Consider the following 221,653-nt stretch of genomic DNA (forward strand, 5'->3'; position numbering starts at 1 on the left):
GCGAGCAGCCGCTTTGCCGCGGCCGTGAGCGGAAGCCACAGTCCCTCCTCCGCCCCAGCTCCGCACATGCCCCGGGCAGCTCGCCGCCTGCCTCGCTCGCCTCCCTGCGGGCTCGGCTGGGTTTGGGAAGGGGCGGGCAGCGCCTAGCGGATTTGCAGACGGGAGCCGCCCCTCTCCAGTGCAGGCGCTGAACGGGGGCGGGAAGCAGGCAGCCAGGCGTGGGGGGCGGCGGCTAGCCCCGCAGGTCACAAAGCGGGACTCACGCTGCTCGCAGGGTGCGGTTGGCAATGCCCAGCCAGCCACTCAGCTGGCAGCCCAGCAGCCGGCATGAAGCGAGGCAAGGACAAAAGCGTGGCACAAAAGGGAGTCAGCTGCAACCTGCTGCTAAGGAAACTGAGATGAGGGGGCAGATGGACGGATACCAGGACAGACAGATAGGACAATGGAGGAACAGACAGATGCCACAGGCAGAGAGTGGGACAATAGAAGGACAGATCCCATGGACAGACAGGTACCCTAAAGGTGGATAGACAGGGTGCTATTAATTTTACTTTCATATAAGGATCTCTAGGCATTTACAAATTGGGTTCTAGTAAGAGAATTAGCTAGATTAGGCAGAGTACTGTGGCCCACAGTTTCAAACACAAGGCATTTGAAGATTGCCTGTGCTATACAGGTGCAAACACATGCACATACAATTTAAATGGACTTACACCAAAGCATGCATAAGTGTTGAAATTTGACACTGCAAAAACTTGTGCGTGCACAGGTATTGGATTATTTAAAATGTGCACACCAATGTCAAAATTTTTATAGCACATCTTAGTGTTTGCACCCGCAACGTGCAGGCATAAATGTGTGCGTGCACAATTTTGTGTGCACAAATGCACCACACACAGGCTTGAGAGAGGCCCAGAAGAAAATGTACCCATTTATGTCTAGCAGGCTTTTCCAAACAACTATTATATTCCCCAGTATCCTAACAGCTCTATATGATTTCTGTGTAACTGGAACTTTTAGAAAAACACTGGGCACACCCATCAACTTTCTGCATTGGCGTTGTGCAGCACATATAATCCCTCTTATGATCCAGGCTAGTGTTTTTCACCTTTAAGAAAAATCTTTGGTTTCTGTACCCAAATTTTCCATGCAACCAGAGCCAATCTTTGGACCTGCAGAGCCCTCACCCCTGGTTTGGGGCACCTAGAAATATAAAGAAGAAAATCAACTTTCTTTTCTTTTCTTTTTTAAGTAAGTTTCTAGGTCCTTTCCCTTGCAAAGATAGCCTAGAAAACGTAAACCAAAATAGATATGTCAACTGATTGCCAGGGTTGAAATTTTATCACTTATCTTTCCAAAAAATTGCATGTCCCCTGAAGCCTGGAGAGGGTGGGGGGCACCTCCTGCTTTTAGCAGAGGAGGGGGAGCTGTGTTGGCCCCTTACTTTATCCTCTGTTCAGCATGACTAGTTTGCTGGGCAGATATAAAGACCCAGGCCTCTCTGAGGTTACTGGCTCAGCATTTTCATCTTGCTGGCTGACAATAAGGTTCAGGCCTTTTCGAGGTTACCAGCTAAGTACCTCTACTTTGCTAGAATAATCACAAGGCACAGGCCTTTTGAATTTGCTGGTTCAGTAGCATTGTCTTGCTAAACTGGTGTCAATGTCTGTAACTTTGTGAAGTCACTAACTCAACTCTTCTTGCTTGCTGGGATGATGTTAAGGCACAGCTCTCTGTGCATGTACTGGCTCCACTTGTGTAATTGGCTGGGCTAATGCAAAAGCTCAGGACACTAGCTCAGCAGTGTTAGAATGCTGGGATGATGTCAAGACACAGGGCTCTGTGAGGTTTCGGGATCAGCACCTCCAGCTTGCTGGGCTTATGTGAGAGCTTAGCTTTCTGTAAAGTCTGCCGATGCATCTCTAGCTTGCCAAGATAATGACAAGGAACGGGTCTTGGTGATGTTAATGACTCTGCACCCGTAGTTTAATGGACTGATGTGAAAGCACAGGTCTCTATGAGGTTATTGGCTCTGCAGCTTCATCTTAGGAGCAAAGGAATTGCCAGACTGGATCAGACTTGAGGCCCATCTAATTCAGTATCCTGTCTCTGACAATAGCCTGTACCAGATGCTTCAGCGGAAAGTATAAAAACCCCACAGCAGGCAGATATAGAATAATGTGCCCCCTCTCATTGGGTCTCAGCCTCATCTCTAATGGTTAGAGACTGGTTTAAGCCCTGATACTTGAGATTTAATATCCCTTCCACAAAATTTATCATTAACAACAATAATAGTATGTTCTTGATATCCATATAAATGCCGGGTCCCTTTTGGAATCTTAAATTCTTGGCCTCATCAACTTCGGGTGGTAATCACACATTACACAACATGTATTTCCTTTTATCATTTTTTTTAATTTCCCACCTTTTATTTAATTGAACAGCCCGTTGTCCTGTGCTATGAGACAGGGAGAACAGAACCCCTAATCTACCTCCTGTAGATGAGTCATTTTATGGATTTTATCATGTCTCCTCTTATTTCTCTCCTTTCTAAGGTGAACAATTCCAATCTTTTCAATCTCTCTTCATAAGAGAGTTTTTCTATACCCTAGATCATTCTTGTCAACATTCTTTTAACCCTATCTAGTGCAGAAGGCTGATGGTAAAGAACAGGCCTTTTTGAGGTTACTGGCTCAACACTTCACATTGCTTGGCTAGTATCAAGTAAAAGGACTTGTGAGCTCACTGGCTTAGGACCTCTAGCTTTCTTGGCTGATGATAAGGCTGAGCCCTCTGTGAGGTCACTAGCTCACTGACTTTAACAAACCGGGCAGATGTGAACGCACAGATCTCTGTGAGATCACTAGCTCAACACCAATGGTTAAAGAAGATCAGTATAGCAGAGGAAGCTCAAAGTTGTGGTGATGGTATGTTTTGAGTATTGACATCATGTGGAATAGTGACATTACATCATCTAGTGTAATGGGACATGGTGAAGAGAACGGGGGCAAAATAAATAAAAGTATCTGACTGGAGTCCATATCTCCGAGCAGGCCCTTAGCCAACCAAATAAATGTGAATGTGCACATGCCAAATGTGGCTCTGTGCAAGGGAACCCTTGTGCTCCAATCCACCCTGGATACCCTGCCTGGATGCCCTACTATGGAGTGTCAGGAGAGGAGAGGAAACTGACAGGACCATTACCCTAGATTCTTTCTATGGGAATGGGGAGGCAAGTGACACAGTCTCCCTTTTCCTCTGGAGGCAGGAGGAGGGAGAGAAGGAGGCTGTAGACTCTCTCTTTTTCCTGCTCTGCCCCCTGGCCAACAGGGGCAGAGATTTGCCTGTAGAAATAAGGAAACAGGTAGGGGACTGACTCCCAGCAGGAAACAATTCATCCCATCATTTGTCATGTTGGTGCTCTACTACACATAGGCAGTAAAAGCTTCACAAATTCCCTCACCAGCCACCAGCTCCTCCTGCTTCTCCAACTTCAAATTCTCCAACATGCTGAGTCCTCACTTCATTTGCCAGTGAGGAATCAAGAGGAAGGGGATGGCTGAGCTCCCACAAGATCAGGAGACGAAAAGAAAGGGAATGGGAACTCACCCTCTTCCTTGAGCAGAGAAGGAGGAGCTATGTTCCTAACTGGAATCCCTAGGAGGATGAAAATTCAATGGCCTGTGTTATTTGGATCAGACCATAATGGTCTCTTCTGGCTTTAAAATCTATCAGTGTACAGGTTCCTCTCACACAAACTTTTAAGTAAAATAAGTTAGCTAAGTCGGAGAAGAACTTCCAGCAAATCCTATTTTTGGGGCTATGCATAGTGGCCTGGACATGAGCTGATTATGTTTGAGAAGGTGTGGGAAGAAGTAAAAAATTGTTTTGCATGCCTGCCCCAAAATTCTTGGCCAACTTGGTGCAACCTCATTTGAAGCGGAATGGACCAAGATATGTATTTCTGGCATAGTTTGGAGGAAAATAAGTTAATAACAAAGTTTAAAAAAATTGGGTCAGGTTCTCTCCTGCATCAAACTTTGCTGAGTGCAGGAGAGAGGGCAGGCTATTAGGGAGCAATTACAACTCTCTGACTGTTCTTCCCTGTGCAGCGCCAGCCCTGGCTCTGCTAAAAGTTACCGCAGTCTAGGGCTTGTCTGCCAGCTGAAAATTGCTGGAGGCAGGCAAGAAGCACTCCAGGCATACTTCCTCCCACCACTGGCATGCTTCTTAGGGCCAGGAGGGCAGGCTGGCATAGGAACTAGCTATGCCAGTCTCAGACTGACTGGGTGAATTCTTAGCTAACCAGATTCAGGGCAGTATCCAGAGCCTTTACACATCTTGAGCAGCACAGATAGGCCAATTCCAGGGGAGAGAATCTGCCCATTGCGTTTTGCTCCTGGAGGGTTATTAATCTTCACAAGAAAATGTTCTCTTTGACCTTCCCATAAGTATACACCATAATCACACTTATATGACTTCATATGTCATCAATAATTGTTAGTTATTCTGAATGGACAGATATAAAATGTAATAATGCTCCAAACTAAAACTCCAAATTAAAAAATGTCTTTTCTTAATGGCGTAATTAGATGCAGTATATACAATCATAAATACTATTCTCTGCTTTAAATTTCCACCCTATTGAACAAAAAGCTAGAGGGGCATTGAACAAATCAGATATGTAAATTACAGCTAAGATGTGGTGTACTGAATCTATCCACATGTAATAGCAATGACGATAGAGAATATGCCTTTCTATTATGGAATAAATATATAGCATGAGAGACACGAAGGTACCCATAAAAGATGAAGAATATCACAATATGACAATATTTCCTTTCTGTTGTGGAAGTATTGTCAGCTTTATGGTCAATTTTACATTTATGTCATTGTCAAAATTGAAAGTAATGAAGCAACAGCAAATCACTGTTCAGCAGCAGCAGCTGGTGTGAAGATACTGCCAGAGCCAGGTCACAGGCAGCCTGTGGGCATGCGGTGAGCTGCTTAGTATCTGGGTTGCACAGACAAAGATCAGTCTGTGGCAGCTCATCTCAAAACCACAGAGTCAGAGTCCATTACCAAATTGAGAGTGTGAGGCGAGAATCCAGGTCAAGCCGGACCAGGATCTTGCAGCATGGTCAGCAATGGTCCTACACCAAAGATGTTATACCAAGGTCAGGGTCAGGAACAAGGCCAAAGTTGGGAGTCTGGGATTCAGGTGAGTTACAACAAGTGGGATCTGAGGCATTGCTAGACAAACCCCAGAAAGGGCTTTCTGATTTATATGGACTGTGCCAGCCAGTATCACAGAGAGCTGTCACTCATCCCCTTTAGGGCATGACTTCCTGCAGGGCTTAGCTTCTCAGTATTTCTCAGAGGCAACCTTACCTGGGTCCTTGGTAGTAATGAGGAAACGGTTGCCCCAGACCCTGCTTCTAGGCCTTTAGGTTGTTATAGATACTGAGAAAGGAAAGCAATAAAATGGGTGTAGAAGATAATCTGAAATTAATGCCTGTTTTAGACACTTTAGACATTCCTGATTATTCAAATAATTATGATTCTGAGTCAAATATGATTCTGCATGATTTTGGCCTTCTGTATCTACAGAAACCAAGAGGGAGTTTTTCCACATTTGATATTCTGTTATGTACCATCTCCTTATTCTCAAATGGCCCAGTCCTCACCTTCACACCAAAGGAGATCTTGCCATTAACTTCAAAGGGAGTAGGATCAGGGCCCAAATTTGCAAGAAAACAATAGACAACACCCATAAAAGCTTCCATACAAAACGAATATTCTTTAGTGCCTTATAAAATTAAAGAGATTAGCATTTAAGACCTATAATGGGAAAAGAGGAAATGTAAGGAGAGAAATTCCTTTATACTGTCAGCCATGTGGGACAAGAACAGTCTAGCCTAGTGGTAGAGCAGGCATCAGAGCTAGTTGTTGGAGCAAGGCATCGGGCACCAAGGACTAGGTTTGGCGTCAGTAGTCAGGTTTTGGAGCCAAGGGTCAAACTAGAAGGCAGGAACTGGCTACCAGAGTCAAGCCAGAGATCAGGAACTGGAGCAAGTAGAGGCAGCAAGAACAAGGTAACACAGGAGCAGTCACAGTGGTGAACATGAGCATTGAGCAGCCCGTAAGCTGCTGCTGGCTTAAGAGCTGGCGTGCTGGTCCCTCCAGCCAATCAGGTGGTGTGGCCAATCAGGCAGCCTGCTGCAGGCTAGCTGTGCTGATGAGGATGCTTGAAGACTAGCTCTGCTGCAGTCACTGATTCCTGGCATTCATCCAGGAGAGGATTTGGTAATTCTGTAATGCTAATGGACCAACTTCTGCTCTTAATGGAAGACTTAAGTGGAGTTACTCCACATTTACACTGGTGTGAGAGCAGAATTTGGCCCCAGATCTATCTAAGGGTTTTAGACTGCCACCCATCATTGCAGTATCTGAGAGCCTTCTATGTAAAATCAAAAGCAATAGTAAAGTAGAGACACTACTTGGGGGTGCATTTTTTTGAGGTGTGGGAGGTGTGTATTTGGTGTTTTAGACTGTTAATTTCCTTTGGTTTTGGTGTGTTGGGGTTTACTGGGTAGAAAGGGGTGTCAGTGTTGTTTCATTCTTATGGTGGGAAGGCCTTTTCAAAGAGGAAGGTTTTGCAGCATTTCCTAAAGATGGTTAGACTCTGGATTTGGCTGATCTCCTCTGGGATTTTCTTCTGTAGCCAGATCCCCTGGATCAAACATGCTTTGTGCCCAGGTCTCACACATCTCATCCTGGGCTTTGTGATCAGCATTGTCCTAGAGGAGCGCAGTTCCTAGAGGATCGCAGTGCCACAACGGTTCATTAATTGAAATTCAGTCTTTGATGCAGCTGGGGTGGGGTCCATCACTTGCTTTGAACGTTATGACCAAAGCATTACACTAGCATTGAAAGCTGACTGGGACCCAGTGGAAGGACTTGGGCATGGGCCTGATGTGCTCACGGCAGCCTAACCATAAAGAAGGCAGGCAGCCACATTCAGCATCAACACTGTGGGTCTGAAGTCTTCTAACAGACCCTAGGAGCTTACAGGAAGACACAGCCTAGACAAGATCCAAACTTCCGGAGCAACATAAGGATACGCATACTATTAAAAATAAAAGTGTTGGATTTTATTTAATTTATTTATTTATTAGAAAATAGGGAGATCTTACCCAATGGGCATATTACTCCTATTCTACCATTCTGCATGTTAACTTACCCTTCCAGAATGGCCAATGGACACTAATGATACAAGGACATATCAGTGGTAGTTGTGGATGCTCAATACCTCTGAAAATCATCCCACTTATTTTAGTACCTAACTTTAGACACTCAAGTTTGAAAATGTTGGCCTAATGGCTTTCAACCTAATGTTTAAATCCTCTCATAAAAATACAGCATGTGGGTGGAATTATACATCAGAGGCATAGATTTTGATGTTTAATTCCTCTCATGTATTTCTGTGGGAGGAAATAAACATCAGAACTCAAAGCAATTTCCTACAAATTCTTCTTTTCAACACCAAGTGTTTTCCAATTATGTACATTATGTACCTTGCAGACCTGTTAAGTAAGTAGGTGTAATTTATACATAATCACTTGTCTGGCCACAATCACAGTTAATGTTTATGAAGCGGTAGGTATTATTATTACGGGAACTCATGGATACAATACAATGTTAGACAAGGATGTGTGTATACCAGAACTGATGGGCTGGTCTTCTACCGTTCAATCCTACAAGATGCTGAGCACTGTGGTCCTGATCCACAAAAACACTTAGCCATGTGATTAAAATTAATGAGACCATTCATATGCTTAAAGTTAAGCACATGCTCATGAATCATAGAGTTTAAGGCCAGAAGGGAACACTACATCAGCCAATCTGCCTGCCTGTACATAACAGGCTGCTAAACCCCACTCACTTACTTCTACATATAGGCAAATAACCTGGATTAGACTAAAATACCACTATATTATTTTTGCTGGTTCAGGCTAGAGCTCACCACCAAGCGGGATCAAGCCCCTAAAGAGTTATATGTATGCCAACATGAATATTCTTAATAGGGAAACCTAGCAACACACCTTCATCCTCCATTTAAATGCATTCTAATAAATGGATTTTTGGTAGGATGAAATGAAAACAGGGAAACCTGTTACACTAAAGTAACAGAATATCTCTTGGAAGCAGAGGTAGTTGGCATCTGTCACTTGCTGCAAATTACTGTGTATTATCTGCCCTGACAGGTCATATCCTATCCTGCACTTAAGTTCTTTATATAAATACTTCATAAAAATGATGAGATTCAAGATGAAGGATGTAATGTCAATATTCTTAATAACAATGTGTGTCTATATATATATAGCGTAAGGATCTATGGGCTTAGAACCCAGCTCTCTCACGCCTGGGACACTACCTATTCCCACACCACTATCTGCAGGCTAAGTCACGTTTTTAGCCTAGGAGCTCTGTAGAGCTGAGATACCACAGACCATACCACCCAAAGGAACCAGAGCACTAGCACCCTGTGACCTTCTGATTGGGCCACTATTTAACCCTGGAGGGTGGCCCTGGAAGTTGGCTGGTAACCATGCAGATACCTGGTTTTCTATGATGCCACACACCTCACCTTGCTGTCTGATTGCCAGTCTCTGACCCCAGCCTGACTCTTGCCTCCTGATTCCAGCCTGGTAACTATCTCTGGTCTCTGACCCTGACTCTTGCCTATTGATCCCAGCTCTAGCAATTATTCTGATCCCTGTTGCTGACTGTAGCCTTCTGGCTCTCTATGACTTTTGGACACCAGCCCAGCTGTGACTGCTTGGCAAGACAGCCTCCACCTGGGTCCCTTACACAGTGCTGCTTTCAGCTATGTCTCAACTGGAATGTTTTGTATTTGTACTGTGTATCTTATTTCACCAATAAAGTAATATTTCAGTGAAATAATAAATGCCTGATCACAGAGATTTATGGGCCGTGAAAGACCACTGATGCTGAGGAGGAGTGGTTATGGGAAGAGGTTGCTGGGAGGCAGGGAGGTCTCTTGGCTATTTAGGCCGTGACTTCCATAGGTGTATAATGGTGCCCACAGAAGATGGAGCCTAACTCCATGAGACCTCTTTGAAAGGTCTAGTCTCAGTCTGCTCCATCAGGTTGAAATGGGGGATTAAAATATGAATATATTATCATTGATTCTGACGAGTAATTGTTTGTTACTATTTTTGTCACAGGTTCTGCATGGGAGAAGCCAGTCATCAGCTGGATTTGGAAGGATCCCATGCCTCAGTATATACTTATTTATAGTTGTATCAGTGTAGTATCTGGGCACCTCACAACCATTCATGAAGTTAGCCTCACAACAGCCCTGTGAAGAAAGGGATTTTTATCCCCATTTTATAGATGGGAAAACTAAGGTATAGAGAGGTTAAGGCCCCCCAATTTTCAAAAACATTCCCTAATTGTGGGTGCATCTGGTTTTAGGTGCCCTATGAAGATGCACAGAACCTAATTTTCAGAAGTGCTGAGCCCACCCAACTCCAGCGGAAGTCAGTGGGACTGCCACCTTCTCCCACTCCTCTCAGTTTAAGTGTTCTTTCAATACCTATAAATCTCTATGACGACACAGGGGATTATTACTTTATTTAAATACTATTTTTACAGTGGAAATAAGATATACAGTACAAAGCATAAAACAATCCAAAGGAGTATTAATCCTCAGTGTTAAAGTCATATATATCAGCAGGTTGTAACAGAAAACCAACATTTCATCTTTCATCGTCATTAGCCTTGAGTTCAGGTTGCTAGACTGCAACATCCCATCAATACACAAATGTACAAAGCAAGGAAATAAGCAGTTAAGTCACTCAGCACCCCATTCACACTCCACTCATCGCTTCCCTTTCTCATCCTCTATTACCTCCCTTCCATCACCTCCACAGTTCTACCCTTATCCGGAACAACAGGCTGCTTTACCTTCAACCACCAATATAGTACACCAGCACACTCAGTTTGTCATGTTTTTACATTCTGCCTAGTGCATGTGCACAGACTTCAAACCTTTACATTCTGCCTAGATTTGCATACCAAATTTAGAACAATCACTAACAACAGAAATCACCTGTGCACAAAATTGTTCCTAAACATTACGGATAAATTTATTTTACAGTCACCATTTAAAATCTGATGTTGTACCTTGCCTGCTGACAATACAATGCTATATATGGTGAGACTAATGGAAACCATACCAATCCTGTAACTCATGATCAGATAACCAGTAAAACCAGGCAGAGTTCAAGGGTGCCTGTGGGTTGTTCCCCATAAGGGTGAAGATAATGTGGCCTATGGGTTGTGGAAAGCAGATAGCTGAGCTCAGAAAGGGAAATAGTGCAGCTGAGGTGTCCAATGCCATAATTGCTTATTTCCTTGCTCTTTTCTGCTTTGTTTTGGTGGGGTGTGTAGTCTAATAACCTTAACACAAAGTCAGCAAACTACTTTTGTATGGAAATATAATGAGGAAGAGTGAATTTTTGTCATTTTGACCCATGCATCCTGATGACTCATAAATGAGATGAAGCAGACAATCTGGGATTTCCTGGTCAGCCTGATGTAATCATGATGTCATATCCACTGGGTGGATCCCTGAAGAATCTATGGTCCAGATTCATTTGTGACTCAAACATTGCGCACAGTCCATTCCCTGGGATGCTCGTGGGGTAGTCTAGCAAAGTGCCACCTTTTATTATGGGCTATCCCTAGGGCAACAGTCCAGCCCTATGAAATCCTCCCTCAACCTTTGCCCACCCCAAATTTTTACTAAAGATACTTTGCACTGATGCCTCTGATGGAGAAACTAAAATGTAAATTTTACTCAAACTTTGTTTTGGAAAGGTTGATTTGCCTGTGGACTTTTGTCAGGTTGAATAATTCTTCCACGACAGGATTCCAGTAATGATATGTATAGCCAATTTTCTTTTAAAATTCAATTGTAGGTCTAGAAAAAGGAGCGACTTTGGTGTAGAAAAGGCATGTTTGCAGCCTTTTCCATCTTTTTTAATTATGTATTTTTTTAGAGGTGAGCACAGAATCTAGCCCTAAAATTCTCTTCACATATGGCACAGCCATTGGATGATAATAGATTTTGGACACAATGGGCAGGGCCATCCTTACTGGTGGGTGACATGGACAACTGCCCAAGGCATCACATTTGGGGGGACACCTGGGGTCAAGAGGCTGCAGAAAAGCCATGCCCACCTGGTAAGTTGGGGGAGAAGATAAAGGGGGCTGCGAGGCGGGAATCTGGCACTCACACACGTCCCCTCTCTGCCCTCCCCTGCAGTGGCTCCACCCATTGCTGCTCTGCCTGCTGAGTGGCTGCCCGCGGCTCAGGGAGCAGTAGGTAAAGGGCGCCAAAGAAAGTTCACCCAGGAAGCTGTGTCGGTGAAGGTCCCGCTCCCCGCCTAGCTACACCACCAGGTTGCCAGTTTCCCTAAGGCTGGCCCTGACACCTGACCTAGCTTGTACTTCCTAATGGAACCAGTTGTCTATCCACTGAGCCATCCAGCATATTTTGGTCTATTTGAGACCATCAGCATGTTTTGCATGGATACTGAAAAAGCAACCATGTAAAACATGGAATGTAATGTCCACTGTGACCATATATGGAGAAATTCCAGCATTCCCTATAATTATGTGTTTCAGAGGAACAGCCGTGTTAGTCTGTATTCGCAAAAAGAAAAGGAGTACTTGTGGCACCTTAGAGACTAACCAATTTATTTGAGCATGAGCTTGAGCTGTAGCTCACGAAAGCTCATGCTCAAATAAATTGGTTAGTCTCTAAGGTGCCACAAGTACTCCTTTTCTTTTTATAATTATGTGGTCATATAAGCAACTCCCCGCCCCGCCCCCCCCACCTCAATGTGAGCCACCTGGACACTGGACTCTTATGAGTAAGGGACATCGCACACCTGCTTACTCCTTTTATGGAGCATGCGGGTGGGAAAGAAGTGGAGCCTTGGCCCATACTCCCTCTTCCTCTCCACACACACATAGCAGGTTGGCCAACTGCAAATGAATTCCCCTCAGTGAGCAGGGAGGGACTAGTGGCATCCCGAATCACAATCAATTCCTTAGGATGCTCATGGGGTAGTCTAGCAAAGTGCCACCTTTTATTATGGGCTATGTCCTAGGGCGACAGTCCAGCCCTATGAAATCCTCCCTCAACCTTTTCCCACCCCAAATTCTTACTAAAGATACTTGGAACCTGGGAACCTTAGAAGTTAACACAATGTGCATCATGGCTTCTTTGCATAGCTGTAATTTTGTCTGCATGATTTCATCTTTGAAAATTAGTTTGTCAAGGTCAAAACAAAGCTAAATTAGAAAATACTTTCATGATCAGTCAGAGCAAAGGCTGCCTGCTTTATTTAACTTAATTCCATTTACTTTTCATCTGTCTGTAGCCATTTCCTGCTTTAAAAGCTGTGGCTGCCTACAACTTGTAAATCAGATAAAGTCATAAAATCTGTTAATAGCAACATAATCATTTTATGGGACATGATTACAGCGAGGCAAATAGGATATTATGGCTTTGGGGTATGTACCAATGAGATAGGGCGAAAGAGACAGAGAAATCCCGAAGAGAGAGTGCACACATTTCTTAAAAATCTCAGGCAGTGAGCTGGAAAAAAAATTAAATGGTAAATTAATCTGTTTATGTATTGATGCACAAGAATCAAATGCAATCTTCCATTCAGATCTTACTCAAATGTCATCCTTTATGCATTTTGCTTAACTGAGTTAACTCTTTAATCAATGGCAATTTTAATAAATGACAAAAAGGATCAAAGAGTCATTATGCATAACAATTGCATTTCATTGACTGGGTAAATGCAATGAGATAGATTCTCTTACCCTCCCTGTGTGCTGCTAATGTGGTACAAAGGGAGTGGACACCAGATGAATCCCCATTGCTGGGGATACCCCCAGTGTGGGGGTGTACCCAGCAGGCATAGAGCCAATGTCACTGGCTCAGACACCACCATCTCTGGAGTGCCCATGCAAGGAGAATATCAGGAATGGGGTGATGTATGTCAGGGACAAGAAGAAGTGATGGGGGCATGCTGTGTTCCAGCTATGCTTAGCTGATGGGCAATTTCTAGAGAATTGTTGCCAGTTGGAGTATATAAGTGTCTCTAACCTAATCTAGGTGTCTGTAACCTGCACTGGCAGAGAATTACGGAGCCATGCATGCCTGTGTAAATCTGGTGAAGCAGAGAAACTAAGCCAGGATCTAAAACTGCCTTTAAATTTGGCTTTCCTTATCACTCTTACAGAACTGGAATAGTCTATCTTGCCTCACAAGAATTAAACAAAAATAAAGCCTTGTCAGACCTGCAGAATGCTTAGCTGACACTAGTTGTGTTACAGTAATTAAATAGATTTACTGTTTAGACACTAGTGTCTAAAGAGAACGTGTTTGAAGGTCTGTTTAAACGAAAGTATTCAATGCTAATAAGAAGAGCAATGTCATCTATAGGCTGTTTTTCTTTTTGCCTGGTTTCGGGCAGAATGAGGCAAAATCCTGCTCATTTTAGTCCTGCATCTCCTGATTTCAGTTGGAGATCTGTGAGAAGGAAGCCTGCAGGATTGGTCCCTTTGTCAACTTAAAGTGACTGTATGCCTACACACACATGACACCAGTTAGCCTTTTCAGAATAGGCTAGACTGTGCCACAAGGCCACTGCAAATTACTAACCTCCACCACCCACCTATGCTGCCTCCGGTCCACTGGTTGGTCTGCTCATTCCCTCTTCACCCACCTGTTCCAGGAAGAAGAAGTAAGGTATGCAGCACTCATTTCTACCTTCACACCTAGATCCAAGACTTAAGTGCTTGCTGACTCAGGACCTTAACCGCCTCTGTGCCAAGGCTTCGATGTGAAGGAGGGGCTTTGGAACCTACCTGCATCCCCCTCCCCCCCATGCCCCACTCCCTCCCCAGCCTGTCAAGTGCCATCCTATCCCAAATAAAATGTGGCTGGTATTTTGCATAGTTAGGTGCCCAACTCCCACTTCCAGTGTTAATACCTGTGTGTGCAAGCTGAGAATTCATTTCCTGCTAGTTCTGGTGCAAGAAAAAAGGGGTGGCTTGAATGTCTGTGGAAAGTAAACACAAAAGGGGGCATGAAACAAATGCATTTTTAAATTCAAGTAAATGCTTGTGGGACACTTTCCAGTGTTCTCCCACGTCTATTACAAACGCATAAATTGAATAGCAAGTCACTTACTTTCCCTTTGTCTCAGTTTCCCCATTTGTAAAATGATACAATGATACTGCCCTCTGCTGTAAAGCACTTTGAGATCTATGGATGCAAAACGCTATATAAGAGCTAGGTATTATTTGTTATATGGGAAATGATTTAGCAGAGGTTATAACTTTAAGTACATTTGCAAGCAAAAAAGTTCAGATGGATTTCTGAATCTTTAACCCTCCCATAGAGAAGGCTGTATAAGGTTTAGAAATGAGACTGGAGTAACCTTGTTCACTGCCACAGTGTTACCTGGTTTGGTATCTGCATATTCTTCACACTGGAAAAAGAAATGTACCTTGCAGTAGCACCACCAACTGGTGGAGTATCTGTGTATGAAAGTATAGGATTCAAAGCACACACATACAGGATCTTTTTACAGCAACCCTTCTTAACCCTTCTCAGCATTTTAAAGCATCAAGCCTGATCCTTATATCACTGCCACGGGTGTAAATTATGAGTAACTCCACTAAAGCCAACTGAGTTATACCACTGTAAGTGAGAGAAGACTCAAGCATGTTGAGTTCAAAGAAAACAGCTATTAGAGTCAAGAAAGGAGATAATAAAACCCAAATGATTATTGTGGTGGCCCCTAGGAGCCCCACTCGTGGAGCAGGATCCCACTGTGCTCAGTAGCAAAACTCTGCCTTGAATATTGAGAGTCACTGGAAGAACCTGTGCTTTCAGATAGGCTTGAAGAATCAAAATCACTGTTCTGGTCATCATTGAGGGGCATCCTGAGTCACTTCACTTGGTGCAGAACCTGGAAAGAAATAATTTTACAAGATCAACATTTTCTAACATGATGTAGAGCAGCCTTTGTCCCCCTTGCTCTTGTGCTAAGAGCATCTTAGTCAAACCAAAAAATCTGCCCCCAAAAGAGCATAAAATTTATTACTATGGATCAGACCATGGAATTTCACCAGTAGAAAACTAGTGTAAGTGAGCTCAGAACCAGGGCCAAAGTCCTCAAGCTTTTAACAACATTTAAACCTTCAAAAATCCATTCAAGCTTATTATGTAACACACAGGTGCTGACTTTTTTTTTTTTTTGCCAGTGAGTGCTCCTCTCTGCCCCTCCACCCCATGTGAGTGGTGGGCGGGGCCTCAGGGGGAAGAGGCCGAGCAAGGACGGGGCCTTGGGAGGAGCAGCAGGCAGGGCCTTGCGGGGGGAAGAAGCTGAGCGAGGCTGGGGCATTGGGGGCAGGGGCCAAGCAGGGGCAGGGCTTTGGGGCAAAGCATGGGTGGGGCGGGGCCATGGTCCAGGCACTAGGGCCCACAAAAGATTAATCCGGCCCTGTGGGTGCTGAGTACCCGCTATTTTTTTAGTGTGTGCATAAGTCCCGGTGCACCCACAGAGGCAGCACCTCTGATGTACCATGTCGCTCAGCTACTACACGTCGCCTGAAATCTCTACATTAACCAATTGTAAATATCATTACGGCTCAGTTGATGGCAGTTTGGCTCTTGGTCAGAAGATCATAGGGTTAAATTGGCCACCAGAACTTGCATTCATCATGGCCAATGTTGACAGTTACCCCTTGCCACTGCATTGTTAAACACGCTCTGCTTCCAGTGACATGTAAAATCAAAGGACTTTCTGCCCATCACAGGTGGCTGACCAGGTTGAAGAATCCCTGGAAAGTATAAAGGACAGCTCCCTGTGTCCTGACCACCTTCCTCTGCTTAATAAAGCAGGTGCTGACTGGCTGCTCTGTTTGCCCACATACAGAAGTGCGTCTGAAACGAAGTGTAAGAAGCCTGAAGTGACTTGCCATTTAGAAATGCAGCAGGAGACCTAGGAGCCGCTATGACAGCAACACGTGTTTGATAGGACGTTTTCAGCATAAAAGGCAAGGCTCAAAGAGGCCCTTTGAAGCAAAGGTGAAGCTTTGGGGATTAGTGTTTCCAAAACAGCAGCTGCAGATGCTGTGGTTGCTGGACGGCGATATGCTGCAATGTGTTCCTGTGGTGCGGAGTCCCATGGACAACGAGGTGCCGCTACACATACAAAGTGACAGCATCTGAGGTGGGATTTCTTTACCAAAAAATAATTGATAGGTGCTATATTTGATTTAAAAAAAAAAATGCCAGCAGCCCATCACCCCTCAGGAGCAAACATACAACAGCCAAACATGATGGGGCTGGTTTTCAGAGGGGCTCAGTCCCCGCAGCTCCAGCTGCCAACAATGACAGCCACCATTCCAGCTGAGAAGCACTAAATGGGGACTCCCTTCAATAGACCATTAAAGCCACTTGTTAATTGTTCAAAAGTGGAAGATGGGGTGGGGTGGGGGGGTTAACCCTCTGCAAGGCACTGACTTCACCCGCAGGGGCTGGTTGTGCAATCTAATGTTCACTGCCAAACCAGACTGCACAGGCCAAGTCAATATAAGTAGGTGGAAATAATAGTCCAGACGAAAAGGCAGCATTGTGGCTTGTCAGAGCAAGTCAAAAAGATGTAAGGCTCTATGGGCCTGAGCGTAGAGTGGCGTGAAGATAATCTTATCTCTATGTACAATACCGCTGGCAAATGTAAACACACATTCATCTTTGCCTCCTTTATTATTATTCTTCCCCTACTAGATTTTAACATGCAACACATTCCTCCGAAAGCCATTTTTCTCTCTTTAGGGAGCCGGGTTCATGTTTGGCTTTTTATGTGCTCTTAAAACAAAACCACAGCGGGATAGGCTACCTGAGTGTCACGCTGGAGGGCGTGGTGTAAAAGGTTAAAATAAGAACTGCTTTTCTCAGACGACTGTCCTCTCGCCAACTGATGTCATTTCCCCTTCATAGCCATAGTTTCAGCATTCTAACAGGTTGAAAGATGAGTCCCCGAGGACCCTAAATTAAAGACACCCCATAGAAAAGGGCAGTGCCTGACCTTCTGCAGCTGTGCCTGGGCTAATACTGACTCATTGTGTTGCTGTGTGTTATATTCTGAGGATAGGGCAGAGGAACGATACAGAGGCAGAAACTGGTTGCTCGTTAGCTCATTCATAGACACCTGGTGCTCCGCCTCCTCTCCATGCTTCAGTGCCTCCCAGTTCTATTGTATATAAATCCACGCCTTTAGAGCTCTTAGCTGGTTTGGTTAAACAAAGAACAAAACGAACCTCGCAGCTGCCCAGAAAAGGCTTTCTCCCCCAGGGGGTTATTATCATGGAATTCCGATAAGGGATCTAAGTAAGGAACTCTGGCTGCTGTTCGTTGCTCCCAGTTACAGGTTTAGAAGGCTGTCATTGCACTGCGTATATATTTTTGCCATTTGTAAATGCCTAATTTGAGCCAGATCTTCAGCTGGTGTGAGTCAGTGTAGACCCATTGGCCCAGTACAACTACGGAACTCTTATTAGAGGTTTCTAGCACATAGCATATGCCTTCTGCTATCTATCCACACTTTCCTCTAACTTACGCTGCTTACAACCTGAAGGAAACACTAGGGTCACTCAGAAGTTGGGCCAGATGCAGTCTTACTATAGCTCCTTTGGCTTCAGTGGTGTTACATCAGGGATGAATCTGAGCCAGTAAGGGACAAATTCTGTTCTTAGCTACACCAGTGTGAACCTGGGATAACTTCACTAGCTTCAAAAGAGTTATTCTGCATTTACATGGGTGTAAGCGAGAGCAGAATCTGGCACTGCATCTAAAGGAGAAGAATGATTGATATATATAAAAAAGAAACAGTGGCAAGCAGCACATACAAGTTGCGCGGGCCTGGGCTTTGAAGTAAAAAAGACGTAAAACTAATATTAAATCCCCTCTGAGACTATTAGATGTGTTTTATTCCCAAACCCTCTGTAGAGGCAATCAACTCCTTACCTTATAAAATATATGCAGCAGGTGCTAGGTTTGGGATTTGTGCTTCATGGCCTTTCCTAGTGCCAGGTTATAAAACCATATTTTTTAATTGAGACACAGACTTAAGGACATTAATGAGAACCTGGTGGTCAGTGAAACTATGAGCTGCAGTTCTGCTCTGCTCATAATGAAAATCAGGAGGTATACCACTGACCTAAACCAAGTTAATCCAGACATAAACTGGCGTGGCTGAGGCAGAATTTGGCACAGGGATTCAAAATCTGTATCTCAAAAGCTTTGCATTCATCATGTTACCACTGTCTAAATCTTGTCAAGTTCGTATTCTCAAATATTCTATTGATGGCTCTCCCTTCTACTCTCTGCCACTAGCTCAGGTTTCCCAAGGCTGCGACTAAGGACTGGCGGGGGGAGTGGGGGTGGGGGGCCTTAGCAGACTTCCTCCTTTTTTTCTATTTCTTTCTCTTTCTTGTCTGATGTGTTTCGTGAAAAGCTCGTCTCCCTCTTCCGTCACATCTATCACCATGAAGCTATTCGGGGCAGTCAAGGGCAAGTGGCCTCCTATGAGAGTGGTGCCAACCCAGCTGCACTAATCACATCTAGCAGAGGGTTCAGTGCACTTACAGAAGTGTATGGAGACCTATGCTGGGACTTTCAAGGGAGCCTAAGGGAGGTTGGTACCCGTTTCCCCACTGAACTGCAAAAAAGTTTGAATACCTACCTCCCCTTAGGCTCCTTTGAAAATTCCCAGCCCAAAGCTGAATTCTGTCACTTGCATGAGCTAGGATGCACTGCTGCTCCCACACCACTGAATTACTGCTGTGTAGAAAAGATGAATTAGAGGCTATAAGAGGATCTCCATGCACAAACTGAATTACATGTAAATCACCAATGCCTGCACAGCCTATGTGTTCCCTGCAGGTCTCTCCCCCAGCTACCATATCTGCTCAGCTTTAAAGATCTGACAAGATCTTGGGACAAAGTGGTACCTTCATCCTTTTGGCAGCCCTCTCAAGGGCTGCTGCTCTGTCTTAACATTTATTTTTGTCTTTGCAAAAGAGCCCAATTCCCAAAACAGGTACTTCTAATGCAAGTAATAAGATGATGCATGCTCAGGATAAGAGTAGCCAGTCTCCTGCAGTTAATTATTGATGGTTAGTGCCAACTAAGGTCAGCAGTATTTCACTGTCAGCATGGAAAGCATGGTGTGCCTCAAGATTCCACAATTAGTTAATAAAATAGCTAAAAATAGACTGCTTGGATTTCTGATGAGTTTTGCAAGAGAACTGTTGTAACACCAGACATTTCTCTTTGACCAGCTACAGAGGAGTATCAGAAATACTGTCACTAGGATATTTTCATCATCAGAAGGGTGCATGTAATTACTAAGATCAACATTTAAAATGAGAACTTCAACCGTTTTCTAAATGTCACTGTTATTATTGGAAGCAGGTTAATCAGCAATCTAAAGTCCTCAACCATACCTTGGGCCACTCCCAGGGGAGAATTTTCCTTAAATGTAGAAGACTTGCTAGGCATTTAATTTAGTGGAAACAATTTGGAGAAAGGGGAGGTCTCCCTTAGTAAAAACATAAGAGGGTATATTGGTGAGGAATGGTTACTACCTTAGAGATGGCAAAACACATAGCTGACAGCATGGAACAGGGTAGGCTGTAATAAGGAAACATTTTTTTAAAAAAGCTAATTACAAACATGTGTAAAGAGGCAGCAAAATGTAAGAAAAGAAAAGTAAAGAACTGCAAGATTTTATGGGAAAATGACCAACAGTGGGCTGATATGCCCAAAGCCATAGGTTGAGGCCTGCATCATTTATTGCTCAGTGGAAGTCATTTTTCAACTCAAGGAACAATGTTCTTCCTCTGCAGACTAAAAATCCCAGTCTGTATAGCATTTATTGTCCCCTTTTCAATGATAATTTTGTCCTAAGGATATGTTGATTACGCTCCACTGAGGCTCCTCTGTTCTCATTCAAAAAGGTCAAGTTCCGTCTGTTACATTCAGCACCTTACATCAAGCCTATCCCGGTGGTATCAGCAAAGTACTTAAGCACGAGCTTAACTTTCAATTTAAATGTACCCATGGCTAAAGCATGTGCTTAAGTGGTTTACAGAATTGGGGCCATAGTTTTGGGCTGGGGTGGAGGGGGAATGGCTAGCACTTTGGCTCCGCCCACTCTCTGTGCTATGTAACTAACTCATCCCCTCCACCGTCGCATCAGCCTGTTCCCTATGGAGCTGCTCCAAACCCCCTTGAAACCAATGGAAGAGGGCTCACTGACTTGAAAGAGTTTTGGATCATGCCTCATAACAGACTGATAGAAAGTGGGAGAGGGACAGAAACCCTTAAAAACAACATTTAAAAAAAATTTGACTGGCATGATGTCTGCCAGCTATCACCTTGATCGGTGCATTTTTTTGCCTGCATCATCCATTTACCCTCAACCTTCATCTGCCTTGTCTATTTAGATTGTAAGCTACTCAGAGCAGAGACTGTCTGTTGCTATGTGTATATATGATACCTAGCATTATAGGGCCCTGATTCTGAGTGAGGCCTCTGGGTATTGTTCTGCTACAATAATAAAATAATAAATATGTGACATATATACAATTCTCTTTAAAATCCTACTATGCAACCTGCAATCACTGGAGCCCCACTAGTTCTTCTGGAATGCTGTAAAGTTGTTTGATTAAAAATTAATGTAAAAAATTAATACAGCATTTGAGTAAAGTACAGAGATAGTATCCCAGGATCTGAACACTGTTATTATCACCTCTATTAATTAACTATAAAGATTCAGATCCTAGATTCCGTAGAAACCATTAATTATCCTTTCACCAATCTCATGTTCACAAAAGCCTAACAAGGCTGGTTTTATAAATTTCTCCTTTTTGTAGGGTTGAACTGTTTTTTTATCTAGCCTGGCTTGTTTTAAAACATTCAACACAGTAGAAATAATATAATTTCTTTTCCTGTGGGGTACAGAAAAGTTATAGGAATGTAAATAGCCTTGATAAATAGTTTATAGACATGTTAATAAACGTAAAAGCTGAACAAGATTTGAATGTTCAACCATTAGAAGAGCTGTATAAGGCAAAAGCCAAGATTATCAAAACTGGATGCCTAAAGTTAGGCTCATGAGTCCATATTTAAGTGTATAAAAACATGCCCTAATGGGAGGGCTCAACACTTTTGAAAATGCAGCAGGAGGCCAAACCTGTATTTAGGGCCCTGACTTTATGCATCTAGTTTTGGAAATTTTGGCCTGATGCTTTTGGAATCATGCTACAGAGTCTTTGCTTAGCATTGATGAAAATGTACTAGTGCTAAATAAACTATAAAAGGGTTCCCTTAATGTTCCCCAAATGTAACGAGAGGAAAGATGGGCCAATGGACCTGGGAGACTCAGGTTCAGTTCCCTACTTCACCAGATATGGGGTGTATGACCATGGGCAAGTAACTTAGGCCCAGATCCCCAATGGTATTTGGGAGCCTAACTCCTCTGTGCTTTAGTTCTCCATCTGTATAATGGAGATAATAGCACTTCTTTACCTCATGGGGGTGTTGTGATGATAAATACATTAAAAGATTGTGAGGTGTTCAGGTGTGGCATTGTATGTAACTCGTCTAGGAGACATGACTAACATAAACCTTGGGAGGTGTTATGAGTTTCAAAGGACTTTTTTACACAACAGGCTAAACCAATGGGCTAAGACAAGAATGAACTATTAGTTGAGTAGGTTTCCTAGGAAATATGTGGGAGGAGGGGAATGCAAATGTCCACCACCAGACCTGATCCTTTGAAGCTTTGCCCTAGGGAGGGGACCTTTGTCTACAAATTACCTAATCCCAGGATCCAAAGCCCCAAAGAGCATAAAGGAGTAACTCACAGATTCATAGGAGTGTGACATGACTCAGGGTACAATCTGGACTGTTGAATAGCTGTATCCCCTCAATTCTCCAGCCTTTTACACAGCTTTGCTGTGAAAGCAATGACTCCTGGCCTGCTCACACACAGCCTCCAGCACGTAAATCACTCCCAGCTATACTGTATGAGCGCTATGGCCAGCCACTCTTGAATTACACTGCAGAGCAACACCAGCAAACTCCCAGTCCCAGGCTTTTCCCCAGAAATGTGCGTCTTGTACTGCCCAGCCATCTCCTGGACAACACAAGCTCAGACAAAGTCTGTCATTTTATTCATAGAAAATAATATGCGCAAGTCCTGTTATCTCAAATGGAGTTTCCTAAACACTTCAGTCCAAACACACTGGTTTAGGTAAATCAATAAAACAAGTTTATTAATACAGAAAGATGGATCTTAAGTGATTACACGTAATGAGGCATACAAGTCAGAACTGGTTACAAAGACATAAAAGGTAAAACACAACTAATACCTAATTTAACAAGCTAAGTGAATTCAAAACAAAAGGTCTCTCTCACCACATATGCTGGCAGTCTTACTAGCTGAATTCATTTCAGCCAGGATCCTTCCCCAGTCCAATGATGCTTCCTCTGTCCTTCAAGTGTTGTCGATGCCGTGAGTAGAGATAAAGGGAGAGAATATTTTGGGGCATCTGTTCCCCATTCTTATACCTTTTCCTCTTCTTTGAGAATCATCTCCAGCTAGGGCTCAGGAGACAGGAAGTCTGTGGGGATGGGAGCCTCCCGCTGTTCCTTTGCCAAGATGTAAATGTCTCACTGACACCCCTTTTCCTGCCAAAGAATGGCCACTTAACCAGGTGATGGTCCATTTGATTTCATTGACACCTGGCTGAGGTGTCAGTTTGCCTTTTGTCTCTGAGAAACTGGTTTGTGGCTGCTTCCCCAGTTGGAATGTCTTAATAACATTATACAGTAGAATCTTAAAACTTTACATACAATGTTGCCACACATATTTTGCCAGGAGAATAATGATCAGCAAATTATGAGTCTTCAAATGATACCTCACAAGGCATACTTTGTACAAAATTTATCACAGTCTTGTAAAAGGGGTGAACATAAGGGTACAGACTGTCACGGGGGTTCTTCTTCTGAGGAAAAAATTATGAACTTGTAACCACAAGAAAACCCCAGTGTGGGTTTGAAGGACTATTCACCTGCCAGAGCCCTTGTTGGATTTGGGGGGTGATCTCTGGTAAGGTTATCAGCATGCTTGTAGGTTCTTTTATTGTTTCTAATATGTCTCTGTAATGCTTTTATGTAAGTATAAATGTGGTTGCTTAGAAACAGATGTATGGTAACTGTTCACAGCCTCTGAAGAGAAAGCAAAGCTGGCCTGCTGAGGCAGTCTGTGTGGCAGGGGAATTCACAGTGTAGGCAGGAAACTGTGCAATTTGGAAACCCAGGTCAGGAGAGGGAGAGATGCAGGTCTTCACCCAAGAAAGTTGGTGGCTGGGGAGATGGAAGCCTAAGAGTGGATGCCCTGGCTGGATCACAAGGCGGAATTACAGGTGCAGTTATCCTGAACAGTGACAGGCATGTCCATGAAAACATCAATACAAAACTGAACATGAAGACTTCAGTGTTCAAACACAGCCTGGTGCTTAGTTCGTACCGAGATCCACATGTATGCAAAATTTCCTATATATTAAACTTATTTACAGTGTTCTTTCCCTTCAATTAACAAATGAGAAAAATAAGAGCTGTGTATTTTAGCTGTGAATTTCTCCCTAAATGGTGATGTCTATTGCATATTTGTATGTAACGTTAGAATGACTGTGTGTGTTACCCACACACTCTAGTGCACCCACCTTTACTCAATTCCTAGGGCTCAAGGCATAACCCAGTCAATTTAGGAACCCCCACCTTACCCAGTTCCTAGGGCTCAGGGCATACTTCTCTGCAGGTTTGTAGGATCTTTTTACCAGTGAAAGAACCTTACACAGTAATATCCTTATCCACTATTTATTAACAATTACCAAGCAAAATACACATGCTAAGCATACAATGACATGCTTACCAATCCTGATCATACAGGTGGACTATCCCTGTTGTCCAGGCAAGGTCAGTCTCGTCTGGATTCTGGTTGCTGCATGTCACGGTCGTGCAGAGGATTCTTAGCAGCTCTGATTTTAGGCTGTGTCTTGGGAGAGTGAGTTCTTCTTCTTCTTCCAGGTTTTTCCTTCTTATTCTTCTTCTTTTCCCTTTTCCATTCTTTTTCCTTCCCAGCAGGTCTCCTTCTTGGACCTCAGTTTATATAGTGAAACTTGAGTCCTGCTTAGCTATCCCTAAACCAATCATTTTACTAAAATGTTACAAAATAATTCTTTAACCAATCCTAACATATTGTGTAATAATTCTTTACTCACTCATCATACCCCACCACCTTAGTTGATTTAAATCTTGTAAAATTAATTATGCAACAGACAGAAACAATCAAAGAACCAGACAGAGACTGTACAGATAAACAATAGAGAAGTGGGGACCATAAAAGCAAAACAATAACGAAGTCAGGATTTCACACCCACAACTGTTGATAAGTGGTTCCTTGCCAGACAGAATGTTATCAAACAAAGTTTTCTTTAGACATCTTAAGATCTGTTTCTTTATCCGGTGATGGTGGGTTCTATGAGGACAGGAGCACCTTCTTACCAGCCCGATATTATATTGGTTTGATGCAATTTAGATGGAATGTGAGGATGTGGCTTCTTGGCTAGTGACTGCTGTTCTCCGAATATGGCTGCAGAAAAAGGCTTCAGACCTTACAGGTGTGCGCAAGAATGCAGTCAAAACATAAAGCTTCAGAGCTTGATGCTGTCTGGACAATGTCCCAGATTCAAAGTGACCATTAAATTGAATTTGATTGTTCATCCACTTATCCCACATAAGAGGTGAAATGCAGAGGACCAGGTCCGCAGATGGAATAAACCAGCTTAGCTCTGTTAACTTCAGTGGAGCTCTGAAGCATAAATTTAGAATTCAAAAAAATGATGACTTTATTAAAACAGCCCTGGACATTTTGACTGACCTTCTGTCTTTGTCAGCAGCAAAAGTTTCTTTCTCACAAGCATTTCATTAGTGGATCTACCTTACTAAGGAGCACTATGTAGAAAACTTTAAAGGGACAGAACAAAATAACATGTCATAGTTCAGAGCAAATGCATCTGTATTCTCCCTCTGTGGTCCAGTAAGGGCACCCGCTCTAGACTCCCAGCTCCTCAGCCATCACCTCTCTTGGTCTGAGGCCTGTTTCTCTCTCCTGACCAGGATGTTTCCAGACTGCATAGATCCCTGCCTGTACTGTGACCGCCTCAGGAAATCAGACTGCCGCAGCAGGCCTGCTTTTCTTGTCTCCTTGGAGATGGTAAACAGTGAATTGCCACAGTTATAGTTACCACACAGCTCTTTCTAAGCAAGCCCATTTATTCTTAAGGTAAAAGCATCACAGAAAAAACATATTAAAAACAATAAAAGATAAAAGCTTACCAGAAATCACCCCAACTCCAGCAAGGACTCTGGCCAGCGAACAAATCTCACACGGGGTTTTCTCCTGTGGTCACAAGTTCATCATGGCTCTTGCTCAGAACTAGCACACTTGTGAGTCCCTCCTTTATCCAGTTTGAGTCTTTGAAGAGACCGCAAATAGTTAATCGGCCAGATAATGGGTTTCTGCTTGAGGGGCAGCTTCAAAAGGATGGATCTGGAGGTGGCTTATTTTGCATTCCTCTCCTCCCAAGTATTTCCTAGGAATCCCCCCTCTCCGTCTCGCACATTCTTTCAAAGAGTCCTTTGAAGTGCATAACACGTCCTTGGGTTTACATTAGCCATGTCTTCTCCTTAAAGAAGTTATATACAATCCCACAATAACAAGTCAACATTTGCATTTTTAATTCAATGCACTCCTAAAATACTTACACTTAAGTCAATACGATTTAACTGGGATAAAGCAGGAATTACTGTCTGTCACAACATGATGATAGAATACATGTTTTAGGCTTTTTAAAATTTGTCATTTTAACATCCTGTCATTAACATGATTTTGATTTCTAACCATATGTATATGTTTCATCGCTAGGGGCCAGCTGCTGCAAACACTTACACATGTAGGTAACTGTACTCCTGTAAGGAAAGAGGCAGTCAGTTAGGAGCTAGGACAGCTGGGGTTTGTTCCAGATTCTGCCAGTGATGTGGTGCATGATTGTGGGCATGGCAGTTCACCTCTTTGTGAATCCCAACCTTTGTCTGCCTGCCTATTTGGATTGTTAGCTTTTCAGGACAGCTTTTCTTAGTAGATGTTCGTCCAGTGCTTAGCACTATGGAGCTGGTTGGGACTTCTAGGAGCTACTACAAATAATAGCCCCATTAACGCTAATGATAGGATGCACATGAGTAAAGATACTTACATGCCTGTTTGCAGGATTGGAATGAATGAGTGTGTAGTTGACTACAGCTCAAAGAAATGCTATTGGATTAAAAATCATATGAAAAGCCCCACGCGGCAGTCCCTGCATTACTGAAAACAGAGTTCATTATCAAAATTTAAATAATTTTTTTAAAATGTCATTCACTTTCCACCATTTGTTCCTCTTGTTTATTTTTTATCCTTAGACTGTGAGCCCTTTGGGGCAGGGTCTGTCTTTTTGTCTTGTGACAGGTTTCAGAGTGGTAGCCATGTTAGTCTGTATCAGCAAAAACAATGAGGAGTCCTTGTGGCACCTTAGAAACTAACAAATTTATTTGGGCTAAAACCCACTTCATCAGATGCATGGAGTGAAAAATAAGATACAACCGCATTTGTTCCAATCCCTCAGACAGAGACAAACACCTATAGGATCTCTGGCATTCTTAAAACTACAGTACCCACCTGGTGAAATGAAGAAATAGATTGACAGATCCGGAAGGGTACCCAGAAGTCACCTAGTACAAGACAGGCCCAACAAAGAAAGTAACAGAACGCCACTAGCCGTCACCTACAGCCCCCTACAGAATTACCCACAGCTCCCTACTAAAACCTCTCCAGCGCATCATCAAGGATCTACAACCTATCCTGAAGGACGATCCCTCACTCTTACAGACCTTGGGACACAGGCCAGTCTCGCTTACAGACAGCCCCACAACCTGAAGCAAATACTCACAGCAACTACATACCACATAACAAAAACAGTAACCCAGGAACCAATCCCTGCAACAAACCCCGTTGCCAACTCTGTCCGCATATCTATTCAAGGGACACCATCATAGGACCTAACCACATCAGCCACACCATCAGGGGCTCATTCACCTGCACATCTACCAATGTGATATAAGCCATCACGTGCCAGCAATGCCCGTCTGCCATGTACATTGGCCAAACCAGACAGTCTCTATGCAAAAGAATAAATGGACACAAATCAGACATCAAGAATTATAACATTCAAAAAACAGTTGGAGAACACTTCAATCTCCCTGGACACTCAATAACAGACTTAAAAGTGGCAATTCTTCAACAAAAAAACTTCAAAAACAGACTTCAGCGAGAAACTGCAGAACTGGAATTAATTTGCAAACTGGACACCATCAAATTAGGCCTGAATAAAGACTGGGAGTGGCTGGATCACTACAAAAAGTAATTTTCCCTCTGCTGATACTCATACCTTCTTGTCAACTGATGAGAATAGGCAACTTCTACCTTAATTGAATTGGCCTCGTTAGCACTGACCCCCCACTTGGTAAGGCAACTCCCATCTTTTCATGTGCTGTGATATATATACTGCTTACTGTATTTTTCACTCCATGCATCTGATGAAGTGGGTTTTAGCCCACGAAAGCTTTTGCCCAAATAAATGTGTTAGTCTCTAAGGTGCCACAAGGACTCCTCGTTGTTTTTGTCTTGTATCTGTTCAGTGCCTAGCACGGTGGGGTTGGGGCCTCTGAGCACTACAACACTAAACAAAAGAAGCGATAGCAGTAACTTCATTCACATAGGACAATGGAAATAGACTAGTCAGTATCATTTGTGTTTCTAGCTCCTGTGGTTGTGCAGAAAACTTTGATAGCATGAGCTGAATTTAAAGTGATGCAGTATTGTCTGCCAAAGTTTCCAGATATCTTGAAACAGTAACTCTGAGAAGTGTGAACAATCCTGTTTAATCCCACTTGGGTGTTAACTCTGGAGTCTAATGATGCTCATTTAAATGTCTGTGTTAACTGTTTCACTACTGATCATTTGATAGAAACTTCCAGCTAATATGCGTAGTCCACAGTTGCAAACTACCTCCTCAGGTGCCAAAATCCCCAGTTGTCACTTATCCAGTTGGTAAAGCCCTCAACTTCTCCCCTTGACAATGTCCAGGATGTAGTGATGCACAGTCAGTGCAAAAATCTGTGATTTATTGGAAGTGTGGGAACAGCACAAAATCAATTGAATACTATAGTGATTGCATTGTTCATTTCCATACTTCTTTTAAAAAAACCTTGGGTTTTCCATTTAAATGAAGCTGCCCCCGAATTTTTCAGTTGACCGCACCCCAATGCCACAGATTCCTGCAAAATGTAAGGCCAGTTTGCCACACAATACATAGTGTTGATTAGCAAAAACATTGAGACTTCATGCTTGTAGTTGGGCATGCGCTCTGGGATAGATCAACTTTAAATAGTTTAGAACTGCTCCTTTGGGAAAATAATGTAAGTTTGGTGGAGCTAGGTGAAGGGCTGCTGAAGAGGGATGTATTAGTCATTTTCCACCCCCTTTTGGCTCTGTGTTGAAAGCCACTAAAAAGAAGCCAAAAGAAGCTTTTCTGGCCAAGGCTGGTTTAGCAAGAATAGCTTCATGCTCTGGGCACTAGTTACCATGAAAGGAGCCCTAAGATTGCATTTTGAGATATGGTCAATAGCTGATCAAGGGATGTGGATACCAGACTCTCAATACAAGGCTGCCCTTCCTAACATACATAGCTGATTTGAGCATTAAATACCCCTAAGGCATGTATTTCATGGTCAAATTCTGGCTTCAATGGTACCAGGATTTGGCCCTTAATGACAGAGGATGCCATTAAGACACAGTCCGGAGCAGGGGTTGACCCCAGTGGGTGCTCAGCAGCATAGCATCACCCCTTAGGAGGGTGCAGCATATATTCTCCTCTGTTGCCAGCCAGCTGTACTGGCCAATCCCTGGAGGGGAGGCATGGTCTTGCCTCTGCCCCACTTCTGGTGGAAAGGCTGTGGGACACCACCTTCCATGCGGAGAAGTACAGGGGCTGCAGTTGTAGCCAGTCCCTGCATAGGGTTTGCAAAGTGGGGAAGATAACAGCTTCTAGATGCTTACCAATGGCTCTAACTTACTGTAATGAGAGGAAGGGTAAAGATTGGGTAAAGAGGGCCATTTGGCTTCAGTTCGCTCTTGTACCAGTGATGTTGATGGGAGTTGGCCATTGACTTCAGTGGGAACTGGATCAGGCCCATAATCTGTGTATCTCAGTTCCCCATCTGTAAAATGGGGATGATAATAGAACTGGTTGGAAAAATTCTGAAAAAACAATGTTTCATTGGAATTTGCAGACTTGACAAGTTGTGTGGCGATTGACTGATTTCCCCAATGTTCTGAAAGAACACAGGCAGGTTTTGAAACCCTCTTGCGAGGCTGGTTTCCAGACAGTTCACCCACATGGCTCCTCAGCAGCCGGACGGGTGGGCTGCCAGGATCTGTGAGCCCCAGAATACCCCTCACCTCCATGCGGATTGCTCAAGAGCCAGGGACGCCAGGACTTCCAGATTCTGTGGCTCCAAGGCAGCCCAGCTGACTAACTGCCTCTGAGCCAGAGCTTTCCTTTGCAGAGCATTTCTGGTTTTCATTCAGAACAAAGCCATGTTTTGGGATAGCCAAATCCGCCATGGAATGGAATTACCTTTCTCTGCACTACTCTAAAGAATCCGCCACCTTTTGTCTGTCTTGTCTATTTCGATTGTAAAGCCTTTTACAGGTACTGTCCCTAAGCATGTGTTTGTACAGGGCCTAGCACAATGGGGCCCTAATCTTGGTGGTGACCTCTGGGCACTGTTGTAATACACATCATAAATATAGCTTTTATCCCTCCCTCAAACCACATACATATATGTGGATGTTTTACCAAATGAGGAAAGGGACTGTTTGCAGCAAAACCTTATAAAAAACTTCATTCTGAACTCACGAATCTCAAAACAAAACTTCAGAGGCCCAGAAGAGGTCCCAGGAAGTTCTGATTCTCGGTCTGCTTGTTATGCTTTCCCTCCTTACTCGTAACTGTAGGATTTCATCTCTACCCCGACCCAACCAGGAGTGACAAGAAAGTCTTCTCCACAGGGTTTAGTCTCTTTATGTCTGGATAGTGCCAAGGGGAAAACCCTTCTGAGCAGAGTAAGGCCCGGCCCATTTCGGTTAGCTTCTTCCTCTGGAGTTGTGGGTGGAAGGTACGAAAGGAAGGAGACAGCTGATGTTTTGTTCGAAATCATTTTTCCGAAGCGATGCGTAGTAAAATAGAAAAGTGTTTCTTTGCGGGTTCATTTCTTTCATAGCAAAGCTAGACTCTTTCATGAATAAATGTTCCCATAAATAGAACTGTTGAGAGCACTGGCTCAGCAAGGATTTCTGGATCAAGTATCGAAATGTGCATACTTGCCAAATGAAAACTGCCCCACAGTCTCAATCAATAAAAAGAGATGAGGGGCAAGGGATTTTTTTTGTCTTAGTATAATAGACTACACCTGATAAATTGCCATGTACATAATTATATTGTTATTTATGTGTTTGTATTGTTATGGTAGGTATCACCAGGTAGCATTGTTACATATAGACCTCCAAGTTCTTTTCTTAGCCTGCGACCAAGTTTTGACTGTTGGAAAGATATGCCATGTTGGGTTTATGCATCCATCCTTTCAGGTGCCTGGTGCAATGTTATGGAACTATATGTGTGTATGGGGTTCTACAGTTATTTGAACTACTCTTGAATTTTGTACAGTGGCAGATTCTAGAGAGAAGGAGCTGTGTGAGTAGCAGGAGGGTTTGCTTTCTGCCTTGGGCTCTGATTAGATTCAACTTTTGAGGCAGAGTTGCTCCATGGGAACTGCACATTGATATTGGGCTGAGATTCCTGGAGGAAGAGATTGCCCGGCATGCTGTTTGACTATATCATGTCAGCACTCATTCTGGGTGTAAATAAAGGAAGTTACAAAGAAAGGATACCCAGGCTCTGTGTCACTGATTTCTCCTCCATAGGGAAGGACACCTGGACACCTGCTCCTGGTCAGCACACAGTGACGCTGATGTCAGAATGAGGCACTGGTGTAGGACAAAGGGGTCCAGCCAAGAACCTGGGTCCCATTATGTTAAACACTGTACACACATGAAATGAAAAAGGACAGCCCCTGACTCAAACAGCTGACAACCTGAGAATATGATGAGAGACAGCAAACAGGGCAGGCACCAGGCAACGACTGTATTTGGAATAATAAGTAGCAGTCGTTTCTATATGTAGCTTTAGCACCAGAGCTGGGATTTATCTGGGGTTGTTTCCATGCACTACAGGTAGTTTCTAAACCCATGACCCTGCTAGGAAGTCAATGGGACTTAATACAAGCATAGGGATCCACCTGCATGGAGCTGATTGCAGGAGCAGGGCCAAGACAGGCCCTTTTCCAGGTAAAGAAGAGAATGCTGTGGTCAGAAATAAAGGCAGTTTTTTCAAAAGGATCTCGTCACATAAGAAAGAGGCGACAAAAGGCCATAAGCCAGGCAAAAGGAGCCTGCACAGCTGTGAGGCTCAGAGTATCTAGGGAGGCTTCCTAGGCTCTGTAGATGAAGAGGCTATTCTGTACTCCATGGGGAATGGAACCTCTCTGCAGGCAGGAAATGCCCACTGCGGTCACTTCTAGGTCCTTTTTAATACTTATTCAATAAAGTGTGAGGGGACAGGATGGAGCTAATTAGTTTGTGTGCCCAGGGTGGCCCCTAGGCCTGTGTCAATGTATAGGTAGATGGTGCCCACTGTCTGTCAACTCCACCTCAACTTTCCATTAAAGCCTTCCCCACTTCCGGGTGCACTATGCCACTCTATTTTGAAAGATGAATATAGGGAATCAGTGCTCCCCCAGTAATAAGTGTCACTCCCCTTTCCCTGCTAATAAGCCCTGCCTATCTCCCCAAATGTCCTGCCTGGATTATGGAAGTCTGTCTGAGGCCCCCCTCCTGCATCTTAATTTGCACAGAGATAACTCTGTGCTTACAAATGACCTTGTCCATTTCCAGCAACCAGATGTGCATTTCACATGCCTGGGGGCTGGTCGCAGAACCCTAATACATTTCTAAGGTAGCAGCTGGAAGTGGCACTTGATCTCCATTATATATATGGATAAACAGAGATGCAAAGACATGAAGTGACTTTCTCAAAGTCCCTCAGCTAGTATGTGGCAGAGATGGAACTAGAACCCAGGTTTCCTGATCCCCAGTCCAGTGTCAAAATAAGAGATTAGGCCAAATACCTCCACATTAGTGTCCATTGTGAGGCATCAGCCACTGATGTGCAATTATCTGGATTCCCCACACATGCTGCAGCTTTTTTACTTTTATTTTTAAAATAAATGTTAAATTTAAATAAAAAAAGTGAATAACTATTAGTGTCTTGTCTCCTAAAGATAATCTTCAAGAGCATCTAAGCAAGGCCCAAATTTTTAGAAGGGTGCAGAGCCCTTTTGAAAAATTTGGTCCCTGTTCAAGTACGTTCGTGGGAACTGAATTCTTTTGAAAATCTGGCCCAATTTATAGCTGCTGAGCTCTTGAAAAATCTGGTCCTAATAGTCGAGGGAATATCCACATTTTTGCAGGCACTGCTGGGAATAATGCTTACCTCCCTTTGTCAAGCACTTTAAGAGCTATGGATGGATGACAAACGTTATATAAGTGCTAAATGAGTACTTAGCAAAGGCCCAGTGTTTAAAAACACATTTTTAAAGTGTTGCTATTGCAAACTATTGCCACGAGATGGCAGGTTTCAACTGTTTGATCAGCAGATTACCTCCAGCAGGTCAAGCTTGTGCTACACTGCATAGGGAAAATACTCTGACACTCAGTCATGTACATTCTCATCTCAGCTCCTTCGCCCTGGAATTCTTTTTAATGTTGGAAGCCAGCTGGAGGTTTGATCTTAAAGGAGATGTCAGATGAGTGACGGCAAGGGGAAGACAATCAGAGCCAGTGTGGTCAGGAGGGGCAGGTGGAGGAAGGAGATGTTACAGGAAACCAGAAAGGAAGGCAAGGAGAAGCAAGATCAATGGGGGAAAGGCAAGAGGGAGGCAAATGGGTGGTGAAGTAGGTTGAAAGAGCAGCTGCTGAAGACATGGCCAAGAAGGGGAGAAGTAGGAGACACAGGCTGATAAGCAGGGGGAGCAGCTGCCAAGTAAGCAGGTTGGGGCTGGGCTGGGAGCCTGGCAGATGCATACCTGGTGGGTCAGACCCCTTGAGCTGGTCGTGTGTGCTGACTGCAGGGAAGGAGTTGCTTGCTGACTGGTCAGAGAGCATGAGGAGGAGAGGCTGATTGGAAAGAGGAGAGAGCAGCGAACAGAGGAGCTGGAGACTTGGCCAGCTGTATTGGGCCAAAAGGGGCAGTGTGAGGAGGGCGTGCTCTAACTCTACTCAGAGCCATCCCCATGCAGCGATGCGTTTACATAAGCACCGCCCTGTGCATTGCAGTGAGACTACACCCCTGCCCTGCTTTAAGTACAGTAACCCGACGAATATTGGGTTTGAGTATGATACAGTAACACCATTACAATATTCATGCCTTACTGTCTGATAACACCTTCACAGCTGACAATCCCACTGCTTCACAGCTGAAGATCCCACTGAATTAAACCACACAACACCCCTGAAAAGTAGACAGCTATTTCCATCCCCACTTTACAGTTGAGTAAACATCTACTTGGAGCACATAATGATTGATGCCCTAGAAGATCACATATGCACAGTAGGCACTGGGGGGTGAACAATCTCAAATCTTCAGATCGCTGATGACATTGACAGCCTGGCAGGCAGCGAAGATGAACTTGCCAACCTTGTGAAATGATTGGATGAAACCTCAGCAAAATACAGCATGGAAATCAGTGCAGAGAAAACCAAGCTGATGACAAACAAACGTGACGGGATCAGCTCACATATCATTGTCAGTGGACAAGAGCTGGGGACAGTGAAACAGTTCAAGTATTTGGAGGCAATCATCACTGATGAAGGATCCAAGGCAGAAATTTGGGCAAGAACTGCGCAAACAACAGCAGCAGTGGCAAAGCTAAAGCCAGAAAATTTGGAGTACTAAGAACATCTCTCTGGAATGCAAACTAAAACTGCTGCACGCATTGGTCACCTCCATTTTTCTGTATGCGTGCGAGACTTTGACCCTTACGGCAGAACTTGAGCAGAAAAATATGGGTAGTAGAAATGAGATACTTCCATAAAATCCTGGGCATCTCTTACTTCATCCACGTCACTAATGAAGAGGTCCACAGTATCATCACCCAGTGCACTGGGTCATATGAAGACCTCCTGATGACCATGAAGAAGCGCAAGCTGAAGTGGTATGGCCATGTAACAAGATCATCTGGCCTATCCAAGATCATCCCCCAAGGGACAGTACAGGGGAAGAGAAGAAGAGGTAGACAGAAGAAGAGATGGATTGACAACATAAAAGAGTGGACAGGAATGGACTTCGCAGAGATTCAAGCACTGACACACAACCATCAGTGGTGGAGACAATTGGTTGATTGCTCTTCAGTGATGGTGACCCAACGACCAATGCGGTTATGGGAGGGGGGATGATGATGATGATGAAACTGAGGCATTGTGGTTAAGTGACTTGTCATGGCATGTCAGTATGGGCAGTAGGAAGAGAACCCAGGATTCACAAACTTTAGGAGGCAAAGAAAGCTGGGACTTGCCACTTATTCTAATCCGTGTGCAATTGATGAGGAGGCATGGGAAATTCAATAGAATCAAAGATGACCTTAAGAACAGGAGAAAAGAGCTGGAGACTGGGTTAGTGCCAGAAGATTGGAGATCCTTCCAGAGTCAAGTTAGAGTGGGAAAAAGTAAAGACAAATATCTGAATCCAACTGATGGACGTGTCTATAGTCCAGCGAGGGGAGGGTTTGGAATTCATGGAGTGTTTAAAGCCTTCTGTGATCAGAGACTCGTTGGTCTCCCCTTAGCAAACGGGATTCCAACCACCTGGGTTCAAAAATGTTAGTCCTTGTTAGGCCAGCTTTAACCTGGTTAGGAAGGGGAGAGGGGCAAAGATGACAGACACCCAAATTCTTGCATGAGCTTTGCTTACTGGAAAGAGGCTAGCTTTCTGAGCCAGAGATCATAATGCTGTGCCTATTGCCACTTTTCCTACTTCGAATCTGGTAGTTGTCATTCTCGATATTCTTTGCCTCTTCTTCTGGTAGTTATTCTTTGTTGTCATTCTCTGGTAGTTAATTTAGTATCATGCCTCACCCCGAAGAGGAAGTCTGCCGAGAAGCAGTGGCAGAGGTCTGTGGTGTGACTCTGATGTTACTGGGGGAGTCAGCACAGAGACTGGGTTGCTGTCAGCAGCTGTGCGGTCCCCTTCATGCTCTGTAACTGCACAGAAATTGCTGCTGGGGTGGAGCAAACCACTGGGGTTTCACTGCAAGCTTTTTTTCCTCTGACCATTGCAGTGTAGGGAAGGCTGGAGGCAAAAAAAAAAAAAAAACAGTTTTGGCTTGTACATTTCTAAGTCTGAAGGTTCAAACAACTGTTTACATGTAAATCTCCAAACCAACAAACACATTTAGGGGAAAAACCAAAGTAAAATCTATGGAAGTTCTTTCTTTTGCTCTTGCACAGGAAAGAACTTGTTATCCAAAAATCTGTAATATCCTAGCCAGTCTCTATCCCTTCAGGTGTACAGTGCAATGTTATGGAACTATACATGTGTATGGAGGCCCACAGTTATTTGAACTATTCTTTGATTCTGCTTTGACCTATAGCAGTGGTTCTCAAACTTTTGTACTGGTGACCCCTTTCACATAGTCAGCCTCTGAGTGTGACCCCCCACCCCCATACATTAAAAACAGTTGTTTATACCTTTAACACCATTATAAATGCTGGAGGCATAGCGGGGTTTGAGGTGGAGGCTGACAGCTCGCAACTCCCCATGTAATTACCCTCACGATCCCCTGAGGGGTCCTGAGCCCCAGTTTGAGAACCTCTGATCTATGGTATCTCAGAAAATGAATTTTTTGGCTCTAGTGAAAGGAGCAATGTGACCTAGAGCTTAGAGCAGTGGTTCCCAAACTTGTTCCGCCACTTGTTCAGAGAAAGCCCCTGGTGGACCGGGCCGGTTCGTTTACCTGCCACGCCTGCAGATTCGGCCAATCGCGGCTCCCAGTGGCCGCAGTTCGCTGCTCCAGGCCAATGGGAGCTGCTGGAAGCGGCGGCCAGTATGTCCCTCGGCCCGCGTCACTTCCAGCAGCTCTCATTGACCTGGAGCAGCGAACCGTGGCCAGTGGGAGCCATGATCGGCTGAACCTGCGGACGCGGCAGGTAAACAAACCGGCCCGGCCCACCAGGGGCTTTCCCTGCACAAGTGGCGGAACAAGTTTGGGAACCACTGGCTTAGAGAAAGGCACTGGGAGTCAGGACACCTAGGTTCAGTTCCTGATAGTGTTACTGACTTATTGTGTAACCTTGATTATGTCACTTAACTGCTCTGTGTCTCCGTTTCCCCATCTGTAGAATGAAAATGAAAAGGCTTGCCCATTTCAGGGGTATTTTGAGGAGTGCTTTAATGCTTGTAAAACAGCTGGAGAGCTCTAGCTGAAATGTGTTATAGTAGTGCAAAGTATTAACAAATGACTGCCAATGTCAGAGAAGATTGGTGACTTAAGTTCTGTAGTGTAGACATAGCCTATGTCTGCATAGCTATGGCAGCAAGGACCTAGTTTGGTGCAGCATACATCCACAGTTTTTCTGCGGGCTTGTATTTAGTGAATGTTACAGCAACCTCAGGGCCGTTCTAACTCGTGGTCAGCTGACCACAGCCAGGTATGACCAGGATGTAAGGATGCCCCAGTTCCTTTTCCCAGAATCATGCCAAGGGTACAGGAGCTCCGTGCTACCAAGGAATTCTCCCATGCAGGGTGAATTCTCAGGGTGTTGAGCCACCAACTTTATGGCCATGATGAGTTGCACAAGCAGCCAGAATGGGAGTCAGGATCTGAAACCTGTAGCACCCTGTATATACTTTGAAAATAAATAAAGTATATCCTGTAAATCCTATTGTCTTTCTGGTAGAAATCAGGTATTTCTACATCTGACGACTCTTGAGATATCAGACCTTAAGATGATCACTAATCCTTTGCCAACATGGTATTATTGGTATCAGTCTGGGACAGAACACAGCAAGTCTGAGAGCAGTGGAATTGTCATCCTCTTAACAGCAACAATTCTGCTGGTGAGATCTTCTACCAAACCCAAAAAGTCTTGCTGTAAATAAGATGAAGACACAGATCCACAAAGGTACTTAGGCCTAGATACCTTTCTGGAGCTGGGCCGAACTGAGATTGTCAATAATGACTTCTGGAAAGCACCACTAGAATGCTCTCAACACCAAATCATTTCTTCTTTTGCTCTTCCCTTTGGTGGGCCTAAACTGCAAAATTCTGGCCTGGATTTTGAACCCCTGAAGATAGTGGGTGTTCAAATCTGCAGGGGTTTGGTTTTGTTCTGCTCATTCTGAGACTGGGGTCAGCTATGAAATTCTAGCTTGGGCTCGACTCACTCAAATTCAGAGGGAACTTGTGCTACAAGTTTGTTTTGGGCCCATCTTATGCTTAATTTTTTCATGAGGAAAAAATCGAAATTAAATCAGCATTTCCCAAACTTTTCAAAGCTGACAGGTTTCAGAGTAGCAGCCTTGTTAATCTGTATTCGCAAAAAGAAAAGGAGTACTTGTGGCACCTTAGAGACTAACAAATTTATTTGAGCATGAGCTTTCGTGAGCTACAGTTCACTTCATCGGATGCATCCGATGAAGTGAACTGTAGCTCACGAAAGCTCATGCTCAAATAAATTTGTTAGTCTCTAAGGTGCCACAAGTACTCCTTTTTTCAAAGCTGAGTTTCATGTAAATGAAACCAATAGCACCCCTTACAACTAGTGTTAAAGGTCTAGCCTACATGAGCAGTCACTCCAGGCAGATTGTGTTTGGGACAGCAGAATCAGGGGAGCAGTAGGGGCTAGCACCTCCACAGTGGAAAAACTGGGGGTGACTACATTTCTGCCCGCCCATGGATTGTTCTGCTATATTCTGGGAACCAGTGTTCCTTGTAAACTGGACATGTGTTGGGGGGCGGGGCACAGAGGTGAGAGTGGGACTGGATGGGATGAAATGGAATGGCCACTGCAGGCTCTGGGCTCAGGCTAGGAAGTGGGTAGGAATTTGATTGGGTCAGGCCCAGGAGCAACTACCCCTGTCAACAGATGCCAACTGCCAGGACCCCCTTTCTCAGCCTGGAGCTGGCTCCCCACCCCTGAGCTGAGCAACCACCCCCACTACCCCCATTCAAAGCAAGCTTCTGCTGCCTTTAAATTGTGTAGATCTACATAATATGATACTGGGTATGTCTACACTGCAATTAAAACCCCACAGCTAGCCTATGCCAGCTGACATAGGCTTGTGGGGCTCCAGCTAAGGGGCTGTTTAATTGTATGGTAGACATTTGGTCTTGAGCTGGAGTCCATGCTCTAGGACCTTGCGAGGTAGGAAGGTCCCAGAGCTTTGGCTTCAGCCACAATTAACCAGCCCCTGGGGGTCACGGGGCTCAGGGTGTGTCAGACGGCACTGGCCAGCCACAGATATCTAATTGCAGTGTAGGACAATCTCCTGGATAAATCTGAAGGTTTGTTTTATACTTTTGGGGTCCATCGTATTTAAAAGGCAATTGTTTATGTGTTATTGTGCAAGTGCATATAACTCCTCTAGATGTGACTAATGTAAACCTTGGGAAATATTAGGAACTTCAAATGATTTTTTTGAAACAATGTGAACTTGTAAAATTAAGTGGATTTCTCAGGAAAACTCTGCTGGGGGGTATGCTAATATAACCCCTCTGGTTAGGCAAAGATCTCATCTATTTGAAGCTTTGCCCTGGAGAGGGGACACCTTGTCTGGCTGATTACCTATTTCCAGTCTCTTCAAAGACCTCAAACTGGATAAAGGACTGACTCACAGATTCATAGGAGTATCTGTTCTAAGCAAAGCATGTTATGAATTTGAAACCATAGGAAAAGGGCTGCTCACCTTTCAGAGCCCACATCAGGGTTGGGGTGATCTCTGGTAAGTTTATCAGCATGCGTGTAGGTTCTTTATTGTTTTTAATAGGTTCTCTCTGTGATGCTTTTACCTTAAAAATAAAATCTGCTTGCTTAGAAAGAACTGTGTGGTAACTTAAAATTGTGGCAATTATATTGCATATCATCTGAAGGGAGAAGCGAAGCTGGCCTGCTTAGGGTACTCTTTAATGGGAAAAAACACAGTGGTAGCAGGGAACTGGTCAGCCTGGAAATACCCTGGTCAGAAGGAAAAGAGATGTGGGTATCCACGCCAGAGAGGTGATGGCTGAGGAGCCTGAACTGGCTATCCTGGCTAGACCACGGAGGGGGAATACAGTACAGTTGTCCTGAACTGACAAATATTTCTGTTTTACATGCTTTGAGCAGTGAAACAGTTAACTGGCATTTTAAAATATTGTTGGGGTCTGAATTAGCATTCATTGAAATAAATGGGACAGTTCACAACCCAGAGCTATTGTTTCAGGCTCTTTGCAAACTCAGATGAACATTGTTGCATCACTTATGCTCAGGCCACATTGTCAAGGTTTTCGTTACAATCATAACAGCTGCTATTGTTACTTTTTGGTTTTGAAATTAAAGCTGAGGCTCTGATGAACAAGTTAGAGGCTTTTCCACTCCACTCCCAGCTAGCTCCTGAACCTCAGTGGGAATATTCTGCAAAATGCTAAATTAAGTACCTTTCACAATAAGCAACATGAAAAAAAAAATCAAAACACAATTCCAAGTGTTTATTATGTATTAAAAATACTGTAAATAAGCCATACAGTTCACTTCACAGTAACCTAAACAACTGTTAGAAACTTGAAAAGAAAAGTCAACAAAGAACAGTGCAGTTCAAAAAGTAACAACAAAATTTATCTCAATGCAGTGCATCCGCCTCACTTATTAAGACTTACTTGACTTATTAGCAACTTCTCACTATGTACAGTGGGAACAGCATTACAAATAGCTGGGTATTTTATTCTTAAATATCGAAGGGAACTCCCTCTTTACCTCTGCTGTTCCCAGAAATTACCATTTGTTGGAGGTGCTAGTTCTATGAATCATTTTCTAATGCAGCCAAAGAGTTGGTTAAAATAGGGCATGCATTACACTCTCTGTAATGTGGGCTAGCAGATATCCCCATTTACAGAGCAGTCTGCACCAAGGCATAAGTACCTTTGAAAAACAACCTTTGAAAAGTAAACCTCAGAAAGAAATCAGAAATCCTTTTCTAGGGTACAACCCCCCAAAAAGTTCCATGTTGGAGAGGTTCTTAGAATGCTTGAAATTCTTTAATATTTGACAGTCATTCTGATTCTCAGCCAACCTGAGGCTTGCTCGTACTCCATTGAAGTCAATGACACACTCCCACCGACTCCAGTTGTACAGAATACAGTAATACTAATTAAAGTCACTATCACCTCAGAGGCAATCTTGAAAGGTATTTTATTTAGAAACAATTCTGTTGGTATCATTCTGAATCTTCTCTTCCTCCTCCTGTGGTATTATTAGCAGGCTTAGGCCTGGTCTACAGCTAAAACATACGTCAGTCAGGGGTGTGTCGCCCCTCCCCCATGCAGCAACCTAGGTATGCTGACAAAAAACCCCAGTTTGTGCGCTTATAGGAGAGGGGTTCTATTGGCATAGCTAAAGTCACTGGAGGAGGTGGTGTTCTTACACTGGCAGAACAACTCCTGTGTCCTTGTACGTTGCAACTACACTAGGGTGCTGTGCCGGCATAGGCAGTGGTGTTTTTAGTTCCTCTCCTCAGTCTTCCTCACTCAAAGCCCTGATCATCTCCACAGCAACTAACCGTGATACCACGAAAAGGAATTACGACTTCAAGGGAGAGATTCTGACAATGTAAATAATCCCAAAATAACACGGCAAAACGTTATTGAGCCCTCTGGCAATGAATCACATCCTTCAATTCACATTCCTCTTCCCAGCCATGCTAATCTGTACATGGGGGTTTGGAGGTGCTGGGGAAAGGGGCATATGGGCACAAATATTTCTGCTCTTTAGCAGTGCCATGGAACACCCCTCAGCAGCTCTCGTCTCACGTTTTTTGGAGAACTAGAGTCTGTAGGTGCCCTATACTTCTCCCCACTCCATGAGTTTTCCTGTGTGCGGCTATGTATGCATGGCAGTCAGAACTTGCTTCTTTCCCTACACGGTGGAATAAGCTGAAGAAACAGATGAGTTGCCTCAGGCCTAGTCTACATGTATTAGTTTTACCAGCATGAATATTTTGATTAAGGGTGTGTTTGTTTGGTTTTAAAACCGTAATACCACTAAAAGCCCTAGTGTGGATGCAGTTACAGCAGTATAAGGTACCTTATGCCAATATAGCTACTCCCCTTCCACTAGAGGAATAGCTAACCCAGTATAAAGCACCTTTATATCAATATATCTATGGGTCTGTCTACACTACAGCCACTACAGTGGCACAGCTATGCATTGTAGCTGTGCCACCTTAGCATCATAGCGTAGATGTTTTCTACATCGATAGAAGGAGTTTTTCAGTCGATGGAGAGACGGATTAACTACAAGAGGCGGTAGTGAGGTCACCAGAAGAATTTTTCCTTTGACCTAGCTGCATCTACCCAGGGAGTTAGGTCAACCTAATTATGTTGCACAGGGCACATTTTTCACAGCCCTGAGCAATCAAGGTAGGTCTATCTAATTTTAAGTGTAGACCAGGCCAATGTCTACAGTAGGGAGATTGTGCTGCTGTAACTATACCAGTATACTTAAAGCAGTACAACTTTCTAGTGTTGACTAGGCCTTAGTAATTTACCGTACTCACCCACCTATCCATCCGAACTCACAAAACTTTTAAAAATGAAACTAAACAGAAGAGAGATCCAGGAACTAAGCAGAACTGTCTCTAATTATGTGTCCTTGTTTTCTTTGGAGGTGTCAAAACACTGGGTATACAAAAGCTATTCTTTTAAATTCGATAACTGCACAGTTAGCACTGTTCACTTAAACTTTTTCATGTATCTTTTCTACTTTCATAAACAATCTATCCAGATCATTCCTTAGGTCATCTACCAAACTCCTCACAGACTCCACATTGTTCTCATTTGTTTCTATTTTCACTGAGTAAGCAACTAAACTATCTACTGCAGTTCTTATCATTTTCAAGTCAGATTCAACTTGATTGACAGAAGATCTTAATGTGTCTACAGAGCCTTCTACAGAAGACAGTTTTTCAAGATAGTCTTGAGATTGTGCTTGGCCCATCTGAGGCTTTTCTTGATCCAGCAAAGCACTAACTTGTTTCTGGATGTTATGAAGTGCATCAGCAGAGTCTGGTAGGTCACTCACACTTCTTCTCAGTTCATCAACATCATGGTATAATGAGAGCTGAGATTCACTAAGACTTTGCACAGTGTCTGTTATTGAACGTACATCACCATCTGAGGTACTACGCAGAGATGCAATGGCTTCCTCTAGAGTTGCTAGCTTTCTTTCATACGCTTCGTGCTTAGAAAGAAGTGATTCCATCTTTTCAGTCTGTTGAGCATCAGTAGAACTTAGAGACTGAAAATTGTCTTCTACACCTCTGAATCTGAATTCAAAGCCTTCCCTGTTCTTTTCAAGGGTTTCTAACACATTTTTGGAGAGTACATTTTCTTCCTGTTTGTTAAGGTTGGCTTTAATTTGCTGTAAATCTTCATCCAGTCTTTTAATCTCATCAGGGAGCTGCATAATGGATTCTTCAGCTTTAAGAACTTTCTCTTGAAAAGCTTTCAATGAAAGGTGTTCTGTGTCTGCAGTCTCTTTGAACGTCTCAAGTTCCTGTTTGAGATTGACTAATGCTTTGATTTCAGTATAAACATCCGATTCCATGGACTCTATTGTACTTTTCAGAGACTCTATGGCCTTCTCTTTGGTTTTCATGGATGTTTGCATCTCATCAACAGCATCTTTCAGAGCCTTTAATTCATGTTTATACACATCTGTTTCTCCCAGTGAAGCCACCTTTGCTTTCATATCATTGATTTCATTTTGGCTCCTTTTCTGGACTTCAGTGAATATGGCAATGTTATCGTTGATAGACCTGGTCAACTCTGTTAATCTTTCTTCCACAGTGTTTTCAAGTGACATGAAGTCTCGTTCTCTTGCATCCTTTACCACATGGATGCCATCAGACAGGTCTTTCAGGATTTCATTTTGTAGTTTTTGAAGAACCTCACTGATTCGATTTATTTCACTCTCCCCTTGTTTAACACTCTTCTCAGTAACTTCTTGTTTATGCTGAGCACTTTTCATCATGGATTCAAAACCTCCAAATGTGGCTTGAAGAGAATGCACCTAAAAACAGAAATCCACATATTTTCAACTTAAATTTTCATCTTATGTTAGTTGATGAGGATGTCGCTATCTACCTAATTTACGTATAACCCCCACTATTGTAGTATCTGAGCACCTCAGAATCTTTACTGTTCCCTCCCTCAAGCATTCTGGTGATGCTGGGAAGTACTATTATCAAATAGGAAACTGAGGCACAAAGAAACAAAAGCTTGGGCTACACTGGAAAGTTATACCGGCATAGAGGAGTTGGAGAGAGGTGTGAAAAAACACACCCCTGACCGACATAGTTACGGCTGACAAAACCCCCAGTATAGATGCAGGTATCTTAACAGAAGAATACTTCCAGCCAAGTGGCTACCGTTGTTCAGGGTGGTGGTGTTCCTACACTGGCAGAATAACTCCTTCCGTTGGTATAGGCTGCATCTATGCTAGGGGGCTATGCCAGCACAGATATGCCCAGCAGGGGATGCAGATGGAGCCCTATGCCCAGGGGCCGCACTGAAGAGCCAGTGTCCAATAGAGGGACCAGCGCTCATGGGGTGCAGCCTTCTGCTCCCCTCCTGACCCCGGCCCATCAGTTCAGACAGAGTCTGTGCAGGGAAAGTGGACAGACTGGTACTGAAAAAGGGTTGGGGTCAGGAGGAGAACTTGTCCTGCACAGACTCTCTCAGGAAGGGGTGCAGATGGGGCTCCGTGCCCTGGGGCTGTGCTGATGGGCCAGGGTCAGCAGGGGAGCTTCTCTGAAAAATTCCCAGGTCCTGAAAAAGCCAAAATTGAAGTGAAGTCTGTAAAACCCAAATAGTGGCTTTTTCAAAACTCAGAAATTCTTCTGAGAACATGAAGGGCTTTGCCTATTTGGTATGAGCTGATGGTTTCAGTCCAGCTCCCTGTCCAAATCACAGAAATTACCTCCACAGTTGGCACTGACTGGCACATTTATTGACAGTCTCAGCTCAGAGGCCAAGGCATCACTGGGCATGAAGACTGAACTACCTCTCCCACCTAGAATAAGGATCTAGGCATATGAATGGGAAAGCTTGCACGACCATTGCCTGGCTGGACCCGTTCTGCGGATAAACAGAATTTCAGGCTTTGGGTCTATGAAAGTGGCACGTTCCATAAGCACTAAATTCACACAATTTAAAAAACCCCAAGTGATTTTAAAAACTCACACCGACTTCAGTGGGGATCCTGCACAAAAGAACTCTTACAGGTTTTGGCTGTGTGGCAGTGGTGAATAATGCATGCTACAGGAATCCTGGAGATGCTGTCTTGGCTCATTCCCTGCTACACATGTGGAGTGTGCATTAATCAGTACTGCCATGCGGTCTGTCAGGTTTATTGATTAGATAAGCAGCTTCAGACCTGGTTTCATTTTGTAAATAACATTATTAAATGAATGCACTTAAAAGAAAATATCTTATTTTTAATTATAAAAGGCCAAGTCATGAGGTCTTCATTCAGCTCCCAAGCCTACAAACATTTCCCACATGAGTTAGCTCATTAATTTAGTTACTAATGAATAAGTAAGTTATTCAGATACATGTCTGCAGGTTTGGATGCTCAGGTTGAACCTCCCTTGGTTTCAGTGGGAGTCTGAGCTGAGTAAGGACTGCAGGATTTGGCCAAAAGTCTTTTAATTTTGTTTTAAATGCAAACATTAAGTGATATACTGTTGATAGGTCCAAGTAATCCCCAAACTTTACAGGTGACCTGCAAAGGAAGCACGGTTTTACTATCCTTTTTTTCTTCAGGATGTATAGAGAAGGGGTAAAAGATTTCTCCCCATCCTCCAATTTTTTTCAAAGTCTACTAAATTTATTCCTTAGGGCTTGTCTTCACTACTGTGCTGCGCCAATGTAGCACGTCTGGTGAAGACATGCTACGTTGACAGGAGAGTGCTCTCCCGCAGATGTAATTACTCCACCTCAGCGAGAGGCGGAAGCTATGTCGGTGGGAGAGCATCTCCCACTGATATAAAGCATTGTGTACATCGCGCTAAGTCGATGTAACTTACGTCACTCGGGGGTGGTTTTTTCACACCCGAGCGATGTAAGTTACATCAACTTAAGCAGTAGTGTAGACAAGCCCTAAGAAACACCGTATAGTATCATAGCTATTTCTTGTTTTGCTGGAGCACCAAAGGGAGTTTTCTCAGCCTTCTGTTGAAGGGATAAGAGTATTTGAATCTTTAACAAAGACAGTCTTTCTCCCAAACATTTGTCAGGTGTCTGAGGTAAATGGGTGTTAACAAAAAGCAAAGTTTTAAATAGTTTGTTCAAAAATCAAATTCCCTCTCAATTGCTCAAGTTTCAATCTAATTTGATTATGTTATAATCTCACTGCTTCTCCAGTTGTTCAGGAAAAACAGAGTAGATAAGACCTGATATTTCTAATAGAAAAATAAGCAGGAAAAAACCCACTCTTGAATCCTACCTTGTCCATGCCCTAACTCCTTACCACAGTTGCCAACTTTCATGCGGTAAATAAGCACCCCAACTTTCACAATAAGCCAAAAATCAAGCTAATCCCATTTCAAAACTAAGCCAAAACAAGCCAATCCCTAAGAACCCCAATACTCTATGTGACTAGATCCCCCTGGCCTGCAGTCTGGGACCGTGGTGGGCCTGCTGTGTACCTCTGACTCTCTCCCCCACTTGCCCCTGCTTGCCGGGAGCCAATCAAAAAAAGAAGCAACAAGCTAAAAGCTGGCCAACAAGCAACTCACAAGCCAATTAAGCCAAAAACAAGCCCAATTTCTGCAGCTTTTTTGAGGGTTTGGCATATCTGCTCCTTACCCTTCTCGCCTCAAAAAAAAGTCCCAGGCCGCCTTCATATATCAGAAAGAACCAAAAAGGGCATGGGGGGGAGGGGGGGAAGAGGGGGAAAGAATCCTTTCCTTTGCAGGCCACCTTTAAAACTTAAAGGAAAGATGATTACATTTTAAGCAGTTTGTACCCTGAAGGTCTTACATGAGACTAGAAAGAAATTAAATGGGAAAATGTGAATAATAATGTTACTCAAATTGCTATGTGGCAATGGTTATTAAATTGATAATGTGGTTCTATCAGTAGTTACCGCCCAGTGGTCTTTCAGTCTGATTTTACCATATACAGAGTTTTTCACTACAGAACTTTTTTCTGTATCTCTTTAAAGTTGTCATGTCACACATCAGGTGTTTATAAGCCTTACATAGTGCAGGGAAACTATTGCTCACCTATCTCCTCCTGCAGACACAGCTGTAAAATTAAACTAATGTGCTAAGTTCATCCTATTAACTAACCTGTCTCCAAATGTTACTGTTATCGGACCAGAGAATCTGGCTCTCTAATGTCACAATGTGCCAGGTCAGGCCTAAAGTGCCAGATGTGGCCAGTGGAGGATTCTCTGTAACTGAAAGTCTTTAAAACATGATTTGAGGACTTTGGTAACTCAGTCAGACGTTATGGGTCTATTACAGGAGTGGGTGGGTGAGGTTCTGTGACCTGCAGTGTGCAGGAGGTCAGACTAGATGATCATTATGGACCCTTCTGGCCTTAAAGTCTGTGAGTCTATGAGACAGATCCCCACCCTCTTTCCTGACATAGGGAGAAGGGTGTTTGTTGGGGCATGGTAGAATGGAGCTCTACTATGCCTCATTCTCCTCTTGTAATGACCCTGATGGACCATATGCCAAGTGATGTAGGTTGAAGCCGTTCCCCTGCACCTTTAACTTACTACAGGGCCACGTGGTTGAGGATCAGAGCTCTAATGTAAAATAGAATCAAGCCCAATATAGTCAAGATAGACCAATTTCTAATTTAATTAATCTTAATAATCTTGTACTCAGCCTATTTACTCTAAATGGCTTGCTGACCCCTACATGAGCCCTTTGCAAGAAAGGGATAAAACCCTAACTTCAAAATAACAGTTCACATTCATTATAAAACAAGGGTTTGGAATGGCTTCCATTTAAGAAGAGACTAAAAAGATTAGGGCTGTTCAGTTTAGAAGAGAGATGACTAAGGGGGGATATCATAAATGTCCATATATGTCTATCATGAATGCTGTGGAAAAAGTGAATCAAGAGGTGTGTGTCTAGCTGTGCCCCCAAAGGCATGGATTTCAATCACAGTCTTTGAAAGGCTTAATATCATATACAAGACAGAAAAATATTCTTCTACTGACAACCAGTTTTCTCCTTTAAAAAGTCATGTTAACATGTCAAATAATCTTAGTTCCTCTGTAAATTGTGCTAAAATAATCTTTGCTCCTCTGTCAATTGTGCTATACTACAAAGACTAACTACAACTTTCCACATAATTTCCTTTCCCTTCCTACAGCTGATGTGAATAGCAGATGAGCTTATATAACTCTTACTTCTGACAATGCCTCTGTATGGCAAAAGACCAAAGAGGGTGGAGGATGGAGTTCCCTCAAAGCAGCCTAAACTGGCAGTGCTATATAGGTATAGCACAGTATCCTACAGTGATATTAGGCCATGAATTGATCTCCTCCCTCTGCCTTTCATCCTTACATTAGAAATGCATGCCTAATGTTAGCCATCCTTGACACACAGGTAGGTGGAGTTTTATCTCCCTTTGGAACTAGAACATAGATATAAGAGCTGCCAAACTGGGTCAGACCATGGTCCATCTTGCCCAGTATCCTGTCTCCAACAGTGGCCTGTACCAGAGCTTCAGAGAGAGCGTACAGAACAGGGCAATTTTGGAGTGATCCATTCCTGTCTTCCACTCCTGACTTCTGGTAGTCAGGTTTAGGGTCACTCTGAGCATGGTTGCGTCCCTGACCATCTTGGCTAATAGCCATTGATGGACCTATCCTCTATGAATGTACCCAGTTCTTTTTTTAACCCAGTTATACTTTTCACCATCAGAGCATCCCAAGGCAATGAGTCCCACAGGTTAGCTGTGTGAAAAAAGTACTTCCTCTTGTATTAAACCTGCTCCAATTAATTTCATCAGGTGACCCCTAGTTTTTGTAGTGTGGGAAAGGGTAAATAACACTTCTTTATTCACTTTTTCCTCAGCATTCATGATTTTTTAGAGTTTTATCAGATCACCCCTTAGTCACCTCTTTTCTAAACTGAGCAGCCCTAATCTTCTCTCCTTGTATGTTCCAAACCCTCGATCATGTTTGTTACCCTCCTTTGAATCTTTTCTAGTTCCACTATATCCTTTTTGAGATGGGGAAACCACAACTGGACACAGTATACAAGGTGTAGGCACACCTTGGATAGCTAATTATTTAAAACATCATTTGTGCGCCTCTCTCTCAGAGCCTGGTATTAACTTGTGATTTTGGCCACAGCAATCCAGAGATGAAAGGAGCACATTTTACATATCCCTATGCTTGTAAGGCCTCAAGACAAATTAAGGCTGGGATTTTCAAAGGGACCTAAGGGAACTAGAAACCCAAATCCCATAGATTTTGAAAATCCCAATCTAAATATTGAAACTAGTAGAGTGATGCTGATATTTCCAATAACCTCAGCCTTCCCTTTGATAAGCAAGGGAAGAATAAAAGAGACACTGCCTGGTGTTACAGCACCTGAATTCGAATTGCTCTCTTTCAGAAAAAGCTCTCCTTAAAAATGTCTTGTTGCTATAGAACAAAATATTAGCCCTGGGAAATGATGGCTGTAACAGGCTGCTCAAGAGAGAAATGATAGTATGATTACATCTAGGAACTTAGGCGTGATCTACACTATAAAGTTAGTCCGTGTCTACATTGCCACTTTACAGCGCTGCAACTGTCTTGCTCAGGGGTGTGAAAAAACACACCCCTGAGCGCTGCAAGTTTCAGCACTGTAAAGTGCCAATGTAGATAGTGCATTGGCACTGGGAGCCACACTCCCAGCACTGGTAGCTACTCCCCTCATGGAGGTGCTGTTTTTTGTTGTTGTTTTTTAATAGCGCTGGGAGAGCTCTCTCCCAGCGCTGGTGCCGTGACTACACAGCCACATTAAAGCGCTGCCGTGGCAGCGCTTTAACGTGGCTAGTAAAGACATGCCCTGCAGACAGCTTTACTACATTGCTCAGGCTGTGAAAAATTTCACACCTTATGCAGTGTAGTTAACCCAACCTAAGGCCCGCTGTACACACCACTAGGTTGACGGAAGAACCCTTTCCATCCCTATAGAGTTTAAGCTACAGTGACACCACTGCACTTTATTTATGTCTAGTGTAGATATAAAGAACTCTACTTTCAGTGAGTGCTTGATGAGAGAGGGATGGTATGTGTGGAAGGAAAACTAAAACTTCAGTGTTGCACTGTCTTGGCTCGCTCTCTTTTGGGCTCACACAGAACACACTCACAGCAGCCAGCTCCTGCCTGTTGAGTAAGTAGAGGACAGAAATTGATATGAATTGTGTGCCTACGAATTTCACAGATCAGGACTCCTCTTAGTTTAAATCCCTTGTCAGCTATTAGAGGACAAATAGGCTTGTGGTGATGGCACTGGACTGGGACTCAAGAGATCTGGCTTCTGTTCTTGGCTCTGCCATAGGCTATCTGTGAGATCTTGGCCAAATCACATAATCTGGCTGAGCCACAGCATCCAATCTGTGAAATGGAGAAAACAATACTTTCCTTCTTCACAAGGATGCTGCAAATCTGATTCACTAGAGTCTGTGAGTTGCTCAGATACTGAAGTGATGAGTGCCATAGAAAATACAATAAATAATTATATAACTACCTAAGTTCTTATACTGAGGCTATGTATTATATTCCTATGTCATACATGCCAAGCTTTTGATCCCAGTATCTCCCTTCCCCCATATATCTTTAAACAAATATTAGGCAAATTAAAATGTTGTGCCTGTCACGTTCGTCAGTACCATGTGAACTTGAAATCCAGCCAGCATGAAAAAATGAGTTCTACAATCACATATGCATTGTAGGTGTTTTTCTTTCCCCTGTTGCTGTGTAAAAGACCCACACAAACAAACAAGAAACTGACCAACTAAACCCCCTATCCTGCACACTGACCCACTGTGGGCAGATTCTTCACCTACATGGAAACACCTGATCCCCATGGATCAGCTTACAGTTCGATGCCCTACTGATCACACAGGGAAAACAGTGAAACTGAATGACTATACACAGGGTGCTCTCAGATGTACAAAACCCACAAACTGAAAAAAACAGACATTTTTTCTCTGATCCATTTCAGTTATAATAATCTCAGGTGTTACTGTATGTAACACTTCCTAACAGAAGTGTGATTTTTATTTTAAGTTGACAGTATTTCTAACATTTTTTTAAAAAGTGAAATATTTTAAGCCATCCTGAAAGGTATGGGAAGTGCATTGCACTGCCATGCCTGAAGCCCTAGCCTAGAAGTGGATTCCGTTTGAGCAAAAATAGCATCCTCCAGTTTCAAGGAAAAGGGTACCTCTCTGATCAATTGGGCCACACACTTCACTGACTACTTCATTACACTCCTGTGGAAATCAGTTGCAACAGAAGTTGCTGGTCTCATCCTCTTGGCTGGAGATAATGTAGGAATTTGGCAGACACTGTAAGCAGTGAGGGTGCAGCCAATCAGCAGTTCTGGTGCTACCGCTATTGCTTTTTAAAACAAGTGGGATTTTTGCTTTTCATAGTGTGCAGCAAATTCGACTGCCACTGAAAACTGCAGGAAAATAAGGGCGATGCATAGTCAAAAACAGTGACAGGGTGAAAGCAAAACATGCTCTGCTGCTATCTATGGTGTAGGAATAGCCAAGATTACTTCGATATAACTCAGGGGTGTGAATAAGCCACCCTCCTGAGCAACATAGGTTACACTAACCTGAGTGCCAGTGTAGACAAGGCTAGGTTGGCAGGAGAGCTGCTCTGCTCCCGACACAGCTACTGCCTGGGGGGGGGGGGTGGATTTATTAGGGCTAGTCTACACTGGCAATGCTAAAAAACTGCCACAGCAGCGCTTTAATGTGGCTTGTGTGGTGGCGGTGCTCAGCGCTGGGAGAGAGCTCTCCCAGCGCTCTAAAAAAAAACCCCCACCCCCATGAGGGGCAACGCTCCCAGCGCTGGTGCACCGTCCACACTGGCGCTTTAGGGGCGCTTAAACTTGCTGTGCTGGGGGGGGGGGTGTTTTTTCGCACCCGTGAACAAGAGCGTTGCAGCGCTGTAGCGAGCCAGGGTAGAGAAGCCCTTCGCCAGGAGAGCGCTCCCCAAGGGCGTCTTCACCGGACGCAGCCCTTCTCCTGGGGACTAGCCCTTTGTCTGCTCCTGCCGAGCGCCGGCACCGCCTCGCCTCCAGGCTCGGCCTCCCTCTGCCTTCACAGCAATGGAGTCGCCAGAGTTTGGGGAGCCCTGGCAAACTTTGCGAGCGCCCCCCCCCCCGCCCCCTGCCCGCCAGTTGAGGGGCTGGCGGGTGGACAGAGAGAAACCACCCACCTCCTTGCCCTTACCTTCTGCGCGACCCCCTCCAGGGCGCGGGCCAGCTCCTCCCGCTGCCGCGCCGAGCCCTCGTGGCGCAGGCTGAGCTGGCCGAGCTGCCCGCGGAGGTGCTGCACGCCCCAGCCCGAGAAGGCGGCGGCTGCCACCAGAGCCAGGGAGAAGAGGAGGTTCAAAGCCCTGCCCAGGCTGCAGGCGGACGGGCGGCCTCCCGCCGCTTTGCTCCCCTTGGCGGGAGCCGCCGCCTGCTGCTGCTTCTTTGCCACGTCATCCGCGCCGCCGGAGTGGGACTGGGTTCCCTTCTCCGAGCCGCTGCCCTTGCTGCTGCGCTGTCTGGCGGCGGACATGCCGGCTGGGAGGGAGGGCGGGCGGCGCCGCTGCTGCCCAGCGAAAGAGGCCGGCGGCGCTTCAGGCGGGTTAATCAGCGCGGGCTCCGCGGGAAGGGCTCAGCGCTGCGGGACCGAGCCGCTCTCGCTCCCCATTCAGTCCGGGCAGAGGCTGTGGGGTAGGAGGGTGGGGAGGCTCCAGCCACAGGAGCCGGGGCTTCCCCGCCCCGCTGCACACCCAGCGCCGCCTCCCCAGCCCGGCGAGAAGGGGGAGCTGCCACGCACACCGGGAGGAAGCAACCCAGCTCCATTCCCCAGCGAGCCCTTAGGGGGGAGCCATGCAGTTAGGGTGACCAGAGAGCAAAGATGAAAAATTGGGACCGAGTGGGGGGGGGGGGTAATCGGCGCCTATATAAGAAAACCTCCCAAATACCGGGACTGTACTTATGAACTTGGGATATCCGGTCAAACTACATGCAGTGCTGCGGAGAGGAGAGACTAGCAGCCCTTGCCTCTGTGGCATTTTCTGTTTGAAGTCTACTAACCAAACTATAGGCAAGGGAGCCACACCTACAGTTAAGGCCCTGTCCACACTGACAAGGTTCTGTGCAGTAAACCGGCTTTCTGCATTGTAACTCCCCAGGTGTACACACTGCCAAGCCACTTAGTGCACAGAAACTGCACAGTTGCAGCGCTTTAAAAAAACCACCCAGACAAGAGGCGTACGGCTTTCTGCGCCGGGGGTACAACGCCACCGTGCCAGTGTAGACACCCTGGTCGATTACAGCGCTGCGACTGGCTTACTGGAGGTATCCCGCAATGCCTGTTCTCACCTCTCTGGTCATTGCTTTGAACTCTGCTGCCCTGGCCTCAGGTGACCAACCGTCATCCCCACCCTGTACATTCATTTGCAAATTTGAAAGTCCCCTTCCTGTTTGCTTGGTGATGCGTTCAGTGGTCCCAGCGCATCTTTTCAGGTGGCCATGCCTGTTCCACGCACCAGGCGATCTCCCACTTGGAGCAATGCGAGCTGCTGGACCTCATCAGCATTTGGGGAGAGGAGACTGTCCAGTCCCAGCTGCGCTCCAGCTATAGGAATTATGATACCTATGGCAGATTTCACGATGCATGACAGAAAGGGGCCATGACCGGAACACACAGTAGTGCAGGGTCAAAGTGAAGGAGCTGCGGAACGCCTAGCACAAGGCACGGGAGGCAAACTGCCGCTCTGGAGCTGCACCCCCGAGCTGCTGGGTCTACAAAGAGCTGGATGCAATACTTGGTGGCGACCCCACCTCCACTGCGAAGGCCACTGTGAATACTTCAATGGCTCGCATGCCACTCAAGAGTGGACCGAGCCAGGAGGAGGAAATCTTGGACGAGAATGTGGAGGGGGACCCAGAGGCAAAGGACAGCTCGGAGCTCAGAGATGCATGCAGCTAGGGGCTCTTTTCTACCCCAGAGGAGGCTAGCCAGTCACAGCTGTTGGATGTTGGTGAAGCACAAACAGGAGAGGAGGCCTCTGGTAAGTGGATTTGATTTTGGGAATCGCTGAAGAGAGTTGTTGGGTGCAGAAGGCATAGGTGCAGACTTCCCCGCTTTCCCCTGGGTGCTCAACCCCTCCCCCCCCCCACACACACTCTGCCCCTGGCCCCAGCTCTTCCCCACCCCCATTCCAACCCCTTCCCCAAAGTCCCCACCCCAATTCCACCCCTTCCCTGCCCCTATTCTGACTCCTTCCCCAAATCCCCGCCCCGGCCCTGTACTTCCCCACCTCCTCCCCTGAGCGCGCCATGTTCCCACTCTTCCCCTTCCCTCCCAGCACACCGCCAAACAGCTGTTTGATGGCAGCCAGGGGGAAGCGCTGGGAGGTAGGCAGAGGAGCAGGGATGTGGCGTGCTCGATGGGGGGAGGACTCCCACTACAATCAACACCCATGCCTCTGCAGGTTGGCCCTGCTGAAGTATAGTACCTGCTGCATTGTACTCCAAAGGAGAAGGTTGGATATGATCTCTGGACATACATGAATCTTTAGCCGCCCCGGGACCCCACCTCCTCCTGGGACCTTCCCTTCCCCCATCCCCCTCACTGCTGATGGGGTTTTTTTGACTCTCTCCTCCGGTTGTCGTTTTTTAATAAAAGAATTGCGTTGATTTGAAAGCAATCTCTATTCTCTTAATTGAAAGCAAACAGAGCTCTGCAAAGCAACAGCCAATTATGTTAAAATTTCATATTGCATCGTCTGCACCAATCACAATCATCTCCTAGCATTGCAAGCACTCCAAGCATAGCAACAAATATTAGTGGCTTTCAGCTTCAAATTGCTGCTTCAAGGCATCCCTGATCCTTATGGTCCTGTGCTGCCCCCCCTCTAATAGCCCTGGTCTCTGGCTGTTCACACTCAGCCTCCAGGCATTGAGCCTCTGTGGTTCAGCCCTGAGAGAAGCTTTCACCCTTCCCTTCACAAATACTGTGGAGTGTACAGCACACGGCTATAAGCATAGGAATATTGTCATCGGCCAGGTCCAGCTTCCCATAGAGGCAGCACCAGTGGGCCTTTAAATGTCCAAAAGCACACTCAACAGTATTTCTGCACTTGCTCAGCCTGTTCTTGAACTGCTCCTTGCTGCTTTCAAGATGCCCTGTGTATGGCTTCATAAGCCACAGTATAAAGGGGTAGGCAGGGTCTCCCAGGATCACACTGGGCAGTTCGACTTCCCCTATGGTGATCTTCTGGTCTGGGAAGAAAGTCCCTGCTTGCAGCTTCCTGAACAGGCCAGTGTTCTGAAAGATGTGTGCGTCATGCACCTTTCCGGACCAGCCTGCGTTAATGACCGTGAAACGCCCACGGTGATCCACAAGCGCCTGGAGAACCATTGAGAAATACCCCTTGCAATTAATGTACTCAGTGGCTAGGTGCCAGAATTGGAATATGCGTGCCATCTATCATCCCTCCGCAGTTAGGGAAGCCCATTTGTTCAAAGCCATCCACAATGTTGTGCACATTGCCCAGAGTCACAGTCTTTTGGAGCAGGATGCGATTAATGGCCCTGCACACTTCCATCAACACGAGTCCAGCAGTCAACTTTCCCACTTCGAACTGGTTAGCAACCAATCAGTTTTCAGAGTAACAGCCGTGTTAGTCTGTATTCGCAAAAAGAAAAGGAGTACTTGTGGCACCTTAGAGACTAACCAATTTATTTGAGCATGAGCTTTCGTGAGCTACAGCTCACTTCATCGGCAGTTTCCACGGTATGCATCCGATGAAGTGAGCTGTAGCTCACGAAAGCTCATGCTCAGATAAATTGGTTAGTCTCTAAGGTGCCACAAGTACTCCTTTTCTTTCAACCAATCAGTAGCATTCTGGAATAGCCAGCTTTCACAGTGCAATCGTCACGCGCTTCTCCAACGGCAGGGCAGCTCTCATTCTTGGGCCCTTGTGCTGCAGGGCTGGGGCGAGCTCATCACACAGTCCCATGAATGTGGCTTTCCTCATCTGAAAGTTCTGCAGCCACTGCTTGTCATCCCATACGTGCTTCATGATGTGATCCCACCACTCTGTACTTGTTTCCCAAGCCCCAAAGCAGCGTTCCACTGTGGTCAGCACCTCCATGAATGCCACAAGCAATCTCATGTCGTAGCTAGTATGCGTGGCAAGATCAATGTCACGCTCTTTTTGCCTTTGTAGTTTAAGGAATAACTCCACTGCCACTCGTGATGTGTTAGTCAGAGCGAGCAGCATACTAGTCAACAGTTCAGGATCCATTCCTGCAGCCTGAAGAGGCAGGGTGCGCAGTACACAAACCATTGAAAGATGGCGCCAAATGCGGACAGAAGCACAGGGATTGCTGGGATGCAAAGCAATGTATCACTGGGCATTGGGACAGGAGCCAGGGTGCCCCGCAACCCCCCTCTGTCTTCCTACAACTCTTAGCAGCAGAAGAGGAAGAGATGCTCTGTGGGATAGCTCCCCAGAGTGCACTGCTCCGAATACCGCTGCAAGTGCCGCAAGTGTGAACATGGTATTGCGCAGGCAGCTGTCAGTGTGAACACACAACAGTGTTTTCCCTTCAGCGCTCTCTGAGCAGTGCTGTAACTCTGCCAGTGTAGACATGCCCTTAAGGCTGCCCAACGCTTCACATTACAAGTCGCTTGTTCAGGCCAGGTCTACACTACGCATTTACTTCAGTATAACTACCTCGCTCATGGGATGTGAAAAATCCACCCACCTCCAGGGTTGCCAAGCCTCCAGGATTGTTCTGGAGTCTCCAGGAATTAAAGATTCATCTTTCATGAAAGATTATGTCATGTGATGTAACCTCCAGGAATATGTCCTACCAAAACTGGCAACCCTACCAGCCTTGCCAGCCCCAAAAGTCAGACCTGCCCCAAAGTCAAGAAAATGAAAATAATGATAAATTACATTGGTTTTTTTTTTTCGCATGTGGCTTTTGATTTTCTGAACTCTTCCTGCCCAGCCCCAAAGCATTTGGGACAGCTGCAGTGTTGCCAACTCTCCTAACAATAAGATGATTGTGCCGCCCCCCACCCCACAAGTGCTCTCGGTTGGCTGCCAGATGATGCAGAGCTGCCAGCTTCTCCTAAGCCACAAAAAATATAATGAATGAATGCTGCTTGCCACACTCCTCAACCCCCAGTCCACGTCCAATCTGCCCTTTGCTCCTCTTGCAGTTCTAAGGGTTCTTCCCCCAGACTCCAGGTCTGCGAGGGCAGATCCAGCACATCCCTTTCTCCCCCTTCCCAGGCTGGGGAGATGGGAGGCAGCTCCAGGGGTTCTTCACCTCCTTTCCCCTTCCCAGGCTTCGTGTTGCAAGATGGAGAGGGAAGGGGGAGGAGCACAGAGCAGACTGATCACTTTTTTTCACAAGCGGGGAAGAGGGACCAGATCTCTCTGAGCTGCTGGGGACTATCTGCTCCTTCCTCTCCCCCTCCCCTACCCCAAAACTCCTCTGGGCTCCTGAGGGGAGAGATAGCAACTTGTCTCCTGCAGGAGCCCTGTTTGTCTGCCTTCCCCATTTCCTCACCTCCTGGGCAAGAGCCGCCAATCAGAGAGAGCTTTTCCGTGGGCAAGACTGGCAAGACAACACTGCAGTTTTCAGTTGCTTATAACTTTGCCAATCTTTAACCATTTGGGCTGAAACTTTCTCTGCTGGGTGGCTGCTTCAGGCTGAATTTTTTGTTAAATGTCATTTCCAAGAATGAAGTTGGGCGAAATAATATGTGATTATGTATCATAATGAATACACAAAGGGAGGCATAATTAAGGTTGCACTGGCAACCTGAATTCTGGTACTTCCTAACTATTGAGTGTTTGACTTTGCAACCTTATTGTTCTTGTAAAGTAGGGATTTTTTATGAAATATATACAGATAGAGACCTTTACGCTGCAGAGCTGTCCAAAAATTGGATGGAAGATGTCCTCATTTGGGATTAATTTTAAAGTTGTTTTTAAAATTTCTCTCTCTAATGCTGGATGCTTTGGTGTGTGTAAGACGTTTAAAAGGTAACCAATCTATTTCTGAATCCTCAAATGGTCCTAGAAGGAGTTGACATTATTCAGAGGAGACATGGTGGGTGGGGAGGGGAGGAGGAGATGATTTTTCTGTCTGGCTCTCTGTCTGTCTGACCCAATGACTATTTAAGTATTTATCCACAGCAGACAGTCGTTGGATCAGAGAGAGAGTGACTCGGTAGTCCAGTGGTTAGGGCATCCACATGGGAGACCAGGATCTAGTCCCCCTGCTCCAATCACTCTTTCATTATTTATCCACAGTGGCATAGCCTTAAGAGGGGAAATTGAGGGAGCCCCCCCACCAGAATAGATCACAGTGGAGCCTAAAACTGGGATTTAGGTGCCTAGGTCAGCGGATTAGGTGCCTAAGTACCTTTGTTGATTCCACCCTTATGTCTGACTTCTAACAGTCTCTGTTCTCCCTTGCAGCTGAACCAATTTAGCAAGAATAAAGATTATTCAGCTGTCAAACTCTGAAATCTAAACCAAAATTCAATATATGTAATATTTGAGTTATGTCCGGTCCTAATTCCTCTGTCTTTTCTGCAGCAGAGTCCATGCTCCAGATTTAAACTATACGGTCTTTAGGGAAAGCACTATCTTTCGTTATATAGTGTCTAGCCTAGTGGGGCCCTCATTGTTGACTGGTACCTGTTGCGCTCTCACAGTACAAATAATAAATTTCAGCTGAGCCTATCAAGTCTCTATAGGCATGGGACGTTTTAATTTTCTTGTAAGATATGTTGTTTAGTGTTTGTTTGTTTTTAATACTCTACAAAAATGGGTAAACAAATAATTTTAACTAAAGCTAATTTAAAAGGAGTGAATGATATCCCTGGGAGGTGAAACTATGAGTTCTCAAATGGCTTGGCATTACAAATGGACTTCTTCCTGGCTTTTTTCATGAAAAGAGACCTTCCCTGAGGTTCTTGTATCCCAAAGAGATGCAAACTAGGGCACGGTAAATAAGCATGCATTAGAAATGTATTCTTCCTTGTGGAAGTAATCGGATTAGACCATTGAATGTAATCCCTTCTAATGTCTCCAAGTGATGGACACCAAAGGCAAGATTGACTGGTGGGATGCATCTCTTGGAAAAATAATCACTTATTCAACCAGGGGGCTAGGAATCACAGCATGCATGATCTCCTTCCCACACTTTCAGCTCTTACTCATCAGTTTTCTTTAGCAGAGCTTGTGTTAATGAGGAGGTACTGCAAGCATCACCATTCTTATTTTTATTTATTATTTGCATTATGGTAGTGCTTGGGAGCCCCAACATGCACCAGGACTCCAGTGTTCTGAGAGCCGTACAAACACAGAACAAAAAGACAGTCCTGTCCTCAAAGAGTTTACAATTTAATAGAAGATAATACAACCTTCATCACATATACTACTTGTCAGGTGTGCTTATGCTAATGGCATTATTTCACAAGGAGGGAGGAAGAGCTATGTATAACAAGGACAAGCAAGATATGATTTATTACCAAGAGCTACTTAGTGCAGTAAGATGACTGCTAGCATTTTGCTTCCTGGTAGGAGATCACATTGCACATGGCTCAGGAATTTTTAGCACGAAGCAAGACGACTATATCATACACTGTTACTAGTAAATAATCAAATCTTACAGTGCTTGGGCTTCACTGATGAAGTCAGTACAGCTGTAAGAATAGGTACAATAATGACAGTCTGCATTTCCTTAGCACATTCCATTGGCAGGGCTTAAAGGACTGAGCAAGCCCTACAACGCCATAGCAGTGAGCTAGACGCATGAGTAAACTGAGGCAGAGAGGCTGTGAGTGTGCTAGGGCTACAAAACAAGAAAATGGCAGATGTGCAAACAAAACCTTGGTGTGCACGTGTTCTCCGGCTTGTTACGCAATGTAAAGTACAAGGACAAGTTTTTAAAAAGCGTCTCTTTAAATCCGAACATCCTTCCTAACAACAGTTTGGCGTGTTAGAGACAGGTCTTTTACAGCCATCACTTTCCTTGGCAGTGTACAAAGTGAAGCTGTGCCTCTGTGTATCTCATGGAGCTTCGCTCCCGGAGATCAGGCTGACAAGGTCCCTGGTGGTTGACCTGCGGAGGAGCTGCGCCCACAGCAGCACCCAACACAGTTTGCAAGTAAAGGTAAGGACTATGTTCCTATTCTTCTTGGTGCAGCGGGAAAGGTTTTGCGAACCCGCCTTTCCCCCTGCGGGAAACGGGGCAGTGGATGTTGGGGAGGATGGACTGGGGTGTGGGGGAGGATTCAGTGCCTGGGGGAAGGATGGGGGTAGAGGCATTTAGAACAATTGTTGTTGTGTGGGTACTCAAAACTGTTCAGCAAAACTGTAAACTCTACATATGCTGGAAACCACTTCAAGCCACGGGGTGCTGCTGCACCCACAGGACCCCGAATTCCAGCACCCCTGGATAGGGGGTATAAGGGGTCGGGGCAGCGGATGGAAGGGGGGGATTCGTGCGGGCGAGCGGATGGGGGAGGGTATCAGAGGTGGGGGAAGCGGAGCAGTGGAAGGGATGGGGAGACTGGGGGGAATGAGGGAGGATATCGAGGGTGGGAGGCAGCGCGTGGAGAGGGGAGACGGATGGGGAATACGGGGGGGGGAGGAGAGGGGAGTGCATCGGAGGTGGGGGGAGCGGGGCAATGGTGGGGTGGCAGATGGGAGGATTCCCTGCCGCGGGGGGGGTGAGGATGGGGGAGGGTATCGAGGGGAGCAGCAGGGTGATCCCTTTCTTCCCCGCCCCCTTGGGCGCCTCTTGAGCCGGGGCCGCCCGCGAAGGGAGGCACGATCCGGGGAGGGCGCACTGAGGACATGGCCCTTCCGTAAACACCATCCAGCCCTTCCCCCTCCCGCCTGGACGGTTCCATTCTGTCGGGAAAGGGGGGCTCCTACCCCCCCGAACAGAACTAAACCCGGAACCGCGGACTGGCGGAGCGGGAGGGGGATCCTGCCTCTCTCTGATTATTGCCCCCCCCCCAAGCCTCCATCTGCGTGGCCGAGCTGAGCGACCCACAAAGGGTTAACCCCCCCCAGCCTCTCGGCGGGATGGAAGCGCCCAAGGAGCTACTAATAGTCTTGGCTAAGTGCCCCGCGGGGGTTTAAAGCCCCGACCGCGCGGACAGCTGAGCGGCAGCGCGAGAGGCAGCCGGGGTCGCAGGGTGAGCCCCCTCCCCCCATCCCGGGACTGCCCAGGCAGCTGCCCGCCCAGGGCTGGATGAACGCGGGTCCGCGGGAGCGGCCGGGTCCCTGCGGGGGGTGGGGACTGGCTGTGCCCCCCCTCCCCCCAAATGGGCGGGCGGGCGGGGGGCGGCTGGGTTTTGGGGGTGTCACGTTCTGGGCAGACGTTCCCCCACTGCACCAAGGAGGCAGCTGAGCCCCTCCGGCGGCGGTGCCGGGGGGGGGGTCGCTGATTCCCCCCCCCGTTTGTAAACAAACCCCGCTTGCCCCTTGGGGACTGTCTCCCCCCCCCCCCCGCGTTGGGGCGCGGGCAGAGCCGGGGGGCGGCCGGCCCCGCTTCCCTTGGAAGCGCTGTTTGTTTTGCTGGGCTGGTGCCAAAGCTCCTGCCTCGAGGCGCTGCCCAAAGCGCGGCTGGGGGAGGAGCCCTGGCCAGGCGGGGCGGAGCCGCCGGGGCGAGGCGGGCGGCAGGGGGGCCCCGGGGTGCGGCGGCGGCGGCGGCGGCTGGCGGGGGAGGGGGAGTAGAGCCGCCGGCCGGGTGCTGGTGTGTGAGGCGGGGGAGCGGGGCCGAGCTGCTCCTGCGCGGCGCCCGTGGGACTCTGCGATCGGCCCCAAGGGCTGGCAACCGCCCCGCTGCGGAAAGGGCAGCGTGCCCGCGGGACGGAGCATCCCCCCCTGCCGCCCTCTGAGGGCGGCTCCTTGGCGTGACAGCCCACTTTGCCCCGCGCCTGACCCGCCTGATTTCGGAAACTAGCAGCTGTTAAGCAGTAGGAAGATTTGTTACCTCTGGAGGCGTTAGTGCTCACCTAGGCTGGCAGAGAAGCACCATCCACCCCTTCAGAGAGCGAGGAGCACACCCACCTTTGAAAACAAGGTACCCTAGCGCAGTGGTTTTCAACCTGTGAACCCTTGGGGAGGGTGTCTGCAGACTATGCCTAAGATTTCCAAATGCATCTGCATCTCCGTTTGAAAATTTTTGTTGATCCGCACATGAGAAAAGGTTGAAAATCACTGCCCTAGCTTTGCTGAAACTGGCATCGTTCTCACTGCTTGTGTTGATGGTTCTGTGAGAACTAAGAATGTGTCTTGAGTTTAAAAAAAAAAACAGCAAAAAAACTTGTCTATATATTCTCGATAGAAAAGCAAGAGTGGGCTCTAGACAGAGTTTTTTCTGTATACTAGCAAAGGACAACAGGGTACTGTAGTAGGTGTAAACTTTAGTGACATAAATGTGCTTGTACGTTAATCATCATCGTACTTAGCAGCCCATAGCTAACTGGTCATCTATGTAAAGTTAATCAACTAACAATAAACACACCAGATCTGAAGAAATATATGTGGGAATAAAGGTTTGAAAGAAAACTGAGGAATCCCTGAAGACCCCAATCAAGAAAACTAATTGATGTTTCTAAACAAATGTTTCCCTTGCTGTAGAAAAAAGATAAGATATCACACACAAAAACTTGTGTAGATCTCTCAGCAAAACGCTTCCTAACAATCAAAAAAGGACTGGTGGTTCAAACCAAACAAGACTAATAGCTTGTTACAAACTACCGTAGACTAAGAAGGAAAGTGAGGGAATTCTCTGTTAAAACAGAGCTTCCACTAGCCCCGACATACTGTACAAGTACATATCAATGCTACAGCAGAAGTGTCAGCACCTGATGCGGGGTGGGGGGGGAAGTAGCACAAACTGAAGATGCAGTAGGCGCTGGCTTGTTCTGGCAAAGGTAAAAAGAACTTAAACCAAGTGAAAAGAAACCAGACTAATCAATCCAGACTAGTAAATGTTGGGCAGAACACTTCCAAGGCCTACACAAAGGGAGCCAGCGTGGAAATCTTACTTGAACAAAACAGCATTATTTTTAAAAAATGCGCTTAAAGGCTCTATTAAAGTAAACTGACAGTCCTCCCTCAAGATACCTTGTATATTACCATGAACTAAAGGAAAACCTTCAGGAAACTTAAACTAGGGGGAAATCACATGGCCCAGATAATGTCAAAGAAGAAACCTAATATACCCAGGCAGCCATTCTAAAATTGTTTTACCTGATCCTGCAATCTAGATATTTCCCTGATATATGTCATGTGTAGGGAGACCAGACAGCAAGTGTGAAAAATCGGGACGGGGTTGGGGGGGGGGGTAATAGGAGCCTATATTTAAAAAAAAAACAAAAAAAAACCAAAATTGGGACATCGGGTCACCCTAGTAGTATGGACTAATTATCTCAATATATAAAAGCAAGATTCCCTTAGCCCAAGCAACTATAGAGGTATCTATGTCAGCAGCAAAATATTCTGTAGTATGTTCCTTTACATTGTTAGTCAAATTTTGTATTCTTTTAATCTGTGAAAGTCAAACTGGATTCTTCCTGAGAAACTGACCCCATCTTTACCTTACCTGTTCAATATAGGTTTTTGTACTGTGTTTATCACCATAGTCTCTGAGAACCTTCCAATAGTATGTTAAGCAATATGGCTACACATCTGTCATTCGTTGTTTGTTCTCTCATTTCTTCCCCAGAGGGAGAAACAAATGGATTGTCTTGTTAAATATATCTGTATGTATGTTTGTATTAGAGAAGGCAAGGTCAAAGAAATGTGCCTTGCACTTGTAGTAGATAGTGGTGCTGTTTGTGATAGTGCTTACTTACTGGTGGAGTTCGTTCCATGTTCTCAGACCTCCCCCAGAGAAGGTTGTCTTCCACACAGACCAGCTTTACTTTTTTTGCAGCAAGTTCAACTGTGCCAAAGGAATGAAGTTGTTGACCATGCTCTCTGTCCCCGAACTTTTAACAGTGTTTTGGGTATCCTGTGTCCTCATAACAAACCTGTAAAAAGCCAGGGGAGAAGATTTGTGTGCTTTGTAGATTTAAAAATAGTTGTTGATTCAGTCTAGCATCCAGGAATGAACCTTAAATTGCTGCACAATAGAATTGGCAGAAAACCACGTAACCTAAGTAAAATTCATGTGCAATCCACCCAAATAAGCATGCCACCAAAGGCCTTCATGTAAAAAGGGGAGTAAAATAGGATGTAACTTCAGGTTGAACCTTCTTACATGCTAGTGACTTATCAGCCTTGGAACAATCCTCAAACTTAGGGAAGGTCTACACTAGAAGCACTACATTGGCACAGCTGCACCAATGCAGCTGCGGTGAGTCTGGTGAAGACACTCTATGCCAACAGGAGAGTGCTCTCCCGTCAACATAATTACTCCACCTTCATGAGAGGCAGAAGGTAGGTTGATGGGAGAGCGACCTAAGGAGACACACTAACTTCTGTTGCTCGGGTGGGTGAGTGTCATTTTTTCACACCCCGAGTGACATAAGTTAGATCAATTGAAGCAGTAGTGTAGATCTGCCCTCAGTTTTTCTCTCAGTTGTATAGTGGGAATCCCATCTATGTAGTTGTACTATCATCTAGATGAGATGGCAGCTCATAGGACCCAGTAAGTGAAACTGGAAAACCAATACATTTAAAAGTCTGAAAACAAACTAAAATGCTGTAAAAGAGATAAGGAAACTGAACAAGTGCTAAATTATATTTGTACTTGGCCATCCAAAATAAATTTCAGGGAGCTTAGACTGGCTATAAAAGCATTGCAAAAAAAGCTATTCCAGTTCACACAGACTACTAGATTAACCCTCCAGTATAACTACTGTGGAAACGTAATACGATAATTCAACCCAGTCTATTAAGTAGAAATGCAATCTGGAGCCCAATTTTAGCAGTTAATTACACTTTTTGGGACAAACTCGGTAAAACATCTGCAAACTAATATATGTACATTTTCCCCCTCCTCCACACACTGCACCCCGAACAATGACTGCAGAGCAGAGCTATTGCTTTCCTCCTTCTAGTGCCATCTCAACCAACTGAGCCAATTTTCTTTCCATCTCAAGCTTCTGGAAGGTATTAAAAAAAAAAAAAAAACCACCATAAATCCAAATGAAAACCAGATCCACTCCCAAATATTGTTGCTGAACAACTATAACACCCTGACAAGTAACATGATCCGTACCACCCCATATCACATATATACTCAAGATATTGGACCAACACATAAGTCACTGGGAAGAACAAATAAAAAACAAGATAGTTCTGTCCAGTGATCTTCAATACTCTATCATGTGGGCAGACTACCTCACTACACTGAATGTAAAAAGCTAAGTTTGATTCTTGCCAGCTACCCAATTGGTGGCCACAAATGGGGGGATACAAAACACACTCTAAATCAAGAAGAGAAACTTTAGACAGATGGCTTTCTTTTTCCAATCTCCAAAATAGGAGGGAGTACAAGAGATTTCCTGGATTTATCAGGGATAATAAACATTTTATATAAAAAATCAGGGAGGAAAAACTGAGTGCACAACTTGGAAGAAAGGAGATTACATTGCAGAGAAATGATCGCACTATATAGCAACCTACATCTGCATCAAGAATGCCCACTAATGTTTATGGATGCAGGGTGTATATATTATGTACATTTAGAAAATGTGAATCCCTCACCTGAGCAGTTTGTACTTACCTCTGACAAACACCTGTTGGATGAGCTAATTTTTTTTTAACGTTCTGAATTAATATTTCCAGTTTCTGCTTGTTATGCACAGAAAATATGGGGTGTGGGTGTGTGCTTATTGTTTGGTGCATCTGTTACAGTAACAACATGCGAGTAATGTCCAGATCCACAGTATTAAGATCTGTGCAGAATGCATTTCCTTAGCCCTTCCCCCAATACCCCAGAGAACTTCTCTAAGAAATAAGTCTTTGCTAGCAAAGGTCATGATACTCTTTCCCTGTGTCATCTTGTGTTGGGGTGCTCTGGTTTATAATTAAAAGCTTGTGAACAACTACATTAACAAAATGAATAGGTTTCCTCTGTTTCATGCATACACATGCCTCTGCTACAGGAACAGGTGTTAGTCTTGAGTCACTTGGTGGTACACAGGTGTGTGCATCACTATCAAGACCCTTGGCTGTTAATATCAGCAGAGTCAAAGTCTTTTGAATGGGCATAGAAAGTGGATTCACTGCTTGTTCCATGAATGTGGACCTTCCCACTCACTGTTGAAGCATGTAGTGGCATTGCAAGCTTTCCTCACAATCTGTTCAGTCTCTTTTTCTGGGGACAGGCATCCTCAATCTGCAGGTTTGCCAGGCACCTATTCATAACAGCTTAATACACTCACATGTGAGAGTTAATGCCTGTAGTGAATATTCTACATAGTGAGGAAGAATTTTTTTTTAAAGCATGCAATATAATGCCATGTGTCAGAGGTCTAGTCAAGCACCTCCTCATGGCCAGTCACCAGACTGCTGTGAGGGAACTGAGCTGCTAGATCTTGTGTGTTTTAAGCCTCCAGTCTGAACAGAATCCAGTTGCTGCCGCCAGTTTGGGGGGCAGGGCTATCTGGCACCCACTTCTGAGAGCTCAGAGCATGTGGCCCAGAGTCCCTGGAACTAGTGCTGGCTCCTTAGACTTCCTCCCCTACTAGCCCAATAACTTAAATACCACCTTTTCCAGAACTCCATGTGAAGGAGTGAGCCTTCTGGTTTACCTCTTCAAGGGGCACGTAGGATATGTCTACACAAGGATTAAAAAACCTGTGGCTTGCTCAGGTCAGCTAACTCGGGCTCAGGCTCTGGGGCTGAAAAATCGCTGTGTAGACATTCAGGCTCAGGCTGGAGCCCAAACTCTGGGACCCTGTGAGGGTGGAAGTTCCCAGAGCTTGGGTCCCAGCCTGAGCCCAAATGTCTACACAGCAATTTTTAGACCCAGGAACCCAAGTCAGCTAACCTGGGCCAGCTGCAGCCATGCTGCGGGTCTTACGTTTCTGTGGATATGTCTACACAGGGATAAAAGAATGGTTCATCTAGTCCAGTATCCTGTCTTCTGACAGTGGCTGGTGCCAGATGCATCAGAGGGAAGAAACCAAACAAGGCAATTACCGAGTGATCCATCCCCTGTTGGCCAGTCCCAGCTTCTGGCAAGTGATAAGATGGTACAGGTTTATAACACAGCTCTTGCTATTAAATTGAGAACTAACATTTATACAAAAATGCTTTCAGTGTTGTTGTTTAGTTTAAAATTATGTTATCGTTATTGTAAAAAATGTAATAAAACTAGCACCTTCCATATTCATCCTAACCATGCATTGTCGTTGCATTCAACTGAAACCCCAAAGGCGAAGCATTTAATTTAAAATAAAAAAATACAAGGTTTTAATAAAAATAAAGGTTTAAAACTAATAGTTGTGCTAAAAGCACAAAATGGGGGAATTGTGGGGGAAATTGCTGTTAACCTTGGTGTTGAACCTGACCCCATCCCACTCTGTGACAAGACCTATGCACTATATGCAGCATAGGCAAGAGCGGTAACGCAAGAGGCCTACAGGCCTGCATCCTGTAAGACTTCGCTTAAGCTAAGAGCATTTGCATATGCTGGGCCGTGGTATTTTGACCCAGATAACAAAGTAGGCCAACCTCTAGCCTAGCTCAAGTCCCTAGCTGTCCATTATATGCAACTCCCGCCCCCCAAACCTGCAAAAGCCCTGAGACAAAACGATGCCACAAGCAAACTGCAGATCTTAATAATAACAAAGTGCGTCAGCACAGTGCTAATTATAAAACTGTTTACTTTGGCTCCTTATAAGGCTTTATTAACAATGCTTAAGTAATAAAAAAATTAAGAAAATGTATCATTTAACTTAAATGTAAAAAACTGTATAAGACTGGTATTATAGGGGCAGAACAGAGAAAGACCAGAGAAGCACCTGCTTGTGGCCATCTCTGTCTCCTTCTCCCTGCATGCTTGTATTCAAATAAAAAAACCTCAAACTGTTTGAACCGAACAGATGGTGTGACTCGTTTTCCACAACAAATGTAACATTAATTTGTTATTAATAGTAACTTTATTTTTTATTTTGTTTGTTTTTGTTTTGTTCCTCATCTCATCCCTGGAGAAAACCTTTCCAGTTCAACACAATTATTAGTCTGATTCTGTGGCTTGCTCTTTTTAGGTGAATCCTTTCACATTTCAAGATCCATGAAGAAATTGAATGTCTTTGACAAGATGTATTAATTCCCTCCCTCCCTTTAAACATAGCTCCGGCTTCTGCCCCTGTAACTGCAGTAACTTTGTGGGAGAAAGGGGTTGCTATGACCAAGTGCAGAAACTAAGGTGCCTTTAGAGTGCTGCTCTACACCTAAATTCATCAGTAGGGGGAGTGCTTTAAGGAGTACCTTTTAAAGAGTTTGAGAGCTCTGCTTCTGATGCTCCTGACAGCACAATACCTTCTGCGTAAAGAGTAGATTAGAGGTTGCTGCTGCTGACGTTAATCTTTAATTTTCATTTAACTTCTTGCAGAATCGAAAGTTTAATTCTTAGGATTTGTACAATCCTATAAGTGTTACAAATTAAGCAGTTAACTTCACAAATCCACTAAACTTCATAACACCCTTATAAAGTAGGCAAGCATTTATCCCTATTTTGCAATGTAATATTCAGTGCTCATAACAGTAACTATTGAAATATTGCTGCTTTTTGTAAAGAAATCTTTGGAAAATATGAAGTGCTAGAAAATGTTGATCTTGTAAAATTATTTCTTTCTAGGTTCTGTGTACTGTACCAAGTGAAGTGACTCAAAATGCCCCTCAATGATGACCAGAACAGTGATTTTGATTCTTCAAGGCTATCTGAAAGCACAGCTTCTTCCAGTGACTCTGAATATTCAAGGCAGAGTTTTACTAGTGACTCTTCAAGCAAACCCAGCTCCCCAGCTTGTAAGCAGATTTAACCTGTAAAATAGAGATCTAGGCTATATTTGTGTATTTTCTTGGGTGTCCCACGCATGTAGTGGGACTTGGGATTTATAGTTGGTACTTCAGAGAGTGTTAGGAGAAAGGCACAGCTTCTTGTTTAGATCACCACATCTCCAAGGGGTACAGTCTGCCACCATGAAGCACAAGCAGATCCTTCGTATACATGCAACAGTTGTTACTACTTCCTTCTGAAAGAGTAACCAAAGTTTGCCTGGCAGGACATTCTTGTCTTGGGTTATTCTGGCTTTGGCTTATAGGTTACAAAATAGTACCATTCTGTCCATCCACCAAATGTTGCTTCATAAACAAAGGACAGGATGCCTCCATTTTGTCTTTAAACTTCAGAATTATGAAATCAAATCAATAGTGTTGTGACTTTTTTTCATTGAACAGTAAGAAGTCAAAACATAAAATAGGTGAAGCAAGTTATTTTGAATGACTTTTGAGAATAAATACTACTGTACATAAAAAGCACTTAATTGTAGAGCACTTCACTGATGCTAACAAATCTTTTTCGTATGTATACATTTGTCTGTTTAAAAGTAAACTTGTTAATGGAACTGAAAGTTTGTATTTGGTATGTTCCCTGTCCTGTATCACTCTTCTCAAAAGTACAGTTTCCAAATGTGAAAAATAAACTACAGAAGTTTATTTTAGAAACTTTGTGAGCAATCACTCCTTCTTTCAAGTAAGAGTGCGTTATGTCCTTCGCAACATAAACTCTTCAATCAGAGACTTGATTAGTGGGGCAAAGACACTGTAGCATATGCTATGGAACAGAAGCTGCATATCTCAAAGTAATGAGTTTAGACTGTGGTTACAATGATTGTGGAGAGAAATGCATCCATTTGCTCAGTAATAACATGCAGCCTGTATGCGTGCTTGCTTATTTTGACTCTTATGTAAAACCTGCCTGTCCAAAACTCTGGGTTATTTAATGGGTCCTGTGTTTAGTGTGAGAGGGGTACATTGGCCAAGATATCAGACTAAACTACTGCTCTTCAAAACATGCCATGAGAGTCTTCTACCTTCCAAAGATGAGCTGGGAGGGTCATTCATTTACCAGATCATTTTAAGGAGATGCAAAGAACTCTCAGTCTAGCTAGTTTCTCATAAATTAGTGTCCAGTTAACAGGAAATAAAATATCATGCCTAACTAATTCCATGTTTGGTTTTTGCAGTCCAATCCATCTTTTAAAATTGAACTTACCTACAACTGACTTGTGGCTCTCATTTCCTTTCCTTCATTACAGCAACAAGCCCTCCAAAAACTGTTACATTTGATGAATTGATGGCTGCTGCAAGAAACTTGTCAAATTTGACTCTAGCTCATGAAATTGCTGTAAATGAAAACTTTCACATGGAACATGTAGACCTCCCACAGAGCAGGTAAGTTACCCTTTATAAATTTTGCAGAAACTGATATGGGGTGTGTGTGTGCACGCAAGGGAAATGGGTCTGAAGGTACACAGCCTGCAAAGGTGTTCCACACTTAATGGGGAACTGTCAAGGCTGCAACATTGTGGCATAAGTGGTACAATTTGGTAGGTTTAACACATTTTCTTCTCCTGGAGCAAATGATGCTCTGCCTTATCTGCAAGGGGAGATATGTAAGCAATGTGGTATGCACTCTACTTTTGGAGTCCACCTTTAATGTTTCTTGCCAATCTAAGATCTCTGTGAAGGGGTGGGGGGCTAAAGTTGTAGTACTGCCGTGTGTATGGCTTTTATCTGTACAGCTTACTTAATAGCTCAAATGCTGTGTATAATCTATATACTCATCTCAGTAATGAACACAGTACTCATGCTGCTCTGCAGACTAAAACACTTCTGGGAAGTTGGAGGAAGAAAGGAATAACTTACATACCCAGTTTAGACTACAGTGGGAATGTTGAGAGATTATCATTTAAAATGGAATCTGGCCATGCTATTGAGCCAATTTTTACAAAAAATACAATGGGATTATTATTGATAAGTTAGGGTTGTTCTTTTATTTGTATATAATATGCCAAAAAATGCTTCCCCCAAAACATATTACTCAATAGCAACAAGGTAGTGGAATTTGTTTAATATAGAGTTGGGATACCTTTTATACCCAAATACTGAATTTCCAACACCACTTTCTGCAATATCAGGATTTTCTTGGGAAACCTCTCATTTTAATGCTTAATCCTGCTTAGTTTTGGGGGGTGATCTGGTTGCAGATATAGATCTTCGAATTAGCAGATGTGATGATGGTTCTCTACCGAATCATTGGACTGGTTTAAGATTGTGTGTGCTGGTTGTTTTTGTTTTTAAACTCTGTTTACTTCTTTAAATCTTTTTGTGCAAATTGATTTTCCAGCAGTTTGGAGGGTAGAGTGAAACAAATTGTACATAAGGCATTCTGGGATCATTTGGAGTCAGAACTGAATGAAGATCCTCCAGAATATCATCATGCTATCAAGCTCTTTGAAGAAATTAAGGAGGCAAGTTAGTTTTTATTTCCCCCCTTCACACCCCCAGCATTGTGTTGACATCTTAGGCCCCATCCTGCAAATGATTCCATGTGGGTGGACCCCCACTGTAGTCAGTGGGATACTTCTACGTGTTAGTTGCAGGATGGGGATGTGATACAGTACTATAGTATGCCTAGAATACAAAGTCAGACATCAACTTTTCAAATAGGATCAAGATCTTCCCTTATTACTGGAAATCCTGGTACCAATTCATTAACTTTTTAGTAAAGACCTAAGGGTGTTTCTGAAAGGTTGCAAAGGTCTCAACCAGTAAGCCAGTAAACTTGTCTTCACCAGCTTCTGTATCTGTATTCTATTCCCTTTGGCTGCTTTCTCCCATCCTGCTAAATAAAATAGCCTTTCCAGATTCGGGATTTGCAGTCAGGCTCTACAGTGTACCCTTGATGTCTTCAAAAAGCTGCTTTCATTTCATCACCGTTATTAAGGGCTTGCTGGTCTCGTGTTGCTGCACTTATTGACATGTCTTATGGCTTTTTGGTTTTGTTTTTCACTTCAGACTCTTCTTTCCTTTTTAACTCCTGGAGCGAACAGGATTCGAAACCAAATCTGTGAAGTTCTGGATGCAGATCTTATAAGACAGCAGGCTGAGCATGATGCTGTTGACATTCTTGGGCTAGCTAACTATGTCATCAACACTATGGGGAAATTATGTGCTCCAATAAGAGATGATGATATAAAACAGTTAAAAGCAACTGTCAATATTGTAGAATTGTTCAGGTTGGTGTTTGGCTACTTTTCATATCATATTTTTGTTTGTTTATTTAGAAAATATCAATTTGACAGACAAGGTGTTTGGGTGGAGAAGAAAGGAACTCAAAACTAACATTAAACTGGAATAGCGGGCTAAGCTAAGAAACTGCCGAAATGCTTTCATTTGAAAGAGGTGTTGGTTTAGAGTTTAGTAACATGGTACTTCATTTAAGAGTTCTAATTGTTTTGGGTTTTTCACAAGCATATTTTTTCAATGGTGTATGTTAGTGTTGCCATACCCTGAAAAGTGTCACCATTTTTAAAAACAAAAACGTCATGCAGTTCCATGTGTTTTGTGCATGCTTCCATATCAAACTTACTTATTCTTACAAGTTAAAAGGTGAGTGTTCTTTTTTAGAACTGGCGGGGGGCGGGGGGCGAATGTACACTCCATCTGGAACATGAAAGTGAAGCTCAGTTCTTTCTATCTGTACCATTCCCTTTATTAAAGACTTCACTCTTAAGGTTTGATTCACAAATCTTCATGAGCCTCAGATGTATTAGCTCTGTAATATTAAAAATAGTTTCTTGCTGTATTATGTTTTTGCTATCACTTAGGTATACCCACAGGGAGCAAAGTGGTTGAGTAGGAGGGAATGAGGTGTTTTGTTTTTATTTTGGCATAATCAGAGTTGCTAAAATTTTTTAAATTTCAGTTTGCTTTGACTCCATATTGCTTCAAAACCTTTCTGTTATTGGCCTATGGCACCAGTGTCTTGATCATGCAACATCTTTGCCCTACTTTTTGTAACTTACACCAAATATCTCAATACATTATTTAATTCTCCAAAATGCTTTGGTATATAAACTACCATGTGCTAGTACTTTCTCTTCAGTACTTGGAGCCTGTTCTCTAAGGTGGAAGGACTACAAAACAAGTCAAGTATGTAGGTGTACATCAGGCTGTTCAAGAGCATATGAGTTCATCTTGAAACTTCAACCTAATTTCTTCTGTGATGTTGCACTGTAATTTTGTCTTTGCTTTCAGACAAATATTCCATGTTCTGGACCTTATGAAAATGGATATGGTTAATTATACCATTCAAAATATTAGACCACAGCTTCAGCGTAACTTGGTGGACTATGAAAGAACAAAATTCCAAGAAATTCTTGAAGAAACACCAAGTACGTATTACGATGTTTTCAGTTAATCAGATACAGTGGAAACCATTAAAACCAACCTTTCTCTCTGTTACTATAGATATCTGTTGAGCAAGGCACCTGGGGGCAAATGTGACCATATCATACCTTTATATGATAACTAATAATTGTGAAATGCTGACTTTATTGGTACTGCTGTTGCAAATTCATTAGACAACACCACAAGTACTCCTTTTCTTTTTGCAAATACAGACTAACACGGCTGCTACTCTGAAACCTGTCAAAATGATACAGTTTGTGAAGAACTTGTTCCTGCAATCAAAGCATCTGAGATCTGATTAAAACAGTTCTGCATACACAGGGCTCAGTTTTATCTTGCAATATATGGAACCACTCTCTTGTGTATCTGAAAATCTGCTTCTGCTCATGTGCCCATGCGTAGCTGGCTTTTCCAGAATACGTGCCATTACATGCTATGTAATTGGTAGTAGGCAGAGGCAGGATTAAGTCCATAATGAAGCATAGAACAACAAAACCTATTCTCTAGTGAAAATAAATGTTTAGTTTAGTTTAGATGTTGTAAAGGCAAAAGTGAGTCTTGTTGCACTGTAAAGACAATATAGCTAAACCATTGTTAAGAAATTTTGGAAGAGGAAGGGAAACTGGTGACATTGATGGCTAATGCACTAGACTTCTGAAGGTTCAGATATCTGTATTTAAATCTTGTTTATGGCTCCAGTGCCACGAGTCTGCTATGGGGTTTTTATAACCTGTCTAGAAGCTTCAGCTGGTCACCTGTGTTGGCTAGGTGAAAAAAGCTTGGGGGGAAAACTGACTTGAGCAGACTAACAGTTCACTGCAGTATATTTAGAGATCGGAAATGGAGTTGTCTTGTTCACCTTCATTATTTGTCAATATGCTGTACACTTGCATGGAAAGTTATACAATAAACCTGTGCAAAATTTTGTTCTTCTTTAGGTGCTCTGGATCTAACAACAGAGTGGATAAAGGAGTCAATAAAAGATGAATTGTTGTCTGTTTCTTGTGAAACCTCTTCATTCCCTGGTGCTGATGGTAGCTCTAAACCAAATCTCAGTCCTACTCTGGTGCTAAACAATGGCTACTTGAAACTGTTACAGTGGGATTATCAGAAAAAAGCAATTCCAGAGGTAAGAAGTGAATTCTCATGACTCTTCTTAAATTATCCCAGTGCCTCAAAATGTACTCTTAATTCTAATTGCATGAAAGTACTGGTACAGCAGTTACGCTGTTCATGATGCTAGATGTCGTGGAACTCTCCTGGAGGACTTCTCTTGCCAAATAATTCCACAAATTTCGTAGTTTCATAGTAGCATGCTCCATAATCAAGGAGCACGTTCCTGGTAAGTATCAGTTGCTTGTTGTTCCCTGCATTACAATGTCTTAGTGCTGACGATACTATATGTGTGTGTATGCACTTGTGTGCATGCTCTCTCCTCCAACAAAGTAAGCAACAGCCTTACTAGTTACCTTAACTGTGAGAAGAGCAAACTAATGTTAATGGCTAGAGAATTTTCTCCAAGAGTGAATTAATAGGACAGCAGTTTCAGTTCACATTATGAATGATCTTCTTGCCATGGACAAAGGCAGTGCATCCGTTCTGATATTACTGGACTTCCCTGTAGCATTTAAGACATTTGACCATGGAATCCTGCTGTCCTGCCAGAAATAGCAAGTATTAGCAGGTTCCTGCTAATAAGAGTTGGTCATTCCCCTTGGGCCATATATAGAATCATGATTGGCACCTGCTTTGCCATCTGGAGACTCCTCCAGGGATCAATCCTGTTGAACTGTATGAACCCACGAGAGGAAAATGGTAAAGCAGCATGACTTAAATGGTAGCAATAGGCAAATGATGCCTAGCTCAGTTACCTGTACGATTAGTGGTGTGTTTAATCTATCTGCTAGCTGTCTAAGTACTTGGCTGAGAATAACAATGAATGAAGACCAGTTGGCAGCAGTTAAACCCAGAAAGACTGAAGTGATGCTGGTGGGGAGAAAGGAGCATTTACCAACTCAGTAACCTCACTTTGAAGGACATGTAGTGTTAGAATGTGAAGATTTTGCAGCATTCATATTCACCTGAACTGTTTACAACCTCTGAATGCCTTTATGCCCAGAGCAGTAAAACATGCCCTCTTCTATCTGAAAGACAAGGTGGATGAGGAAATATCTTTTACTGAACCAATTTTTGTTGGTGAGACAGACAAGCTTTCGAGCTGTGTAAAACTCTTCCATCTAAAGTTGGCAAGAAGACTGCTCATGTTCCTGTCAGATTTGTACTTCTCTATCGAGTTGCATGCATATGTGCGCTCTAGGCTTGATGATCTTAATTCTCTTCCTATGAACGAAAACTGTAGACTAGGTTTTTGAAAACAAAACTTTAGTGTGGAACACTGTAGCCTTGCACCGATGAATAATTGGATGCAAAGAGCACATGAACCCAGTGTTCTCTGTGACTGGCTCCCTGTTCCATACTGGGTTACAGTCAAGGCTTTAGACCCCTGTATGGCATTGGCCCAAGTTCCCTGAATGACCACCTCGGCCTGTTTGAGCACCATCTCTTGTGACAGCTCCATTCCACTGCAACAATGGCACTGACCTCCTCAATAGTGAAATCTCTATGCAACAGATAACTGTTTGGATATAAGTGGCCCGTTAACCTGGAATTCTCCGCAAGAGATCAGAATGCTGCTAAGAACCTCAGAACTTTCGGAGAAAATGGCCAACTCACTACTGTGACTTAGCCATCCCATAACAATGCACTATAACTATCTTTAAGGAAAGGGGTAGGAGTGTGGGAGAAATCCAGTCTCTCTTGACTGGAGGGAAGAGAAATATATCAGAACATGTAGGCCCCAGTCCAGCAAAGTATTTAAATAGTCTGAGTAGTCCCCATGAAGTAAATGGGACTACAAGCATGCTAAGGATAACTCTGTGCTTAGATATTTTTCAGAATCGGGGCCTTAATTTTTGGAGAATCACTTTGATGTCACAGTGATAGGGCTCCATATAAGAAGCTAGATGAACAGTCTCATTGTGATACTCTAGGAGTTATTTTTCCATTGCAAACTGCTGAAAGAGTAGATACACCTTAAAATCCACCAAAGTGTCCTGTTACGAACATTAAATTGTTCATATACAACAGATGTGTTATGACTAGTTACTGTTACTACTTGGAGCTGGTCAAAATATTTTGAATTTTTAACGACACAATGCACCTGAAACTATTAAGTCTTCTTTTTTGAAACCCAGTTCTGTATACATTGGATATGCTCTTCTGCTTAGTGTGGGTGAATTTGTTTAGTCTGAAAATGATTAGCATCATCCTGATCCTGGGCTGCTTCAGGGGCTTAAGTGGCCACCTCCTAGGACTGTCCTGTGGGCAGCAAGCTGCAGCCCCTCCTCCCCTTCCCCCCCACCACACACTTGGGCTCACAAGGGAGGCTTCTGAAGGCAACCTTAGGTCAGTCTTCTGCAGTTTGCACACTGAAGGAATTCTCCCTCAACTGTGTTCAGGACTTCTAGGGCTCCTTATGCCACTATGGCCCTCCTTACTTTTTGTAAAAGGGCAAGAGTTGGGGTAGGACTCATCCATACATTTTTCTATTTCTTGGTTATTTAAAAAAATTTTTTTTTAAAGGAACTGTATAATACTACATATGCAAGGGGTTGGCTATAATTACTGTGAATTTCTTGACTCTTGAGCACTGAAATTTTCTGCTGCAATGTTGCATGAAAGTAGCTTCTCCTCTGCCCCCCTCAAATTACTTGTTAGGACATTAGCTTAAGTCTCAACTTGATATCACTTACAGTAATCAATGTTGTTCTAATTCTAGACGTTAATAACAGATGAAGTTCGTCTTCAGAAGTTGAAAGAGAAGCTGAATGAGTTACAGATTATAGCCTGTGTATCTCTTATAACTAGCAATATGGTAGGCCCAGCTATTGTGGGCTTACCTGATTTTGCTGACAAATTAAAAAGGATTTCAGCTGTTCTGCTGGAAGGGATGAACAAGGAGTAAGTTCTTTCTCACTCCCCCCTCCCATTTTAAAGAAAAAAGCCAGTTGGCTCGTAACAAACTTTACTGGTTTATTTATTTATTTTTACAGAAATAGTTAACATGTATAGCCTATGCACCTTGTTCCTGACATGACATGATAGTAATAATCCATTTATTATGTATCACTCTTAGACCTACATGTGTACTAGTGAAAACAGTTGCCTGATGCAGTGCAATGAAGTTTGATAACTCCTGCGACCCCCTTCTGACAACAAAAATTACTACATGTCCCCAGGAGAGGGGACCAAAGCCTGAGTCCAGCTGATTCCCACTGCTCTGGATAAAAGAACCAAAGTCCAAGCCCCACTGACCTGGACGGGTAGGGGTCAAAGCCAAGCCCAACGGCTTCAGTCCCCTCCAGGGGTGCTGTAACCTGAGCCCTGTTGCACAGGGCTGAATCCCTTGGGCTTCGGTTTCAGCCCCAAGCCCCAGCAAGTTTAAGCCAGCCCTGGCGACCCCATTAAAATGGGGTCATTACCTAAGTTCCCTGTAAGCTGTGCAGCAAGGTGCCTTTCCCCCGGTCCAGCCCGGCCCAGGCCCACTGGAGCTGCTGGGGAGAGGAGCCCCTCCCTGTGCCAGGCCCAGGCCCATCAGAAGTGCTGGGGCTGGAGAGAGGAGTCCCTCCCCCAGCCCAGCCTCGCAGGAGCTGCCGCAGCCAGGGAGAAGTGCCTCTCACCTGGCCATCGCAGAGCCCTCATCCCCCACACACCAACTCTCTGTCCCAGCCCTGAGCAGGACTGGCTCTAGGCACAAGCAAAGCAAGCACGTGCTTGGGGTGGCACAATTCCAGGGGTGGCATTCTGGCCACCGGTTTTCTGGGGTTTTTTTGCGCTCGTGGAACTTGGGGTGGCAAAAAACCTAGAGCCGGCCCTGGCCCACAGCCCCCTCCCACACTCCAAACCCCTCAGCCCCACCCCCACCACACATCACCTCCATATTGGTGCACATAACAAAATTAATTCCGCACATGGACCTAAAAAATTAGAGGGAACACTGGTCGTGTCCCACTTTGGGGTCCCGACCCACAGTTTGAGAACCACTGGCCTAGTGCATCCATATAGTTTAATTCTTTTTTACAATTTAAACTTTTGTACTGAAAATCTGACACCAAATTCAGTGTATAGTGTTGAAATTGCTCCACTTATGCACCATTCAGGTCGGCACAGACTGGCAGTGCAAGCTTCATCATGTTGCTCTGCCAATTGCTCCAGCCTTTCACATTATTCATTCAGTCCCTGGCTCCTCTGCTGCAACTGCCACTAGTGCTACAAATTGTGGTGATTTTGTGTGTGTGTGTGTGTGTGTGTGTTGTGGACACTGCCCTATATGGACTGATGTTAAGAATAGAAACGTGGTTCACATATGCCACCAAACAGCTGTTTGGTTGTAACAACTCTGTCAGTCATTACTTGGGCAATTTGTACTGTGGACAGGTTCAGCTAAGTATACTTAAGTATTTTCCTGGACTGGCACCACAGTATTTAAGTGCATGTTTAACTTTAAGCACATGTATTAGTCTCATTGAAGCCAATAGAATTTAGTCATATGAGCAGTCTTCTCTTCCTCCTCCCTCACATCCCTGCCAATGGGATCTACTCTTATCCTGGGGTGGAATATTTGTGTCTTACATCTGGAAAGCGGACAAAGTTTGCAAAAATCCACCTGGCTCTCTTATTTTATTGGAGATGACTCATTTAAAAAGAAAAGGGAGGGGGTGTGTGTCAAAATAGCTATGTAACTGATGTTACAAGAACTGTTAGAGTTAAATGCTCAAACTTTTTTCTTTTCAGAAAATTTGATTTGAAGGAGGCTCTGAATACTATAGGTGTTCAGATTTGCAGTGAGGTGAACAGGTCCCTGTCTGAGAGAGGATTTCCCACTCTCAATATGGAAATTCAAAACAGCCTAGTAGGTCAGATCTGTAGCATTGTTGAAGAAGAAAATCCCATCAGCTCCCTGATTGGTTAGTATAATTTATGTGGTTCTCTGGTTGTATGCATAATTTTTTTAAATAAATGAAGGCTAATGGCCCATCCATACTGTAAAAATTAAATTAATTCGCTAGAGCTAAAGATTGCCTAATTATTGTGAAAAAGTTAAAATGAAAGTAACTTTCTTACAGTAAATATTGGGTCATAAAGTGTGCAAACCTGTGCTGCTTCTATTGTTTATATTAAGACAGTCTTCTGAAAGATTAGTTCGGGGCGGGACAACAAAGTTAGAAAGAGTCCGCAAATATGAGCAGAATGCTCTCAGTGATTCTGGGATGTTCTCTGTGAACCTAGAAGTACCAGGATTTCAGAGGGGAATTTAATTTATACCTAACTGTGGATTGTGTGCACCAGTGGAGGATCTATCTCCCACAACTCCAGGTTTAACTCAGTCTTAATTATAGCCGTGCATCTATTTCACAACATAAATCCTATTGCTCAGTCTGAAGGCTGTCCCTCTACAATGGGAAACATTTGACTTTGTTCTAAATTAAAACTGAAGGAGGAAGGTAGGGAAAGGTAGCATTCAAGATGTGTCTCTGCTTATTTTGATTCTTCCATGTGCCAGTGTGTGAAGTATTTCTAAGGCAACTGTGGCTTGACGCTTTGGATTTACATTTATATGGTCTGTTCTATCATGAACTCAGTTATCTTTTCCGTTTCAGATAAACGAATCCAGCTGTATATGAAAAGCCTTCTTACTCTTCCAGGCATTCAGAAATGTATGCCTATGATTCCAGGAGGCCTTGCTGTGATTCAGGTAGAGATAGAGTCTATTGGATCTCAGTATGCAAGCATTGTGAATTTTAATAAACAAGTGTATGGACCATTCTATGCAAATATTCTTCGAAAACTGCTTTTTAGTGAGGCACCAATGGGGAAAACAGAAACTGGTGATTCTACTAATTGAGGAAAAAGAATGATCTGGTTGTGCATCCAGCCCTTTTCCTTCACAGTGTTTATTACAAAGATATTGTGAACTCTGTTCCCTCAATGTGCATAATTTACTCCAATGACTGTTACCGAGACAGGGACAAACAGAGGTGTATCCAAAGGCAAATAGACCCTATAAAGTGTGTACAGGTAAAGCTTCCAAAATTCATTGGAAGGAAACTAATTAATATATATTTTTTCATGAACTAAATCTGTTTAATGGATTTTAACACTCATTGTACCTGATCACTGTAAATGTCTTCTTCCTAAGCAAGCATTTTTGACTTAGTGTAGATTTGGAAAAGTACCTCTTGGTTTTACCACCATTACAATTTAATCAATGGAACTCTTTGCACTCTTCTTAAAAAAAATTACTAAATACATTATGTATACTGGTGCAGTGACATAAGATGAAATTTTAGTTCATATGTACTTAACTTACAGTGCTCGATTGGTGACACTACATAACTGAATATGGATCACTTCTTGAAAGACTTAGAGAGGAAAATATAGTGTAATTGAACTTGTAACAAAGTAAAGAATGAAATTAGGCCAAATTCTGATCCCAATAACTATATCAGGATTTTACCTATCTTTCACTAGCGCATGCCAACATTACTATAAATGGTGTTAAGTGTACCAGTTACAGAGTGAATACGTCTTGCAAAATAGAAACATTTCAGAATTTTGTCAAATGTAATCCAGCAATAAAAGATAAGTCTAACAATTCTTTTATTCATGGAAAACTAACTTGGGTGCTGAATTCAATTTCCTTACACAAACAAATGGTTCTAAAAGTTCTCTAATAGAGGTCATATTGTCCTTTAATTTAAACATTTGGAGGCCTAATCTGCTTTTTATACATGTAGCGGTTGTGCCTTTGATCTTCAGAGATGCTTAGGCACCTCTGAATTGGGACTTTAAGCCTTTGATCTTGAAAGCATTTAAGCACAAGAGTAGCCTTATTGACTTCAAGGGAACAATTTGTGCTTAAAATTAAGCATGTATTTAAATATCTTACTGGATTGGGGCCTAAATTTTGAATGTGAGTAGTGATTTTGTTCACTTACTGGATATTTCAATTTTTTGGGTCTCAAGTTCAGCAGCCAAAATCTGTCACTAATCACTTTTGGAAATTTAAGCCAAAAGCTATTAATTCCATACTCGTTAGGCAAATGCTGTAGCCTAGAAGCTGGCATGATGCAAAGCCGCTGGAGACCATAGAAAGACTCCCACTGTCATGAATGGGCTTTGGAGCAGGCCCATTGGGTCATTGGAGCCTTGCAGAGATTGTTGGATTGGACCTTTGATATGGGAATAAACTTCAAAAAATCTACACAATATAGACAAATTATTTTGCATATCTCACATTATTAGATATGAGTGCTGAAATATTCAGTGTAAAATGTTCCCATCTTGATCAGAGTTAATCAAATATACTCAAAATATATAATTATAGTATTTGTGACTGTTAAATAGTGAATTAATCCTATTTTTAAATGTCAAAAAATGTAAACTTTGGCTGGTACAAGTTTCCAGATATCTTCCTAGTGTTTTATATACAGTATATTTTTATTTAAAAAATAAACTTTGCCCATATGGGATTAATGTGCCACACACAATATACAGCACAACTAGTGTATCTCCCATGAAAATTTAAAATAGCTGGGCATTAGAAGCACTTTGGGTTTATAGTCCAACCTCCTTTTTACAGAATTAGGTTGTGTTTTTGTTTTGTTTAGCAGGGAAAACATACTTTTTAAACAAGAGTTTCTCAAACTGAGGCTGGTGTCCCAGGAAAAACAAAGCAGGACTTATTTTTAACTTTCTTTTTGGATGGTTTCCATGTGGGACTAAGCAACAGCAGACTCATGTATTAAGTGCACACTCTTCTGGATTCATGTCAAAAGCTACTACTGACATTCTATCAATGTACATGTGGGGGTGGAGGGAGGCTAAAAAGTCTCAAATTGCAACACTTCTCAATGACTTCTGACCCCATTTCCTCTTTATGCCATGTTAAAAATATTGCACCAAATAGATGAGTACAGTTTTTAGTCTGAGAAACTCAAAATTGAAAGGAGCTGTTACAGTGTAACAAGTGTGCCAGGGAAGTGGTACATTCTTGTCTTCATGAATATGGGACTTCAGTACATGTATCAAGAGAAGAATATATCCCAAAAGCTGAAAAGGGAAGTTCTGTTAGTAATTCCGTAACCTTGGGAAATCCAACTTTTCTAAATTTGTGCTTTGGGCCTAAAGAAAAGATTTTATGTTGAAAATGTACAAAAAATTGTATTGTAACTTTCTTATCATAGCAATTTACCTTTCTAAACTTTCTAGTGTAAAACAGAAAAATTTACTCTGGTGAGATCAGTTGGAGCATAGTTTATAAACCTCTGGTCTAAAACATCTGGGAAATTCACTGTAACTTCCCACTAGAAAATGAGAACACAATAGTTTGTTTGCATTGATGTGACTTTTTTTTTTTTTTTTTGAAGGGCATTTTATAGCATGGTATAGGTTGGAGATCACTTAAACATCACAATTAGGATATATTTTAATAGTGCTTTGGATGTAGATGTTTCCTCTAACTTCATCTGTTGCATGCTCATGGATCAAATGTTTACCTCCCATCTAAATTTTGCTTCTTGAAAATAGACAATTATGTAGCAGTAGCTTTATTAGAAAAAGTACAAATGAATTTTTGTGGTGTGCATTTGTGTTGTTTTGGTTTTGTATGCATTAAAAGTCTGTCTGTAGTAAAACTTTGGAGATAAGTCATTCATGCAAGCTGGTTCTCAATTTAAATATAATGCAGTCAGCTATTTTGATACATTATTGCAAAATGACTTCTGTAACTTTTCTCTTTTTTCAAGGAGTCCTTCAGGAATGTATCCTATTTAAATAAAATCGAAGAGCAGTTTTAAATGTAGTTGTAGAAGTGGCTTAAAATAGCACGTTCTGACTCAAATCTGTTTTCTAATTATGTATTGTGACATACCAGGTGCATTCCAGACTAATGAGGAGCTTTATCACTCCTGCCCTGCAAGCCTGGGTGACTTACAATGCCTTGCTGAAGTAGCTCCTATCAGGGTCATTCAGACACCCTTCCAACATACAAGCCACACCCTATGTGTCTGTGTAACTGCAGGCTGCCAGCGAGACTTGAGTTACACACTGACTCTCACCAGCCTTAGTTTATATGGCAGGGTGACCGCAACACACCCCCAGTCCCAGGTTTCTCCCCAGAAATGTGTCCTGTACTGCCCAGCCCTCTCCTAGATATTATGTAGTATCTTAAATCTGTTATTCTTTAAAGGGAATAATATGCCATTTTCTTATCTCATAGTTATTCAGACACTTCAATTTAAACACCCTGGATTAGATAAAATTGCAAAAAAATGTATTAACTACAAAGAGATTTTAAGCAAGTAAGAGTAATGAGGCATAAAAGTCAGAAATGGTTATAAGAAAAATAAACAAACATAAGATGTTTAGTAATACCTAACTTAATAAACTACAACAGATTCACCACATGCTTTCAGCCATCATATTGATCAACCCCTGTAGGTCAGGACCACCCGCACTCTAGAGTCCAACAAATGCTTCCTTTTTTGCTTCAGATGCACTAAATGCAATGGGCAGGTGCAGAGAGTGGGGCCTTGGGGCATTTGTCCCTCCTTTTTCTAGTTTGTCCCTCTCTTGAAAAACATTTCCAACTAGTCAATAGGAGACAGAGGCTATGTGGAAGGATGTTCCCTGCTGGGTTTTTCTCACCTGTTTGAGCTTTCTTTGCTTCCCTTCCTGCTGGATGACTGTGTTTACTGCTTAAATACAAATTAGGCAAAGCCCACATTCCTTTGTTTAGGACAGACCAGTCTACCAACCTCAGTTTGGGCAGGGGTATGGAACATGTCTTAATAACATTACAGGCAAATCTTATAACATTACATACAATGTTGCCATGCATACTTTATCAGGATTATACTGACTTGCAAATTATGAATTTTCAAATAATACAAGACCTGCCTTGTAATACATTTTGTACAATAATGTGTAGGATGCGAACATGGGTATTTTCTGTCACATGTATAGAGTTAGTCATAGCCATCCATTACTGTAATATCTGGGGCCCAGATCCTCAAAAGCATTTAGGCTCTTAACTTCCATTGAAATCAACAGAAGTTAGGAGTCAAAATACCTTTTTGAGGATCTGGGCCTGACTGCCTTACACTTAATGGATTTTATTCTCACATGCATCCCTTTGTCTATTAGTGCCGTACATTTTTTTTTACAGCTGCTTCCTATGTTGGCTTTGTAATGCTATAGCAATTAAACTGAATTCTATTTCTCCTTTGCACATTGTCCAAAATATTGTTATACACATTCCAATTGCAGGACAGTTTTTTTCATACGTATGCAACCTCAACTAATTGCCCAGGTTGGATGGTAGAAGTTAGCCAGTATAATCTTACTGGTGATGGTGTATGAGTGGGAAGGAACACTGCTTGATTTCTAATCTCAGAATGAGTTTGTAACTCCTAGCACCAAACTCTGCAAGAAAAGAGATTGAAAAGATTGCAGCTGTCTTCTTGTGAGAGATGGTGGATGTGTGTGTGTATGTATGTACAATAACAAATGGTGTAGAGCAGGTAAATTGGGTGTGTTATACCAATAAAATAAAAACCAGCAGGACCTTATTAAAGGGAAAAAGGCAAAATACCACATTTATTGTGAATACAGAAAGAATCATAGTAAGCAGTTAGTTATAGCTATAACATTCCATTCAATCTCATATTTATTCACACATTCATTCATACACACACACAGGTTCTGCAAGGTTGTTATAGTTACCAGCCTTAGAGTTGCTCATGCCAAGCCACTGGCCAGGTGGCCTGGACATGAGGAGGGAGCAAGGCCTTGTCAGATGCTCATCTGATGCTCCTGGAAGTTGGTTTGCAGAATCAGACCCCAAGGTTCTCACTTTCTAGAGTCCATTTTTATAGGAGTTTCTTCCTATGCCAGTCTATGGAAATTGCTTCATCATGCTGTTGCTGAATCAATCAGCAGATAGCACATTCCTGACGGCTCCATGCTGCTAGATGTTATCTTGTTCTTTGGTTCTCCCATTCTTGAGGCTGTTGGGTGGATTCCAGTCTGCCCTCCGGGGGGTCCTCTGGTTATTTCCACTTGATGCCTTCTTCAGCCGATGGACACTGGATTCTTAGGCTGGCACCTCCCTGATCATTCAGTTATTATCCACACCAAGCATCCATCCACATACATCCTCTATCTCTATTTTAATCACAATAGTTAATACAACAAAAGGGCGGGGAGTCTCTGGGTCCTGTTTCTGTTGTTACAGAGTATTGCTTTGAGTCTCTCTGTGTGAATTGCTTTCAGAACAGACTCTGTCTTAGAATGTACTAATGCAATTAGCAGCTTGCAAGTTTCACACATAGAGGGAGAGAAACAGTACCAAAACCCAAGAGACCTCTTAATTAGTAATACCCTGGAATTTAAACTATGGGGAATCAAACTCATTTGTGATTTTAATACAGAACTTCTTTAATATGATCCAACAGGTATGCCAGTTCATCCTCCTGCTATATGAGTAAGGGGACTCTCAGTGAACCCAGCTGGGGAACTTGTTACCACAAGCTAGTCTTGAGAGCTAAAATTCTAGTTGGATTCAAAAAAGGGATCACAAACGTCTATGGATAACAAGCCAGAGTAAATGTAGAGAGAATTTTAAAACCAACCAACCAAACAAAAAACCCAAACAGTTAGATGGGATTAAAACCTAGAGCTGTTCAAAAAAGTTCTGAGAAGATATTTTGCCAGAATTTGTTGATTTTTCAAAACCTGAAATATCCCTGAAAATTCCAACGGAACCCAGGTAAGTTGCAAAATGTAGAAGGCTTTGTTTCTATTAGATCGGAGTGGCCAACTTGTGGCTCCGGAGCCACAGGCGGCTCTTCAGAAGTTAACATGCGGCTCCTTGTACAGGCACCACCTCTGGGGCTGGAGCTACAGACACCAACTTTCCAGTGTGCCAGGGGGTGCTCACTGCTCAACCCCTGGCTCTGCCACAGGCCCTGCCCCCACTCCACCCCTTCCTGCCCCCTCCTGAGCCTGCTGTGCCCTCCGCCCCTCCCTCCAGAGCCTCCTGCACACCACAAAACAGCTGATCAGGAGGTGTGGGGAGGGAGGGGGAGGCGCTGATTGGTGGGGCTGCCGGTGGGTGGGAGGTGCTGGGAGCAGGGGGGATGACTGATGGGGGGCTGCTGACCTATTACTGTGGCTCTTTGGCAATGTACATTGGTAAATTCTGCCTCCTTCTCAGGCTCAGGTTGGCCACCCCTGTATTAGATGCTTTCATGCAGCCTGCCCATCTAGCTCCTCAGCAGAGCTGCAGGTGGTTTGCCTCAGAGAGGGCTTTCGGAGTCCATGGTTTCAGGGCAGTCTGCCCTTTGGTGGAGGACTGTTGGGATCCTAATCTGAATAAAACCAAATTCTGAAATAAAATCTTCCATGAATGAGAATTACCTTTCTCCACACAGCTGTAATAAATCCCTCATGCTTCAGGATATAAACGAGCTCTCACTGAGATATATTGAGGAAAATTTTACTTTGTGGTTAGGATACTCTATAACTGCTGTGTGAACAATATTTTTTCGGGGCCGGGAGTGCGGGGAAGAGGGGCAGCATCTTCACCTGAAGCATCTGGTGTTGGTCATTCTCAGACACAGGGGCACAGAACTTCCAAACTAACAAAACCAAAAAATCTTCAGTTTGTTTGAAGCAGGAATTAACATCATTGGTGGTGGAGTAAAGTCACAGCTAAAGGCTGCTTTTAATTTACAGGCCTGTTTCTTGCATCTTATCTTCAGGCATTAATATTATCCTCAATGTATTTCTTCAATAATGCACAGCATAGGGTTTCCTGGGGACTGCATATCTTATTTTAGAACCCTATGTTAGAGTAGCATCAAAACATGCAACCTGCATTTGTTAGATGCATTAGTTATCTCTATTTTGACAAACTTGAGTATACATTAGTGGTCCTTTTATTTCACTTTTATGTACATAGAGAGAATGTTATGGACAACAGCTATCATTTTTGATCTTCATCCTGAAGCCACCAAAACCCAGCAATCCTTGCCCTTTTGCTCCCAACTGCCAGAGTGCTAAAAATAATTTTTAAAAAGCCATCAAAGAGACACTCAGTGGAAAGAATCTGAACAGCAAATCAATAAATGGTTCATTTAAGCAGATGCTGAAGTCCAGCTGTGTCACCCTGCCTGCACCTGGTTTTACTTTCCAGGCAATCTTGGGTTTCTCCTGCCCCCACCTTTTCAGGGGAAGGTGAGGGCAGGGAAGAACACTGTTTGGTTTGGTGATCAGCATGGATTAAAAAAAAAAAGTAATTTAAATAATGAGATTTATAATTTAAATTACATTTTTGTCTTTAAAGATAAACCAATTTAAAATTAAATTTGGAATTATGACAACCTATGTTGAGACCTAAACGTGATATAATCTATTAAAATAATTTAAGATAAATTTTCAAAAATATTAAACGGTACTTGTTTGTGGTCCAAGTTTTAAAGAAAGTCAAACCACTGAACTGATGACTAAGCACCAGCAACCAGAGTTTGTTGAAGTGTTAAACCAGCTTTTAACAGCAGTAGCCTCTTCTGCAAGTGCAGAGAGAATATTTTCGTCATTTCAGAGTGGTCAACTAGTTCAGTTCAATCACTAGTTCATTCAAAGTTGAGAAACTGATTGGGAGTTGATAAAGCAGGAAAACTTGTTTTCCTCTCCCAATCTGTAAATAAAAACTAGGTGTGAGAGGATAAGATCCGTTCTAAAATCTTGAAGGATATGGTACCAAAACAATCACTTCAATTCACTAACAACAAACAATATTTCCGTTGTTTAAAAAATCAGTTTTAAATGCAAAACAAGCTTATCAAAACATTTGGCTTTTGTTTCCAGAACACTGAAGGTAGTTTTATTTAACTAATACATTTTTAAAAGCTGTTTTACTCACTTCTAATTGAATTCCAATTTTCATCCAAATAGAGCTTGACGCAAATCACAAGTAAAAAATTAACCACCTAGTAAATAAGAAATGCATCATTCATTATTTTCTAATGTAAAAATTAAGTATCTGAATAAATGTATATTGTTTAAATAAATGTGTATAGCTATAGTGTATTGGCCTGGTTAGCAAAAGAATGCTTAAATTTTGTGTAAAGGGTAAATTTAGTTAAAAACTGTTGATTTTCAGGGATTACCAGACAGTGTGAACCAGCTTTACTTGAGGGAAAATAACTAAAAAGTATAAATATAAATTAAGATTTAAACTTATTATTTAAATCAAGGTTTCCTGCTTCTGAATTAAATCAATCCACACTATTGGTGATGGGCTCTTATTTCCCTTTTAAATGTTTTTGTTCATATTGTAGGTTGGGTGTAGGGCTTTGATGTCCCTGACTTACAGTACTTTTAGAAATGTTTATTATAAAGCAGCATCCACCACTTGTAAAACCAATTAGCAACATATCAGATTTTAAAGAGAAATAACCCTGGCCCAAACTCACTGTTGGCATAAGTGAGCGTTAACACCATTGACTTACCCAGCCTTTAGAATTATAATAGTAACAAAACCATTCACTGCAAACTCCGGAACCTGCTTGGCCTTGCATCTTTAACTATCCTACTTGGTCATCACCTATATGAGAAAAAACTAGTATGCAGTTGTCAAGGTTCCTTCCCCACTCTGAACTCTAGGGTACAGATGTGGGGACCTGCATGAAAAACCCCCTAAACTTATTCTTAGCAGCTTAGGTTAAAACTTCCCCAAGGTACAAACTATTTTACCTTTTGTCCCTGGACCTTCTTGCTGCCACCATCAAGCGTCTAACAAATATAACCGGGAAAGAGCCCACTTGGAAACGTCTTTCCCCCCCCAAATCCCCACACCCCCTTTCCTGGGGAAGGCTTGATAAAAATCCTCACCAATTTGCATAGGTGAACACAGACCCAAACACTTGGATCTTAAGAACAATGAAAAAGCAATCCGGTTCTTAAAAGAAGAATTTTAATTAAAGAAAAAGTAAAAGAATCACCTCTGTAAAATCAGGATGGTAATCGGATTCAAAACAGAGAGAATCCCCCTAAGCAAAACCTTAAGTTACAAAAAGACACAAAAACAGGAATATCCATTCCATTCAGCACAACTTATTTTATCAGCCATTTAAACAAAACAGAATCTAATGCATATCTAACTAGATTGCTTATTAACCCTTTACAGGAGTTCTGATCTGCATTCCTGCTCTAGTCCCGGCAAAAACAACACACACAGAGATAACCCTTTGTTTCCCCCGCCCTCCTCCAGCTTTGAAAATATCTTGTCTCCTCATTGGTCCTTTTGGTCAGGTGCCAGCGAGGTTGTCTTAGCTTCTTAACTCTTTACAGGTGAAAGGGTTTTTCCTCTGGCCAGGAGGGATTTAAAGGTGTTTACCCTTCCCTTTATAATTATGACACCACCCGCCCCGCCCCCCCCCGCAAATCACAGATAGGGTGAAAGGCTGGCTGTGATTTCTTCCTGGAGCTCTAGGAGAAAACAGAATTAATAAGACACATACACCTCTAAATATACTACCAAGTATGTAAAGACTAACAATATTTTTCACATCTCAAGGATGATTTTAACCAGTTGATTCTGGGAAACTTTCACAGGAGAGTGCATCAGCCACTTTGTTAGATGCTCCTGAGATGTGTTGGATGTCGAAATCAAAATCTTGGAGAGCTAAACTCCACCGAATAAGTTTTTTGTTATTTCCCGTGGCGATATGAAGCCACGGTAGCGCAGCATGGTCGGTTTGCAGGTGGAAACGCCGTCCCCAAACGTATGGACGTAGCTTTTCCAGAGCGTAGATAATGGCGTAACATTTTTTTCCACTGACTGACCAGTTGCTTTCCCTCTCAGACAGCTTCTTGCTGAGAAACACTACAGGGTGAAATTCTTGATCCGGTCCTTCCTGCATTAAAACTGCTCTCACACCACGCTCGGACACATCTGTGGTTACTAGGAACGGTTTGTCAAAGTCTGGGGTCCTTAGCACAGGGTCAGACATGAGTGTTGCTTTAAGCTGGTTAAAGACCTTCTGCCACTCTTTGGTCCACTGAATGGCATTTGGCTGTTTCTTTTTGGTTAGGTCTGTCAGTGGGGCGGCGATTTGGCTGTATTGCGGTACAAATCGCCTGTAATATCCGGCCAAGCCTAAGAAGGATTGGACCTATTTCTTTGACTTTGGGACAGGCCACTTTTGGATAGCATCCACTTTGGCCTGTGGGGGGGTTGATAGTTCCTTGACCCACGTGGTGTCTAAGGTAAGTCACTCTGTTTAGGCCTATTTGACACTTCTTAGCCTTAACAGTTAGTCCTGCCTCCCTTATGCGCTCGAAGCCTTTTTGTAGATGTTCCAGGTGTTCTGCCCAGGAATCCGAAAATATAGCCACATCGTCAAGGTAGGCGACTGCATATTCTCCCAATCCCGCTAGGAGACCATCTACAAGTCTTTGGAAGGTGGCGGGTGCATTCCGCAGCCCGAAAGGGAGTACATTAAATTCATACAGCCTGACATGTGTGGTGAAGGCTGACCTTTCCTTGGTGGATTCATCTAGCGGTACCTGCCAGTACCCCTTGGTTAAGTCCAAGGTAGAGATGAACTGGGCCCGTCCCAGTGTCTCTTAATTGGGTGAACTATTAGAGATGTGCATGGCATTGGATGGTTGTCTGGGCGAGTTACAGCATTTAGCTTACGGTAGTCCATGGAAAAACGTCTCCCCCCAGCTGGTTTGGGAACTAGAACCACTGGAGATGTCCATGCACTGCCAGAGGGGCATATTACACCCATCTGTAGCATATCCTGGATCTCCCATTCTATAGCAGTTTTAGCTTGAGGAGACGCTCAGTAAGGTTGGACTTTAATTGGGTGAGCATTACCTGTGTCAATGGAGTGGTATGCCCGTTCAGTCAGTTCTGGGGTGGCTGAGAACGTCGGCGCGTAGCTAGTGCACAGCTCCTTGATCTGCTGTCGCTGCATACACCCAAGGGTCATGGAGAGGTTCACCTCTTCCACGCCACCAGCACTTTTCCCTTAGTAGTAGACACCTTCAGGCCACTCAGCATCATCTCCTCCCTGGGCTGTAAACTGACAAACCTTTAATTCTCTGGAATAAAAGGGCTTTAGATAATTAATATGGTACACCTTAGGCTTTTGGTTGGAGGTGGGGAAGGCCATGAGATAATTAACAGCTCCCAGACACTCCTGGATCGTGGATGGCGCTTCCCATGATGCTTCCATTTTATGGGCCTGGAGCGCCTTTAAGACCATGACCTGGTCCCCTACTTTGAAGAAACGCTCTCTGGCATGTTTATCATACCAGGCTTTTTGCTCTTTTTGAGCATCCTTTAGGTTTTCTTTAGCAAGGGATAAAGAGGTTTGGAGGGTGTTTTGTAGGTTCGTTACAAAGTCCAGAATGTTAGTTCCTGGAGAAGGTGTAAACCCCTCCTATTGCTGCTTCACCAACTGTAATGGCCCCTTAACCTCGCGGCCATATACAAGTTCAAATGGTGAAAACCCTAAACTGGAATATGGTACAGCCCATAGAGCAACTGCTGCAACACTAGGTCCCAATTGGAGTGCTCATTTACGAATTTACGTATCATAGCCCCCAAAGTCCCATTAAATTTCTCCCCCAGGCCATTTGTTTGATGATGGTAAGGGGTGGCAACCAAGTGATTCACCCCATGAGCTTCCCAAAGGCTTTCCATAGTTCCTGCCAGGAAATTAGTTCCTGCATCTGTGAGGATATCTGAGGGCCAACCTACCCTGGCAAAAATGTTTGCTAGTGCCTGGCACACACTTGTAGCTCTAGTGTTGCTTAGAGCTACTGCTTCCGGCCATCGGGTGGCAAAATTCATGAAAGTCAGTATGTACTGCTTTCCTCTGGGTGTCTTTTTCGGAAAAGGACCCAGAATATCCACAGCTACTCGCTGAAATGGAACTTCAATGTTGGGGAGTGGCTGGAGAGGGGCTCTGATCTGGTCTTGGGGTTTTCCCACTCTTCGGCACACCTCACAAGACCGGACATAGGTAGAAACATCCTTGCCCATTCCCTCCCAGTGGAAGGACCTCCCCAAACAGTCTTTGGTCCTGTTCACCCCAGCATGGCCACTAGGATGATCATGGGCTAAGCTCAAGAGCTTGACCCGGTACTTAGTTGGAACTACCAACTGTCTCTGAGGATGCCAGTCTTCCTGGTGTCCACCAGAAAGAGTTTCCTTTTATAAAAGTCCTCTTTCTCCAACAAATCTGGATCGATTAGAAGAGCTGAGAGATGGTGGGTTGCTCCGTGCTGCTGTCCAAGCTCTCTGGAGGCTTTCATCTGCTTCCTGTTCGGTCTGGAACTGCTCCCTTGATGCTGAAGACATCAGTTCCTCATTGGATTGTGGACCTAGGCTTGGTCCCTCTGGAAGCGGATGGGGCTGTTTCCATTGACTGTGAACTGCTCTCCGCTGGTGCACTATGTTGGGTTTCAGGCTCCGGCTGAGCTTCCGGTGTAGGGTTATCAGCTGCTGCCGGTTCCGGTTCTGGGACTGGCTCTGTCTGGGTCTCTGGGACTGGATCCATTACTGCTGTTGCAGATGTTGGCATGGAGTCTGAGTCCATCACCTCTGACCAGGTCCTGGTAGAAGTTTCCGGAACACAGCTAGGCGTGACGGCTTGCTTAGCCTGGCTGCGGGTGACCATTCCCACCCTCTTGGCTAGGTTCACACGATTGGCCAAGTCTTCCCACAACAGCATGGGGATGGGATAATCATCATATACTGCAAAAGTCCACGTTCCTGAACAGCCCTTGTACTGGACAGGCAACTTGGCTGTAGGCAAATTGAAAGAGTTGGACTTGAAGGGTTGAATTGTCACTTGGATCTCTGGGTCTATTAAATTGGGGTCCACTAAGGAAGCATGGATAGCTGACACTTGTGCTCCAGTGTCCCTCCACGCGGTGATCTTCTTCCCGCCCACACTAACAGTTTTCCTCCGCTCTGAGGGTATCTGGGAGGTATCTGGGCCTGAGGACCTCTGGTGTGATTCCAGTGCAATGAACTGTAATCTGTTGGGGTTCGTGGGGCAGTTGGCCTTCACATACCCTGGCTAGTTACACTTAAAACATCGTCCAGCTGACGGGTCACTGGGGTGAGGTGGGTTTCTGGAGAACGGTGTGGCAGGACGATACGGTATCTGGACTATTCCTTGGTGTGTAGTTGGGGCCTTGGGCTGCCCCCGGTAGTAGGGTGTGATCTGAGGGTGTCCCTTCTGGTATCCGCTCCAACTGCAACCAGGGTTGTTGTTCTCTCCTCCCTCCACCCATTTTGTTCTGGCTTGCCCCGCCTCTCTGGGGGTCTGGGACTGCTTGTATCGATCAGCATAAGAAGCAAGACTTTCTGCCGAGTCCATTTCCTTATCCCATAAACACTGTTTTATTTCCTCCTTGGACATATTCAGGAATTGCTCCTGAGCTATCAAATCACACAGTCAGTCAAAGCTAGTGACTCCCCTTCCTTGGACCCATTTATCTAACAGATCCTTCATCTGATTTAGACAAGCCACATTACTTAGTCCACACCCTCTCTTAAGAGTTCAAAATTTTACTCTGTACGTTTCAGATGTAATTTGAAATTGCTTTAAAACCAAATCATTGAACTTATTATAGTCAGAAGCCTCATCAAAAGGCATCTTATTGAATATGTCCAGAGCTCTTCCAGTTAATTTTGCGACCAATGTGGTTATCTTGTGAGCTTCAGGAATTTTATGGAGAGTGCAGAGTCTCTCAAAGGTGAGAAAATATTCAGCAATATCACTGGATTCATCATACTGTGGATATAGTCGCTCCCATTTGTGGATTGTTGGGGAAGGATGATTAGGATTTTCCAGTAGATTCCGCTCAGCCCTTACCTTCTCCAACTCCAGTTCATGCTTCCTCTCTTTTTCCCTCTCCACCATTTCTTTTTCCCTTGCCTCCATAGCTCTCCTGTGAGCAGCCTCTTGGTGTTTTTCTGCCTCTATAGCTCTCCTGTGAGCAGCCTCTTGGTTTTTTTGTGCCTCTCTTGCTGCCTCCAGTTCTCTCCTGTGGGCAGCCTCTTTGGCTGTTTCTGCCTTGGGCTCTGTCATGTTTGCCTCTCTGTTTTTAACTAACTTTACATCCGAGAGTTCGAAATCAAACAAACAAAAACAAAATTTGGCTTGTCAAAAAATAAATAAATAAATAAATAGGTTGTGCTGTAACCGGATACCTATGTTCTCTGATAGTGACTGTCAGCCTACAGAAAAATCCTTTTAAAAAAAAACAAACAAAAAAACAAACAAAAAAAACCTAACACCTTTGTCTCCAGGCAAATAGGCAGAAAACCCCTTTAGTTGCTCTTAGGTAAAAAAAAAAAAACAGCAACAACAACCACCTCTTCAGGTCTGTGAAGACTTGTGAATTTCCCTGCAGGAGGTTAACTACCCTGCCTTTAGGTACAGAAAACTCCAGCTCACAAAAGACAATTCCCTTTTGTCTCTGCTCTGGCCCCCAAGCAGAAACAAAAAAAACCTCAAACTGCTTTCAGCTTAAAACTGCTTTCCAGCAGCCCAAAGGGAAAAAAAAATGTCCTTTTTTAACATCCGTGTTTCTGGTTCAAAAAATCTCAAATTGATCTCAAAATGATTTCAAGTTAATTCCACCGCTCTGCCACCATGTCAAGGTTCCTTCCGCACTCTGAACTCTAGAGTACAGATGTGAGGACCTGCATGAAAAACCCCCTAAGCTTATTCTTAGCAGCTTAGGTTAAAACTTCCCCAAGGTACAAACTATTTTACCTTTTGTCCCTGGACCTTATTGCTGCCACCACCAAGCGTCTAACAAATATAACCGGGAAAGAGCCCACTTGGAAACATCTTTCCCCCTCAAATCCCCCCAAGCCCTACACCCCCTTTCCTGGGGAAGGCTTGATAAAAATCCTCACCAATTTGCATAGGTGAACACAGACCCAAACACTTGGATCTTAAGAACAATGAAAAGGAATCAGGTTCTTAAAAGAAGAATTTTAATTGAAGAAAAAGTAAAAGAATCACCTCTGTAAAATCAGGATGGTAAATACCTCACAGGGTAATCAGATTCAGAACATAGAGAATCCCTCTAGGCAAAACCTTAAGTTACAAAAAGACACAAAAACAGGAATATCCATTCCATTCAGCACAACTTATTTTATCAGCCATTTAAACAAAACAGAATCTAACGCATATCTAACTAGATTGCTTATTAACCCTTTATAGGAGTTCTGACCTGCATTCCTGTTCTGGTCCCAGCAAAAACAACACACACAGAGATAACCCTTTGTTTCCCCCGCCTGCCTCCAGCTTTGAAAGTATCTTGTCTCCTCATTGGTCCTTTTGGTCAGGTGCCAGCGAGGTTGTCTTAGCTTCTTAACCCTTTACAGGTGAAAGGGTTTTTCCTCTGGCCAGGAGGGATTTAAAGGTGTTTACCCTTCCCTTTATATTTATGACAGCAGTAATGATACTCTTATTTAAGTTTAAACTCTATTCAAGGAGGTTAAAAACTGGGATGAGTTTTAGGGGTTAAAGCTGGAGTGAGGACTCCTTTGGTCTATTCTTGACTCTGCCTCTGATTCACTGACTGATATGGTAAAAATTACTTAGCCATTTTCTTCTTCAATTTACCCATCTGTAAAAGGAATAAAATACACGCTTACCTGACAGTGGAATCCATCTTTAAAGAGATGTACTGATTTTTTCACCATGTATAATTTATGTGTGGAACTCGTTACCAACAAAATATCACTGAGGACAAGTACTTATGATTCAAAGGATGATTGCACTTTTATGTGGATGAGAACATTCATAGTTTATATAAGGTAGGATAAAAGTTTTAGGACCTCCACCCTCATCCTTTAGAGCATAAGCCAACCACTGAGGTTAAGAAGAAACTCTTCCACCCTTGGCAGGTTATTACATAATTTTCCATTGTGGTATTCCGTGTGCTCTCTTCTGACCACCTGGTACTGGCCATTTATGGGCACCAGACATGATACCAGAATCATGGAATGGTATGGCAATTCCTATATTCCTTACTTGTTTGCACAGTAAAAAGATATCCTTGGGTGCTACAGAAGTGTAAACTATTATTCAAGTATGACTTCCTTCTTATTACAAAAAGTAAAGCGATTTGTTTAAAATAAGTCTCTAGTGTGACCTTTACTTTTAAATGGTGCCTAAAAATTATACACAACTTTTAACACAATCAACACAGGGACTTTTACTGTGTATATTGATGCTTCCAGTGAGCTGTCATTTTAGTCAACTGGAAAGTCCCCCTCCCACAGAAAGATAGGAAAGCAATTTTTTGTGAAGTCTCCTGTGGTTCCCAGTTGACAATCTCAAGACTCCACACGTATGGCTGCTCAGATTCCTCCCCCCCTGCCCAATTTCAGATATTGAATCAATAGAAGGCCTGGTAACTCCAAAGCTAAGGAGTCCCATGGAGTTTCAATTCCTGACAATAAGTGCCACTTAAGGAAAGTTTTCTGCGGTGCTGTGGATGGTTTTGTGGTTAAGGCTTCAGAGTAGGATTCAGGAGATATGACCTTGAGCAAATCACATTTCTTTACTTGTTCCTCATTTGCAAAATGGAGATTATAGTAATTTGCTGCCTCACCAGAGTATTTTGAATATAAATTTAATATCTGTGAGGTGCTGACAGGGAAAAACTGTCAAAGAAATAAAATATCATTGTTCTTGAGCATGGTGCATATAAGGCAAACAGCATTAAGACTGGAAAAAATATCATAATGACTGTTACCTATTGACATTCTGTGACCAACTAGAAGGTAATGAGACTGCAGCAGCACTTTCAAACTGCCCTTTGCCGAAAGTCAAAATCGAAGAGTTTGTTGCTGATCTGCAGATGGTTTGCCTATTATCTGTGAGTCTGTTTTAGTTCTCAACCCCAGGGAATCCTAACCAGCTGATAAGAGGAAAAAAATGTTAGTGTTGATTCCAGCTTTGGCTCACTTGTACTTCCCCACTTTACAGAAGATGACGTGACAGCGACTCTCCCATGGTGCCCTTCAAATAATAACAAAAGGGACTTGTCCCATGCAATACTGTCACATACTTATACAGGGATAGGGGCTGCTGGCTACAGAGCTTTCTTTGTACCAGGTGTGTTCATAAGAAGAGCCTCTCATGCTCTGCCCAGCACGGCTGAAGAGCCTTTATACACAGCGCCCCCTGGTGGCTGCACAGTAGAAGACAGTGTAACTTTCCATGGCACGGAAATCCCATCCCAGGCTGGCTGGGGTGCGTGGAGGGGGGCCGCTGTTCTCAGAGGGGAACCGGCTGCCCTCCGTCATGTCACGTCAGGTTTAGGGCAGTTCTCCAAGCCTCTCACCAGACCCCTCCCTTATGTTTGGGGGCGGGCTCAGAGTCGGTCTCTGGGGAACGAGGTTTGTGCGGAGCGTTTCAGGGGGACGTGTCCCCTCCCCCACCTTCCGAGCCTCTGGGCCAGGACCAGCAGCTCGCTCCGGGCGGGCGAGACCCCCGCCGGCTCTTTAAAAGAAGCGGAACGTTCCCGCCGCGCCTCCGGTGTCGCGGGGGCCGATTTCACCGCCACACGGCGGGTCCCTCGCGCGGAGCGTCCGCCGAGTCTCTCCCGGCTCGTGTCTCTGCCGCGCTCGCCATGGACGCGTTAGCGGCCGAGCTGGGGGCTCTGACCCCGGAGCAGGCGGCGGCTCCCGTGAACACGGTGGAGGTGAGCGAGGGGACGCGGATAAAGGCGCCGGAGGAGGAGGAGGGGCACGCTCCGCTTTGGCGGCGAGCGGCGGCGCCCCCGCCAGCTGTCTCCCCGAGGCCCCTGTTGCGCCTGCGTAGAGGCTCCCGCTTCAGCCATCCCTCTTCCCGCAGCATCCGCTACTGCGCATGCGCCTAGGCCCCGAGGTTCGCTTTTCCGGCAGGCTTTCCTGGCTCCAGCCACCTGGGTCCCGAGTCACCTGTGGCGCATGCGCAGGATCAAGCCACCCTGTCCACGTTGGCCTGTCCCTCCCCGCAAGCTCCAGACGGCTGCTCGGCCTGGCAGCCCCCGGGCCTGGTGCCAGTGACCGGGCAGCCAGTGAGATGCTCGCAAGGGGCACGGCCTGGTGCTGTGCAGCCTCCTGTGCCATTGAGCCCAGCGGCTGGTGGAGGGCGCCCAGCCTTTCCCCGGGGGACCGTGGCCGCCCCGGGATGTCCCAAGGCCAGCGAGCACCCCGCTCAGTGTGGGCAAGGGCAGGCACGTGTGAGCCGCCCGCGATGAGGCTGCCTAACACGACAGGAGACGCGCCAGCCTTGTCTACACAGGGCAGTTAGCAGCGTTTCTCATGCGGTGTGATTTCAGTCTCGATAACGCCTGTAGAGGGTGACACACAAAGAGCCTGGCTCTTACCTACCCCTAGGGAAATTTGCCTATCCAGCCCTGTATCTACCTTACGCTGCTGCCCATCACCATAGTACTTGAACCCCTTCCACGTAAAATGGATAGCAATAGCAATGTTCCTCCTGGACTTTGTGGCGTGTCTGGCACTTCTCCTTTTTTGGGGTAAAAGCACTGCATGGGTTAGGGGCTTTGTTTTTGATATTTTTATGTTTTAATCCCCCCGCCCCCTTTTTTTGGTAGGGGTTTAGTTGATAGAAGGGGGATGTCAGAAATGTAGCCTTGAAACCAGTGACTCATCGCTGTGTTACCATCTCTTAAACGTATCACTGTGTTGATAATGTCTGCATCAGTAGCTGCTACTCATACAGTGCAAAGAGCCCAGTACTGTATTCCATTGCAAAGTGAACTCATTATGTGCTCCCTTAGGACCTCATCCTCCAAGTGGGGTGGCCACTTTTTCAAAATGCAAAAAGAGGACACATGCAAGAACCCCACCCCTTCTGTGGCCTTGCCCCTGCTCCTCCTTTCCCCCTGAGGCCCTATCCCTTGGCCAGGTTGGCAGGTGGAGCAGACTGTGCTAAGAGCCACCCAGGGAGCCCCGGACCCTCCACCTGCCCTGGGTGGGGGGTTTGGGTGCCCAAGAGTAGTGAGGCACGTGTGAGCCGCCCCATAGGATGTGCCACCCAGGGCAGGTGGAGGGTCTGGGACTCCAGGGCTCCTCACAGCGGCCTGGGCTCCATGGGCAGCTCTTACTATTTCCCGGCTCCGGCTTCTGACCTCGGGGAAGAGGAGGGGCAGGGCCTCGTGGCGAGAAGGGACTACAGCCCACCTCAGCCCCCGTGACTGCGAAGAGGCTGATGCTGTCCTAAGCCTCGGGCAGGTGCAGATTGGCACCGCAGGGAATCTGGGACAAAAGCTGTCCCAGAGTCATTCAGCCTGGGACCAGGACTTGAAATGTACATTTTGGGACTGTGCCATCCAATTAGGGAAGGGTGGTCACTCTACCTGCAAGGTGTTGAGCCACCTTAGTTTCCACCGAGTTCAATGAATTGTGGGTGTCTGATGCTTCATGGAATCAAGCCCACATATAGTAGGCACAAGAGGGTTGAGGCTGCCAATTGCACTGTTGGTCCTGTATCTGTGCAGCTGCCCTGAAACTAATTTTGGCCCAGTTTTACTTGTGATGCGCATGAGTTTATCCTACAGGGCAAACCATGCAAAGTTATAACCCTTTATTGAACCCACTTTCCTCCATGCTCATGTTTATGCATACTACTACATACCAAAATAGTTTGTTGTGATACAGCAAGATTTATTTTTAAACAGTGGTGGAAAAATTTTACCTTGATTTGCATTCAATTCTTCCTCCCTAGGTTTGAAATGTAAACGTTAGGCTGTTCCCTTTATTTTATGTTTTTTACCTTTCTCCTGTTGAAATATGAAAAACAAAGTTAGACTAAGACTGAATAAAAATCAACTGAATTTCATGTCTTTGAAAGCAAGTGATACAAACAATATCTGGGACTCCAATATAGGATATGTCAATAACAATTTTTTAACTTACTTTTAGTTCATTTTAGAATTGCACAGACCAGTTGAATATATTATTTAATGTTCAGAATCTTAGATGTCTTTGAATCTTTAGATACCTATAAAGTTAGACATACTCTTAACCTGCAAGTCATGTTTGTCTGAATGTTTTGAATCTACTTTTTAACTACAGTAATACCTGAGATTACTGTACAGCTGAAAGAAGTTACAGGAATAAGTCTTTATTTTTTTCAGTTTTGACAGTACTTTGTGTTTGGCTGTGGGCATTAACATGTGTAGGATTAGGACCGTAGTTTTCTCTCTTGCAGAAAAGAAAATAAAACACTTAAACTTTCCGAAGGAGTGGCTCTTTTTCTTTTTTTAAATAAATCAGGACATAGTATTTAAGTAGTGTTTTCTCAGAAACTTGTATTTTGTTAGCTTGTTTTTAAATTGAAACTGTATCCCTTGACTGTCTGTGCCTTGAATATAGTTTGTATTGCACACCTGGATTATTGTATGATTTGAATTGTCATTTGCTTGTTCATATTAGTAATTTTGATTGACTAGTTACAGTCCCTCTTTTCTACATTGACTTGACTTTAAATAGTCTTAATGGTAGAAGTAGGATTGCCAACTTTGTAATGTATAAAAACTGGAGACTCCAGCAGGAGTGCAGAACCTCCTCTGAGGCCCTCCCCACCCATTTCTCCTGAGGCTCCACCCCCCATTTGCTCCTCTTTCCCCCTCCATCCATCTCTTGCTGCATTCCCCACCCCCACCCCCAGCCCTCGCATGGGTCAGGAGAGACTCATCTGCAGAGCCGGGGCTGGGAGCTGCAACTGCCAGACCCAGGTAGAAGGCGGCCCCGGCTGAATAGGGGCTGGTGCGGGTGATGACTCGGCGCCTTCCCGCCTCCCCTGTCTGCAGTAACCGGACTTTGGGTGTCCGGTCAGTAGATATGACTGGACGCCCTCAAGTCCCCTTTTCAACCAGACTTTCTGGTCGAAAACCGGACACCTGGCCACCCTAGGTAGAAGAATAGTGATTAAGCTTTTTAGATTTTTGTTAGATACACTCCTGCAGCTATTTCAAATTGTGTGTTTTATTTTTGTTTTTAGGAAAAATGGAGACTTCTTCCAGCTTTTCTAAAGGTTAGTGTTGCTTTATACGTTTCACTTGTACATGAATGTTCAAGCTCTGAAACTGAAAACAATTTAACTAGTGCAAGACTGACTTGCTACAGGCAGTGTTTTGACAAGATAAAAGATGGTCAGAACTGTGTTTTAATCTTAAAACCTAATACATTCATTTTAAAATCATATGTCAGCATGGTTTGCAGATTCTCTAAACTTTTTATTTTCAGCCCTTGTCCTTCAGCACAACCAAAACCCCATAGTTCTCACATTTAGTTTCCTTTCTTGTAAAAGCAGGTACTCCCCAATAGTCTCTTTCTCCTCTCCCAACACTAATTCATGGCTGCCCAACCTCTCAGAATCCATTAATGCCTTGTTCAGCCAGACTTTCCTCCAATCCTGTATGCTCCTCAGTCCACCCTCCAGAGCATCAGAAAGCTTCCGTTTCTCTGATTAACCTCAAAAGTTCTCTATTTTGTTTCGGGCTTTTTCTATGCTTTTTTATTTTATTATTTCCTACAACATTTTCTCTCTTTATCAAGTCCATTATTTTTTCTTCTTTCTGTCTTTCCTCTTTTTTAACCTCCTTCTATGTCTTTTCCTCTGTTATTTCCCAGACCACCTGTCCCCTTTCCATCTAGAGTTTGCATTCTCTCTACAGTCATCCAGTTCCTGCCCCCATAATATGAGAGGCAAGCCTATTATGTAAATGAAAGTTTATTGATGAATCTCAAAGGGAATAATTTGCGGCCGTCTCTCTTTAGAGGTGGCCAATTTTTTTAGCCAGTTTGGAACAGTGGTTTATGAAATACAGGCAGTGATTTTGTTTTTTTTATTTCACTGTTACCCAAGGAACCAATCTAGCTCATTGGTCTAGGGCCTGTAAAACACTTACTAGGCAGATATGGTCTCTGTCCCATAGAGCTTGCAATCTAAAATCCTGAGCCGGCAAAGATGCATGCATGCATTACTTCACTCGTGCATTACTTCACTCGTGCATGTGAGTAGCTCTGCTGAACTTCGGGACTTCTCATGTAAGTGTTTGCAGATTTGGGTCCTCATGAAAGGTAACTCACAAACAGTGAGTAATAATAAGTAGGTGGGAACCACCAGGAGTCTCTCACTACCTCTGCTGCTGTATGGGGGCAGGATGTGTCCCTGCACATATCCGGTGCAGGAGAACAAGTCCAGCAGTCATTTATGTGCTTTACTGTCATTCTGGCCCAGGGCTGTGATGGTACCTGGGGCCTGCCTAATACCCATCTCATTTACGACTCCTTCCTTACATCTCTCCCAGCCACCCCCACAAACTACTTGCAGAGGCTTGAAGTAGTGACATCATTAGAATCCCTGAGGCTGTAAGAATGTTTTTACTGGGGGAGGGCTGTTGGGACCATGTGTCCCAGTGCCCTGGTTCTGCAGGCATGGGTGGAGGAGATGCAATTTGCTGTATGCTTTACATCAAAAGTTTACATCCTTCACTGTGTCCTTTTGTCACATAGCATTGTATTTGTGCCAACACTATACAATACAAATGCTGCGTATTGTGATTTTTGTGTTGGAGTCAAATTTTTGATAAATCTCTGTTCATTTCTTCTGAAAAGTTTAAAAGTTAGACAAATAGTGATAGAACCACATATTTTTTATGTAAGAACATAAGAATGGCCATACTGGGTCAGACCAAAGGTCCATCCAGCCCAGTATCCTGTCTACCGACAGTGGTCAATGCCAGGTGCCCCAGAGGGAGTGAACTAACAGGTAATGATCAAGTGATCTTTCTCCTGCCATCCATCTCCGTCCTCTGACAAACAGAGGCTAGGGACACCATTCCTTACCCATCCGGGCTAATAGCCATTAATGGACTTAACCTCCATGAATTTATCTAGTTCTCTTTTAAACCCTATTATAGTCCTAGCCTTCACAACCTCCTCAGGCAAGGCGTTCCACAGGTTGACTGTGCACTGTGTGAAGAACTTCCTTTTATTTGTTTTAAATCTGCTGCCTGTTAATTTCATTTGATGGCCCCTAGTTCTTATATTATGGGAACAAGTAAATAACTTTTTCTTATTCACTTTCTCCACACCACTCATGATTTTATATACCTCTATCATATCCCCCCTTCACCTCCTCTTTTCCAAGCTGAAAAGTCCTAGCCTCTTTAATCTCGCCTCTTATGGGACCCGGTCCAAACCCCTAGTCATTTTAGTTGCCCTTCTCTGAACCTTTTCTAATGCCAGTATATCTTTTTTGAGATGAGGAGACCACATCTGTATGTAGTATTCAAGATGTGGGTATACCAAAGATTTATATAAGGGCAATAAGATATTCTCCATCTTATTCTCTGTCCCTTTTTTAATGATTCCTAACACCCTGTTTTCTTTTTTGACTGCCACTGCGTGGACGTCTTCAGAGAACTATCCACGATGACTCCAAGATCTCTTTCCTGATTAGTTGTAGCTAAATTAGTCCCCGTCATATTGTATGTATAGTTGGGGTTATTTTTTCCAATGTGCATTACTTTACATTTATCCACATTAAATTTCATTTGCCATTTTGTTGTCCAATCACTTAGTTTTGTGACAGGTTTCAGAGTAGCAGCCGTGTTAGTCTGTATTCACAAAAAGAAAAGGGTACTTCTGGCACCTTAGAGACTAACCAATTTATTTGAGCATAAGCTTTCGTGAGCTACAGCTCACTTCATCGGATGCATTCAGTGGAACAGTGGGGAGATTTATGTACATAGAGAACATGAAACAGTGGGTGTTACCATACACACTGTAACGAGAGTGATCACTTAAGGTGAGCTATTACCAGCAGGAGAGCGGGGGGAAGAAACCTTTTGTAGTGATAATCAAGGTGGGCCAGTTCCAGTTGACAAGAACATCTGAGGAACAGTGGGGGGTGGAGTGGGGGAATAAACATGGGGAAATAGTTTTACTTTGTGTAATGACCCATCCATTCCCAGTCTCTATTCAAGGCTAAGTTAATTGTATCCAGTTTGCAAATTAATTCCAATTCAGCAGTCTCTCGTTGGAGTCTGTTTTTGACTTTTTTTTGTTGAAGAATTGCAACTTTCAGGTCTGTAATCGAGTGACCAAAGAGATTGAAGTGTTCTCTGACTGGTTTTTGAATGTTATAATTCTTGACGTCTGATTTGTGTCCATTTATTCTTTTACGTAGAGACTGTCCAGTTTGATCAATGTACGGGGCAGAGGGGCATTGCTGGCACATGATGGCATATATCACATTGGTAGATGTGCAGGTGAACGAGCCTATGATAGTGTGGCTGATACGATTAGGCCCTATAATGGTGTCCCCTGAATAGATATGTGGACACAGTTGGCAACAGGCTTTGTTGTAAGGATAGATTCCTGGGTTAGTGGTTCTGTTGTATGGTTGCTGGTGAGTATATGCTTCAGGTTGGGGGGCTGTCTGTAAGCAAGGATTGGCCTGTCTCCCAAGATCTGTGAGAGTGATGGGTCGTCCTTCAGGATAGGTTGTAGATCCTTGATGATGCGTTGGAGAGGTTTTAGTTGGGGGCTGAAGGTGATGGCTAGTGGCGTTCTGTTATTTTCTTTGTTGGGCCTGTCCTGTAGTAGGTGACTTCTGGGTACTCTTCTGGCTCTGTCAATCTGTTTCTTCATTTCAGCAGGTGGGTATTGTAGTTGTAGGAATGCTTGATAGAGATCTTGTAGGTGTTTGTCTCTGTCTGAGGGGTTGGAGCAAATGCAGTTGTATCGTAGAGCTTGGCTGCAGACGACAATGGATTGGGTGGTGTGGTCTGGCTGAAAGCTGGAGGCATGTAGGTAGGAATAGCGGTCAGTAGGTTTCCAGTATAAGGTGGTGTTTATGTGACCATCGCTTATTAGCACCGTAGTGTCCAGGAAGTGGATCTCTTGTGTGGACTGGTCCAGGCTGAGGTTGATGGTGGGATGGAAATTGTTGAAATCATGGTGGAATTCCTCAAGGGCTTCTTTTCCATGGGTCCAGATGATGGAGATGTCATCAATATAGCGCAAGTAGAGTAGGGGCATTAGGGGAGGAGAGCTGAGGAAGTGTTGTTCTAAGTCAGCCATAAAAATGTTAGCATACTGTGGGGCCATGCGGGTACCCATAGCAGTGCCGCTGATTTGAAGGTATACATTGTCCCCAAATGTGAAATAGTTATGGGTGAGGACAAAGGCACAAAGTTCAGCCACCAGGTTTGCCGTGACATTGTTGGGGATACTGTTCCTGATGGCTTGTAGTCCATCTTTTTGAAGTTCTTCACAGTCTGCTTTGGTCTTAACTATCTTGAGCAGTTTAGTATCGTCTGCAAACTTTGCCACCTCACTGTTTACCCCTTTTTCCAGATCATTTATGAATGTTGAATGGGATTGGTCCGAGGACTGACCTTTGGGGAACACTACTAGTTACCCTTCTCCATTCTGACAATTTACCATTTATTCCTACCCTTTGTTCCCTGTCTTTTAACCAGTTCCCAGTCCATGAAAGGATCTTCCCTCTGATCCCATGACAACTTAATTTACGTAAGAGCTTTTGGTGAGGGACCTTGTCAAAGCCTTTCTGGAAATCTAAGTACACTATGTCCACTGGATCCCCCTTCTACACATGTTTGTTGACCCCCTCAAAGAACTCTAATAGATTAGTAAGACATGATCTCCCTTTACAGAAACCATGTTGACTTTTGCCCACAATTTATGTTCTTCTATGTGTCTGACCATTTTATTCTTTCCTGTTGTTTCAACTAATTTGCCCGGTACTGACGTTAGACTTACCAGTCTGTAATTGCCGGGATCACCTCTAGAGAGAGCCTTTTTTAAATATTAGCGTTACATTAGCTATCTTCCAGTCATTGGGTACAGAAGCTGATTTAAAGGACAGGTTACAAACCATAGTTAATAGTTCCGCAATTTCACATTTGAGTTCTTGCAGAACTCTTGGGTGAATGCCATCTGGTCCCAGTGACTTGTTACTGTTAAGTTTATCTATTAATTCCAAAACCACCTCTAACGACACTTCAATCTGTGACAGTTCCTCAGATTTGTCACCTACAAAGATGGCTCAGGTTTGGGAATCTTCCTAACATCCTCAGCCATGAAGACTGAAGCAAAGAATTCACTTAGTTACTCCTCAATGACTTTATCGACTTTAAATGCTCCTTTTTATCTCAATCGTCCAGGGCCCCACTAGTTGTTTAGCAGGCTCCCCGCTTCTGATGTACTTAAAAAACATTTTGTTATTACTTTTTGAGTTTTTGGCTAGCTGTTCTTCAAACGCCTTTTTGGCTTTTCGTATTACATTTTCATTCATTATTCGTATGCTGAGTTTTTGTAAAATTTTGTATATCAAAATAATTTTGTCTGGAAGTCATTTTTTGTTGTATTGCTTTCCTTAAATCCATGGGGACTTCATAGAGTCGTAGAAATGTAGGACTGAAAGGGACCTCATTAGGTGTCTTGGTTAATTTCCTTGTTTCTGAAGCAGGACTAAGTATCATCTAGACCAGAGGTGGGCAAACTACGGCCCGCGGGACCGTCCTGCCTGGCCCCTGAACTCTTGGCCAGGGAGGCGTACCCCGGCCCCTCCCCTGCTGCCCCCCCCTCCCGCAGCCACGCTGCCATATGGGCAGCGCGGCTTGCGCCTGCCCACCTCCCAGGCTTTCCAATAAGCCTGTCCTGCTGCTCTAAGCAGCATGGTAAGGGGGCGGGGTGTGGGGGGGGTTGGATAAGGTCCCGGAGGGCAGTCAGGGGACGGGGCAGTTGGAGGGGTGGAGGTTCGGGGCGGTGGCGCTCAAGAGACAGAGAGTGGGGGGGTTGGATAGGGACGGGGGTCCTGGGAGGGGGAGGTCAGGAGGCAAGGAGTGTGTATGTGTTTGGGGGGGGTTGAATGGGTCAGGGGTTTTGGGGGGCCTGTCAGGGGCAGGGGTGTAGATAGGGGTCGGGGTGATCAGGTGACAAGGAGTGGGGGGGACTGGGAGTAGGGGGGTTACATAGGGGATGGGGTCCCGGGGGGCGGTTAGGGGCAGGGGTCCCGGGAGAGGGCAGTCAGGGGACAAGGAGCGGGGCAGGTTGGATGAGTCAGGGGTTCTGAGGGGGGCAGTCAAGGGGTGGATGGGGGCAGGGGCAAGGCTGTTTGGGGAGGCACCGCCTTCCCTACCTGGCCCTCCATACCGTTTTGCAACCCCGATATGGCCCTCAGGCCAAAAAGTTTGCCCACCCCTGATCGAGACCATCCCTGACAGTTGTTTTGTTTAAACTGTTCTTAAAATCCTACAAGGACAGAGATTTCACAACCTCCCTTGTTAATTTATTCCAATGCTTAACTACCCTTACAGTTAGGTTGTTTTTCCTAATGTCCAAAGTAAATCTCCCTTGCTGCAATTTTAAGCCTATTACTTCTTGCCCTGTCCTCAATGGATGAGAAGAACAATTGATCACCCTTCTCTTTATAAAAAAACCCTTTTTACATACTTTTGAAGGCTGCTATCATGTCCCCCGTCAATCTTCTCTTCCCCTAACTAAACAAATGCAATTTTTTCAATCTTTTTTTATAGGTCATGTTTTCTAGACTTTTAATCGGTGTGGAGCCAGCTGGGTAACTCTTGAGTTAGCTATTGCTTTCAATTAATTTTAAATGGAACCTTCACACATCTTCATAAAGTGAAAATTATATGTATGTTGCTAGTTGCTTACATTATGTATATATGGTTCTAACCACTGGACCAACCTTCCCCTATAAAAGCTTCCTTTTCTTTGCAGCTTGTGGCTGATTATTTCCATGGAGTACTGAGACCCAGTGTCCCTTAGAGATGCTATGAAAAAAAAATGCAGTGTATTATATTTACCTTCCATTTTTTTTCTAATACAGTACAACCTTTCTAATGCTTGCATTGGTTAAACTTAATCCTGAACATCTGCAGCATTGATTTCTACTTGTTGATATCTGGTGGGTCCTGCTTCTGAACCATCAAGAAGCAATGGGTGGTGTAAGTGCTGGTAGGATGATGCTTCCTGCTTTGCAAGCAAATAGGAGGCTCTATCTGGAGCTGTTAAAGTATCTCCTGCGGGAGAGGCCTAGAAGCTACTAGTTTCATGTCTGTGGCATACTGTGTCTCCTGGTACTTGCTTATTACTAAGGATACGGTTCTATCACAGAGGTCACGGATTCTGTGACTTTCCAGGATTTCCATGACTTCTTCTGGGGCAGGCCTGAAGCAGCAGTTGAGGTTGAGTGAGCACCCCTGGGGCTGGAGCAGCAGCAGTCACCCCTTCCCGCAGGAGCAGCAGTGGGATTGGAGCAGCTGCGGGCAGTCAGCCTGGGTGCTGCTGGAGCAGAAGCCACCAGCGACAGCCAGCCCTGGGGTGGGCCGGAGCAGCAGCTGTCAGAGTAGCAGCCGCCACCAGGGGTGGGGCTGAAGCAGCTGCAAGCGGCAGCACTCTATTAGTTTTGTTCTCGCCCCCAGGGGATTTTTAGTAAAAGTCAGAGACAGATTGCTGGCTTCTGTGAATTTTTGTTTATTGCCCACAACCTGTCCCTGATTTTTACTAAAAACTATCCATGACAGAATCTACATTCCTCCCCCAACTCTAGTGTCTCTAGGGCAGGTTGTCTGAGGCTTTTCTCATTCAGTCTCTCACATCTTGCTGGACCTCTCCCTCTTTTTTACCCACCTTATAGCTGTAACCTGAGTCTGCTCCTTGACCTTTTCCTTTATCCCACACAGTTCTTCTGTCTTTAGATCTGACAAATTATTAATATCCCAGGCATCTGCCATAATGGTAAACTGGCAAAAAAAATGTTAATTCACAATGGCTTTCCCAATTATTCATGCAAACTTATGAGATTGAGTTATATGCACAGTTTGTGCTATAAAACTAGTAAATTTCAGATGAGACTTTGTTGAAATCAGTGGAGTTATGCTGGTATAAACCTGGAGACGTAGTGTAGAATTAGACTGGTCACCCTGTGGGTTTCCAGAAACTCGTCAGCTAAAAAACTTTAAAGTTGATCCAGAAACTATTATAAGTAGAACTAATTCCTACATATTAATTTCTGCATTGCTTTCGTGACTAATTTTCCCAAGGCTAATTCTGCTGTATATGCATTGTTTTGTTTTAGGTGAAGGGACTTGTGAAGCAGCACATAGACTCATTCAACTATTTCATCAATGTGGAGGTATGCTTCCTTGGTGGAAAGGGAATAAGGCCAGGGGTCGGCAACCTTTCAGAAGCGGTGGGCCGAGTCTTCGTTTATTCACTCTAATTTAAGGTTTCGCGTACCAGTAATACATTTTAACGTTTTTAGAAGGTCTCTTTCTATAAGTCTATAATATATAACTAAACTATTGTTGTATGTAAAGTAAATAAGGTTTTTAAAATGTTTAAGAAGCTTCATTTACAATTAAATTAAATACAGAGCCCCCCCGGACCAGTGGCCAGGACCCGGGCAGTGTGAGTGCCACTGAAAATCAGCTCGCATGCCACCTTTGGCACGCGTGCCATAGGTTGCCTACCCCTGGAATAGGCCTAAATTTACAAAAGTCTTGTGACTCAATTTTTTCTTTTTTTGCAGATAAAGAAAATCATGAAAGCCAATGAAAAAGTCACAAGTGATGCTGACCCAATGTGGTATTTGAAGTAAGCATAAGGTTGATTTCTGTATTGGTGGTAGCAGTATAAGTATTATCTTGCATAACAATTTGTAATTGACTATAAAAATGTACATGTAGTTACATTGTGATATACTTGAGAAGGATGAGGTAAACCACACTCCAAATAAGAGATCTCTTAGAGCTTTGAGTGACCGCATTAAACAGAATTGATAGCCATGCAGTAAAAATACATTGTAGTGATGGTTTTCAGTAGTTTGGTGAATTCTCATAGCTGAGGCGCCAATATAGCTCTTCATTTGCAAAGGTAACTTTGCTTTTATATTTGTACATGAATTCCAAGACTTATTTCAAAATTCCAGAAAGAGCATAGATCAAGCGCTATGGGATACTCTGGGAATGCATCCGATGAAGTGAGCTGTAGCTCACGAAAGCTTATGCTCAAATAAATGTGTTAGTCTCTAAGGTGCCTTCTTTTTTCTGGGAAGACAGTTGCTATTTGTTTATTATTAGAATGGGAGATTGTCAAAATGAATTGTGTTGAAAAATGGACTCTGCTTCCTTCAGTTCTACCACACAAATATCTTCGTGGTTGATAATAGCAATGTTTGTGTTACAGATACCTCAATATCTATGTGGGGATTCCAGATGTTGAAGAAAGCTTTAATGTAACAAGACCTGTGTCTCCTCATGAGGTAATCGTGAATTCAACTGTGGATTTCATTTCATGTTTACTGGTGGGTGGGTTGATATTGTGTGTAGCTTTTCCTGCCCAGTATCTCTTTGCTGTCAGGAAAGATTCTTATAATGGCCAGGTGTATTCCTAGTTGGGAAAAGAAGGCATCATTAGTTAACATTCTAATTGTAAGAAAATCACTCCAGTGGTTGTGAAATGACTAAATACCTGAATAACTAATTGTTCACTTTTTAAAAACTCTTCTTCCGGTTTAAAGCAGCAGGTTCTCCTGATAAAACAAAGTGAATATTGTATGAGAGAATATATATATTCATATTTCATGGAAAAAAAGCTTTTAAAAAACATTGTTTGCAAAATCAACCACTCATAAGTTAGGAAGTGCCAGAATTAAAGTTGTCTGCGTAATATTAATTCAGTCCATCGTGCATTATGATAGTTTTTCCCTGTATCATGTTGGATGTCTGAGACAAAGCCAGGACTAGAACCCAGAACCTGGTGCTTCTGGGTTCCCATCCAGTGCCTTAACCACAACATCCTTAATGTTCTTTAAATGTAGTCTTTTTTGCACCTTTGTAGTCTTTGAGCACCTGTCTTTGAGAGCTGGTAGGTCCTCCGCACTCTTGAAAATCAGATCATTTACTTAAGTAAGAGCCTACATATGGACTTTAGATTTTAGGCACCTGTCTGGCTCCTGTTCCACTTCTCTGCTCTTCATGGAGTTTGTGTTCATTTTATTTTCTAAAAGGGATAAAATATAGGTGAGTGTTCTCAATCATCTTTCATGATCTGGGCTACTTTTTTTAAGGAATTGTCTCATGGATCACCACCTCCCTCTCAGTTCATGACCACATACCGTTCCTGTGACAATTATCCCAATTGCTCGCACACAAAAGTAATACTAGAGAATTATTTAATGTTGTGTTTTTACTGCCATTTAGCAGCGGGAAAATAGGAGGAGAGCTGGCACCACGTGTCCAACAAGTTTGAGAACTGCTGGTGTAAATTAATTTTTGTTTCTGGAGAAACTGTTTGCCTTTAGCAGGGAAAAAAGAGACACGCAATATGCAGTAATCCTTCGGGCCCATCTTGTGTATAGACATGTCCTCACCCACAGGGCAAACTGTCTTCCATCATAAACCTGCATTTTACTCCATATACTGTTAATTCTGTATTCATAGCTGTACAAAACCTTCAATGAGTATCAGAATCCTGAGAATGTGCCTAAATGAAGGTAACATACTCAAAGGCTGAGGCCATGAATAAGATATAGTATGTAGCTTTGAAGTCTTCTGGTAATGCAAATGAACCTTGTATCAACATTGCAGACGTGCATGTTTATGCAAAACTAGTTTGACATTGGATTACTGGATTGGGGAGAGAAGACTGGTGAGATCAAGAATGTTCAGAATGACAGAGCCTTGGTCTATTTTATGCCCTAGCTCTGTGAGTGCTGCTCCTATCGATGATATCAGGAACTTGCATGTGGGGATTTAGGGAATTGAGAGAAAGTGACATTTTAAGATTTCAACCTTTTATAACTCCTCTTTCGTAAGAGAAGCACCATGTAATTGTCCATTATTGTATTTAAAAGCTAGCTAAATGTCCTTTTTTAATCTTACACATTGGCTGCCTTACGAGGCTTTCAATTGCCGCATGCTGTTTGATGTTAAGGTACAGTACATGGAGACATGCCTGAACCAAAACACCAGATCTGAGCACCGGTGGGAGTGGGGATGGTCTTGAAATCCAGATCTCAGTTTTTGCAGATTAGGGGTACCTGCATTTGAGGAAGGTGCCATCGCTTTAAAAGTTAAATGGCTTCATGTGGCCACAATGTTTCCATATGAAGAAGCAGTTACCATGGCTGCTATTGAAGTCTTGAAACTTTTTTTTTTTTTTTTTTTTTTTTAAAACAAGAGACTTTGGAATTCCTTGGATTTTGTTTGACAGACACTGAAGAGACTCAGTCTAGCTCTCTTTTGCTTTCATCCTTCGTGGTTGTAGGTGGGAGGCCAGGCAAAAGTGGGATCTTCTGAGTAGATCTTGAGAATCTCCACTCTGAAGTAAGGGTGAAAAATGTCTATTTATCTCTTTCCTTTTAAGTGTCGCTTGAGAGATATGACCTACTCTGCCCCAATTACAGTGGACATTGAGTACACTAGAGGTAGCCAGAGGATTATTCGCAATGCATTACCCATTGGCAGGTAAGATACAAATATCAAGATAGCAGTATCAGTTTTTGTGTGTGCCATCAATCTCATTGGTGTGAAACTTAATCACTATATAAAAAAACTAGGGAAAGCTCTTTTTCCACCTTAAAATTAAAATAAAAAATAAGCTTGCAAGTGGAGCTTGGTGAATAGCAGCTGAGAGGATATGTTTCTGTTGGTCTCTTTGCAAATTTCTTTTGTCTTTTCCAGAGCTTTTGGAAGTTGTAATTTGAATCTCTTCCCCAAAACTTGATTTATGCCTAGCTAGAGAGAGATAAAGAGACAAATACTACAGCCTCAAGCAGGGCTATTTTAAAGCAAAAATTAGGCACATTAGCTTCACACCTCAGCCTTCTTTACCTGAATTGGAGAATTTTGGGAGGTCTGCTACTGAAAATGGATGGCAAAAAGCAATAAATGCAAGCATCACTGGATTCCAATCTTGATAAAATTCTCCTTTAAAATTCTACCAAAGTGATATTTTGAGTAGATGTGGCTGTGTAGAGGCAAGAATACCAATTGAGTAGACCAAGGATGTGGTTGTCAGTATGGCTAAGAACACTTAATTCCTCAAAAAAGAGGATGGAATGCTTGAAAGGGGGAAAAAAAAGAAGCCCTGAGAATTCTAGAGGGGCCAGAGGACCCAGTCCCCATAGTTTTCACTAGGACAGGATTCCAAAACTCCTTAAACTAGATAAAATGGCTCTTCTATAGACAAGTGGCTAAAAATGGCAGTGGCCTACAAAGAATATTTCATATATCACCTGAAAAATAACACAGCCTGAATACTGGCTGCAAGCAGCAGGAGGAAGAGATTAAGCTCCGAACATTCTCTAGTCCCTGACCTTGATTCCCGAAGCAAAATAATTTCTATTGAATTTGTCAAGAGAACATGGATTACAGAAGTATAGGTATAGAGCCAAACTTACCGTAAATGCAAATAAGTTTTTTCTTATTTCTGAGCCTTTACTTGATTGAAAGATTGTTTAAAAGAATTTCTGGGTACAAATAGGCCTTCATAATCATTCCATGCAGTGACTTAGATGTAATTAAAAAAAAAAAAAGTGATCAAGTGAAAGTACATTTTCACAAAAACTTGTATGTAGCGATCACTTATCAAGATACTTCTACGCCGTTGCATCAGATATAGTGATCTGTTGTGGCTACAGGAGGGAAATGCAGCTGGGTGAGCACTTAGATTGTCATAATTCACTTAACATTTTTTCTTGATTTTTCTACACTTTTAAACAATGAAAGGAATGAGGATTTGTAAAGCAATCGTGGTATAATAAGCCAAAAAAGACCAAAGTATTCCACAGACCTAGTGCACTATATCTGTACACTAAAACCAGCAGTTTTCTATACCTTCTCCTCTCCTGTCAAGTGGGAACGTTACTGCAAGAAAAAAGAAAATATTCTTCTGGCACAGCACTGATGTACCAATCTATTTTGTGATTTGAAAATGGCTCCAGTGATCCTATGCATTTATGATTTTAATTCCAAATGCAATAGACTAACAAGTTCCATGTCTGGATGAAAGGTGAGTCATAACAACAAACTTTCAGCTTGGTTTACTTAGTAGAAATATTACATTTAAAACAATATCCAAAACTACTGGTTAACAATGAACATTTTATATAAAAGAACAGCCAATGATATACAAAAGAGAGGGAACTTCATTAAACACATCAGTCCTGTGATACTACTCTAGATAGCTAAACAAGTTTTTAAATGTATAGATTCCAAAAAGTGTGTTTTTAAATTTTTAAATATGTTAAAACAGGTAATATCTGACTGGGAATAATGTGTTAATCTTTTGGAACAATGTGTTAATCTTTTCATAAACCTTTAAGTTAATTTGCTTGTCCCAAGGGAGCACATGTCATACTCTCTTGTTTGATTTGCAGTTCAGCTGGAAACAGAAAGTTCGCATAAGGTGTTTTTTTTTTTTTTTCCTTGTGCTGTTGTAGTGGGAACATAGAGTAGCTATAAGTTTTGGTGGGGAAAGTGGCTTCTATTGTGTTGTATGAGAGAAATCTTTGGACAGAAAAAAAAAACCCCTATAACATTTTATTTCATTCCAAATTAGTTTGCCTGCCTTTTGTATTTCTGTATGCACTTTCAATGTGCATTGGCTCATTATTCCTCTCCCCATTTTTTGTTTCTTTTCTTTTAAAAAATAAAACAAAACATTTGAAGCTGTTTGCTTGGGAGGAAAAAAAAATCAATCTGACTCCTTTTCCTTAAATGAGTAAATTTGTCGTCTTATACTGTGACATGGAAGCTGCAAAGTAACATGTTTTCCATCATCAAAAAATTGAGGGTTGAAGCCTGTTCCCATTGGGTTTTCATCATGATATCTGCATACCCCATTTTGGTTCTCTCTAACAACTGGTTATGATTCCTGAAATTAGTAACCAAGGAATTAGGCCAATCACATTTGTGATCTAGGATAATGACTGGCATATAAAGCTACTTATTTCTAGTGAGCGAGTGAACACACTGTCCCAAGAAGACATTACTGGAGCAATTAAGATATCTGCATAGATGCATTGCTGTGAGAAGATAGCAATTCTTCTTCTTTATTAAATACAGAAATTTACACACAACTAGGTCAGTCGCTTTTTATTTTTAGATTTAAGTATATGAAAATGGCCAAGAAGTCCATGAAATTGAAAAGCTCCAAAGGAAAGGAATAAAGTTTAGTTAGCGAGAGATGACTGAATTTAAAGTTTTCAGGAGTCCCATTTGATGAAGTGGATATTTAGTTGCATAGCTGCCTCAAAGAGCTCTTAAACACATTAGGATGAAATTCATCCCAGCGAAGGGGGCCAGGGCAAAACTTAAGCATTGCTGAAGTCTCATATAAGCGCTATTTGGAGGACTTATGTGGAGCATGGGCCTTACGCAGGCCTCTACAAAGGAGTAAATTTCACTGTAATGATGAATTAGTTACACTCATCTGTAGGAAGAACCATGGCACATGGCTGTTTTTTAAGCAAATACTGTGTGTGAATAAATTACTTTTTATCACGTCCAGAACGCAGTTTCTTTTCCTTTGAAATAAAGTGCCCTCACTTCTCATAGACTTTTTCAATGAAAAATGTAAGATTTGAAAAAGTATCCTGTGAATCTGACTAAGAAAGCATTTTACAATAAGAAAAGTGGATGATTTTACATTGAGAACTCCAGAATTGCTTATTAACCAACAGCAAAAACTCAGACATACATTGGCAAAAGTGAAACAGTTGAATGAACTTTTCCTGGGATCTCGCACTCTTTTTGTTTGGATCACATATTACAGCACTTAAGTTTTTTACACATTTTGTCAGAATATTTGATGATGATACACACAATGGGAGGGAGTTAAAGGAGAGGAACTTTAACTCAGCTTCCTTGCTTTTGTACTTTACTTCTGATCTCTACTTTTGCAAGTCCCCTGGGTTGTAAATGTTCAACACATTTTCTCCAGGTTTGTCATCACTGAGTGTTGTAAGGTCTGTGATATCTCATGTTGTCATTCTTCTTAATTTACGGTACAAGGATAACTGTGGTTTTCTTACAGAATGCCTATAATGCTGCGCAGCTCCAATTGTGTTCTTACTGGGAAAACTCCAGCAGAGTTTGCCAAACTTAATGAATGCCCTTTAGATCCAGGTACTGTCTTCATCTAATTAATTTTCCTTCTGTGGCTTTAGTGGTTTTTTCCTCTCTAAAAGATAGTTTTAGAGAGAGAAAAATAATCTCATCTGCTTGTACGTACTAGTTATTTTCCTAAGAAGATCAGTCAGGCTCTGTCTAATTATCATAATGGGTAGCTACTGAATACACTAGTAGTTAAAGAAGCAAATAAGCTTTCATGTGTATTTTATAAAGGATGAGAAACAGTTCTGACAATATGGAAAACAGTATGCTCAGACAGGTCCCCTGGCCTCAGAAGTCCAACATTTTGAAAGGGTTGAGGTAAGAATGCTGATTTGTGAGGGGAGAATAAATATTCAATTTATTAATACTGGGAATGCTAAGAGGATAAAAGGACATTTTAAAAATTTACAGTATGGTTAAAAAAGAGTAAGTACTTCTATTCCCCTTGTTCTGTAGAGCAAGACCAAGGTGGAAAAAGGTAAAACTGAAAGTGGGTGGCTTTTTAAAATTTTGCACCTTAAAAAAAGGGAAAGGTTACTTACCAGTATCTATTATTCTTCTAGTATATTGCTTCTGCGGATCTGTTCTTTCTTGGTGTGGGCATACATATATTCCATGAGTGGGATATACAGAAGCAATTCTCAAAGGAGAGGAAATACTTGTTTACATTGTATAATTAACCTGTGGAATTCACAGCTCAGGGAAAATACTGTACCAAATTGTTCAAAAGTTTCTTGAATGTTTATATGCATGACTAACATTTGTAGCTAGAGTGCATAAGCTAGAGACAAATCTAACACTTCAAGACATAAATTGACTTCTTAGAGTAGGATTGAAATTTTCCTTCACTGATATAATGTTGCATTATTGGCCAGATATACTTTGCTTAAAGGACAGGTTTCAGAGTAACAGCCGTGTTAGTCTGTATTCGCAAAAAGAAAAGGAGTACTTGTGGCACCTTAGAGACTAACCAATTTATTTGAGCATAAGCTTTTGTGAGAGCTTATGCTCAAATAAATTGGTTAGTCTCTAAGGTGCCACAAGTACTCCTTTTCTTTTTGCTTAAAGGAGAAGCCCAGTGCTCTGATCCAGTACAGCATCTCCTATGTTTCCCTTATAGAAGTAGGGATTTTAAATTAGAGTTACTAATGTCAGTAACCTGGCTTTACCATGATTAAAAAAAAAAAAATTGTTAATGGTTCATAGGGAAACTACCAAAAGATAGATATATATATAATCCAGAAAGCTGGGGAAATATAGATGTTATCTCTACCTATCTCTGCTTGTTAGCAACAGATGTCAAGATCTTCATAATTTCTTAATTGTCCATACTACTTTTATTATTTTTTATTAAAGACAGATTTTTTTAAAAAAGTTTACTTGCTTTGGTTGTAGTTTTTCATCAGTGTGTTGACTTTTCTCTCTCTTCTCCCCGCCTCCCACCTTTCCTGTCATTTATCAAAGTGCTTTCAGGAAGTGCCTTTATGATTTCCCTGTTCCATTTTATCTCTGTGTTCATTTGTTATGATCACAAAACACCTTGGCGTAAAATGCTATACAAGTTCAGGATTGTTCCAAGTCAGATTTCTGATTAGAATACAATAACACGAAGTATAGATTCTTCATTGCTTCAGTTACTACAATAGAATTGAAATGAGTGAAAAAGGTTAATATTAAATTAATGCTTCACTGGAGAAAGTAATTATGGAAACCAAGCTTATTAATTTGAGGTCCTGTGTTGGTAATTTGCTGAGCACCTCACGTGGTTAGTCCTTTTAATCATGATGTCTTAATCAGGTGCTGTTCTGGCAAACAATTTTATTTGTGGTTTAACTTGAAGTACCAACAGTTCAACAACATCCTTTTGATAAATATTTTCTGTCTGCCTTAGGGTTCTCTTTAGCACCTATCATTGTTGCAGATAAGCACTTTCCAACAAGATCTTAAGATCCCAAGTAGATCAGCATAACAAGATTCCAGCAAGATATAATAGTCTTTTCTCTCTCCATAGTTATAAGAGGTTCCCCTTGGATTAGAATTATATATAACATTTTGTGAGATGGTGTTTATTCCCCCTCTTTTCCTATTATGTAATTCTCTTTATGCATTTCTTGTAGTTTAATTTTTTAATTTACTTTTATGTTTATACATTATAACATTTTTGAAACTATATCGTAAGAGGTGAATAATAGCTGAGGAAGATGAAGTGCAAACCCATTTTTCTTCTCCATTTGGTAGGTGGCTACTTCATTGTCAAAGGTGTAGAGAAAGTCATTCTTATTCAAGAGCAGTTATCCAAAAACAGGATCATTGTGGAAGCTGATAGAAAAGGGACAGTTGGAGCTTCTGTTACCAGGTATGGCAAATGCACTGCAATCTCTTAAGAGTCTTGTTTATGTCATCACTTGGAAGTTAACTTTCATTTACTTCAGTTTAGTGCAAAAAATATTGAAAGCACTTTTAGCACCACTCTCTTTCTAACGTAGTTCCAATAACTTAAAGCCCCATCCTGAAGTCCACTTGCCCAAAGTTCCCATCAAAGTCAATGGGAGACTTCAGATTTGGCCCTAAGTTAGTGAAGTGAGTTCCAGTTTTTGTTATAGAGCAAATTTTGCTGTGACGCTTTTTTTTTTGTTTGTTTTCTGTAAAAATACAGAAAACAAGTGCTACCTATAGTTTATAGTATTTGACCCAATCTTGCTCCAGTTATCAGTGGCAAACGCCAAGTAACGTCAGTAGAAGATTTCTCTCTTTTTGGTTTCTAGTAAACACTGGAAACCTGCCACCCAACCTTGATGCATAAGCACGCTGACCTCTCACCGACATGTGGCTGTGTAGGAGGCTTATTCAAGCTCTAGAAGTTTAACTTCTTTAGTTTAGTGCTCATGAGAGTTGTCAGAGTCTGACTCATCATGGAGCCTGAATCGTATGTTCAGTCATATGCCAGGTACAGCATGCATAGTGACATTTTCAGGTCTTTCCTCACCGCCTCACCAATGTGCTTCCTGACCTCTTACCTCCGCTAAGACTAGGAGGGCAGTTAGGTTCCCACACCCACTCAGACCTCCCATCTGATGCTGCCAGCAACCAGTTGAGGTGTAATGTTTTATGTTGTGGCTCCCTGCTTTTTCAGTACTAGTCAATTTACTTTGACCACTCAGTGGCCATCAGAGTATGGCAGTATTCAGTCACACAAATCTGAAGTGGATTTGAACCAACTAACTAGTGATGAAATGGCCGGTCCTTTACAAGACCCTTGATCTAGAGCTACCTAATGGTTGCATCTCTGCAGTGGGGTAGGGAAAATGGGTGCCATGCTAATTAGAAGACTTATTTACGCAAGCTCCAGTCAAGGAAAAAGTTAATCTGTTGGGAGTGGTGTTGGGGTGGGGGGCCACTTAATCTTTGGCTAAATCAGCTTAGTATGGATCAAAAATCTATAGGGTGTTTTTTTGTACTCCACAAATTGTTGAAGACTGCAGATATATTCTTATGGGTTGGGCCTCTTATTCTTAGCCAACCAGCTTTATTTTCTGTTTCAGCTTTTTGTGTTAATTTTCAACCAAAAATCAGTGCATCCTAAAGCACCTTTTGCTGTGTTACGAGCCACCATATGCGCTTTATTAATAGATGCCCCAACACTTATCTCTTCCTACTGGAGAACTATTACACAAGCAACCAAAGCGAGACCAAAAAGACAACAAGAGGATGTGTGGTTATATCTCACTGCTGAAACTCTAACAGTCCTTGTACATAGAAAGAGCTAATTGGATCCATGTGTCTGTTTATGTATTACTCATTTATGTTTTGCAATTTTCAATTAATCCTCATCCTACTAAATTTAAGTACTGATGTTCCCCATCACGAGTAACCTTCTCTTATTTCTGGTCTATGCATCTGTAGCTGTTGTTTAAAATCAATAAAAGGCATTGGAATTTATTGGTGTGAGTGAGTGAAATCTTCTTTATAAAGCACTTTAAAATAGTTAAGTAAAAAATACTTTTTTTTTTTTTTTAAACTTTAGTTCCACTCATGAGAAGAAGAGCAGAACAAATATGATTGTGAAACAAGGAAGATTTTACCTGAGGCATAACACTCTGTCAGAAGATATTCCCATTGCTATTATATTTAAGGTAATATAACTGTCAGTCTACAAAATTTTAGTTCAAGAGCAAAGCTCTGTAGTAGCACTCATGATGTTATGTGTTCTGTAAAGGAATTCTGGACACGAACAGTTTGACAATAACTGGGTTTACAGCATATTATTAGAGGGAGTAGAGTAAAATATAGAGATACGGGCGGAAATGTTCAAACCTTTAATTCTTCCTGCAAAGGCCAAAAGTTGTCCTTGATATATTTCTTTTGAAGTTAGTGTATGTACAAGATACAAAATAGAACTACAAAACGTAGATTGCTCAAAGTATTTTGAAAGACCTTTAAGGCATTTTTATTTGCTGAATCAGAACTGGTGAACAACTAAAGAGTGACTCAGTAATGGTGAAAGTAACCATGTATGTTTCATAGAATCCTAGAAATGTAGGGCTGGAAGGGACCTTGAGGAGTTAACTGGTCCATGCCCCTGCTCTGAGGCAGGACCAAGTATACCTAGGCCACCACTGAGAAGTGTTTGTCTAACTTGTTCTTAAAAACCTCTAATGATGGGGCTTCCACAACCTCCCTTGGAAACTATCCCAGTACTCAACTATCTTTATAGTTAGATTAGATATCGGGAAAAACTTTCTAAAACTTCTGTGCTGCAGATTAAGTCAATTGCTTCATGTCCCACCTTCAGTGGACATAGAGAACAATTAACCACTATCCTCTTTAATAGCAGTCTTTAACATATTTGAGGACTTATAAGGTCCTCCCCTCAGTCTTATTTTCTCAAGACTAAATATGCTTGTTTTTTTAACCTTTCCTTATAGGTCAGGTTTTTAAATTTTCTTACCGTTATTGTTGCTCTGTACTGGACTCTCTCCAATTTGTGTAAAACTTTCCTAAATTATGGTGCCCCATACTGGACACAGTACTCCAGCTGAGGCCTCACCATTGCTGAGTAGAGCAGGACAGTTACCTCCCGTGTCTTACATATGACACTCCTATGAAATGTGAAAATGTAAATGATACAACGATGACAAAAATCACTAACACAAATCAAAAATAAATTGCCAGAAGAGGGCAGCACCTGCTCATAACGTAAGAACAGTCCTCTGAGGTGGCTGCTATATGACCATTTTAGTAGGCAACTTTAGAATTTTGGTAATATGTGGGGAAGCGGTTTGATTGGATTTGTTTCTGCAAATGGAAAAGAGCTGATTAATATTTAGATTAAGTCTTGAGAAACAAGTCCGAAGTATCTCTTATCTTTGATTATGCAGATCTCTTCAAAAACTTGAGCAATATTATCTGTTTTAGCAACCAGTGTTAAAGGGGATTAAGAAATGATTGATGAGTAGAAATGCATTGTAAAAGTGTCAGAAGCAATGGGCTTACAATTCCTTTTATTCTAGAAAATCAGATTAATATTTGTGCCTATGCAGGTCTTGATCTTACTCCTTGAGCAGTCAGAAGTTAGTCTGTCTTTATTTACAAAGTTGAACTGTCAGTTTCTTGTCACCCAGTGGTATGTCCAAATATCCAGATACAGAGGTATTCAACTACACTCTGCTGTTAGTCATAGAAAACCTTTTTTTTTTACAATGTGGTAATGACACCTCAATCATATCCTGGCAACGTTCCTCATAATGTATCACTGATTTCCCTCCCGGCCTACTCTTCTTGTAAATCTTACATGAACATTTTCTACACCAATGGGTTGCAGTAGGACAGGTGATCACAGCTGTTCTCTGCAGTGCAGTTAGCAGTGTATTTTGTAAACTAGTTTAGAGATTTCTATTGATATGCCTAAGTAAACAATTATCCGTGTATACTTAATAATCCTGAATGTAGCAACTTCGTTCTCTTACTCAGTGATAGAGCTTTCCATACTTTTGTAATATCCTTTCTATGAAATATTAAATTAAGGTCCTTCTCACCACAGCTGGTGATGATACAAGTGGAAATTAAGGATCCCATGGGACTCTTTATTAAGGGATCTTGGCCAGGGCATCAGCTCTTTTCCCTTCTCTTGTTGAAAACAATTAATTTTGTCCCACGATATGAGAGAGCTATTGCTGAGTACATAATGGCTGTGCTGTTTTCCTACTAGTATTTTATTTGTTACTTTGTAAAATGATTTGGGAGATCCGGGGTATGAATGGCACTATGTAAGCTATATTCTGGTTTATATATCTTTTAAGTATATGGATAGGAGGTAAGAAAATAAAACACTTAGTTTTTGTGTTTCAGAGCAAACTATTTTCCTTTGTAATACTTACTGTTCCTGGCTAACCAGGATGTCTGTTGACTTAGTCACTTGAGCTAGCAACCTCTGATTGTATCAAAACTTTCTAATCAGTTAAGTTCATCTACCAAATATATAAAATATTTAGTTCTTTTGGAGGAGAGTAACATCAATAGTTTTCAGCCTGCAAAGATTTCCTCATTTTCAAGATGCCACTTTATCTATGGTTATAATCTTAGAAAAACTCTTGAGGGACGAGAGAAAAGTATATAGCGGGGTCTCAAACACTAGTTATTTCCTGTGGCCCGCCATAGCTCCCCCCCCCCCCCCGTCCCTCCGCCTCGGCCCCCCTGAGTGCGCCGCATCCCCGCTCCACCGCCTACCTCCTAGCACTTCCTGCTGTTTGGTGGTGCTTAGGAGTGGAGGGGGGAGGAGCGGGGACGGGGCATGCTCAGGGAAGGAGGCGGAGAAGAGGTGGGGCTGGGGCAGGGATTTGGGGAAGGGGTTGGAATAGGGGCAGGGAGGGGGTGGAGTTAGGGCAGGGAAGGGGTTGGAATGGGAGCGGGGCCTCATGGAAGGGGTGGAGTGGGGGCGGGGCCGGAGGCAGAGAGGGACTTTTGTATCTTTGTATGAAAAGGTGTCAGTGATGCGGCCCTCTGGCCAATGTACTAGTCCTCATGTGGCCTTTGTGGTGATTTGAGTTTGAGATCCCTGGTATATAGCATATGGAAACATGTCTCTCGTAACTTTTTTGTTTCCATAGTTGGATTATTTGATTTAACATTATGTAAATATGCCCAACAGTCTTGCTATTACTTAGCAGATCCTTTTCAGCAAGGAGCTAAGTGTGCCATGAAAGTGGTGGAGTATGCATGGGTGTATTTTGTTGTTGAGGATGCTATGTAATGTGCGTTTATTTACACTATCATTCCTCAAAACAGAGAGTTGTGTTGAGAGGTTAGAATGTTGTACTTGTAGTCAGGAGTCCTGGATTTTATGCTCTGCCACTGACCCATTGCATGCTTCGGGCAAGTCATTGAACTATTTTGCCTCAGTTTCCCCAACTGGAAGACCAGTATGCTAATGCCTCACAGCAGTTTGATAAGTATTATTATGCAAACAAATCTTTTATTTAAAATAAGAGACCTGGAACTAGCATGACACATGTCAGCTGAGGCTAGAACTCATGGTATCTTCCAGACTTTCAGGCCAAAAGGTTTTTTGGGCTGCATTGCCTGCATACCATACGGAGCCATTCGGGGAGTTTCGTAGGAGTTGGTGCAATTTGAACATTTTAGCAGCCGGCTGTACTGAGCATGTGGGAATGTTAATTTTCCTAGGGTTTATAATTTGACCAAAGCTTAGCTGGTCGTTTTTTGACAGTGACAGCAATTGTCATCCTCCTTTCCCCATCTTTCACCATCACCAAATGTCAAGTCTTTGCTCCATGAGATGGAGGCAATAGATCACTTACAATGAACGATTGGAAAACCTCTCTTTTCTTTTTTTTTAAACAGAGGGAAAAATAGGTACTTTTGACTAATTTCATTCTTGGCTGCGGCATGTTTGCTGAAACATTCATGAAGATAATACATCTATTTGCAGCCTGAAGCCAACACCTGGCATGGGAAAAAAACAGTAAATATTTGTCAGTTATAAGTAACTGAAGAGTGCTTTATAATGGAAAGTGTTGGGCAACCTTAACTAGAGGTATCACTAATGGCTCCACGTAAAAGATCTGAAAGCAATATGTATACGATGTGTGTAATAACTAAAAACAGCCTTCTAAGAAATTTCCTTAGTTGAGATTTCAAACAAAAAAACACTTGTTTTAGCTTAATAAATTTCACTTGTGTGCTGGTTACACATCAGTTGGCAGATGATCTTGTATGTATTTTTGTTTTTTCCCCTAGAGACTATTATTCTCTATGAGCAGATATAGATCTGGGTGAATGACTTGGGAGTTAAAATAATGGAAGATCATACACTGTCCCAAAACTATTGGTGTAAAGGAACTTTAAAGTCAGATTTTAGGACCCAGATAGTTTTGTAAAACATCTTTACGCTGAAACCTTTCTAATTTCTGCATGTATTGAAGCCTATGAATAGCACACTCTGGGATCTGCAAAGAAAGAATTGAACACGGTTCCCGTTGTCTCATTAAGAAGTGGTTTTAACTTTGCAATAACTTGAAGTTTGTGATATGAAATCTTAAAGAAGCAGATTAATATCTCCCTCACTGTGGGTCTGCTGAATTTATGGATTCCCACATCTCTAATTTCATAGCACTCATCTCTGATCTGTGAAAGCCACAAACTTATTCTACCTGTGATGGGGTCAACCTCTAACTTTCTCTGACATCTTTTAATCCAGTCACCTACCATTCTCTAATTTAACCTAAAAGATTACAGAACTGCATTCTAGGGAACTGCCATGGCAACCGCTAGACATCATCATTAAGATGTGGGCGGGGGGAGGAAGAGCTGGGCTTCCCAGGGCTGGGGCCAGCCTCCAGAAGCAGAGGTGCACTCTTACACACATGCTTCTTTAGGCAGCAGCAACTTCCACAGTCCCTGGACACCAGTGGGGTTGGCTGACTGCATTCTACAGTATGAACTCTAGACATTCTTCACACTCTGTGTGTTTGTTTGCTTCAATCCAGCTTTCTACTAAACTCCAAGTCCTATTGGTCCCAACCTCACTCTCTCAGCCTGGCACTCTCCTCAACAACCTGCCTTCCTTTCCTTCCTCCTCCTTACTTCTCTGCCCATATTAAAATATCCCTTCCTGAGATTTCCCTTTCCCCACCTCTGTCCCATAATATAAGCCCCTGTGGCACTTCATCCAAAAAGAACTAAGACGACCTATGTAAATCTATTCCCTGACCACTTTGCTTTTATATTTCTTTCCCCTAGCCTTTCTTTTTAGACCATGGACACCATTCCAATAGGTCTGTACATTCTGAGTGTTACTATAATATGAATAATAGTAATGAGATGTCTTGGGGCTTCTGGATCCCAGCTGTGTTACAAGCTAACCGCCCTGATTCTGCAGTGCATTGTGCATGGGCAGATGCAGCATTAGGGCCCAAAGTACTAAAAAAAGAGTATTAAGGTAGACCTGAATGATCAAGCTGCTCAACACACCAAATAAAAATACAAACAAATGTTTCGTTTGCATGTCCTATCAGTATTGCGTTCATATTGGCTTATATGCATAGCTAAACTCGTTATACTGTGCAACACCATGTATAGTATGAACTAACAAGTCATGACATTTTGATACTGATTTAATGAAACTATTCCAACAGCAGTCAACCTCAATTTTGTTAGCCCAGTTAGCAGGAAATTCACAGTTCACTTTTTTCATTAAGACATTCTGTCTACCTTGCTTTACAAGTGTTTGAACAATTTTAATCACATTTTAAATCTTTCTCAATTAAGCAACCAGCAACAATTTAAATTGCAAGATGCATAAATATTCATCAAGAACCTGTTCTGCCATCTTTTATGTAGAAGCCTTTATCCATGATGTGCAAAAGTATGATTATTTTACCTACTCTTTATATTTAATGATTAAAGACTTGGATGAAGATCTTAATTGGGAATCTATAGAGGCCTGGATAGATTTACTTGTAGATTGTTATAATAGTATCCTGGTGGTACTGCAGAAGTGTGATGTGTGCTCTACACCAAACCTACAATATACACTGAAACTGGAGCATTCTTACACCATTACAAATGTGTTGCTTTGAGACCTCATCAAGACACATGGGTGGGTTATTTTTATTAATTTTTTTTTTTTACTTTAAGGATTTCTACCATTCGTACCTTTAAAAACAGTATCAAACACCTGATAAAGGGGCTGACAAATGTATTGCAGAAGGCAAGGCATTAGTTGGATGTTAAAAGCAAAATAACACCCAGCAAAGACTATTTGAAGGAAGGTACTCATGTATTTTAAAGAAAATATGACTCTTTGGTATATTCTCAATTTTTATTGAGAATTGGTGCATAGGGTATACCTCGTAGGCCATTATTTACAATGATCTTTGTTGTGCACAGCTTAAGGAAGAATATGAATGCAAAATGTAACTTTACTCCCGACTTCTGAGAAGCATGTTATTACTCCGCCAAAAGAGGTTTAGTGAGATTATTCCCAGTTTCTTGATATGGCAGAATTCCAGACAAATGTGTGAAGGGAAAAGCTTTAGCACCATCTGGAATCCACAAAGGCCTGCACTGCTGGCTGCCACCTTGAAACACTTATTTATAGAGAGATTTTTCTAAACCTGTTAAGCGCTTTCTTAGTTTATTAAGCTTTTTCCACAGTATAAAGTATAACAAGGTGTCTAAGGATCAGTGAAAGAATAGATAGAATGGCTTTCAAGTGGGATTCTGTAGTGAAGTCATCTTCTAAATGCAAATAGGTGCAAAGATGGTACATTGCAAAAGTTACTCAAATAGAATATGCTGTAACATTAAGTTTGCAGAACTGTTTGGAGTAGGGGACTTATGTGTGATCTCTTAGATAATTTCACCCTCCCTTATTGTAGCTCTTGAATAGGCTTTCTCTGATCGTTTGGAAGGCTCCTGTTAGTTTTTATTTTTATTAAGAAATTATATTAAATGTATACTTCTGCAAATAAGGAACAGCTCACACACAAGCGAAAGGCACTCTAGAGCATTTGCTTTCCTGCTGCTTATCAAGATTACCATTTCAGGTTCTTCCATAGCTTGAGTATGGGCTGCCAATGCCAGATGGCACGGTTTCTGAGAGAAGAAGTAGCTTTTGCTCCAAAGTAATACTGACAAACAATACCAAATTAGCATAAGCAAATGTCAGTGAGTTAACATAAAGCCAGCACTATTTCTGTCTTTTCTTCCTTTCCTAGGCCATGGGTGTTGAGAGTGACCAAGAGATTGTGCAGATGATTGGTACAGAAGAGCACGTGATGGCTGCATTTGCTCCCAGTTTGGAAGAATGCCAGAAAGCTCAGATTTTTACACAGATGCAGGTGTGTCTTTTCATATGGCCATAGGCTATAAAATCTAAAGATGATGACTATTTATTTATTTTGCCATTGGTACGTGGGTTGTTGACACAACAGTTTCACGGTTTTTTGTTATTTTTGTTTACTTTTGGCTTGGGGCCATACATGTCGCAAGAAAATTTCTGCTCTAATTGTCTGAGGAGAGGAGAAAAAATGAAGCCAAGACACATCTATTTGTACTCAGACATGAAGTAGCCCATGTTTAGTGTATGTGGTGGGTAGTGAAGTCTATAATCTGAGTGAGCTGGATTTTTGTTGAGGGCCTCAAATTTTTTTTAGAGTTGGTCACGCCACAGACAGGAACCTTCCACATGTGTGAGAGTGCTTTCATTGTGCATGAACTCTACCGAAATTCTAATCTTTTGCATAAAAGCCAGTAATAATAGCCACCAGTGAAGGATGGGTCATAATTCTCTTCAGTCTGAACGCCTTAATTAGCTGGAATAGAGGCCATACTGCTGTATCTGTTTTTTCATGTACTTACTGATCTGTTAAAACCAAGCTGCAAAAACTTAGTTTATCTCTGGTATTTCATTATAAAAATGATCTAACCTTTTCATAATTAATCTTGAGTTTATTAAACTGGATCTCTTGTTTTCTATTTTTCATCCTTTTGGATTTGTCACAGTTAGGATCGGCATAGAAGCCCTTTTAAGTAAGAGCGTGAAATAATAAAACGGTACAAGGGGAGATTGCAGGGGGAACGTAGAGACATGAGCAAAACAAAACCCTATTAAGAAAACATTCCATGCAGGAAGTACCAAATAGAATAAAGATAAATTGAGTAGAGAGGCGATGAAATCTGGGGAAGAAGGTGAAGGACAGCATAGGAAGGATGGTCTAATGGATAGTGCACTGGTCAGGGTTTGAGACCTGGGTTCAATTCCTGGCTTTGCCCGTGACTCCTTGTGTGATCTTGAGTAAATCACTCAATCTGCCCTGTGCCCAAGTTCTGTAAAAATGGGGGTGATAGCTCCCTTCTTACAGGGGCAGTGTGAGGATAAAATCCATGAATGGATTAGCAGGTGTGTTTCTACTATGGTAATAAGAGCCATATATACATAAATAGATGTGGTTACTACAGGAAAGGAAATAAATCTTACTTGTAATTTTCTCTGGATACATGCAATTACTATGTTAACCTGGATGAAACTGTCAGACTAGACAAGAAGGAGTTGGAGATGAAAAGTGAATTGGGAGGAATTCATGTCTTTGGCACGTGGAGCCATGCTTCTCACGTCCCCATGATGGTTTATTTTCCCTATATTGTGGCACTTATACCCTTTCACCATTCCCTATTCATCCACAGATGTTACCTATGTATAATATTGAAATGTACAGTATGTTATTTATTTGTCAGTTATGTATATTAAGTTGATCACCTACGAAGCTTTCTGTGATGCTCATGAATGAAAGGTATTTAAAAATATGTGGTGGTTTTCACTTCTGTGACTTGACTTTGTAGCTATGCCACTGACAACTAACTAAACTGCAATGATTGTGAAAAATGTGTACACATGTATAGATGACATTCTTAGTACTAAACACATCATTGGTACTTGCTTGACAGGCATTAAAGTACATAGGAAACAAGGTACGAAGGCAGAGGATGTGGGGAGGCCCAAAGAAAACGAAGATGGAGGAAGCACGAGAGCTGCTAGCATCAACCATCCTGACACATGTTCCTGTATGTAGTGTTTCCCTTAACTTGAAAAAATGTTATTTTGGGGGGTGAAACACAAGTTTTCCACTAGTATGAATCCTATTAGAGAGTAAGACTTTTAATGCAATGGCTGAGATTTTTAAGTAACATGTTGCACTTTCCCATTCAAAAGAGAGCCTGCTGAAATTGTTTTAGAACTTGACTGAGTTCTGAATGAATCTCATAGTAGTAGACCAGTAAAACCTTAAAAAGAACAGTGAAGTGCCCGGGAGACCAAAGAGACTTTCAGAGCCCACTAAGTAGTGCTCTTCTGTTTACGACATACTCATTTAATGACTTGCCCTCTGAAGCTTGCAGACGCTCTAGGAGAGAGACTGCTATATACAACTCTAACCTGATCTGCAACAGATCCTGCTTGTATAACAGAAGGATCTCAATCTATTTAAACAATGATTTTTTTATTTTTTTTTTATTTTTTTTTACTGTTTGCTTTCCAATACAGTGTGCAAACTAATACGCAGGTGGAATGATGAAAAGTGAAGAAGGGAAATTGTCTGAACATTGGGAGGAATGCTCACCAAGAATGCAATTTTCAAGTTTTGTAAAAATATGTGTAATTATGTTAGAGAAGACCCCAAGGCCCCAGTTAGGATTAGAACTCTGATAGGCTGGGCAAATAGAAATTGACACAATCCTTGTCTCAAAGAGTTTGCAATGGAAGAACATGAGCAACATACAAAGAGTAGGGGGAGCGAGACTATCAAATTCCAATTTTTATACACAATGTAATGTTTTTAAATTAGTTTTTGTAATTATATAAATATCTACTTTTCCTAGTTGCCCTTGTAGGTGTCATGGCCGAAGTGGGTATTGAGAAGGGATTCAAAGGAGGAGTACTTACATGTATTTGTGATAATGCCCTCTGCAATGTCTCTGGAGATCCACTTTCAATAGTATAGACTAGAAAATGTTAGTATTTGACTTTCCTGTTTCATATAAGACATAATGAAGGTATTGCAAAAACAAAAGTGGAAAAATTCAAGCTAATGTAATACCGACAGACTCTGTGGCTCTTAGCTAAGGCGGTAGAGAAAACTCATTAATATCTCTCGCCCGCCCGCCACTAGATGGAACAGAACACTATACCCAGGAGGTGTGTGGGTTACATACTTCCCCTAGCTGAGGAAGCCCGTCCCGAGTTTCAGGAACTTCCCAGTTGAAATCCCAGAGCCCCCACTTGTAACGCCAACAGACCCCAGTCGTCAGCGGGCGGGATCGAACCTGGGACCTTTGGAGCTTAGTGCATGAGCTAAAAGACATATGCCTGTCTCTCTAAGTGGTCTCAGTGCCACTAGATGGGACAGAACACCACACCCAGGAGGTATGTGGGTTACACTAAAAAACCCAGAATAAATCTTTAGAGGTTTGTCTGAAAAGAACTGCTAGAAAAACCTAATGTTGAACTGGTTGGTTTGTGTGTTGTTTTAATTACTTTTTCTGTGGACTCCCTAGCACTGGGTTTTCCATCTGGAGGTCCTGCTTCCTTAAGCTGCAGCCCTAGATGCCAGTTCAAGGGCCACTTTCATGAGTGTGGTATAATTACTGAGATAAACAGAAGGAAAGAAGTCTGCATTTTGAGACCTTAGTCACCATGTTCCCACATTCTAGGCTTCTCAACAGAAAAGTGGATGTATACTCTCCTCATAGCAGCCAACCTTATAGTCCATCACCATAATTAGCACTCATTGCAATCGGGAGCAAAGTCAAGAATGTAGAACACACGGACCTCTTATCCCTAGAGGTAGAATTCCTAGCAAGTATTAAAGTACAAGAGGAGAGGTTTGAGTTATCTATGTGCACTGTAGCTCCTCTGTGGGGAAAGTGTTATTAGCCTGGTATTATTTGAGTACAAAAATTCACTTTTAAGATAAATAAATTCACAATATATTTCTAAAGGGGAGGAAACTCACTAGCGAAATAGGTGTTTGAAGAAATCATATCCTTTTCCGTTATGTAAAAGATAAAACTGTGTCTCCGTAGCTTTCTCTTTCCTCTCACTTCAGCAAAGGTTGAGTAAGTATAGTGGAGGAGATAAACAGTCTTCCAGCAAACATGTCTTGATTTTGCAGGGATTTTTTTTCGAAGCACGCTCTGTGCCAGAGCCTAAACTTTATTAATATAGTGTGATGAGGTGAACTGTATTGTGAATCAGTAGTTGCTGAATTAGAATTTGTCTATTTGAATGTGCATATTCAAACGTAACAATTTTTTTTTCAAGTGAAGTGGTGTTTGCGAGAAAGGTCTCCTCTGTAGAGAAAAACAAGTGACCAAGGAACGTGAAAGCCCTTCCTATATTAGAACAGTTATGAGGAATGGGGGCTGCTAAACACACTATTTTATTGCTAGTCGTCTTTTAAAAAAATGGCACAGGAACATTCAAACGTACGTTTCTTCTGGGAATCTATTGATGTCGGCTAGTATAATAGCTAGATTCTGTGGCTGTTGGATTGAGAGAGATAGTTTAGAAAACCTCAAACCTTACAAGTGGGGGATCAAGGAGCAACATTCTCAAATTGTGAATGGAGCTCCATCCAGCCTTCCACACAGGAAAGTTGTTATGCAGGAACCTCAAAGGAGAGTTTATCCAAATTGTGGGGGTAGGGAATATGTGATTTTTGGAAGATAAAGTCTCGCTGTCTATTCTAAGGGTGTAAATGCAGATTTGGTATTACCTCCCACACTATAACTTTCAAGCTGAATCTAAATGGAAATGTGAAGTCTTGAAGGCTATTCCTTGATGCAATTGAAAATCTCTGTTTGGGAAACAGATCTGAAACAGAGTGGAAAATAATGATTCCTAACTCAGGATTGAGTTTACTGGTGGGATATGGGACAGAAACTTGTTTTATGAGCCACACTCTGTGTGAGAGTGTGTGTGTGTGGCAGGCAACGTGTCTTAATTTCCAGTGTAGTTGAAATAAGTTTCATTAGTGATAGTTGCTTATGTTTACAAAATGCCACAGTATTGAATTATTCCATTTCCTGCAAACTTTTTTCTTCATAGCTAGACAATGTCCGATATCAATTCAAAGGATTGCCATAACATATTTGACATACATACTTATTCCAATCTACTTCATTTTAAGTTCTCTTTCAATGTTCCTAACACATTTAAGATTTCTCTTGGTGGCTTTCATAATGTAAAACAAGCCCCATTCTACAGTCCTCACTCAGGCTCAACTCCCCACTGATTTAAGTGGGGATCTTTGAGTCAAAACTGCATGTTTGATCCTGTGATATCAACATTTTTCTCAAACCTTTTCGATTACAGGTAAAAGAGTTTCATTTCCGTGCCAAGTGCATCTACACAGCAGTGATGGTCCGCAGGGTAATTCTGGCCCAAGGAGAAAACAAAGTAGATGACAGAGACTATTATGGAAACAAGCGATTGGAATTGGCTGGACAGGTGGGTCCCCACTCTGGGGCTGTGTGATTTTTGTTTGTGTTTTCTTTTTACTTAAAAAAAAGATGTAGATGTGGGGGAACCTGTTGAGTTTGATTTCCTCCTCCTTGACTTTTCTAAAGTTTAAACATGTGCTTAAGTATAGATATGCTTTCCCTAAATTGGGTCTTAAACAATAGAAAACATTTGAAGTAAGATTCTCACCCTCACTCTGCCCCTTTACACCTGGGAATAGGGTTGGAGCAGTGTAAGGGGGCCCTAATAGCCCCAGGTCTGGCTGTAGGAGAACTCTCTTGGTACACATACTGCAGAAGACCCCTGTAAGGGCTGTCTTCTGAGGATCCCCTGGCAAGCTGTGGTGTAGGGGTTGGGACCGGAGGCAGGAGAGCACATCAGGGATGTGCTGCAGGCCTGCAGAGATTTGGGGCAGTACTGCAGCTCTTAGAACTGCCCCAGCAGGTTGCCGTAACTTAGACCAGCCCCTTGGGTTGTCTGAGTTATGCCGGGGGTTTCTCCATCCCCAGGAGCAGCTCAGATTGGGAAGGTGCAAAGATGGCTTAAAGCAACCTTAGCTCCCCTCCCTCTGGGCTGCAAACTCTGTGCTGCATGTCCTTGCATGCTCCTGATAAAAGGGGTGTGTTGTCTATATGTCTGTCAGTTTAGGGCACTGATCACTTTAGTTACCAAGGCCCTAGTATAACTTACATTATTTTACATTTTATTATTTAGTTATGATGAGGAAGTAATTTAGATTGAGGTTGGACTTCATTGCTTGACTCAGTACAAATTAAAACTGTGTATTCAGATATATAATAGCATTTAAGGATTGCACGTGTTTTTATGTTGTACTACCTCTGTATCTTCTTAGACCATACATGAAGAATTTAGACTGATGTACATAATGAGGCAAACTGGAAAAATTGTGTCACACACACACACGGCATCCACTTATGGATTTGTGGTTTTAGGCACACAGCAGTGCCCTGTGCTCTTTATGCCGACCCAGAACATGACACTCAGACCTCAAAAATTCAAAGTTACCATTATCCCCACCCACCCTCACCCCTTACAAGTGCTTTAGAGTAAAAACACAAACAACAAATGTGAGATAACCAGGAAATGCAGAGTTAAGATCTGCCAGAAAAAGAGAAACAACATTTCTGAAGCACACTCAGCTATTATGGCAGTTCAAGAAGTTATCTCATGGTATCTTTCCACAGTGACATCCTGGGAGAATGCACTGAAGTTAAGATGCTTTAAAATAGAAAAACTTCGTCTCCAAAATACATATGAATGTAATCTCTGCTCCTTGAAGTCTTTAAACCACGATTTGAGGACTTCAAGAGCTCAGACATAGGTGAGAGGCTTTTCGCAGGAGTGGGTGGGTGAGATTCTGTGGCCTGCGTTGTGCAGGAGGTCAGATTAGATGATCATAATGGTCCCTTCTGACCTTAGTATCTATGAATCTGAGACAGTTTTCACACAACTTCTCTTAAGTTATCAGAGCTCAAATAAAACAACAAAAAGTTTTAACTAGTGTAAAAAATGTCCCTTTTTCAAACACCTAACAAAACTTTGCCTAACTTTCCTCCCTAACAGAATTCTTGCTGATTTTACACAAGCATGAAACAACTTCAGCCTAAAGCTAATTTTTCCCCCTGGAATATTATAATTGACCAAACGTTTTAAGATTATAATTAAAGCACCACTGCAGCCTGAACTTGTAACATTATTGCTATAGTTCTGTAGTATTGTAACCAGTAAAAGTAATCATTAATTTGCCACTATAGCCATCCTACTTAAATAAATTGAAGGTTGATTGTTTGCCTTGGTGTAATCAAATCACAGAAAACATAAATGCAACCTTTCTGCAATCTGAAACAAAAGCATTCTGGTTGCAAATGTTAAAACTGCCATAGTTGGTTAAAGTGGTGGTGTAGCCATGCTGGTCCCAGGATATTAGAGAAACAAGGTGGGTGAAGTAGTATCTTTCACTGGACCAACAGAAGCTGGTCCAATAAAAGATATTACCTCTCCCACCTTGTCTCTCTAAAAGTTGGTTAAATTAAATGGGAAGTGTTTTTTTTAATTGTAGAAGATCATTACAACAAAGGCAATGTATAGTAGTTTATTTCATCATGGATAGTTGTGCAGTGATTGCGTATATTTGTACCATTTGATTTAATGGTTCTAGTTCCCTTGGGATTTCCTAAATGATCCTTGGAAGCTGAGCATTTGACTCCCCTTTCCTCTTTCCCCCACCCCAACACATGTTAACAGCATAAACTTGATTTACCTGTACTTGGGGACTAAAACAATTAAAATAAAGCATAGGATGAGATTTCACTTTTTCTTTAAGTATGTTTTTAAATGTTTACAATTAGCAGAAGTTTGTGTAACTAAACGGGCTGAGATTTTTAAAATGCTAAATTTGTGTTTCTGGAATAAAAATCCTGTTGCTTAAAGATTTGAATTAAAAAAGAGCATTCCCGTGTGAAGAGGAAAACATAGCGGTCTAAACAATGTAAAGACATAAAAGGCATTGTGTTTATAAAAATGTGTGAAAACAATAGCTACTAATTTCACACCCCATGGGACAAGGGAGTATGAAATGTGCTTTAGCTTTAGATAACAGAGTTGTATCCACTAGCCAAGCTGGTTTACAGAGCTTTCTCTTCGTCTTTCTGCCACTAGAGGCTTGGTAGGCCAGGTGCCAGCAGAGGTGTTAGCAAAACCTACTGATTTCAGGCTTAATCTTTTCACCTACCTTTTCTCTTTCCTTAATGTGTTCATTATTTGCTGAGCATTACTCTGTTCTTTGTCCTCAGTTTTTTTTGTTTCTAATGCAGCTAGCTTTGTATGGGTGAGATATGGAACAGCACCAAAATCCGGCACCCTGGAAAGCAAGGGATTTCTACCCTGTGACAAAAGAATACCGCCTTGACTTCAGAGATTGCCTAATCCCAGCTGTTCTGATAATATAATTAAGGCTGCCTAATGTCTTTAATTTTGCAACCAGTTTGTGTGAAAAGGAGAATTTGGCATTCTAAAGGCTTAAACACTAAATAACAATCTCAAGGCGCCTAATTAGAATTCTCTGACATTAAGCTAATTGGTGAAACTGTATTTCAGCAGCTTAACTTCTTTATTAATTTTTTTTCTTAGGATTTTCAATCAATTGATGAGCTGTCAGTATTTTTTTCTTAAATATAATTTGCTCTTTAGTGCTCCTGTCTTAAGCTGGCTAAAAGGCCTTGGACTAGCTCTGAAATGTATTGAATATTATCACTGGCATTCCATCCCTTTTCTTTTAATCACTTACTCTTGACCTAAATAATGTGGTTTATTGTGAGACTTTGTTTTGCAGATATTCACTGCTCTTACAGAGAGGCTGTGAAAGTACAAAAATTAGCAAAGTGTGTAAGACTTTCAGGCTGGAAAATGTAAAGTCGGTGTACTTAGGATATAACTTTTTACCTCAAAGAAAAAGAGATTTGATTTGTGTTCATATTCACTACAGTTCCTGGCACTGGAAGATTTTAGTGGAATTGTAGTGTTTATTTTTAAATCAGCAGGTTCAGTGCAGAAAATATTTTTCTAGTTGGCTAATTAAAACATTCTGTTTTTACTGGACATTCGTTTTAAGGTATGATCAAAAGCGAATTTACATCAATGGAAATACTCTTGACTTCAGTGGACGCTGGCTCAAGCCCCTTGATCATTAGAATTGTCAGGGGGACAAACTGCAAAACTGTTTCCCTCTCACTCACGCTTCATTCTCAGTAAAGGGGTATAACTTTGAAGACTCCAGTTAAGTTTTCCTCCCTAAGAGTGTATGGTCTGTATGACTTTTAAAATTAAGTAGAATGATTTTGAGCCAAAAAGGAACTGTTGTTATGGAAGGACCAGCTGTGGCTCCATAGTCAAGGTGTGAGTTTTGCACTAAAGCCTGGTCTACACCGGGGTTTAGGTCAATGTGCCTATGGCGCTCAAGGGTATGAAAAACTCCGACCCCGGAGAGCTGTAACTATGCAAACCTTAAACCCCTGGTGTAGATGCAGCTTCGTCAATGGAAGAATATTTCCATTCACCTAGCTACCGCAGCTCAGGGAGGCAGAGTTACTACAGTGACAGAAACTCACGATAGTAACAGAAGGAGTTTATCTGTGGCATGCCATGGGGTTACAAGAGCATAGCTGTGGTGCCATTGCCAAGCTGCTGTAGCCCCCACAGTGTGTGGACAAGCCCTTAAAGCAGAGATTCAAACTTTTTCTTATGTATTTAAAAAAATATATAGTGTATCCTTCCCAAAATGATAGCACTTATTCTTTTGGATATAGAATGAATTTTGTGGGAAATTGTAAGTAAATCTGTTAATTAGTTAAAATAAATAAAAAGTGAGCCCTTTAAGAAATTTTGCACCCAGTGTCAAAATGGGTTTTTTTGGTCCCAGTTCTCGTAACAGAATAACGCAGAGGCTTCATACAGCCTCTGTAGTGATACTGTGTGGAAGTGGAGAGGGGAAGAGGAAGGAAAAAAACCTAATGACTTTAAAAATTAAACTGTTCTGGAACCACAAACACTAAAATGTCCTTATCTAGGTTATTGCCTGATTTCCCCGCAGAGTTAAGGTTGTTTAGAAGCCTCCAGAGGGGTTTAAGAGATATTTATCCAGCAGACCACTTTGTCAAGAGTTTAGTATGGTTTTACTTTTTTTTTTAATATATATATCCTCTGCTGTTGATAGGATAACATCTAGCTGCCTTCTGTAAATTACCAAGCTAATTGCACCTCTGGCCTGTCCTGGTCTCTTTGAATGCATCCCTTCTGCCCCTGCCCACCTCCCCCACCCCTGATCTCAGGCCTTGAGCTGTCTGCTTTCTCGAGGTAGAATCACAGGATTCTCACACTGTCAGATGGTGTTGGGCTATAGTCCCCTGGTGCTAACCGTGATTACCTCAGCAGGTCCAATTTAGATTCAGTACCTGCAATTTTCTTCTTTCCGGGAGCTATGACCAGTGGTGTCCAGTGACCAGACAGCCATCTTAAAACAAGGTATTGTCTGTTTAGAACCAAAGCATTTCAGAGAAAAAAGATCTTAAAACGATAAACATGCTATATGCATCTCTAGCCTACCAGAAGTCTCTTCCCCTTCCACAAGGGGAAACTGGTAGGTCTAAACTTGTTACAGACATCCCAAGACCTTTAGGGTCTGGATGGCAGTTTGTTCCCTAATCTCATAACCCAGTTCAGCATCTTTGCTTCAGGAAGTGTCTCTCTAAATCCTGCTCAGGTTTTTAATTGCCACCCACCTTGTCCCTACAGGGACCAAGTCATTTTTACCTGTTTATAGCCCTTTGATCTGTTAACTCCCAGCACTGGCAGAACAAGTCTTGCAACTTCATTGGATATAGGAGGTAGGATCCTTTAACTAAGAGCTTTCCTGTTGTCTTTCAAGTGTGTGCTGGGATGTTTTAATCTGGGAGCTACTGTCTTCTTCCTGGTGTCAGCCCTCATGCAGTTAAAGCAATATAAGTATATAATAAACATTCCACTAAACCAGTGGTTCTCAAACGGTGGGTCAGGACCCCATTTTAATGGGGTCACCAGGGCTGGCTTAGACTTGCTGGGGCTGAAGTTGAAACCCAAGCCCCACCACCCGGGGCTAAAGCTGAAGCCTGACAGGTTCAGCCCGGGGCATCAAGACTCATGTTACAGGCCCCATGCCTGGAACTGAAGCCCTTGGGCTTCAGCTTTGGTCCACCCCGCCCAGGTCCGTGGGGCTTGGGCTTTGGCCTGCCCACCCCAGGGGTGGGGCTCGGGCGTGCTTGGGCATTTGTCTCTCTCCTGGGGTCGTGTAGTAATTTTTGCTGTCAGAAGGGGTCGCGGTGCAATGAAGTTTGAGAACCCCCACGCTAAACCAATGTAGTGCCACTCTCTGTCTCAATAGCTAGGTCATATGTCATAATTTTATGAATGCTGCACAGCTGCTCCATGTTGGCCATGCCCTGTCTACTGGCTTTGTCTTCATACAAGTCATGTTGATTTACGGATGACCCATAATGAATGAAGTGTGAGGGAAGGTGGCTAAAGCACTCTTGGCAAGAATCTCACGATGACTCTGTTTTTTTTTTTTTTAAAACCTGTGATATGGTGGCTGTGCAGGATACACAAATTTTGGTCTCGGCCCTAGCATCCACAAAATCTCAGTCAGCAAATTTGCTTGCAGTCGTCACCAGTTTAGTTAATCCAAGCTGCCTTTGCTCAGGTGGAATAATGCCCCTTCCATTGTGAGGAAATTTTTATTACTTTTATGCATCAGATGGATCTGAGCTGAGTTGTTTGCTTCTCTGGATGCAGGATAAGATGTGGAGTGAACAAAAACAGTCTTCTCTGATTTGAGTTTAGGCCAGAAATGTTTGCTGAGATATTGGGGGTGTTGGGGTCCTTTTTGTATCCCTCTCTAAAGCTCATCAGAAAACACTTTTTGTTTTCTGTGGGAAATTTTGACTTTTCATTGAAAAACCGAATGTTTTCCCAGCCGAAAGACACATCTCATACAAAATTTCATTTAGTGAAAGACCCAATTTTGCATCAAAACAGTTTTGACAAATAACTGTCAGCAGCCCTGTCCGTATCCCTTTCTGGCTGGGGAAGGCAATGGCGAAGAACTGACTCTACTGCTGGTAGGTTCGGCGCTTCCCTCGGGGAGTACACATTGCCAGCCTCTCTAAATGTATAAATAAATAAGTAGTACTCAGGGTTGCTTGAACAAGCTGCAAGTGATGATGGCCCGTCTCAGGGTGCCGCTAGGAGGGCCTGATAGGGCCATATGGTAACAAAGGCATGTTGTTGGTAAGAGGGTATCATGTCATAAACAAGAGTAGTGCCTATACAAATTGCATTACTGGGAAAAGTTAACACGCCTTTCCATGGATAAGAATTTTCAGCCACACCCTTTCCAGACTATGTCTGACCCTCTGTAAGCAAGTACACAGAAAAGAGATACAAATCCCAGCAAGACCCCTGTTTTTCTCAGGACTGCAGATGAAGTAGTTTGGATGATTTCAGAAGGTAATATCATAAGCATTCCTCCACTGCAGAGAACACACTTGCCGGGTCTACAGGGCAAGACATAGAGATGTTTCTTTAGCCTATGGTGTTCAGAATTTATCTCCCTAGGCGTAAGTCTGCACTGCAGTAAAAAACCCATGGCACCGAGTCTCAAAGCCCAGGTCAGCTGACTTGGACTCACAGACCTCTGGCTATAGGGCTGTAAAACTACAGTGTAGATGCTCGTGCTGGAACCTAGGCTCAAGACTCCTCACCGTGTGGGATCTCAGAGCACGGGCTCTAGCCTGAGCCTGCTAATCTGCACTAGTTGTATAGCCCAGCTGCCTGAGCCCCGCAAGCCTGAGTCAGCTGACCCAAGCCAGCTGTGGCCATGCCTCAGGTCTTTGATTGCAGTGTAGACCAGGGGTTCTCAAACTTCGTTACATCGCAACCCCCTTCTGACAACCAATATTGCTACATGGCCCCAAGAGGGAGGACTGAATCCTGAGCCTGTCTGAGCCCTGCCGCCCCAGGCAGGGGGGCCAGAGCCCCAACCATTCTTGGGGGTGGGGGAACCAAGGGCTTCAGTCCTGTAACCTGAGGGCCCCTCCCTCCCACACACACACTCAGTGCTGAAGCCCTTGGGCTTCAGCCTTGGACGGTAGGGCTCGGGCTTTGGCCCTGGGCCCCAGCAAGGCTAATACCAGCCTTTGGCGACCCCATTAAAACAGGGTCCCGACCCACAGTTGGAGAACTGCTGTTGTAGACATACCCTCTGAGACCTTTTGTATATGGTGACCAAGATGGGAGGAAGACTTCTTCCCTGAAACACACAATCAAATAGAGAAATTGGATATTCAAAAGGAAGGTTTAAATAAATACTTCACATGTGTATATTGAAACTCAGTAGTAAAGGGGAAAGAGTGACTGCTAAGAGATGTAGTTGTACGGTGATGTAGAAACCTTAACTTTATTTACTACTTCATGTTGTTTAAATTTTCGACCTTAGGTGCTAAGTTTAAATCTAAGTGATTTTGCATTTAACATATAGAATTATTTATTTAGTAGTATTGGCTTACATAATGCTTTATAGATATAAGAAAATGTTCTCCCTGCCCTGAAGAGTTTAGTTTAGGGTGCCCAATCCTGCTGTCTTTAAAGCCTGGTGGGAGTCTTGCCCTGTATTTCAATGGGAGAAGGCATAGGGTTAAGCATTAGGATCTCACAGGATCCTAAAACTTGTAACAAGCTTGTCCTCAGCTGCTTGAGTTGTGCTTTGGGAGAACTCAGCTGTTTCAAGAAAATCACTTTTAATTGGAAACAAAAAAATAAATAAAATTCACATTGATTCCAAAGAGAGAGAGATTTTATTAAATGTCCTGGTACTCCTGAAGCACAGCCGTATTCAAATCACTCAGGCTGCTGTTGTGAAAGCTACTAGTCTTTGGACTCCTCGTTGAAATGATAACCTGTAAGTTAGACCACCTCATAGTTGTGAATTCAAATGACTTTCTGAAGTTTTCATGCTTCTATTTTTGTGTGTGATTCATCTAAGATGTCAGCAAAATGGAGGTCTGACAATGTTGATTTCAGATGTTATGATTTCCAGAGGCTTTTGACTGTGCAGAGATCATTTGCTTTGGGCAGCCTAGCTGGAGCATGTTGGTGGAAAGATGGCAGATGAGAATGGGTGGCCCTTCTTGTTGGGAGAGAAGTGAGTGACTGGCTCTGTGCTTGCAAGGGAGGAGACAGTGACATTATGTGCAGTTCAGAGGTGACCGTTATAGTTCAGTTTCATTCTTCACACACAGAAATTAAATTATGCAGTAGACTCCAGAATGTCTTAGCTGTGCTTGCTGATTACCCAGTTTATTCAACACTACAATGCTTTGTATGCTGGGAACTACCATTTTTGGCATTCAGTAGCTAGTGCATTTTTAGTCTTTCTGACATTCGAGTTGCTGTAAAACAGAATCTCAGAATAGGATTGTCAAGTTTTAGAATTTATACTGCTTGTTTGAAAAACTAATCATTGTAAACATTGACAGTGCATCATTTAATGCAAATTTAAGTATTTTGGGAAAGCACTAGTGTTTACTGGAGGAGGTTGGGAAAGCTGTGAAAACAATCAAATAGCAGAGCAAAAAAAAAAAAAAAAAAACCCTTTAGAGCATCTCCATAACAGACAAAAGGCAAAAGAAATCACTGTATAATGTTAAAATACGTGGAGAGCATATATGAAGAAGAGGAGGGGTTTTGGAACCAATAAATAGCAGCAGTGTTGAATAGTTACTTTTATACCATGGCATTTTATCCCAATCCCCTTTGTAGGTAACTCGTGTACCCACCTGTAGGCTCTTCATTTTAGTGATTATATCTTTCTGTGGGTGGACAGGGTTTGGCACATTGCAGGAGCTACTTGAATATAGATAATAAATATGAAATTAGACGGAGACTTGCATAAATTGCGGATCAGTTGACCATGGCTGCAAGGCTAGGTAGCTTACAGAATAACAGGAGGTTAGATGTACATCGGAGTACCAATCTTGATCATCTCAGATCTACCCTGTCAGAAATGGGGGAAAGGAGTTTCAGCTGCAGCCGGAGGGGAAGCAGGCAGTTCCTGGCAGCTGGCCTGGAGTCACTGAAAGGAAAGAGCTTGTCCCAACTCTTTTCTGCAATAGTTGTGGTAACTGTCTGCTGCCCCTCCCTGCCTCAGTCTGACCATGCCAGCCATGCACCACCCCCAAAATCTATATTGTTAGGGTTCTTTCTAAAAGTGCTCCACGCAACAGCATCGTTCTTCCCTGCTCCCGAGGCATCCTTCGGAGGGAGGGAGAGGGGAGGAAAAAGGCCCTGCTGTTTGTACAAGTAGAATCCCTAAGAGGGTCTTTTTTTTTTCTTCCCCACCCTCTCTGAGGATGCCTGCTTGTGCAGCGGAGTCTGGGGCTGAATGTTAAGGCAGTCAAATTTCTGTATAGCCATAGTTTTAAATCTTGAAAAGTAGTTGTCAGGTGATCAGGAGAATCACACCTTAGTGGTGAAAAGAAAAGGAGTACTTGTGGCACCTTAGAGACTAACCAATTTATTTGAGCATGAGCTTTCGTGAGCTACAGCTCACTTCATCGGATGCATACCGTGGAAACTGCAGCAGACTTTATATACACACACAGAATATGAAACAATACCTCCTCCCACCCCACTGTCCTGCTGGTAATAGCTTATCTAAAGTGATCATCAAGTTGGGCCATTTCCAGCACAAATCCAGGTTTTCTCACCCTCCACCCCCCTACACACAAATTCACTCTCCTGCTGGTAATAGCCCATCCAAAGTGACAACTCTCTACACAATGTGGTTGATCAAATGAGATACAATGTCACCAGGTTGAAAAAGGATTTTAATAAATGGCTAGTGCAGCCTCAGAATTTTGAAAAGAGAAGTATGGTGAAGGAGAGAGCCTCAGACAAATAAAAAAAAGAGTAGGTGTTCTGGGCCATTTGTAGATTTGAAATTCTTTCTAATCTGGTCTTCTGTTTGCATTCTCACCAAAAAGTTAGGTACTGAATATACAGTTTTTATTTCTTTTAGTAAGATGACATTAGTAAGCATTGGTGACCTAAAATGCATCACTTTTGGTCTGTCAAAAGAAGAAATGTCACCCACTATTCACTCTAAATCCAGTTGTTTTGTGTTTGCAGCTTCTTTCCCTTCTCTTTGAAGATTTGTTCAAAAAATTTAACTCTGAAATGAAGAAGATTGCTGATCAGGTCATTCCAAAGCAGAGAGCAGCCCAGTTTGATGTAGTGAAGCATATGCGTCAAGATCAGATCACCAATGGCATGGTAAATGCCATCTCTACTGTAAGTGCTATGTTTTATTGCTGCTTGGTGGGGTTTCTCATCAGCCTGAAAGGGGGGTGGTGGCTGAGATGAATGGGGTGAGTTATTTTTGTCCTGGTGGTGCCAGTATCTTTGATCATGAAAACAAAGCTATTAATATTCTTTATAGATTCAAGTGATAAAACTCTCATGAATAAAGCTCGAAGAACTCACTAAGAGGGAGATAATGATCAACATAATACATTTATATCAATGTATACTACTTTGAAGTCCTACTGAAATAACAGTGAGAACTAAGACATTTTAAATTGTCAAAAAATATTTTGTTTACATCAGTGATTCATGGTGAGTACTTGGCACCTAGATTTATCTGATGTCAAACTGCAATATTTGTGATGGAGCTGGTTGAAAAACGCAGAAAAAACTTTGACATTGTTTTGCAAAAAAATGTCAGTCGGTTTCAAAAACTCAACTTTTCAACCAGCTCTAGTTTGTAAATTGAGTAAAACAGAGGATCAGCTATAGATCTGGATCTTTTAAAGGGACCATGCTTCTTTTTGTTCACAGGTGTTTGCAATTAAGAGTAATGATGCAGTGTACTGGTTGTACCAGGGGACTAGGACTTCTGTGTTCTCTTTCAGTCTGACATTGACTTATCATGTAACACTGGGCAAACTACTAGGTGCTTTTAAAATACTATTTGTCCAACAACTAAAGAATTAATTTTCAGTGTGTACATGTGGGTTACTCTGGAGCCCATGTATCTGTTTCCTGTTGGCTAAAAGGACCTGGGGTCAGAGGTGAACCTTATTCAGATGTACAACTCAGAAGTTCTGAACAGTTTAGAGTTGCATAGGAGAACTGATGAAAGCTGGTAACAGGATCAATTTTATAAACTTCTTAGGGTGTTTTGATCTCTAGTTTCGTGCTGTTTTCCATCTCAACAAAATCCAAGTGGGTACTTTTTATTTTTGCCAAAGCATAATGATGCAACTCCAGATCTGAACCTCAGTTTACTCAACTGTAAAATGAGGTTGCTATGAGACACACTGAGGTTTAGCTAACTGTAGTGAAGCATTTGAAATTCTCGAACTAACTAATTCTGTTTTTTAAAATAGATTAACTCAAAGTAGTCCACAGTTAACAATTAAAAAATAAATTTCAATACCTATTGCACAATCTTTGGAAGTCTTGATCTTTTTTTTCTGCTTAGAATCAGGTTGAGTTTTTCTTCAGTTTTAAAAACAAAATTGGCACTACAAATCACATGCAAAAACATCTTAGTCTGTAACTAGCAGATTCCAATTATAAAGCTCATCTTGTATTTAATTTTGAGTGTACCAAATATAGTTAAATCTTATAATGCAAATAACTAAAAAAGACTCACAGATCTGTCTTCTAAATCCTAGTGGCTTCTTCTAGCAGATGCCAGTTTTTGCATTTGGGCTGACAGAGATAAATCTGCCAACTATTCAGTATATACTATAAATTCTTTCTCCTTCCATTGTCTTAAGACTTTTTTTTTTCCACTACCACACAAGCAATTAAAAGCCATCTGCTCTGAACCATTGAAAATAATTTCCCAGGAATAATGCTCAATGTATACTCTTCAGGAAACTAAACAAGTTCTGTTTCCAAGACTGGTGTTCTACTATAACAAATCTCACCAGAAAGTTTTTAAGGATAGTCCCTGAGAACATGGAATAGCTCAGCAGATTCGTAATCACACCCACAGCATGTAGAAGAAGCCATAGCATTCCTGCTCAGGCCATCTACGTGGTGTTCAATGATGCTTACTACAGACTTTATATTTTGTTTCTCAAAAGTAAAAGAGGGAGTGGGGGAGTAAGTGGAACATGCAATAATTTTACAGGCTTAACATATTTCTATGTCTGTGTTTGCAAGCTGTTGGGACAATTAAAAAATATGTCTTAACCAGGAGTCTCTTTACTCTGAAAGACCATACTTTTCCTATTTGATACAAGAATGTTATTGCTGTACTGTTTCATCTACATTTACACACTTTCACCTGCCACTCATTTTTCTGGACAGTGTTAGGTTTGCATAGTTTCTAAAGGTCCATGCGACTCCTCAAACTAGGCTGCTTCTCCTTCATCTAAGTGTCTGCCGAGAGAATTATTCTTCTCCAGCTCAGGTGAGGATGAAGAGCAAGAATACACAGAGTGGGCTATCAAGATGAGATCCTGGAGAAGAAGAAGTAGTGACTGGATTAGTCAGAGTGACCAGAATCTGAGGTTGAGTCAATGGGACTCTTCTTCCTCTCTGTCATAGAAAGAGTGAGGAAGAAATGCATGCATTCTAAATGGCCAAAGGCTTAAGGAAGCCAAAAGGTGGAACATATGCAGTCACCCTTTCCTCAGTAAGGTTTTGCTCCTCAAACAGCTCATTTGGTGAGGAGAGGGTGTTTTCTGAATAAGAGTCTGCTAAAGATACACAGGAGTATTTCTTCCTGCCTGAGATGTTCAAGTCTGTGACACACAGGGTAAACTGAGATTGAGGAGTTGAATCCTGTAGCCACAATGTGGCTTCTGTATTGCCCAAAGTACCATGCCATGCCATTCATGTCTCTCTGGAAAACCTCATTCAGAGACTAGGAGCATCTAGAAAAGGATTGCCTAGTAGCAATACGGCAAGTTCCGTGCACGTCGGAAGGAAAATGTTGCTCCTTTTTTCTACTCAAAGTAGACGTAGGAGTGGTGGCCCACATCCAAAACTTCACTCCTGATGAAGGAGGATTTCCTCCACAAGACCTTATGGATTTAAGATTGTGCCCCACTTCAAGCTTCATCAGTTTCCACATGCTTCTCCAGGGCAGCCATTGCCTAAATTAAGGAACTGAACTAAGGTCCCAAAAGACAAAATAATCTACTGTCTGATCACCAAGTGTCCTGACCATGTCCTTCATCACAGCCAGGACAATAGCTTTGCACTTCGGAGATATGTAGGCAAAGTAGCCACAAGGTTTGGCTCAATCTGCTGGACAGTGAGAAAATGAATAACATAGTAACAACTCTAACTTTAAGAAGCCCAACAAACCACACACTGAAATGATTTCAGGGAACTAGGTCCTAAACTAAGTAAAGAATTTCTTTTGCTAGCATCTACTGAAAGAGTTCCCCAGAAAGGACACATGTTTCAACAGAGGGCAATCCTGAGGAAGATACAGCAGAGAAGGATATGTATGCCATATTTCCAACCAGCTAGTCCTATAGCAGACTGCGTGATGACAGCCAGGGTAAACAGACCTACCTAATTAGTGGCGGAATCTTTCTTTTCAAAATGGAATGGAACATGCTATATCCAACAAGTGGATTCTGGAAACTCCCCGCAGAGATTATGTCCCGGAACTTATGTTGAATTTAACAACAGTTTCATATAGTCTCCCAAATCCATAAACTTGCAGAAATGCTGCAATCTGTTCTGTGCCACAGAATATCTAATGTCAGTAGAGATGTTGGAGTCTGTCCAACAGGGGAACAAAGCAGGCTCTTGGTAATCTATCTTTGTTGTCCCCAAGAAATCAGAGCAATATTGGGCTTGAAGTTCCTTAGCAAAATATTAAGTATTTGAAGTTCCATAAAGACATTCCATTCCATAGCTGCAGTAATCCCGAGGATATCATGATGTTGATAGACTTGACAAAGCCTATATGAAAATCACAGTTGAGATTCCTCTGCTTCTATTATGACAGAACATATCAACACAAGGCATGTCTGATTGGACTCTTTTCTGCCTGCAGAGGGTTTAAGAAAGCGTAGACCTCTATGCCGTTGGTATCTATTTTGACCTATCTGGGATAACATTCTCATCAAGCCAAATGCAGGAGGGACTTGGAGCTGATTATGGAGACCAAGATAAAACTTCTGTTAATTCACCGATTCTTAGTCAGCTGCAAGGAAAATGTGGTCACAGTTAAAATTCACCAGCAAGTACTGTTATACATCAACAAAGACAACACATTTCTTCCCTAGGAAGAATTCTTGGAGGCCAAGAGATCTAGTGAGTCAAAAACAGATGACAAAGGAATCAACTGTACATAATCTGCTCAGACTATGAAGTGTGGGTGTCTTGTCCCCATAGATCTTTCCAAGTCCTGTTTGACACCATTGCAAAAATTCATGCTGGATCACTGGGTCCCTTCCCACTCAAACATGAACAAGAATTTCTCCCTACTTGAGGGTATGACTACACATCAACTGGGAGATGTAATTCCCAGCTCAGGTAGACATACATACGCTAGCTCAGCTCGAGCTAGTGCCTATAAATAGCAGTGTGGCAGGGGTTGGGCAGGATAGTACCCTGGCAGTGAGTCCAAGCCACTGTCCATGCTGTTGTGGACACACTATTTTTAGTGTGCTAGCTCTACCCAAGCTGAGACTCTCACCTCCCAGCTGTTGTGTAGACATACCCTAACAGACTGAAAAGAAGTGGAAATGCAACAAGTATGTGGTGATTCAGGAAAGAGCAGTTAGCCCAATGCAGGACAGCAGTTGCCACTGATGCCAACCTGACCCAAGCTGTTCAATCTAAGTGTGGTAGTCACAACCAGAGGGAAGTGTATCGGCTAGCTCAAACTCTATTTGATGTTTGCTTCCAGCGACATCCCTCTCTGAGGTATTACGAGTGGTACTCTTGCCAGAGATTAAGAAATTGGTCTGTTTTACCTGAGAGAGATTGCATGTTTTGTAGTCCTGACCTATCCTAATTCTGGGGTAATTTTTGGCAGAGCTAGCTCAGGCTGTAAATTTAGATCATTGGTCTCTTCAGACAAAAGTAACTTGCACAAAGTTGAATTAGTGGTACAGTGTTTTTTCTACATAGTTCTAGCAAAGGTCACCATATTCTCAAAATTAAAAACTGAGACGCTTCCGTGGTGTTGGGTTGGGGTTTCTTTTTTTTTTTTCCTTCTTTTTTTAAGTGTTTAAAAGACTCCTATAAAGGAAAAAAGTACGCTTCTTTTTTAAAAAAAAAAAAAATGTCCTGATGTTGTTGTCAGCTTCCGACTTGACAGCAACATGTGCATATTTGCCAAGGTGGAGGATTTCTTTCCTGCCCCCCGCTCCCCTCCCAGTATCTTAGTGTTCTGAATGAGTTTATCATATGACATGGAACAAGGGTTTAATATTCAGTCGAACAAAAGAACAGCTTTGATGGTGTCTACGCCCATTTGACTTTCCTCTTCAATCCAAGCACTCAATCACACTGAATGTTCATTCTCCTGGAATGTTCCTGGTAAACACAGAACAAATTCTGTTTCGTACAATGTCACAGTTCCACAGGATCAGTGCTACGCCCCCAGTTTTGGAACAGTCTCTAGGACATTGGTGAACAACCTGTGCCCTGCAGACCACACACAACCCATCAGGGTAATCCGGTGGCGGGCCGCGAGACGGTTTGTTTACATTGTCCATCCGCAGCTCCCAGTGGCCACAGTTCGCTGTTCCCGGCCAATGGGAGCTGTGGGGATATACTATGCAATTTAGAACCCAACCTGGGGAATATTTTTAGATGCAAATAAGGAAGTAGAAGGTTGTTTATAAAATGCACAGCATCTTCAATGCAGAGATTCTCAACTGGTTTGTCAGAAATACTCTAAAACAGTGATACTGAGAGGGAGGCTCAAGAGCTGCAAGTGGCTCTTTGCAGCACATGATGGTAAAACACTGTGTGATTTTAATTATTAACCAATCAGGGTGCTTTTACTCTGTTATTAACCAATTATAGTTGATAAAATAATAATACTGGGTCAGTTATTTTGCTGTGAGAATAATATATATACATAAAAATAGTAAATAAAACAATGAATTCCCACTCCTGTGGCTCTTTTGAATAATGTTGATCGCTAATTTTGCTCCTGAACCACTGAGGTCTGAGTATCACTACCCTAAAAGAAATATGAGTGGTCAGGATAAGGGGTAAATGATGGTAGCATTTTGACAGCGTACATGTTTTCTTTGCTCTATAGGGAAATTGGTCACTGAAAAGGTTCAAAATGGACCGCCAAGGTGTGACACAGGTATTGTCCCGCTTGTCTTATATATCGGCTCTGGGAATGATGACAAGAATCTCTTCTCAGTTTGAAAAGACAAGAAAAGTGAGTGGCCCCCGATCTCTTCAGCCATCTCAGTGGGGTATGCTTTGCCCATCAGACACTCCTGAAGGAGAGGTAAGGAACTTGCGTTTTATTTCCCTCACTTTTCCACTCACCCCCAAAACCTAGGGTGGCAGGCATAGTTTCTTTTGAACCAGACAGTCCTTTATCAGAGGATCAGCTTTGCTAACAATGTTATAGGGAAGAGAAATTGTCCTTCATTACCCTGAAGGGCTGACTCCACAACTCACGTGAAGCTCCCAATAGCACCACAAGTTCTCTTAACCCTCCTGTGAGATCAGCACTTAATTCATTGTTTTATCTACTTTGCCCTATTCTAGGATCTTTTGCAGTCTTTGGCTGATGCTTGACGTTCAGATTCTTGCTATACTGCTCCTTCCCCATCCACAAAGTCATCTCCATTCTTTCCTTCTTCCCAATACTGTCACCCTTTCTGTTCCCCAAGGTCTATCCCCTTTCTTTCCCACAGTGGAGGAGGGGCTGGTGCTTTTGCTTCTGGAGTGGGGGACAGATAGCTGAGTTTCCCCTTTCCCAGTGCTTTCCATGCTTAGCTGAGCCCCTCTCCCAGCTCCTGCTGCAGGGGGCAAGGGAACACTGAGTTCCCAGCTTGCAAAGCCTCAGCTTCCTGCTTACCTAACAGCCTAGATTTGGCAGGCTACCCCTGGGAGATTGGTAACTTTTTCCCTTTTAAAATACACAAGTTGGAGCTGCAAGTAAGCACCAATCCTCACCTATGCCGCGGACTTTCTGTGAGACCTGGAGCAAGTCATTGACTGTTTCTGTGCGTTGGTTCCCAGTCTGTAAAATGGGAATAATTATTTGTTTTACCTCTTTAGATGTTAAGCTCTGTGGAGCAGGGACTGTTTCTTTCTATGTGTGTATAGCACATTGCACAATGGAGCTCTGGATCTTGGCTGCTGCCTCTAAGTACCACTGTCATAATTTAAAAAAAAAAAAAATGGTGGAAGGGGGCATGTTCAGAGACACTATTGTCTATCCCTCCAGTTCAAGTGAAGAGCTAAGGTACATGGGGATTTGCCGTCTGATTCCCAACCCAGTCTTCTCTAATTGCACTCCCCATTCCTTGTTATGACAGACGTCGTTTTGGCTGAGGTGAGCTGGATGGGACTCTGTATGGAGCTCTTCATCTGGATTTGCTCTTCATCTGCATCTGGAAGGCACCGCCTTCTCTCTGGAAGCTCATCTTGCTCCCTCTACCAGCCAGGGCTGAAGGGTCCAAAGAGTCTTAAACTCTTATTCCTTTATACTGTAAATGAATGTGTCTTACTACTGTGAGATTGCCATGTCAGCCTGAGCCTTAGACTTTCAGAGAAGAGGTTATTGTAAATAATTTGTGAATATTACAGAAACTGCTGTAGTTAATGAAGAAAATTTTCTTCAAATTCTTAATGCAACAAAATCATAAAACTGTCTCACCGAACAATTGACACTGGGAGTGAATTTGTTCTGATACAATGCTTGATGGGAGCACTGGACTTTCCAGCACTAGGAGATAAGCAAGATGAACCATTTGCATTAAATGGGTGAAGTGATTTGCTGAAATGTCCAAGTGTTACATAATTCAATATGTTTATTTTCTTAAAGCTTACTTTACGGCATATGGGATGGCTGATTCCTTCATATGGACAAAACCGCTTTTGTTATGATTCCTTTAAAAGCTGCCATTTTAGTGCCATACTTTTTTTTGTATTGATTAGAATGAATAATATAAACATACATTTGGCATCCTAACAAGTTATTGTCACATGGGTTAATTCTAATTTTACCAGTGAAACTCTAATCTTAAGTCATAAAAATAGCCTTACATACATATAGATAAAAGAATGGATGGATTTTCAGCTTGGAGACTAGCCTACTAAAGGCACATATTACATATTTTCAAATTCTTTAATGATGTGGAGTCATTTTTCTATTGTATTTCTTTAAATGATGCATTATTCTATTTCAGAGTAACTTTTACATGGAGAGATAAATGAGATCTATTTTATACCTTACAAGTTTAGAACCTTTTTAAAAAATAAAATTTGATCTCAATAGGAATTAAAATAGTTGCACATATCTTGTATTCTACATAATTTAACACTACTACACTATAATAATAGTTTGAAAAATAGCTGCAGCTTTGCAGTCACATTTTTTAAATTTAAAATCTTCAATTTTGAATTCTAAAACATGGAATTTCAGTGTGATGATTAGAAGGTACTTCCTGGCTTATAAAAGAATCTGAGAAGAAAGATATTTTTTCCTAGAGGGACTTATTTTGTATCCAACCTCATTTCTATCACTGATGCTGTAATACACGTTGTACATACTTACAGAATTATATTAAAACAGGTTTCAGAGTAGCAGCCGTGTTAGTCTGTATTCGCAAAAAAAAGAGGAGGACTTGTGGCACCTTAGAGACTAACAAATTTATTTGAGCATAAGCTTTCGTGAGCTACAGCTCACTTCATCGGATGCGTTCAGTGGCTGAATGCATCCAATGAAGTGAGCTGTAGCTCACGAAAGCTTATGCTCAGATAAATTTGTTAGTCTCTAAGGTGCCACAAGTCCTCCTTTTCTTTTTATTAAAAACAGTGCAGTTTGTAACATCAGAATATGTACTTTGGAATAACTTGTTCATATTTGGTTTTTTAGGCTTGTGGTTTGGTTAAAAACCTAGCTCTGATGACTCACATTACTACTGATATGGAAGATGGCCCAATTATTAAATTAGCCAGTAACCTTGGAGTAGAAGATGTAAACTTACTATGTGGAGAAGAACTTTCATATCCAAATGTGTTCCTTGTCTTCCTTAATGGTATGCAACTTTCCATCAATCTTGCTCCATCTTGACACAGATAGAGGGGGCCAAATTTTAAAAACTGTCCAGCATCTTTTTTCATCATAATCAAGTGCAGATGCACTTTTTTATTTCAGGTGCAGATGTTTTGACATCTTGACTGCTCCTACAGAAAGAGTTGACAGTCCAAATGATGACATTTACTCATCTATAGTTGTTGTTTATGCCCCAAAAATTATGACCACAGTTAATTGTGGCTGCAGAATTTCTTGTACAAAATTGGAGGCTGTGTTAGGGCATCCTTAAGTATGGGCTCTTAGATGGTACATAACAGTACTGTATGAAACATGCACACGGACACACTTTCAATTCCGTACAGATTGTGATATTGTCTGGAATGTAATGCTATGCAGGGTTTGAATTCCTAATTCTTATTTTTTTTGTAGAGTTAACATTACTATCCTCTTGAAAAATATTTTTATCTTTGTTGGGGAGAACTCCCATCCTAGAATCATAGAAATGTAGGGCTGGAAGGGGGACCTAAAGAGGTCATCTAGTCAACCACCCTCACCACTCCCCACACCATCATGGATAGTTACAAAAATTCACCTCGGAGAACAGGCCAGCTTCTTACTTTTTTGCTTATTGGATAGACATGTTTCAAAAAAATGTGTATATTATGCACATAAACATTATTGACTTGAAATCTGTTGTCTAAATCCTCATTTAATATCATATCAGTCTCACTGTTTGTGATACTAACAGATTAAAAGTTATGAGATAAAATTGCTCTTTGTCATCAGTAACCACTTTTTAGACATCCAGTATTTGGTCTCTTTTGGTAGCAAAAAGGCCTCATTTACATTTTGGATTCAGGGTTTAGAAGATGGAGATAAACAAAAGGTTTTTTTCTTTTTCGTACCCTGTCCCTCTCTCCAGAAAAGATTCCTCAAGAAGTAAAATGACTTCCTTTGCTTTTCTGTAGTAGTAGGGTTTTTTGTTTGTTTGTTTTTTAAAGGCTAATGAACCATGCATGTGTTACACTTCACCCAGATTATAAATGGGGTTTTATAATAGAAATGCTGACTCAACCTTTACTTTTCCTAGTTCACTGGTTCTGTGGAATATGTTTGCAATGTCTTTTGCAGAGATGAGTAACATTCCTAAAAATAGAAAATACAACATTAAGTGAAAGCAAAAGACTTTCACTATTAAATCTACAATTTTGATCTTTTCAGTACTTAAAAATTTGTCTTGCAGACCACTGACACGTGTTCGATTTGAACCAGTGACCTACAAAGAAAAAGGGGTCCCTATCCCATTACTAATCTCTAGCTATTGTTTGTTCATTTAAAAAAAAAATAAACTACTCTGAATTCCAAGTACCTGCACCATTTCTTTTTATGTTCTATGATGATCGCAGTTCTGCTAGGTCTTTAAAAGTAAATTTTTACTCTATTGTCTGCAGAGATGACATAAAATGCTTAAGTCCATCCTTATTCAGCAAAGCAGTTAACTTGCATGCTAAAATGCTTTGCTAAATATGAATGATTTGCTGAATTGGGTCTTAAAAAGGACGTTCTAGTGCTATTGTGTGCAGTTACCTTAATGTAAATATCAGGGGGGTGGAGGGGTGTTACTTTCTTATAAGTCATCATAACTATTTCTGGGTTAGTTCCTCCCCCATACACTTGCCAAAGAGTTCTTGAGTTCGTCTTCAGAAGCTTTACCTACCTGTACATGCAATGGTGAATTTTGTAGGCATATTGAATAGCAATTCATTAAAATGAAACTGTAATGAGCACATCATTTTTGTTCAAGATGCTGTGGAGAAATTGATAGAAATGTAGGCTATTAGTAGGGTTGGTGGACAATTTTCGAATGAAACTTTTTCAATGGAAAAGTGGATTTTTGAACAAACAAAAATTTTTGTGGAAGGTGTCTGTGTTCCTTGAAAAAAATTGCTGTTTTCTTTTTTTATTGGCGGGTCGTGGGGTTGGAGGAAAAACCTAAAACTTTCAGACAAAACCAAAATATTTTGGGGGTTTTGACTTTGAAAATGTTTTGGCTTCTTGATGAAAAATTTAAGCTTTTCATCATGTCTACCGAGCAGTGGGGAGTGAGCCTCCAAGCCCAGTTAGATAGACTCTCACTAGCTCTGCTCAAGGTAGCACACTAAAGATAGCAGGGTGGACATTGCAGCCCGGGTGGTGGTTCAGGCTAGCTGCCTGAGTCCAAACCCCCCTCCCTCTTAGAGCCAAGTTTAAATAGCTAGCCAGAGCTACTGCCCTTACTGCAATGCCCATATTGCTATCTTTAGTGCGCTAGCTCAAGCAAGGCTAACTCGAGTCTCTCTCTATCCAGCCTGGGAGGCTCATTCTCAGCTGCAGCGTAGACTCACCTTACAGGTATTTCCTGTCACCTTTAACAAGGGAAGGAGCTCGACTCTGAACTGAAGAGAATTTTGAAGCATGCAAAACATAGATCATAAAATGATCGTTTTCTTGAACAGGTAACATCCTTGGTGTCATTCGCGACCATCCAAAACTAGTTCACACGTTTCGGCTAATGCGGCGAGCAGGTTATATCAATGAATTTGTTTCAATCTCCACGAATCTTGCTGACAGATGTGTCTACATTTCCTCTGATGGAGGAAGATTGTGCAGGTAAACTTCTGTGATGATTGGGGGACCAGCCAGACTGATAAGGGATTCTGTCACTGCCTGCCCTGCCCCTGTAATCTTGGGGGTCTCTGTGCTGTGCAGCAATGGCTCAGGTCTCTGAACTAGTAGCCTACCCACAGCATAAGGTCTCACCCCCTAGGTCCTTAGCAGCCTAGTTACTCCTTGCAGGATGACACCAACAGTCCTTCCAGTCACAAGACTCCCCAAATTCGTCCTCCCATAGTTCTTAATTACCAGACACTTGAATTGTTACTCTCGAATTTGTTAATCCCAAAGGTGTGAAACGAGCCCCTCCCCCCGGATACCAGCTTACTTTGGCATACAAATTCCACACCGTTTGGACACCTGAGACCTGCTTGGGGTGAAAATCAACAAAATATTTAATAGAAAAACCAGATTCAAAGATCAACTAATAAGGGAGAGCAAACATGTACAAGTAACACAGAAAATAAACATAAAGATGCAACGTCAGGCTTTATGCTTCCATATTAGACAAAAATCTCTTTTCTAATATAAATTGCCTATTGCCTTAACTGTTTCTCAGCATACCCCCTAGCTATAGGAAGGATCCAGTTTTCATGGACAGCTTCCCGCCTCAAGACTGCCCCCCAAATTCTGAATTAAAAACTTCAGTCCCCAGCTTGTTTAAAAAAGACACCCTCCCCACCCCCACCCCCATGATGACTCATGATTATTCAGTGTGGGAAAATTCTTTCTTGTCTTGAGACGACATGGAGACATCCTGGCTATCATTAACTGTGGTGGTCCATCATTGTCTCTTACTGTATTGCACAATGGATGATTACTTGAAGCCAGTTTCATGTAAACACCTGGCTTGGGGAGAGCCCCTCCCTGATTCACTGCTTCTTCCAACTACAGCAGGACAGTTTTAGTACAGATTATGAGCACAGTTTTCTATATTCATAAATACATCAATTCATAACCACATTCTGTATGCATATCTGTCGATGACTGTCAAGTTCAGAACATTACAAGCTTTCACAAGACCTTACTCATATACTTTTATACTACAATAATACAGTATGCAATCATTTGGTTCACCAGCTCATTTTGGGGGTTTAAACCTTTTGTTCTCCCCTTGGGGTATCTGGACCCTGATTGTCACAAACCCTTATTCTGTCCTGTTGGGGCTTCCCTGTATATTGTACTCGCGTCCATAAAAATCCTCCCCCATTACATGAGTAATAGTAGCAATATAGTTGTCTGTAGGGGCGTTGCTATGAATTGCTTCCCTGATGCTCTCTAGGGAATGGTCTGTGTCCTGTTCTTTAAAAAAGACTGCTTGCCTTTGGCTGATTTGGAGGGCTGTCTCAATAAGAGGAGCTGATACCCCCTCCCCTCCTCCCTGGGATTTTTGGGGTTTAAACCTTCTGTTCTCCTCTTGAGGTGTTTGGACCCTGACTCTCACAACTTCTCACCAAAAATCCTTCTAAAGAACTTAACTTAATTATCCATTACACATTGTGCGTCTTTTAGGCTCAGGTTTTCAAAGGGTGCCTAAAACCCCTTAGGCAACAATCCCCATTCCATTTCAGTGGACTTTCAATGGAGCCAAGAGGTCCTCAAAATCTCCGCCTTACTGTAGGATAAATGTGCAATTGAGTAAACGAAGTTTAAAAAATAAGCTGCTGCTCGAATAGATGACTCTGAACAGAAGTGAAAACAAAGTAAAAATGTCCCTCCTACCACCCAAGGAAATACAACATTAGCAACTTTGGTATGAGTATATTTGAAATACTGTTACTTTTCTTTTTTTCTTTTATTTTGTGTTTTTATAAGAAACACATAGGTTACAGTCCTGCAGCAAGATGTGCATAAGTACCCACAAGACACCCTGTTGTCTTCAGCATCACATTGCAGGATCAGGGCTTTACTCTAATTGTAACTAGTTCTTTTGAAATAAATCAATCTCCTTTGAGCTAGCTAAAGGTGTCAAAGGGATGTAGCTGTTTGCTTTCATTAGAAGAAAACATGTCACACAATTTTGACTTATTTCTGTAGTTCCCATTTGACAAACATAAAATAATAACGTTTCTGCCCCAAGAAGCTTACAATTTACATTTGAAAGAGAGCACTTGAATTCAACGCAACAATATGCTAGGGAAGGGAATGAGGTGGGTTGCCAAAGGAAGCTGGGGCAGAAAGACACAGACAAGAACGTCTTACAAAAATGTAACTATGTTTTGAGACTGTAAATAGCTATGTATTTGAACTAAAATTACTATATTATTCATGTAACGTTGGTGCCTAGAGACCCCAGTCACGTCAGAGCCCCTTTGTGCTAGGTACTTCCATACATAATAAAAGATATTCCCAGCCCCAAAGAGTTTAGGGTCTAAAAGACAAAGCACAACAGAGGGGTGAACAAATAAGAAGGGAGGGCGGAGAGAGGATGGGGTAATAATACAAGCATGGTTTAGCTTAGGCTAACTGTGTGCACAGTTCATAGGTAAGTCAATCAGCAGTAGTACTCATGGCTAAAAGTGGCAATTACCTTGTCTAGTAGTGTTAACTTTCTTTTAAAAGCCAAACGTGGTGTTTGATGCAATTTGAGGCTTTCCAAAGGCTTAAAAATCATTCTATCATCAGCATATTTGTGAACCAGCAATAAGTCAGACCTGGCAGGGATAGCTGAGTAGAATCCACAGACAGGAATGAACTCAAAGGCAGAGAAATTAACTCTCCAATTCAAACACTGCTAGTACAAATCAAACTTCAGATCTGGCGGTCCGGCAAAACATCTGAACTGTGTTCCAACTAAAAAAAGGCAACATCAGTGAAATAATGTGGATTTCCAAGAAAACTTACCCAGTTCACTTTCCTGTGAGGTTTTTTTCCTTTGCAATTGTTCAGTTCCTCCTCTTAACCATTTAAAAGTGCTCATTAGCCCTCAAACAGTTATTTGGACTTCAGAGCAGACTACACAAGTATCTTGTACTTATTTGCTGCACTCTGTAAGAGCAACTTGTCCAAATAGCAACAGCCCTTGACGTTTTGATCTTGCATGCCATTCTTTGTGTCAGTGTTTCCTCGTGGTGGTGAAGCTTCCAGAGATTCATGTGCTGCTAAAAGTGATAGATTAATCTACTGCAGCACGTAGTGAGTTCTATTTATATTTTATATCCTTTTAGGTAACAATTAGTAGCAAAATGTGTCCTATTCAAACTTAAATATATATTTGTTGAGCTTTGACTGTGCTCAGCACTGAACAAAATACTGACATGTAAACACCCCGTCTCAAGGAGTTTGTAGCCTCGTACTGTTGAGAAAATTTAAATATTTCAAAGCAACCAACTTAATAATTTTGTAGGTTACATTTATCCACTTAAAATGTAGTTCTGAACTTTATTTTAATATGTCATATGTATCTTTTAAAAATAACTTGTTTATACTTTGGGGTGAAATTGTATGTGATACATACATTTCTTGAACTGGTAAAATAAAACTCAGATTTGAAACAATCCAAGTTAATGGCTTGGCTAATTATATCTGCATAAATACATCAACTAAATAGCAGATAAATCTAGTTATGCTTCTACTTATTTTAAATGAGTACCTTGTTTAAGAAGATGTGTACTTCTACGGCTGCACTTGGTTTCCAAAAGTGGATTTACAAACCAGCTACCCTATGCATTGATGTTACCTTACTTTAATTTATATTTATGTTAACTCCGTGTATATCTACTGCAACATTCCTTTTTCCAATTTAGACCCTACATAATTGTAAAGAAGCAAAAACCTGCAGTTACGGACAAGCATATGGAAGAACTTGCTCAGGGATACAGGTAAATTACTCGACAGGACTATGTCTGTCCCCCACTCCTCTCCAGCTGTAAATGTAATAACAATACGCCCTGACTGAATTAAGAGTTCTGTTATGGTATTGCAGTGTCGGTTAAATGTTTACGGGAGAAGTCTGCTCTCACATGTAAATGAAGAATCAGAATAGCAGATATTTTCTGTTTTTTAAATCAAATACAAAAAAGTCATGACTCTCATTCTGCTATTGATTTGAGATTGTGATATGTGGTTATATAAAATAAATGTATAACCTAAATTTTTAAAAGCAGCTACTGACTTCTGATGCCTGATTTGAGATGCCTTAGAGAGCCTCTTGATAAAGGCTGTGCACCCGCCCTCTGAAAATCAGGCACCTTTAATCAGGAGTGACGGCTTGAGCTCTCAGAAATTGAGGCATTAAGAATCACTAGTAACTCTTGAAGGAGAGAGAGAGAGAGAGAATGTATAATATTTACATATATAAGCGTTCCAGTTCAGTTTCTAATCAGTCTTGCAAAATCATCATGGAAATTTGTTCATCCATCCACAAAATATACTTACCTTTATGATATGATGAAAATATTAAGGCTATTTAAAAAAAAATCCCCCCTGAAGCAAACAGGTAAGTAAGATTGTTTTTTCTGCTTCAAATATTTAGAGAGAATTCTCTCAGATCTGTGTAACTCCGTGCAGATGAGGACCACTTGTTTAGTTTGCTTTCCTTACAAAAGTCAGTTCCTTTTAATAACTTTAACTTTATTTTTGCATATGAATAAAATGTTTCTCAGTGTGTACCTTTTTTGGCAATTACAGGAATTTTGAAGATTTTTTGCATGAAGGCCTAGTTGAATATTTGGACGTGAACGAGGAAAATGACTGCAACATTGCACTGTATGAACATACAATTACTAAGTAAGTGTACATTCAGACTAAATACTGGCACAGTAAAAATATGCATATTACAGCCTTCTTCCTTTCTGTTCTCTGAAATGTAAGTTCATTAACTACGTTTAGGGCCCTACCAAATTCACGGCCATGAAAAACGCGTCACAGACTGTGAAATCTGGTCTCCCCCCGTGAAATCTGGTCTCTTGTGTGCTTTTACCCTATACTATGCTGATTTCACGGGGGAGACCAGCGTTTCTCAAATTGGGGGTCCTGCCCAAAAGGGAATTGCAGGGGGGTCACAAGGTTATTTTAGGAGGGTTGTGATATTGCCACCCTTACTTTTGCGCTGCTTTCAGAGCTCGGTGACCGGAGAGCAGCGACTGTTGGCAGGGTACCCAGCTCTAAAAGCAGCACCCCACCAGCAGCAGCACAGAAGTAAGCGTGGCAATGCCATACCATGTCACCCTTCCTTCTGCGCTGCTCCCTTCAGAGCTGAGAGGCTGGAGAGTGGCAGCTACTGACTGAGGGCCCAGGTCTGCAGGCAGCAGTGCATAAGTAAGGTTGCCAGTACCACACCATGCCATCCTTACTTCTATGCTGCTGCTGGCGGTGGCTCTGCCTTCAGAGCTGGGCTCCCAGCCAGCAGCTGCTGCTCTGCGGCTCCTCAGCTCTGAAGGCAGCAGCGCAGATATAAGGATAGCAGTACTGCACAATAACCTAACTCCTTTTTGGGCCAGGACCTCTACAATTACAACCCTGTGAAATTTCAGATTGATACAGCTGAAATCATGAAATTTACTATTTTTAAATTCTATGACCATGAAATTGACCACAATGAACCATGAATTTGGTAGGGCCCTAACTGTGTTGTAACATTTCTGTTTCCACACCAAGCTCTTGCTTATGTTTATAACAATGTACAAGAAGGAGATGATAGAAGTTTAGGAAGCAATCTGTGATTACACCAATCTTAAATCATCTATGGGATAGTCACAAATAAGTGAATTTAGTGTTTGATTTTTTTTTGTGAGGAATTGAGGTTATAAACTCTAACCCACAAAAACATGGAATATGTGACTTTTATCAGTGTGAGTTTTTCATGATCTCTTGTACTCATAATTGGCCAAACCATTAGAGAGTTATGCAGGTCAGCCAAACAGCTCCTTATAAAACTTTTATACCACACCATTATGTATCCTGTTATGCTAGTCTACTCTAGAATGTCTTTAGAGAGCTTTTAAGAGTTTTTTTTTTTTTTTTAAATCTATCCACATCTAAACTCTTATAGATTACTCTCTATAAGTATATCAGAGGGATAAATACCAGAGAGGGAGAGGAATTATTTAAACTCAGTACCAATGTGGACACAAGAACAAATGGATATAAACTGGCCACTAGGAAATTTAGATTAGAAATTAGACGAAGGTTTCTAACCATCAGAGGAGTGAAGTTTTGGAATAGCCTTCCGAGGGAAGTAGTGGGGGCAAAAGATCTATCTTGCTTTAAGATTAAACTCGATAAGTTTATGGAGGAGATGGTATGATGGGATAACATGGTTTTGGTAATTAAATATTCATGGTAAATAGGCCCAATGGACTGTGATGGGTTTTTAGATGGGGTAAGATCCAAGTTACCCGGGAAAGAATTTTCTGTAGTATCTGGCTGATGAATCTTGCCCATATGCTCAGGGTTTAGCTGATCGCCATATTTGGGGTCGGGAAGGAATTTTCCTCCAGGGCAGATTGGAAGGCCCTGGAGGTTTTTCGCCTTCCTCTGTAGCATGGGGCACGGGTCACTTGCTGGAGGATTCTCTGCTCCTTGAGGTCTTCAAACTACAATTTGAGGACTTCAATAGCACAGATATAGGTGTGAGGTCTTTTTTAGGAGTGGTGGGTGAAATTCTGTGGCCTACATTGTGCAGGAGGTCAGACTAGATGATCATAATGGTCCCTTCTGACCTAAATATCTATGAATCTATGAATCTAAAGCCAGATATCTTGTTTCTGTACTTCAAAGTTTCTAGACTGTCACTACCTATTTGTGATCAAAGAGCACTAAAATTAAAACAAAGCTTCTTTCCAGACTACTAATTCACACTTTCGGAGGCTTTTATTGAGCTGAGAATATCCTATTGACTCAAAAGCCATGTCTAATGTATCCCAAGTGACTTCTCTGACACATCTCTTTGTCATATACGCTGCATGATTTTTACAGTTCTTCAAAGGTATGTCTACACTGCAATGTAAGCCCAGGGTTAGTGGGACTCTAGTCAGCAGACCCCTGTTAGGGATCCTTGGGCTTGAGCATCTATGTTGTATTTTAACCTGAGGTTAAGAATTTTCTGACACATGCTTGAACCTTGGGCTCTGGCATTCACACTGCACTGCACAGACCTGAGTCAAAGTAACCATGTCGCAGAGTCCCTAGTGTGACCGGGGGGGCCTGTAATGGATCACACTGAGAATGCCACACTCACGACAGACTGCAAGAAACAGGGCAGACAGTACCCAATAACTGGTGGTTTATTCTTCAGTTAGATTCACCATGCCAGTAACAAAAGAGCTTCTGCAGCACCACACTGGTTAACCAAACACCGTCCCCTCTAGGCATTCCAGCCCTTGGCTTCCATCCCAACAATCAGGTCTAATATAGAAAGAGGTTATTGAAAATCCAATTCACTACATGTGAGGTTCTACTCATCCCAAAGGATCAGTCAGACACCTACCATCAGGTCAATATGTATCTCAGATCTTACCCAAATATCACGCTGTCAGCCAATCCATAGTAAACTAACTAAAGATTTATTAATAAAAGAAAAGAATAGTTTATAAATGGTTAATAGATCATATATACATACAAGTGATTGCAAAGTCCTTATATCAGGTTTGTAGCAGTGGTGGAATAAACTGCTAGTTTTCAAAAGTTGCTCTGGTAACTTCCAAAAGATTAGATCCTCTTTATCTAAGATAAAGGAGAGATAAGGGAGATCCTCAGTTCTTAGTTCAAAATACTCCTTCTATTTGTAAAACCACAGTCCAGAGATTTGGAGCAGGAAAAAGCCGAAATGGAGATGTCTCAGGTGTCTTTTATATCCTCTGCCATGTGCTTAGACATGTACTATTCCAAACAAAGCCCACAGCCCCTGTGTATGGAAAATTACTGACAAAGATGGAGTCATAGAATCATAGAATATCAGGGTTGGAAGGGACCTCAGGAGGTCATCTAGTCCAACCCCCTGCTCAAAGCAGGACCGATCCCCAACTAAATCATCCCAGCCAGGTCTTTGTCAAGCTTGACCTTAAAAATCTTCTAGGGAAGGAGATTCCACCACCTCCCTAGGTAACGCATTCCAGCGTTTCACCACCCTCATAGTGAAAAAGTTTTTCCTAATATCCAACCTAAATCTTCCCCACTGCAACTTGAGACCATTACTCTTTGTTCTGTCATCTGCTACCACTGAGAACAGTCTAGAGCCATCCTCTTTGGAACTCCCTTTCAGATAGTTGAAAGCAGCTATCAAATCCCCCCTCATTCTTCTCTTCTGAAGACTAAACATCCCCAGTTCCCTAGAGTCCTAGATCACATATCCACATCACATGTCCTACATGTTTTGATAAATCACAGGGGTGACCATTGGCTCCTTGCTGTTTTAGGCATTTGCAGGAAGACTCATTGAAAAGCTGATCTCCTTTAATGGCCTGTCACCACCTGAATGGTCCATCCACAATTGAATGGTTCATCAACACTGGGCTGGCTAGACTGGATGTAAAACTACCTTGTGGGTGTCAACCAAGAACAAAACACATGTTTGAGATACAAATATATAGCAAATATTCATAAAGTCAGATACAAAGATGGTACCTGCATATAAACAAGATTATCATACTTAGCAGATTATCAACAGAACAGCTGTACCTTACATGACATACTTTGTATAAGATTTCTTGCAATTGTATAACCATGGTAGCAACAATGGTATAAATGGTCATCTTCAGTTATACATCATCACACACACATCCCCCCAAAATGTGGCCGCTCTACTCCTAGGAACATGGTGCACTGTGGGAAAACTTTACTGCTTGCCCTGCCCATTGCCAGGAAGCAGCTCGCTTTGCAAAAGGCTTGAGTGGTTTGCTCTTTGTTGCAAACCCAAGAGGTTCTGTGATAGTGTGCCTACAGAGCAGTGATCAGAACAGAATGGGCTAATGCTGACCTGAGCATCTGCCGTTTGCTGGGGGTGGGGCTTCTGTTTTCAATAGAGTGCATTGCAGATTGTTGGGTTAGAGAGAACTAAGGAAGCTGTCACAAGGAATTGTAGGATTCTTTCAGATGACTCCCAGGACCTGAGTCAAGCAAGGCTGCGTCTACACTGCATAGCAATAGGGCTCAGACCCTGGGTCCTGGCTTGACTTGAGCTCGGACCCTCTGGCCCTGCAGACCCTGAGACCCTCGGTCTGAGCCCTGGGTTAGTGCAACTGCAGTGTAGACACAAGGGGGGTTAGCCTTGAGCCTGGGCTTTCATTGCAGTGTAGACATACCTCAAAAGTCCTATGACCCAATTCAACCTCCACTAAAGTTAGTGGAAAGACTCACATTGATTTCAGTGGAGCTGGACCAAACCCCTGTTGTTGTCCACCTTTGCCAAATGAAACAGTCATTCCATCAATTAATTGCATTGATATTGCTTGTGCCCTTTCACTTTAACAAGCTGATCTGGGGGGCTCTTGGCTGGTTTCCTGAGTGCATCAGCAAAGATCAGGACAAAAGGAACAAATTGCCACTTATGGCAAAGTTAATTGCCTTCAAATCATACTGCAGCTGACAAGAGTAACTGCAAGGCACCTGAATAGACTGCAGCCTGGAACATCCCTGGCAATCTATATGGAATCACAGATAACTCTTGCATAATAATGGGAAGAGACCCTAGTTGGTCATCTAGTTCAAATTACCTGTTATAAGTGTGGAAGGTTATTACATTATCCATGAACACATCTAAACTTGATCTAAATATATCTGGTAATTTTGCTATAATACCCTGGCCATACAATAGTTGTTTCTGAATATAAATGATGAAGTAAATCTGTCAATTTTAGCATCACACTGGGAACTAGTATGCAATTTATTTGCAATTATCCCTAAATCTCTTTGCATAGCTAAGAATGTCCTTTATATTGGTACAACCAATACAATTTAATGTGTGATGAATAATCAAAGTACCCGATCAAGAGCCATGAGGTATCCCATCGCCATTCCTCCTGTCTGATGTCACAGTCACCTCTTTTTAGCTATAGTGATCTGTGCTATTTACCTTTTGCGTTCCAATTGGGGATTTATTTCTTTTGAGCTTCAAGTGTCTGTCAAGGTGTCTCTTCGCTTCATAATCTCTTTGTAAAACCTACATGTGTCGGGTCCAGTTCTGGCCATGACGTTTTGACTTGTAGAAGTTAGATTTGTTTGAAAATGTTGGCTTCCTGTTACAAACACTGTGGACCAGATCCTTAGCAGGTATAATCAGTGTAGCTCCAGTGGAGTCAGTGCTGTGCTGATTTACATCCAGCTGATGATTTGGCCCTCTCGTTGTATGTGAGCACACACACAAGGACCTGAGTTTCATCACCAACATCATGTTCTTAACCAAGTGTCTTGCACACACTTGGTAACACGGTGCTCTGCTGAATTGTAACAAGAAAAATTGAAAGAATTAAAGGAGTGAGAAGTGTGTTGAGGTAACCACTCTAATCTGCCTACCTTCTGCTTAGTCCTGCCTCTGTTTACATGTGTTTTGAGCCCTTTGTAATCTTTCAAAGCTTTGCTCATCATAGCAATAACTGATTTTGTGTGTGCAGTCAAGAAGTAGCAATCTACCACATCAAGTCTGACTGAATCTCACTGTCCTACATGGCATTTAGTGTTTCAGTTCTATGCTTGCTGTAACGCTGCATGTGTCCGTACTTCAAATTTATTAATAGCTCTGATGACCAGGCATCTGCCCTTCTGGATTTGCTCATCTGCAGGTGATGCATTAATACTCGTATTTCCTAAGACAGATCTCCATTGAACATAGGTTTCAGAGTAGCAGCCGTATTAGTCTGTATTCACAAAAAGAAAAGGAGGACTTGTGGCACCTTAGAGACTAATCAATTTATTTGAGCATCGATGCATCCGATGAAGTGAGCTGTAGCTCACGAAAGCTTATGCTCAAATAAATTGGTTAGTCTCTAAGGTGCCACAAGTACTCCTTTTCTTTTTTCCACTGAACATGGTTTGTTTCGTCAGATGCAGAGCAGTAGCATCTGTTGATATGCCAGTGAGTAATTTTCAAGATACTCAAATTAATATAAGCAGAACTATTACTGTTAGTACAAACTGGTGAGAGTGTGCAAATGTCTAGAAAACATGACCTATGAGGAAAGTTTGAAAAAATTGGGTTTGTTTAGTCTGGAGGAAAGAAGACTGAGGGAGAAATTATAACAGTTTTCAGGTACATAAAAGATGGTTACAAGGAGAAGGGTAACCTCTGGTTAACCTCTTGAGGGTAGGACAAGGAAGCAATGGGCTTAAATTGCAGCAAGGGAGGTTTTGGTTGGACATTAGGAAAACCTTCTGTCAGGGTAGTTAAGCACTGGAACAAAATGCCTAGAGAGGTTGTTGACTCTCCACCTGTCATAACCATATAGCTAAGGGTAGCCTAGAATTCCTCCTTACCTGTAAGGGGTTAAGAAGCTCAAATAACCTGGTTGGCACCTGACCAAAAGGACCAATGGGGAAAGAAGATGCTTTCAAATCTGGGGTGGGGGAGGCTTTGTTTTTGTGTGTTGTCTTGGGAAGCAGAGAAGCATGAAGTCAGAAAACTCCTCCTCCTATAAACCATCCTAAAAGTCTATCATATTACAAAAATTGTAAGTAAAAGCCAGGCAAGGCGTGTTAGATTATCTTTTGTTTTGCTTGTGAATTTTTCCTTTGCTGGAGGGAGGTTTATTCCTGTTATTTGTAACTTTGAAACTAAGCCTAGAGGAAGTTCTGCTGTGTTTTTGAATCTTTTGTTACCCTGTAAAGTTAATTTCCATCCTGATTTTACAAAGATGATCTTTATCTTTTAAAAAAAATAATAAAATCCTTCTTTTAAGAACCTGACTGATTTCTCTATTGTCCTAAGACCCAGGGGTTCGTGTCTGTGATCACTTTGTAACCAGTTGGTTAGGATATTATGCTCACGCCTCCCCAGGAAAGGGGGTGTAAGGGCTTAGGGGGATATTTTGGGGGAATAGGAACGCCAAATGGTCCTTTCCCTGATTCTTTGTTAAATCACTTGGTGGTGGCAGCGTACCGTCCAAGGGCAAAGAATTTTGTGCCTTGGGGAAGTTTTAACCTAAGCTGGTAGAAATAAGCTTAGGGGGTCTTTTATGCAGGTCCCCACATCTGTACCCTAGAGTTCAGAGTGGGGAGGGAACCCTGACACCACCCTTGCAGGTTTTTAAGAACAGGTTAGACAAAAACCTGTCAGAAATGATCTAGTTATTACTTAGTCCTGCCTGGAGTGCAGGAGACCGGCCCAGATGACCTATTGAGGTCCCTTCCAGTCCTCTATTTCTATGATTCTACGACTGAGGCTAAGAGCTTGTTTTCTTAAACTACTTATCAGGGTTTTAATTTTCCCAGCAAAGCATACAATGCTATGATGTAATGTTCCAGGTAGTCCTCCTCTTCAGGCATTCCCTGCTAGTATATATTGGGGATTCTTCATCCACCTCACAGTTGTGCTGCTTTGCCATCCCTTGCAATATATTGCAACTAAAAAGATATTGCCATAATTTCTATTTTAAAACACATAATTCAGGTTACCAATTTTAGCCAACATATGAGATGTCCCACATGGTAAGAAAAGAGGGCTGAGCATTGGGGGATTTTCAAATTGGGTGCCCAGCTCTTATTGGGAAGCCACCATATGGCGTATACCTGAAATCCACACACTATTTATTTAATGACTCTGGAGCACTGCCACAGATGTGTGCTTTGGACACATTTATTTTTAAAGTGTTTGGCCCTATTTCAGAATTCCCTGCTTCGTAATTGCCCACTTTGATTTAAAAACCATAGACTTGCTCCAGCCTTACAGACTTTGTATCTAATCTTCATCTAGGGCTGGACACTTCTGTCCCTCCACATAAAATGGCCTATTTATCTATTGTGCATGAGCTTTCTCCTCTGCAGCTCCTTCCATGTAGAACAAATTTTCTCTGATGCACCAACTCTTATAAAATCTTTTGAAAGTGTACCTTTTATCCCTTGCCTATATTACTTAATTTCTTCCCCCACTATTCAGCTTTCTAAGGGGTTTTGGTGCACAACGTATATAGTTTTATAAAATGTGGTACAGTGTTTTATCAGCTGTGGCATATAGTCTTGTTTAGACATAGCTGTGACCCTCCTCCCAGATGATGTCATGGTATCCTCTTGCACTGAGGATCCCCACCAGGGGAAGGGACCCCAGCTACTAGGAAGAGACCGGTAACAGTAACTGGGATTTGAGTGTTAAAAATGTAGATGACCAGGAGAATCACATGATGAATTGCCTGCCGGGAGTGAAGGTTGTGGACCTCTCGAGACACCGGGATAGATTTATGTGCAGTGCTGGGGAGGAGCTGGTTGTGGTACGTGTAGGTACCAATGACATGGGGAAAGGTAAGAAAGAGGGTCCTGGAGGCCAAATATGGCCCTGCTAGGTAAGAGATTAAAGTCCAGGACCTCCATTCTCTGAAATGCTTCCAGTTCCACATGCAGGGCCAATTAGACAGATAAACACCTGCAAGGTCTCAATGTGTGGATGAGATGATGGTGTTGGGAGGAGGAATTTAGGTTTATTAGGAACTGGGGAACCTTTTAGGTAAAGAGGAGCGTATTCAGCAGTGTTCTCAAGCTTTTGTACTGGTGATCCCTTTCACATAGCACGCCTCTGAGTGCGACCCCCCCCCCTTATCATTTAAAAACACATTTTTATATATTTAACACCATTTTAAATGCTGGAGGAAAAGCAGAGTTTGGTGTGGAGGCTGATCGCTCACGACCCCCCATGTAATAACCTCACGACCCCCTGAGGGGTCCTGACCCCCAGTTTGAGAACCCCTGCTATACAGGAAGGATGGGTTTCATGTAAACTAAAACAGAAATAGATTGCTGTCATGTTGGGACATGTAATCAGAAGTGAGAAATATATTTCTCTGGAATTTTTTAAACGCTCTCTTTCCAGACGTTCGTATGTGACCTCCCTTTTTATTTTGTAGCTTATATTAAGCACCACAGGTATATAAAATAACATCTATTTATATCTTGTTAGATACTATGGTCAGTGTGTTTACTCTTACGGTTTTTGTCTTCTATTTGTCCATGTAAATTTGTACCCTTCCTGTCCTTTCTACCTCTCTGTGTTTGGACCCAATGAAATCCCAAATTAAAACTTTGAATAAAAATATATTGGAATTTGTCGTTGAGGCTTTTAGTTTTACTCACTTAAATTTTTCTGAATGGTAACAAATTAAATTGAAATAATTTATCAGACTTTACTAAAATGAATTCAATGAAATCGTGCCATTCTGCTGTCTATAGGTATATTATAACCAGAATGTGTTTTTTTTCTTTTTAAGAGCTACAACACACTTGGAGATTGAACCTTTCACGCTTCTTGGCGTCTGTGCTGGGCTTATTCCATATCCTCACCATAACCAGTCCCCAAGAAACACTTACCAGTGTGCTATGGGGAAGCAAGCAATGGGTAAGGTTTTTCTGCTTCAAGATTGGAATGTTGTCATGTTAAACATCAGACAGCGTAAAATACTACAAATATTCTTGTCTACTAGATCATTTAAAAATGTTTCAGAGGAAATTAACATTTCTTATGAGCAATGGCGTAGATGCCAGGAGAAATTGACTTTTGGTTTTTTGTTTGTTTTTTTATTTAAGAAATAGCTTAGCAAAATGGAGTCCAATGTTCTGGGGTTTTCATACTTTAAAAGAAAATTTGAAGAAACCATAGCACTATTATTCCTATTTTTGTAACAGTCATTACTTTCAAGTTTTCAGTATAGCTGGAAGATTGGCAGGGAGTGTTTTTTCTTTCTTTTTATACTTCAGTGTGCTGTGGGTTTCCAAACAAAAAAGAGAAAAAAAGTGTTTGCACAAAGAGAGTGAAAGCATGGAGAAGTGATTTTCTCTGAATAGTTAAGAGTACTGCCGTTTTTTAATATATATTCATTAACACTCAATACCATGGCACTAAGAATTTCTCTCCCTTACCAGAAAAGACAGTACTTCCTCAGTGACCTCTCACTTCACAGTATTTTATATTTTGGCTTTATTTTGGGAGAGGAAGCACTAGTGGGCAGTTATGGTGTCATCTCAATGAAACAAGAAAAGAAGTTAATTTTCTAAGCATGAGTTTTTAACTAATTTTAATTTAATAGTTGGTATGGTTTTCTTTAACGGTCATCTTATGAATTTGTCATGTTAGGTAGTTAAGATCACAGTTCTAGTTTTGCCATTTGATAAGCAGCCAAACCATATTAACATTTTCTTGTTAACTTGTGTGCCTAACTAATGTACTGTTTTGTCAAGCCACAGCAAGTCCCAATGAAAACAGCAGCACATCAGTTCAGTCTGCCCTGTTCAGACTTCAGCTATACGTGTCAGTTTTATGTCTTGTGTTTGTGACAAGTTGAGATTACAGTAAAAGAACCCCATGTGTCATGAAAAAATTATCTCTTATATTAGGTTTACAAAATCATTTGTTTTGTAATGTGACTCCGAAATTGAAACCGTACACCTTTTGTGAAAATCTTCTAGCAGAATTAATGGAAGAATAGCTGCCTTGTACCTAATGGTCAACTTTAATATGTCAAAATACTAGTAAATTAAATTAGAAAGAGATGTGTTACCACCTTAAAAAAGAAAAGGTAGAGGTAATATTTTTCCTTTACAAGTCCGTTCCCCCCCCCCCCCCCAACAGTCTCTATTTTATGACTATTAGTCTCAGAACGTTTGGTTAGTTACCACACACAGTTAAGCAGGATCAGTGTGTACAGAAAGCCAATTCAGTATCTGTGGAGTTCTTTTGTAGTTTTCTGTGTGAAGGTTTTTTTTCTCGTTTTGTTTTGAGTGTCATTTGCAATTCATTGTCTGTGTTTTCTGAGGTTGGTGTATTCAGCTGCTTTGACCCTAGGTCTTGCACATTTAGCTCCTTGGATACAATCCTCTGACGTTACTGCTGACGCTAGGAACACAAAAGCCATTGAATATCTTTAGCAATAAAAAAAAGCCTTTGTTTCGGTTTGTTATTACAAAACACCTGACTCCAAAGAATAAGCAGTGAGATAAAAGTACATTTTAAAAGTTGGCACATGACCTGGCTGTATGTTACTTTGTACACTGAAATATCAGCAAACACCCTGAGTCTTTATGAAAAGTTTGTGTACACTTGTTTTTTTTTAAAGTGGAGGTGATATCTAGCTGTAGAAAATATTGTTACATATGCTTGTAGATTAGCTGTATAAAATTAAACCTACAGGATATTCATGTAATTTATTTCATTTGTTTGCATATATTTTTGTATTTACACAAATGCTGACTACTACTTCAAACTTCTGTTGCTTGTTTTGTGCTTTAAAAAGTTCTCTCTCTCCCCTACTGGCTTTGCATAGCCAAATGGAAGGACCCATGCCCATGTCCACTCACTCCCTGTGGTGTCAAGTACTGGGAGTATTGAGAGACCATGTTACCTTCCTAGAGGGAGGGTGGGACTTAGATTGCTCAACACGGACCACTCTGCTGATTTGAGGAAGCTGTACTGACAGGCTTTGAAGGAAGTCCTCAGTCTCCTCAATCAGAAACACAGTAATGTCATGGGTGAGAAGGGATGTGAAGCAGGGATAAATTGACAGGATCCCCTCAATTTACGAATGAAATTAATAATGCAATATAACCGGCAATGTATAGATTATTAAAATCTCAGACAACATTTCTACAGGATAATGCTTATTAAATGTACTGTACAGAAAAATATGTTTTATGGCCGGAATGAGTGTTCTTGTTAATGTGCTGGTGCATTCAATAGTAGGTAAGACGGACGTCGATCAAGTGGTGGGGACGCACTTTGTCCAGAGAACATAGAGTATGATGCATGTAGCATAATGCAGGGATGGGGGTGTTACCTGTACTTAGCTTGCAAGTGCAGTTGTGGTTGCAAGGTCTTCTGATTGCATGTGCACACTGCAGTACAGAAATAATTTCAAATTTAAGATAATGGTGTGCTATGTAAGATTATAATTCAATACCCTGCATTATTAATGTTCCATATGTGGCTAGGATAATGCTATAAAGGATCAGAGACTCTGAAAATAGAGATGAATAAGACCTATTATTATTTATTTATTGTGCAGTAGCACCTAGGAGTCCCAGTCATGAACTAGGACCCTGTTGTGCTAGGTGCTGTACAAACACAGAACTTAGGAAATGTAACACTTTTTTCTACTACTAATTCAACTGCGTTTTTATATAATATATAAAATTAGTGTGTCTCTCTCTCTCTCTCTGTGTCTCTGGATATAGAAAGCAAGATCTGCATATTAATAATTCTGCTATTACTCACATTGAAGATATGTAATGTTTTGTCAGAATATAGAGGGTTGTAATGGAAACAATTTTACAGCCCTGGTTATTGCCGTCTGCCCTATGAATGCTATAATAAAAAAACGTGGATAAAGATTACTTCAAATTAGATGTCTGGAGATAAGTCTTCTAGTACTAAGAACCGTTGCTATCTATATATTGTCAGTTGCTCCTGGAGAACTGTAGAGGTCCCTGATGACTGGTATATTACAGGGCAAATTTAGTACCAATTCTCACAAATGGGCTGAGGAAGGAGATTGCAACTATGGGAATAGAGCTGTTTTTGTTGTTGTTTTGTTTTTAGGTAACATCTGTGATGTATTTCTCAATGTATTGAGAAGTAAAGTGTCTCAAAATTTTGTACAGACAGTTTATTGGCGGGGGACAAAGTGGGAAGAATATAAATATAAACAAAAGCAAAACCAGTGTGGGCTATTACTGGTCTGTACAACCTATTCTTGGGTTCTGCCACCAGTCATCCAGGGACAGCATTTGTGCTGCATACCGTGTGTTCTCTTCTACCAGCTCTTCGCTCTGTGGATGGAGGTACAGAAGTGCCTAAATTGAGCTAGGCTTTCATGCTCTGTTCCAATATACCCATAATCTCAAACAGATTGTGGTTCAAATAGTAAATATCCTAGCCAGGGAGCACCTATCATGTAAAATTCCCAATGACCTCAGTCATCTGCCCCGCCCCGAGGATTCAGTGCAGCCTTTACATAAAGGTGTTCTATCCATTCTATCAGCTCCATGCCCCTGCAGAAAGGAAGGAGTGGAATGTTTGCTGTCAAGTGAACGGAAATACAGAAGTACCAGCAATCCCTTTTTTGGTACCCACACAAATGCTCCCTTTGGTTCATATTTAAACATAGTTTTATTTTTTGTACAGTTGTTGAAGTTCATTGTGCTTTAGTTTGCTTGGCTTTTTGAGGGAAGTAAACAAAACCTCTGTTCCTTTAGAAAGTAGACATAAATGTTAGTGGCTCCCTTCTTTCCAACACCTGCATGAAGGCCTTGTGGCAACACAGCAGACCTCAGGGAGGAAAAAGAGCTCCTATCTCTGTGAGTTTGGGATGGGGTTTAAATAAACAGAGGATGCGAGTGGTTTGGCAGCCAGGGGAGAGAAGGCATTCTGTGACTGTGAGCCAGGGGTGTGATTCCTAGCTTGCATACACATGATTGCACTAGGTCAGTGAGAGAGAGCACAAGAATAAATAGTACTGTAGCCACGGTAGCACAGACAGTTGCAGTGAGTACGTATCCATAGGGTTCGGGTAGGTTTGTATGCAACACAGGTAAGCTATGCTGTCACTCCCTGTGCTATTGCAGCTACAGTAATATATATAATAATATTTGCACTAGTTCAATGACAGCTACCTTTTGTATAGGATGCACCCTTTAAGGGTGGTTACTGCTGATATATTGCATACTTACATTTCACTTTTATGCTTGAGTGAGTCTTCCTCTAATCAATTACATTCCTACTTGCGCATCTCACCCCTAGTGCTTTTTTCCTGTTTCTTTGTTTTTATTGTGTGTACTATTGCATCCATGGCTGGGAAAGCTAACAGTATGTATTGGTGCTCAAAAATTCTGCCATTTCATTGGTCATTCATGCCCATTCAAATGTGATGTAAACAAAAAAATAATCTAGTTAGAACTACCTTGTGGTGTGATGAAATACCAACTTTAAAGATAAAGGATATCCATTCAGAAAGAAAGCCATAATATTCATGCCCAGTAAATTTCCACTAGAATTTCCGAAGTTTTGTAAAGGTGTCACTCGCAACTTTAGAAAACAAGGCATTTTCTCTCTGAACATTAATAAGGTTAATTATGTGGTTGGGCTGTGGTTGAACACCATAAACCTTGGCCTCTTTCTTGCTTTCCCTGGGTGGCCACTGGAACGTAGCAGATATAGCCCATAACATAACAAGAGAGCATAAAACCCTTCAGAAGTAGACTTGAGGAACGATCTGTATGTGTTTCACAGCCATGATAAAAGTGTATTTCTCATTCAGGAGCAACTTCCACTGAAGAATCGGGAACTGCATTTAGGATCACCTGAAAATTTAGTTCGTTTGAGTAGTAAGCTCCACAGATTCAGCCCACCCAAGAAAAAAGGGATTATTCAGATAGTGGTAGAAATTAATATGGGGGTTTTGAGTTTTTCACTGGGGGAAATGATCCCCACGCTCTGCAGTAGGAGAAACTTCAGTTTTTCAAAGCGTAGGAAAGTAGGATGAAGTTGTCCCAGTTGGCTGAAAAGTTGTCTCCGTGGGTAGGCACTTCAGTGGGTGGACTGTTCCATGGTGGTAACTGACAGGCCTGATTCTGTACCCAAGATGCAAGTGAGGCTGAAGTATCCAGTTCTTCCCCTCCCCTCCCATTGCAAACTGAGGGAGGGAGGAACAGCCTCTGCCAAACTTCCCCCAACAGATGGTGAATCACTCTTCTCCCGAAGAAGAAAGTAAATTGGTCACCAGTAAGATGCCAGTGAAGCCATTTATCACCTGTGCCAAAGCCCCACATGCACTCTGGGACGCTCTTCAGTACTGACACCCTAGAGCTTCATAGCCACTTTGCAGACTCCAGGAAAGTGCAAGAAATGAGGAGAGTTTGTGGGACCCAGCAGAGAAGGCTGCCATCTTCTGCTATAGTATTTGTCTCCCTCCCTCCGCCTTGGGAAGGGGACTATGTTGGAAGTGTTTTGTGACCGCCAATATAGCATCGAGGGGAGGGCAAATCTCAGGAGTTGACTATGACAGTTGCTGTTTTAGATACTTTGTTTTATGGGTGCTTTTTTTAGTATTTTCTCAAATACAAATGCCTGGAAAGTGCAAGTATTTGTATATAAAGCATGTTTTTGTCATAACCTTAATAGCAGAACTGTGTTTTGGTGTGGTGTTTAGCAGCCCAAAATCTTCGTGTTGCATTTCTTTTAACTGTAGCAACCAGTCCTCTTGGAATAACTGCAGGCAATGCAAACATTTTGAAAATGGGGCATAACTGCTAAATGTTTTTAAACATACTTTGTATTTAGTTCTTTAAAATCATAATTTATTAATGACCTAGAGACATAGCACAGGGCCTCACACAGCAAACAGTAGTAACATATGAGTGCTTTCACTATTGTTCTGCTACACAACAGTTTATGTTCCCCTGCTGGGTATTAATTATTTTTTCTTCACAGATTTCAGAAGACACTTTGGCAGTTTGGTGGGAAATGGCCAGAATCTCAGTATCAAGCTGGGAGGTCTATACAAAGTGTTGAATTCTGAACCGTAAATTTAAAAGTAATTTCATGTAAAAAGACAAATAGATGGAGGGTGAACTTCTACTGTAGTCCTACCAGCAGTGACTCCTCTGATAACTTCAGAAAGTAAATCTGTCTTGGCTGCTGATAACTGCATGCCTTATTCATGCTTTCCGACATTCTAACACAGACTGTTGAACTAATTATTACCCAGAAAAGGAAGTAAATATGATGTGGAGGACACAGAGACTGATCCAAAACCCCTTCAAAGTCAATGGGAGTCTTTCCATTTATTTTGATGGGCTTTAAGTCAAGCCCACAGCCTCTTTCAACAACTGCAATTATTAAGTATCAACAGAAAACAGTGAAAATGAACTTGGCTTTTGTTGACTTATTCGGGGCTAGAAGTTTACCAACCTGCTCTAGTTCAGAGTGACACAGGCACTTACCTTGGGGTTTGGTTTTGGGGCTTTGTTTTTGTTTTTAATTTATCAGGATTTTCTTGAGGATCTTTACGTTAGAATCTTAAAGCCATTTTAAATCTTTTTTGAAAAAAATTTGAAGTTATTTCAGCACAATCTCTAATATGAATTGTAAGGTTTTTGGTTTTTTTCCTGTTTCTTCTGAAGACCTAACATTACCAGATATGTTATCTACATTTGTGAAATGTCGCATTGGTTATTTTACATGTTGGTAATTTACGTCTAAAATATTTCAAGTAGTAAAATAGAAGTTTTCATGGTATTGCTTTTGTTTTTAAATACAGGTACCATTGGATACAATCAACGAAACAGAATTGATACTCTTATGTATCTGTTAGCATATCCACAAAAGCCAATGGTTAAAACAAAAACCATTGAACTGATAGAGTTTGAGAAACTGCCAGCTGGACAGAATGCCACAGTTGCTGTGATGAGCTACAGTGGTTATGATATTGAAGATGCTCTTGTGTTAAACAAGGCCTCCTTGGACAGAGGTAAGAAGCAACTGGGCCTATTCTTTGTCACCTGTGTAAAGCAAGCACAGTAACCTATGGTTTTATTGCATTGCATGCTTATAGAATTAATATTGCCTAAATTATGAAGATTAAAACTTTTAAAATTAGGAAATCAACTTCGTAAAATGCTTTTTTTCTATAACCATGGAGGGGGTGTCTGTGCGTACATATATATGTGCTTGAACGTGGTGTGTCTGTGGTGAAATTACACAAGTTGCGTGTTAACTATGAGTATAGATATGATGAAAACAAATGACTGACTTTTGACCTTGAATAACAAAGGATAAGCTATCCTTTTTCAAAAATATTTGTTTTGCATAAAGTTTAATGTGTTAGATAATCTGTTGGTGTGGGACTTGCTTTTTAGATGGTGACCTGGGCCTTTGTTTGAGCCTAATAGAGAGAGAAAAAAAGTCTCATTATTTTCCCCTGTATTGAAAGCGATAGATGAAATTAGACTTTTGAATGTATTCAGCAGAAGAAAGAGACCGTATGTAGTTTGTGTCATTATGAACTTAATGCTAGAGGAAAATAATGCCAGCAAACAAAATAGAGGAAAAACAAATATCTACTTCCTCTTTAAAATCTACATAATTCAGTCTATTTTAAGTGGAAAAACATAGTTACCTTTCAATTAGTGCGTAAGTAAAATTTGTACTGCTGCCTGCTTTTAAACTTCATTCGTTCTGCACATATTCTTCAGCACTGTTTAGAATCAAGAATAATTCTCACTTTGATTGAGTTAGTTTCAGTATCGGGTGGCCAAAACCAGACTCTTCCATTAGTTCATTCTGTCTCCCTTTTACCCCTTCCTTAACACGCCTCCTGCTTGTTGCCAGGCAGCAATAATAGTATTCTTAGACATGTATCTTTGGCATTAATGTCTGCCGCACTTAATTTATGCCTTTCTTTCTGAAACAACAACAGGCATGATTTAAAACTGAATGTTTTCCTTTCTGGTAGACTGGTAACGTTTACAGGGAAATCTAAAGACCATGTGATGCTTGTCAGAAGTTACTTGACATAATCTAATGATCTAGACGTACTGTAAATGGCTACAGCTATCCTTCAGATAAAATATAAGTTTACTGGAAGGTATTGCTCCTAGCTGACTCTATTTCTGAATATGAGAATGACAGGCAAGATTTGTAAGCCAGCTATTGCTCCTGGGAAAAGTTTTCTAAAGAGCACACAGTTCTTCATCTAAAAAACATTTTTGTGGAGACATGTATAATTCAAACTTCTTTTTTAAGTAAAAACAAACAAACAAAAAGGAACATGGGGAGTACATGAAACAACACTAAATAGGCACTTTCCTGTTGAGCAAACAGTTACCACTGAAATTTTTCAGTAAAATCTTTAGCTATCAGAGAACCATGAAAAGGAAAAGATGTGCCAAACTTCTTCTAACTTCTCCTTTTAAATCTGCACAGCTTTAAAATTGGGCCATCATCGTCAAATGCCTTTGATATATCTGAAAATATAGCGTGTGATCTGATTTTAAATTTTCAGCTTCTTCTGGCCAAAGATTTTTGTACAATGCTGTAGATACTGAAAGTGCTCTAAAAATAATTCTTTTTTGGGTTTTAGCTATTATGCATTTGTTTTCCTGTATTTTAGCTAAATTAACCATTTTTAATTTTCTCTTGATAACTGCTTGATTATAAAATAACTTCTGTACATTATTAATTTGAAAGAGGTTCTGTGTTCTATTTTAGGATTTGGAAGGTGTCTTGTGTATAAGAATGCCAAGTGTACACTGAAGCGCTACACAAATCAGACATTCGACAAAGTGATGGGTCCAATGTTGGATGCAGCTACACGTAAACCAATTTGGCGTCATGAAATTTTAGATGCTGATGGTATTTGCTCTCCAGGTATGTAAAACATTTCTATCAATAATGATATTTGAATTGTCTTTGGTAGGAGAAATTAGCATTCAGTTCTCATGAGTTGCTTTAAAATGTTTGCACCTTTTATTGTTTTATATTTTTTAGAGCACTGCATCTTTTTAGTGGACATTGGAAAGCAGAAACAGTTACAGTTAAGAAAATAATCTGGTACCTGTGACTCTATTTTTTTTTTTTTTTTAATATGCAGGATGAAAATGAAGCTCTAAATTTAAATAAAAATGTCTGTCTATATTTTAACACTTCAGCAAATGATGAAACTATATTGTTAAAACAATCATCTCTCACTACTTGTTTTCTTCCTCTTAACTTTCCTAGTCTTCACATCTGTAATATTATTGAACTTTTCCTATTCAAGTCTCTCTTCTGTCATCAGATCTACATCTTTAAAATGCATCCCTTTATAATTTTTGTGTGTATCATCTCTACAGCTACCAACATTTGCAAGCAATTAATAAGGATACTTGGGAAGAGAAAAGAGACACTTTTTAACTCCCTAAAAGTATGTTTTGGCAGGACATAGTGGGAAACGTTTAAATATACCATTATAATTAATATGGAGATACGTATACCTATATAAGAATGGTCCTGCCAATATGTTACTTAGGAAGTGGTCTAAAAGTTAGTCTGTCGGGATCCAGTGGTAGAACAATTGTAAAAGCCTCTACATTTAATTTCAGCGCTGAAGCCCTGAAGAAAATTTTTTCTGATAAAGTACCAGTTATGCTCTTTAAGGGCATTGGAATATTTTTAAGCTCTCAAAATGTTCCTGCTTTCCCCAGTAACTTAAAAGTATTGGGATAGAGAGGATTGTAGCTGGCTCCAAATGTAAAGCCTTGTCTATAATGGCTAGCCAAACCCAGTTTAAACTAATTTAGCCTGATCAACAAACATAAATTGAGCTTCTGTGCATATGAGGGCTAAAACATTGATGCCTGCCAATGGGCATGCTGCAAACTTGGTTGTTCTTTTTAAATGAAGTGAGTGAAAGAGTGGGAGGAACAGGAGGAACAAGGTAAAGGCAGAGGGGGAGGGGAGAAGGTAACCGTGGTATCTTATGTAATTTTCTTTAGAGAATTATGCAAGTGTCCAAAGTATGGCGGTCAGCTACCAAAACATATCAGTTTTACTCCTGCTAATATAAAAAAGAAATACAGGTGTAGAGGAGTTGCAGTATTTTAATGGCAGAATTCCCCCTAGATCATCTGAGATATTTTCTTGTGTCTCTAGTACCCTGACAAGTTAAGTGGATATCAACCTTAAAATCAACTTGAGGGTTTGTTTTTTTTATTAGTTTGTTTGTTTTGGTAGATCCTAGTTTGATTCCTCTTTTATGATATGTCTCTTAAGCCAATGCATTACAAATATAACAGACCTCATTTCCCATGCACCTTGGTCAATTCATCCTTTCCCAGAGTCCTTGTCATTTTAATTGTTATAAAATCTATTTCTGACTGTATGTAGAGGGCCAAAAATACTTGCATGATGCTTGTGGATTTTTTGTTTTTTGTATTTATTTATATATTTATTTATTTTCTGTTAGGTGAAAAAGTAGAAAACAAACAAGTGCTTGTGAACAAGTCCATGCCAACTGTGACCCAGACTCCTCTGGAAGGAAGTAATGTTCCTCAACAGCCACAGTATAAAGATGTACCAGTAACGTATGTCACACTATAATCTCATAGTTTAAAATCTACAAGTGAGGAAAGGAAGGACAGGTAGCAGATGCTCAGTACTGGAAAAGTAAAAGGCATAAATTTTCCTTAGAAGTTAGATTCAGTACCATGGGCCAGACTTTTCATAGATTTTTAGGTACCTAAAGGTGCACATAGGCACCCAGTGGGATTTTTCAAAAGCACCTAAACACTTAACCCCTATTGATTTTTGTCCCCCTGAAGATTGGAATTAGGGTGGCAGCTAGAAACTCCCTGCAGACAGAAGGTGGGTAGGTCATCAGGGCCTCTCCCAGATGACACCGTAAGAGGAGGAGTTGGGCCCCCAAGGGTTCAGTGTTTGGGGGTGGGCAGAGTCACAGGTTGTGGATATGGGGGTGACAGAGGAATATGAGGATACTGGCGTGGGAGGTTAGAGGTGCATGCAGGGGCAGGGCACACATGGGTAGCTGCAGAGTGAGCAGGAAGCAGCTGCTCTCCAGCCACTTCTGAGAGCAAAGGAGTGAGTGCTTCACTAGTGTTCAGTCCTCTGTTCACCCAGGTTGGCGGTGTGGGACGGTGCTCTGCCTGCTATACAGACTGATTGTGAGCTGTCAGGCAGCCTGTGTAGCAGCTTTAATTAGTCGTCCTCCCCCAGGAGGTGAGTGACTGGGGAAGGACAGCCAGTTTCCCCATAGAAGGGTCTGAAAACCTGTAGTCTACAGTCAAATAGGCACAGCTGGAATGTCTGTATACCATAAGAGAAGAGCCTCATACCCAAGATGGCTGAGACGTCCTGTTGACCTTTTAGGTTAGCTTATATGATTCAGATGGTATTTGGTATTTCACCAAAGTAATTTTCCTTTTCTCTCTGCTCTACCATGTCAAACTACTTTTCTCATAGCTTTCTGCGTTCTCCTTACACATAAACTTTAAGTTGCACCATCAAAGCAATCGATAGTTCATGTCCTGGTAAAATCTTTGATTCATCTTCTTCTACACTCCCTGCCATTCTCTCTATATCCTTGATTCTTTCTTCCCCACTACCCCTTATGTCTGGAGCAGCTTCCCTGTTACTATATGCAAAGGACCCTCACTCTTGTTTCTTTATTTAAAAAAAAAAAGTCAAACTCAAAACCAGTTTGTTCCTTGATTCATTTCAATGATAATGCCCTACCTCTCATATTTTACAAATATATCTACTCCTGGGGGAATACTGCGCATGCGCAGAATTCGTGTCCTCTGCAGATTTCTTTGCTTCCCTGCAGAAAAATAACTTTCTGACAGGGAAGCAAAGGGAAGCTGCAAGAGCAGTCATGCACCATTCCCTAGCAGCCCAGGTACATCGTTTCAGGCACCCAGAGCAGCCAGTGGAGAGGTAAATCACTGTGGGGCTGGGGAAACACCAGCCAGGGCTCCTACCCTGAGCTGGAATCAGCTGCTAGTCCCGGCTGGGCTGGAGGAAGGAGAGGATGGGACTTCCTCTTCCTCTGCAAGGAGTAGCAGGGGCTGTGTCAAACCCACCCCCAGAAACCTCCCCCAGCTGCAGGAAGCTGAGCATCCTCCCCTGCTTCCTGCCCTCATCGCTCCTCGGTTGTTGGGGGAGGGGTCACTGTATGGGGAGCTGCTCCCCCATCCACCCAACTCTCGTATATCCGGACCTCCCATACCCAGACACCCCCTCCAAACCTCAACCTGTACACCCAGTACCCCCCCAGCCCTCCATACCCAAACCCCACCCCACTGAACCTCAACCCCTGCCTCTGGACCCCCACCCCTGCACCCAGACCACCCCCCACTGAGCTTCCTGCACTCAAACCCCCACCCTGACGAGACCCACCTCCCTGTACTACCCTGAGCCCCCACATCCGGACCCCCATGCCACTGTCCCCTAACTAGCTGTACGCAGGCACCCAGACCCCCACCCCACCAAGTCCCACTCCCCCAGCACCCAGACTCCCCTGCTGAGACCCCCACATCCAGACCCTTCCACTGAGCCCCAACCACCTTCACCTGGAAGCCCCTGCAGAATCCCATTGCCCCTACACCTGGAACTTCCCCCCACAAGGGCCTCCGTGCATCCAGATCTCCCCACACTGAGACCCCCCACTGAGCTGCCTGCACCCGGATTGTCCTATACAGAACCCTCTCAGCCCACGCCTGAATCCTCCCAACACTGAGCCCCTCCACACTTGGCTCCTGCCTGGTTGAGCATGCCTGCCCCACGCCTGGTGCAGAGGGTCAGGGCCCTAGCATGTTTCTGGGGCAGGCCCAGGCCTCACCGCTGAGTCCATGTCCCAGGGGCAGTGGGATTGCAGAGTGATCTCCCACCTTCATGCAGCCAGTGGCCTGTGCTCCCCACTGCCATGCTGGAGCCTCTGCATTTATTTAATGATAAATAAAACTTGCAGAATTTCGCAGTACTTTAAAATATTGTGCACAGAATTTTAATTTTTGTGACACAGAATTTTTAATTTTTTTGGCGCAGAATGCTCTCAGGAGTATATATCATGAAGTATTTCTGACCACATACTGGTATCCACTGCGACTGGCACCTATTATTTGCTACAGCTGTCCTTATGCATAGTGTGGGAATAATGGAAATATTCTATTGTTCTTCATTATTTATTTAACAAACACAATTTGAAATAGTTGACATTTGAGTGAGAGATATTGGTGACATAATTTTTGTTCTCTGCTCTGTTTATTCCCTGACTTCTTTATTATAAATGTAAACCTGTAATTTGGTTTGGGCAGTTGTTGATTCTTATGGAAAGTCCAGCAATATATAAAGAGACTTTATCAGGAAGAGGCCATCAGACTATGTTTGCTGTTTTGTATTGACCTTAATCCCACCACCTTGCTCTTTTGCTATGCCTTTTTAATCCCTCTGTTCTCCAGGAATACATCCATCTCTTGAACTCTGTATTACAATTCTGCTTCAGTGGCCTTCCATATACATACCACCCACAAAATTTACATTTACAGTCAGAAACCTGCTGATCTATAAATTTCTCTTCATAACTTCCACTTGGTTCTATGTGTATATAAATTTAAATAGCGTTTTTGTCTCTCTATTAGATACAAAGGTGCAACTGATTCATATATTGAAAAAGTAATGATCTCTTCAAATGCAGAGGATGCTTTTTTGATCAAAATGTTGTTGAGACAAACTAGACGTCCAGAAATTGGAGATAAATTTAGCAGTCGTCATGGACAAAAAGGTAAGTGTCTTTTTTATTAAAATGTATATTGGTAATTAGATGTAATGGACGCTTTTATATTTCTCCTCAAATGATATGAGTGTGCAATAAATTGTGGGTTGAATTTTTATGGACTGAGACTGACTTAGGTCAGGTCTACGCTACAAACTTACATACTTACTCAGTTATACCGACCTAATCCTCGGTGCAGACAGCACTGTCTCCCATCAACATAGCGACCACCTCTCGTGGAGGTGAATTAACTTGGGGAGATGATTTCCCATCAGCACAGTAGCGTCTTCACTGCAGCGCTACAGCAGTGCAATTGCTGCAGTGTTTTAAGTGTTGGCCTGCCCTTAATCAAAAAAGAGCTTGCTTTCAGCCTACAGCACGTTTCCTGTTTCCTGCTCTCATGAGGTCAGTTTGTGAGGCCTGTTGTACAGGTGTTACTACTAGAAAAACATATATTATCACATAGTCTGTTGAATTTGCCTAATTTAGTAACTGTGTGGGAGGAAAGGAGGGAGGAAGGAAGTAGATGGAAGTAAGCATACCAACGTTATGAGCCTGAAGGACATTGGAGTCACCATTCGTGACCAAGAAAAAGAGGATGGGGAGTTCTCTTTTAAGGACCTGTGGTTTTAGTCATGTTTTAAGTTTGTCATGGGTTATCCAGAAAGATATTGGAGAGGAAATCAAAAATTAAATTCTGAAAGGACAGATGGGGTCAGAGATGGAGAGGTATATCTAAGGCCACATCTACATTACTTGCCGATCCGGCGGGTAGTGATCAATCTATCGGGGATCAATTTATCGCGTCTAGTATACTGCCATCGACTCTGGAATTCCTCCATGGCGAGAGGCGAAAGCAGAGTCGACGGGGGAGCGGCGGCTGTCGATCCCGTGCCATGAGGACGCGAAGTAAGTGATTCTAAGTCGATCTAAGATACGTTGACTTCAGCTACACTATTTTTGTAGCTGAAGTTGCGTATCTTAGATCGATTCCCTCCCCCGCAGTGTAGACCAGGCCTGAGAATCATCAGCATGGATGTAGGTGACCAGATGAGGTCACTCCAAGCCAGGATGTAGAGGGAGAAGTTGACCAAGAATAGAGTTCTGAGGTGCACCAACAGAGACCAGAAAGGGGGAGGAGAAGTACCCCCACAGGATGTACTAAGGACCTAATCCTGAAAGGGACTGAGCACCTCTGGAGAGCACTGGGTGTCCTCAACTCCTTTTAAAATTAATGTTTTGTTAAGGATAGTCAACACCTTCAGGGGGGATGCTCAGCCACATGCAGGACTGGACATTTAAAGGAGTAGTCAGGGATAGGATGAGAACCAGGGGCTTGATCCTGTGTGCATTGAAAGCAATGGCAAAAGTTCCCTTATTGGCGCTGAATCAGGCCTCAGGAGAGTACAGTTTCTGAAGCTCGGGGAGCAGAGTTTCAAGGAAGAGGGAATGATCAACTGTAAACTACTTTTAAAATCTATTTCAACCCATTTGACCCCCCAATGAGATAATGTGTGCTTGGAATAAATGTTTACACTGAGATATAATCTATTCTGCTGCAAAAATAGAATTGTATTGATTATTCAAATAGCCATGGGTATTACTGTAGTTAGGGTTGCAAATACTACTGTATTGTGAGTCCTGACATCCTGTAACTTTGTTTAATTTTTTTAATCTTATTTTGGCTGAGAACATTCCTACTCAATTTCATGCCAGAGGAGGGGCTGTGTGTGTTTTATAAAGTTTGAAGCAAATTGACCAGACCAGTTTGCTTCAAATTTTAAAGATATTTTACCTTAAAATCACACTCTGATCACTGATCATGTAGACCCCCTTTCACTTTTTATGTGAATTTAGCTGCTACTATTTCAAGAACCACCAGAACTAAAATTCAGTGCTGCTTGACATCTGAGAAATTGAAACCCCAGCATTCAAATGATGTAAAACGTTAATCTCTCCACTCCAGCAGCACTTGAGTCCATGTCTGCTAAAATCACATCTAGAGCAAAATGGAGTGGGGAGGAATATAGTGATCGCTACAGCTAGGTGAATAATGGAGGAAACTGTTGAATCTGACACATTCAAATACATTTGTCCAAGTTTCAGTGAATGTTACGTGACCAGTTCTAATTATTGCATGAACTAAGGATCAGTGTCTCACAATCTGAGCCCTATCTTTGCCTGTACTCTGGACTCCTCTTAGTCAGGCTTCAGGCCACGATATGGTAGAGAGAGAGCACTTTTTGCTCCAATGGATGACTTCCTGCTGTCCTTAGACAAGGGAAGTATGTTAATACTCCTCCTGCCCGACCCCTCTGCAGCATTTGATATTATTGATTATTATCAAATCACCCTCTGCCACCTTCAAGAGGCTTCAGGTGAATCAAAACTCACTATAATGGCTCATACCTTTGTCCTCAGACTGAACCCAAAGGGCTGTTAGGGACAAGAGTTTCTCCTTAGCTCTAATGCCCTCGTGTATGCAGTCCCATCAGTATGAGTCCTCTCGCTCTCTCCCATTATTCTACATCTGTATAAAGGCCTTGGGAGAGCTAGTGAGATGGGCTGAATGCCAGCAATATGAGCACAACATCCAGTTGTATCACTTTCTCGGTGTCTACCTGAATCAACAAGTGGATGAAGAGTAGCTGGCTAAAGCTAAACCCAGACAAGAGTGAGGTGATGTTAGTAGAAAGGAAAACACTTCAAAGAACTTGTCTCCTGTATAAATTTCACACTACTGATGACTTCTTTCCTCAGAGCCCCTACAGTCAGTGATACTGGATTACCTAACCAGTCATGGCAGCAAAAAAATGCACATTTCTATCTATGGCCAAATGGAACACTTCTCCCCATCCTACCAGACATGGATCTGGCCACAGTCATCCACGCACTTATGACCTCCAGGTTTGACTACTGGAAATGCAGCAGCCTGTCTGCTTAGCAGTGCAGGCTGCCATGATCACATCACCCTAGTCCTTCCACTCTCTGCACTAGCTCTCCATTGAATACAGTCCAATACAAGCTCTCTTCCTATTCAAAGCCCTTTGTGGGATTAGGCATAGCTACCTGAGAGATCACCTCTTCCTCCGTGTCTCTGACCCCTCTCGACAGGTGCATTCCATCAGAACCCTCACACTTAGGCTTATAAAGCACAGGAGATGGAGTTTTCACAGAAGCTGGATGTAAGCTTTGACACTCCCTCTCACAAGAGATGAATGACCATGGGACTCATTAAGTACAGGAGTAAAGGCAGAACTCCAGTCCTTTTGAGTTGTCTTTCCCTCAATAATATGTCTACACCATATCCTCAGATACCTACCCACTGACCTGCACAGACACAAAATTAATTCATCTTTTTCTCTGATAGGCTGGGAAGGAAGCAAGAGAGGGATTTAAAAATAGAGATACTGTAGCAGTAAATGGGAGTTTCTAGACTCTATGGTGGTAGGGGTTACATCAGTACATAAATAAACCAGTGCAGAATTCCTTCAACACCAACTAACTTTTCTCAGTTTTAATCCTGGTCCTATGATTTTACAATTAAAAATTGTTTATCCCTCGTCAATAAATGATCAGTAATGCTCATAAGCTGAGGATTCCCTAATTCCTGTACAAGTAAATCTTAAACTGCAAATTTCTTTTCCACTTGTTTTTATGAAGTGGAGAAACTTAACAAACTTAACTGAAACTCAGTGACGTTTCTGTGTGGGTTAGCAATTTTGGCTGCATGTAAAGATGTAAGAAGCTTTGAAAGACCATTGGTTACTGACTTGCATGAAACCTGTTACATTCTGAAGAAATCCTGTTTTATTTATTTCTATCTCTAAGGCCTGGTTTACGCTACAGTTAGGTCAGCAGAAGTCCCCTTTCATCAACCTAATTGTGCATGTGTCTACACTTAAATTTGTCTCCCAGTGACGTAAGCTATCTTTTACACTAACATAAGCGATATATTGAGGTCGACAAAGTGCCTGTGTAGACACTGTAATACCTATGTTGACCTGAACAGTCTTTTGGCAGCTATCCTACAATGCCTGACACTCTGGTCACAATTGTGTACTCCACTGCTCAGGGGTCTTACAGAAGGCATGCCCCCCAACCCTCCTTTAAAGTCCTGCACATTTTTGAAATGCCTTTTCCTGGTTGTCCAGCTTGGTGAGCACATCTAGCAGCTCTCCGTTGTTGTGTGCAACTGTCCAGCTGACCGTGCCGGCTACGCACTCCAGCCACACTTGGGCTTGGAGTAGACGGGAAGTACAGTAGAATCTCAGAGTTATGAATACCAGAGTTATGAACTGACCAGTCAACCACACGCCTCGTTTGGAACTGGAAGTACAGAATCAGGCAGTAGCAGATGGTTAAAAGCAGCATTTTTCTTCTGCACAGTATAGTTTCAAAGATGTATAAAGTCAGTGTTCAGCTGTAAACTTTTGAAAGAACAAACATAACGTTTTGTTCAGAGTTACAAATATGAATGTTCCTTCCCTTTTTTTAAGCTCTGCTCCATAAATTTGTTAAGGTTTTAATGTGTTTGCTTTTAAGTTGCATAGAACTTTTTTTTGAAGAGTTTTTGTCACTCAATAAAACTCCATTGTTTGGAAAATAATTCACTTTTATTCGTTCCCAACATATGCTGTAAAATGACTGGTGGTGTTGAAAGCACCCACTTACTTGATATTATACACTTTGATACAACTCGTATGTACAGCAACCACCACAAAATTAATAGGTGCATTGTCAGTGTTTCGTTCACCAAGAACCAAAGAAAGATTCAACTAGTGATTCAGCAGGTGGAAAATGATGTGCACCAAACACTACACAGTCCCAACAAGCTGCCAAAAAGCAGGGCCAGTTAGAGCACAATACACCACAACACATTACTGTGGCTCGCTGTTAAAGTGCTCTTTCAAAACCTCCCTGAGCCGGATAGCTCCACACTGAGTTCTTCTCATGGTTTTGTAACTGGGTCTTCAAACTCAGCAGACAGCTGATCCACCTTCACCCCAGCAGCAACTTTCCCCCATTTGCTTCACAGATCCTATACAGGACACAACAGGCAGCTATAACCATTGAGATGTTTTTCTCAGTGAGATCCAATTTTGAGTAAACACCAGCATCCCTTCAATCTACCAAAACACATTCAACGGTCATTGTGCACCTGCTGATCCGTAGTTGAATCTTTCTTTGGTGCCATCAATGGGGCCAGTGTACTTTATGAGCCATGGGAGTAAGGGATAGACTGGATCCCCCCAGAATCACTTCTGGCATTTCAACATCGCCAGTAGTAATCCACTGGTTGGGAAAGAAGGTCCCAGCTTGCAGCTTTCTGAACAGTCATGTGTTCTTAAAGATACAAGCATCAGGCACCTTCCCTGACAAACCAACGTTGAGGTTGATGAAATGTCCCTAGGGATCCACCAATGCTTGCATAACCCTAGAAAAGGACCCCTTTCTGTTGATGTACTCTGTGACAAGGTGGTCTGGTACCAAAATAGGGATGTGTGTTCCCACCACAGTTTGGGAACCCCATTGTTGCAACTCCATCCATTATGTCCTGCACATTGCCGAGAGCCTCAGTCCTGTATGTGATGAGGTGTTCACCCCACACTGGAGTTGAAGGGGTTAACGGAGGTCTGATGGGCCTGCCATACCCGATCCCTGAAAGGAGCAGAGGAGGTGAGTCTTCCCAGCAGCTTAGAGAGGCTGCATAAGAAGCAGCCAATCAGGGCCCAGTGGACTAGTGCAAAAGGAGCTGCAGGGAAGACCAGGGTCAGTTGCTGTAGGGAGCTCAAGGAGTGAGGACTGTGTTCCTAGCAAGCTGCAGCAAGGGTAGCACCTTAGACAGAGCAGTTGCTGGTAGGGACTGGGGAAGCAAGAGAGAGCTCCTGGCTGGCTGCTGGGACTTGCTGGGTGAATGACCTGAGGAAAGGGCAAAGGAGATGCTGGGGCTGTACGGAAGTGGCCCAGGGAATTGAAGCAGCATTGAATGAAGTTAGAGACGCAGCAGGAGGCTGCTATCTACAGGGTCCCTGGGTTGGAACCCAGAATAGTGGGTGGGCCCGGGTCCCCGCAGTTCGCCACTGGTGGACAGTGATACCTACCCCCAGAAGGGGGAAACGCAGATGGTGACATGGCTGGAGGGCCAAGTTACAAAGAGGACTCCCCAGTACTTGGACTTAGGTGGGTGTGCGGGAGGAGAAGATAATGGGAAAGGCACCACCAAGAAAGGGTGCCCGGCTGGCAGAGCTAAACCCCGTGACGGCCAGCAGGAGGAACCGCTGTGGCGAGTGGACACCATCACACAGAAGATGATTAATAGCCCTACACAGTTGCATGCCATCAACCCCCATGGTGGATTTTCCAACTCCAAAATTATTTTCCACTGACTGGTAGCAATCCGGTGTTGCCAGTTTCCACAGTGCAGTCACCACGTGCTTCCCCAGTGTGAGTGTAGGTCTCATTCTAGTGTCCCTGCACTGCGGGCTGGGGTGGGCTCAGCACACAGATCCATGAACGTGGCCTTGCGCATCCAAAAGTTCTGTAACCACTGGTCATCAGCCCAAGGTGACATTAGGGTGCAATCTCACAGTCAGTGATGGTTTCTCAGGCCCAGAAGAATCATAGAATCATAGAATATCAGGGTTGGAAGAGACCCCAGAAGGTCATCTAGTCCAACCCCCTGCTCAAAGCAGGACCAATTCCCAGTTAAATCATCCCAGCCAGGGCTTTGTCAAGCCTGACCTTAAAAACCTCTAAGGAAGGAGATTCTACCACCTCCCTAGGTAACGCATTCCAGTGTTTCACCACCCTCTTAGTGAAAAAGTTTTTCCTAATATCCAATCTAAACCTCCCCCACTGCAACTTGAGACCATTACTCCTCGTTCTGTCATCTGCTACCATTGAGAACAGTCTAGAGCCATCCTCTTTGGAACCCCCTTTCAGGTAGTTGAAAGCAACTATCAAATCCCCCCTCATTCTTCTCTTCTGCAGGCTAAACAATCCCAGCTCCCTCAGCCTCTCCTCATAACTCATGTGTTCCAGTCCCCTAATCATTTTTGTTGCCCTTCGCTGGACTCTCTCCAATTTATCCACATCCTTCTTGAAGTGTGGGGCCCAAAACTGGACACAGTACTCCAGATGAGGCCTCACCAATGTCGAATAGAGGGGAACGATCACGTCCCTCGATCTGCTCGCTATGCCCCTACTTATACATCCCAAAATGCCATTGGCCTTCTTGGCAACAAGGGCACACTGCTGACTCATATCCAGCTTCTCGTCCACTGTCACCCCTAGGTCCTTTTCCGCAGAACTGCTGCCTAGCCATTCGGTCCCTAGTCTGTAGCTGTGCATTGGGTTCTTCCGTCCTAAGTGCAGGACCCTGCACTTATCCTTATTGAACCTCATCAGATTCCTTTTGGCCCAATCTCCCAATTGGTCTAGGTCCTTCTGTATCCTATCCCTCCCCTCCAGGGTATCTACCACTACTCCCAGTTTAGTATCATCCGCAAATTTGCTGAGAGTGCAATCCACACCATCCTCCAGATCATTTATGAAGATATTGAATAAAACCGGCCCCAGGACCGACCCTTGGGGCACTCCACTTGATACCGGCTGCCAACTAGACATGGAGCCATGGACTTGCAGCTGCTCCATGAAGGACACCAACAATCTCGAGTTGCTTCTCGCTATGTCCCAAGCAGTCTGACCTCCAGGAAATCGTCATGTTCTCTGCAGCTCTTCTTGTGGCTCAGCAAATACAGGAGGATCATGAATGCTGTGCTTGCAACGCTTATGACAGTAGGGTAGGGCTGTGCAAGCACCGTGCTTCTGTCAGCAATGGTGGACAGTGCCAGGTCCCGTATGGGATTTTCAAAATAAGCTTGAAAATTTTGGGATGGGGTGACGCTCTAGGGCGGAGAAAGTTGCATGCTGAGAAGTTGACCCCTTGCTGCCAGTCACCCCTGTGCAATTCATTTCTGCCCCACCATGCATTCCAGTAACTTCCCAAAAGACAGCGCACTGGATGGTAGCGGGTTGCACACTAGGATACCTACCTATGGTGCATAGCACTGTGCATTGAAACAAGCACTTCTGGTAAATACGGGCAGTGCCCACGCAAGGAGCCAAGTGTGCACATGTACAAACAATATCCTAACTGCAGCAGCTTTATGCTGATGTAACTTTTGATGGCAAAAGTTTGTGGTATAGGCAGATGTCCTAAATTAAACCGACTAGAAGGATTCCTATTAGCATGGCTCTAATGACCTTTTACTTAGCAGTGAGAAGTTTGCCCTGGTAGACTTAATTTTCAAGATGGCTTTTAATCCCAAAGTGGAAAGCATCTTAATCTTCTGGATTCCCTTGTTAGCTTTCCATGATGACTCCATTCGCACTATTGGGAAAAAAACAGTCATTCCAAGCATTAGAAAAGTAAAGTCGGAAGAGCCAGCAAGGAAGATTTGTATTGTACTGCCAAGTATAAACCTTGGTTTTCCTTTGGGCAAACTCCAGGTTAGTCTCCAACTTTATTTTTGACCGTTGCCATATTAATACAGTTTTAATGATGGAAGGGGAGGTCATTCGCTTCAAAGGTAAACTTCAGGGCACTCAGTGTGTCACCATTTAGTGTAAAAACAGCTGCAGTTCAGTAGTTGAGATGCCTTCTATAGAGCCTCCTTCAAAGAAGCTTCCTGTGTAGTCTTTCAAATTATGTTCAGATGTATCACAAAATTTAAGGATGTTGTGCAAGACTTTAATTAAAAAAAAAAAAAGAAAAGGTAGCTTTTCAGGGCAGAGGCCATGTCTTCGTGTGTGCAGTTTTTGAGTGTTGTGTTTTGTTTGTACAGCACTTAGCACAATCCAAGACCTCTGAGAGCTGTAGCTACATAAATATTAAATAACAATATTAATATTTGGTGTGATAAATGTCCTAGTTCGTATAAAAAATATAGTCTGCACATTCTAATAGTAACGTCATTAGGTGCCTAACCTTCATAGATGCTCCTGGGGCACCTTACATAAAAGATTACAACAGGTAAAAATATTTATCTTCTGGCAAATCGTAACACTTTGACATGAGCCATTGATGTGCATATTCTGAAATAAAACATTATTTTAATCTGATTTAAATGGACCTGATTTCATTGCTCTCCAGAGATCAAAAATAAAGGTATTCTACAGAAGCAGAGAGAACCTGTACCACTTCTACCTCTACATGCTGCAGCCTCCAGAAGCCTTATATTCTCTGACTTCAGAGAGCAAGTTGCTTTGCAGGGAAGCTAAATGCTTAGTAAGTTATGCATTAGTTTGTAGCACTTTTTTTTAAGGTCCCAAGTGCAGACCTCTTATTGACTCTCATGCTCATATGCTGTTAGTGACTTTGCACTCATTCTTGAAAATCACTAGGGAATGATGCTTAAGTACAGGAGTTTGACTGTGTGTCCTCAAGTATTATGCAATTTTCTAAAGTGTTTAATACTTGTAATTCATTTATCTCTCCTGTTAAAAAATAATTAAAAACCTTTTGGAAACCTCATAGTAGTGGAGAAGCTATCCTGCATTTTATAGGCAGCATCCAGAATTGTCCACTGATAGCTGTGGCATCACACACAATTGGAATCAGTGATTCGCAGAATGTCTGCACTTCAGGGCTTGTAATAAAACAGAAGGTAAGTTTAAAACTTACTTATGCTAATTGCCCCTTCACCCAGATTGTTTAAATCGTATTGGAAGCTTTCAACACACATTATTACAATTGTTAGAAACAATTTCTGTTGGTCTGTTCCAAATATTCAGAGTCTCTATAGAATGTGCTCATTCTGTGTGCCCCCTAAATCTCTTACCAGTGTTTTGTCATGGTGTTGTCTCAACACAGTTTTGAAGGAATCAAGATAACTTTTAGGAAACATATAGTTACTGTTATTCATTGAACTTCACTCCATCTACCTATAAGAAATTATCATTAATAAGGAGAGAGAATGTAAAAGGATGGAAAAGAGAAGACTTGAGTATGAGGAGGAGAGAGAACATGTATTTTTAGGTACATAAAAGCTAAGAAAAAATTGGAAGACATCACAGCAAGCTGGTGTGCTGAAGCAGGCAAAGGCATAACTGGCCATCAACATTAATGTTAAGCCATAAACAATGATTGAGCAGTAATTGGAGAAGGGCATGCTGAGGAGAGTGCTGGCATCATGATTCTCTGACATCAAAAATAGGGGTGGGGCAGTCAGAGTGGAAGAAAATCATTACAATGGAAATTAAGGTTACCAAAAATCCAGTAAATTTTCCATAGTAAAGCTTTTAGATAAGAGACCTCTAGTTGGACATCTGTGAATTTGTCACTAGCTTATAACAATTAACTGCAGTTCTCTCCACTTCCTTTTTGAATACAGCTAGTTACCTACCTCACAAATTAGCATACACTCAGCTTGCTACAAGACAACAGGCAGGCTTTGCCAAGATCCTCCAAAAATCAGACCATCTTCCAAATCACATGCAGCAAGTGAATTAACTTTTTGTTTTGTTTACATTAACAGTTTTTCTTGATTCAGTGAGAAGGATGTTGTTTAAAGCTCTGCATTGTCAATTTCTCCTCTGAAGTCTTCTCACCTTTTGAAGAAGTGTAGGTGGAGATAAGTCGAGGCAACTCATGTGTAATGATAGCTTTTAAACTCTAAATAAGTAGAATGAGATCAGGAGTGCCACATTTTCAAGTGACTTCACATATTTTCTATATTCTTGTGGAATGAGATCTGTAGTTTAAATGCAAGAAAATAAAGGCTTAAGAAAATTGGACTGTAGCTAGGAAAAAGCGGAGTAAAATCTCTCAAATCATCTTCCGAAAGGTATGCTCCAAGAAGAGGCTACTAGGCAAGCTTAATGGAAGGCTTTCTGGGTAGCATAGATATATGCTACCAAGTTTTGTTTTGCTGCCTTTTTCATGTCCTCCCACACGCATTTCAAGGCCCATTTGGCCTGGGATACCGCTATCTGCTCAGTCTGCTCATGTCCTTTCATCCTTCAAGTCCTTCCTTTAAGCATGCTTCTCCTAAACTGCCTGTAAATCCCAGCCCTCTCTTCAAGACACATCAACAAAATAAAAGCGAGGAGGAAAGAGAAATGAAAACAAAATGGGAAACTAACATAGCACCAGCTGTATCCCACCTCCAGCCTTCATCTGTATGTTGTTTGGGACATACCTTGGTTGCCTACCAAGTACTTGGCACACTTCAAATGCTAGTAAACAAATTGTGTATATATATAGCCATCAGAGAGAGTTTACTGTCAAATTTATAGGAGACATTTGGTTTAACTGAAGGATTGTTCGTGTATTTCCAAGAAGGGTAAGAGAACTTCCTACCTTGCTCTTTTTATCTTAAAATCTTCAAGTGCAATCATCTCTAGATGCAAAGAAGGGTGAGAGAGCGCTCGACTAAACAAGCTTCATCTGCGTTCCATACAAAACTAAATTATTATATTTCCAGATTTACCCTTGCTTCTCTACAAGTCACAATAAGGAAAAAAAGTTAGACTCCTTTGATGTGAAAAAAAGCAATATATCACTTCTCTGAAAGAACATTTCTCAGTCTCTCATGTGAAAAAGGATTAACACCTCCAACAAAGGTCCTCTAGATCACAGAACTAAGCAGCAGTACTGAACAGTTTTCCTGAGGAGTGGAAAAACTGTATTTAAGCAAGAGATTTTGAACTGGCAAACAGAAGCTTTTTAAGAGCTGAAGATCTAAGATAAAGGATTAAACCTTTCTGAAGTATCTACACTTAAACTACTCTAAAGACAAGGAAACGAGTTTAAATTCATGAAAGACCATCTTTGTTTTCCTAAATGAACAATGTTCTTTAGTGTCAAAATAGAATCTATTCACTGCATTGTGAACTATATAAACTTTATTGCAATACCACATATCTGTTAGTGTGGTCTTGTTTTGGGTTTACTTTATTGAATTCTGACTTGATTTGAGCAGCTGCTGTGGACACAATATTTGTCCACATGTAAACTGATAATTATCAAAATATTTTGATGTGGACAAAATAAAGAAATATGCTGCTTATCTGTTCTGTTAAAGAATACTTGTTCTGTATGTGTAAGAGGAGCATGTGAAATAAAATATTATAGCTTTAAGTGGCAATTTGTAGCATTTTCCCATATGTAACTCTTAATTTGATAGTTCATCGTTTCATAACATTAGGCATTATATCTAATAAACATATCTATTGTTCTAATACATATTCAGTGTTTGGAGTGGTATTAAACAGAATTTTATTTTAAAAACAGGCTTGATAGCTACTGATATGTAATGTTAGATGCATCTCCAGAGATTTGAGATGGATATCACTTGCTTGGAATTAGGAATGGGAGGATTTTTTTTTTTTTGCCATATTTTTATGTTCAAAAGTTAAGTGTAAGAAAATGAAATCCCATAGAACTTCCGTTAGAGCTCCTGATTGTTTAAGCGTAACTTGCTGTTTTAAGAACTAAATTACAGCAAACAGGTAACCTTCTGACCTTTTTCAGTAAATCCCCAACTGAACCTTTGAAATTAGGCTGGTTTCGCATTTTATGGCACAAAATAAAAATCTCTTATTCCGCTATAGTGTATCCTGAACACACATTTTATTAAGCTCTTGACTCATTCAGCCATGTGTATTTTGTAAAGTTCCTATGGTTATTGTTTTACAATAGCTGCTTCCAGAAGCATTGTAAGGGTTTCAATTAATCAGCTCTTTGTGTGCTTCAGACTATGCAAATTTATCGCATCAAGCCATTCAGCAGCTCATGGGAAAGCCGTGTACAAACTGTATTGTCTTCTAGCGCCTCCTCTCATTTAGAGTGATGTTTTTAATAAGCGAGCTAATCAAGTTTACTTATGCATTATTTATCTGTTAATTTTAATTCTGTTCTTCTTTCTATCCTATGTCAAATGGGATGTAGCAAGTGATATGATCGATCTGTAAACGATTCAGCTGTTGAAGAAAGCTAATATGATTTAGCGCTCTTCCCCCCAGCCCCCCCGAAGTTGTGTGTGTATATATAGTTGTGTAATAAACATGATGGCTAATTAGATAAATTTGAAGCAAACATACCTGCTAATATACCAAACATATATTGGTTTGCAGATTTGTCTATAAATCTGTTCTCCCCCAAAATACTTTGTAACTATAAAACGGCAATTGTATTTGAAAATAGCCTTCTTATTGGAAGTTTAGCCAATCCCTTCAATTCCAGTATGTACTCTGTCACTGGACACATCTAGTACTGAAAACTCCGGAGTGCACCTATTAAGGAATTAAGGTTATTTTTCTAACCACATAAGAGTAAAGGAGCTAAACAAGTTCATCCAGTAGTGGGCTTCTTCTCACCTCTCCAGCAGAAATTAGTAGTAATGCTGCTGCCACTTCTGTTCATTTAAGTTAGTCCCCTTTGCTCTCCAATGTGCCACCTGTTGATAGTAATTAGGCTTTTACATAGTAGGTTGTTTTGACTTTTTTCATTTGTGAGTGTGTGTTTTAGTTATGGAAAGTATCCGTATGGTGGCTTGTGAACGAGACTTAACGCCTACTGCTGGATATTTTTGATTGTTAAACAGTGTGTTTTAGAGTGATAAATTCACACCTGCTAGCAAGCAAGGACAGCAACATGTAAGGGACACAAACTCTAGAGTTTTGAGTCTCTGCAGGTGGAAAAGTAAAATCTCTCAATAAAAAAAGTGAAGAGATCAAGGTGTCTTCAAGACCCAGATCTTGCAAAGAGATCCCCATTGTCAGACCCTACTCCATGAACAGTGTGGGATTCCATACAGATTGACATTTATGCCCACATGGATCCCTTTGCAGGGTGGTGCCAATGTGTAGTCAGGAAATTGTCCCATATCTGAACACAGTATGGCACCAGTTGAAGAACAGCTCCTAGTTATCTTCTGTTCGGAAGAAAAGTTGCTTGAAAAGATTTGATTGATTTGGCTGCTGTTTTGCAAAGCACTAGAGTACTTCTCATTAACTGGATTTTTTTAAAATGCTATTGGTTCAGTTTATAAAATCTATATTGAAATATTTGGAAAAAAGACGGTTTCAGTAATCTTTTTTTAAAAGAAATTAATTATAGTATGTGTCAGCTTGACAATAAATTCCTTGCAAAAGTGTGTTCTAGAATTAAAAGGGGGTTTTGTTTTTGTTTTTTTAAGTTGAATGAATAGGCAGAGCCCTAGAAAGCATCTGGCAATCTGCCTGCTTACGAATATGAGCCTAACGTAAGTCCACGCATTTTTTAAATCAAAAAACAACTTTCACCCCATGTAGAAGAACACATGTAGAATTATTTCCTGAACTATTTATAGATGTTCAGCTCTGTCCCCAATATGAGAACTGAAACATGTGTCGGTGAGGGCAGAATGTGGCCCATAACAGTATGGCATTTTTAAGTAATCAGTCTGACTACATCTCTCACAAGAGATGGGGCATTTAAAGGGGGGGAAGGTAACATTACATGAGACTCTGAGGTATACATTAAAATATATATGTGATGGAGAAAAACGTTTTGAGGTGATGAGCAAAACTATTAGCTCCCTAAGTATGTTGAATAGGGAATTCAGGAAAAACTATTTTATTTCTTTTTTTAATGCCACAGAGGAAGTTTATACCCTAGTTTTGAGTGTGTGTTCTTCTTCTGTAGATGGGCATGGTAAAAAATCAGTAGTTAAAGTGAATTTCAGTTCATACTTGGACAGGGAAAGCTCTTCAAATCCTGAGGTTGTTTTATATTCTACATTTTGGGGGCAATGCTCTATTATCCAATTTCAAAGTGATGTTGCTATTGTGAAGGATGATTTCATTTTATTTTTCATTGCTGAAAGGCTACACTGGGTAAAGCTAATTTGCCTGTTTGGGTGTGTGGTTGTTGTCTGTCCCGTCCCCCTCTTCCCTCTCCCCCCCCCCCGGATTTTAACCCTGCAATGTGTGTTTGCTTTTCACCAGTAGATGTTGTGCTGTAAACAATGGGTCAAGAATTCTGTTTGAGTTGGGGCATGGAATCTGGGGCTTAAAATATGAACCTGTAAATAGTGTGTTTAATGTCAACATATTTTCTGTATGATGAATTTTGTGTTCTGTGCTTTTCCAAGGTCCTGAGAATATTGTTTTTGAAATTAAATACATCATTAACATTGTTAAATTAATGCAATATACAGACCATCAAGATTTTTTAAAAATCGATAAAGTTTCTAGGGATTATTTCCCAGAGATGAAAATATCTTGTGTGAGATGGTCTTAAAATTTGGGGTAGGAAAATATCTTCAGTCGTGTTCGGCAAATATAGATGTACACGATCTATAATGTTGTAACTTTTTAAAAAAAAAATTAAAATCTGGATTTAGAATTAAGATTTAGAACTTCTTTTTGAAATAGGGACTTTAAAAATGGCCTACTCAGTTTCAGATCATCAGATTCTGTCTAAATATTTTGTTTTAACTTCTAAGCTCATTATGCTCTCTTTGTGTTAACTTGTATTAAAATCTGTCAGCTATGACTGGTCTCATAAGCACAGTCAGCGGACCAGAATAAGTTAATTATTTACTTGTGTCACTAGTGCTCTTCATCTAATGAAATGCACAGCTGTGTTAGATCTGCAGTTGGATGTGTAGATTCCATTGTTATACAAGTCAGCAGAGGGTAGAAGCCGCTATGATGGAGAGCCCTCAGTTCTTTCTGCTGTTCTGCCTTTCTGTGTCGATTTCATGGATCTTTTATCATTTACTTTCACACAAAACAAACAACACAGAGGCTGTCTGCTATGGGAACCGTCTTGGCATATTAAAGGGTTTTCAGAGCCTCAAGTAATTTTAAGTTAGCTAAAATTGAATTTTTGGCTTACAGGTGCCCTTAGTCCACATGCAATCTATGAAAACATTAGAAGTTAAAGGGAATTGGCAAAACTCACAATTTTATATATCCATAAATATTTGGGAGGGGGGGAATGTGCAGTATGCAGAAGATTTAATAAAAACTCTTATGTTCTAATCTGCTTTCACCAAATGATCACGTCTTTCTGGGGAAAGGATTGTTAACGATTTGTTGCAAAGAGATAGTGAAAATTAGTCTGTACTAGATTACAAACTAAACATAAAAATACAAAAGCTCCAGTTGTCTTCCCCTTTTCCCCCTCCCCCCTACTTACCATTCTCATTCTATTAACTACTGTCCCATGCACCTATCCCTGTCTTGTTTGGACAGTGGATGAGGAGCTCCCTCCTGAGCAGACGCCAATATCCCTCTGTGAACTGGCTGGTTGGGGGATGCCTTTTTAGGGATGTAACCAGCACCCTCAGTCTTTGCTCAGCCCCCTCCAGCCTAGGACTTTTCCGACCAAAGTGTGCTCTGGCAGTTGCACCAGGCTGATCTCAAATAGATTGCAGATTCTTTCCACTCTGAGGGCTTCTGGAAAAGATTGACTGAAACACTAGACTTGTTTCAAAGGAATAGGGTTTTTAGTGCTTGCATTTTAGCACCTGATTTGAGATGCAACATCAGTCTGTATGCCGTGTAAAGTGGTGGTCTTTTAATCTGTCAAATTAGGTATGGGAACAACGTTCAGAGTTGGGGAGGAAAGGTTTATAAAGTATTTTAAACCAATTTGAATGGGGTTCACACTTCTGACTAGCTTTTAGAATTTGTACCTGCTTACCCCCACCTATGATCTTTAAACTATCATGACTGACATTTTTGGAAACTTTTTTTTTTAATGCACAGAGGGGTCCATATCTGTCTAACAAACTGTTAGGTGTCTGGAACTTGATCGTGTTTTCCTTGGTTTCAGAAGGTTCCAAGTACACAGTCTTTTGCTCAATAAATAAGTACCAACAGAAAACACATTATTTTGGGTCAGTTTTCTCAAAGGCATGACTTCAGTCAAAAGGTTTATTCATGCATGTTGGCCAAGATTTAGAAAAAAAAGACTAGTGATTTTTGGAGCCCAGCAAGACATCTTAAAGCGGTCTGATTTTCAGAAAGCATGCAGCAGCCACTCTGAAAATTAGGTCCTTTTTAAGGTGTCACAAGTTAAGTGCCCAACATCTTTAGTCACTTTTGAAAAATGTAACCAATATTTTCTTATCTGAGTGCCTTATTTGAGTGAATGAGCAAATTATTACCACTGAAGTTATTATGTATGCATGTTAAGTTCACTGTTTTGGATGGTGTGGACTGTCGTTGTTATGGAATTTATTCTTGCTAAAAACTGACCCGTGAGAAAAAGAGAGCGGAGGGGCTGAATAGTAAGAAAGCTTGGTAATATCAGTCCTGATGTTGTCTCACTTTTTGTGAATTGAAATATTTTCTCTTCTCTAGGGGTGTGTGGGCTGATAGTACCTCAGGAGGACATGCCATTTTGTGATACAGGAATCTGTCCAGATATCATTATGAATCCTCATGGCTTCCCATCGCGTATGACGGTTAGTAATTATGTTTTGATTAAAAAGACACTGTCCCAGAAAAGGAGAGTGAAGTAGATTAACCACAGTGAACAAGGTGTGACAGTTGGACAACAAGATGCAGCATTGCATTTAAGATGTTCTTCCAGTCTTCATTATGTCCCATGGTGTCTGTCCAGGGATTCTTCAGTGGGCTGCTTTGTATATGTCATAAGATATCTAAATATGATATATAAAATAAACGGTGATATAGTTTCTGGACATCCCACACATGAGGTGCTGTGCCTAAGATTTGTAGGAAAGCAAAACACCATACAAGTGATTCAGTCATTTGAGAGAGAGAGGATACTATCCTTCCCTTAACACCGTTTTAACGTGTGCTGTCCAAGCTATGCATCATCTTTCTTCATTCCAAGGGAAGTTTACCTATCTATTCTTCTGGCCTTCATCAGTGTGCTTCAAAAGAGATCGAGAGAGAGAGAAACACAAGGTTAACATTAATAGTTCTGACTCTGTCACTAATGGGTTGGTAAACTTGGATTTATTCAAATCATTGTAATCCAGTCTAAACACTTATGTACTGGGGACTGTTCACACAGTAAAGTTTAACTGGGTGCTAAAGTGTTTATAGGATTGAGGCCTAATAAAGTATTTGACTAACTGTAAAATAAATGGTTTTCATTGAACTATTTAACAAAAAGGAATGAAAATAAGATACCCATTTTTTAAAGCTCAGATTTTGTGTCTGTTAATGCATGGGAGAAAAATTGGTGCATTGGTCAACTTTTGAAAAAGAAACCAAGGAAAACTTCAGATTCCAAATTTGTTTTCGGCAAGAAACTGCTTAAACCACCATGAAATAATAGATCCTGAATTGGAAGCCAGCTTCCTATAAAATATAATCTTACTGCTCCCTTGTTTTATTCTATCGCTCTTCCTATTCAGTTCACTTTCCCTTCAGTACCATGATGCATCTCTTCTAGCTCATGTGCCTTTTCATCTCTTGTTAATCTTCAAAATATTTTTCATTGACTTTCAGTGTTTGTTTCTCTAATACATACTTTTTCTTCAGGACATTCATCCTTTTCAGCGAGACTGTGACATTCCAATCTGCCCAGCATAAGGAACAGCTGAGGGGGAGATTGTGACTCATGAGAGCTCCCAATCACAATCTCACGTCCGGTCTCCCTACTGCTCCAGGCAGGATGTAACCTTTGAGTCTATGCCAGGCACAGCATATTTTCCCTAACATGCCAGCATAGCTGTGTCACTGAACATACTGGGGGCAGAGCCAAGACTCCATCCAGCTGGGTGGGGGAAGTATAAGCTCTCCAGAGCCTACTTCCCCATATGTGGTACTGTCCATGATGAAAGTAGCTGGTACATAGACATATGAGAGTGCTTTGCACCCTGTTATGCCCTTGCACTGCCATGCTAGTCAGGCTATCATCTGGCCCTTTATTCAGCCTTTCTCCCTTGTTGGTTTTTACCTTCTATGTTTTCTTTTTTTTCTCACCACTGTCTTTCTCTCCTCTACTCCTGCTACTGATCTCCGACACTTTAACGTCCTTGGTTCTCTGGTAGTGGGGACTAGATCAGCGGTCCTGTTCACCTTCCAAATGTGATGAGGAGGATGAGCCAGGTGACAGTGAATTTGCAAGTCTTGCCCTCCGTATGCCAGTGAATTGTCAGTCCTGCATTAAGATGCCAAATTTTAAAACTTGAGGAGGTGTTTCAGAGGTGTAACATGTATATCAAGGAAGTACTCTTCCTTTTATAACTTCTCATGTTTTCCATTGCACAGGTGGGAAAATTAATTGAGCTCTTGGCAGGGAAAGCTGGTGTCCTAGATGGCAGATTTCACTATGGAACAGCTTTTGGAGGTAGTAAAGTTAAGGATGTGTGTGAAGATCTCATTCGCCATGGGTATAACTACTTAGGGAAGGACTACGTAACATCTGGCATCACTGGGTAAGAATCTGCTGCAAAATTTTAGGCATTTCAGAGTAGGAGTGAGGAAAGAGCAATTTTTAAGTAATTTTCTTTTTTAAAAAATGGACAGCAATTTTATGTGCTGTTTGAGTATTTATTTGCAATGTCACGTTTACTATAATAGTACTGTAAAATATGGAATTGGAGGCAGGTGTCTGTTCCTTGGGCTGTATCTGTGTGCTTTTTTTGCTGATTATACAGTGATTCAATCTTACATAGTTGTCTGTTCTGTAACTTCCTGCTGTGTTGATAAGACTGTCTTCCGGGACAAGGAGCTCAAAGTACATGAGATAGTTTAGGAACAGGAAAAACCCATATGGTCCAACATGCTTGCCCTTTTAAAAAGGTGTCTTAATCCCACTTTCTTGCTTTTTCACTGTTCCTCCAAGTCTCCCCCACCTCCCTCCACTCCTCCAGAAACAAATCAAATGTATTCAATGGAAAGGATAATCAACATATGGAATAAGGTAGTTGGCAAGGCAATTAGAATATAAATGCATGCAAGAGATACCTAGATATAAGTGCCCTGTTTACTCCTTGATCCCTAAATTAGGTATACATTCTGCATGCATTTCTTTCTGTTGATAACATAAGCTATATGAATGATACAAATTAAGTGATGTAAATAATATCTTAAATCACAGTTCAACTTCTCTCAGACAGTGAGTCTTAGCTTGCAACTGGTAGCACCTGGGTGAAATGCACCCATACAGCCTCACTGAAGTCAGATGGGCTCTGCACAGGCACAGCAGTCTGCCCCTCTGCTATCAGTTGCAGATTCAGAGCCTTGTTCTCCACATGAATGTACAGTAATACACTGTACTGTTATGAGGAAGCACTCCCAAACTATTCTCTAGAACTTTATTCATGACTCCATTGCAGATTGTCCTAAAAGTCCAAATGCATTTTTTTTAAATAATTCATGGCTCCTGGGTTATTTCAAATGGCTTTGCCGCTTTTCCTGTCTAGTAAACTGTTTCATATCTTAGGGTAAAAATGAGCTGACCAAGAAGATTATGTTTATTGTTTTTATTCCTTTAGAGAACCCTTGGAAGCATATATCTATTTTGGTCCTGTGTATTACCAGAAACTAAAGCATATGGTGTTGGATAAGATGCATGCCAGAGCTCGAGGCCCTAGAGCTGTCCTTACCAGGTATTGTTGAAGAATGTGTGCAGAGTACTTGCTGCGTAATCAGAAATGTGCTAGGTTCACTAAACCTAAGCAGATAAAAGATTAAAGTGTTTTGTCTCTTAGTGTTTAACGTATTTGATGTTCCTTGTTTAATATTAATTGGGGAAAATAACAAAACTCTTGTGAAACCGTGATAGGAGGAAGTTAGTTTGCAGATCCAAAGAGTGCTTCATACAATTCAAGTTGAGGCTTCTACTCTGTTCTTAACTCATTCTGTTGCATCTGGGGAAATGTAGACATTGTGAATCACTGGGTGATGTTTTTAACATAACAGATACGTAGACCTATGGGGTTATTTAAAAGCATTGCTGTCCCTTTTTGTTTGTCCTCACTGGCATTTAAAGAGCTTTTTTCTTCTTCTGTTTTTGATTTAACTGCAGTGTTCTCACAACACAGTGTGTGAATGGAAGAAAAAACTTCCTTTGATCTTGCAGCAGTCACTGGGATTTTTACATAGTACAATTAATATTGTGACACTAACTTTTGCCCTTTAATATGAAATGAATGGATTGGCTACAATTGAATGTAAAACACCCATTGAAATGGTATACACACATCCCCAAAATACAGCATCTGCAATGCTGTCTCCTTCCCCCTCCCACCCAACCTCAATCCCTGTGGTATGGTCAAGAAAGAGATACACTCCAAGATGGCATTTACCAATCAGTGACCTTTCTGTTCTTATTCAGCATGGTGCTTGTTGGCAATTTCAGCACACCCTGCAATTCATCAGTGTCAGAACTTACAAAGAAACCTATGGTAAGTCTCCATTTTCAGCTGTTTCATTAAAGATCTGATAAAGCTTCCTCAGTTCCCGTGATGTGGTTATCATTGCACTAAATATGAATTCTCTTGTCTGCAGTCATGTTTGCTTTCATCTGGCTTTCCCCTTGAATAAACATGGCCAAGCCTACACTACCCCGCTACATCAGGAGCAAAAAGGATCAATATTGGTGTCTTTAGTTTCAAGTTTAGGAGTCAGAGGGTGTGCTTGAAAAAGCATGTATGTAATGTGATATGCTTCCAGAGATTTAATACCTCCATCTACACACTCAAGGACTCTGAAATCTTCTGCTTTCATTGGATTTATCTGGCTTCTTGCCCTTGAGGCCAAACAAAGACTCATCCCCTTCAGCTGTAGTCGATATGGCTGCTCATGCTGCCTTCAAGTTGATGGATCCTTTTGGCTTATCAAACCTTATATCACTGAATCACTTTGCTTGGAAGTGACCTCTGGTGGATTACTTTGTCCATTCCTCTGCATCATAGCAGGATTGCTTGCATGATCCCTAAATCCCATGAGACAGTTGGTTGTCCAATCTAGTCTTGAATATCACTAGTGCAGATGATTCCAAAATCTCTTCTGGAACCCTATTTACCTAACTAGTGTTATCTTGGTACTTATATGCCCCATCTAAATCTTAGCACCATTACCTATGATCCGTTCTTGTTAACGAATGACAGCAATTGATCACTGTCCCCTTTTATAACCTACCCTCACATACCTGCATAATAGTCCCTGTCTGCTTTTATCTGGCTTTCCCCTTGCCTTTGAGGAAGCTAGTGGATTGTTCTATTTAAGCTGCCTCATGACCACCGGTCTTAAAACTGTTTTTCTCCACTAATTCATCCTTTCTTATTACCATCACCTCCACTAAGAGAATAAGTTCCAGACTTTCGTGTTCGTTTCTTCATCCATTGCATTTTACAGAGGACAAAGTGGACTAACTGTATCTTAAAATGTGACTCTTTTGAATAGTACTCTTATAAAGATGACATTTCATTGTGGGGTTCACTGGTTATTGTCTCAATCATTTCCATATCAAATGTGCTTAGTTTTGCTTTGTAAAACTATCTCTTTACAACTGTGGAAAACTCCACCTGGGATCTGAGATTCAAAGCTGGCTTCTTTCGTTCTTGAGCATCACTAGTACTAAAGATTCAGCAGATTAAGTGATGTCCACAGACATCTGTCCAGCCTCATTGCCTTAAACATCAGTTTTTGCTTTTTTACTATTGCTATGCGTTGAGCAGATGTGTTCATTTATCTCCTTGATATCTAGAATTTTTTTCCATGAGCATTCAGTTAAGGTAGAACCTGTCAATATATATATGGGTAGTCTAATATTTATTTCTTCTAATGTGTATCATCTTGCATCTGAATTTAATCTGCTATTCTGTTCTGTATAGGTTTTTACACCATCATTGTAGTATCTGAGGGACTTCCAGTATAGCATTAAGCAACATGACTAACATCTGTCAGATATCTGTCCTCTTGCCCTTTCCCCAGGGAGAGGTGTGTGTGCAGGGGAGTGTCTTGTTTTAGTGTTTGTTTGGTTAAAAAAAAAAGAGAGAGCGAGAGAGACCAAAAGAGCTATGTGTTTCTGATAGAGAAGGCAAGGTTACAGAAGTGCACCTTGCCGATAGAACAGCAGGTGGGGAGGCCCTTAGTTCTTGAGGGAGTTCTTTTGACGGTCTGAGTGGCCCCTGAGAAAGCCCTGTCTCCTGCACAAGTCAGCTTCACCCTGATCATAGAAAGCTCCATTGTGCCAGAGGAGCGAAGTTGACTCGGAATCAGACCCTTTCTCCGCTGTTAGACTAAATTGGTCCGTTTCAGAAAGCTGTGTCTGTGGCAGCAAAATGTCACTGCAAAGAGAGAGACCTGACAGCAGCTGGTGTATGAATATAAAGGCTTTGCGGGTTAGGCAGTGTACCTAATTTTAACCTCATCCTGTCCTCTCTGCTCTATGGCAAATGTTTGGGGTTCCTGGGTCTCCACCCCTGAGACATAAACGGGTGCCAAAGGCCCCAAATAAAGCTCACAGGCAGCATAAAAGAGGAAGCTAGAATTCTATTGCCCAGTCAGCTCTGTATATACGTAACTACATTTACTGTTCTATGTAGGAAATCGGTGTTGGCTCCTCTGTGGGTTATTTTCTCCTCTTGTGCGTACGCACGCGCACACACACAATTATCAGAATGTATAACTCAGTCCTGGCTTGTTGCCTGCTTGCATTTTGAAATAATCAGACACGCCGGTTTCATAGTGCATTGTAAGAAAATAATTTGGTAATACTGGTCAATGTTGCCCTCCAATCCCCAAGGCCTTGGAGCAGTGTCCCCTCTCTTCCTGTCAGAGATATGAAGGTCCTTTGGATAACATACCCACCCTTGAGGTCCAGTGATTCAGCCAGCTAGCACTGTTGTTTAACAGGAATGAGGGGGATCACTGTTGAGCAGAGTGAGACATACTTTCATCCCCAGGGGTTAAGTACCTTTTCCTCTGCTGGCCTAGGAAGCAAGAAACAGGGCAAGAAATTGAACTCAGTCTTCTGGATAATGCCGAATAGTGCCATTAAATTGCTGATTTGGGTTGAGTTTTTTAAGTAAATAAACATTGGAGTTAACTGCTTGATTATTCTGGTTCTAACGGTAATAGTTAAATAAACAATATCAGGATCAACTGGCCCCAGTTTTTCATTTAAGAATAGGTTTCAGAGTAGCAGCCGTGTTAGTCTGTATCCGCAAAAAGAAAAGGAGGACTTGTGGCACCTTAGAGACCAACACATTTATTTGAGCATAAGCTTTCATGAGCTATGGCTGTAGCCACAAGTCCTCCTTTTCTTTTTTCGTTTAAGGATGTGGTTCTTTTACTTTCAGTGCTCCTGGTACTTTCTGGTTTTATTTGTGTTTCTCTTTTTGTTTTTTGACATTTGAAATGTTTTCTGTTTTTAAAGCTTCCATGTTTGGGTCTCTTGAACCTCTGTTTAGAATGCAGAAAGGAGGGACAACAGCCGGGGTGGCTGGATGGGTGAAAGAGAGAGAACACGCAAACCCTTTATAAATATTATATTTTATAATATTAAATAACGCTTAAAGGGGAGGGGAAATTTCAAAGCACCTCAGTGAGTGAGGAGAACAAGTCCCATTGACGTCATGTACGCCTTGTGCTGCTAGCTTACTTAGGAGGTTTTGAAAACCCCACTCTCTGGGTAAAATTTTCTAAAGCACCGAAGTCCCATTGACTTTCAGTGAAACGTAGGCATCTGTGCAAGTTTTGAAAATGGGGGACTTCGGTGCTTTGCTCTGTATCTTTAAAGACTACAGCTTTTTAAGGACTAGAAAGGAAAGAGTGCACATAGCTTTTCCAGAATCTCATTATTTCATTGACTGGAAGGGGAGTCGTAGGTTCTCCGAGACAGATTTTCAAAGGTAGGTAGGCACATAAAAGATGCAGATAAGTGCCTAGTGAGATTTTCAAAAGCGCTTAGGTGCCTATGTGCATCTTGAGGTGCATCTTTATTCAGATACCTTTCAAAATCTGGCCCTCACAGCCTTGCTGGATAAGCTCCAGGATCAGTCATTAAAGCAGTGTCTGAGCAATGAACATGCCACCATCCGTGTGTGTGTGTGTGTGTGTGTGTGTGTGTGTGAGAACTAGGATGTTAAACTGTAAACAGATTCCTCCTATTGTCACAACAAGGAAGAAAATGAAACCAGTTACATGAATGGAAGGACAAATTTGAATTGCAAACAGATTAGCTTTATGTTCCCAAGGTGGTGACACAAAAAAGGAAAGACTTCTTCGAAAAGTAAATACAATTTAAACCTTGACAAGATCCATTGAATCTAGTAACTAAGATAACTTTTTGTAGTTATTAAGCAGGTTAATTAGATATTGAGGCCATTTATTTTTGGAACCATTTTTCACTGTAAAATTACAACTTTACTCTGGAAATAAAATAATTTGAATTATTATACACAAAATACGTATATTACAAAAGTTGCAGGCCTGATTCGCTAGTACACACTGGCTGCTTTATGCCACTCCAGTGATGCAAAGGATCCAGATATCCAGCTCCACCACCCAGGTAAACCTGTACTTTAGGACCACCATAAACAATTCTTCTTATCCCTTGGTGTTTAAGGGCTTGATCCATAGCTCATTGAAGTAGAAACTTCTATTGACTTCAGTGGTCATTTTGTATCCATCCCTAAACCTTTAAAATCCTTTTATCTTCTTTTAAATATTTCATGTGGCATATTCTGGCAACCACTTTCTGATTATCAAATTATCCAGGACAAAATAGACAATATTTTAATTACTTAAAGGTATACTGTAATAATTTAGGCAATGCATGTACATTCTTTTGTTTAATACATTGTGATATTTTTAAATGTCTCCATTATGTTTTTTTAAAAGTTGCTTTTTTGTCATTCAACTGCTGTTTGCAACCCAAGTATTGCTGTGCAGTGTGCTAGTATGTGAGAATCAAAGTCTGCAGTATTGCCAACCTAAAACATTCCAGAATCATGAGATTCATGTAAAAAACAACTTTTTTTTTTTAAAGCCAGTTTTGCATTTTGATTTGCATTCTGGTTTCAGAGCCTTTTAGAGTGCACTGGAATCACATTTCAAGCATTTCTCCACAACCACAAGGGGCAGAAACTTCCTATTTTTGCAAACAAAGGCTGAGATTTTCCAATAATCACTTGTCTTCAGGAGCTGGGTATAAGTAAAATGCCAAATATCATGAAATTTGTGATGAAATCATGAGTTGGCAACACTGACCTGACAAATCTATGTATGTTTTGCATTTCTGCTTAGACAAACTGCATAAAAGTTAAGAAAAGGCTTTTTTAAAATTATTTCCAGTTTAATAATCTTTTACGAACACACAAAAAGAGAGGAAGCAGCAGGCTGGATGTTCTTCCAGGGCCCTTCAGCTTTGGAACTTGCTGTCCTGGATCCAAATTGTCCTAGTTTATTGATGTTTGTTTGCAAACACTGTTGGGCCTGTTGCAAAGCCTCCTGTATTTTACCTAGCTGACAGAGACCAAGAGGACACTGGTGGGAGATCATAATATTTCTAACTGTTGTATTATGACTTATTTTAAAGATTGGGCAAAAAGGGATTCCTGGAACAGCTGTTTGTATAACACAGTTTTTAAAATATGTCAAGGGGCACCTGAAGGATAGGTGCTCCCTTTTAATGTACGTTTTAAAGTGAAAGTAAATTTAAAAAAAAAAAAAAAAAAACCTTGTAAAAGGACATTTACTTTTAAAAAAAAAAAAGTCAAATTAAAACAAACATCTCATTTTTCCAGTAGGGTTTTTTTTCATTTCTACATGTATCAAATGACTTGTTTAAAATTTTATCAGAGGTGTGAAGTTTTTGTTTTTTTTCCTAGATCCCATTAGCTAGAATATATGTCCAATTGAAAACACAATATCTGTTTTGGCTCCTGTTTTATTTAGCTGGATAATAAAACTTTAGTACTTTGAATGCTCTGTAAATATAATGTTTACTAATTTTGTATTCATGTATGTAGTTATAACTGGATTCTTGGCTAATGAAAATTCATGTGTTTTGCATTTATTCAACTAAATCTGTGAAATAAAGAATTACGGTCTAGATTTTGCAATCCTTACTCATGTAACTACTACATATTACTCGCGCATGAGTAAGGACTACTTGCATGAATAAAGGCTTGCAGGATTTGCCCTGTGGTTGTAGACCTTTAATGTAAGCCTATTGGTACTATTCCTTAGGGAATACATTCCTAAAATTTGAGGACATATGTTCCAGAAATATTTATTATATTCTTTAAATTGTTTATTTCAAAGGCAACCCACTGAAGGTCGATCGCGTGATGGTGGTTTACGTCTTGGAGAAATGGAACGAGATTGTTTAATAGGTTATGGAGCCAGCATGCTTTTGCTGGAGAGACTGATGATTTCAAGTGATGCCTTTGAAGTGGATGTCTGTGGACAGTGTGGCTTGCTGGGATATTCTGGCTGGTAAATTGACTCATTTTAATGTTTTCTTGTTAGTGGGTTTACATCCTGATCTCTTCTCCTTTTATTTTACACATGCAGTCTTATGTTCTGTATGTCCACTTTAAAGAAAGCTATTGAATCTTTAAGTTATGTGAAGCAAACTGATTAACACAGTAAATACATCTACAGAATAATACTTCACACTTGTGTAGTGCTTTCTATCTTGAAAGTGCTTTGCAAATCTTCGTTAACATTTCCATACATTTTAATTAATCTACATCAATGACCAGGTAAGTGTAAAGGGGATGCACTCTGAATGGTCATGGGATTGGTAACAGGATATAGAGCTTTTCACTATTAAGGCACTGGTTCCTTCTGACTTGGTAGTGCAGCTGTCACACAAAGTAGTCTCTGGGCCAAATTCTGTCCTAACTGAAGTTGAGGTTTCAGAGGGTTTAAGTCAAAACAAAATCTGGCCTTTGTGGTCCATCTCCCAAAGTGGGAATAAATATCCATGTCCCAAAACTCAGTTACAGTTGGTACCTTTTGGCAGTCTGAGGGACAGGACAAGGTTGGAATTAACATGGAATCTGTACTGCCCTCTCACTCATTCTCTAGGGGCTTGTCTACATAGAGTTTGTGTGCCAATTTAACTCAACTAACTTAATTCAGTTGTTGCAACTCTCCTACTGGGGACAAGCTCTTCGATGGGTTTGTGTCTTAAATCACATTAGCTTAGGTCATGTACAAACCAGCTTAAGATAAATTAATTGAAGACACTTAAAACTAATTTAAGTGTCCACACACACAGTTGCATGGATTTAACCAAATTGGTTTAAAATCACACCTTTAGTTAAAATGGTGCAATTTTGAGTGTAGACCAGGGCTTAATTAATGGTCTCTGAGAGCTTGTCTGCCCTGCAGGGCAAAGTGAACTGGAGGGTGTGATCTGTAGCGCTCTAACATGTTGTGCTCTAGCCAACCTGTGCAGACCCAGCTGGAGTTCTTTAAATGGTACCCAATTCAGATTAATGTCATCCTGCTTGAAATGGAGCTACAGGAGTGTGAACTAGGTACCTTTTTAGAGCACACCAGCTGGGTCTACGTGGGGCAGTTAAACCCACAACATGTCAGCGCTCTACAGATCACACCCCTCTGGTGCACTTTGCTTCACTGAGTGGACAAGCTCTAAGTCCTGTCGGGAAGCTTGCACTGCCGCTCACTGCACCTGTTCTGTAGCTAGCTTTGAAAATTAATGGCCGCCGTCAGTCCTCCAAGTGATCAGTCTAGCACGTTTCATGCTTCAGTTAACTTTTATCTTTATTAAGGGAGAGTGATGAGATTTTTACAAAAAAGACACATAGGACCACATATTTCTAATGCAGTCATAAATATTTTTGAAGGACTGCTATTCTTTTTCAGTAAGATTTTCAGAAGCGTGTAGTGTCCTTTCATACTTAATTTTACTACAGAATAGAAAAAAAAATCTTTAATACCATACGATTTTTTTCTGCAAGTTACACTACACACAAAGGGCACCGTTAGTAGATGGTGTTCTTAGTTGCTGAGACTGTGGGGGGGTTTTTTGTGTGTACTGTAATTCTACTTATGTTCTCTGACCTACTCCAGTTCCCTTTAGCCCTTAATACTTTCTGTTTGTTCTCATGAGCAATAGACTTTCTGATTTCCTTTTACAGGAGCAAAGTCAGCAGGATTCTCTCCTCTAAAGCCATTTCTCCACCTAACACACCAACCGGGGGTAGATGGGTGCATATTTGTTTTGTTCTAAGTGGAGAATGTTTTCTTTTGGGTTGGAGGACCAGGAAGAGCCTGAGCTCAACTCTGAATCTCTGATCTATGCTGTTGCAATTCAGTACAGCATAGATCTTTTGGAGATGTTAGTATTGCTTTAATCTCCCATTGCCATGTGCTTGTCCTTGCTAGAGAACAAAGTTTACCACTCTCCTGGTGTTTCTGGGCCAAATTTTCTTCTGGAACCAGAGTAAGCTCCAGGGGTACAGGTGTTTTAATGATTGCCCCTGTGGCCATTCCAGGGGCAGTGGTGGACAGGAAATAACAATGAAGAGCACACAGGAATGCATTAGTAGTAAAATTCAAGGGGCTCTATTCTCCTGCCCTAGGATAAAAGCGACTCTTTTATTTAAAACAGTGGGAGTTACTTGCATCCTGCATTGGAAAAATCAGGCACCATGTCCGTTACTGTTCTAATACTACAGAGATTTATCTCAATACAATAGAGAGATCTGTATGTATGGTTTTGTTTGTTTTTTGTTTTTTAAAAAAGCAAATGTTCTCAGACTATCTAATGAGTCCTGCTGGCTCAGGTTTTTCCTTGAGTCTTTGTGGTGCCTGTAAAGCTGATGGATTACCTCTTTGCAGGTCAGAAATCATTTACAAGGGAATTGGACTCTCCCCTATGCTTGGCACAGGAAAATTACTTTCTTTGGAGAACTTCCAGCCCCTACTAGAAAATCACCCTCCAAGTCTAAACTTTAGAGAAACAGAAAAAGCTCTTCCACTGGATACAGGAATAGAGACAAAGACCTGATTGCACATATCATCTATATTATAAATGAGTGATTTACCTTTTCGAAACGGGAGAATCAGCGGTATCAATGTCCTTGAACCCCCCAACCCCTGAATCCCAGCCATAAATTACTGAATAGTTGAGGTCAGGTTTGCCACAGACTCAAACCTTCATAATTTCATGTGAGTCTTGCAGTGCAGAAGAGAGGGATAGGGAGATGAGTGATGATCTGCATCTTCTGTTTGTTGTACTTCTCTGGCTGTGGATTCGCCCCCAGATTACTGAATTTCCCACATCGCCACCATTTATGCTTTGCCTTCCCACGCTGGCTCCTATACAGAGCAACCTGATAGGTACTTCCTTTCACTGTGGGAATACAAGACAAGGTACACCTGTTGGTGATGTTAGAAAGATGCACTGATTGCTGGGGAAAGGCAGAGCGCGACTAGCCAGTAAGGATGGAGCTTCCTTATTGGAATGTGACCCTCTGTCAGTCTCCCTCTAACCGAATGCCACCTTCTTAGGAAAAAAAAAATTTCTCTGCAGGTAAGATTATATTGTCACTGTTGTCCTGGATTCTAGCCTAGTGCAAGCTTTATCCTGTGCAGACTAATTGCATTTTCCTCAAGTACTGAAAACATGGAATTAGAGGCCAAAACTGTTTGGAATGCAACACCTTTTAATGTTGTGGATTTGGATCCCAGTTGCCTTAATTTTCTACTATGATTTTGGTGTACTGGGTATAAGGCTATACAGTAGGTTGCCAGGAATACATCTTTGTTATTAGAAGCTATGGAAGTTTGTCTGCCTATTTTTCATCGTATGTTATGGGCAAGAAAGTAGACTGAAAGTAAGTCTTGCTCTTTTGTATGTGAAAGAGATGGGATGCTGTTTTCGGTCTCAGTGTCAGAATATCTTTCTTTTTATCATTTGATGTACATGTGTTATGCCCAAAAAGAGGGTACCTCTTAATTTTCCTCAACTCTTGTGCTCATATAACTGAAGTCTAGGTGGATAGTCGGAGGATTGAGGTTGTTAAACACCCATATTCCCCGAAAGGAGCATAAAGCCTGCTCTGAACATCCCTCAATGATCAGTGATTTTTTTTTTTTTTTTTAAAGAGAGCGAGTGTGCGTGAGTGTGCACCCATTCATGTGTGTGGGGGAAAAAACGTGTAACATATAAGTGTTATAAATAACAGCAGAACTACCCAGCAGCAGGACACCACCTGTTGCTTTTCTTACCGTTAATGTTATTTAAACTGTTTGGATTCCTGGTTGTGCTTTTGTCATATGACTCAGCCAATGGCTACTGAAGATGTCAGGCCTTAGGAGAAGACAGTATTTGGATTGTTTAGTACTTTATAATTGTTTAAATTCTAGTTTGATGTCGAGTCCTGTGAGAGAAGACTAAATCATTGTTTGTGACTCAAATCTCTCCTGTTAAGCAACTGTGTAGACAGGCATTACTCTGCATGTGAGTGCCAAGCGTACTCTTTGAACTTCTGTCATGATACCAAAAATATATATTTGGGCCAGACTAATGAACATGTGATAAGTGCTCTTTTTCCAAAGCCAGGCTCTCGCTCCACCGGCAAGGATGGGACGAGAGTGTAATCTGCTTCTGAGTGGAAGGAGAATGCCTTATGTTTCTCAACAGCAACTCCTTCCACCTGTGTAAGGCCCTGCTTTGTACAGCTTCAATGCAGATGTGGCCAGTCTTAACAAAGATAATGTCTGCAACATGGGTCCTTGAAGGTGTTGGAAGAGCTGAAGGGAATCAGAAAGGCTCCATAAAATAACTCATGGATCCTTCGACCAGTGAGGGTGAAAAAATGAGTTTTTAACCCTTTAAATTAGGGGTTTGTTAATCAAACCCTTTTTGTTCAACTTTGTTGCAAAGTTTAAAGTTTGTAAACTGTAGGTGGAGTTTCTCCCAGAGAGAGGAACAGACATTCAAAGCAATCTAATTCTGTAAAAAGCTCCCTGGTGGGGAAGCATAATCAATAATGGGTGGTTTCAGCTACTAAATAAGCTGTATCCATTCGTAGTTGCAGTCAGTGACCTCTAATGAGCAACACAGTAAAAACTAGGTAATTAGAGCAGCTCAGAACCTCTCAACTGGCCTTTGTCAGAGACTCAAGCATCAGTGAGACACTGCTCTGGGAAAGCTTGTAGCAACGCATTGTTCTGTAGATGACTGGAAGGGCACTAGTCGCCAGGAAAAAATGGTTACATATAAGATGTCCCCCTAACATGTATATCCAATATAGGGTGGTACATCTGGGTTATACTTTCCTGAGGGAAGTAACAACATACTGCCCTCAGTGGCAGGATTGGTTCCTCTGTGGGTGAGGAGGGACCCCTGCAGCTGAGAGTGTCCCAGTGAAGGTTTTAAAAAAATTCACTGTGGGTTACCAATTTAATACAGGTCCTCCTCACCTTACTCTTGTGCATAGTCCCAATGAGTTCAATGACCGTGCTCTGATGAATACAGCAAACGGGGTTTGATTCTTATGCTGAAGATGTTCATGACACATAGGAGACCATAAATATTTTGGGAGATTGTGCAGGTGCAATATTTTGGGTATTTGAAAATTTATGGATACAGAAAATGTTTAAATTTAAATCTGGTTTAAATTCAGCCTTTGTGTGAGTGTAATTTACACTGCACTGAATAGCTGTCTGTTTACACAAGGGCTGAATTTGGCCCTCTAAGTGCACATATCTTGAGTTATGCACTGCACATCTCTAAACATGCACGCCCTCCATCTAGATTTTGTAGGCAGACCTCTGACAGTATGGGATTGTACTGTACCAATGCTGGGGTAGATAAGGACATGTGACCAGCCAGAACATACCCCACACTCCTCCCCACAATATCATGTCTGTCTGCCAGTCTCAACTTGCCCCGCCCACCACTGAGCTATGAGGTGCATTTTCCATGTAGTTCCAAGAAAGATCCTGTTAAATCACTGTACCGCCTCTCGCACTGATCCCAGACTGGACAAGGGTATGACCAGAAGCAGAAACGTCATGCCCTATAGAGAGCTCCGGGGCTGCACATGTAACTGCCTTCATTTTCTGTAATTGTTGCTATGTCCACCGCAGAAGATGGTCACTTTTCTCATAACTTTCTCTCACACAAATATAAACAGACAATGAGGAAAAGATTTATTGCAAAAAAAATTGAGCTCTGTTTTCTTTAAAATATCATCAACAATCCAATTGTATAACGGTGCCTATTGGTTCGGGCAACAATAATGCCCACGTGGAACAGGTATTCTCTGGAAACAGTTGGTTCTCTTTAACTAATTATTGCCTTCAGTCAGGTCAAGAAAGTACCAATCCTGCTTTTTGTTCAACTCACAAATCATGTGGAGTGGAATCCATTCTTCACTCTGAACTGGAGTACTGTAGTCAATGCTGCTGTACCGTTAGCTGAGAGATCAGTTGGTAATGAAGGACTCCAAAATATGGACCGTGTAGAGGCAGAGCAGCCCTGAATTTCTTGAAAAACCAGTAGCTCCTGAACAGCATTATTTATTATTAAGGCTAAGATTTTGCCATGGTTATTTTTACTAAAAGTCATGGACAGGTCACGGTCAATAAACAAAAATTCATGGAAGCCGTGACCTGTCTGTGACTTTCGCTGCTACGGCTCCATGGTTTCCCCCAGCACCGTGGTGGCTGGGAGCTGTGGGGTTCCCCCTCTGTCCAGGACAGCCGGAAGCTGCAGGGGAGTCCACCCTCCACCCATGGTGGCTGGGAGCTGTGGGGTCCCCCCTCTGCCCACAGTGTGGGAGCTGCAGGGTGACCATATTTCCCAAAGAGAAAACGGGACACCCCAACCGCTTGCCCGAGGTGTTCCCCTTCCCCCCACATTGCGTGGCTGTCGCCTGTCGCTGGAACCCTGAGGAGGGCCCCCTGTTGCTTGTCACTGCTGTCCCCGGAATCCTGCCAAGGCCCCACTGGCTGTCAGCTCCAGAGTCCTGCAGTCCCTGGCGCTGAAGCAGAAAATGTCACAGCAGGTCTCTGGAAGTCGCACCTTCTGTGACTTCCATGACATAAACGTAGCCTTATTTATTATAGATCAGGACAGGAAAGAAGTGGCATGATCTGATGGAATAACTACAGCAGACTTTGGTGTTGGCTCTCAGAATCGAGGGCCTTGTAGCAAATTAGTTCATTTTATCATCCATTTATCATTGTGTTGTTTAGTGTTATGGTCAACTCATATGCTTTTTCATATATAATCAATGTATGCTGAATAGCAACAAGAGTGGAACCCTGGTAGTTTTATACAAAATCACTAAATTTAATTTAAATCAAGTCTACGGGTAGCCAATTATTTTTTTGTCAAGGTCCAGATTTCTTGGTTAAGGTATAGTCAAGGTCCAGACTCCAGAGAAAATAATAATAAAAACAATAACAATAATTGTGATAAGTAGTAAATAGAGATTTTGGGGTCCATTCAAAAGTGTCTGGCAGTCCAGATTTGGCCCGCGATCTGCCTCTTGACTATATCCATCTCCTATTGAGTTTGTTTATGAAGTGTCAGTTGACTTCACTGGGCCTGATGCTATTGACATCAGTGGGTTTTGGATCAGGCCCATGGACAGCAGAATCAAGTGACTGAGTAAACATTGATTCTCACCATTGTGGACATTGGGAAAACTCCCACTGACTTCCGGAATGAGCTTCAAGCAAACAGCCATCAAATAGGAAGTTTAGGACCTAATGATCTGAGACAGGATTTGAACCTCAATCTAGAGATTGAAAAGATTGATAGCCCATTCCAGACTCCTGAATGATTGAATTTCCTCAGTGGCTTGTTTTCTAAACTTTATAAAATATTATGGATAATAAATGAATCAAAGAATGAGAAATGGGAAAGTAGCAATGTGATATTTGCGGAAGAGTTTCCAATTCTCCATATGATGTGTAAGGTTAGAGGGAGAGGGAGTAAATACTAAATTTTATGTTGCTGGTTCTTATCTCCATGTAAGATAAAGATAATCTGTAGAATGTTTGGTAGTCTGATATTAGGCTATTGAACACAGGGCATTTTCATTCTAATTTATTTGAAGTGCCCAGTTGCACACATGTACTGAAAAGAATTATACACCAAACAAAAAAACCAACTCCCTAAATTATCATAAGATTCTATTACCCTGAGTGACCAGTAGCGGGAACATTTAAAGGCTGCTTCACTAATTTCCCATTTTAATTGCAACCTGCGCTGCTTTGGTTGCTTATTTGTTTGTGGAGGCTGGAGGAGAGAGAAATATTCAGCCTAGTAAGAATGAGCATAAATGGATTTGGGACACTTTTTGGTAATGGGAGAAATCTCAGGTGAGAAAACAAAGGTTGAAGGCCCCTTCTCCGTGCTCTATCCGTTTTGAAAGTGAGTAGAATGGAAACTGAACAACTAGCCAAATGTTTAGATTTTGAATCCGCTTGACCACTGTCTATGTAATGCTGTCTCTTGAGTGGCCCTATTCCCTGCGTGTGAGGGGGATATAGCACTCAGTCCTGCAAGATGCTGAGCACTCCAGTCCCAATCCAGTAAAGCACAGGCTTAATTTTAAACACATGAGTAATCCTGTTGGCTTCAATGAGATTATTTAGGGACTTACAGATATGCACATCCTTACATATTGCAACAGGGCCAGAGTGCTCAGCACATTCTGAGATGGAGGCCATAGAAAATGTATTCTTTACATGCAGTGGGATACAAGAACCATTTGATAATTGTAGCAGAGCTTTATGTATAAACCTGCAATGAATTTGTTTTTGTTGTTTCCCTAGGTGCCATTACTGCAAGTCGTCTTGCCATGTCTCATCCCTGCGGATTCCATATGCCTGTAAACTATTATTCCAAGAACTTCAGTCTATGAACATTATACCCAGGCTAAAATTGGCTAAGTACAATGAATGAGCCTGCAAAACAAAGATTTAAGAAGAAATTTTAAATAAAGTATGCAGAACTGGAAGGAATTTCTGGGAAAAGGAGTGACTGTTAAAACTGAGTGGGGGAGGGAGGGAGGAGTGCTGATGAATTCCTTATTATTTCCCCCCTTGCTATTTTAAGTTGACTGGGAGACTGTGCTGTAGAGAACATCAAGAGCAAATGGTGGGGACTCAGGCAGCCTGGATGAATGAGATATATAGCAATTATGAAATAAGGCCCTGATCCAGCAAAGCACTGTACGCATGTAACTTTTAAGTATGTGATAATCATGCATTCAGGATGCAAGTGCTTCTCTGGATCAGGGCCTAGGGGTTATTGACTACAGCAGTTTATCCATATTGCTTAAGTATTAGTTTAATTTTTCCAGACTGACAGTGTATGAAAGACTAATAAAAACATTTTCAAGTATATTGCCTGTGTTTTGCTTTCATGACCCAGTGTTAATGTTGTAAAAGATGGTATGGTAAGTACTTTGAAGGGTCAAAATTGCTAAATTTATTGCGCTGAAGCATTTATTTACAATCTTTAAACAGTTTGGCGAGACTAAACACATTTTCTGAAAAACTTCCATACAACCTTTTTGAACAATATTTTCCGAAAGCAAGTAAAGAAAAGATGCATGTGTGTGGGGTGTAATACAAATATAAGGTCAAATGCTGCCTTCAGCTAGGCATACACGACTTCCAGTGAAGTTTGAGAGTGGATTGCCTGCATGCATCCGAGGGCAGAATTTGGTTTATAGAGACAGATTAATATTTTGATTCTTATTGAGTGTAATATTTTAGTACATAATAGCTTGCCTTCCAAGGGTTGAAGGCCTGAAAAAACAGGATATAAGTGCTATAGCTAATAATGGAGAGTCTCCCAGGATTTGTTTAAAAGAAAAATTGGGATTTTAAAATTAAACGTGACCAAGCTTTAGAAAATATGCTGTAAAGGACAATCATCCGCTGGCAGAGAGATAGACATGAGTGACCTAAGAAGATTTAGAGAAGGAAAAAGAGCTATGTTTCTGTTAATGAGATACAGGGCCTAGAGCTAAAGCTGTGGGTGGAATTAACACTCTGAAGACACTTGGGCCCTGGTTCAGCAAAAGACATAAGTACATCTTAATTTTAAGCACACGAATAGTCCCACTGAAGTCAAAATTAAGCATGCCATTGTTGGATCAGGGTTTCAAGGTGCATCAGAGAGAAATAGCTGAGCAGTCTGGATCACAAGCAAGAAAGTAACATTAGCTGCATAGTGGAGATCTTGAGAGACCCATCAGCCTCCTAAATAGCCAAGAAATTTCAGTAAACTTGTCTTCCTTATTTTCTTGCATAAATGGCTCTGCCTCTGGGGGGGAATGGGACAAGTGATAAGTCCTGAACATTTTCTGATGAGGTGCTACTGAACTGGCTTGCTATTTTTAGCTGCATCCCAAACATTTAGAGAAGTAGCTTTGTGTCCTGATTAATGAACCAAGTCTGA

General features: G+C 42.0%; 3 protein-coding genes across 9 annotated transcripts; 2 read left to right on the top strand and 1 right to left on the bottom strand.

Moving 5' to 3' along the window:
• Nucleotides 1-40,192: 40,192 nt before the first annotated feature.
• CKAP4 (cytoskeleton associated protein 4) lies at nucleotides 40,193-52,752 on the bottom strand. Its single transcript, XM_073324265.2, has 2 exons — nucleotides 52,208-52,752; nucleotides 40,193-43,790 (listed from the first exon to the last, which is right to left on the bottom strand). The coding sequence occupies exons 1-2, from the start codon at nucleotides 52,538-52,540 to the stop codon at nucleotides 42,456-42,458; spliced, it is 1,668 nt and encodes a 555-aa protein (XP_073180366.1). The 5' UTR covers nucleotides 52,541-52,752; the 3' UTR covers nucleotides 40,193-42,455.
• Nucleotides 52,753-60,080: 7,328 nt separating this feature from the next.
• On the top strand, nucleotides 60,081-86,641 carry TCP11L2 (t-complex 11 like 2). Of its 6 annotated transcripts, none has more exons than XM_073324366.2 (11): nucleotides 61,118-61,216; nucleotides 68,848-69,017; nucleotides 70,310-70,445; nucleotides 71,401-71,524; nucleotides 72,072-72,292; nucleotides 73,314-73,450; nucleotides 74,405-74,595; nucleotides 77,305-77,486; nucleotides 79,320-79,492; nucleotides 80,186-80,280; nucleotides 83,333-86,641. In XM_073324366.2, the coding sequence occupies exons 2-11, from the start codon at nucleotides 68,882-68,884 to the stop codon at nucleotides 83,381-83,383; spliced, it is 1,446 nt and encodes a 481-aa protein (XP_073180467.1). In that variant the 5' UTR covers nucleotides 61,118-61,216; nucleotides 68,848-68,881; the 3' UTR covers nucleotides 83,384-86,641. The 6 variants fall into 6 exon arrangements, with proteins under 6 accessions (XP_073180438.1, XP_073180467.1, XP_073180410.1 ...); XM_073324328.2 differs by adding an exon at nucleotides 67,090-67,237 and having other exon boundaries at nucleotides 61,137-61,216; nucleotides 80,186-84,806; XM_073324337.2 differs by lacking the exon at nucleotides 61,118-61,216 and adding an exon at nucleotides 60,081-60,183 and having other exon boundaries at nucleotides 80,186-84,806.
• Nucleotides 86,642-98,103: 11,462 nt separating this feature from the next.
• Nucleotides 98,104-220,580, top strand: POLR3B (RNA polymerase III subunit B). 2 transcript variants are annotated; one of them, XM_073324285.2, is made up of 28 exons: nucleotides 98,104-98,348; nucleotides 101,660-101,692; nucleotides 109,796-109,852; nucleotides 110,249-110,313; nucleotides 110,905-110,980; nucleotides 113,086-113,186; nucleotides 116,758-116,849; nucleotides 119,076-119,193; nucleotides 120,862-120,970; nucleotides 128,075-128,197; nucleotides 129,804-129,920; nucleotides 133,228-133,362; nucleotides 144,112-144,273; nucleotides 150,239-150,439; nucleotides 153,044-153,206; nucleotides 155,701-155,854; nucleotides 159,604-159,678; nucleotides 160,487-160,585; nucleotides 170,203-170,330; nucleotides 177,241-177,450; nucleotides 179,190-179,348; nucleotides 180,925-181,042; nucleotides 184,115-184,257; nucleotides 201,610-201,713; nucleotides 203,497-203,663; nucleotides 204,726-204,839; nucleotides 205,568-205,637; nucleotides 211,507-211,617. In XM_073324285.2, exons 1-28 carry the CDS (start codon nucleotides 98,277-98,279, stop codon nucleotides 211,516-211,518), a joined length of 3,177 nt encoding a protein of 1,058 aa, XP_073180386.1. In that variant the 5' UTR covers nucleotides 98,104-98,276; the 3' UTR covers nucleotides 211,519-211,617. The 2 variants fall into 2 exon arrangements, with proteins under 2 accessions (XP_073180386.1, XP_073180378.1); XM_073324277.2 differs by lacking the exon at nucleotides 205,568-205,637 and adding an exon at nucleotides 220,018-220,580 and having other exon boundaries at nucleotides 98,108-98,348; nucleotides 211,507-211,680.
• Nucleotides 220,581-221,653: the final 1,073 nt, after the last annotated feature.

This window comes from Lepidochelys kempii, chromosome 1 (assembly GCF_965140285.1).
Source record: "Lepidochelys kempii isolate rLepKem1 chromosome 1, rLepKem1.hap1, whole genome shotgun sequence".
In the NCBI taxonomy this organism is placed as follows: Eukaryota; Metazoa; Chordata; order Testudines; family Cheloniidae; genus Lepidochelys; species Lepidochelys kempii.

Excerpts from the sequence above, each read along its gene's own strand:
- CKAP4 (XM_073324265.2), bottom strand. The coding sequence starts at position 52,540 with ATGTCCGCCGCCAGACAGCGCAGCAGCAAGGGCAGCGGCTCGGAGAAG. Across the intron at positions 43,791-52,207 it reads TGGAGGGGGTCGCGCAGAAG|GTGCATTCTCTTCAAGCCAC; the intron begins GTAAGGGCAAGG and ends TTCTGTTTTTAG.
- TCP11L2 (XM_073324337.2), top strand. The coding sequence starts at position 68,882 with ATGCCCCTCAATGATGACCAGAACAGTGATTTTGATTCTTCAAGGCTA. Across the intron at positions 70,446-71,400 it reads GTAGACCTCCCACAGAGCAG|CAGTTTGGAGGGTAGAGTGA; the intron begins GTAAGTTACCCT and ends TTGATTTTCCAG. Across the intron at positions 72,293-73,313 it reads AATATTGTAGAATTGTTCAG|ACAAATATTCCATGTTCTGG; the intron begins GTTGGTGTTTGG and ends CTTTGCTTTCAG.
- POLR3B (XM_073324277.2), top strand. The coding sequence starts at position 98,277 with ATGGACGCGTTAGCGGCCGAGCTGGGGGCTCTGACCCCGGAGCAGGCG. Across the intron at positions 110,314-110,904 it reads GACCCAATGTGGTATTTGAA|ATACCTCAATATCTATGTGG; the intron begins GTAAGCATAAGG and ends TTTGTGTTACAG. Across the intron at positions 129,921-133,227 it reads CCATCCTGACACATGTTCCT|GTAAAAGAGTTTCATTTCCG; the intron begins GTATGTAGTGTT and ends TTTCGATTACAG.